Here is a 288,358-nt window from a genome sequence, read left to right as displayed (position 1 = left end):
GCTGATGTCGAGCATCAATGCCCTCTTCTTGTGTTTCTAGTTTTTGGTTTGTTACTTTTCCACACTTGAATACTAATTATGAAACTGCTCTGATTTGTGGGTGCATGACAGAAAGTTGTGATCCCGCAGGCTGCTCCAGATAGATGAACTCCTTCCAACCCTGCCAAAGCCAACGGGGCTCTGTGCAGCTACCTGGAGATGCTCATGCCAAGTTTGCAGGATTCAGGCCTAAGAGCTCTGAAGGGCATGAAAGTAATTTCTTATGGTTTGAATGTAGGGCTTCATCTTACAGACCTCAGTCAGCTGAGTCTTACTCACATGAGCTGTTCAAATCAATGACCTAACTCTTGTGAGCAAGTATTATGCACATAAGCAAGACTTGCAGGATGTGACCTGTATCAATGGATGCTCTCTCATTCAAAGGGGACACCAGCAGCTTGAAATCCAGTCGATTTTGGAACAAGAGTTAAAAGTCCCCTTGTCAGTTCTTATGGTTTTACCGTGGCATTTAAATGTTTATCTCTGCCCTGTTGCTGCGTGAAAGAACCACAGAAACAATGGGGACAGCTGACTATGCAGAGGAAACATATGAAACTGACTAGACACAACGTGCTGCCAAGGGCACAAAGAAAACAAACTGAAAAGAAATAGGGGGAAATTAATTTCTATGTCTTTCGGTCACAGTTAATCTTATATTGGGTCCCATTGTAGACATCCATGTGATGTCTACATTGACCTTTTCAGAAATATACAACTGATTCTTCGATGTTCTTTTTAGTCTATAAAATTTTTGGCTTTCTTTACAAATTAATTCATATGATGTACTGCTGGAAAAAAAAAAGTGTTGGTTTACCATATAGGCTACCTCTCCATTCCAACTGAAGATGTAACTTGTGACTGCTATAGACAAACCCGGGATAGCACTAGTTTAGCTTGCTCACTAAAATTAGCAGTGAGGATGCAGCTTCAGCACAGGCTAGCAATGTTAGTATCTACCCAGAGGGCCTGAGTGGGCATTCCTGTGCTGCCACAGCCTGACTCTTATATTTAGTGAGCGAGCTAGATTAAAGCTAGCGTGGGTATGTCTACATGAACTGTGAATTACACCTCTGATTGAAGTGTGGACATAGCCGTAAACCGTTTGATATTACGTGGAGCTACGACAGAGGTGGAGGCAGGGCAAGTTTTTTCTGACTAGGGACCTGTGGTGTATTGAAACCTGGGTTAAAATTGTGATCACTTTAAATTTTCAGGGGTTTTCCTGGTCCTGCTTGCAGCCCGGGGGCTCTGTGGGAAAGTCTGTGATCAGAGCCAGTTTGCAGGCAGCCTAGAGCAGTGGCTTTCAAACTTTGGTACTGGTGACCCCTTTCAAATAGCAAGCCTCTTAGTGTGACCCCCCCCTTATAAATTAAAAACACTTTTTTAATATATTTAACACCATTATAAATACTGGATGCAAAGCAGGGTTTGGGGTGGAGGCTGACAGCTGGCAACCCGCCATGTAATAAAACTTGTGACCGCCTGAGAGTCCCGACCTCCAGTTTGAGAATCCCTGGCCTAGAATAAGTTAGGGTGAGTTGTGCTTCTCTATTTTAGGGAGCAGTCTGCTTTCTCTTTCCCTTGGTTGGGGTTCTTGTAGGTTATCATTCTGAATTCTAAGCTATAAAGTAGTTTTATACTCTTCCAGAAAGATTAAAAAGAAGAAAATACTCTATCTCTGTGTACATGCCATGAACACAACAGGGCCCAACCCATTCAGGCATGTGCTTGCCATTTGGAACACTCACTGAAGTTCTCTGCACAGATGGCTGCAGGATTGGGGCCCCTCAAGGGGCAAGCTCTGATCTAACCTCTAATCAGCACTAGAGGCTGTGCTGCTTTAACAACACTGGCATAGTTAAAGGGGTACACCACCCTGTGTGTGGATTCAGGTATATTAGTATGGAGGTGCTTGATAGTCCTCCGGAGCTTGGAATAGCTATTCCTATACGGGGCAACATGAGGAACCTTTGTACTGTTATAACCATGTCCACACTAGAGGTTACACTGGTATAACTATACTGCTACATCAACATCCCCCCAAATAACATATTTATACAAGGTATAACTTTCAAATGTTAACCACAGGCTTCTCTCCATGGGTTAGTTAGTGTGCAGTGTGCCAGAGTGTGAATTTAAAGCACACTAACTCCCACATGGACACTCTTACTGTGCATGAAGAGTGCCCTCAGGCAGGTTAGCTTAGTACACTTCCACTATGGATTAAACGATGCACCTGAAGGCACATACGCTGCACAATAAGGGAGTCCACACAGGGACGTAGGATGGAGTATACAGTGTGCGCTAGCTAGTGTGCACCAACAACTCCCCTTGTAGACAAGCCCAATGCTAATTCCTCTTCATCATCCTTTTGTCCTTGGCCTTTCTGCTAAAACGGCCAAAGCGGGTGTCATTTATGCGTTGGCTTGTGATACAGATGCCTGTGAGCACCTATACAGAGACCAGCATGTCCCCAAAGCAGGCCTCAGATGACCGTGGCTTTCAGTTACTATCTTTTCTAGATTGGAGCCAGCTCTTTATACCATGTCAATCCCCCAAATGACTAATTCCTTCCCCACGATCTATAGGTTTTAATGTTGTGCATTAGAAGACCTGTTCTGGTTTGTGTAATGGTCCTTGTGTCTGTAGTCCTGCCATACTCCTTTCATGGAAGGACAGAGAGGGAAAACCTATTTTAAAAATTCTGTTGGTGCTGGTGCTTCATGGAGAAGGCAGAAAGTGGAACAAAGAACCCCTGCAGAGCCCAAGATCTAAGGGGATGTTGGTTCCCAACGCTACAGAAACTGAAGCATCCACCTGAGGGGCTAGGTCCTCTGCACTGTTACATGGTTTCTCCCCAAGCAGCATGGCTCCTGAGTGAATTCTGTTGTGTTGTCCTCGGCAGACCCCTGTAGCCATTTGCTACTGGCCCCCATCCCACTCCAGCAAAGCAAGGTGCCACACAGTGGGCAGTAATACTAGGATGACCCAAGTGGATTTCTGTCCCAGTAACCATCTAGGCTCCAGGAAAGCCTGCCACGTCGAGCTGTCGCTTTCCCCACACTTCAGCACAGAAACCAGGATCCCTAACAGCAAGATGGGGTGCAAAAACTCCATGGGAGGGGGGGTCTGCAAGCTGCAGATCCTGTGCCACCTCCTCCATGGTTTCCAGGCCCTTAATACCCAAGTCACTTGCTCTCAACCATCCCAACCTTTGTTTTCAAGTACACATATTTATTACCTTCTCTGTAACTACTGAAGCTTCTTGTCTGGTCTCTGAGTCAAGCAGAGAATGAAAGGGTCTCTTCAAATTCACTGTAGCTGCTCCCTTAAAGAGAGCATTGACACAAATTCTGCAGCAGTTGTGTGTACTAGCAAAACTCCCAATGGGCTTACATGCACATAAAGACTACAGGATCCTTGCGGGTATTCCAGGAAGTGTGTGGCCATTCTCCTCCCCAGTGAATGAGTTTATCGTATCTATTCCTAGCATGAATCTACCAGGTGGCAGCATTCCCCTGCCAACATACCTTTGGTTTGGCTTAGCTTGAAAGCTATGATGTTACATTTTATGATGATGTCATAATTTTTGTTTCAACTTTCAGTGAAGAGTCCTGGCAAGTCTCTGAGCTGGAATATCTTCTTTTTAAAAAGATCCAAGGCACAACCCAAGTAACATGAACTGCTGGGATTTTATTAATAGCTGTTGATGTTACTCAATTAAGGATATTTCTCTATAAAAAACTACAAAGAGGAAAACCCTCACCCAATACCTTTAAAAAGGCCATTACCCTTATTTCTATGTAGGATTATTCACCTGATTTTCCATCCTCACTCATACCTGCTGCTTGCAAACACATCCCAAAGCAGGAGATCCACAGCTCTTAACTAGGATGGCAGTGTGAACTAGAGGATAACAAACAAAGGTTTCCAGGATTATTTAAATTCAAGTGTGAGGACACCTTATATTAACACTTTGTGCTCTGTGCTTTCCCCAGTTTGTTTTTCCTGCATAGAGCTAGTGTTTTTTAGAAAGGTCTAATTTTGAGTTTTCATATCTCAAATCTTAGGGGAAATTTCCTCTGGGTTTTATTTTCACCCACACAGCATTTGTTTAATTTTTATTTTTTAAAATGGTGCAAACTACAATGCACCTTCCTTCAAAAACTGCATATTGATTCTGACAGGTATGACAACAAAGCCTTAGCAAACACAATGCAAGAAACAATCCTGCAGTGGCAAAAGTGATGGACTCAGTGTGCAATTCAGTAGCACCTAGAGGCCCCGAACAAAATCAGGCCCTCAGGTGCTAGACACTATACAAGCATATAGTGTGAGAGAGTCCTTGACCAGGAGAGTTAGTAAATTCTAGATAGATAAAGTGTGAGAGAAAGAAAGTATTCCCCATTATCCCCATTTTACAGATGAGGAATTGAGGCACAGAGAGGCTTAGCCACTTGGCTCAGTGCCACACTAAAAGACTGTGACAGAGCAGGAAATGGAATTCAAATCTCTTGATAGTTAATAGCTATTGTACTTTAAGATAGTAATAATGTGAGAGAAAAGTGAGTCATAACTTAAATTTCACTTGCTACCTTCTCCTTTTTTATTTATTTCCATTTTCTGCTTATAATAGTCTCTGTGAAGTCTCTCTTGTGGTACCACATATGAAGGATGCCATACAAATGAATTGATTTCAGTTTTGATTACAAAATGGTGTAAAATTGAATATCAAGAAAATATTTGCATAAAAGCATTAATCAGAAAGTTGCTTGTTTGTCCTGAAGTACCTATAAAACAAGTATTGCAACAGCAGGGCAGGAGAGCCAGACAGTGAAACTGACCTGAATCCAAAATGAAACTGACCAGCCTATTCCCCCTCTGCCTGCTGACAGAAGTAAAAACAGGTGGCAAGAGCATCAGATTTTTTTGTTCACATTTAATATTCTTTAACCAAAGGGATTATTAACAAAGCTATAACTGATTTCTAATTAAAGGGATACTGTCAGATTAAAAATAACATTCAGACGTGTAAATAGACAGACACACACTTCCATCCCCTCACCATTTTAACCTTTAACCAAGCAGTCAGTTCAGATGCAGTTTCTAGAGATGATGTGTCTCTGTGCAGCAATTGCTCCAGTTAGAGACACGTGCATTACTTGGTGACTAGAGTAAGTAATGAATGGAACTGGAAATATTCCTTCGGGAAGGTTTGCTACTCGGGGGGGGGGGGGAGGACCTTGCATTGTACTCCAGTGACATTTTCAACCTTTGGGGAACTTTTGTTGACATTCCCGAGTCCCTGGCTTCCATCCCAGCACGAAATAGTTTCTGTTCACAGAATTCTCCTGTTTACTAGTCATGAAATACCTACCTTTTGGCTTTTTTTTTTAAGTAATTTTTTTTTGCAAGTGAAACTCTGTCTAAAAAAATATTGGCCCCAGGCACAACAAGTTTTGCATAAATCCATGTGTGATGAATGGCTGATTTTAATGTTATTTGGGTATTTGTCAGAACCTAACAAACATACATGGTAATGGTGGTTCAGAAACGTAAACATCTCAATATCCCCTTTCTTCTAGAAATAAATTACGTTTGTTTGCCCTGCCTGGAGTCCTAAGGTAGCCGGCATTAGGAATATTTTAAATGTGATCATCCATCCAGCATGTCTTTCAGGCGCCACGAAGATTAAATGAAAGAATCATAAGATGAAGGTCTTTAACTTTTAATCCTTTTACAATGAACCCTTAGATACTCTTGGGGGCAGGGTGCCTTCTATTTGAGTAATAATGCTTCTGTTCCTCCTCCCTAAGTTAATGAATACCCCCCAAATGTCCCAAGATCTGATTTTTTTTTTTTTAAAACCAACACGATTGAAAGCAGCAACAAAGAGGCTGATAGCGAAAAGCACCGAATAACAGATAATATGCACTGGAAGATGGCAAAGCTACAAAATTCCAGAAATCAGGGCTGAAAGAATTGGAAATAATTCGCGTGGATTCCCCGAGACTTAACGAAAACGGGGGGAGATAAAGAAGGAAAACGTTTTCTGCACTGTCAGAGGAGCAGGCGGGAGGTTTGTTTTTGCAGTTGGTATCTATGAGATGGGTCTTCCAGCACGTACAAGGCAAATAGTTGCGCGGAGAGAGCCCCATAGAGCCACCAAGGAAGTTTATTGAGCACGGAGGAACATATCTCCGCTCAAGTACCGCAGCGCGTCTTTCCTGCTTTAGACACGACTGAAGATGGCAAATTTTCATGGGTAATGGACGAGTCACTACCACAAACAGAAGCGCAGCGGCTGGGAGACAGGCAGCGCCTTTCGGAAGCAAGAAGAGTTATAAAAAGTCGGGGGGGGGGGCACGAGGCAATGCGCGGTACTGATGTGAAAACTTTCCAACACGTGCGTTTTCATGACCATTAAACTAAAACACGTCTGGGGGATCAAGTTACAATCTAAGGCGCCCCACGGGAAATGACCAAAGCATGTTAATATCACGATACCTGGGAGGTAGCGCCTGAGAGAAAGAGAATACAACCGAAGGACCAAACCTCTTTTCAGTGGGATCCCCATAGAAATATAAAAACAAAAGGTACCCCCACCCCCTGTACGCTAGCATCATGACTGGCGTTTCCTTCAGCGCTCTGTGATAATATAAGCCCTCATTCATAGCCCAGCAATTCTTCTGCAATAGGAAAGATAGGGGGAGGGACAATACACGCCTTTTGCTGCCCAGATTGATAACCTTTTCAAAAGTCAGCCACAAGTGAAGTCAATTTCCAAGCAATGGCCATGCCACGGCGAGGGGAGGGGAAGGGGTCTTCCGATCCCCAGCTGTTGGAAATGGTCACCTGCAAAGTCACCAGGAGGCAGCCGGGGGGGTGTATGTGTGTGTCAAGAGCCCAAAGGGTTAATGCGATTGATAGGTGGGATTGTTTCCCGTTCATAAAAAGGAGCAGGCAACGTGTCTACTGCTTTCCAAACCCCAAAGCCCCCGGCTCCGGTTTCAGCTGCGTCCCACCACAATGGCAGGTGTGAAAGACACGTGGCCCGTTGTAAATGAAATGTCAAGCGGTTTAAAAAAGAGAGAGAGAGTCTGCCAGGGAGAGTTTGCCCTTCTGCAGAGAGCAGCCTTCGGGGTGTGGGCTAGAGGCTATGGGGAGAGGGGATAAGGTCTATGAACAAGCGGCGCTGGCACAGAGCCTGGCGATCCAAGGACACCAACACACAGGCAAAGTTAGACCCCCCCCAGCGTCTCTTGTAACACACCCAGTGAGGAGCAGGGCCCGGGACCCCTCCCCTTCCCATAAAGAACCGTCCTGCTCGGAATACACAATCCAGAAACCGGCCAGACCAACAGAGAGGGAAACCAGCCTGGATTCTGCGTCCAAACCAAAAACCAGACAAAATCCACCCGGCTCGTGTTTTAGTGGTTGACTTTAATTCTGCGCTGCACGTTTACTACAGGGATATAAAGAATAAATAGCAGATACTCTTCATTGACATAGGATTAGGTCATTCAGATGTGTTCTCTCTATTTACAACAACCTTGTGCTCTAGGCGTTTATTCATGTTTAAACTCTGAAGTCCATTAAACACACACACACTTTCCGAAGAATGGAAAATAGCTTTAAAACGTCTTCTCAGCAAAAGTTTGGTTTGGTTTTTAAATCCTTTTATTTTAAAAAAACAACAAAAAACAACAAAAAACCGCGCTTCGCCAAAGCAAAGCGATCTCTCTCTGTGTCCGGCATATAAATACAAGAAATAAAAAGATACATTAGCAACGACCAGAATAATAGTCTTAAAAATACAGTAGGCGCGGATTATTTCACGTATAATACTGACCTTTTAATAGTAAATTAAAACGGTGCCATATATACACACACATATACATTCTCCTACACGTTACAGTGCATTACAACGTTAACCAGAAAGCAATTGTCTTTTTTTTTTAATGGATGGATGGGCAGCAAAGTTCACCAGGGGAATCCGGTTTCGGGGGGCGGGAGGGGTTAAGTGCAAGTCCTAGCAGGAGCATTTGCACTCCGAAATGATGGGGTACTGAATGGGTATCCATGTGCACCTCTGCCCCCCCCGGCGCTGGCATCGCCACCTCAGGATCGTTAAATGCACCGACTTGGCAGGCTTGCAAAGCATGCCTTCTGGGACCGAACAAGACCTTTTACTGTAGCAGCTGCCCACTTTGACATAGCGGGGCCAAAAGCGGCTGCCAAGGTCGGTCCACGTGTAGAGGACTGGGCAGAAGGTCTGGGACCACAGCCACATCTGCAGCTTCCTGCGTAGCTTTTTGCTCAGCCTGTGCTTTTTGCCCGGCTGCAGCCCCTCGTAAAACTCCAGCCCTTTGATGTCGCTGGGCATCGCCCCCGAGGGTCTCTGCCTGAGCAGCAAGTCCAGCTCGCCCAGGTCGTCCACCCCTAGCCGGTCCTCGGGCAAGGAGACAGCCATAAAGTTAGGGTCGAAGTGGCCGCCCATGAGGCTCCGCAGCAAGGTCTCGTTAAGATCCTTCTCCTTGGGGTCAAAGATAGGGTCCGGGTGCTCGATTAGATCCACCAAGGGCAAGTTGTCGCTGGGCGCCGGGCGGATGTGGAGGTAATGCTGGCCAGCGCCTTCCTCTATCCGGAGACCCAGCAGAACCACCAAGGCGTAAATAGTCACAAGGCACTGGGAATGATCCATCCTCGGGAAGGGCGGGAGGGGGAGGGGGTTGGGTTCACCAGACAGCAGAGGAAGAAGGTGCAAGCAAATGCATCAGAAAAAAAACCAACAACTTGTACGGGCTTTATCCAAGCAGTTTGTCTTTCGGGGGAATCCGCCCCGGCCGCCCCCAAAGGCTGCACCCCAAGAAGCCAGGAGCAAAGCCCCCTCCCTCGGCAACTCCCCTCTCCAGCGGATTCTTCTCCTGGAGGAGCCTTGGCGAAATCCTCCTGCTGCTTTTCCTTCCCAGGGAGGGAGCGAGCCAGCCGTTTTTCGGGTGGCAAATGCTCCTTTCCGCTGCTGCTCCCCCTTTCCCAGAGCGTGCGGGCGGGAGACGGCTGGGGGGGGGGGTGTTGGTGTGTGTGCAGATTCGTCCCCCAGTTCCTTTCCGCAGGCTCAGCTTGCAAAGCAGCCTGCTCCTCCTCAGCAGCAGCCGCCACGCACGTTGGCACCAGTTTGTCTGCTTTGCAAGGATCCAAAGCCTTTAAATTTCCTGCACTTTCAGCTCCATCACCATGGAAACCACCGACTCTCTCGCCTAACCCACCCCACCCCCCTTAAAAACACACACACGCACAACCCCCACCCCCCGCAAAAGTCCAGACGAGCTTGGCTCCCCCCCGCTACACCCCACCAGTTGCTGCGAGCACGGGCCACCGCTGCCTCTGCCTCGCCAAGCTGCCGCTCACATGCCTCCCGCGGCGCCTGGGGAGATGCTCCTCTCGGAGGTGGGGATGGAGCTAGCTCCCTCTCCCCTCCCCGCGGCTACACAGGAAAAGCAGCGACTCCAGGCACCAGCCAGGGGTCTTTTATGGAGGCCTCCCCCTAGGGCTGGGGGCTGCAGGGTGGCGAGCGGAGGAGGGACGGGGTGGGAGTGTGAACGGTGCCTTTATAGCTCGCCCTCCGGGCCAGAGCGCTGCAGCTCTCCGGGAGTCCCTTCTTGTGCACGGTGCTTCTCTCTTTATCCCCCCCCCAGCTACCTGGCAGCTGGGGGGTTATTTGCCCAGCTCCACACATGGGCCTGTGATGTAATTCCTATGAAGCGCTAACTCGTGCTGGCTTCTAGCCCGACAGGGGCTCTGCAGACACCTCTGCCTAAGTGCTGGAGCTGGGTCGCCTGGCTCCTGCTTGCTAATTAGCCGGGAGGAGCGAGCCCTCTGCTGGCTGCACGGAGCGATTGTGTCTCTAGGCAGGAGGCGAGCCCCGCCCTGGAGAGCGTGTGTGAGAGCAAAGGGGGTGCTGAGGGCTCTTCAGAAAGCGCTATCCGCGTGAAAAACAAACACACGGCATCACTGGAGTTGTAGATCCTTATCTTTCCATCATCCCCTTCCTTGTAACCCTCCAAACGTGATCTGGCTTTAAAGGACTTCAAAAACCCCCTTTTGAATAAGGCTCTTTTTGTAAATATAAATAGGAAAAAAAAAGAAAAGAAAAAGAAAAAGAAGAGGCCGGTAGAAACTAATGGGGATGAACCCCCTGGTTTCTATGCAGAGTGCTGTTAAAACGTTAGAGCTTAATAGAGACGGAGATCCTCCTTTTTCAAACAAACAAAAACATACTACAGGATTCCAAACCAGAGCTATAATTCCTTATTAAAGTTATTTGGGTGATTTTTAAAATAGCTCACAGAAAGGTTAGCATTTTCTGTTAAACTTTGTAGGACTTTTGCATAAGTGGGAAGGGGACTGATAGTTAGAGATCTTGCCAGTCCACTAGAAAAGAGAGAGAGAGAGAAAGAGAGAGAGAGAGAGAGACACACACACACACACACACACACACACACACACACACACACACACACACACACACACACACACACACACACACACACACAGAGAGAGAGAGAGAGAGAGAGAGAGAACTGGTCAGTGCCCCATCAGGATGTTATAAAGGTGAATGGTATTGTCTTTGGTTAAGATTTGGAGTAAAATTTCTAAAAGTGCCTAAGTGAATAAGAGCCAAAGTCCCATTTTCAAAAGTGGTTTAAGCACTTAGGAGCCTACATCTCTTGGAATTTTGGTTCCTGGGTATCTAAGTCACTTCTGAAAATGGAACTTAGGCACTTTGGAAAATGTTACTCTGACTTTAAACTCTTGTGAAAGCATGCAGTATACAAGGGACTATTATCTGTATACCAAACTGTGATTTTTCCCCTAAAAACTAACTATTTCTTTTTTTAAAGTGAAACAACCATTTTATAAACCCAACACTACATTCTAAGATGCGCTCACTGAATACCAGATATGCCCACATCAGGTTCTTTGAACCACTCAGTTTATACACCCACACAACCAAGATGTATCACATCTTTATAAGGTATTCCACCAGAACTGTTCAGAGGGATGGGGGATTCAATACACCCCAAAAGTTAAAGTGTGAAGGAGATTCAGCAAAACACTTAACTTTAGGTACCTGTTTAAATCTCAGTGATTTAAGCATATGCTTAAATGCTTTGCTCATTGGAGCCTTAATTTCATCCAACAGGTAGGTGTTGCTGACAGCCCCTCAGATTATTAAACTGAAATAGTTTTAAATGTCTGAATTACTTTTCACCGTTGATGCAGTTAGCTTTTTGCACCAGCTTCTGCCAACTGGTCAGCATTGCTTTTGTGCAGAGATAGGCCTGACTGAAAACCCTACAGCTGAACTTTAGGATAAGGATGTTATCGAATCCAGATGCAGATCTGACTCGTGCTTTATTTCTAAGTTGAAATGAAAAATACGGATCAGAACAACCTAAGTTACTTAACATGACTCCTATTACCACAGTATCTGAGTGCTTCACAACACCCCCAGGAGATACAGAAGCACTATTATCCCCAGAGAGGAACAGAGGCCAGAAAGGCTAACTGATTTGCCGAAGGTCACAGGAAGTCTGTGGTAGAGTAAGGACTTGAACCCATGTCTCCCCAGTTTGAGGTTAGTGCACTCACCAGTGGACCATCCTTTTGGTTTTGTTTATCGAGGGGTGAGAGTTTCAAAATCCTGATATGAACATCACCTGTGTATTTCAGGCCTCTCTCTACTTTTGTGTCCAGTCTGTTTTGCTCTCTGGTTCTTATGCACTAGCACAGCGATGCAATATTTGGGTTGCAAACCCTGCAGCAGAATCTTTAAAATGAAACAAAATAGCAGTTTTTAAATGTTGTGAACACACTTCTATTAGTACTAGGCTTTGGTACAGTTCATTTGCAGCTAGTGTGGTTCCCCACACTTAGGGTTACCAGTAACTGACACCAGTTAGTGAGCCCTTAACTCTTTCATCTTTCCTTTATCCACTTAGAGGTAGGCCCTGATCCAGAAAAGCAATTAAACACATGCTTAAGTCACATGGGACTATCCACGTGCTTAAAGTTAAGCATATGCTTATGCATTTTGCTGGCTTAAGTCTCAGGCCTGGTCTACACTACGATTTTAGGTCGAATTTAGCAGCGTTACCTCGATTTAAGCCTGGACCCATCCATGCGACGAAGTCCTTTTTTTCAACTTAAAGGGCTCTTTAAATCGATTTCTTTACTCCACCTCCAACGAGGGGATTAGCACTGAAATCCGCCTTGCCTGGTCGAATTTGCAGTAGTGTGGATGCAATTCAATGGTATTGGCCTCCGGGAGCTATCCCAGAGTGCTCCATTGTGACCACTCTGGACAGCGCTCTTAACTCAGATGCACTGGCCAGGTAGACAGGAAAAGGCCCGCAAACATTTGAATTTTATTTCCTGTTTGTACAGCGTGGTGAGCTGATCAGCATAGGTGACCATGCAGAGCTCAAGCAGAGCTCATCAGCATGGTGTGCAAATTGCCGGGTCAATTTCTTGTTTTGATCCATTCCATCTATCTTTTACATCTTAGGCTGGCAGCAGACGGTGCAGTACGACTGCTGGCCATTGCCATCTCCTGGGTGCTTGGCAGAAGATGCTGCATTACGATTGCTAGCCATCATCATCTGCTTGCCAGAAGACTGCAGTATGATTGCTAGCCATTGTCATCTCCTGGGTGCTTGGCAGAAGATGGGAATGACCTGGCTGAGTCACTCCCATGTCTGCCCAGGCGCCCCTGACCGATCTCACCGAGGTCGGCTAAAAGAGCACCCAGGAGTACAACAACAATGGCTACCAATCATAATGCATTGTCTGCTGCCAAAAGGCAATGAGCTGCTGCTGTGTAGCCATGCAGTCCCATGTCTGCCAGCACCCAGGAGACCTACAGTGATGATCAGCTGAGCAGGCTCCATGCTTGCTGTGGTAAGGCGTCTGCACAGGTAACCCAGGAAAAAAGGCGCGAAATGATTGTCTGCCATTGCTTTCACGGAGGGAGGAAGGGAGAGGGGGGCCTGACGACATGTACCTAGAACCACCCATGACACTGTTTTTGCCCCATCAGGCATTGGGATCTCAACCCAAAATTCCAATGGACAGTGGAGACTGTGGGAACTGTGGGATAGCTACCCACACTGCAATGCTCTGGAAGTCTACGCTAGCCTCAGTACTGTGGACGCAGTCCGCCGACTTAATGCACTTAGAGCATTTTGTGTGGGGACACAAACAATCGACTGTATAAAAACAATTTCTAAAAACCCAACTTCTATAAATTCACCCTAATTTCGTAGTGTAGCCATATCCTCAGATTGTAGGATTCTTCAGCAGGGACTTTGTTTCCGCTTGTGTTGTGACTGCTTGGAATGTTCTGTAAAATATACATAGTAATTCTAATAATCAATATTAAAAAGAGGGTGAAATTCAGCCTGGAGCTACACTGTAGAGAGGATCTTACAGTTATACCTGCTCCCACCATTACTATTAAGTGTGGGTCACATTTTTATTAGACAGCTTTTTTTCCTGGAAGTTTAGATCTCTTCCTTTACCCAGCTCCTGGGAGAAAAAAAAATATTGCTCATTGCTGGAACTTAGAATGCCAGATCTCAGCTCTCAGCAATTGCCCACATACAAAAGTCAGCTACCACTACAACTGTGTCAATCTTTTATAAAACTCTCAGTGAAACCCAGGGGGTCTGAACCTAACATGAACCCAAGACTGAATTTTGCTGAATCCCATGTGAACCGAAAGGGCCAAGATTTGCACAGTTCTAACCACTGCACACAGTCACAAGCTACTTTTAAAAGAAGTCTCAAAGATACTGGGCCAGATCCACAGCTGGCATAAATCAACATTGACTTTGATGGAACTATGCCAGTTTATGCCAGTGGCGCTTATGTCTCTGACTCTTAAATGGAGTCCCAATCCTGCATCTGACAAATTACCCACTGTAGTTAACCCCATAGCTGCTCTGAGCTGAGCAGGGTTTGCTCATCCTTCACCTATTACTATATACCCCCACTTTTCATGCAATTCAGGCAGAAGGTATGCGCCTGGACTCACCTCCACTGTGCCTGCTTGCAGAAAGGCTTAGCAGATGCTGATTGGCGAGTCTGATTTCCCTTTACCCACTGACAAAGTGATTGCTTTAAGCAGTTCCCATACTTCTGATGGTGGTCCAAAGTCAAGGCTATACATTTACCTACATAAAGAGAACTATCCATCTAGCTAGCTAGCTAGAGTTGGTAACCTGGCCTAGCTGATTTAAGTTTATGGTTTTTCATATAGTTCAGTATTGTGGCTTTTGTCTTTTTGGTTTTAGTAAATACAATGTGCATTGTACGTGATCCATGTAACTTTTGTATCTGTCTACCTATCCATGTCCAACACCATCCATAACTAATCACCAGGCACATTTTTAATGTATTATTTGCAATTATGCAAGCTCCCGTTAACTTGATGTAAACAATGCTTTGTGTCAGTGATCCCTCAACATATACTTGAGTCAACAATTCGACGTATATATGCACTTGTCCGTGTGTACTCCTGGATAGATCAGCTATTTCATAACTGCTAATGCTCTTGAAGAGGCACAGCTCATATGAGCATTTTATAACACTTTCAGTTCCATGCAAAGGATTTCTACGAAGTCTCAGACATTAGGCGAGACCTTCGCCCATTGAAGTCAATGGCAAGACTGTATGCTTATGACAAGTCTCTTTTGTTGCATCATAATCACAGTGGAGGAAAACGTACTGGGCCATAAGTCAATATATATATTTTGTATTTATTTTTAAAATCACCATGGTTTAAGAACAAGGAAGCTAACAAAAATACTAGGCTAAAAGAGCTCAGAAGTTTTGATGAGAAAAGTAACTGTGACTGAGTTACATCCCGATGATTCTTTTGCAGTGAGGGCAGTGTTGAGTTGACTCAGAAAAAAAAAAATTGTTTTCACACACACAAACTAATGGCCAGTGCTATGTGCTCAACTTGGGGTCTGAAAACAAAGCCATGTTCTGCAGCGCAGTTAAGATTCTTGATTCATAAATTAGGTCCCGATCCTGCAACCACTCAAACACACGTTCAGTTTTACTCATGTGAGTAAAAAGTTACACGTGATAAAGTGCTTGCAGGATCTGGGCTGTAAAAATGGGGCGACCTGGTCCTTCTGGCTAACGGGCAGACAGCTGTGTTCTGGGAGGAGGTCCTGTTGAGAACAGATTAAGGAATCAGATGGATTGCCTGATGAATGTCTGATTCATATAAAGGCAGAAAGAGCTCAGTTGAGGGAGGAGAGCTACAGGCTGGCTCTTGTGGCAGGCCCTGAAGCAGGGGACTCCCAGGCAGATGACCTCTAGGGGTATGATCTAGACTCCAATGTAGGCCCCGGGTTTGAACTCAGGTTCAGGCCTATCCCTCCTTCTGTCTACATACAAATCATGCTAACCCAGGACCTCATAGGGGTGGAGGGTCTGAACCTGAGTCAAGCTGGGAATGATGGTTCAATCCCTATTGCTTTGCAGCCTATGCAGCCCAACTGGATTTGCGCTCTGGGAATCTGCCAAAAGTATCCCACAGGCTGACTTTGGTCCTCTGGACAGTCAAGTTTGGTGGTCAGTCAAATTTTCCCACCCTGCCCAGGAACAAAGGGCTAGAGAGGCCACATTTTGGGAGGGTGCTTGGAAGTCCGGGATGTGGGTGGTTGGATTTGGGCCTGCATAATGCAGCATAGCCTGGGGTTCAACAGTTCCGAACCTGTGATTACACATGAGTGTAGACACTCAAGCCTTAGGTTAACAAGCCCAGGGTCTGCTATATCGACTTCTGCTAACCCTGGGCTTGCATTGCTGTGTAGCCATACCTAGGACGACTGAAGAAGAGCTGCCAGAGGTGGGGAAACACCTGCAAGGAAGCCCCTGGACAGGAACAGCTAGCTGTTGGGTTTATGTTGAGCTGCATTCTTTTGGGGTTTGTTGAAGATTGTTGGTGAAACCAATACATGAAACCCTAGCAAAAGGGCCAGATTCAGACTCGGGGCATAGTGCCAGTCCTCCCTGGGATGGGAAGACAGGCCAGAAGCTGACAGGGGCCTTAGCTGGCAGTTCTGTTGGCAATGATGCCTGAGGCAGAGGAGAACACAACTCCGGCCACCACAGCTTTATTGGCTCTGGAGTGCTGAGAGTAGTAAAACTGTGTTTTTTCAGTGAAAACAAAAACAAATACAACTAGCAAGACACACAGGGAGCCAATGGGAGGAGGATTAAGGTGCCATTTCTTTGTGGTCACATTTCGGATCAGGAAGCATTTACAACATGCACCACTCTGACTGTCTGAGGAACTGCATGGGAAATACATTACTCAAGGACCTGACTTAAATCTACAAAATCAAAGACATTCAGATTTAATGCAACACTTCCATTTATTTTTTAAGCCACAATGCCCATCAAACCTATTTCCTTGTGCCAGTTTGGCAATGTATGCAGGACCCAATCTAATGTTTACTGAAATTTATTTAAACATGACTTCTGTTCCCTTTTCTACTTGCTAATTTATTATTACATCTATTTGCTAATTATATTGTGATTGTATGTTACTATATAAAAAGTGACAACACAATCCACAGCTCTGGGCACTGCAGGGGACCCAGTAATCCCTGAGTCCTATATTTGGCTCTCATTCTAATGTCTTCTGTGTCTTTGAACAATTCACTTTGCCTCCGTGCCTTAGTTTCCCTATTTGGAAAATGGAAATAATACCTATCAATTTCACAGAAACATCGTGAAGTGTAATTAGATGATGACTGTTAGTACTTTTAGTCTTTAAAGCACTGACAGGTGTAGTAAATATTATTCCTAGGTCTTATACAGTGCAAAGGTGTAACAGTTAAAATAACTGTAATTATTTATATTCTTTTAGGTCCCAGATCTGCAGCCCATTGATGTCTCCCATTCAGATAGCCTCTGAGGCCGTCACAATTATTAGTGGAGTTTATCCTCATAATACCTAACACAACAGAGGGGAGTTATCCCTGTTTTACAGATAAGGAATTAAGGCAAAGGGTAGATTAAATGACTTTCCCAAGGTCATACAGGGAATTTGTGGTAGAGGAAGGAAGTGAACCCATACTGCCCGAGTATCTATCCAATGTGCTATCACCGATACCATCCTTCCTAACACTGGATTCAGTTTACAGGAAGCTCCTCCAATTTTCATGGTCAGTCCTTTAGGCTGAGCTTAACTGAAAATATTTAGCTGCACCTTTGAAAGATAGTGTGACGTCCTCAAAGTGCAGGAGCCCACGTGTTTTCTAGATTCAGACAGTTCTAGAAAACAGTATGGTCCATGTATTGGCTAGTAGGTGATCAGCTGGTATGAAAGAAAACAATCACCAATGTCCTGCCTTTGAGAGAGAAAAGTTCTTAGAATCCCAAGACAGATGGGTAGTTTGGGCAGAGAATCTGTATCTACCATGATAAATGGTCTATAAATATATTTTGTAGCTAAGTTCTGAAATGAATGTTTTATAGTTGAGTAAATCCTCAGATGACTGATGCTTTAAAGCAACAAAAATACAAAACAAGGGAGAGCCCGAAATCTAAAATATAAGTGACGGCTCAGGCCCCTCTAACAAGTGTTAAATTTAAAGGTTATAGAGCAAATCTTGCCAACACACACGTTGCCTTGCAAAAAAACACTGTAAAAGAAAAAGCTTGCAGGGTCCTTAAAGGATTGCTCTATTTTTCTCATTTAATTTCACCCCTGCTCTTAAAATGCCATGCCACCCAGATTCTCAACCCATTCTCCATTACCTCCAGCATTCTGCCTAAGGTATAGACTTTTGTCTTCGGAGCAGGGCTTGTGCATTCATCTGCTGATAAACTGTTTATCTTAGCTTTTATGAGGGCGCCTTGTTGCAAGCCAGCCAGAGACAGGATCCTGGGTGTTTGTCTTTTTTTTTTTTTTAAAGGGGGGAAGGAGGGTATTTATACCTCCCCTTGGCTCTATATATCATGGGAGGCGGACTCCACCGTCTCTGTCTCTCTCAGCAGTGTCTTCTGCAGTAAATCTGAACCTCTCAGACTGGAGTTTTCTTGGCTACAGCCCCACTTGGCCATAAGGAGAAACTAAAGAGAGTTTTCTTATTCTATCCCGCCCTCCCTCCGCTCTCTCTCTCTCTCTCTCTCACACACACACACGGTCTGCAGCAGAGTAAACCAAAAGCTCTCCTATCCACCCCCACTCCTGCTTTTCATGCCAAATATTAACATCTCAGCAATCAAGTGGAGAGAAATTTAAATGCCAGACCAAAGCTGGTTAAGTGCCTCACAGTTTGCAGACAGATTCATCATGGGAAGAGAGGCTCGTGGGGGGCCGGTGAGAGGATTGGCAAAGATGAAGCAGTAACCAGGAGATTTCTCTCTTTCTTTCTTAAGCCTAAAAATTATGACACTTATATATACAAGCTGTGGCTCCTAACTGGGATCTGAATTTACATACAGGCAATCTAGTTTATTCACACGAACTCCCGCCAGTAGTAGCATATATGTATTTGAAGGCTAGGAATTTATTTATTTTGCCAGCCATGTATTCAGATAGATGTTTATTGAGATAAACTAGTCTAGAGGGTCTTTGAGACTAAAGATAACAGAGCAACAGGCATCCAATAGAGTAAAGAAAATACAGCGATTTAAAACCCCCTTCTAACCAAGTGCTCCTTGTGTGTGTGTGTGATTCATTGATGCCAGCTACTGAATAAACCCAATACATAACATTTCCCACCTCTGATATTTAAAAAGGCCCCTACGCCTAGTTAGCACCAATGGAGCCCTTGAAATGGTTTTATTGCTGATTGTCTACTGCCAAATGATGGATTGCTGCTTGGCTAAAAATGACAACCCCGCTTTCTCTCAGCTACTTCATTTCCCTGGCTTCAGTGGGGGTGAAGAAAAAATCCGATTACATCATATTTAGCCTCCTGGTTTTAAACACAGGAGAAAAAAATGAAGCTTTTAAAAGCACCTTTATCAAGGTTAGCTCAGCAAAACCCCGGGCTAGTCAGTTACTTCAGTGGGCTTTGCCTCAGGCCCCAGGGCAAGTTTCTGGAGAGATCTGACAGATTTAGTGGAAAGAAAATGCCCTGGTCTATACTACAGAGTTAGGCTGATGCAGGGGAGCGCATGTTGACCTAACTAGTGTCTTCACTAAAATTTTGCTCCTGCCAATGTAACCATCCTGCTACACCTTCACAAGAGGAGTAGAGTCAACCTAGTTAGGTCAATGCAGTGTTAGTGTAGACACTTGTGTTGCCTTCATTGACTGTTGCTGGCTTTCAGGAGCTGCCCCACAATGCCCTACACTGACAGTTCAATCGGTGCAAGTGCTCCTGCTGAGGACACGCACCATCAGTACAAGAAGCAAAGTGTAGACACGCACAAGCGAAGTAATTACTACTGTGTGTCAACATAAATTAGGTCGACTTAATTTTGTAGTGTGGACATGGCCAATAACATCTCAGGCTGTGGGGTCTGTAATTCTGACCTCAGAGCGAGGCAGGGCCTGATTAAAAATACTGTATGTGCATAGCTCAAAAACAATGCACAAGACCAAATCCTGCTCAGGTGCAAATCTGGAATAATTCCAGTGGCCTGAATGGAGCTTCCCTGGATTTACATCGGTGTAACTAATAAGCAAAATTAGGACCAATGTATAAAAGAAATACGGGTCTTCTGTTTGGTTCATTGAGTAGAGACAGCAGATTCAGACCCATAGAGTTGGAATAGGAGATCAATAGACTTTTTTCTTTCTTTTTTTTTTAAATCAGTGAATGTTTTAGAGAATTTGAAAAGAAGGTGAAGTCTTAATAATTGGAAAGAGATTAACTTGCATCTTGCTTCTGGAGATTTTGTATTTATAATTTTTTCTGGTTGTTGCTCTTAGCCCCTTTAGGAAATCCGGTCTTTTAAAAAAAATAGTGGATTAAAATGATCGTGGAGCACATTTTTAAAAAAAATAACTGCACCCGTAGAGTTAACCTTGGCTCTACTTATTATGGTCAAAGATAATAAAATGTCCCAGAATATGAATTATCAAAGATCTGGTTGGCTTTAAAAAAACTTGTCGCAGACTTTAAAAAAAACAATATGCAGACTGAAACAGATAGATGCATGGCGTTGATCTGATGGATTCAAGTATAGAAACAGACACAAAGAAGCCTGATCCAAAACCCACTAAGGTCCAGTGGAAGTCTCTCCACTGATTTCGATCAGAAATGGACGTTCTAATCAATTGGGAAATGCCACTTGAGTTTTAGAAGCTTGCTAGTTTCAAATCTTTCTCAACTACATGTGGAAGCAAAGGCAACCAGGCGAGGACATAGTGAAATCTGGAAAACAGAACGGGAGTGCTTGTGGCACCTTAGAGACTAACAAAATTATTTGAGCATAAGCTTTCGTGGTAAGGTGCCACAAGTACTCTTGTTCTTTTTGCGGTTACAGACTAACACGGCTGCTACTCTGAAACCAGTGAAATCTGGGCTTCCCAGACATGGGTCTGACATTTGCGTTTGGTGTTTGAATGGGTTCAGGGATTAAATAGGCCATGCAAGCCAGTTGGGTTCTCTCTTCTAGCAACCAGGGTGCTTATGGAAGTCCCGCCTTCCCCTCCTCTATAATGAAGCATGACTGTAGTAAAACAAGCCTTTTGATCGTGCCTCTTCTCATCACTTTCAAGACAAACAATGTCTCAGAAGCCCCCCAGCTGCTTTTATTTTTCTTATATCTAGAGTTACATTTTGGGTGTGTTTACTCATCTTCATTAAAAATGCTCCCCCTTTTTAATACCCTTCCTTTATTGCAGTTTACACAACATATCAATTACCAGACAAGCTCAAAATCTTTGAGAGCCCCTCTCAAGCAAAGCAAAGCATCACACATCTACACCCCACCAAAACAGTAACAGAAAACACTTCCCCAGCAAAGAAAACAATCACAAGCTACTGCTTTGTTCACTGCAAAGCATCCCTCGTGCACGATCATCCCTTCCATAAACTCAGGAGAACAGAAAACTCCTTTAAAAAATGCTATTCCAGAGATTAGTCTCAGATCATCAACATTCCCCACAACGCTACACTATCGCATAAACAGCATTTGGGAGATCACTTGTAAGGTATCTCAGGAATATATAATTAATAGTTTGGCCATGGCATCAGATTTGGGAATCAGACTGGGATAATTATGGCTTTGCTGCATTCATCTTGGCTTTAAGATGATTCGCCTTAGTATGGCTGAGATTTAAATAATAGCACGCTCAAAATCATGTCACTAAGATGCTATTTTAGCATGCTACGTTAAGTTGCACCACATCTTAAAGTAGAACCTATACAGCTAGGACTTATCCTTTCAAATGTGGGAAATATTTGTCTCCAATTGTATGATGTTTTTGAGCTAGTTCTCTCTATCTATAAACAATGACATATTTAAGCATAATATGGATATTTTCACCAGCACAAACATTCTGTATAGGACAATGTCTCCTTGGAACAAGGCACTGCAAATTTAGAAATGCTATTGGTCTTGGGAAAGTGGTGAGAGCCTCTGCATGAGGTGAATAGCAGGGCTGAATCTCTCAAGCAAAAGGGCCACTTCACCTCCAAATTTTAGGGTGACCAGATGTCCCGATTTTATAGGGACAGTCCTGATATTTGGGGCTCTCTCTTATATAGGCTCCTATTATCCCCCCACCCCCATCCTGATTTTTCACACTTGCTGTCTGGTCACCCTACCTGGAATATTATCTGATGGCTGGTTTAGAGAAGCAGAGCTGAGGATATTACCCGGAAAGGGGGGTGGGAGGGCGGAATAATACAAGCCATACACCAGAAAAGAGGGCACAATCCTGCTTCAAGTGTCCCAGGAAAGTGATAGCTTCTTCCTGTTTCCCAGAAATTCTCCCTTCTCTGGTGAAAATCCCCACACCAAGCTCAGCTCCAGGTGTCACCTCCAGGAGAGGGGAGCAGCCTTGGTACCTTCCAGGGCTCTCTAACAACACAGCAGCACCCAGGGCTCGGGTCACCCTGGCGAAGGGGTTGTTTGTCAATTACCCCTAAGCTCCCCTGGTCCTTGGTTCCATTAAGGGCCTCTTCGCAGATCTGTCAGTGCCTAAGCCGGCCGTTGTTTGTCTAGAAAGCGAAGCTGTTTGCTGCCCTAAGTAAGCCAGGAGAGCGAAAGGGGTTTGGGATTGATTTGTAATTACAGCCCGGGATTTCTTGCCTGGACCCCACTGCTACTTTCATTCACATTCCCTGGCTGAAGCTGGCGCCAGGATCCCCGGCTGGCCCTGTGTTTATGTCATTGAGACTAGGACAATATTTCAGTGTGGAGCCAGACCGCGGGGATCCACTCTATAAAACCCTCACTAGAAATAGACAATCCCCCCTCCCCGTCATCCCCAGGGTCGCCAACACCCTGCCTGGATGCGCAGCCAAACAAGCGTGCGAAATCGGCGCCCGGGGCCCTCCCCTCCCAGCTGCTTTCTAGTCCAGAGCAGGTTTAACTCGGAATGAAAGACGTCAATTAGCAGCCCCTGGAGCTGACAGCGCCGTGAAAGGCCCATTACGAGCAGCCCCGTCTGCGGGGGACCCAGCTCCCGGCCATGCCAGCCCGCACCAGGCCAGCAGCGCCCTGGGATTCAGGGGTTGCGGGGGAGGGGGGGATCCAGCCCCACCAACCTGCCCCTGGATCCTGCGTGTGAGCAAAAATACCCCCCCGCCCCGCGGCAGAGGGTGGTGCTGCTTTTGCGATGCCCGTGTGGACGCTTGGGGAGCAGGGCGATCCGTGACAGGGTAAGAGATACCTGAAAATAGCAAAGGGCTTGGGACGTCTCAGTTCCCTCCGCCGCTTTTCAATCCTGCCCGAGGGACCCCCCCCAGGACAAACCCGGGTCATGGCTTCCGCCCTGCCTGATAAATTTTGTCTGGAGCAGAAGGAGCAGATACATTTGCAGCCGAGCGCTGTCAGTTTTATTCAGAGAGGCCCGCACCAGGGTCCGTCATGTAGCCTTGGGCCTGATGTTCAAAAAGGAACCCCCCCCCCAAACACCCCCAGTTTGGAAGGATGAATATAAGCTTTTTCGTTGTGATGCAAAGGGTTGATTGACTAGTTCAGCACCCTGGTAGGGAACAGGCCCAGGACACCTCATGTAAAGATTTGCAAGCGAAGGGCCCAATCCTTCAGTCCATAGGCAAGCAACACTCCCAGTTGGCCTGAAGGCCGCTGAGCTCAATGGACAGACTCCCCTTGATTTCAAAGAGCTGTAGATCTGGCCCAGAGTGTTTATAAGGCAGCAGCTACAGACAAGTGGGATTCCCCATGCCTCCTGGTTTCTTTGGTTGTTGAAGATGCATCCCCATAGATATGCATAGATCTCACATATCCAGAGAGGGAATGGTGCTGTTAAAGAACCAGGAATGCCCACCCGACCCCCAAGAAGGCCAAGCTGGTTAGGAAAAATCTACATCCAGATATCAGTCCATGACTCTCCATATTTACCTGGGTCAGGTTTGCAAGCTCAGCAGGGACATATGGACCTAAACTTGGTGCTTCCCCGAATCTTATCCAAGCCTCATGGATCTGTACAACTGGAAGAGCCAGACACTGACAATGTAGAGATGAACAATGGCTGGAAGTGAAGTAGGAGGAGTGAAAAAAACAGCCAGCTTTTCAAACGCAAAGGCTGGAGTTTGGCCCGCTTGTTCAAGGAGTTATTATTTAGTTGGAATCAGCTCACTTTTACTGAATACCGAAAGACGGAGGGTCACCTGGTTTCGAGGGGAAGAAATCTTTGCTGAAGTTGCTCTGTTCCAGTATTTCAGTAGTGCCTGGAGTCCCCAGTCACCATCAGAGCCTGGGTGCGCTAGGTGCTGTACAAACACATCATAAGAGTCAGTCCTGAAAAGCTCACCATCTAAATAGATGAGACAGACAAAGGGGGGGGGGGAGGGGGTCACAGCATATAAGCAGAAGCCTGGGAACACAAGCATCACTGTGACTTGCATTTGACCACCCAGTCTGTGACAGCACTAGAAATTGAACCCAGATTTCCAAAGTCCCTGAGAGTGGCTTGTTTGTCAGAGGGTTATTTCAAGACCCTCCCTCCCCCCGAATGTTCCAGCACATGTACACAATAGCATGCAGGGATAGCTGTGGTCTGGTGAAGGCAGCTTGATCACAGACTTCGTGGTGGAGGGAGTACCAAAAGAACCCCATATGACCTGGTGCACATGTCAAAGTTTTTGGAGTCCGTGGCATGCCTGCCCACTTTTGCTCAGAGATTATGTCACTGAGTTCAGCTTCTCATAGCTTCTTCTGGCTAGAGGTTGCTCTGCTTGCTCACCTAAATCTAGTAGTATTACTGTAGTGCTCTGATGAGATCAGGGCCCTGTTGTGAGAGACATTACATAACCACACAGCAAAAGGCAGTCTCTGCCCAGAGGAGTTTACAGCCTAAACTGGCAAGACTGACAAAGGGTTGAGGGGAAAGTGAGCTATAGAAGATGAAGGGACTTCCCCAAGGTCACTCAGCAGATCAGTGGCAGAGCTGGGACTCCTGCATCTCCAGATCCTTTAGCCCACACTGCCTCATACACAGATGGAACGTTTCCTTTCCTCTTAGCTCTAGAGACCTGTGGGGGAAATACTGTCAAAACTCAAAGATGTTTGGAGAAGAAAATCCACCCTAACGTTTCCTTTTAATGTTCTTTCTGCTCTGGAAAGGTGCTGGAGTTCCACAGCTTCCCCAGAGGTGCTTGGGTGCAGCCCCTAGCTGAGTGGGCTGTGCCTCAGGCTGACAAGGAGTATCCAGCAAGTTAGACGAGCGAAGTTAAGTAGTGTTAGTTCTTCAAGGGATTAACCCAGCTGTGCTACTTAGATGAGTGTCTCTGAATGAAAGACCAGGCAATTCTAGGCTCAGTGTAAAGCTAGGTCCCCTGGTGTTGAAACTTTCCCCCTTTCATTACTTCCCTCTCTGAAATGCTTTTCACCTCTCCAATTGACCTTGGAGTAATTTTCCAAGCTAATTCCATGTCAGTAGGAGTCGGGCGCCAGTTGGATTGTGGGGAACAGATCCCGGTCTCATGGAAGGCAGTGGCAAACCTCCCCATTGTCCTCAGTGGCACCAGAATCAGCTCCAAAAGCTAGAGAGTATGAGGGGACAGAGTGAGATCAAATGAGAAATCCTTTAGAGGCAGGAATAAGGGCAGTCTGAATATCCCTTTGCAGCTTGCTGCTGGGTGGATTATCAGAACTTGGAGTGAAATCCCTGGAGCTTCCTGAATAGCCACACAGAGGAACCTTCACAGTATTAGATGAAGCAAACGAATCGACAGCAAGGTGCTGGTACCATTTTGTCTAAAAGCAGCCTCCTTAGTTTTCACCATTAATCATTATCTCTGTTGGACTTACTGTTTTGGTTGAATAATCCCTGGCTTTGGAGGAATGATCATGATACACAGAGAACCAGCAAGACTGGAGAAGCTGAGTTCCCTTGCCTTTCATTTTTGTATTCAAAGCATCACTTCCTAAAACACTTGCCTATGGCCTGGTCCCACAGGCCTCTCTCAAACGTGGCTCCTAGATAGTAGGACACAGTAGGGATCCGCGGTTGCTTCCCTGGCAAAAATCCCCTCCAGCTCCTCCTAGTGTGCACCCGTACCCAGAGCATTATTGGAGACCTTGTTTTGTCCTTTGCATTTTTGTTATTCTGCTGTAGCGCTTTGATATTGTGCACCTGCTCTGTGGACTGCATTGTCTTTTGACATCGGGTATGGTCTTATGTTCCCTTAAAGTCTAGATTGAAAATGTTTATTTTTGTCCTTTTAACTAATTAACTTTGCAGGATGGATTAGTTTTTCCTTCTACTTTAAACCTTTGATACCTCAATGAGATAAAATATTATAAATGTTTTAGCTGCCATTGCACAGTAATGTGGTAAATACCAATATGCATCTATTACATTTCTTCTGGAATCTCTTCTCACTTATGCTGGTTTCACACTTGAACAATTCCATTTACTTCAGAGGATTTACTCCTGAATGTCTGAGAGAGAAATAAGACCAGAATGTCCATCTGACAACTTCTCTTAACAAGTAATACCATCACCTAGCTCTTAGATTGTGCTTTTCTTCACTAGATCTCAAAGCACTTTGGGTAAGCATCATTATCCCTATTTGACAGAAGTGGAAACTGAGGCACAGAGCAGTGAAGTGACTTGCCCAAGGTCACCTAGCAGACCAGTGACCAAGTGGGGAATAGAGTCCAGGTCTCCTGAGCCTCAGTATCGTTTAATGAAGGCAGTAGGTTTTAATAGCTCAATGCTTTGAACCATTACTAAATCCAAAAGGACACAAGCAATACAACAGTGCTGGAGGGACAGTCTTCAAACTGCACCTTCTAGTGCAGTGGCTCTAACATTTTTACTGGTGACCCTTTTCACACAGCAAGCTTCTCAGTTCAACCCCTCCTTATAAATTAAAAATACTTTTTAAATATATATTTAACACCATTATAAATGCTGGAGGCAAAGCGGGGTTTGGCGTGGAGGTTTTGATCCCCCATGTAATAACCTCATGACCCTCTGAGGGGTCCCGACCCCCACTTTGATAACCCCCATTTTCTAGAGCTAAAGAAAACCAGTGTATATTGTATATATTGGAGAGCAGAATGGTGCTTTCAATTTTCCATAAAAAGTTAAACAAATTATCTCTTGGTTACTTATTTTTATTACAGTGGGTCCTAAAATTGCTCCTAATCAGAAAGCATGGCCCCATTGCATTAGAGAGACCATGCTTATGTTGTGAGGAGACAAACTGCACCCCTCAAACAGCTAACAGTCACTGGCCATGTCTACAATGCAAAGAAAAACCCATGGCACTGAGCCTCAGAGCCCAGGTCAATTGCTTTGGCTTGCAGGGCTAACAGCAGCAGCGCAGGCATTCCCGGGCAGGCTGGAGCTCAGGCTCTGAAACCCAGCCAAGGGGGAGGGTCTTGGAGCCAGGCTCCAGCCCAAGCGAGAACAGCAACACTGATATTTTTAGCCCTGCAGTCCAAGCCCCGCGTGCCCAGTCAGTTGATCTGGGCTCGCTGACTTGGTGCATGGGATTTTCTTTGCAGTGTAGACATGCCCACTGTGGCTTGCAAGGCAATCTGAAAGGCAAGCACATCATTTTAATTTTAGAACACCCTCCCGCCCCCAATTTAAAATTGTTCTGAGCCTGCAAAACTCAGAACCCTTCTCAAATGAAATGACTGAATTTGAGAATCCAGCAAACAGCGACATACGATGCATCATTTCAGCACATTGTGGGACCAATCTATGGGCTGCCTTCAAAATGTTAATGGAAGGGTATTCTTTTAAATCTCTCTACCCAGCCTTTTCACGCGTTCTAGCGTACCCTTTTCAGAACATGAGTACATATGCAGTTCTCTCTTTTGCTTGGCACCTGGACAGCTCTTCTACTGTCACTGCCCTGTAGTCCTCAGCTGGCACAAGAATTCCAAAATAAATGAACATGTTGTAATCAGGAGAAAAATATTGTGTCCTTGTGGTGTTGATGTTGATTGCAGCTCAATTCCTCAATGGCCACCATCAGTTTAGCTGCATATTTCTGTACAAAAATATGCTCACCTTGGGGACTTGGCAGGCTGCTGACTGAATAGATACTTCAGCTACTTAAATGTTCATTGCCACTGACAAAGTGCTGTTGATGAACTTGCATTACGAGAGGAGACTAGTCTTAACAAACAGGACACAGTTTGCATCCAGTGGCCTGTGCAGCACAAACAGCTCTGCTGGGCATAAAGCTCCTCTGAGTTTTTGTAATACCTAAGTACTGATTATAAGAGACAAGGTTTTGGCAGAAAAGGACCTTAAAAGAAGCAGAGTGATTGGATAAAGATCTCCTGCGCCCAGACATGCTTCAGAAACCGCACTGGCAAAATGAACCTAGCAGGTAATTTACAAATACACTCACAGGTAACTAAGAAAGAGCATCCTAGGAAAAGCACAAGCTGAGATTCAGGGACAAATAACGAAGTACTTGTATATCTACTCACATAGCATAGAGTTAACATGGGGGAAGTTACTGCCCCAGAGAATGAAAGGGTCAGGGTGGAGTTTTCAGAAGTGCTCAGTGCTGGTTAACTCATTACCTTCTGCTGTTATGGGACTGTCAGATTCCAGCATTCTCCCCCGGTAGTTTTAGGTACCGTGCCTTCAAGGGCTAAGCTGCCCAGCCAGAGAGCAGAGCTCTTGCAAGCAGCATAAGCTCGGAGTGATGACTGAACGCCACACATGCCACCCAAGATTTAACGTTCTAGTCCAGGCCCATCGCTGGGGAAAGTGAACACTGAGTCCCAGATCTCTGTGCTGAATGCCCTAGACTAGTATTTCCCAAAGTGTAGGATGTGAAGGACTGACTGTGGGGATGGAAAAGTGTATAGGGGGAGGGAGCCAGATCTCTCCATTGTTTTCCATATTCTCAGCTTTCATTTAAAAAATGTCACTGGGTGTTATGATTGCAAAGGAAACCTTCAAAATACAAAGGCAGTATAACCGATGCAGCAATATCTGCTGAAGTTTGCAGAGAGCCTGAAACAATAGCTCTGAAATGCCTGATTCATTTCAATGGGTGCTAAGTCAAATGTCAGTTATTATATGTTAGATGTCATCACTTCACTATTTTACTGCCCATCAGTGTATATAAGCAAAGAGAGGAAATTTGTTATGAAGATCTACCTCAAGGGGGGTGCAAAGGATGAGCTGGAGGTGCAGTGAAGATGTATACATTAAGAGGTGTAGGTCTTTAGCAAAACATGGTGGGTTGAGGGGAAGATGTTAGGATAGGGTTTCAGTTTCATGAAAGGAGTCTCAGCTTTAAAAAAATATTGGGAATTGCTGCTTTACACAGTTTGGTTAGAGGAGGCATCCAACAGATATTTCTGGATTTAAATTAAGGCCCAGTACTGCAGGTTAAACTCAAGCAAAGCTCTATTACCTGTACAGGGTCTGCACTATTGTTCCTCAGTTTTCCTCTGAAAAGCGGCCCTTCGGTTACCATTTGGACAGAGGTGTAACAAATCTGTATTCATTTTCCTTCCAGTGAATTCATCTTTATCCAGCTCTTTACTTTCCCTGAAATAAGTAGGTATATGCATAATGCAAGCCCAGGCCAAAGATACAGAGATTTCTGAGAGCAAGGTCATTGTAAAACTGTATGTAAGAATGCATGTTGCCTGGTGTATACGTTTATGTGGTGTGTATTAAGTATACTCTTAAATCTTATTATGTCTTTTTAATTTTTCCTTAATTAGCAAGAGGGAACAGATAATTGTTCTGGATGAAGCTTTTCACACCGGGCACGGATGCAGACTGGAGTACAAATGTAGGCCAGTGGAAGGGGCCCAGGACTGGGAATCAGAAAACCTGGTCCACCCTAGCGCCGGCCCTTTTATGCTTCACGAAAGGGCAAGAGCAACACGAAGTATCCAGCTGGGGGAGAACATCCAGTATCCAAGTGAGGGACAAGCCCCCCCGCGAAGACACATTAATAGACAGCTGTGAGGCTGCCGTCCCAGGACTTGATTGCAAGTCCCACTAGAAGAGGCTGGGGGCAGCAAGGGAGATTTGAGGTTGAGGCCACAAGATGCAGTGCTACAGAGACTCTGGGCTGCCCTGGGGAGTCTGCAGGAATTTAGACAGGCCCCCAGGGCTACCTAAATTATACCAAGGGCCTCTCTAGCTCTACAGCAGCCCAGGTTTGGGAGGATGCAAAAATGGTTTACCTTAGCCCCTCCTCCACCTGGGTGTTATTTCTGCCACTGACTCTACACCTATCTGTGCCTTGTCTTCCCCATCTAAAAAATAGGGACAATGATTCTTATCTGCTTTTGTAAAGGGCTTTTGAGCTGCTGCTAAAAAGTGTTATATAAGGGTTATGATTACATTCCGCACATATGCACCAGCAATTCCTATTGAAGTCAATGGGAGTTACATGCACATAGGACAAGATTCTCATCTCTGGTATCCTAGTGTAAACCCAGAGCAACTGCTTACAACAGCATTAATCTGGAGTAGCTCCACTGAAGTCAGACAGAGCTGAATCTAGCCCATAACAATACTGGGTGGCAAGGGTACCAATATAGGCCATGAAACTAAAAATATCTTAATAAATTACTCCCACCACTACTGATTAGGAGAAATAATTTTCTCTTCTTGATTGCCTTACAGAAGGAGGGCCCTCATATTCGGTTGTGACCTGTCCTGATGAAGATTTATGCTGTTTGTTTTTTTTTTCTTTCCACAGGCCTTTGAAGATCTAATAGGGAGGTGATTTTTATGGCTGATTTATTAGCCCAACTGCTTCATTGGGTCTTTGCCTGCAGCAACTCCGGATAATTTCTGTGAGCTAATTGCGGCATAAATTCAAGCTTCACAAAAACGGAACTAGCCCTTTAAGTCTCTCTGTAAAACTGCTCAGTTCAGCCACACTTGTGCGTATTTGGAGGCAATTCTGGAAGTACAGATGCATAGATTTTAAGGCCAAAACAGAACATCATGATCATTTAGTCTAATCTCCTGCATAAGGCAGTCCAAAAAACCTCACCCAGTAAACTCTGCATCAAGCCCATATCTCTGTTTGAGCTATAACGTTTTTTCTTTTAGAAAAACATCTGATCTGAAGACTTCAGGTGATGGAGAAGCCATCATCTCCATCGGTACGTTCGTTCCAAAGTTTAGTTACCTCATGGTTAAAACTCTGGACCTGATATCTACTTATTGAATGCCTCTAGTTTTAGTTTCCAACCACTGGATCTGATTATGCTTTTTCCTGCTAGAAAATTCCTCCTAGATTAGAGCTATCTGCTGTCAGAAATCTCTTCCACGGATAGGCACTTTTAGATGGCGATGGAGTCATCTCTTAACCCTCTCTTGGGCAAGGTAAATAGAATGAGTTTCTTAAAGTTTCCAGGCCTTGAATCATTCTTGTTGCTCTTTCCTGAACCCTTTCTGATAGTCAACTTCCTTTTTTAAGTTTGAACTCCAGAACCGGACAGAGTATTCCAGTAATGGCCCCACTATTGCAATGACAGAGAATGCTGTCTGGTTAATCTGATAGTGTATAAAGAGGACAAGTAACAAAAAGGATGGTGATTAAAAAGAAGTGTTATCTGGCTAGGGGGAAGAGGAAGGAGAAAACCATCTACGGGAAAAAATGTAGCCACTTTAGGCACATTTTTTTAAAGAGGGGTGCCTAAAAATGGGCTCCAACATCCATATTTAGACACATAAATAGATGGCCTAATTTTCAAAGAGGCAGAGAACTCTTCAGCTGTCATGACTCCAATGGCTGCTGCTGGGGGCTTAGCATATTTGAAAATCAGGTCACATATTCAGGTGCCAGGGCTGAAAGGTTTTGCTTTACATCACTGGTTGAGCTGGTTTTTCTATGGAACTTAATTAGCAAATATTGTAGAACAAGTCAAAAGCAAGATCCTGGTGTTTCCAGGTTCCAAAAGCAACCTCTCTCTCACCAGCCGATTCAGTGATGGTCCCAACTGGGCTGATCTCATCCATCTTAAGCCCAGTCCCAAATGAGAAACATGCAAGCCATAAACTGAGCATCCTGGGCTGAATAAAGGTATTCTCTTCACCAATGGGCTAAATATGCCATCTGAAATATATATTTTATATATAAAATAGTTGTTAAAATTGAATTGAAAGGTTATTGCAGAAGCTGGGTGGAATGTGGTGGGTAGAAAAAATGCTGGAGGTAGTTTTTTCCAAGTTGCCATTTTTATTACAGATATTGTGGGAGCCCAGCAAAATACTTTAGTTAATAAGGTGTCCATACAAATTCTGGCTATGCACTGGTGGTTATATAAGAGCTTGTTTGTTTTAGGCCTTTTATTTTATTTTCAGTGCACCTGCATTCTTGCCCAAACCTTCCCTCACATGTTTCCACCGTGGCAAATAATACGAGAACTTTGGTCTTTGAATAAACCCTACATCAGTGGCTCTTAACTTTTGCAGCCTATTGTACCCCTTTCAGGAGTCTGATTTGTCTTGTGTACCCATGTTTCACTTCACTTAAAAACTACTTACTTACAAAATTAGACATAAAAATACAAGTGTCACACAGCACACTAGTACCGGAAAATTGCTTCCTTTCTCATTTTTGCCATATAATCATAAAATAAATCAATCGGAATATAAATATTGTACTTTTATTTCAGTGTATAGTATATACAACAGTATAGACAAGTTGTTGTCTGTATGAAATTTTAGTTTATACTGACTTCGCTAGTGCTTTTTATGTAGCCTGTTGTAAAACTAGGCAAATAACTAGATGAGTGGATGTATCCCCTGGAAGACCTCTGTGTACCCCCCGAAGTACAGGTACCCCTGGTGAGAACCACTACCCTAAATTATACTCTGCATTTTTTATCTTCTTATGTTTTAACAAACAATGGTCCAACACAATTGGGGTAAACTGACCCTTTGGCCATGAGTCTCTCTTTGGGTAGATATCACTCTAGTTTTCAGGATCCGCTTTAAGATCAGCCATGCAAGAAGCAGTGTTTAAACTTAAATATAAGGGAAGGAGGAAAGCTCCTCTCTGTTTTTTTCCATGTGTGTTAAAATAATGTAAGGTGAAAGTCACTGGGGCCAAATTCATCCTTGGTGTCAACTCCTTTGTGGAGTTAAAGCATCAGTGATGAGTTTGGCCTGCTTTAACTACAGCTATTTAATTTAATTAATATTTACATTCCAAAGAATTCCATTTGCAAGTGCTAAGTGATACGGTAAATATGGAACAAATTATCAGCAACAGCAGGGGTGATTTAAAATATGCATCTTGAGTTTGAAGTAACTCAGAAGCCTGCGGTGATGCAATCATTCAAACAGAGTAATCTTTGTGCGTTCACCATTGCCAAGAATGCATGTACAAACCGTGTTACAGAGAGGTGTTTTATAGGGATGACACATAGGCTGCCCCTGATTGTCAATAAGCCTTGTACACACAAATCTAAACCCACTTGGTTTTGTGGGCCAGGTGTCTCCTAATAATGATGTAAGCCAGAGGTGCTGACTTCCCGAGTTCCCTGGAGGTGCTGGAGCCCCGTGCAGTCCCAGGCCCTGAGCTCACCTCTGCCTTTTCCCACTCCATTCTGCCCCTTCCCCTGCCTCTTCCTGCCCTTGCTCCTTCCCCTCCCCCAAGTGCCTCTTGGATGCTGCTGAACAGCTGATCAGTAGCAGGTGGGAGGCATGCATGGGAGGGGGAGATGATCATTAGGGTCCACTGGCAGGCAGAAGATGCTGGGGGGAGGGGAAGGCGCTGATCAGTGGGGCTGCTGAGCACCCACTTTTTTTTCCCGTGGGTGTGCCAGCCCTGGAGCACCCCCAGAGTCGGTGCCTATGGCATAAGCAGTGAGCTGCTGTGCTCGTGGGACCCAGTCCCAAATGTGCTGAAGTTAGTGGATAGACTTCCATTGACTGCAATGGGCCTTGCATGCCAAACAACATTCAAGACAGATGACTAGATTGTGATGAGTCAATGATGTGTGATTCAGCAAAACTGCTAATACAAATGAACGCAGCCCTCTGAGAAGCAGCTATTTTAAATCTGGTATTTCAAACCTGCCCATGCCACAGGACTCCCACGCAGTGTGAAAGCTCCCTTTTTAGGGCTCACACCACTTGCTTTCCAAGAACTGATGCTAAGGACAACCAGGGCTGCCAGCATCCTGACAGCACCCAAAACGCTTTACAATAGAACCTACAGACCGATCCCCTCGTCCCTTCCCAAAATGCAGTTATGCTGGGGGATGAAATGTGGCATCTGCTTGATAGCACTCAGCAACACTCCCCCAGGTAAAGTAGAGGACTGTGATGCAAATGCTATACATGGGAGGAATTTTAGAGAGGCAGGATGCAATTCCCCACATGGGCACTGGCATACCCCAGGACAAGGATGTTAACCCTCCCCCTTTTACAAAAAGCACCAGAAGTTTCCTTAGTGCCCACAGTCCACTCCCTAATGTGAAACCTCAAGGGTGTGTTTGAAAAGGAGAAACCAGCTGGAGGGTGCACAGGGCAGTACCAGCTTCCTCTAGTGTCCTCCCCTTACAGTACAGAAGACACTCTTACCTTGGGGTGGCTGGGGGACTCCCCCAGTGTTTTGGGTTTCTGCTGGCTCCCAGGCAGAAGGAAGCCATCTTGGAATCACCTGAGTGGGCCTAGCAATGCAGCTGCTTTATAGCCTCACATAGCATCATGCAGTGGCATAAATGCAGTGGTGCAGCTTCCCAGGTGCCTGAATGAATAGTGAAGCTGCAAAATAATTAGTATTTAGATTGCAATGATGCCACACAAAGAGGCCAATCAAGAATGGGGCCCTATTGTGCCAGGCATTGAACATCCATACATGAAGAACAATTCTCAGCCCTGAAGCATTTACAGCCTAATATAAGATCTCCTAGGGACTAGAGACTGTATATAAAGCTGCTTTCCTGGAAGAGTTAATCATTATGAGAGCTGTTAACATACCAGAGGAAGGGTGGTCCAGTGGTTAGGGCTCTAGCAGAGACTTGAGTTTAATTCTCTGCTCTGCCACAAACTGCTGGTGTAACCCATGGGCAAGTCACTTAGCTTCCCAGTTCCTCAGCTATAAAATAGGGGTAACAGCACTTCCTTACCTGACATGGTATTGTGAGGATAAACACAAATCAATCTGATTAAGATTGTGCAGGGTTTTGAAAAGCACTGTCTAAGAAATAGGTATTCTTATTTGAGCTGAGTCAATCCAGTATTTTATAATGGAGCCTTACATAAAAATACATGGTTGTTGAGACATAATGATACCTTGATGTGGGCTCAGCCCTCCATCCCATAGTGTCCCCTGTGACAGAGAATAGACAGGATTTCTGTAGCAAACACAAAGAGGCTCTTTTACTGAGGCTCCGGGGTGGGGTGGGGAGGGCAGAAGGGTGAAGAACAGCTCCTTGCAGTTCTCTGGTTCTAGCCTGGACTGTGCAGTGTTACCACCAAGGGTCTGGCTAAATCCAGGCCCTGATTAAGTCATCATGAAATGAATTGCTGATCACACTACACTTGCCCTCACTGGCAGTCAGAATTAGTCCAGGGTTCACACTTTGCAAATGACGTCACATTTTGAGAGGAAAAGTGGATTTGTGAGCAAGGTACTAGTCTGGGGCTCAGGAGATTGCTCACCGGTACCTCAGAGTGCCTGTGTGACCTTGGACAAGTCATTTAATCTGGGGTGTCAACTGATCTGTAAAATGGGGAGAATGTTGCCTCTTTTGGCTGTTCAGAGGGCAAGCTGTTTGAGGCAGAGGCTCTTCAGACAGAGGGAACTGTACAGGTAAGTGGGTTAGTTTCCTATATACAAAGTCTGGGGAAAGGATGCTGCAGAAGTCTCTGGTCTGTCGTACAGAGACAGTTGGAACTGATCCCTGAATAAAGAACTTCTCTTTCAAGCACCTGGTCCCAGAATAATTCCAACTTTTATTGTGTGTTTGTGCAGCACCTAGCACAACGGCGCCCTAACCTTGGCCATACAACTAGTTAACAATAATAATTGTCCTCTCAGCAATGAAAAACCTAATCTCAATAGTAGAGGCACTGTAGCAGCATTGGCAAATTCAGGACACTTTTAAAACAGGCGGTGATACCACTTGAAAATGCAGTAGTTCAAAAAAATCAATCTGTTTCAGAATCGTGCTTTGAGAATTCAGTAGTTGCAGTTCCATATTTCAGCTGTGCTATTGGTCAGCTAAGGGTGTGTCTACAGAGCAACTAGACACCCATGGCTGGCCCGTGCCAGCTGACTCAGACTCGTGGGGCTCGGGCTGTGGGCTGTTTTATTGCTGTGTAGGCTTGGGCTGGAGCCCAGGCTGATTTCTTGCGTTACACAGGCCAGAGAATTTCACCTAGTAATTCTTCAATCCAGTAGCCTATGGCTGAACTGGACCATATCTTTTAGGAGGACATTCCACTTTGCATCACAAAATGAACTTTGCTCACAGGCATGGTCATGAAAAGCGAATAAAAGGGGGTGAAAATGTGGACAAAGGGAAATTCTATTATGAAGTGGCCAAAATGTTTTAAAATAACACTAGTCACCGTTCAAAAACTCCTCATCACCATAGTACCTAAATGCTTTCCAGCAAAATACACTTGAAAACAATGGAATTAGTACTGATTAAAACCTGTGTAAATTAGAGGAGAATCTGGCTTTATCGCTTTCCTTGAATGACAAGCTTTCTTTTGGGAAGGCATTATTATTTCAAAGTGTATTAGACTACAATGATAGGAGAAATACACTGTTTCCTGAGAAAGATTTATATAAATAAAACAGGTGATTTTATTATTTAAAGGAGGTAAAAATGTAACCCATCAACCTCAGCGGTGTCCCTTTAATATCAGGTAAGTATGTGCCGGCATGACTATCTGTGCTTGCAATTAATATAGAATGCTTGGCAGTATATACCAGCGTGGGATGTGACTGTGGAATTGGGGCTGATCTAAAGCCTGCTGAAATTCATTGATTTAAATAGGCTTTAGATTGTGCTTCTGATGCATTAAATGCTCTCTTATAAGACAGTATCGGCCAAGGATATAATAAGCACGTCTGTGACATCCACCATTTTGGCTGGCCCGAAGGGTTGAACCAGAGGCTTCTGTGGGTATATCTACACAGCCTGTGGCAGTGAGCCTCCCAGCCTGGGTCAACTAACCAGCATCAGAGCTCCGGCCTGAGCCACAAGATCTACCCAGCTATTTTCAGTGTGGTAGCACTGGCCCAAGTTTGTTGGTCCACACTGGGAGGCTCGCTGCTGTGGTCCGTGTAGACATACCCTACAATTGTAGCTAAATTGCTAGCCTCTGTCACTGGGGTCCGTAACAGACTTTCATCATATCATACTTGTTGAACAGTAGGTTATGTACTTCCTCTGCATGCAGCAAGCTCATCCCAAGCATCTAAGGAGATGTCTACACTGCCTTAAAAAAAACAACTCCTTAGCACCAAGTCTTACAGCCTGGGTCAATTGACTTGCACTCAGCTCACAGGGCTCAGGCTGAGTGGCTAAAAGTACCAGGGCAGACATTTGGGCTCGGGCTGGAGCCTGGGCTCTGAGACCCTCCCAGAGTCTGGGTTCCAGTCCAAGCCTGAACAGCTACTTTTTAGCCCCTCAGCCCAAACTCCATTAACCTGAGCCAGCTGACCTGGGCCAGCTGCGGGTCTTTTATTGCAGCATAGAAGTACTTTGAGGCCCACAGAAGTCTGAATACAGGATAACACCCCAGTTACGTGACTATCACTGTTTTGAATGAGGCTTAGGTTTAAACCAGAGATCTTTCAACCTAAGACTGTGTCTATATCTGAGCTAGATGGGCAAGGCTCTGTGAGTCAAGCACAGAATGGACACAGGAAACACCCACTGAAGTGTTGGTTGCACTATATACACCTGTCCAAGGAGATGAGGCATATCTTAAGATGGCACAGGAATCTATGCATCTCAACAAGGCAGAGTGGTGCCTCACCGCACCCCACCCCACCCCGCTGCCCAGGGCTGTTTTTAAAAGGTACCCAAAACTGCACTCTCCAGCTCAGCCTGTGGCACATGAATTTACAGCTGGTGCATCTTACACACATCTGGAGACAAGTAGTACAGAACGCTGCATGCTGGAACGGTGCCAGGGCTGAGTCCCCAGCCGTTGAAGAAGGATCCCTGGTAAAACTCATGATGGGAGGTCAGGCTTAATGAAAGAGCCCCCAGTAGTTTCAGAAGGAACACCAGCACCTCTCCTGATGGGAGGTCAGACTCAATGAACGCCCCCCCCCCCCGCCGCTCACGCCGGCAGCTGAATTCCAGTCTTTGGCTGAACTCCAGAAGATTAAAATAGAGTCCTTAGAATGTCACCTCTGCAGCACTGCCAGCCAGAGGCCTGACAATCCTGGGGTTGTACTCCAACATGAGTCCCTCGGGAGGCTTTGCCCGAACAGCTGAGGCACAGAGTAGGGCTAAGCAGTCAGGGTTATTGCTCGCGTGATTCAGACTCAAGGAAAAGCAGGCTCAGGATGGAGCCAGGGGAGAGAGAAGGGGCTCAAAGCTAAACCACAGAGCATGAAGGGGGCTAACGCAAGTGTGACCCAGAAGAGTTTTTTTTTTAAACCCTTGTTTGGGGCCCAATTTAGAGCTGACATACATGGGTGTAATCATCAGCATCAATATAGTTACACCACATAGTCCAGGTCGCCATTTGCCCCTTTGTTTGTGATCATTTGGGGGAGAGAAGAAAAAGGGACACAAATAAAAAGGCAACATTTATCCCACTCAGAGCAATATAAAAGGAACAATGAAATGTTCCTCTCTGTCCTGCTCAAGTTGGGATTGCTCCTCCCAGGGTGCAGAGGACATCTACTGAGCACGGTGTTGTGTTATTCATGATCCAACACGGGGAAGCAAGATGAGGGGAGTGGGTGCTGTAGAGCCACAATTTTTAAAATGTGTGTCTAAAATTAGGCACCCGAGTGCATATGTAGTTACCTAAATAAAATGACCTGATTTACAAAAATGAGGAATGCCCCCAAATACATTTGATTTCACAGGGAGCTGTAGAGGCTCCGCAGGTCTGGAAATGAGGCCACTTCTATCTAGTCACCTATATAGGGATTTAAGGACCTAATTTTAGGCACCCACATTTGAAAATTTGTGCCTCAGGGTGAGATTTTCAGAAGTGCCTAAGTTTCTTAGGAGCACAAGTCCCACAGACTTCCAGGCTAAAGTTCTATGCGAAGGGTTATTCTGAAGACAATCAAATATTTATTGACCATTGGTTGAAAAGCTATAAGAAACCACATGCATAATTAATAAACTGTTTCTAATCTAACTGAATGTACCATCATTTAAAAAGAGAATTCCACATGGCATTCCAGGAAGTGGCTGGTTTATTAATAAAGAGAGACGTTTGTTTGTGTTTGAAAAAAAATAACTTTTTATTTGAAGATAGAATTAAAAAATAAGGTAATAATTTGCTTGGAAAGATGATAGTTTACATAAGAAAAGACAATACAATTGGATAAGACAACAAAATGGTTACCTGTTGCTGTCAGAAGAGCAAGTCACAAACATGCCAATAAGAGTTTGTTGTTTTTTTTCCAGTTGGTTCAAAAGCATTTCCGTAAAACAATGTACGACACAGAGGCAATTATAAAACAGCACTGTCCTTCCTCTTCAATAAACATGACAAACTTGCTGTAAAGTCTTATAAGAATTGTAATGCTCACCTGGATATCTTCTTATACAAAGAAGAAATTTAAAATCCTGGTTAGCAAAAATGTACAAACAACCATACTCTAAAAACGCATGGTACATGCAAAAATGCACCAAAGTCATTTAAACACAAGCAGACAAAATATTCCTTCTTGCTAGTGGTGGTGTTTTTCTAGTAAATCTCCTTTGTATTATTATTTGTGGTTTAATTACACATTTTCGTGTAGCTTAATACGTGTGATGAAATTGTTAATCCTCAGAAATTAAAATTTAAGGAAGGAGATATGATTGAGGATCATGTTTTACTTCACGTTAAGAAGGTTTTTGGCCTGTTGTCTAATACCACTTTGGCTAGGTTTTGTTGAAATATTTTCTAATGCATGAAGGTGCCCTAGGGTTTTGAATGGGATGTGAATGTTCTGAAGTCTACAATGAGTTCACCTGTCTTGGCCGAGCTGCAGGCACATGCTAAAGTTTATATTACCATATATACTTGTGCAGGAGCTATCCGGAAATGACAGATGGCCCAGTAGTTAGGGTGCTTGCCAGAGAGCTGGGTTCAATTCACTGCTCTACCACAGACTTCCTATGTGACCCTGGACAATTCACTTATTCCTTCTATACAATGGGGATAATAGTACATAGAAGATTGTACAGTGCTCAGTTATCATGGCATTTGGGGCCATCCGAATATCTACAATAAATATGGTGACCCCCCCATTGCAGAAGCAATGATGACATAAACAAGCACCAGTGTTCTATGTAGACATCAATCCCATTGTATTTCATTTCTAAAAATGACAGTGTTCTCCTTTTCTTGCTTAAATGTTGCAGGTTCAATCTTTATCCCCTTAAGTACTATCATATCGCTCTTATAGTGCTTTCCTGTGTCTTTTGAGGGGACATGTGACGAGTAGGAGAAGTGGAGTTACAACAGAGGAGTGTGCTTCTCTTTGACAGAGCAATTCCCTAGGTAGGCAATGGCTGCCATCACTCTTGATTACAATTGGATTATATGATACACTCACTGTGCCGGTTCTACTATATTTTCACAACATGCTTTAAAAGCCCAGATTCACACCAGAAACACACCCAGGTGCAGATTTTGTCTGCCATGTCACTGCATGTGAACACTTGTAAAACAATAAGGCCTGTACGGCAGCCAGACTATCTGTCTGCCCTCCAGACAGGTTCTTATATTGTCAATTGGCTGGCAGTACTGGTGCCTGGATTTCAGCAGCTGCTAGTGCATCCCTGTCCTATAAATAGAACATATAGACTAAAACCACAATTTTCAAAGTGTGGCTCATACACTCATATTGGGCACGTAAATTTAAGTGATCTAATTTTCAAAGTTATACCGCATTTGCAGTTTCCATTGACTTCAGTGGGAACTGTTTTTTCCCCCCAGCACTCTAAAAATCAGACCACTTCTGTTTAGATGCCTGACTATAGGGATATGAGCCAAATTGTGGCCACACAGGTTTGAAAGTTTTGGCCTAAGAAGAACTTGCTTTCCTTATATACCCGATGATCACTGTCCACTGATTGTATGATCCACATATATGATGACCTGATAGAGGCCACTCAGCAGATCTGTGGGATGATATTTGAAGATTATACACAAGTATATATGGTAGTTATGGTAGTATGTATGTATGGTAACACCTTTTCATTTAAATTAGGGAAGAGTAAAGGCTCTGGAAATGTGATTTAAAACAGCCTATGTGAGTTGAAAGAATGCAACAGCACTTGCTTTCTAAAATTCAAAAAGAACTAGGTTTCCATGATGTCTGATCAGACAAAAATAATATTCCATGTAAAGAACATTTTGAGGACTATGATTCACTCGAATAGATCTAATATTTCTTATCTGACCAATTATTTTTCTAAAATAGTATTTAACACATTTGAAGTTATCAAAAATACCTGTAGTCTCGAAAATTATTTTCATTTTCTATTTTACTTAATATACATGCCTCTTCCAGTAGTATCCAAGAAGCATGAGTCAAAGCACACTCATTTATTCTTGGCTCATGGCCATCCTCAACATATATTTTGATATTTTCAAATAGTTTATAGATACATATGCATGAAAATAGTGTAGTGTAAGGTCCCTTGATCACACTTAACAGAGCATATATTGTGCATCTGTATATTTACAAAGATTTAAAGCACACAAAATTGTGCATTATACTATACCAAAGTTTAAACTTTAACATACACTCAGTTGCATATATAGCAACGGGTTACAATAAAAATCTGAACAAAGACAACCAATAAACAGCCAAATTGCTATGTACAAACAAGGCAGGAAGTAATTAAACACTGCCTTGCTCATTTCACTTAAATTACTTTTTCTCTGGGGGAAAAAAAAGCAGTCTTTAATTCTTTTTCAATTAAAAAAGCTGGGACCAAATTCTTCCCAGAGATAAGCCCATGCAACTCCCATTGCATTTAATGGAGGATGCCTCTGTGTATCTTGGGAATAAAAGTTGTTCCTCTCTCTTTTTTAACGTCATGTTTAATTATGAAATAGTTGCCTCTGTTACAGTACGCAGCGCGGCAGCATTGAAGGCTGCATCCTTCAGCCCTTTCCTCTGGCAAAACTCCCATTGACTTCAAGAAGGATTTTGCCTGAGACACGTGCCCTAGTTCTCCTCTAACTTGCACCAGCTTTACACAGTTATAACTCCACTGGCTTCATGGTGAATTCCCTGTGCCAGATCCTTAGCTGGTGTATCAGCGTAGCACCTTTGGAGTCAATGGAGCTATGCTCATTTATACCATTGAGGGCCTGGCCCAGCTTCAGTGGGACAACTCTTGATTTACACTGGTGTCAAAAAAAAGAGGGGAATTAGGCCCAAGAAGCATATGAGCGGGCCCAAACTGACCTTCATATAAATCAAAATGCAATGCACGAAATCTGTGCCCTTTAGCAAAAAATTTGCCACTGGGCTGCTGGTTAAATGACCACTGTTCACAGTTTGAAGGAAGAATAGCAGTAAATTAATCACATTCTTTTATTTCTAGATAAATTAAATATTAACTTTTATCCCCCAGAATTAATGAATAAAAAAACATAAGGCAATGATGACAAACAAAAACAAAACAATATCTCTTTTTCTTCCTAGCAAAATAGGAGATTTTCTGCAGTCAAGTGATAAGAAAAAACTAATAACCCTACATTGTCCTGTCATAACATGACCAACTTGAAGGCTAAATCTTACCCTAGCTGCAGTTATGCATAAAAGGTTATAGGTGGGCTCTTCTTTCACTCAGGAAGTAGGGTGTGCTAGAAGACACCGGGCTGGTCTACACTTGGGGGGGGGGGATCGATCTAAGATACGCAACTTCAGCTACGCTATTCGGGTAGCTGAAGTCGAAGTATCTTAGTTCGACTTACCTGGCCGTCCTCACGGCAGTGAGTCTACTGCCGTGGCTCCCCCGTCGATGCTGCTTACTCCTCCTTCCGAGGTGGAGTACAGGCGTCGATTCACAGATCAATTTATCATGTCCAGATGAGACGCAATAAATTGATCCCCCATAGATCAATTACTACCTGTCGATCCAGTGGGTAGTATAGACATACCCACAGCCAGTTAACATAAGGGCTCATGTACATCAGTTTTGAGAGTCATGATCTGTGGGTTAGTAAATGGCATAACTAGCTTCTAGCTACATCCTGGGCCTTATCCAAAGCCCATTAATGTCAATGGAAAGACTACCATGGTCATTGCAAGCACTAGCTGGCAGCAGGTATGGATGCCTTTGGTTCCTGCGTGGAGGAGCGGCACTAGAACACCTTTCCTGGATCACCTCAGGGAATCTTGCTCTGATTTTTTGTAGAGGATGTCACAGGCCTGCACCCCTCTGAGTCAATGAGGGCAGAATTTAGCCTTGTTAATCCTCCTCAGTGGAAGCAGAAGAGAAAAATATAGATATATACAGAGAGAGATATAGAAGTATTCTTACTACTTATGTGCTGCTGTAGTGGAAAAAACGGAGACCAAAACTTGATGAAATTGGCGTTGTATGAAAATTCAAGGCCCTTTTCTAAAAATACTTTTTGCTGATGGCAAAGTTCAACACCTCAGAGAAACTCTGAATCAAAAACTTAGAATAAGTTTCCAGACTGTACAGCATATTTTCAAATACACTACACCCTTGTTGTTTGTAAGGCTGCATTGAAATTTTACATAACAGTCATGAGCCATGTGTTTAAACATCTTAAAAGAGTTGACCAGCAACTTAATGCATTTCTTTATAACCCACTGAACGTAAAGATGCACTATCACTTTCCAAAACATTGCTCTTTAAATACTCCAAACATAAACGTTCAGGATAAAATATTCCATTCCCTCCTCCCCCGCTCACTGGCTCCATTTTAAAATATTTACACTACAGCAATGAAGTAATAATTTATAGCTTTCTGTGCGCGCACCCTTGCTGCATGGCAAATCCAGTCGTTAATTAGTGTGTAGAGGCTAATTCACAGAGCAAACAGGCAAGCATAGGAGAGGAGACGCTTAGGTCTTTTGAGACAACCTGTCAGCGTGCAGGCCGCCTTCTTGCAGATGTAATATCTTCCTAGTTATACAGTGAGTTACCTAATTGCCAGCACAAGCTAGGAAGTGAGACCTGTATCCAGGCAGACTTCGGCCCGCAATTCATTTGTGGGTGCTCAAGGTGCAGACACACTTTAGGTTTGCAAACAGGAAGGGGTATCCTCAGCCCAAGTGAAAATACACTCCTTCGCGGGCAAATCAGAATGCATGTGAATGATTTTAGAGCAACAATCCAGATATCTATCTGGATGTGTGTGTGAATCTTGAATGCCCATTTAAGGCTAGGTCTTCAGCTGGTGTAAGTGGGCACAGGCTTAGTGACTTTAATGGAGCTACCTATGCTCATTTACACCAGAGTAGGATGTGACCAATGAAATTCAACAGAATCGTAGGCACTGAAGCTTGGCCTTTTATATATCTTAGAGAGGAAACTGAGTTCTATTGGGTGTGCTGTCTAATGGTTAGAACAAGGGACTGGGATTCATCATTAGGTTTTATTCTTGATTTTAAGGCTTTATTCTGGACTCTTATCATTTTGTGGCCTTGGAAAAGTCACTTAGCCTCCCTGTGCCTTGGTTTACCTACCTGTAAAGTGAGGTTAAGATTTACCTACTTCACAGGTGTCTGTTTTGAATCATAATTGCTTGTGAAAGGATTTGGAAGATCCTACCATGAAAGGTGCTATAGAAGTGCAAAGTATTCTGATTATAACTGTATTTTGTTCTCTAATACGGAAAGGCACATTTTCCCTACTGTTTATTGCAGTGGGCATTCATTAGAATTCTTATAAGAGTCTCAATGACTCACTTGATGGCCGGGGATAGTGATTAGTAGGACAGTTACTCCACCCAAATGATGCCCCCCAAAGTCTTACTATTGAAAATACTTATTCCCAGTACCTATCGCTCACTGCTTCGACGGTTCAGCTGGTCTGTTTCAAAATGAAGTGATGACATGTGGTTGTGCTTCTGAAAGTTAAAGTATGTGTGAGAACCTCGGTGTGGAGGTAATAGGATGAAGGAACTACGCATTGATTAATGTTATTTAAACAGTGTTACCTATAGCAACATTGGAAAGAAGATAGGGGGCTGAATTGTGAGCGGGACTGCAATCTTCAGGCCAAATTCTTTGCTGGTGTAAATAGGCCAAACTCCATTCAAGTTAACCCATTCACACCAGCAGAGAAATTGGCCCTGGGAATTTTATTAGAGAAAGGGCTGCTTCTGCAAAATCAAACAGCAAGGGCAGAAAAACAAAGGCGGGCGGGGGGGGGGGCAGTTTTCCATCTATGTGTGACTAGCAGGACACGGCCTGTTCTTTCTGATGTGGATCTTGGTACCTCCAGTCCTAAGGTTGCCATATCCTTGAAGAGCCAGAGCAAGGTGAAGTGGTTTTGGATTTAGGAAAGCAGTTCTCTAGGAATGCCCATATAACATCTCTTTTTACCACATCACAGTCTGCAAAAAGCTTTGGGCCTAGTATTTTATTATTATGAAACACCATATGTGGCAGTAGCACCGAGAGGCCAAACAGGTCGGGGCCCCATTGGGCCAGGCACTATATTTTGCACAGTTGCATGTTTTGCCTGCAATGCACAAGCACCAGGTTGTCCTGGTCCGTGCTGATAGGGGTATTATACCAGTGACCATAAATCAACATGACAAACTGGTACTGACTTTGCTGCCAGTAGACATCACCAATTTTTGGTTTTATGGTGCACTTTCTAGTTCCATCAGGATTTCCCCTCCAATGTGAGATAAAGCCTAAAATTCATACAATTCCCACTGCAAATCGGCACCTGAATTCCTTGCTCCCTTCTCCCCACTGGAATTTTCACTGTGAGTCTGATCTAAAGCCACTGAACTCAATGGGAGTCTTCCCATCCTCATTGAGCCTGATGTTCCCGGTGTGATGCATCAGGAGTTACATATACAATTCCCACTTATAATAAGAGGAATTACATACTGCACACCAACCGAGTATAAAATGGCAAACAACTTCCATTTTTGAATTTATGGATTGGGTGCTAAGCATTAGGGGGATTTTAATAGCACTGGGGTTAGGAATGTGGTATTTTAACATGGCCCACAGATCATGGGGCAAATCCTTACCTTCATATTGAATTCAAATCTCTTAATTGGAGGCCTTACAACTTATCCATGTGGAATTTAAAACACTGAAAAGGAGAAGGCTGGGTGTACATGGAATGAGGGAATTTAACCTACAGAAAGGTGGCCTATAAAATTAAACTTCAAGAGCTGTGTAAGGAAAAATAGAAGTCAAATGCTTGTGCAACCGCTGGGGTGGAGGTGTCCCTCCCCTTTCATTAATTTCTCCAAGTCTTAAAGATGTATGTAGTAACATGACCTAAGAGTTACACCTCTGATTAGTATGGATTCAGTTTTCTAGGACATCTTCTGGAGGGTGAGAGTACTGTGGGCCTTAATTAGCTGGAAGTGACAAATCAATGGTGGACTTTAATGTGGAGTCCTTAAGAAAATGGGGCATTTCAAGTCATTAATGATATTGATATTTACATCGTGATCAGAGATGGGGACTGAACCAAAATCTTTGATGCAAACCTCCCCTCAATTTTTCCCTAATCGAGCTCAAACTCAGGATTAGTATAATGGTCGAAATCTAAAACCATTGATCCAAACCGCCCTGAAGCTTGGAGAAGGTTTTTGGAAAAAAAGAAAATGGTCTGGATATGAATTTTTTGGCTTAGATCCACCTCTGATGGCAATCTGAGATTGCCTATACAAGATGAAATTCATTCTCATGGTAATTCACCCCCATGGTAGAGAAAGTTCTGTGCCTAGGTATGATTCATTCACTAGTCAGGCCAACTACAGCAAACCCCACCAATACCCTCTGCTCTTCATCTATAAGGATTCTCTCTCATCCAGGGCTGCAGAATAAGTTGGTATTTATGTTCTTTTAAATCAAAGCCTTTGAAACAAAGCATTCAGTGCTAGCAATTGTACTGGGCTATGCCAATGTTTAGAGTTGGCACTGATTTTTTGTGACAGAGACACCAAAATGGCCAGGAGCTGTGGTACCTGTGGCATTTTCATTCACCAGAGCACTCAGTGCTTTACTTGTATACCAACCAAATCCACACAAAGTGCATGTTGGGAAGTGGAAATATTTATAGCAAAAAAAAAAAAGTAATAAAAGCTTAGGACCACATTTCTAAAGTGACTTTAACCAGCTTCCCCCAAATTTTGCAGGCAAAATCATATGTGCCTGAAATTGCATGCCCAGACATTTGTATGAGTAATTAAGCAAATTTCAATGCCTAACTACTCGATTTGCCACCATGCAGCATTAAGTTAGATGGTAAATGTTTATTATTTACATCTGCAAAATTGCACATGCAAGTGATTTGGCATGTGCTTTTGGGAATACCCATTTAAGGCCAGATCCTCAGCTGGTAAAGTAAGTGGAACAAGATGCCAGTTGAGGATCTGCATTTTAAAGGTTGTTTTGAAAATATAGTCCTAAATTCACAATGCTCACAATGTCATTTTGGGGGCGGTACGAGGCAGTACAATGACCCAGCGCAAACTCCTAAAGCGTGCTACTGAATACTTCAGAGATGGGAGAATTTGATTGATCATCCAAACCCATTTCTTGTCCTGTGGTATCGTGCAAATCTCCACGTTCTACAGACTGCATGCTCAGCACCCAGGGCTTGCCCTCTTCGCCTAATAACGTGGTTTTGTAGGGCTCCACGTAGATCCTACGGATATTCGGCTTCGATTCATGGTACTTGCCTTTCCCATCTTCTGGGAGGCTAGAAGCATGAGGTAAGAAAGTGCTCCGAGGACCATCGATGGGGATCCTTATTTGCTCGCTGGAGGTAGGCTCCTGTGATAATTCCGTGGCTCCTGTGAGATGCTGTGTGTACACACCCTCGGAAAGAGAGGCGGGCTGTGTCTCGCTGTGCACTCGCAGCCAGCGATGGTGCCGGCTGAAGTAATTATAGTGCTGATGTTTCCCTAGCTTTTTTTTTTTCCCCAAGAAACTCAAAGGCTGCCTGGAGTTGGAAGTCTTGTCCAGGCTTTTTGACGTGAACCCTCCCATGGTCAGACTGTTCATGTACTCTGTGCAGTATTCGGCACTGGCATCCAAGTCACTTCCCCCTTTCGGGTCTTCTTTCAAAGTCAGGTGAGGCTTCATATCATGGACCTGGAGGACGTCAGGTGCACTGCCACCCAGACCACCCGCTGCCTGTTGGGATATGTCATGTGAAGATGAATAAACCAAATCCAGTTCTCTGGGGCTCAATGCATCACTAGAATCATAGTCGCTGTCAGTTGGAAGAAATACTTCAGAGCAGCCTTCCTCGTCCGAGCAGGGCTGGGAATCTGAAAATAGAAGACTCATTAAAACCGAATAACCACTATCATGACACACAGCCCCACTTAAAAGAACTGCTTAATACACTTAATATATTTTCTTAACTTGGGAGCAAAATAATTATCAGACGTGCTTCTGGCAACCTCTGTGTATTTCCACTGTGGAATTTTCCACGGGGCCAGGTGACAGTAGCAAAGAGGAGATGGTTGTGGTGGATTGATGGGCATGCTAGCGAGGAGATAATGTGACAGTAAGAAACAGGAAGGGAAGAAACGACTAATGAAGTGATGGGAGGTGAGCAAAGGGGAAGAATTGGGGTTGAGATGAAATTTTAAAGTAATCTTGTTTTCTGAGTTTCCAACTGAATTTCATGGAGGCTGAAATTTTGGATATTGAGAAACTATAATCCAAATTCTGTTCTCTGTTAAGCAGTTAATTGATTTACACCTGTGTAATCGAGGGCAGGATGTGACCTTACAGGTCTTTAACAGGTGTGGATAAAAGATATACAGCTGCATGAGCAAAATCTGACCTTTTGAAGGAATGTTTATCCAAGACCCAAACTGACAAATTGAATCCACATGTGAATTTATTTATCAAAGTTCAGACTGGCTCCTGCACTGATGTCATTGCCATTCTTTTGTCATGGGAGCATCAGGGCCAAGTTCTGCAGTAACGTAAAGAGCAGTGCATGTGACATCATGGGTCCAATTCTCTGCCGCCCTCTATCGGGGTCATCAGTTACACCAGAACAAAGCAAGCACAGGGTCGGTATGAAATAATACCCACTACTCACCTTGCTTTGGTGCACATGACCATACACAAGGTACAGGGCAATAATGAATCAGGTCCACCTAGCGGACACAGTATGCTCTTAGATACATGGTGCTAATGCTAAGTATCTCCACCTAATCCAAGAGGATTATTCTGCATTTGCACCATGTTATTCAAAGGAGAATTTGGCGTAGAGAGAGCCCATGAAATCAAAGGAGAACATTAATATATAATGGATTAAATCAAAGTCAGAGACACAGGCTTCTATAAAGGCCACAGTTTCCACCCAAATTCTTTGGGCTTTTTTTTCGCTTTTACTCTAATAGGAGCAGATTTATTTGGTTTTCTTGACAGTAGGAAACTGCCATTTAGAAGTAAAAATAAATTATTATGACCAAAAAGGCCGTGGCGTTGTTCCATGCAGCATCTGCAGCTTTTGTTTCTACCATGTCATTAACTCATTGCTTAATGACAGCTCAGCAGAACAGTGATTTATTTTTTTCCCCAAAGTCTTTATTCTATTAATGAATCAGGCACTGTCATTTAATTTGCTTCCTTTTTTCTGTGCTGCAATCCATTTATTTCATTGATTTAATTTTCCAGCTATTCAGAGCAGCAATAGCAGCCAAGGAAGTGGGTATAACATTTTACTAATTTGCTTCATTTTATACTCTTAAAGGGTCCATCTCAGCTCACTTGGGACACCGAGCCATCTGAAAACAACAATTAAACCCAATGGCTCAAAAAGTCAGCTGCTCTGTCAATACAAAACCAGATGAGCATAGGAAAGAAATAGTGCCAAAAGAGAGTCGTGAAAGGATGAGAGGAAAATATGATCCGAGATGAACATGTAACAATTGACCTCTGAAGTGTTCTTTGATGCCTCTGTGGAACCCTAAACCCTCAGACATGATAAGATACATCCTGGGCTCACTATTCCATGGCCGCTTGTTTTTCATATTTTGCAGTTCACAGGACTTGGTCATCATGGATGACATTCACCCATGTGCAGCCCAGGCCAGGGATAACGCACCATGTATGTCCTCAGAGACGCAGAGGTCTTGCGTTGGCCATGTGCAAAAGGATGAATTTAATTCCGGAATACTTAGCGTTGATATGGTTGCATATATGTTGCATACGTTGTACAAACATTGATTATTCTTCACAAAAGCCCTACGGGATAGCTACTGTAGGATAATATCTTCACTTTACAGATGCAGAAACTGAGGCAGAGAGACAAAGTGGTTTGCCCACAACCACATAGCAAGTGGCAGAACAGAGAATAGAAACCAAAACTGCCAATGCTGCCATCCCCACAGGTCAGATTACCTCCCAAGTACAGCATCAAATACAGTCAAGTCCGAAGATAATGCATGCAGTGGTGTTGGTGGCCTGATATATACAGGAGGTCAGACTAGGTGAGCTAGTGAGCCTTTCTGGCCTTAAACTCAACGGCTAGGAATGTGGGGCAGCTCAGTGATTAGTATCGACCTGTACGCCAAGATGTGTTTTGCGTATTGGATTCCTGAACTGGAGGATTTGTATGTTGGAGAGGAGCAGACACTTTCAACGCACTCTTTCACACTCATGCACCAGTGACTGCAAGCCATTAATGGGTCTAAATGCCAAATAATGGAGCAACCCTTGCAGGGGCTTTCTCCTAGATGGCCTGGCTGACTGACTGGGCAAAACCAGTCTGAGGCCAAAGGAAATCTTCACAGCTAGGCCCTGCAACAAAAGATGTTGAACAATAAAATATAGAAACTGGGCTCAGGTGCACACAGGGAAGATGGGGCTTTGAGAAAAGGGAATTTCCCTGGTCTGATTTTATAGGGACAGTCCCGATTTTTGGGTCTTTTACTTATATAGGCTCCTATTACCCCCCTCCCCATCCCGATTTTTCACACTTGCTGTCTTGTCACTCTATACATAACAGAAGAACTAGGGTCACCCAATGAAATTAATAGGCAGCAGGTTTAAAACAAATACAGGAAGTACTTCTTCACACAACACACAGTCAACATGTGGAATTCTTTGGCAAGGCCCATGTTGTTAGGAAGGCATGAGAACTAGATAAGTTCATGGAGGATAGGTCCACCAGAGGCTATTAGCCAGGATGGGCAGGGATGTAACACTATGCTCTGAGTGTCCCTCTGTTCACCAGAAACTGGGAGTGGGTGACAGGGGATGGATCAGAACCCTTTGAAGCACCTGGCAGTGGCCACTGCTAGAAGACAGGATACTGGGCTTGATGGACCATTGGTCTGACTCAGTATGGCTGTTCTTATGAGTTGGGTCTGTTTTATTCCTGTAACTCAAGAAGCAAGCTAGCTTAATTCATCTTGGAATGAAGTATAATGTTAGATGAGACTAATTTTGTTTTTTTTTTCTATTTGGTGTTTTGAAACCATTTTCTCTAATGCTTTGTTCCATTTACTAATAAACGTACTTGTTTTAAGAAGGCTGTTGGTTTCTATTTCACTGGTCACAGGCTCCTGAAGTGAAGAGATGGAGGTATCCAGTGGGTTTTGCATGATAATAAGCAGTTGGCTTAGACAGGGTGTTGTACCCAGATCCCAGTCGAAGAGTGGGAGAATTGTGAATTCCATCTCAAGACAGGTAAAGGCATGAGGCATGAGTTGGGTGGAGCACTGGTGGAGACTGTACAGGGGCCAGAGGTGCAAACAGGCCCATAACTGTGACACCAAATCATTTGGCTGCAAGAACAGAACATTGGCATGCTATAGGCCACACTCTGCCCTGTTATAGAAAAATCCCCTAAGTGGGCCAGGAAACTAAGGCTCATCTTGCAAAGTTTTCTTCTCAAGGATGAGGCATTTGAAGAGAGGACAGGTTGTGAGTAAAGCGGCCAGCCCAAACGCATGTAGATAAAAACCTTTGTACCAAACTGTTAGATACTCCAGCTGGGGTTTCAAAAGAAGCCCAAGAGACTGAGGTGCCTAAGTCCCATTAACTTTCTTAGGTCCCTTTGAAAATCCCTGCTTCTATATTGTAATGTGCGTGTGCACACGTGCGCATGTATTTATTGTTTTGTATTGTCTGGTTCACTTCTTGAGGGCACTGCAGAAAATGAGAGTGATAGTGGTTCATTGCGCCCTGAGGCCAAAGGGAGTCCTTCTGCTTACTTCACTGGGCATTGGATCAGGTCCAAAGGCAGGAACTTGAATGCAGAGAAGGTGATGTCTAGGCTGCCAGCCTGGGGAAGGCATTCCATGTGTGGGGACAGAAGGGGGGGTGGTGTGAAAAAAGAGACCGAGGTGGGCAGGAAAAAAGGAGAAGACTCGGTACCATTGATGGTGAGGGGAAGGGAGAACTGGAGGGAATGATACTGCAGTGACTGGGGAGACTGAGCTAATAGATGGTTTTTCCATCTGTAATTTCTATAATTCTGAGATTATGCTGAGAGTGAACGTTCAAGAAACCCCCCCTAAAAGTAGGTATTGGAAGGCACTGTATTTTGATACCTCTTTCCCCTCAATCTATCTATTAAGCCTGTCAGCTTAAATAATAAATAATAAAGCTACAAATAAAAAAATTAAATCAAATAATTGTTAAAATACCTAGACAGGCATGGAAAAAATATCACAGCCTAGCTCCCAATGTAAATGGGAGATTGGGGGGCCGTCTTGATGATTTTCTACTCAGTTTCACCCAAGGGAATAAAAATCCCTCTCTTACCACTCAGGGCTTTTCTCCTCTGGCTCCTGGTCTCTGGTGAGGGTGGTGGTGATGGAAGACAATCTAGATGAGAGGATGTTGAATTTATTTTCTTCTGATTCTGCTCTTCTGACAGGTCCACAAGCTTAGTTATGAGCAAGCCAGCCACTGGCTGTTTGTACCTGGCATACTGCAGCGCCTCTGTGATCCATCTCATTTCACGCCAGATCTCGTCGATTTGCTTTGGAAGAAAGGAAAAAAGAAAAGACAAACAAAAGCAGTGGGAATTTGCAATCGCTCAGTGCTGAAGTTATTGATTTTGGTTTTCTTTAAAAAATATAAAGAAATTACCAGTTCTTTTTACATATTTTTATTTTTTTATTTAATGTTAACCAAAAAGATGTATAGAGCCAGGGTATAAATTTACATAGCGCCATTGACAGAGCATAGAGCGATGGGCCCAAGCAAGGGAGTTCAAATCCAGACCAGCTTCAAGGGGTTTGGGTCCATGTTCAGGCCAGGACCGTGCTTAGGGCTGTCTCGAGGATGACAATTCTGTTTCATGACAACTCTCAAGGTTTTTAAAGTTTGGTTTGGTTTTGCATTGGAATGAAAACAAGACTTTGGAACATTTTCAGGAAAAGGGAATTATATCAAAATGTCCATCTTTGGATCAAAACCTGAGCTTTTCGATCCAGGACATAGACATGAGTGAGCGTGACCTAATGGTTACAGCAGACGGAGATGTTAGAGACCTAATATAACTGCTGTGCCTGATTCAGAGCAGACTAGTTCATCCCAGATCATTCTGAAATCAGATAGAGCAGGGACTTAAACATGGGTCGCCTACATCCCAGGCCAGTGGCCTAACCACTAACTTATAGACAGTCACTCTCTCTCTCACCCCTTCCCCTAAATCAATACATACTGGGGGAGGCCGGAGTCAAGGCTCTACACAATCTCCACCCATCTGTATGGCAGGGGAGTAGTGGCCTCCTGGGGACCTCCACCTATGCAGTGACCTGCAATGTGGGTGGCCCTTGCAGGGGAACAAGAGGGCACATTGGGCAAAGTGTCAATCTTGCCCTCTTTTCAGTGTTGTAGCTGTGTCAGTCTCAGGATATTAGAGAGACAAGGTGGGGGAAGTAATAGTTTTTATTGGACCAACTTCTGTTGGGGAGAGAGACAAGCTTTCAAGTTACGCAGAACTCTGCTTCAGGTCTTGGCAATGCCCAGTAAAAGGTATTACCTTACCCACCTTATCTCTCTAAGCTTGCCCTGAACATGGAAAGCCAAATTCCCACTGACTCTCGCCATTCTCAAGAACTCCAATGGGACTACACAGTATTCAAGCCAGCACAGAATCTGACCTATGCTGTTCCTTTATTGATATTACGTTTATGCCCAGAGGTCCTAATCCATCCAGACCAGGGCTCCATTGCGCTAGGCGCTGTACATATAAATATATATATATATATAGGGAGACATGATTGCTCCCTGAGGAACATCAACAAGCAGGTGTGACAAATACTCTGCTGGGTTATGGGGATGGCAGCCAGGTTTTTAAAGAACAACACGGTGGTGTAGACTAGCCACCTGCATAATTGGATGAGATTTTTTTGTAAAGATATAAATAAATTATAAATATTAATAACAGTAGTAAACCCTGATGACCATCTTCCTAGCCATTAGCAACTGGCAGTTTCCTATAGGTAGAGCCCTGCATGGATACAAAAATTTGGATCCACCTCTGATCCACAAAAATTAACTTGTATCTGACCCACGAGCTGCACTCCACCTTTTATATGTATTTGCATCTGCATCCACACTCGTACCAGCACCCTATCTCACTGTTAGAGCCCTGCGCAGATACAAAAATTTGGATCAGCATCCGATCTCTGATCCGCAAAGATGGTAAACAATGCAACTGCATCCGCAGATGCGGATTTCCACAGATATAAAGCAGATCTCCATGGATTTGCAGGGCTCTACCTGTAGGAATCACAGTGGACGTTCAGAAGAAAACTGAAGCATAGAGCAGGATATTGGATTTTCAGTTCCTACTCAAGTCAATGGGAGTTTTCTGGGTGCCTTCAAAGGTTAAATTTGTTCTTTTAACTCACATGACTATTACCAAAAGTTGTGATGTTTCACCAAAAATCTCTGGAGATCCTGTGCTCACATAGGAATTTTTTTTTTGTTCCCTGTAGAACTTTTAAAGCACAGAGGGTGGAATCCAAAGCCCACAGAAGCCAAAGGAAAGAGCTCATTGGCTCAGGTCTGTGATCAGTAATGTTCCTCATCAGAGCTGGCAAACAGAGTGAAGTGACAGGTTTGTAAATTAGATTCCTCTTTTAACAAGAGTGGATCTGCTTCAGCTCTAAGCTGCCTCAGTGTAATATCAGGGGACGGGGGAGAACTCCACAGAAATCAAGGGAGTTCTGCTGGTGAAAAGTAAAATCAAGCCTGCTGTTTCATAAACTCCTGGTGAGAATTTAGAGCACATGAAAAGTGACAGGCTGGAGAATGAAGCCCTCCATCTATTTACTAAACAGGCACAACACAGATGATAGCCCTTTAACCTTCTCCATCTACTGGGCCGAAGGGCCTCAAAACTGGCCTGAAGGAACCGCCTGTAGGGCCAGTTGAGGTGCAGTTCAGTTTCCTTACCCATTAGCTGAGTTCGCCGACAAGGGGCTAATTATTGTGGTGACTGCGTTAACGAAGGCCACAGCTGTAGGCTGAGAACTGGACAGAATCCACTTTTTCATCATGGCCACTGTTCAGATGTTAGATTTTATTTATTTTTTAATTTTGGTTTCAATAAAAGAAAATACCCATCTCAAAACCTCTAGCACACTGGTTCATTACGCATAGAGGGAAAGCATCTGCACTGGTTCAATAGCCCAAAAGCCCCTATAAGCTTTTCTAGTTCGCACCCATTTCATTAATACCAATGGGAGCTGTGCCACAGTTCCATGCACTGAAATCCTCTTGAGGCAATAGGAGGCGTGTGGATAAATCGATAGCAGGATGTGACTTTAAGTGTCTACGCAGAGAAGAAAGTGGGCACCTTTTAATATGAAGAATGTCTTTTGACAGTGGAACTGAGTAGTTATTTTTAATTGATGTAAGTGCTTTGACAACTGAATAGGTGCTGCTGCAGCCATTTGAAGGGATGTAGCTTTGGTGCTGGTGCAATATCCCTGTGATGCAGGTCCCTTTCCAGAGCTTCACGTGGACTGCCACATCTCTTCCAGTGCAGCCTGCTTCACATAAAGCAGGACTGAGTCCTAAGGGATAGCACTCAAGCTGCTTAAATGGACATGCCTTGAAGCCCCACTAGCCAACTTTCTGCAGTGATGCCAAGAACAATGGGGGGAGCTGGTCAGTGAAAGGGTCTGAATGATAAAATGAAGTAACTTGTGCTGAATTGGGAGTCGGTGAGTGGTACCTTCCATGCCAGGGGTATGGAATGGGGCTTCAGTGGAGAAATCAATTAATAGGAGGCTGTAAATGAAGATTGCTTAGGGCCTGCAATTCAACACATCCTCTCTTTTGGTTGCCCTTCTTGCTTAACCTCCAATTCTGTCCCGTTGTTGTGTAAGTGGCACACTCAGTGCCACAACAGTGCAAATTGCACCCATCGGGCCTGATTCTCCATTGCCCTGCCCCTTGTGCTGTCATTGCCACCAACACAATGTGAGGGCACAGAGTGTACAATGCTACCCTAGGATTTTGCCAATGCTTGGCATTGGTGCAAATGGCAACACAAGGCGCCAGGCGATGGAGAATTAGGCCCATTGTGTTACTTGCATCACTCTCTATGGCACCCCAGAATTCTACCCTGAGCCTTTTGTGCCAGGCCCATTCTCTTACACCAGATCAGGATTGTTTCCCAAGTTACAGAGAAGCAGCAAGCAGTACATACAATAAGAATAAAGGGCATATTCTGGCTCCACTGAAGTCAATGATTGTTTTGCCACTGACTTCAATGGGACTGGGATGTCACCCCAAGTGTAACGAGAGGTGGTTCAGAGGATTCTTCAGAAGTGGATCTTTTCACCTATTTTACCTCAAACTGTGGAGAAATAAAGGGACTTGACAAGATAATCACATCTCATTTCAAGGTCTCAGTGTAACTCCAAAAGGTTGATGTGATTGGTCGATCAGCTAGCACACTCCTCACCCGTTTGGCTTGGAGGAATCTAGATTTCCATTCCATAACTCATCTCCTAGCTGCATGCAGGAGAGAGAATATTTCAACTAAAACATAAAGCCAATCGGTTTTCTCCCCAATACCATTATAAGGTTTCTCCAGGGATACTTGGCCAATCATTTTTAACGAGCTATGCTTCTTATACAGTTTGAGAGTATTTGAAGCATTTCAGTATATAAATTATAACTTAATTGCAATTTCAGCTTCATTGCTGGAGAATATGCCTCCACATTTCTTTTCTTACTAACATGCTGGTTTAGACTCCAAGTACCTTATCTGCTATTTTTTATTTTTCTTCTTGGCTGCCCTCTGACTCCTTTTCAGAGCTGCGTTTATATAGACTCCTTTGCTCTTTACAATGTTTGGTTTGTGTAGTAACTTCAACACTGTCTTAGATCTGGGATCACACAAATGCTCTTGCGGTTTTGTGGTCGCCACTGAAGATTGCAGTATGTGGTGGGCTGAGATGTTTTCGCCAAAAGGTGGAATACAGCTGGTTTTCATTTGAGAGGAAAACTGACAAGGCTAATACGTTTTCACAATAATTCAGTACAAAACACGGGGGTTTAAAGTACTCTCCTGATTTTTCTTTAGAATATACATGTGAACTGAGACACCCTAGAGGACCAGGGACAGTTTCTGCATCTATAGCTCTCCCTGCAATTTTATACATACACAGTGGTCTCTTTGGAGATGCTTTGGAACTTAGTTTTACTGCACATGGGATGGCACGTCTCACTTTGCTGCCACTTGGCAACTGCTTCTCCCCCCGCCGCACCCAAATCCCTTGCCACGCCCATGCTCAGAAAAGCCAAATTGGTCCTAATGCTTGAGACCTGCTAGCGCTCCTGGGTGAATTTCACCCTTCATGCAAAAGACATATATTCCCCCAGCAGCCCCAGAAGGTTTCATGCACTAGGACCAATTTGTAAAAGCAGCAAAGAGTCCTGTGGCACCTTTTAGACTAACAGAAGTTTTGGAGCATGAGCTTTCGTGGGTGAATACCCACTTCATGGGATGCATCACCCACGAAAGCTCATGCTCCAAAACTTCTGTTAGTCTATAAGGTGCCACAGGATTCTTTGCTGCTTTTACAGATCCAGACTAACACAGCTACCCCTCTGATATTTGGGACCAATTTGGCTCTTCTAAGTGTGAGAGTGTGGAAGGACTTGGGGAGAAAGCAGTTTTAAAGTGGGAGCACAGTGAGATATGCCACCATGTATGAAGTACCACTAAGCTCCAAGGCAGCTCCAAAGAGGCTACTGCAAAGGTGGATTTGACTGCACGACAAGGATCAGCAGAGACATGGTCAGCTGATCCATAATTATGTAGATTTAAGTGGCCACAAATCTGTACAGAGGGGGTGAACAGTTTTGTTGGCCCATATTCCAACTGAAGAAGGCTTGAGTTGCAGAAGAGTAAGGGCTGTACAGCTGATCTGTGCCCTGTTCTGTAGATGGACCGCATCCATAAATGCTTTGTGGAAGAGTCATAAGTTTCAACTAAGGAGTATTAGTTACCAAAATGGTTTACAAGAGTCACCCTGGTGTAAAGGGCCCCTATCACACAGATAACCCGCGTCTCGCTGGTTCTTTGTGTTGTCACTGCATCACATTGTCTTCAGATCATTTTTATTAACAATGATCTATTCCTATAGCATGTGCCCTCAACATAATTTTCATTTTTTTTCTTTGTAACCTGCCAATGAGAAATAAATGTGTGTCCCTGAATAAGAGAGAAGATATGAGCCAGACTAATGCCCTGTGCTTGTCACTGGCTTCCCTCACATGGAGGGGAGTCAGTTCTGTAACTCAAATGGAGACATTTCTTTGTAACATTCTAGTGTAACTGTCATTTGATTTTGTCTATACAAAAAATCTCTTTTACATAAGCAACCATCAGAGAACTTGTGCTCTGGGTTTGGAATTCCATAAAAATCAAAACGTTGACACCACTGGTCTTTTTACGATGTCTACAAATAATTCTCCTTTTAGATTCCAAATTATAGACCTTAAACATCTCTTTGGCCTACTCAGAAACAGACGGTTACCTGTATATAGTCTAAAACTTGCTGGTGTCTTTGTTTGGCAGCAGCAACTTCCCCGTCTGAAATTGCTTCCCTTAGGGACTGCTGGGTTTTCAGAGAGTCCAGCTCTATGACAGCAGAAAGGCGGCAATACAGACTAAAAAATTTCTCCTTGTAACAGCAAAAATGAACTGTGAAAATGACAGAGAAAAAAAATAATTAGTGTTACATTCTGCTCCTGAAATCCTTACCTTCTTGAACACACATTTTAATTAGACAATTATTAAAATTCTTGATGGAACATGTTGAACCAGAAATAAATAATAAAGACCTGATTCTCTTCTCACTTGATGTCTGGGTTTCAAAGATGTTTGTTCTGGTGTAACTGATTTTGAGCCCTACCTGACCTGCTATTTTTGCCAGGTTGTCTATCCTTGTAGCTTTCCAGAGGTGTCGCTTAACAGCGCAATATCACCAGCAACGTCTCGGTCTTCCAAGCATTTGCCATGTACTCATGCTGTACCATTGTCTGTTTGGCTAATATGCTTCATTATCCAGCCTACGGCTATGCCAAACAACAATGGAGAGAAAATGCAGCCCTGTTTTACACCAGCATCCACGAAGAACTGCTCAATAGTCAGAAATCAGGACCTGCAGCTCAGCCAGACTCTGGGCAACCTAATGAATGTGGTGACACTATCTGATTGGTTGGAAGAGTCGGCAAACCTGCTCTTAGGCCTAGCCGCAGCAATGGTTAGGTGGCTGCTCAAAGCATTTGCCCACAGCTGCGATAGCTCCTGTGTCTGCTTGTTCCCAGCCCTGCTCCTGCCTTGCCTCACTTTGGGTAACTCAGCCTTGACCTGCAGCTCTGGTTTCTGACTTTGGCTCTGGCGCCTGGCCTACGACGCCTGACTCCTGCTCTAACCACTGGGCATGGCCGCCCACATCCCGATCACTGACAGTTATTCACTTTTGCAGAGAACGTCACGTCTCTATCTGTGGCCTTGATGATGTTGATGACTTTAACTTTAGTCCTCCAATGCCTTCCCACAATTCTCCTCATCTGCCCAAAAAGGACATACAAATTCACCCACAATTTACTGAGAGAGAATTCGGAGAGCTTACTGCAGTGCAAAGAACCATGGGCGATGTCCCTACGAGTCCCAGGGCCATGCAGGAGTGAGTGTGGACACAGCAGTTTGAGCAGGCCAGTTCGAGCAACGCTAACCTGAGGGCAGTAATTAAAGTGTCTATCACGGCACTTACATACCCTGTATTTCAGGAAATGCCACAATTTGGGCAGAACAATTATGCTTTTCTGAGGTCTTTCTCACAATCCATCCCCTGAAAACTCAGGCATAGGGAGAAAGAAGGGAACCCAGAATATAACCTCTTGCTTACTGGGAACCTGGTACTGCCCCTACAAATTGTTAGAGGACATCAAGTTTCCTTGGTACTTTACTAAACTCGGTCATAGAGCACATACCTTGGAATGGCAGTGAGGTACTTTTTGTCTTGTTACAGAATGGTTTGTTAATCATTTGGCAGGGGGCTTGTTGTGCCTGTAGGGGTAGTTGTGCCTCTATTCCAATCAAAAATAGAAATGAAAAAATCCCACCCCATATCTTTCTCTCTTTTGCACACCATATGACAGAACAAATAGGAAATCAAACTACGACAACTTTGTTCATCGAACAATAGAGGTCTAATCTGAACCCAAGAACCCCAGAAAATGGAGAGTCAAAGACAGAATTCTCCGCTCTGCTGTGTCCCCTCATTGTGCCTAGATATTGCCAAGATCTAGTCCGAACAGTGTGTGGTCTTACAGCATATATGCCATATGTGCTGCCCTCTTGAGTGAATTACAGCCGTGGTTTCAGCTTCAGTGCTGAAGTTTCTAGCCTTTGTGGTTTTAAGGCAGAGCCTTTAATGTCACTTTAACAAATGTTACTTCAACATAGTCTTTTGTGGTTTTGCAATTATATATTTGGTAGCCACCAGCTAATGGGGAATGGAAGCTTCTAATATTTTCGATGTGAAACACAGCCATTTTATAGAATGTTGGGGAGACGTATGTAATAAATCAGAGAGAACGTGTCATCTGCTTTCGGCCACAGGATTGGTTACTTTTTTATTCAAAGAGTAAAATTTAGCATTCATTGTTATTCTCTCCACTGTATTACACATTCTTATCACCGGAGCCTCGCTAGGCAGCGAGGAGTGGGCCCAGAACACCACAGGAATGATCACCATTTCCCTACTGCAGGCAGCAAGCTGTTCCAGTTACACTGCCTCACCCTGGTCTATGACTAACCTATGGTGTGCGCAAGGGGCAAGATTCATTCCTGACCAGGACTTATGCACCACACAGTGAGGTTTAAATGGTGCACAGGCCCTCTGCCCAGGGGGGAATTTCAGCCAACGTGAATGCACTTATGCAAATCGAGTTCATTTCTCCCCTCTCATATGGGCAACATGATCTGTACCCAGAGCCTGACTGTACATCCTGAGTTACCCTCCCCTTACCTGTCTAATCTGTTATTTTACCACAACATTGACTTCAATGGCATTTTAGAATACTGCCTAGGAAATAACACAGCTGTGCATCCCCCTGGAAAAGAACACAGCTCCACCCTAGTCAAAACAGCAGTGAGTAGGCCACTCTGCATCTGAACTGACTCAGCTTTAGCAAAGGCAGAACTGAATCCACGAGGAAGAATGGTCCAGTAGTTAGAGCCCTAGCCTAGCACTGGGGAGACTTCCTATGTGACCCTGGGCAAGCTAATTAGCCTAGCTCGGCCTCAGTTTCCATCTGCAAAATGGGGCTAAAATTTCTTGTCTAGTGAGGATAAATATATTAACGATTGTGAGGTGCTGGGATAAGAACCCAAAACAGATTTAATTGAGGATTCAACTGAATTACAGAGGATAACACACCTGTGACTTGAAAGCTTGATTTCTTTATTTCAGAATCACAAGTAGCATAAAGTGTAATCTCAGGACATCCTGCCCTCTTATAGTTCAATCAGTTGCATTCTCACACTTGTTGCCTTCTGCTGCTTTGTTACAAGACCCTTGTCTGTATAGGACTATACTCAAAAGCATGACCCTATTCACACCCACTATATATTTGAATGAAAACAGAGAAATTGAACCTGGGATATTTGTTTCATGATTATATTCTATCTTGCAGCTAATGGTGTGTTCATAAATCTCTACCTTCAAGCTTGCCAATGTGTGGCTCGAACCACTGAGAAATGGGACAAATGACCAAAACGTGGAACATGCGTGATTTGTTGTGTGTTGCACCGTAAGCAACATTCATGTTTTTTGATGTATAAATTTTCACCACTAAATCAGTTCTGTGGCCTGGTAGAGGTTCAGTGAGGGGAAGGAGGCCTGTTACAGAGTGAAATCTGGTTTACTTGACTCCCTCAGGGGGAAAACGTCCTTCAAAACAATTTTATATTTAAGAATGGGTCTCTGTTTCTGGGCCAAACATGCAACAACGTTCAGGGGTTCCAACGTTTGGAACCAGTGTTCTTACCCCAGCTCCTGGGAGGTTTGGGAGAAAGAGTCCCTGCCTGGGTTTCTCATGGGATACCAGGTTCAGGAAGGGCTATGGAGGAAGGGGAGGTCTCTGTCCAATTACCCCCCAAACAGACCATGCTTCAGGCTTAGCTCTTCATGTACCTGGGATTCCCTTTTCCAAACCTCCCATAGCCTCCTGCTATCCAGTTTCTTCTTCCCTATCACACTCAGTTCATGCTGTCTCCCCACCTGCCCCATACACAATTCCTAATGCAGCCCCCCCTTCCCAGTTAATACCAGCTCCCCGTCCCCCTGCACACACAACTGATCTAGCCCCTCTTGATCAGTGAATGCAGCCTGAAGGACACACAATTATGAAGCCCTTCTACCCCCACCACCATGAATGCGCTTTCCTGCCCTTCCCTATCTTGGGGTGGCAGCTTTTGCTGGGGTTCAGGGACTGCCCATTGCTGCTCCTTTCTCCCTTTCCCCTCCAGGGAGATTGAGCAGAAGGAGGAAACAGAAAGAGGTTTCCCCCCTGTCTTTCCTCCAGCAAATGTATCAGGCTCAGTAGCTGCCTCTCTTAACCCCGCTCTGAAATCTACAGTGAGATCCTCTGGGCTGCTCCCATCCTCGGCCCCTTTCCGCTCCATGGAGGGAACTGAGAGAAAGGTGTGTCAGGAACATCTTTTCCTTCCCCGTCAGTCAGCCAGGAGACCCCACTCTGTGGAATGCCACCCCAGCATGCACTGCAGTGGGACAGGGAGGTTGAACTGGCTGTGATGCAGGATTCTTCGTCTCCTCACCATGGGGATTTTGCTGCATTCCTACACTAGCATTGGGACCTTTGGTGTTTCAGGATGAAAAGCAAAGAAATGGGTCTGACGTGTGAAATCTAGCTCTGAACATCTTTAAAGCACTGGGGTCTCAGGCCCTGAGTAGGATCATCTATAGCAATAATTCTGCACTATAAAACTGCTAGATCTGTCCATTGACCTAGTTCTTCTCCACGATGATGCCAACCTCTCTTCAGAATAAAGACATTTTTGTGGCTGCCCTCAGAATATCAGCTTTGGCATCTTACGAGCAGTATAACCCCCCGCCCCTGCATCCTCCTCCTCCTCCATAATAGACCAGGGCTTATGCTTGATAACTGTGGGCTTTTGCTCTATGCTTTGCATTTTAATAATGACGGCTACAGTATATACTCCAGCTGCTATGCTCCTTCTATAACTTGTACACAGTTATAGGTAGTGTTGTTGCCAAAGCCATCATGTGATTTATTCACTCTCCACTGGGACAAGGGGGAAAACAGATACAACTTTGTGATTTTATTATAAGGAGTCTGGGTTAATATTTCTAGGTGAAGCAAGCTACTATACCGAGTTCAAACATCTGAAGAGGGAGGTTAAGAAATCCTGAATGTGGGGTGTAAGGATTATTCTGTCCTGGGGCAGTGCAGACGTCGTCTGAGGCGGGGAGCAGGAGAAGAAAGGAGACATTGTGACCCAGTTCCAACACCTCCTGTGTATACAGACGGAAGTGCTTAGCCTGCAGAGGGACACGTGCGGGAAAAGAAGTGGGAGAGAGTTACAACATGGCACTTATATAAACAACACCCCAAATGATATAAAACTTTAAAGCAAACGTGCACAACATCAAGCTCGGAATTTTTATAAAACATAAATATTAGGGGGACATAAACACGGGTTAATGTCGCTACATAAAATCAGGCTTTAAAGCTGTAATGTTTCACATTAAAAAAAACTCCCCACACAAACAACCCCCCTGAAAACAACATTTATGTTTCTTATTAGGCAGAAAATGGTCACATGCCCTATGCTTTTCAAGATTATGATTGTATAATTATGTGAAAACATGAAAATGGATTCAATTAAAAACCTTTAAGATTCAATTTAGGACTAGTTAAGAGAAATATGCGACTACTCCCCCACCCCTACCCGACACAGGACTGAAAAGATTTAGCAAGTGCTGTATGAAGGGAAATCGGCATAAATAGTAGTTGGATGAAGGCTGTTGTGTAGCTGCCGTGTAAAACGCTGTCTTTGTGTTTGGTATTCATACAGCGCCTGCTACAAGGGACTCCTGGGCCACGACTGGATCTCCTAGGTGCTACCACAATACAAATAAATTAAATTCCTTAATCCACAATTACGGTCCTGATTCAGCCAAGTATTTAAACACATGATTTAAGGATATGTTTAAGTGCTTCATTGATTGGTGATGGAGCTCAGCATGTGCTGAAGTGTGTGGTTCAATTGGGGCCTAAGGAACAAATTGCATTCTGACTGACACTCTGCCCAGTCCCCACTGCCTTCAGCAGAACTCCATTAGTTTTTAGAAGACATGAATAATTTGGCATGAGCACTCCAGTCCTGCCTGGGGACCCCCTAGCACAGAGTCCTGGATAGGCTTCTGAAATTGGATGGAGTGGCCACAAATCTGCAGCACGAGGCACGGCTCACTTGCAGGTTTAAACTAGTGTAAATGGTGAATTCCCTGTAACTTGAAGTCTTTAAACCATGATTTGAGGACTTCAGTAACTCAGCCAGAGGTCAGGGGTCTAATACAGGAGTGGGTAGGTGAGGTTCTGTGGCCTGCAATGTGCAGGAGGTAAGACTAGTTGATCATGATGGTCCCTTCTGACCTTAAAGTCTGTGAGAAAATCTTAATTTTGGATGTACTTAGGTCTTATTGGGATTTTGCATGGGCACAGGATCTGAGTAGGGCCTAAACCCAGACCTTCAGTATTAAGAAAAAGTTTCATTGAAAAATTGGACTTGATTCATTAACACTAAGGCCACTTTACACCTCTCTGAAGTGTAAAGAGGCCTTAAAATGAGTATACCAATAATATAGTTCCACCGCAAGGCCTCTTTTACATTGCCGGAACAGGTAAAGTGACCTTCCTGCGAATAAGAATTAGGCTCACGGTTTTTAATTTTTTTCTTGCATTACAGCCACAGCTTGGCTTCTCTCTTAATCTTTTCTATCCTTTCTCCAGCAAATTCTTTACCTGTCCAGATTTGTTTTATTCTGCAGTTTGCCATAGAGCCAGATTCTGATACCCTCACTCATCATGAGTAGGATAGTGCTAGACAAGTAGCCTCACTAAAGTCAGGGCGAATTCTTGTGTGAGCAACTGCTCACAAGTGTAAGTAAAGGGTAGGCAGTCTGGTCCATAGTAACTGTGCATCTGCTGCTATCTTGGTCAATTTACCAGGGATTGAATTGGAGACCTAAAGGAATGAGCAACTATAGCCTAAGTTAAAGATCCAGAGTCTCTCACAGGGGCTGTACCAGACACATATCTCCTATGACTTGGGCGCAATTGGATAAATGTCTTTTGTTGTATAACCACAGCAAATTCCTCCTTCATGCAGCAGTGTGTGAGTGAAACATAAATTATAAGCACACTATAGGCTTGTTTAGTGGCCTACGTGAAATACACTTGTGTGGGGACTCAGTCCAGTTCCAGCTGGACAGGTCTCCACTACTACAGCCCTAATGGGCATTTTTAATGGCAGCATCAGCAGAGGCCAAGGATTGAATGGGCTACGGAGACTCACCTATGCTCTCACCTCAACTGGTGATAGCTCAGTTGAGACGCTGTGTGAAATCCTGGCCCCAGTGAAGTCAGCGGGAGTAGAAGGGGTGAGGAATAGCTCAGTGGTTTGAGCATTGGTCTGCTAAACTCAGGATTGTGAGGTCAATCCTTGAGGGGGCTACTTAGGGATCTGGGGCAAAATCAGTACTTGTCCCTGCCTAATGAAGGCAGGGGGCTGGACTCAATGACCTTTTGGGATCCCTTCCAGTTCTATGAGCTAGGTATATCGCCATATATTTAGGGAAGCTTGCACTGCTCCTGCCTATGATATCCCTGTCTATGATATCAGTCTCCAGAGCAGTCTATCTGGAAGACTGAAGCTACATTTTCAGAAGCACCAAATTTCCATGGGATGTAAAAGAATTTACTCAACAGTACACTTGGGGCCAAATTTTCAACTGATCTTCTTATAAGTGCTTACAATATCTGCATGTGCACCTACAGGAATTTGCAAATTCCCCATGGCCACAGGCAAATACATATTTGCCTTTGCAAGTTGGATAAAGGCACACCTTACTGCTTGATGTATGTGCAAAAGTGCCTGTTTGACCATGTACGCAGTTGCACAAATACAAAGGCATGCAGCTGCAAATGCAAATGAGGAAGACTACTGAAAAATTGGCCCTGTTGATTGAGTGTTTTAGTTCCATATATTCATAGACTCCAGGAAAGCACACTATCCTAAAGGTGATTTTTACCAGTTGATATTGCCAACACACTTAAAATAACCCTAGTTAAACTCTTTCTGATTGCTTTGCTTTTGCAACTCTAACATGTAATCACCAGTAGAAATATATACAGTTTTTAGATTTCATTCATGTTCCCAAGAACCAGGTGAAAAAAAATAAAGGTGATAAATACCACAAAGTTTAATACCTGTCGCAGAGGTAGATTGATCTGTTTGAGGAGAGCTTTCACTGCCATCTGGAGCTCAGAGAAGAACAACCAAGTAGGGCAGTCTGAAGCATGATCCACACTTTCCACCGATTCCAAGCCAGAAAGCATTTGGAGCCATTCCCACTCATCTCTGTATGTTGAGTTAAAATTAGAAATATAACAAAAGGTTCAGTGCACAAGGAAGAATTTACAGTATGTGCATTTGGGATCTGTTGAGGGTTTAATCCTAAAATAGTCAAATGTTCTAAAATGATGCAGTTCTGCTTGTTTGTGGTTAAAAAAACAACCTAAAAAATTTTCCTGTTTAATTTTTCTAGCACATGTACATCACGCTGACCATTTCTTGCTAACATCTGAAAATCAACTGCCTTCAAAATATTTCAGCAAGGTTTTTTCTTTGACAAGAACTCCATTCCATGTCTTTTAAAATGTATGTTGGTCTATAACTGCTTTTACTAGTGAGTTCTACATCTGATCTGCTGCAGACATCTCCGGTACTGAATGCAGCCAATGAACTGGATTCAGCTCTAGAGCAGATAAGCATAGGAATGGCACTACTGGATCAAACCCATAGTCCATCTAGTCCAGTATCCTATCTCTGATAGCGTCCAGCATTGGATGCTTCAGGAGAAGGTGCAAGAAACCCCAAATAATGGGGTAATCTGGCCCCATACGAAGGTCTGAGCCTAATTCCTAATAGTAGAGATTGATTTAAACCCTGAGGCATGAGGTTTTGTATCCCTTCCAAACTACTGTTAAGAGATCCAAGAATACACCAACCAGCAGCCTATCTCCACAAGAATCAGAAGGAAGCACTGGACATATTTGGTACATGTACTCTGGATGCCAACAAAGTCTCCCACATGAAGCTGTCAAGTGCAAACCATCTGGTGTGAGGAAACGAGAATGCCCAAGAGATACTTTAAGAAGAATCCTTAGAATTGGGCAGAACAGTCAAGCTCCATAGCACAGAGCAGATGGAAGCAACAGCAAATGACAGCGGGGAAAAGAGGAGAATAGTTTCTGCCCTGTTTACTAGGGGAAGGATGTAATGTAATGTAAAATTGTTGTTAGTATTAACTGTTATAACACTGGATAGTCTTGTTATCCATATAAATGTCCAGCCCATATTTGAATCTTGCCAAGTTCTTGGCTGGTTGATGGAACCACGTGGGCTAACAAAGAAACAAAACAAACAGAGGAAGAAAGAAAATGCACTGATGCACTGCCCCAGGGGTGGGGAGTGTGGAGAAAGAACCAGGAAGAATGTGCTGACCCAACACAGAGAGCACCCAGAGCTGACAGCATCTGAATAAATGCGTTTTTTCAGTCATCATCTATTTTATTGTTTAGGGGCAGGAGGAGGTTAGAAACAAGGTATCAGACTATATTTTAAACTGACTTAACGCCCTCTTAGGCCCTGATCCATCCCCCACTGAAGGTCAATGAGAAGACTCCCATTGGATCAGGCCTTTAGGTCCTGCTCCTACCATCAGAGTCATACTGACCCAGACAGAGCCCCAGGATTGGGGTCTTTGGGCCTGAGCCATATCCCAGTGAAACTGATGGGATTTTCAACCAGTATGGGCTTTGGATCAGGCCCTCCGTATACCAGATAGATGGACGTAAGCATGTGCACATTTGAGGTCAATATGGAGCTCTATGGCACACAGCTTGTGCCAAACATAGTTGACAATTATACCTGCGCAACCAACAATACATTTAATGCGGTTATGACTGAGAGTAGAATTTAGCTCTAAATGTTAACAAGTAACGTGATAGATGGTCGATAAGGGGCATACAGTAGAATTCATAAACTAAATAAATATTATACTTCATGGGCTCTGCAAGGTGGTGAGTGCTCTGGTCCTGAACCAGCAAAGCACTTAAGCACATGCTTAACTTTAGGCGGGTGTGCAGTCCCCTGACTTCAATGCCTCAGTGCTTGAATTCTTTGTTATCTTAGGGCCAGAGTGCTCAATGCTTTGTAGGTTGCAAATCTCTGAGTTCACTTTACTTCTCTTTATTCAATGTTATGCAATTACTGACAGCACTTTTGTGACCATAAGCATTAATCATTAGTTATCTGCCTCTTCTGTTTCTGTTTATAAAGTAGATTTCATATTTGGTGCCCACATAAACTGAGCATATTTTCACACACTTGGCACTTGAGTTATTCAAGTTTGATCAACTGTCTAAAATGAACGAGTATTTAAAAAAAATCACTTACTTGGAAACATTGCTGTTGTCTCGAATTTTAACATGACACAGAATGTTGGGCAGTTTTTGCAGTACAAGGACTTTGATTTGATCTACGGAGCTGCAGAGTTTCAGGTAACCCAGATACAAGCCAGGAGGGAGACGCTGCTGGCTTCTTCTGTGATAGGAAAGTGTGTCCTGTTCGAACAGAAACATTCCTACATATAAATGCCTATTTTCCCCCAGATAAGAAGAGAGGTCAGATAATGGTTTTATAGCAGGTCTTTTGCTTTAAGGGTGTCCTGAACCCAGTAATACATGTAAGCATATGCTCAACTCTAGGCATATCAGCAATCCTCTTGCAGTTAGGAATGTTCAGCTTCAGGGCCGCCCAGAGGATTCAGGGGGCCTGGGGTCTCCAGCAGTGGGGGGCCCCCCGCTTCTGCGGTAATTTGGTGGCGAGGGAGCCTTCTGCTCCGGGACCCGCTGCTGAAGTGCCCTGAAGACCCGTGGTGGGGACTCCCCCTCACCGAATTACTGCCAAAGACCCGGCACTTCGGCGACTGGTCCTGCTTTGGCGGTAATTCAGTGATGGGGGAGACTTCCGCTCTGGAACCCTCCACCGAAGTGCCCCGAAGACCCGTGGCGGGGGCCCTCCACCGCCAAATTACCGCCAAAGACCCGGCACTTCGGCGACGGGTCCTGCTTTGGTGGTAATTCGGCAGTGGGGGGGTGGAAGGACCCCCGCCGCCGAAGACCCAGAGCAGAAGAAGCTCCAGCGACCCAGACCCTGCGAGAGTTTTCCGGGGCCCCCAGAGCGAGTGAAGGACCCTGCTCCAGGGGCCCAGAAAAACTCTTGTGGGGGCCCCTGCAGGGCCTGGGGCCTGGGGCAAATTGCCCCACTTGCCCCCTCCAGGCGGCCCTGTTCAGCTTGATGCACTGAGGCTACTTGTGCTTAAAGTTAAGCATGTGCTTAAATGTTTTGGTGGATCAGGTGCTCAGAGTGCTCAGCACCTTGTAGGAGTCAGCTGTAAAACAGTAACTATTCAAAAGTAAGAAGCATGTTGCAGTCCTAAAGCAAAATTCTCCTCTCTGATCTGTGCTCAGGGCTTTTTAATGCACAGCATAAATCTCCAGTGAACTCCTTCTACAGCTACTAACATCAATGGGGACTTTTCTGCATGCACCAGGTTGTCAAGTATAGTACCAAAGTAAAATTTATTGTCAAATGAATCACTATATTTTCAACACAATGAACTTTATCGTCAAAAAGAGTTTGGAAAGGACTGGCACCGATGTTCTATTTGCTGTAGTTAGCAGACATTAACAGGGCTATGTATAGCATTCTCCAAAGACTATCTTAATAAATGAAGTTGACTGCCATCCTGAGTAATGTGTCCCTCTGCAATGAGTAAGGATTAGGCCACCTGGCCCTCTGCCTTCACCCTTGGAACCATCACATTGTCTGCCAGTGCTATGCTTGGCTCTAACTAGTGCAATTAGATCTTCATTTTCATGAGCACTTCATGAACAAAATACCCACATGATGATTCAACATGTAATACAAGAAAGGGAGGGCATTACACAGGAAAGTGCAAACCATTAGGGGGAAATTTTTCCACTAGGATCTCTGTGGAAACCTGATCGGACCTGTATTTTGCGTTTCCTGATATAAAAACTTTTGCCCAGATTGGGCTTTTTTTGTAGTGTATATAATACAGTACGTTGAGCACAGATCAAGTATGTTTTATTGTCGTTTGGAAATCTTTTAATTTACCCCAAACCTTGCAATGTGTATGTATGATTACCCGTCAGCTTCTGGTGTGCAAAAGCACAGTCACCACCCAAGAAAATGACCATAAATCACAATTAGCCACAGTAGTCAATATCGAGCCAAAGTGACTGAAGACAGAGCTAAGATAATAACTTGTCTGGCAGTATTTCCAATGAGGAAGTGATCCCTTAGGTTTAGGGATAAGAGATATTGATAAATCATTCTGTAGAATATATCCTGCTATCACCTACACACAACGTCTCTTGACTTTGATATGAGTTATGCGCATGAGACAATAGAAGGAGGTGACTTTAATAGACATAGTTCTGCAAAGTGCTGAGCACCCACAACTCACAGATGTTAAATGGGAGCTGGGGGTGCTCTTCACCTTACAGGATCACTCCAATATCTTGGCATCATTCCACCACTGAAGTCCACTGGGAATTTGACGTAAAAAGAGATGGGAGGATACGGTCTGCAGATAATTCAATTGGAGCTGATTTCATTGGGAGTTGAGGGCCCTTAACACCTCCCAGAATCTTGTCTGGTTTCAAAAATAAAACCTGGTTTTAGTGATCAACCTCTGATGGAAAAATCATACAGACTATAATAGAAAATGGTAGCTTCTCTATAGACGTTCAGAGCCATCCTACTGAATTTAAGAGAGAATTACATCCCTCTCTATACAATTCTATAGTATGGTTCCAAAAACCTACAGAAAATGTATCAGTCTCCTCTATAGTCTACAGGTCTTTAAAGTCATTTCTATAGAACCCTGTTACATTTTTATAGAACCTTATTAGTTTTATCCATATTAAGAGCTCAATCCAATGCCCACTGAAGGCAATGGAAGAATTTACTCTAAATGGGAGTCTTTCCATGAATTGTAATGGGCATTGGATCAGGGCCTAAAACCTATACGACTTTTCCATAAAGCATGCTCACAGTCACAGGCTTTTTAAGATTAAAAACATAAAGTAAGTGAAGCAAAGTGCTACCTGGATCGTTATGAGCAAGATGTCTAATGCCGTTGGCTCCTCGGGAGTTGAAAGGGATTTTCTCTGGCTTTGTAGCTTGGATATTTGCATCCATTTGCCATTAAAAAATGAATAGAGAGTCTCTACTTCTCTTATTGTAACTATCAGGATATTGCCATGTCTGTCCTTGATCGGCTCGTAATAAACTCTGCCTAAGTTGTGAGTTCCCAGCAAGTTCTAGAAGGTAAACAGATTGTAAAGGACAATATTAGCCATTACACATCAGGAGGATGGCATTTTCAGCACAGGCCTAGTTCTATTCCCACTGAACTCAATGTGGGTTTTGCCACTGACCTCAGCAGGAGCTGGTTAGGACAATGCAAAGCACTTCTGCTATTTCAACCCTATGTCTAGCATCACTCAGCGCAATCAGAGAAAAATTCTGCCCTGGGTTGTATGTGTGAGAATTGCAGTGTGGAATTTGGGGGCAATTCCTCAGCTGGTGTAGACAGAGGGTACTGGCAAATATCAAACTGATCATTATGACAAAAGGTCTTTTTAAAAGACCAAATTGCAATGTGATTCACATACACAACCCAGGGCAGAATTTTTGTCCTAGTTGCATCAAGTTATGTGACTACAGGGTGGGATTTTCAAAAGCACTCAGGGTGGGCCTAACTTTGCTATCATTGACTTCAATGGAATCAAGCTGAGTTATACTGATTGAAAATCTGCATACATGTTCCACCCTACCAAGGTCGGATTGTGGGATGCAATGGGTGTCAAAGAGGGCATATAAGGGACCCAAAAATGACTGATTCTGGAAACTTAAAATGCTGTTGAATTCCCTCCTGTAGGGTCAGTCACTTTCTATAAATTCAGGTTCATTATTTTTTCTGATGTAAATCATTTCCAGCCGTAAAAGTGAGGGGACACCAAATATGTGCAGAATGCAGGTCAGGTAAATCTGGGACTAAAATGAGAGCTGTCTCTTGACAAAAGGGACTTTTGAGAGGTAATTATCCGCCCCTTTTACTTTGAACACCAAAAATGTGCTAGAGAAAAACAGCAAAGACTCTAACAATCTGCCAGGGCCAAAAAGTTTCTGGCAAAATATCTGAAGATTAAAGAAATTTATTTAAAAAGAATAAAACTAACCTCCATCAAAATCCCCTTCCCCACATAGGAAGCATCAGCTTGTTGATGTGAGCACACTGACTTCAGTGACCAGCCACTGAAGAGATTCCCAGATGTCTTAAAGAAAAATGCCTAACATTTAAAATATGCTCATTACTGTTGGAGTTTTCAAGAGATCTACAGTAAGCTGGTGAGGGGTGGGGATTGTTTAAAAGGAAAAACTGAATTGACAATGTAGCACATTGTACATAGAGGAACGTATGTAGCTGTACTTTAACTTAATGACATTCTGTACTGATAGATTATCCTGAGTTGATTTATCTGCACTTAGCAGGCACTATTTACTTATAATCTGTATTATTAAATTGTTTATAAACTAAGCACTCAAGATAGTCAGTACAGTGGCTGTCATTTCTAAGTGGCTTTAAGTAGCGATTTGAGTTTTATGTATCCCTCTCCAGGGCGTACTGTAGAAGGCTATATTGCCACATGCTCTTCTATTTTGCTGCCTGTAAAGATTAGCCTCCTAACCTGAGCAGCATGGCACGGGGTAGATTTTGCAGTACGTAGTGGCATATGTGTTCAGTAAGGGGATGGGAGACAGTATGCTAGCCAGAAGCTGGTCATATATTTGCCATTTTTAATTAAAACAGTTGAAATGGGATTATTGACAGCACTAGATTCTGAACTGAATCCCAGCAGACAGAATGGAAGAGCCTATGATGACTCAAGAACATATTGCTAGGACACAGGCAAAAACCATTTTTGAGTCCCCCTGGCATGGCATTCTATCACATGTTTTGTTTGCTCTAGCTGTCTAATGGTAGCAGCAGGTAAAATTACAATCCCCAGTCTCTTTGAGTCCACCGATTCAGTCCCATACCAGCTGTGTTGTCACTGATCTCTCCCACTGTGTCCTAAGTTCCTATGGAGTCAGTCTGTTAAACAGCCTCAATAAAGTTTATTCAACTGTATAAACTTTATTGAGACCCTTCATGGGTGGATTCCATTAGACCACATACTGCTAAAGGTCGGCAGATTGGTGACAGTCCTGTGTTCATCAGGGGACCAAAGTGACAGAACAAATGTTTAGGATGACATATTTGCCACAAAACCACCAGAGCAGTATACCACGGGGAGAAACACACTATCTTTCTATGTTTCCAGCTCTTCTCTTAGAACTGCTGCTAGCAAATCAAATGCAATGTGCACAGTATCTTGGGTATCTCAAAATGCAGTCTCTGTACATTCACAGCGAATATTAACAACAATGATCTGTTAAAGACACTCCGTGCAGGCAAACTGAAACTCAGCTCAGCATAGGAATGTGCACCCCAGAAACCGAGCTAGTCACCCTACGTGGAGGCATTCAGCAATACGGTGAAATCTGTCAAGTGACCACTCGAAGCACTGACAGGCATCTATTGTTTAAAATAGGTGGCCCTCTAATAAGGGTTATGTCTACACTTCAAGCTGTGGAGGGAGGGGGTGTCCTAGCTCGAGGAGACATACTCATGCTAGCTCTCATCAACCTAGCATGGTAGCTGTGGGGGCATGAGCTGCAGAACAGGTCGGCTGTCCTGAGTACACGCCTAGGATCACAAACAGGTATGGACCTGGCGTGGCAAGCCCATCCCACCACTCACATTGCCACGGCTAGTTTTTAGCACAGTAGCTTGGTGAGAGCGCTTGCAAGTTTTCAGCTTGAGCTGGGACTCACATCTCCCCCTTGATTGGTGCAAACACACCCGAAGATGGATACTCCAGACATTTGTAGATATTTTGGGGGCTGCCTCCCAGGACAGGTGGCTGCCTGGGAAGGCTGGTCTCTTGTACAGCTTTCGTTGTAGATAAATATAAAACTAATATAAAGATATTCTTAATCATGCCCACTCAGGGCTAGTTTGTCACCAGGTGCCAGAATGTCCCAGATGCCATAAACTCAGTTCTTGCAGTGACCTAGAATAGGAAGAACGGTCTTGTGGTTACACACCAGCTGGGACTCAGGCGAGCTGGGTTCCCTCCATGACTCCACTCTAGATTTTCTATGTAACTTTAAGCAAGTCACTTAAAAACCCTCCCCCTCCATGCCTTAGTTTCCCTATCTGTAAAATACACTAAATACATTAAAGTTTGTGAGATACTCAGATGCACCGATGATTGGGATGGGGGTGGGACATAGAAATACTTAGATAGATTGACAGCTCTAGTATATCCCAGGTAAGTCATTTATTTCATCATGCAGTTTCCTGAGATCTAGAATTATTATCATTATCGACAATTGTTTACATCTAAAGACCTCATTGTGTTAAGCACCCTACGTATCCATGACACTCCACCATCCCCAGAGAGTTTACAGTCTACATACACAAATCACACAAAAGGTGGGAAAAAGGAAGTGTATTGATGTGGCTGATCAATTTTTTTTGACAATCTCTATTCAATTCTGTAAGCCTATGGCCAGGAAGGATGTGTGACAGGTTGTATCACAGAAACCCCCTTGGGACTGCCAGCTGATGTGCCAAGACTACTTCTGTCCCTACTTTCCCTGCCTTCCCAGCTTGGGACTTCAGTGCTCTTCCTGGTTTGAGCCAGACCCTCTAGCCTGCTGCAAACCCAGACCCAGGTCTGAACCAGGTCCCCTAACAGCTGTAGGCTTCATTGAAAGCAGGTTAAAAAGTGTTCCTGTCTTTAACACTCAGATGCCCAACTCCCAATGGGATCCAAACCTCAAATAAATCTGTTTTACCATGTATAAAGCTTATACAGGGCAAACTCATAAATTGTTTGCCCGCTATAACATTGATGGAGAGATGCACGGCTGTTTGCCTCGCGCTACCCCAGGTATTAATATATACTCTGGGTTAATTAGTAAGTAAAAAGTGATTTTATTAAATACAGAAAGTAGGATTTAAGTGGTTCCAAGTAGTAACAGACAGAACAAAGTGAATTACCAAGTAAAATAAAATAAGCCTAATACAGTAATAAAACTGAATACAGATAAAATCTCACCCTCAGAGATGCTTCAAAAAGTTTCTTTCACAGACTGGACACCTTCCTAGTCTGGTCAAAATCCTTTCTCCTGGTACAGCCCTCGTTCCAGCTCAGGGAGTAGCTAGGGGATTTCTCATGATGGCTGCCTCTTTTGTTCTGTTCCACCCACTTATATATTTTTTGCATAAGGTGGGAATCCTTTGTCTCTCTCTGGGTTCCCACCCCTCCTTCTCAATGGAAAAGCACCAGGTTAAAGATGGATTCCAGTTCAGGTGACATGATCACATGTCACTGTAAGACTTCATTGCCCACTTGCCAGCACACACGTATGCAGGAAGACTTACAACTAAAACAGAACCATGTACAGACAATTGTCCTGGTTGATGGGAGCCATCAAGATTCCAAACCACCATTAATGGCCCACACTTTGCATAATTACAATAGGTCCTCAGAGTTATATTTCATATTTCTAGTTTCTGATGGAAGAGTGATACATTTATACAAAAAAGCTTTGTAATGATACTTTACAAGAGACCTTTCGCATGAAGCATATTTTAGTTACATTATGTTCACGCTCATCAGCATACTTTCATAAAATCATATAGAGTGCAACATCACAGGATGGTCTTGTGGTTACACCACTGACCTGTGACTCTGGAGAGCTAAATTCTATTTCTACCACAGACTTCACATGTAACCTTGGGCTTCCATTGACCTGTGATGGGATTTGGTGATCTAACTCCCTCAGGCTCCTGGGAAGATCCAAGCCTTAATGTTTCTGTAAAATGGGTATAATAATGCTCCCAAACTTTTGTCTGCCATGTCATTTTTGCCCACAAGTTCTTTGGAGTAGGGGCTGTCTCTTCCAGTGTGTGTGCCCAGCACCTTCCACAAAGGGGCTCTAATCTTGCTTGAGGCCTATAGGTGCTACAGTAATACAAATAATGGTAATAAAAATGTCTTTTCCATATGAGGCATCTCAGCTTTTGAGTAATGTATCTCAGAGTTATGACTGCTGCTCTCTTTTGGTGTGTCCCCGACCTGCAAAATCTTAGACTTATTTGGAATCTTTATTTGCTGCATTATGTTTGTTTCTTCTTCTGTCATTGTTTCTCCTTCCCCCTCTTTTCCTAGGGTTTAGTTTTTACATGATCACTCTTCTTCCAGCAGGAGATATAGGTGCAGCAGCTCACTTCACAGCAGATGTTAACACTACTCCCCAGGATGAGCCATTGGGGAGTGCTAAGGCAGAGAATAGCTGGAAGCACCTTCCCTCAGAGACCATGAATTAAATTAACGACTGAAAACATGCAATGCAACTAACCTGTAACTGTGCAGTTGCCGAAACCATCTTTTGCCTGGCTTGAAGTGCTGTTGATGAGGACATGGATATGGACATATTCTGCCTCAGCCATCTGATATCATCCCACATACAAGACAGCTGCAAAATATATGTCACAGTTCAATCCCCTTTGTTTTCAGTGCTTGAAAAGCCAGCAGCAAAAATAAAAGCATATTTGGCTTTGGAAAAATCAGTAGCTATTGTTCATTTTGAGTTTCTGTGGGTGGTACCAAAGTGGATAGTTATTGATTGGAGAGAAAGAGGGAGTGAGAAAGATATCATATCTAGCTACAGAAAGAGAGAGCATTTCATAAACAGCATGCACCTATCTGTGGATTTTCATGTAAGATTGATTCAGTGTCCACTTGGATTCAAAAATAATCTGAAGATGTGGGCAATCAAAACCCCAGTCCTTGAAACTTCTGGCCAGTGGTTAATGTTCTTTAACTCCTTCCTTCTTTCCCCAGAAGCTCTTAAATAACAGTAACTGGAAATAGGGTCATGTGAGATTAGACATCTCAGTGAATGAATTCTGCTTTGGCCAGTTCCCTCCATGCCCATCAATGGGTTAGATGGGATGTATCCCTTTAAAAATGCTAGAAGGAAAAATAACTAACCCAAGCAAAAAGTACTGTGCTTTATCACTTAGCTTCTTCACTGCTGTTATGTTTTGTTCTGGAAATATACTAAGGTTGGAGCAATTTCTGGTATAGACAATTTATTGAGAGACAGTATATGAAATTAGGTGCCAGTTACCTTTGTGAACCACAGAAAATCTTGCATAATGGAACTGGTGTGTGAGTCATCAATTTCCACAATTGGGATTTGATCTTCATTGGTTACTAACAAGTTGTCTTTGTAATAAAATATGACAGCTATGTAGAGTCCACTGAAAGGAAGAAAGACAAACTAGAAAGTGAGCAATCAGAGTCTCAATAGCTATCAAAATCAGCACCAAGTGTCCTGGATAGGCAAAGACACATAGATCCACAGATTTTAAGGGCAGAAAGGACATTTTTGATAATCTAGTATGAACCTCTTGCATAATGCAATCCAGTGATTCCTGCAAAATGTGCATAGGAAATGTATTGCTCCGAATAAAGGAAATTACCACAATGTAGTTATCTATAACGCTAATCAGCACAGCTTGCAGAGAGATACCTCAGTGGTTTGAGCATTAGCCTGCTAAACCCAGGGTAGTTGCAAGTTCAATCCTTGAGAGGGCCACTTAGGGATCTGGGGCAAAAATCAGTGCTTGGTCCTATTAGTGAAGGCAGGGGACTGGACCTGATGACCTTTCAAGATCTGTTCCAGTTCTAAGACATAGGTATATCTTCTATTTGTTTTTGAAGTAAAACAACCCACTGACTTCCATTTCAGTGGGAATTTTGCCTGAGTAAATAGTGCATGATTGGGGTCATGATATTTTCTGAAATCAATGTGCATGTTAGTACTTTGTACCAATAATGGGCCAAGTTCTGCTCTCATCTACCCCAGTGTAAATCTGGAGTAACTCACTGAAATCAACACAGTTATCATGGATTTACATAAATGTTCCAGGGTATAGTTTGGCCAGCATATCTGCAAAACTCTTCATAGAAATCATTCCTTTCAATATTTACTCTTGCAATTAGTTACATACATTAATCAGTCGCTTTAGGGAATGTAAAGACCTCAGAGAGCACTTTTGGAAGAATTAAAACTCTTATCAAAATACAAAGAAGAAAAAGCAAACAGAATGCTCTTGATGATGAAAGAAGAAGTAATCCAGTGTGGGCAACTTTCATTTACTGAAACCAAACCATCAAGGCTCAGTGCTGCCTGGGTCACCAAGGTCGCAGAACTAGCTAAAAATATTAGGGACCTCTCAGGTGGGTTGCTTGCTGGTGAAGGGGTATTATAAATGTATGCAAGCAGGCTGTCTACGCCCTACATTTTATGTCATAAACAAATGAAATTCCATTATTGAGCAGCAACAGAACTAGCATGTCAAAAACATGTAAATAACGGTGTTGTGGTTTTGCGTACAAGGTTCCATAATGTTATAAGTCCACAGCCAGCAAGACAATGGAAAGATTCCCATTGACTTCAGTGGGTGCTGGGCTCAGGCTGCATGAGCCTCATTTTCCACTCAGCCACCCCAGTTTTTTATACCTTCATGGACTTCACCACAGTTATGTCTGATTTACCGCAATTTAAGCCATAGGAGAACATGTCCATAGCTATGTCTGAGTTGCGGTCTTTTTGATATTTAAGCTCTCATCTGTAGCTAAATTGGCATTTTGGGGAAATGAAATATAGGACAAACCGTTTCAGAGTCTTCACAAACTTGTTTGAAGAATGGAAAAGATGCTTCAGGCTCCTGGAGACTGATTGCTTGCGACCAGCATTATGTAGTTTAGAACTTTCTAAAATGGAAAATAAAAACCAACAAAAAAAATTCAGAGTGTGAACTTCAGGGTTACTGTAAAATATAAAGAATATTTGTCTCTTCCCATCTCATTACTTTCAGTATGTTTATGCCTATCCACAGACAAGCATTTCAGAAATGCATCCCCTTTCCTTATGTATTCATGCTGTCGGTGATAAGGAAGATTAAAATGACCTCCTAGTGCCAATGAAATCTGGAAAAAAATCTTGTTAGTTTGCTCCCAAGCAAGGATGGGCCTGAACCAGTGCCATGGATCTTGAGCTTTAGGTCATTCAAAATCTGGTTCTGAATTTTGCAAATGTTCCCTATAAATATAATGGGTGGAAACAGCTCCAGATCCGAACCTCCTTGAATTTTATGATGCTTGAAATCACGTTTCAAATTTTGTGACTTGAGCCCATCTCTACTCTCAAGCTCCTAGTAGTGGAACGATTGACCTCCTTGTTTTGGTTTTAAACTCTTAGAAAGGAGGGATGAGACTTACAAAAGCAATGCCAGACAGTAACAATTTGGTGACATCAATAAAAGATTAAATAAGACAACGTAAGTGTCTACATGAATACTTAGTTTGTGGCAAGTTGAGGTGTAAATCTACCCTACTGTGAGTCTGACTGTAAAAGAGTGATGGGTAGAACAGGTCTGATAACAGAAGAAATCACCCTTTTCGGAGGTTCTAAAATATTTGGTTAATGTTTTATTGGTTAAATCGCTTATAGTTTTCTTTAGTCTTTGCTAAAATAGTGGTCTGAGGGCCTGATCTGATATCTTTTGAAATCAATAAAAAGACTCCCAATGGGAGTTGGGAGGAACTGTTATGAAAGTGCTCTACAAAAGATATATGTAAATAGTTTTTAGAGGCTATGCCAGTAAAAAGCACTCAGGAACTTGCAGCATTGTGCACAGGTTTTGTACAACCAGTAAAAGTTGCTGTTGTGCTTTGCATATTGCTTTTGGTGTATAGCTTTTTCCATGCAGCTCTCAAGAGGAGCAGGCTTTCAAACCTGTTTTTACACTGACGAAACTCCATTTACTTCAATGGAGTCACTTCTATTTAACACTGGTGTTAGAGAGAGGAGAATCGGTCCCAGAGAGACAAGTCTCATGGTATTTCTGGCTGATCTGGAAAGAAAGAAGGGCAGAAAATGGTAATTGTGCGAAATTACAGTTCAGTTTTAAAGGGACGAGATGTTCTGATTGATTAGATGAAGTTTGGATAAACATCTGGACTGAACTCCAATACACTTGTAGGTTAAACTTTCTGTGTCAGAAAAGCCTATTATCCTGCCAACTTTTTGCAGAAAACTGTTTGTTGCATGTTGCTAATCGGTCTCCTTGGATATTCTCAGAGTAACATATTTTCCTCGTGCCTCTAATGCTAAATAGGAGGTGTCTGACTGTGTCTTCTTAACAAGTTCTAAGTCTGAACATTTAAATTTGTTCTTGTCAAAACTCCATCTGTGGAAGTGTTCAACATATTTTAAAATGATGAATAAATTTGCACCATAATTAGCACATTGAAGACCACTGAAAGAAGGTACATTGTTAGCATAATTATTGTTCTGCCGAACAGCAAATGCAAAGAGAACAAGTGAGGTGAATTTATTATGCAATGCTACAGTTCAGAGATGGGAAAAACTTATTAGGTCATCAAATCCATACTCTTTCCAGTGCAAAACTCTTCTCAATAGTATTGTCTCAGTTTTAGATGTCTCAAGCTGATTTCTTCCCTTGGAAGATTATTCCTTTTATCATTATTTATTCTTTGCTAATTGTATTTTATTAGTGCATAAAGACCCCAACCAAATCATGCTTCCACTGGACCAGGCTCTGCAAAGACACAGAGCCAGATACTGTCCCCATTACTTATGCTGAGTAGCTGATTACTGCACAAGTATTCTCATTGACTCAAATGGGACTACATGGGTAGTAAGCTGCTACTCACCATGAATACAGGTAGTGAAATCTGTCCCATACTGTAAAACAATCTCGTCTCCAAAGAATTTATGGATAGGATTTTCAAAAATAGTCAGTATCAGGGATGGCTGGAAAACAAGAATTTCGTTTTGTGAAAAAAATTGAGGTTGCTCTTTCTTCTGCCTGGTTTTGAGCAGGAATTTGAACCTGAGACTTCCACATCCCAGCTAAGTCCCTAACTACTGAGTTAATGGCTATTCAAGGGTAGTGGTTGCTCAGCCCCCACTCTCTCCTTCCACCCCCAACGCCTTCTTCTCACGATCCCATTTTGACCAGAAATTCCAACATGGGCCCGAGAAAACATTCTGACATTTTTTTTCATCAACACCTAGAAGTTTCTGCAAAAAGTTTCAATTTTGGCAAATATGGCATTTTCTGATGAGAAAAACAACACATTCCTGAAAATTTCCCAACCGACTCTATTCAGCATTAGTGTAACGCTGCTCCCATTGAAATCAGGGACAGCACAGTTAGGCCAAAATTAAGTGCTTTCAAACATCTCAGCCTATGGTCAGAGACAAGATGCAGGAGGTGGAGGGAAGCCAGGACAAGAGTAATCTGAGCAATCATTTCACAGTTAGGTCTCCCATTAAGTAATGTTTTCTTATTCTTTGTATTGCAGTAGCAGCTAGATGCCCTAACTTGCTAGGCACTGCAACAAGAGTTGGTTCTAGCCCCAAAGAGTCTACAATCTAAACAGTCAAGAGAAAGGAAAGATAATTACCCCTGTTTTACCAAGAATGAGAAACTGAGGCAGAGAGAGATTAAATGAGCGACTCGAGGAAAGCCAGGCGTTGAAGCCTGTCTCCCAAGCCAGTGCCTTAACTAGGGTTATTCCTTCTCTCATGCCCTCTCCAGATCCTTTCTCCAACATTCATCTTCAATTTACTTTTCCTTAATTTTACCCTCTTACTCCAAGTAACACCCCTGACACCCTCTTCAGTGTTTACATCCTTCCAATACGGGTTCTGCCGCCTCTCCCAGAGAAAGACAATACTTGGAAAACAGTCTCACGGATCATTATTACTTCCCTGTGAGTGTATTTCAGTGTATCTCCATAACGTAAACCAAACACTGGGTGAAAGCTCATGGATCATGCTTCCTCTCCTCCCTGAGTAAAAACCGTTTAGTAATACCATTGCCATCTTAATTATGTAAATTAGATTCTCTCCGGTATATGGGGGAGCTGAGTTGCTACAGGCAAAGCAACATAACTCCACATAAAAAGTCCAGCAGAGATTATAGCACTGAAATAATAGGGAACATTTAAAGTGAGGGTACGTGCTATTGGGCTATTCAGTGGTTTGGATGCAGTCCACAGCTTCTTAGATGCCAACAGCAAAAGAAATAATGTAAAAGTATATAAAAGACTGTAAACTTTCCCACATTGTTGTTCGCTTTTGTTTTACAACCTTCTGTAAGTTGAAGCCAGCAATGTGGAGCTGGGATTAGAGGATAATTTGAATCCAGAGGAAATGGAATTTTAATAGTCTGTTATTTAATTAACTAATAAATAACATGGAGTGCCGCTAATAGTAAAATATCAGTAGCAAGCAGAGCAAGTCTACATTAATAAATGATAAGACAACCATGCTACGAGCTCACTTAACAAAAGCCTTTGCACAAATGTTTACTGGCAGAAATTAGGGAATTGCTAGTGATTAGAGTGAGATCAGAAACATTGAAATTTGGATCATGCTAAGCAATGAACTATCAACATAAATTGATAACATGGGTAGTTTTTCTTTCTTTAGGCAGGATGTCGAAATGTTTCTTTGTTGTCCACCAAATAATGGGAAATGCAACTGATATTTAAAAAAGCAACATACATAGATTTGTGGAGGCATAAGAGCAAAATTGCACCCAGGCTTCCAGTGTACGATAATGGCACCAGTCTCTAAAGGAATCTCTGTTACTTGCTCTGTTCTGTTTTCCTGACAAGGAAGAACATTTGGATGGAAAGGGTCTGCTCATTGATTGTCCCATCACTGCAGAAGCAAGTACCTCTCTCCCAACTGGTGGAAATGAGAAGTAACTCCTTTGATGCTGATGGAATTACACCAGTGTCAGAGTGTTATCAAGGATCCTCCAACCCAATGAGGCCAGGGGTTTCCATAAAATTTAGATTCATTTAGAGTGAAATTCAACCATGCAGAGGGTCAGCACAAGTCCTATTCAGTACTCAGATCCCACTTACCCCTATTTGAGGGCATAAGCAGTGCAGAGCCCTTGTAGTGACTTGGCACATGAGGCTCATATTCACCCTGTGTGAAAATAGATCCAGTGGTTGGAAGCTGAAGCTAGACAAATTCAGACTAGAAAAAAAGGTGTACATATTTAACAGTGAGCGCAATTAACCATTGGAACAACTTGCCTACGAATGTGGTGGATTCTCCATTACCTCAAGTCTTTGTATCAAGACTGGATGTCTTTCTAAAAGAGATGCTCTAGCTCAAAGAGAAGTTATGGGCTTGGTGCAGAAATGACTGAGTGCATTTCTCTGGCCTTAGTTATACCAGCAGTCAGACTGGATGGTCGTAATGGTCTCTTCTGGCTTTATAAACTATGGATAGTCTCGTATGTTGTTCTCAACCCATGGCATTGTGAAAGCCCCCTCAGGCCTATTATTTCATATTCACGCTAAGCATTTAGTCCAAGCTAAAAACTTTGAGAATATGATGCACTATGAAATCAGAGCCTCCTCCCACCCCTTTGCTAAATGAAGAAAAATGGGTTCTACTGCTTATGAAACAAAGTACTACTAAAATATTTTTAAAAACTAACCTCTAGACTTGTCCAGTAAAATATATTTACAACTAGGTCCCAGAAAGAAAATATTTGGAAAGCATTTCAGTGAAGACAGGGGTCTCTCTTGTAACAAAACACCACACAATTACTTCTCCCTGCACAGAATTTGTTTGGAATCAATGATCTTACATTAAAAAAAAAAGCACTTACAAATACAACTGAAGTGTTGCCAGGACATATGTAATTGTAGTAACTTGGTTATGCTATTCTGTAGCATGGTATTATGAAGACAAATGGATGACTTTGTTGTTTGTAATCATCAGGATTTTCCAGAAGATTAAACATATGAAAGAAAAGCTTCCTGAGCAATTCCCTAAGAGATTTCATCATATCACAGAGCAGGTTCAAAAGCAACAGCTGATCTAATTCCAAAAGCTCTTAAACTCACTGTACATTCCAGTGTATTCTTCCTGGTGCTTTTGTGAGCTTTTCTACACACCAGGCCAAATTCCAGACTTCCGTGCAAAGCCTGACAACCAGGCTTTGTGCAGAGCTCTTTATGGAGTCTGGGGAATTTACTCCTCCTCTGTCATGCTGGGTCAATAATGCAGCTGCTGCCTTTAGAGCTCCCCTTATATAGGGAGGTTTTGGTCAGTGGGATCTACACAATCATGGATCTATTACTCATGCTCACTCACCAAGGCAGCATGGGCTAGTGAATTGAGCACAAGGCTGGAGGCCTGTGTTCTAATCTTACTTCTACTACTGTCTAGTCTTAATTTCCACTAAACACTGGGCCTGATTCTGCTCTCACTTAAACTAATGGAGTTACACGGGTAAAAATGTCTGAGAGCAAATTCTGTCCTATTCTTTAGCTGTGCCACGGAAACAGACTCAGAAGGCAGCTGACGTAAATCAGCAAAGCTCTGTTGAAGTCAATGTACCTATGCTGATTTACACTGGTTGAGACGCTTACCCTCAAATTTAAACGGCTAACCTGAGAAGCGCGGTGTCACCTAGTGGATTTGACATAGGACTGAGCGTCAGGAGGCCAGGCTTGTGACACTAAGTCATAACCACTTTACTTCTGAGCCTCAGTCTCTTCCTCTGTATAATGGGGTCATGACATTTACTTACACTCAACAATGGGCCGGCTTCTCAGTTGGTGTAAATGAGTGTGGCTCCACTGAGATCAGTGGAGCTGTGCTGATTTACTCCAGTTGAGGGGCTGGCTCAGTCTTTGCCAAGTGTTAGATTGATGAAAACTACTGTGAAAGCCAGTTCTCAGTGGACAGGACTCATGAGGTCCTTCTTTCCTTCCAGCTCATGATCCACCCACTAGACAATTCTTCTCCTGCCACAAACCTGGCTTTCCATTCAGCTCGACAACTCCCTGCTGCAAATTTCAGAGCAAAAGTGACCTTGCAGTTCCCTTCCCCCACTGTACTTCAAGCAAACAGTTTCCAGGTGCCTCTAATTTCATAAAAAATATTGAAATGGAAGGTGCTGACACCAGTTACACGGCTTAGGCAAGTTTCCAAAGGCCCTTTTATCATGTTACTATTCTCATTCATCCAACATGTGATGCTTTGCTACAACACAAGCGATTGAGAATTTTTATATGATCCAAAGTAAGAATGTTGTCAAGGCAGGTGCTGCCAGATGGTACTGTTCCAGAGAGTCTTCCAAATTCTTTTTCTTAGCATGCAAGAAAATGCTCAGTCCTGGGAAAACTCACTGTATGATTGTTAGTTTTGCTAGGCAAGGAACAGAAATGGGAGTTGTGAAAGCGGCAGCTGAGTTTGCTTCCTGCCTTGGTCTCCAGTTGGAGTCAATTCTTGAGACGGAGGGGTTCCCCAGGAACTTGGCATTGGCTTAGGGCTGAGATTCCTGAAAGAATGTCTTGCCCTGCATGCAGTTTGTGACCACTTCTGCTCCAGGACTGGTGTGTGCAAATAAAACAAGTTCCACTTAGAATATATCCAGACTCCGTATCATTTGTTTCTCCTCCACTGAGAAGTTGACCTGAAAGACCCTGGACATCTGCTACCATTCAGAGAAGGGAGACTGTCCCATGCAAAACAGCTCCTCTCCTAGTCAGATATGAAGCCAGCTATTTAAGAGTCAGAATGCGCAGTCTGCAGCTTCACGTCCAAAATCCTTTACAAATCATGGTGTTTTTGTGAATCTTCATTAGAGAAACATTCTATTTTCTTGCAATATCTCTTTTCCATTTCCAAGCAACACTGCTGAATTAAGTTGCCATAGCTACAATAGGACTGTGGCAGACCCTTGATCATCATGATTATGGCATATTTGCACTCAGAGAACTAAGGCTGCATCTTTCATTTTCGGTCTTAAGCACTTCTGTGAATGTGAATCGTTTGAGGCAGCTTGGAATATTATAAGTAAAACAGCAGGGGAAAATGACAACTTCGCAGCAGTTTGATTTCTTCAATTGAAACCAAATTCCAAGCATTATTCCCATTAGGAATCGGATTTAAAAAATAAATAGTAACATTTCAACAGTCGATATAGAACAGAAGCTTTTAAACAGCTTTAAAAAGTATCCCAGCCTGCTGCTTTGACTCTCGAGCTATCAAAGGCACAGTCTGTTTCCCATGAATGAAGAGCGCAGAACTGGCTGAGATTCGAACCCTCTCTCCGTTTTGGGTTGTTACGTTAAAAAAAAATGTAGTAGTCTTGCCTTCGCACTGGTTAGTGCAACAATTTTTCATTCCATTGGCACCACCTCTGCTAGAATACATAGCGTCTCTCATTCGGAGGTGGCCAAGTCCTCTCTGTTGATCCAAAATAGTTTTTAAAATAAATTATTGGGAGGGAGAGAGGGGAAGAAAGAGAGATCCTTGAAGCTTTTTCATGGATTCTTGTGCGAAAACGATTTGCAGGGAGAACAATTAAATGAGAGCCGGGGGCACACGCTTGCCTTCACATGTTTGCATATGACTTATTGCAAGGGTTAAGAGCAAGATAGTACGCTCAAGTGATTCCAGATGGGCCAATATTAATATCTTTCTTTTCCTGATGAATGAGAAGGTCTTACCCAGTTAGGAAACTGCTAAAATTACAGGCGCCACAGAGGCTTTGACTGGTTCCCTACCACAGGTTTTTTTTCTCCTTACCTCGGCAACTAAAATGCTGATGAGCCGCTCGAACCTGCTGAAGGAGACGTTCCAGGGCTTCAGTACGTCCCCAGTGCCTAGGTTCTCTGCCATCGCAGTCTTTCCAGTCTGGTGAACAAAAGAAATAAACAAATGGAAATGGAAAAGATCAGAAAAAGGCTTAAAAATGTTTTCTTGCTTCTCATTTTTCCTGGCTGTTGTGGGGTTGGGGGGGGGGGGGAGGGGAGATTTGCATATAGGCACATGGGATGGGATGGCACTGCCTACACCATAAGCTTCCTCTCCCACTGCAAAATAGATAATATAATAACAACAAGGTAGGACTAGTGTTTCAGAAGAAATCAGCTCCCAGCAGCGTCTGTTGTGACAATTATTGCCAGAAACATCTAGCTTAGGTACCTATATGGCCCCCTACTGCCATAGCTGGTCAGAAAATGGGGTTTACCATAGCAACTGAATGTCTCACAATTGTTAATATATTTATCCTAACAACTCTTTATTCCATTTTTCAGATGAGGTGCTGAGATACAGAGAGAGACTAAGTGACGTGCCCAAGGTCACACAGGAACTCTGTTGTGGAGCAGCGAATTGAACCCAGGTGATGGTACCCAATCCATTGGAACATCCTTGCTAGCTGGACTTAGTAGTTTTGAAAACCTGGTCCTGGTTGTGGCTGCTGAGCCCTGAACATTCCAGCCAGACATGGTACTGACAAAGCAAGAAGCCCTGGTTTCTGCCCCAAATGCCCTCAGTGCAAAGAACGTTTGCTAGCTAAAAATCTCAGCCTTACTAAAACCTCCTATCACAAGCTCCCAAATTATTAGTCATGGATGTGAGAAAATCAGTCGAGTTCATGGAATCCTGGCGAGCCATGATGTCAGATCATTTTAAATTTTATATTCATACTTCTTTTATTTACAAAAATAAAATGAAAAAAAAAGAAAAAAAACCCCACCCACCCTCATTTCACAAATAAAAGCGTGCCCTTGGTGTGTCAGTGCACAAACAGATTCCTTCTTCTCTTCTTAGCTGGCACAGAAGACAGGTGCCACCAACTAACTGCTCACTTGCTAAACATACAGTACTAATTTAAGCTGAGAGTGACTTCTTCCTTTTCAGCTACTCAACCTGCCAGAGACCTAAATGTGCTTTGTCCTTGACTTGCTACTAAGATAACAAGCCCCACATATGGGTGGATGTAGTGAACAGTGGCTACTCCTATAGTCTGTGGGCTATTGCAACAGTTGTTGAGATATGTTAGATATTCTGGGGGACACCAAAAGTGATAACTTTTGGGAGGTCAGTTCTCAGATATATTCAGTATCTATTGGGTACAAGTTTGTGGGGAGACACATAGGAATCATTTGCAGCTTATGGATCCAGGGGCTGGCTGGAGGCTGGTTCTACAGGCTGGTATCATTTAGACCAGATCAGCTTGGTATGGCCCTCAGAGGGGCATCTGGCAGCTGGGGTTCACCAGAGCAAAGCAGCATTCTGGCAACACCCCTTTTATTGCCCAAGTTTGCCTCAGGTACATTCACTGGACCTGGAGGTGGGGAAGAGGTTAGAAGCCAGCACTCAAAGAGTCCCCCATGCCAGGGGAATCTCCAGCCAGGAAGATTAATTGACTTTTCAATCCCTTGGTGCCTTGGGCCTGGAGTGGGATTCAAGCTTGAACCCTGGATTTTTAATTCCACTACCACAGTGATTCTTAGCGACCGGTCTATGGACTGGTGCCAGTCCCTGAGATCTCCCTGGCACAGGCAGCAAGCCGGTCTCTGGGATCAAAAAGACTGAGAAACACTGCACTAGCATATTTTTCTGGTGGTCCTTATAGACTGTTTTATAGAGTGTTAAAGAGTCTAACTTTAGTGTATAGCTTAGGGCCGAATTCTGCTCGGTTACACCAGTGTCATTCCAGGGGCACACTGCTCTTGCTGAGCACTTGCTTGGTTTGTTTTCAAAGGCAGTGGTAAAGGCAGTCCCCCGGATAAAGACCTTTACACTAGAATAAGTTCTGCAGACTGTGACTGGACCAATGAATGCTGCATTTCAAGCTGAAATTCTGATGCTAACGTTACCTGATAAAAAGAGTTTAAACTTAGGCTATAAGAGTCTCACTCGAGCTTGAGTGAGTGTCATTGACTGGTCCCTTTCTACTGTTGCCATGCCTGTCTCTTCTAAAAATCCCACTGCAGCCTGCCATGAGTTCCCCAAGTGCAGCTGTGGCACCATTGTCATGGAAGGTGTAGCCTAGGAGGAGGCAGAGGAAAAGTGGCTTTACTTCACCTGGATTCTCAGCTGTTGTGGGGACAAAGTGGCCTTAATTCTTACTTACCTGGGGCTGCCTATGGCTGCTCTGCAACTCTGTGTCCCTGCAGCACCAAGATCTATGAGCACTTCTTTTCCCACTCGTGATCCTCCAGAGCAACAGGGTCCACAAGGAAGACCACTGTACATTTGCTTATATCAACCCTAGGCTGCTCCTAAACTAGGGACATTCTCTCTCAGGCCTCTGTAGCACCATAATGTTGCCAAAGAAGCATAGGCAGGCTACAGGGTTTTGGTTAGTTTTGGTCAAAAATTGTCCATCAAAACGTCTTTCGACAGAAAACTGGGTTTTTTGACAAAAGGCAAGGTTTTGTGGAATGTGCCTGCTCCCCTTGAAAATGTTTGTTTGTTGGAAAACTGAAAAAGCCAATCACAAAAATGTTCACTTGAAAACCAATTTTTTTGTGGGGGAGGAAAGTTTTCAGTAAAAAAATAAATTCAGTTTCTTTTAGATGCAAAGTCTTAACTTTCTGCAGGAAAATAAACCCCATTTTCTGACCAGCTCTTGTTTGGGTTCAGTAGTGCCTGATGGAAAGCCCACTGAAGTCTGTGACAAGACTTTGTTTGACTTCAGTGGGCTTTGGATCAGGCCCTTCTTGAAGAGTATTTTTAAAAGGTTGAACAAGAATACAAAGAAAGAGGCACTGTCAATACAATATTCACAGATAATACCTCAATCCAATACAGGGCTGCGGTATAAAATGCCACGTATTTTGTCAGGGGTCTCCTGCTCTGCAGGGCGTATTCTGTCAACTGGCACTGAAGGCCTGTCAATACTTACCAGTGGATCCATGCTGCAGCGATCAATCCACCGGGGGTCAATTTAGTGGGTCTGGTGAAGTCACTCTCCCATTGACTCTGGTACTCCACCGGAACGAGAAGCATAAGGTAAGTCGACGGGAGAGTTTCTCCCATCGACCCAGTACGGTGTAGACACTGCTATAAGTTGACCTAAGGTACGTTGACTCCAGCTTCGTGAATAACGTAGCTGGAGTTGCGTTAACTTAGGTCAACCTAAACCTGTAGTGTAGACCTGCCCTAAGTTCCTGGAAAAGAGACAATCCCCTTCTTTAGGGGGCATGGAATGCTAAGGCTTCAGGAACCAGATTCTGCTCTGTTATGCTAGTGTAATTCAGAGTAAGTTAGCAGAATCACTCCAATGTAAAAGTGAGCAGAAGTTTGTCCCAGGACTGTACTACACCAAACAGAGAGGATTTTGTTAGAGTAACTCTGGATTTATATTGGTGTAAGTGAAAGCAGAATTTGGTCCAGGATACGACAGTAGTACTGTAACAGCCTCAATTATCCAAACTCCACTTCCCACAACTCTCAGATAGGTAGTGTCAGTCCGGCTTCCTTTATGTTCTCACATTACCATTCAAGCTTATTAACTGGTTACATTAGCCTAATAAAAGAAAGTGCGAATGCAATAAAACGAAAACCTTCCCCACACTAATCAATACAAGGGAAGCTGTAATGTGCCTAGCCAATTCAGCAGTGAGTACTAATCCAAGAAAAGTGACTAACAATAGGATGCAATTAGGATAAATTAAAAAATTGCAAAAGTCAAATTATGGTCCCAGTGGAGTTTCAGCAAACCCACCATGATTTTTAAAAGGAAAGAGGGTTTCAGTCATGTGGAACATTTTAACTACTACTTAACTACTGCTGTGAACATGCGTGCACATAAGTATCTCTACTTATATGAGCAGTCCATTGACTTCAATGAAAATTAACACTCCTCAGAATCTTAAAGGACTGGACCCACAATGTTTGCAATGCAGAGGGCAGAACTGTCTGCGCTATCAATGTTTTCCTGATGGTAGTTCAGATTCAGACTATGATCTGCTCTTTTCCTTACATTAGGGAAAGTTCAATACGACAGAAGCCTATTAACGGACATAAGGATCAAAATCCTACCCCTTGTGCATATATGTGTGCAGGATCAGGGCCTAAATAGACAATGTGCTGACAAAGAACTGGAAAAAGTGTGGAAGTGGTAACAGTGCAGGACAATTAAAATATATATAAATTCTTTCCAGGTTTTTTTTGTTTGAAGTTATATTTTATTTATTTCATGCCTGGGTGACTTGCTCATTTTAGTATTTGACCCCAATGGGTCAAATTCCCTTTAAAAACAAAAAAACAAAGTAGCTTTAATAAATCAGTCATGGAGATCTCAACCTACTAGAAGGAGAAGCACAGGCAGGAGTGGTAGTCTGTGAAGGTCCCCATCCCTTCATGTTGTATGCTGACACACGAGCATAATAACTTTGGCCCTGCAAATGCATTGAAATGGAAAAAGAAGGGTATTAAATATTTCATTTAAAAATATTAACAATAATACTCTGCACTTTGCTTCTTCAATGCCTCATACAAACATCAACTAATGAACACTTATCATAGCGACTTTTAAAATTACTTATAGCCAGTTCTACTCATACCCTAACTCATACCTAATAGGGCCACTGACCTCAATAATTGGTGGAGAGATGTTAAATGACTTGCCAAGGGTTATACAGTGAGTTAGTGGCAAAGTGGTGAAATCAGTGAGATTAGTATGTACATACTGCTCACTCCAAAGGTTGTAGAATCAGGGCCTATGAAAATCTATAATGAAGAAATGATTACAGTTTTAGGGTTTTTTTTTGTTTGTTTGTTTGTCTCCTAGCAGTAGAGTAATCTCTATGACTGGGATCAACAGAAATCTGCTTTGTTTAAATACTAAAAAGTTTACGCAAAGCTTATCTAACTGTCCATCCTCTTTGGTCTAAAAACTGGGCTGGAGTTGTCATGAGAACAGGTGTTTTTGCTAGATTTACAGCACTTCCCATTGGTTGGAAAAACTGTAGAAATAGCCTCCCTTCGTGGTATTTTGGTCCTTCTCCTCTGGTCCTGGAGGAACTCAGGAAGCACTGAGGCTGGCAAAGGTGAAACACAAACAAACTAAATCTTAAAAACTTTTCTGAAGTTGAAAATAGGTTCTGGTTCAGTTCAAAGATGACTGATTCCTTACTAATCCAATCTATTTCGCCCATTGCTTGTCCACATGGCACCATAATCTGGACTAGGGGGATGTGAACTGTACAGTGCTCTAACACGTTGTGCTGTAACAGCTCCACGTAGACCTTGCTGGCACAAAACTAAAAGACGCCTAGCTCACACTGATGTACAGTAGAACCTCAGAGTTACAAACACCAGAGTTACGAACTGACTGGTCAACCACAAACCTCATTTGGAACCAAGAGTATGCAATCAGGCAGCAGTAGAGACAAACAAACAAATACAGTACAGTATTTTGTTAAATGTAAACAACTAAAAAAAATAAAGAGAAAGCAGCATTTTTCTTCTGCAGAGTAAAGTTTGAAAGCTGTTTTAAGTCAAGGTTCAGTTGTAAACTTCTAAAAGAACAACCATAACGTTTTGTTCAAAGTTCTGAACATTTCAGAGTTAAGGACAACCTCCATTCCTGAGGTGTTCATAACTTTGAGATTCTACTGTAGTCCTGTTTCTAACAGGATTACCTGAATGTGTACTAGGTACCTTTTAGTTCACACTGGCAGGGTCAACCTGGAACAGTTAGACCATGACACGTTAGAGTGCTCTACAATTCATACATCTGTAGTCCAGACTCCGGCGATGTGTAGACAAACCCTATGAATAGAACTAAGGGTGAGGTTCTGATATCCTTGCTCACACTGGAGAGTACCTCATTTCACAAGGAATCCCTAGGGGCCTGATTCTCATTTGCATGAAGTTGTCCTTACGCCGCTCTGGCAGTGGTAACAGGTCTCAGTGTAAAAGAGAATCAGGCCCGCTGACTTCAGTAGGTGCATAAGGGTGGCAGACTCCAGTCCTTAGGACCCAGTCCTGCGCATCGCGTTTAGTCCCACTAAAGCCACAGTAGTAACAGCTACTTCCAGCACTATGTGTTGGCAGGACCAGGACCTTAACTCACTTGTAAGCTTGTGTGCAGATCCACCAGCCACAGAAGGAAACTACAGGCTGCTTTGCTCTGTCTCAAATACGTAAATGGTCAATTTACTGTAGTATCCGAGTGCCTCGCAAGCTTCTCATAACACCCCTGTGAGGTAGAGAAGTCCTAGTGGGGGCAGAGAGGGTAAGTGACTAGCCCAAGATCATGCAGGGAGTCTGTAGCAGTGCAGGGATTTGAAGCCAGGTCTCCCCACTCCTACATGAGTGCCCTAGTCACTGGGCCAGCTTTCCTCTGCACCTCACAGCCATTTCCTCAGGACTTGTTTTGTTTCCAAAATTCAAAACTAGACCAGATAAACTCAAGTTACCGAATTATAAGTGCCTCAGGCATTTCCAGCATCCCCAACTGGGAGAGAGGATACCCCCTTTGTGGCAGCCTCCTTTGCACCAGCTTCCTCTTTCCTTTTCTAACTCTGCCAGGATCAGCCATGCTATAGGCAGGAACCTGGTAACTCCCTACATGCTCGAGTGTCTTTACACCTTGTCACACCACCGGAGCGAGGATACTCAGAACTAGGACTGGTGCTCACTCCTTAATTGATTCCATTGTAGCTAGGTATTACAGCTGAGTACTTAAACAGCTCAGGTACAAAGCATCAGATAAGGAAGGCAGGAGAAGGAATGTACAGTGATTGAGTGTGTGGCAGATTGCAATTTACTATTCTTTGATAACTACAGTCTCAGCTGAAATGGATTGTCTCTTGACTGAGACTGTGTAGTGCAAATAAGCGATATGTTGCACTTATAAGACACCTTTAAATTTAGGACATCAAGCACTTTTCAATCCTCCAAATATGAAGTAGCAGATATTACGTCTGGTTCCCCCATGGTGAAACTGAGGTTAAGGCCCAGATCCACAAAATCAATGGAAGTTAGGGGCTTAAATTCCTTTGTGGATCCTGGGCCCAAGTCGCATAAAAATTCAGTCACAGAGCTGGGAACAGAACCAGCAATTGATGCCTAGGCCTGTGTTCTAATCACTAGACAACGTTCCCACACCCAGAGTCACCTTCTTCCAAACCTACTACCCACGGTGCTTTGACCAGAATATCATGAGAGATTGGAAGACATAGTTCAATAATCTTCCCCAAATCCCAGTACGGGTGGATCCCTGAGTTAATGGACCACAATGGGTCCAAAAGAGACATTACAATCTATCAATGATAGCATAGGGATACCCTTGACATTAATGGACAGCTCCACAGTCATGCATCACAGCCTGCGTGCCAATGCAGACAGAAGTCTCTAGACACCTAACGCTGCTCCCACTGAAGTCAGCTGGAGCTTTACCATTGATCTGAATGAGACTAGAGATAGGCCAGTGATGAGCGCTTTTCAAAAATCCTGCCCTTCACTTAAAGGTATGGCATCCTTGGCAGGGAGTGTGAGTGTAGACAGTGTACAATCGGCTCTGCTGTTAACACGTGCCCCTGAAAGTCACTATGCAAGCTGTGGTGCTTTATGTTTAATAAAGGTACTTTGGATTGCTAGTAACATAGCCCAAATGCATGAAATATATACTATGGCCCGGCAGCCTGGAAAAGTTTCAAATCAAAGCTCTTCGGACTGAAAAAATGCCTGTTCTATTCTGGCTGGGAGGGTTTTATATTTTGCCCAACACTTTACTCTTTGCCATGTCTACACTACAATCAGACGTGTGATTGCTGCAGGGGCGGACACACCTGAGCTAGCTTTGACCTAGCTAGTGTGAGTAGCAACAGCAGCGAAGCTACAGCAGCTAGCTACCTAAGTAAGTGCCCGGAGGGGCTTGTACAGCCTGGGTTGAAGCCTGTGGTGCTGCAGCCTCAGTGCAAGCTTAGGGTACGTCCACACATAAGCGCCAGATTGGCGGGTAGCGATCAACCTGTCGATCCCCGAACATGCTCCCGTCGACTCCGGAACTCCACCAGTGCGAGAGGCAGAAGCAGAGTCGACAGGGAGCCGCGGCCGTCGATCCCGCGCCGTGAAGACAGGAGGTCAGTCGAAATAAGATACATTGACTTCGGCTACACTCTTTCCGTAGCTGAAGTTGTGTATCTTACATTGACCCCCTCCCCCAGTGTAGACCAGCCTTTAGAGTTAGCTCGGGTGTGCCTACATGGACTGCAATCATACCTCCAACTGCAGGGTAGACATATTCCCAGACATACACAACTGAGAATTTTAACCCAAGCAGACAGGCAGATCTCTAACACCTACGCTTCAGGGCACTGGCCAGGGGTTTTTGGAATAAACTTGCTTTTCTCCCTGCTGTTATTTTGTCTTAAGGGCCTGATTCAATCTCTAGTGAAGACTCTCATTGACTTCAGTGTGTGCTGGATCCAGCCCCACGTGAATGGTTCCATCGTAAATATTTGTGTGAATTTTGAACAAGGTTTGTTCCCTGCAAGCATTTGCAAAACACAAAATTTGCTTGCACAAATGTTCACAAAAAGCCTGCAGAGAAGGGTTACAAACATATGGTTTAAGTTAGCTTGCTTAAAAATCCAAGTGAATATTCATGAGAGATTTTCTCCGTCATTGACCCAGTTCTTATCTGTATGAAAATACACGTCTTCTTAAAAGACTGCATGCAGTGACTTTGTTCCTGAATGAGGAAGAGGACAGAGAATTGTTATTTTAACCATCAGACATGGAGTCAGGATTGGAGCTCTCAGGAGCCTTTGATCTGCACTAATATTATCCTGTGATCCAGAGAGCAGCGGTTTTCATTCCAATCTTTTCTGATCTCCCCATAACATGACAATTTACAAAACAGTTCCTGCTGTCTGTCTATTCCTTTGTGACTTTCAGATTATGGATACCAGACATATTATGCTTAATAACTGGCAGTTGTTGTCAGAGGAATGGCACTCTGCTGTTCTTGCCAAGAGGCCCGGATGCAAATGTCACAGCCCGTGTACCATTTGGGGAGTTTAAGATCTAAATTAATGATTTGGCATTTACCATTCTGAGGCCTGTGATAGTGCATCTCAAAGACTGAAGATTGTCCATGATTATTTCCCCAGCCAACGGAGAAAAGTCTTCAGAACAGCTCCATTCCACTAGAAAATAAACAACAAGGGGGAAATGTAATCAGATTTCAGCGTCAGGTAAAGAAATAGAGGCAGCTTAGCACCTTGGAAATTAACTAGTCTTCTTTTTCTCTCCCTCCCCTACCTCCCACTTCCCTATTAGCTCTTCCATCAGGCTATAGCGAGACAAAATAATGATGTTTCACAACACTGTGAACAGCAATTGACTGTGGTTTGTGTGTCTCTCAATAACAAAAAATAGCTCAAAAGCTTTTCATAAAAGTACGTTTAAAATGTTTTGGCATGCAAGTTATATTCGGTTAGCATTTGCTCTCATTTAAGCAACTTCCTTTTAAAGAAAAAGCAGCAGCAGGAAAAAGATATTGGGTGCAGGACTTTGGGGTCTGCAAACACAATGAAGCAAGCCTATAAATCAAAATCAGTATAAAGCCCCTGATCCTGCAGATGGATTTGCATGGGTGGACCCTTGCGCCTATGCAGAGCCCCAGGGAATCAATGAAGTTTCACACGAGTGCCAAGTTCTGATCATAGATTCCAAAGGGATCATTGTGATCTAGTCTGACATCCTTTGTAGCACAAGCCACAGAACTTGCCCAAAATAATTCCTAGTGTAGATCTTTTATAAAAAACATCCAATCTTGATTTAAAAAAATGGGCAGTGATGGAGTATCCATTCTGATCCTTGCTAAATTGTTCCAATGGTTAATTACCTTCACTGTTAAAAATTTACATGTTATTTACAGTTTCAGTTTTTCTAGCTTCAGTTTCCAACTAACGGATTGTGTTATACCTTTGCGTGCTGTATTGAAGAGTCCATTATGAAGTATTTGTTCCCCAGATAGGTATGTATAAACTGTGATCAAGTCACCCTTAACCATCTCTTTGGTAAGATAAACAGGTTGAGCTCTTTGAGTCTATCTCAGGGGTTCTCAATCTTTTCTCATTTGTGGACCCCTAAAAAATTTCAAATGGAGGTGCCGACCCCTTTGGAAATGTTGAATGGAGGTGCAGACCCCTTTGGAAATCTATTGTCTGTATATATATGAATTTTGACCAGTCAGTTTTCAGTCTAAATCTTTTGTGGACCGCTTAGACATAGTTCACGGACCCCAAGGAGTCAGCAGATCACCACAGGTTGAGAACCACAATAAGCCACGTTTTCCAACACTTTAATTATTCTTGTGGCTCTTCTCTGGATCCTCTCCAATTTATCAACATCCTTCTTGAATTGCCAATCCCAGAACCGGATTGTATTCCAGCAGCAGTGAGACTGGTGTCAAATACTCTACTCCAATAATCCTATTATCCCTTTTGGCTATAGCATCCCACCAGGAGCTCATGTTCAGCTCCAAGTATTTATTCAGTCATTGCATCCCAGGATAGAGTAAATATGGCCTACTTATTATAATACATCATGTAGCTCTTATTGCAGGAGCCAGCCCACAGAAGATTGTTACCCCTCTTTTGGCCCAAAAGTTGGCCTGAGTGGCTAATAAAACTTTGGGTTCTTGCAGGTTGTTCCAGTTAGGAGGAGAAATGGGATGGGGCCAGATACCTCTGATGCAATCTTGTTTCTTTACAAAGAATGCACAAAGTCCTGTTTCTCTGAACACAGGAGGAATCAAAGAGGAGATAGTTTCTTGACGTATAGCCCCAGAACTCTTTTAGTCAGCACCAGACTGTGCTTGTTTATGCTATGTGCGTAGCTTTCTTCTCTCTCTCTCTCTCTCTCTCTCTCTCTCCCACCAGCCCACCCAAAACAATATCCAGTGAAATCTTCTGTACATGTAGTACTAATTCCTGGGTCGATTCTCAAACATATTTATTTTAGGAATGGGCTTTTATAAAGGAGCATCGACTATCTTAAAAGATGGGTTGGAGTTGCAACCACCAGCTTGATTGATGTTTTTCCCAACCCACAACAGAATGATCCTCTCTGGGCCTGATCCAGAGCTCACTGAAGTCAATAGGAATCTTTCTATTGACTTCAGAAGACATAGGACCAGATCTCTATTCCATATCAGATTGTGTTACATAATCACAAAAGTCACACCGAGCCATGAGGAATTACTAAGTAGTAGCCCATTATGAAAGTGAATCAAACGATGCTGTGTTGACAAATACTTTGCAATTGAAGGGGCTTATCCTGCAGGCTCAAGCAGATGCCGGGGTATCTTTACTCATGTAAGTGTTCCCATTAACTTATAAGAAGTACTCACGAGGGAAAGATTTACAGGATCAGTCCCACTGCCATCACTCTCCCCCCTCCATTCCTTGCAAAAATGAATGAGAACATAAAAATAATATAAAATAGAGTGATGAAGACAAGTTAAATCATTTTTAAAATGAGCACAAGCAAGTGGGGAAGTGTAACTGCTGACAGGAAAATAGCCTATTTTTAAAAAAATTATTCTCTAGCAATGGCAGGTACCAGGGATATAGTTAAGGGCCAGTTACTCCTGGAGACTCACACATCTGGGATTTAATAGCTGTCCACTTCAAAAACGCATCAGACTCATACTTGTGGACAAGCTGTCCTCCTGGACATCTATTTCAACAGAACCTCACGATCTGATTAAAGGTTAGAGATCAGCTTCGTCTCTCAGTTATGCTGATGTAAGTGTCGCGAAACACCATTTGTTTTCTGCATTTACACCAATGTAACTGAGAGATGAAGTTGGTCCAAAGACTTCTGCATGTTAGACCCTCAAAATTCCCCAGAGCGGTTGCTATTTTCAGAGGTTTAATTGTTATCAGCTTTAGTTTTTAAGATCAAGCACTGGATACCAGTCTATTTAGAGTATGCGATTCTCATACAGATCACTGGTAAAGCGGAGTCTGCCCTATTTGGAAAAAAGAAAACAATATTTCACAATATTTTCTGCTCAGCAATTAATTTCCATATTTCTGCAGGATTGCCGGAACAAGAGGCTCATGCCACCTTTCCCTTTTCTTCTCATTCCATCCCCCATGCTCAGCACTCCCTCTTTTTCTGACAGTGCCTTGTGATCTCAGACATTATATGCTAGGTTCTGAAACACTTTAACATTCACTGCTAAGTAAACACTGTTGTTCTTGATTTTGTCCATTTGCCTCTGGCTTTTTTCAGGACACACTTCCCTAGAGTTCCATGGAGTTTTAACTACCTATCTACCGCCGGCTTAAATGGGAGTCATGGGGCTACCTCCATCCGCCTCTATGAACATGTAGAGATTGTTACTGTAAGATGTTGTAGGGGTTTTGGTGTGTGAAGGGTTTAATTATAGCAGTGCCTGTAAGTGCCATTATACTTGATGTCCTGTTAGAGTTTCCACTGTAAACCATGATTTTATAACTCAGCTGTATTAAATCACTTGGAACTGAAGTCTGGTATGCATGCTGCTTGCATGGACATGTTCCCTTACTGCAGTAGAGTACACTGGAGAAGCCAGTTCTAAGCTGCTGAGCATCTAACAAACGGGCTTTCCGTCATTTCAGATGCCTTTTTTCTTCTGGTAAAACAAGATGGTGTCATTTAGGGCCAGACTCTGTGGAACAGCACTTTGCTGCACTCAGAGCAATGGGACTAGAGGCAGAGTAAGGTACTTCTCAGCATGAGAAATGGTGTGTGTCCTGTGTCTGTAAGACAATGCTCGAAGCTGTGAGAGAGCTGACACTAGGGGGCTTTAAGCCACCTTTGAGCCTTTCCAATCCTAGGCTGTTTTGGGGATTGGAGAGGCTCTGGGCATAAATTACACAACCCCAAGAGGACCCAAGGGCTGTAACGCTACCAGAAATCTCTGCCTTGCTGCATGCTGCAGCCCTGTCCTAGCATGCCCTCCTACTCCAGCACATCCCCCGCTTCAGGGCTTACAGGGGAGTCCTTAGAAGGCAGCATTACGTCTATCTTCACCAGTGCTTCGGCCAAGGGAATCCTCCTTCAGTGGGAACCAGGGCTTTTAGGGTCCCTTTACACTGCTCTGCCCGGTTTACCCAGCATGCAGGATTTGGAGCAGGGGTGAAGATCTCAACTAGCTTCAGAACCTAGTCCTTAATACAGTGAAAGCCCTCCAAGTAAGGAGAGTGGCCCAATTTTCATTGACACTAAGGCTCCTTGACACCATTCTGTAATTTGTGCCCCTTTTAAGGCCCCTTAAAAAATGTCAGGGAGGTGTAAAAAAGACCTTCGTTCAAATGAGAATCAGCTCCTGTGTCTTTGTATGTATTCGGAGAGCAACTAACATAATGGTGCCCCATTTCTGCTTGAGACCTCTGGATGCTAATACGGTCATATAATAACAACAATGGCTAATGGCTTGTAGAAGGCTACCTCAAAAAAGAGACAGAGAGCCTCATTATGAGTGCACAAGAGTAGACCTTAAGGACTAATTACATTCAAAACAAAACTGACCAAACAGAACTGCTCCCCGAACTGCAGAATGTGTTCAGAAAAGGAAGCGACGGTGGAGCATCTGTTGAGCAGGCACTCCACACATGCTCCAGAGTCTCTTCCTTTTCAGAAGAGCTTGGGTCGGAGGCAATATGTGAACAGACACAATGAGGTCGCCCAGTCTGTACTGGAGCCTCTGTGGCAAGTACGGACTTAAACGCACTCTGCGGTATTATGACCACCAAATCGAAAGCACTCTAGAGAATGAAGAGGTGAAGATTTTATGGGATCTGGCAATCGTCACAGACCGAAGCGTGCATGCAAACAGGCTGGATATAGTTGTTGCAGAAAAGATGACAAATAAGACCATGTCAACTGAGATTGCCATACCAGCAGACAGAAACACAAAAAAGAAACAAGAAGAGAAGATGGTGAAGTCTGAAGAACTCTGCTATGTAGTGGAACAGTTATGGACAACAAGAACAAAGATGATCCAGTGATTACTGGAGCACTTGGAGCAACCCAGAAGGGTCTGAATGAGCTGCTCAAAGACATGTTAGGAGTGCAAGACATCACCATCAGTGACCTCCTGCAGACAGTGCTCTTAGGCACTGGAAGAACTTCAAGGAAAGTCAAAGGAGAATGAGTGCATCTGAGCACCCAAAATGCAGGAATTCTGCAGAGGAGTTAACAAAACTCCCAACTACCGAATTGTACGGAGTAGGGCTGTCAAGAGATTAAAAAAATTAATCACGATTAATCACGCTGTTAATAATAGAATACCATTTATTTAAATATTTGTGGATGTTTTCTACATTTTCAAATGTATTGATTTCAGTTACAACACAGAATACAAAGTGTACAGTGCTCCCTTTATATTTATTTTTGATTGCAAATATTTGCACTGTAAAAAATATGATGTTTCAATTCATCTAATACAAGTACTGTAGTGCAATCTCTTTATCATGAAAGTTGAACTTCCAAATGTAGAATTAAGTACAAAAATCCCCGCATTCAAAAATAAAACAATGTAAAACTTTAGAGCCTACAAGTCCAATCAGTCCTATTTTTTGTTCAGCCAGTCGCTCAGACAACCAGTTTGTTTACATTTGCAGAAGATAATGCTGCCTGCTTCTTGTTTACAATGTCACCTGAAACTGAGAACAGGCTTTCACATGGCACAGCTGTAGCCTGAGTCACAAGATATTTACGTTCCAGATGTGCTAAAGATTCATATGTCCCTTCATGCTTCAACCACCATTCCAGAGGACATAAGTCCATACTGATGATGGGTTCTGCTCGGTAATGATCCAAAGCAGTGTAGACTGATGCATGTGAATTTTCATCATGAGTCAGATGCCATCAGCAGAAGGTTGATTTTCTTTTTTGGTGATTCAGGTTCTGTAGTTTCTGTATCAGAGTGTTGCTCTTTTAAGACTTCTGAAAGCATGCTCCACACCTCATCCCTCTCAAATTTTTGAAGGCACTTCAGATTCTTAAACCCTGGGTCGGGTGCTGTAGTTATCTTTAGAAATTTCACAGTGGTACCTTCTTTGCATTTTGTCAAATTCGCAGTAAAAGTATTCTTAAAACAACCAACATGTGCTGGGTCATCATCTGAGACTGCTATAACATGAAATATATGGCAGAATGTGGGTAAAACAGAGCAGGAGATATACAATTCTACCCAAGAAGTTTAGTCATAAATTTAATTAACACATTGTTCTTTTAACGAGTGTCATCAGCATGGAAGCATGTCCTCTGTAATGGTAGCTGAAGTATGAAAAGGCATATAAATCTTTAGAGCATCTGGTACACAAATATCTTGTGACGCCGGCTACAACAGTGCCATGCAAATGCCTGTTCTCACTTTCAGGTGACATTGTAATTAAGAAGTGGGCAGCTTTATCTCCCCTAAATGTAAACAAATTTGTTTCTCTTAGCGATTGGCTGAACAAGAAGTAGGACTGAGTGGACTTGTAGGCTCTCAAGTTTTACATTTTTTGTTTTTGAGTGCAGTTAAGTAACATTTGTAAGTTTCACTTTCATGATAAAGAGATTGCACTACAGGACTTGTATGAAGTGAACTGAAAAATCTTATTTCTTTTGTTTATCATTTGTACAGTGCAAATATTTGTAACAAAAATAATATAAAGTGAGCACGGTACACTTTGTATTCTGTATTGTAATTCAAACCAATATATCTGAAAATGTAGAAAAACATCTAAAATATTTAATAAATTTCAATTGGTAGTCTATTGTTTAACAGTGCGATTAAACTATAATTAATCACGATTAATTTTTTGAGTTAATCCCAAGAGTTAATTGGGATTAATTGACAGCCCTAGTACAGTGTCATGGTCAGGATTTGTTGGTGATCTATGGAATAAATTTTAGACAGTAACTGTCCCTTTTATGTTTAAAGATCTTCTATGTTATGAAGGCTATTTGTTTAAAAAAAATCAACAAAACATCCCCATGATGTGGTACTGAAGGATAATAATTTATTAAATAAAGTAATAAAAATAATAATTCATTTCCCCAAATATTCAGAGATCACAGAACGCAAAGAAAGAAACTGGGTAAGAAAAGGGCGTGCATTTTATGAACAGCAAGAAAAGGCTGAGTTCCCTTCCCTCCACAGTCATCACTGTACCCATCAAAACAAAAGAGGAGGTTTTCAAAATAATAAAACAAAGGTGTATTGCAAACAGGTGAAAGCAGTTCTAACAGCTCTGAGCAAACTGTTGTCCTGTGTCTCACACAGTTAGCTGGGGGCATGAGATAAGGGCATATGATTCTTTCTAAAACGCTCACTCGGCATCTGGCCAACATTTTCATCTAGCACTCCCTTGAGCGATTGGCAGGTGCCTAGCTATTGTGTCCAGGGGAAAGTAGCTGCCACTCTAGGGGTGTGACTAGGGGTATGTCTACACTTAGAGCCTGTTTAAGCTTAGATTTTGCTTAAATAAACTGCAGTGAATTGCAAGTTAAAATCATATTACTGCATAGTAAACCTTGTTCTATGGTTGATTTATTCACACAATAGTATTTTTACATAGAATAGTCGCAGTGAAAAGACAGTCTTCACAGTCACTGTAATAATTTATAACTGCAGGACTGCATCCATTGACTTCAATTGACATTTGACGAGGCCCACAATACAGAAAAATACTTCAGGGTAAGGATAATGTGCTTATTGGCGCATCTTCTCAGAGTGCGCTGAGAGCAATTTTGGCAGAAGTTTCATTGCATATATATATATATACTATTTTTTTACTACGTGTTAGCTTACCTGCAAAGCTTAATTGAAATGAATAAATTTCCAGCACCACTGATTTGAATACATCTTTTTTTTTTAGTGTTGTATGAATAAAAGGCAGTGGTATGTTGCAGAAATGCACTTCCTGGTAAGAATACTAGTTGCTGGGATGGTAATATTCTGAGCAGGAGAATGCTTAAAAGGACATGGAATTTTAATGATGCATCACAGTGTCATCCACAATCTGACACATACATGGAAATTAAGAGACTAATGCTCCATTGTTTTATGGCCTCTTTATATCATTTCAGTGGCGCAAAAAGGCGATAAGCCAGATGGAGTTGCTTGTCAAAGAATTCCTCTAGTGTACTGGGCATAGCTGGAATGTAGCCAGAACGTCTATTCACTTTGGCTTCCAAGTAGCTGGAATTTGGACACAGACTGCTCAGCCTGAGAATAGGGGACACACAAAAATCACTCAAAACCACCTTCCGCCAAGCCCCATTCTTGCACTGAGTACAGCTTGGTAGGACCAGAGAATCGTGGGCGTCATTTGGGTCTTGATCCTGCATCCGCTCAGGTTAATGGCCAAACTCCCATAGACTTCAGAGGGAAGCAGGGTCTGTTCCTTACTTGTTAGAGAAAGAGACCGGGAATTAATATTTTTGGGTCTTATTTGAGACTTCGATTCCAAATAGTTTCCCCAGGCTCTTCCCCACCATTGTACTCCAAGCTCTACCCCCTTCCTGTTCAGTTCAGTTCCCCTGACTCACTTTGTATGCAAAACAAACAAAAAAAATATGTTCTTAACTTGGGTTAACAACTCAGGTTCAATTCACAGTCAAGATAGGGCAGCTTGGCTTTTAATTCAGGTTAGCAGCTCTGGTGAAATTCTGCAGGGGTGCCGAGGCAGAACTTGGGCTGTTAACCCGAGTTGCCATGTCTTCACTGCTATTTTAATGCGAGTTAGCTAACCTAAGTTAAGACCACTCTTCCTGCCCCCAGTGTAGTCATACAGTCTGGGCCTTAATTCACCATTGATTGCCCTGCACTTGATGTGGCTTTTCACATCAGTGCAAAGGAAGGGCAAAACACCACCAGATCAGAAGTTCAGCACTTTGCATTCACTTTGTACTGGGATGCAGGGCAATGGCGAATCAGATGCTTGGAGACAACTTGGATGATGGAGCACATCGGGCCTGGGCTATGGTGTACCAAAGCAAAAGAGCAAGTGCCAGAGCCGAGGACCACCTACTGAGAATGCTCATCCTGATTAAATCAAGACTGTTAGCTGGAATGCCTCAGACAGCCTTGTCTGTATCTGAGAAACTTTCAGTGATGTAACTTGCAAACCCCTCACGTTGATGTGCTGCCTAGTGAAAGGTGGGGCCTATACTGGTAAGGCTTGGACCAAGGGCTCTGGACTATGGAGGTCTGACATGGCTTTACTGCAAAAGGACTTTCCTGGATTCAATTTGCAACTGATATTGCAACTCACATGGGGCAATGAGAGAGAGAAGCCAGTGTTATAGGACACCATCCAGTCTGAGCTGCAATATAGGGCAGTAACAATACTGTTAATAATCCTGCAGTTCCTAATGAGGCCAAGCTAAGAAGTGGCTCTGTCTGTGGAAGTGTCCCATGCAGGTGATCCCGTTGTTTTGCTGAAGTGAGGCTGACCGTTACATGGCTAATAGCCTCTAACTCTTCACTGTTTCTTGTTCCCTTCTTCAAACGTAGAATAAAAGTTACTTTCCTACGAATTTTGTCTCTTTTTCCATTTAACAAATATTTGTTTCTTCCCTTTCTGTTTCATGGTTTAGATTGTTAGGCACAACATTTTCAAAGATGGCTGCACAGACTTGGGGTGTGCACTGTATTGCTTAAAAATATACCCACAGAAGCAGTGAGAGGGCACTAAATATTGCTTTTAAGTAGGTCCTACATAAACAATGGCCATTGACAAGTTTTTTTTTTTTAACGTTGATTATGGAGGGGTAGATTGAAAACATAAAATAAAATACAAGATGGCAACATTTTTAAGGTTGGTAAAATTAAAGCTCTAAACAACACGATGATAGGACTTTAAGAAAGAACAAAAGACCGTCTACCCTCAGCATTTTAAAAATGTGATGGGTCTGACTTGAACCCACAAAAGCAGAAGCATAAATATCTACGGATGAAGAGGGTCCTTTATAAGAGCTCAAGAACAAGAGCTGGTCTTATAGACTGTAGCAGCTGAGTTGTAGGATACTTTAGTGCTGCTGGGTGAATTAAGGATGGAGCATGCTCCAGCCCTGTTCTCAGCACCCGAAAGGCCTGCTTTGTCTTGAACACTGAATGTCCTTGCTGTTGCGGGTTTCTATCTGACTCTTAACATTATGTCAGAGCAGGGGTTTTTTGTATCTAATATATTGGTGACTATGTGTTTTTAATGAAGGTGCCCTGTATTCCGGAGCTAGCAAATGCATGGTGTGTAGCTGCGGTTGCCAAGATAAGTAGTAATTTTTAAATAAACAGCAGTATAAACAGTTACATAAAACTCATGTAAATTGCTGGCACATAATTTTAGACTGGCTTATGTTATGTAACCTACTTTTAGCCAAGATTTTTTTTCTTTTTTTTTAAAAATACCCAATTCATGCACTTTACAGTTTAGAACAAGGGATAGGCTTCTTGTCACCTGTTTCTTTCCCACCACTCCCTGTTTTGGGGGCAATGTGCAGAGTACAGGGCAGCTCACCAGAGGGATGGACAGACAAGAAATACAGTGAAGGTAATAAAACATCTCGCCCACCCCAATCATTGATTTATTCAGGAAAGGGGCAGCTTTTCCTGAATAAACAGAAAGCACAAGCCACAGCAGAATTGGTCACTTCTCTTGGCATTTGTTTCCTCATTCACACTTAAATTACTCACCAAGTTGCTCTGTGGTTTAATTAGATCCAAAGATTTGATTTATGTTGGGACCAAAGTATTGCAGCCCTGGGGGACTAAACTATTGTGTGCCACAGCCAGAGAATAGAAGGGAGCAATGTGCTTCAGTACCAGAGGCCTATGCAACAGCATGGCGTTGATTAAGTGAGAAATACCCAGATGATCCAAGCAAGTGACCCATGCCCCATGCTGCAGAGGAAGAAGGCCTCCCAACCCCCCAGCATAAACATCTCCTGATCTGGGAGGAAATTCCTTCCTGACCCCAGATCTAATGATCAGATTAACTTTGAGCATGTGAACAAGACTCATCAGCCAGGCATCTAAGAGAGAGGTTTCTCTGTACCACTTCACAGCACTAGTCTACTCCATCCAGTGTCCTTTCTACAGCTGCGGCCAATCTTTGTTGCTTTAGTTTCTTCAGACTTAGGCACAATTTTCACTTTCCCCAACAAACACTTGGTATCTTTGTCCAAATTCTCTAAAGAGCATGGGGTGGGGAGATAGGGCTATCTTTTCACATGCAATTTACTAGGGGCCTTAGCGTAAGTGTGATTCTAGCCCAAAGGCAACATGTCTTAGAAAAGCATAACTGCTTCAGGCCCCAATCTTACAACCCCCTGTTCACAGGGAATAGTTTTGACTCAAGCAAGCAGTGCCACCAAAGCCATGGGGATGGTGCACACGAGTAAGGAGTATGCACATGACTAAAGCATGCATTGTCTGCCTCAGGCTCTTTCTGACCCATCCTACATTCAAAAATCCAACTAAAAAATGAACAGTTGTAAAGACGCAATCACAGAAAAAGGTCACTTCGCTCACATGTGCCCAGCATTCAGGTATCAGAACGTTTAATGGCAACCAAACAAAAGAAAATACACCAACACCCATCAAGTGATATTGTTTGATGCCAGCATTGTTCTTTTAATGCTGCAGTGTTAGAAACGTTAAATTAAAAAAAAAAGTCTTATTTGCCGAGAGCATTAATCGCTTATGTTTAGGGGTTTTATTTTTTCTAAGTTAATCCCTAAATTCTTTTAAAAATGCCATTAGATAGTGGTTAGAGATCAAAGAAATTCTCTGCTCAGCATGGGGGCTGCCTAAGCTGTGAAATTTTACTTTCACCAACAAAAGTACCAGCCTTGAGGTGAAGAAAGAGGATCAGGAGCATTAGAGACAGAAGCAGAGCACTCAGTGAAGATAAAGCAAACACAAACACAGGTCTACTCGCCCAGCGTGTCCCTTGCTGCTTCCTGTACTTGCATGACTTTGAGCATGGGATTCTTCTTCATACAGGAAACATGAGCCAGGCACCGGGATAGGAAAGAACACAAGTGTAGTAGGACATGCAAATGGGGTAGTTCAATGTAATTTGTCAGTTGGCAGGACTATGTGACACCCCCAATATTAGTACAGTAAGGTCCTGGATTCTGCAAACTGAGTTTTTTTGGATGTTGCAAGGTCCACAGAGATGAGCTTGACTGTACAGTACGTTCTTAAAATATTGGAAACTGCAGCCAGGCAAGGAGCTGGTACCAGATTTAGGGGCCTGATGCCAAACACATTGAAATCAATGGAAAGACTCCCATAGATGATTGTGGGCTTTAGATGAGGTGATTAAAATGTTGTCAGACTGTGACATATTTCTAACTTGATAGGGAAGTAGATTTCACACTATTTTTCAGGTCCCAAGCATTTGGCTCAAATCACCCTCTGTTCTGGCACAGTGAGACCTGCAAGAGAAAGGCAGGGAATCTCCATGAGATTCCCCTTCAGAGCGTCCTGCTAAATATCTTCCAGCAGTGGGAGGGGTTCTGGTTCCTGTAAAATTTGCAGGGGGTGATCCAAGGTGTTGGGCGCCCTCACCAGAGCGGCAGAGGCAGGATCCATCCTACAGAGACATTCCTTTGCCACCTGAAAGGCAGGGTGCCCTGATGGAATGAAGATGAGGCTATGACTAAGGAGGGCTTGAGTTCTAATCCTGGTTCTGCCATTGACTTACTCTGTAACTTTGGGCATGTCACTTTAGCTTTCTATCTCAGTTTCCCATTTCCAAAGTAGAGATAATACTTATTCACCAAGACTAAGGGGTGATGGGAGGGTTATTGAGCTAATGTCTGAAGAGTTCTTTCAACATGCAAAATACTTATTATTTATTATTAGGGATGTCCATTTTTAAGGTTATTTTTAAAGGTTTTTAAGGTCAGGCTTGAAGATTAGTCCTGCTTTGAGCAGGGGGATGGACTAGACCTCCTGAGGTCTCTTCCAACTCTAATATTCTATGTTTCTAAGATTAATCATACATAACTCACATGATTAACTAAAAAATATTAATCCTGATTAAAAAAAATTAATCAAAATGAATTGCAATTTTAATCGCACTGTTAAGCAATAGAATAGCAATTGAAATTTAGTAAATATTTTTGGATATTTTTCAATATTTTGAAATATATTTTCTATTACAACAGAATACAAAGTGTACAGTGCTCACTTTATATTTTTATTTCTGATTACTAATATGTGCACTCTAAAAACGATAAACAAAAGAAATAGTATTTTTAAATTCACTTCATACAAGTACTGTAGTGCAATCTCTTTATTGTAAAAGTGCAACTTACAAATGTAGATTTTTTTCTTTACATAATTGCACTCAAAAACAAAACAATATAAAACTTTAGAGCTTACAAGTCCATTCAGTCCTACTTCTTGTTCAGCCAATCACAAATTCAAACAAGTTTGTTTACATTTATGGGACATAATGCTGCCCACTTATTATTTATAATGTTCCCTGAAAGTGAGAACAGGCATGCACTCTTTTGCTAAACATTCATATACCCGTTCATGCTTCGGCCACCATTCAAGAGGACACGCTTCCATGCTGATGACGCTTGTTAAAAAAATAACTTGTTAAATAAATTTGTGACTGAACTCTTTGGGGAAGAATTGTATGGCTCTGGCTCTGTTTTAACTGTATTCTGCCATGTATTTCATGTTATAGCAGTCTCAGATGATGACCCAGCACATGTTGGTTGTTTTAAGAACACTCTCACTGCAGATTTGACAAAACTCAAAGAAGGTACCAATATGGGATTTCTAAAGATAGCTACAGCACTCGACCCAAGGTTTAAGAATCTGAAGTGCCTTCAAAAATTTGAGAGGGATGAGGTGTGGAGCACGCTTTCAGAAGTCTTAAAAAAGCAACACTCTGAGGCAGAAACTACAGAACCTGAATCACCAAAAAAGAAAAGCAACCTTCTGCTGGTGACATATGACTCAGATGATGAAAATGAACATGTGTTAGTCCACACTGCTTCGGATCATTATCGAGCAGAAACTGTCATTAGCTTGGACTCATGCCCTCTGGAATGGTGGTTAAAGCATGAAGGGCCATATTAATCTTTAGGGAATTTGGTAGGTAAATATCTTGTGATGCCGGCTATAATAGTGCCATGTGAATGCCTGTTCTCACTTTCAGGTGACACTGTAAACAAGTCAGCAGCATTACCTCCTGCAAATGTAAATAATTTGTTTGTCTGAACAATTGGCTGAACAAGAAATAGGACTGAGTGGACTTGTAGGCTCTAAAGTTTTATATTGTTTTATTTTTGACTGCAGTTCTTTTGCACACAATTCTACATTTGTAAATTCAACTTTCATGATAAAGAGATTGCACTACAGTACTTGCAATGGGGGAAATTAAAAAATACTATTTCTTTTGTTTATTACTGTGCAAATAAATAAAATAAATAAAAACTAAGCACTGTACATTTTGTATTCTGTTGTAATTGAAATCAATATATTTGAAAACATAGAAAACATCCAAAAATATATAAATTATATTCTATTATTGTTCAACAGCACGATTAATCACAATTAATGTTTTTAATTGCACAATTAATCACGATTAATATTTAATTGCACGATTAGTTATTTTAATTGCTTGACAGCCCTAACTATTAATAATAATAATAATAATAATAATAATAATAATAATAATAATAAAAGTCAAAGCAAATGTAAAAGGTAAACCAACATCTCCTAAAACCCATCCATTTAAAGGTATGATCCTGTATTCTTTGTTTACTCAAAATAAGGACAGGATCAGCCCCTAAGTCTCTGGGTTTCTCATTGCAATTCACTTTGACTGGCTGCTCAAAATGCTCATGAAACACAAAGCAGAAGATCAGAATAATTGATGTGAGTAGTGTTTGGCTGATCAATTACGTTAGTTAATTGTACCTTCATTTAATATTTAACCCTAGCTGGTGGATATTGTCCCAGTTTAGGGCAACAGCCGCTATACTCCATCTCCTGGTCCTGCAAGGGCACCCAACCCTCAGATGTCACCTCTCTTGGTTGGAGACTTATATCTTTCTCAATCCTGACTAGGGTTTTTCCAGGCTGTCCGTCTCTCTGCCTACACTGTGAGTTTCCCAGCGAGTCAGACTCACTAAGCAGGCCTGCTTTGCCTTTTCCTCAGAGGTTAAGAATAGCGTAATTGCCAAAGTTCTTAGGTACCACACAGCTTTTCCTAAGCAAGCACATTAATTCTTAAGGTGAAAGCACTATAGAGAAAACATATACAAACCAATGAAAGAACCCTACAGACATGCTAATATGCTTTCCAGCCACCCTCAACTCCAACCAGGGCTTTGGTAGGAGTCTGTTCAAACCCTACCCAGGGAGTTTTTTTGGTCAATTTCATAACACCCTTTTACTCAGAACAAGCTGACCTATGCACAGATTAGCCTTTCCTTTACGCAGCCTGGGTCTTTGATCTGTAGAGATCGTGAAGAGGTAATCAGCCAGCCAAAGATCTCCTCCTCCACAGAGAGAAACTCCCAAAGACTGAATCTTGGCATAGCTAAAGGGGGTACATTGCATCTCCCCCTCCCCCCTTATCGATTTCCTGCAAAACCCACTTAATTAAAATTTCATTCTTGTCTGGCCCATTGTCTCAAATAGTCCTTTGATGCTCATAACACTCCCAGGGTTTACATTAGCCCTGTCTCCCCCCAGTTATGTTACATACAATCCCACAACACCACATTTTATTTTTACAGTAGTTCATTTACGGTATTTTGGCAATAATATCGATTTTTGCATTTTTACTACAATGAACTCCAAACATACTTAAACTTAATTCAGTAAGGCTGTCCAGAACATTGCAGGAAATTGCCATATCTGTCTTTGGTATCTTTAAACTAGTCCCAAAGTTTAAAAGTACAAATGCTGAGAGGACTTGGAAATAGAAAGGTTTGTTTTAACATGTACGCATTTCTGTACTTGCTGGGCATAAAAATAGAAATCAAGTTGCACAGTTTTGTTAGCTACCGAAATGTAATGTGCAAATAAAATGCCCATGAGACCTAATAAAATGCCATAAATGAACTACTGTAAAAATAAAATACCAGACCACACCTATTCTGCAGCATAAACTTGAATATGTTACAAAGAAATGTATTCTCTTTCATTTTTAATGCAGAAAAGAACTGATTTGGGGATAGAAGGAAAAAGAAAGTTTAAAAACACACAGAAATACTTTGCATGGTTGGTAAACATGGCATAAAGACCAATTTGGATATATGGTGCCATGAAGCTGTGGGTAGACTCAAGTTGGGATGGAGCATTCGCTGCAGCACTTTATAAAAGTTTCATTAGAACGTAATGTTACAGCATCACAATTCTTGGTAAGGGCTCGATCCTATGGGCATGTCTACACTGCAGCTGGGAGCAAGTGCTCAGCCTGGGAAGTTAGAGGCTTAGACTAGCACGCTAAAAATAGCAGCGTGGACATCGCAGCTTGGATGGGAGCTCAGTCTCTCAAGCCGTCCCAGTCCCCTGGGCCTGAGCTCGGGTGTCTAGCCCGAATCTCCACTAAAGGCGCAATGTCCACACTGCTATTTTTGGCATGGTAGCTTGAGCCCTGCTAGTGAGAGTCTGGTCCTGGGCTGGGAGGCTGGCTTCTAGCTGCAGTGTAAACATACCCTAGGGGTTTATGTCAGCATCCTCAGCTCCCACCCACTGAAGTCAAAAGGAGCTGAAGAATGTGTGTCTGACTGACTCCTGAGTGACAACGTTTAATGGGAATGGCTTCATTAGAGAGAGATGTGGACAAAAGCTGTATGTGTCATGTGTAAAAGAAAAAAAGAGCACACATGCAAATTCTACTGATAGACAAATTAAATACAGCTTTACAAAAACTGTTTGCATATGTGCGCTGGATTACCTGCACAGATATACCTACTTTATATTATATATATATATATATATATAAAAAGAGAAAGAACAAGAGGGAGGTTTTGTGTGTGTGTGTAGACCCAGAGAAGTCAATGAGAACATGGATTATTCACAGGAATAAAATATGATGGATCAGGAAAACTCCCTGTGTTCTTTTTACAATCTTAAACTGCGATTTTTCAAGTAAAGATTTTCAAGGGAAGACTCCTAGGCTAGGGTGTGTCTACACTGCACATTAAGCCCAAGCTCTGACTCAGTCTGAGCCCAAACCACGCTTCTGTCCACACACAAATCAATCTGATGGGGTTAGCAAGCACTCAGGACCCAGGTCCTAGGACCCTGCTTGGGGAATAGGTCAGAGGAAAGTCCCAGTGTGAGTCAGGTCAAACCCTGTCATTTTGCAGTGTGGATGGAGCCGAGTCCGAACGTCTATGCAGTGTATAAAATGCACAGGTGTGGGCTTGGTCCCACAGACCCAGATTTACAATGCAGTGTAGACATACCCCCAACTGACCTCAGTGGGCTCTGGATCATTCCCTTAGTGCTTGTACAGGGTAACTGATTGAGAGCCTGGGTCAATGAAGCTCTATTTATCTATACAACGTGTACAATGCAAGCCAATCTGTGCAAGCTTCCCCATTCTGCCACGCTGGGGGTCCCAAACTCTGACTTTCAAAGGGTTTCTCCTCTAAGTATGAAATGGCTTTTTAGTCTTCAAGATCCATTCAGTTCTCTATGCTGAGACTTCCAACAATGGTGTCAAATTGCATCGATTGTGCTGGTAATAGCGACATCTGTTTCTCTGGGAGCAGGGCTGAGCCCAGTAAACTCACTTCACACAGGATACCAAGCCAGCCATTAGATGGTAACAAGTTTTGGCCACTTCACTTCTGACCTGGGCTGAACCAGTGACTTAGAGGTAATTAAAGAAAATTATACTAATGCAAAAAATGTTTGAGGTGAACCACAAATTGCCCTGGAGGAAAGGAGGTATGGAATAATTTTTTGGTCAAAAATTGAGCAAGCAATAGATGCTTTCTTCCTCCTCCACCTCGTCTTGATCTAACATGACTGCTTGACTTTTTCTTTAAGGCTACAAAATTGACATAAAAGAAAAACATACTTTCCAACCAGGCAGAAATCCTAGGAGGGAGTGGAGAAATATTGACAAACAAAAATGTGTAAAATGATTAACCAAAAAATGAATAAAAAGAAAATAGTAACAGGAGATCAGGTGGGCTAAACAAATCATCATCCCCCCAACTCGATGTCAGCTACTTCAAAACCCACCAAGAGAACCTCGTAAGACCTTGTTAAAGGCAAATATTGCTACTGGAAAAACAGCTTGTGAAGCTTGTCATGTGGGCCTTGGGATCTACGTTCATGCAGATGGTAGAGCAGCTCAAATTGCTCAATTAAAGGGTGACTCAGAATCTCTCTCTGTTTCCTACTACAATTTCAGACTTGAATTTTTCAGGTCCGTTAGCTAAATAACTCAACTCAAAAACATAAGCTGCTTCACATTTTTCACCAAAATAAAATGTATTTGTCTAACATGTTTGCTTAAAAATTAATAAGATATACGAAACTCAGAGGTATACACTGAGACTATATTTCATGGTAATTTTTCATTGGTGGTTCATTCAGTGGTTATCTTCTGATATTGTACATGCTCTTGTTTATCTTGATGCCTGGGGATTTTCAAGTACTTCTGACAGGAGATACGCATAAAGTAACACTGTGCAATAAGAGGAGATTATGTAGGCCCGAAATTACATCTGTGTAGGGGAAAACAACCACCACCACCATCACCACCACCAAAAAACAGGCTTAAAACAAAAATAAACGAACAAGGAGAAGTAGCATTTTTTCCAGACTGGCAATACTTTTCCTCCAGTGCAGTTTTTGAATTTCACATTAATCTTTACAATTACCTTTGGTTAATGACGTTGAAAAGTGATTTTCATTGAACTAAATTGATGTGTGCGTGTGAGTGTGTGTAAGAGAGAGAGGTGACACCCATTAAGAGGATTACTTTTTGAAGACAACAGTTATTGAATGTCCTACTTCCAGGCTCCAATGGGACAACAGTGAGGAATACGGTCTTGTCTATGTTGGTGTTATGGTTTTGTGGGGTTTATTTTGCAACAGTATTGTTATGCCAATGTAGCCCTGCTGGTACAAACATGCAGTGTAGGCTGGAACTGGTCAGGAATTTTTCAGTCAAACCTTTTACTTATTGAAATATGCTGAATTGCTGAAGTGGAAACTTTTAAAGGGTCGGGTTCGATGAATTTTTTTACTCAAAGTATATTTTTGAAAAAAATGTTTTGACATTTTCTAAAATAAAAATTCCAGTTTTCTGGTTCAAAAAATTTTTGTTTCCAAATTTAAGGTAATTAGAATTAAAAAAAATGAAATGACTGAGCAGTGTAAATGAAACATTTCAATTGACCTGGAACAAGATTTTTTTTTTTCCCCCAGATTTTTGGTTGGTGAAAATTTTCAAGATTTTGACATTTTCATCCTGATTCGGAGTGGGAAAATATTTTTATATCTTGAAAATCTTTGTTGCATGGGAAAACTGTTTCCCATCCAGCTCCAGTGTAGACACATTGCCTCAGTGTCAAAATAACTGACCCGAACGTGAGTCACCCCAGTTTCAAGCTGGAGGAAGCTGTGCTGGTGCAATTCACTTTTTAACACCAGCTCAGCACATTTACATTAGGGGTTTTTACTGGTGCAAAGTGGTTTATACAGTGTAGGCAAGTCCAAATGTTTTCAGGTTCAGGTGCAAAGCTTGTCCTCAGGGCATGATTAGTCAATCCGAGATTTTTTCCTGATGAGTTAATGTAATCCTTAATATCCTTTTGCTGGGGCGGGGTCTTTCTGGAACTGATACAAATATTTCTCTGTAGCTTGGAGATGATTATTACAATTATTATTATTATTATTATTATTGATTTACGTCATGCCTGTCTCAAGACTCAAAACACTTTATTGAATTACTACATACACAGGAATCATTTCACTTCAGACACTGACATAAGGCAGCCTTCTCTGGAGGGAAACTAAAGGAGCCATTAGGATGGTGGCAGTAACATTAAACGGCAGTCCAGGGTAGGAAGTAAAGAATACCTCAGCTCCTTATAGAAATGGCTTGGCAGAATGCAGTCACAGAACTGGAACCTAGCTGGCTCCCCAAGCTTAACACCCAGCTATCTTGTATGCTTAAATTAAATCTCTTAAAGGAAGTAAATTGGTTTTATGGATTAAAGAGACTACAAAACGTTATTGTCCTTTTATTAGTTAGAAGTCATATAATTAACAAGGAACACCCTGCACACAGGATTCAGATAATGTTCTGATACATGTGTCTGAATCACTTTGAACAAATAGGCACATTGGAAAAAATTATTCCACAATGCAGGTTCAAGCCACATATCAAACATTTCAACAGAAATGACATGAAAAGGGCATTGGCAGCTTGTCAAAATGCCAAGTACCTGAAGCAACTTTAATCTTGATACTTATCCAAAATAATCCATAGATCCATTGAAAAGATCATTATTAGAGTTTGGTAGTGAGGAGGAGAAAGACTACTCTCTCTCCTAACAGTAGTGTATTATTTATGGCCCTGAATCAGGAAAGCACTTAAGTATGTGCTTAGGTGGTTTGCTGAATTTGGGCTCATACTTTTGGCTAAAAGATCCTCAGCTAATATTATCAAACTATCTGTATGGGAACAGTAACTCTTACCTGGTTCTAATCACGAGTGCTCTTTTGAAAGGTTCATTTTAACACAAAGAATTTTGCTCTGCGGTGTAATATATTGTGCTTAATTAATCCCCACAAGTCACCAACAGGAACCATTAATGCTCTTTCTTTTCATCTAACCTTAAATATGCAAGTTTCCTGGGATAAAGGGTTTAAAATGAACATCCTGGGAGAATTCATGGTCATTCTGACCAAGCGTAAAACAGGCAGCAGTATGGATTACTCAAAGCATGAAGGCACTAGGGTGTGAACTAGTCAGATTTAGGAAAGTTATGTCAAGTTGGGTAACATTTTTCCTGTATTCATACCTGCCGAACACAGGATAGAGGCTATAAAACAAATTCAAACTAAACAACTAGGCATGGGGAAAATATCACACAACCTTTGGAAAGTAAGTATTTAAAAAAAATAATCAATTGTACTTGGGAATTTTTGTTATTGTTAAGTTATGACTTGTACAAGATTCATTGGCCCCCTGCATGTTACATATATTTGAGTTTTGTCCTATTGAGTTACATTTTCAAACGCACCTAAGTGATTTAGGTTCCTGTCTCATTTTCAAGTGACTTAGGCACCTAGGTGCCTAGGAGACTAACTACCAGTGGAAGTCATTCAAAGGCTCCTAAGTCACTTTTGAAAAATGGGCTCTGGGCTCATAAATCACTACATCGCATTTGCACAGCTAGCTAGCTGAAATATGGGTGATTTAACTCTCCTCTAATACCATCAGGTATAAGGCCACTTTGGGTGTCTGGACAGAATGCTGACAACGAATTTTGAAGTTGATGTGAGCCATGGTTACTTAGCGCCTTTGAAAACCAGGCTACTTATTTAGGTGTTAAATATGAATGTAGATACCTAACTTTAAGCACCCAAGTTTGAAAGCGTTGGTCTTAGCCTCTCTCCACTTCATTTTAACCAATTTGCAAACCATTATAAACCTGTCAGAAAGGTGAAGATTGTTGTGTTCAATGTATGATATGATAAGGACTTGGACAGGAGTTTTGGTAGAGTGGCCAGAGATAAATGACTGGATTTTGGAGATGTCATAAAGGAAGAAGCTGCAAGGCTGAACGTGTGGGCCAGGCTTAATTAACGGAGGCTTAATTGTTTACATATAGCTTTTAGATCCTCTGATGAAATGTCCCATGGAATTGTAGAGTATTATCTCTACTAGTGTGATTAGTGTAAGTGTACAGGACTAATCTGGTTAGGAACAAGAATGGGCTTCACTTGAAATATTCCAGCGAAGGAAAAATGAGCCTTTTCCTTTCTAAAATTCCTCAGGATGAAGCTTAATACAGCCCACCTGAACACACCGATGGCTTTAAAAATAGATTAGCTTTGCTTAAAAAAAGAAGTCTTAAATACTTACCTCTACGCAACCCTGTGAACTGTATTTAATATTCATTACAACAATGCAGATGAGCTACATATGCTCGGAGTGTTTAGCAGGACTGTTCAGAGAAAGGTATTCGCTCTGTTCATTCCACTTTAAAGACTGTAACTGGTGCCATCCTAATGTGATACTCTTCCAGGAATTATGTGGCGGCACTGGAACTGCTAATTAGCTGGGCTGTATGAAGCCACACCCAGCAGCTTCAGCTTCCAGAGGCATTCCTTTAAGGGATGGCAGTGTGGCTTTGGCACGGGCAAGGATACACAGGGTTGTTAAGAAGCCCACAGGCCCGATAGGCTAGCTGATGTTTTCAAGCTGGCTCATCCCATGTTCTAACCACAATGAGTCAAGCAAACTTCAAGGCACCATGGATAATGGTCTGGGTGAACTGTCTTTTTGTCTTACTGTCTCATTAGGGAATCCCATCCAAAACATTCTCATGTACACACAGATAACCAATGAAATATTTCTATCCAAATGAGACTTTTAGAGAAAAATATTTTCTGCAAGTAAACAGCTCATGACTGAGCCCTAACGTTTCTGTGCACTCTTAAGAAAGGTAAATGAAATATGTCCAAATCCAGTACCTTTATATTTGGTCACTACAGCCGAGTTGACGCTAAGAGGTTCTTGGAAGGTGACAGTGAGTGATGTGCTGCTTGTTACCATGAAACAGACATTGGTTGGCGCCTCAGGGGCTCCTGGGAGAGAAGAAAAAACATCAGGTCCATAGCACAACAAATCCTATTCAAACAACGTTTGTGTGTCTTCAAAGAACCAACTGAAAACCACCCGGCAATTGTGAGCTTTGGTTCGTAAGTGTTTGTGTTCCCTGCCTTTTGAACATTTTAATTAGTACCCCAACTAACAATATCGTGCAGACACCATTTGTTTCTATCGTGGTTTTCAGCCCCTTTGGGTTAGAAGTATCTTCCTGTACCCATGTAACCCAATAAAACAGGATAATATTAATTATATCAATGAAAAACCCCTATAAATCTTTTGGGGTGGGTGGGAGGAAAGAAAGGGGACAAAAGCTACCTTAAAGAGCTAATTAAATCATCAAGATTTCACGAACAGATTCAAATGTATCACAAGACACAAAAACATTTGTACATTATTCTGGTTTAGAAATCACCCAGGTTGTAACAGCTACTTTGTATATGTTTCACTATGGTCATTCTAAAACTTATTGTGGCATGAACTCTCTTTAAAGCATATAAATCAGTTCAAAGAGTAATTCATTCCAGAAATCAAATTAATTATCTATTGTTTGTAAGAATAACTGGCAATCCCTTTGAACATGCAAATGATTCTGAGGTCATGCTGGGTGTGGATGAAGATCATATAGTCATGCAACTTTTTACATCTGATTTAGGATAAGGGCATTAAGCAAACTCTTGTCATATAACATAACATGCTGGCTGATGGGCCAGATCCTCAGCTGGTTACTGGTTATAGCAATGTAACACCGCTGAATTAAATGAAGATACCCTGACTGACACCACTTATTGGTGTGGCCTAATATATTTACAATTTTGTCATTGCAAGTAATGAACATTACATTTGTAGTATTCCTCATATCCTAACTCAGAGAACACCATAAATACATTACAGGAGTATTCTTGGTGTGCAAAACCCTTTAGATAAAGTTAATTATTTGCAAAGATATTTTTGGAAAAGTGGTTCTAAAAATGTTAATAGTAATGATTGTTTGTCACTGAATGTATTACAGCCAAAAGATCTAAATGCTTATACAAACAGAAACTTCAATTTCTAGTCTACTCCTCTCTAAGGGCCACAGTATGACTTTCTGCACAGAACCACATTTAGAGTGGCTTAAAAAGTTCCACATTTTTTAAATTGGCTCATTTTGTCGATGCCAACATGTAGGATTAACTTCTCACAATTTTCTGTGTGAAAACTTCATTCTAGGGTTTCACCACCCACAGAATTGTTCACATTTTTTTCTCAAATTATGATAGAAAGGTTGAATTTCCCCCCATTTTCCCTCAAATGTCTCTATTTTACAACTATCTTTAATCACATTAAATGAAACCTGGAAGGAAGGAAAATGTAAAGGGAAGGAAACAGGGGAAAGGGAAAAGGAGTGTGGCTTAATGATGCAAGAATTAGACATTGGACTAGGGATTTTTGGGTCTGATTATCTGAACAGTTTTGAGCATACAACTCCCATTCTGTAGAAGCTGCACTCATGCAATTGTCAGAATAACTGGGCCTCTCTAATTCTAACATGAACTCTCTTTCCACTTTTGGACAGGTCACTTACTTTCTGTGCCCCAGTTTCCCCACCTATAACCTTCACTGCTTCCCAGGAGCATCAGGAGGACTGATTAGAGCATTTTTATAGGAAAAAAAATTGCTCTACAAGTGCAAATTATTTTTATTTAAAGCATATTCCTTTTAGGTGTATAACCCCACCTTGGTACTACTTACTGGCATGCTCATAGCCTGCTTTCATGCGCTTGTATAGCCTATATCTCCACTCCCACGCTTTTAGTTGCTTCTCTTTGTCTGTGTTGTCCATACTAAGACCTTCACTCATCACTTGTGCAGACAGCTCACTCACTCGCTGCTGGGCTTCCTGGACCAAGGTGCTCAGATGCATTGACCTGCTTTCCATATTAACAACTGCCAAGAAAAGAGCAATGCAAGTGACTGCTTGATGGAATGATAAAGTTCTGCCCTCACTTACACTAGCACAACCCATTTAAAGCCAAATCCTCTCCATCCTTAGAGTAGCCCTACTGAAATGAAATGATGCTCATCTGGTGTAAACTGGCATTGCTCCATTAAAGTCAATGGATCTATGTCAATTTCTACCAGCTGAGGATCTGTCCTGTTTAAATGAGACTAACCACATGAGTAAGATGAGGAAGTTTAAACTCATGGTATTTATCATATGCTTGAAAGTGTTTTAAGCAAACCAAAATTACCCTATATCCTTTTCTTTCACGTTGACAGATTATTACAAAAGATTAATAGCCAAAATTAAAGCTTTTCAGTTTTCACCCGGTTTTCAGTTTTACTTGGTCATAAAAACCCATATGCTTCTAATGAACAAAAAGCTGTGGTCAACTATGGACAAAACATAAAATTCACAAATATCTACAGGTCAAAAGAAACAGCTGTTGGAAGCCCAGGAAGGATGGCTTTGTGGTTAAGGTACTGTTGTAAAACTCAGGAGATCGGTATTCAGTTCTATGCTCTACTACAGACTTCAAGTATCACCTTTGGCAATTCACTTAGTCTCCCTATGCCTGAACTCCCCATTTGTAAAAGAAGGGTAATAATAATTCATTTGCATGCCTTGTCTTGTAAGCAGGGACTGTCGCTGAACGTGTGTGTGTGTGTGTGTGCAGTGTCTAGTACTATTATTATTTTACATTTATATAGCAGAAGTGCTGACAGCCCAACCAGGTCTGGGCCGCATAAGTGCTGTATAAACATACAGAAAATGACAGCTACAGAGGTTAAATCTAAAATGGGTCCCAACCTCAGTAGGGGCCTTGGAGCACTACTGTAATGCAAACTACCACCACGAGTGCCTAGTGAATTTGAGTGGAGCAAAGTGTTTTAGAATTGCTCTTGTTCTGAAAGATTTAGGGTAGTTTGATCAAATTATTTGCAATTTAGAAAATATTATTTGCAAAGCTGTTTAATTTAAACATGGGAGGAAAAGTGGCAGATCCAGGTGGTGATCAAAATTCAGCACATAGCGTAAAGGAGGACTCCTGAAATCACCAAAAATAGTCCTGCTGCGGTGTGCAGTAACTTTCCACAAGAGCTGTCTGATTTTAACATCAGAGCCTTAATTGCCTTGGACCAAAAAAAAGGGGCCTATTCATCTGAAATAATTTACCACGACAAGCCACAGCTCTTAGTAATGCTGGGGCTGGGGAAGGTGAGGCTTAGGGACACAGCCAGGCTACTGGCTCTTCTATGTCTTTTATGGGATCTGAACCAACCTTGCCAAAGAGCAAGTTGCAATGACCATTTAAAAAGGGACCAAGGCATCTCTGAGAATGCAAACTTATGTCATGCGGGGACAGGACTCTAATCTGCTGTGACATTAAAAGCACCCAGATAAGAGCAAAAGTGACCAGATCTGGGTTTTAAGTGATGCCTTCGATAGCTACTCCACTATATAAAAAAAACAGTCCAACAGCTCAGGATACTGCATCAGGAAAAAAGCAGAGTGACACTCTGATGTGTATACATAGATGTGTACATGTTTTCAGTTCAGATCTTAGTATCATGACTGGAGCTTAGCCAGGAGTCCAAGGATAATCCCACTTACTAATGTGAAAAGTGCCATCAGGTATTTAACAACCACAAGGGGAAGAGTAAAGAATTACTCCACGCCTCTGACATCCTAAAGGTTTTTGAAGAATCGTCATTTCTGGGGCTCTGCTTTCAGAAGCTGGCTTGCAGCCTCTCTCCTCCAAGTATGATCATTCTTCATGTGGACATCTTGGGACACATAGCCATGCTTACCGCATTTGGCTGATGTCTTCAGAATTCACTACCTTCTGTGAAACCAGCAAAGGGTGACAGACCTTCCTGGATCCATGCAAATAGTAAGTGTGGAGCATATCTGATAGCATACCAGGACTGAGAGGGAAGGTTCTATGGGTCAGGTTCTCAGCTGGTTTAAACTGGCATTGCTCCAAGGTCCAGAGGATGATCTGATCTTATCTCCCTCATCAAGATTCAACTCTATAGTTGTCAGGCCTTGGCAAGGTGTAGAATGTTTGCAGGCAACAACCACTGGGCATTTTAATTTTATTTCTACTTAGTTTTGCACAAATGTCGAATAAAATCAGTGTAGGAGAGAGAGATGGTTACATAGCGCAAAGTGGACTCTGAGATCAGGGAAAGTAAAGCAACCTGCTTTACATTTTTAATGCAAATGTTCTAGGGGCTGCAATATATCCTTCTGCCTATTTGGTATTTAAGGGAAGAATGAGCTTGTGCTGGGGTTTGCATGGACTGGGCTCCACATGGATCTGGTAGTGGGAGTTGTTGCTCTCTGTTTTGCTTTTGGATTTCCACACAGAAATCCAAGTAATGCAGTTGGGAGCTATGTCACCTGTGTCCTCTCTAAAGCTAGGGAAGTGTAGCTAAAAAGGGACCCAGCTAATGGTAGTGTGATTCCTGCTGGACCCCTGCTGCTAGTGTGGGGAGGGAGGAAGGGGACAGGAGGAGCAAGAGCTATTCTTGGAGCAGGGCTGCTGTCTTCCCTTGGAATTGGAGGTCGAGGCTCCTTTCGCTCTGAATCACAGAAGTCTGTGAGGGTTGGTAGGTGGCGTGCTCTCTGCAATCCAGAGCTCCCGGACTCCTTCCGCTCGAGGGGTGGTGCAAGGAAAGCTCTGCAAGAGGGACCTCAGGGAGATTACCACACCGGGACCCACTCCTGTGTGTTTTGCTGGGGCGGGCGAGGAAGAAAGAGATTTCCCTTGTTCCATACTCAGGGAATGCTCCCACTGATGAAACTGAGGGAGGGTTTCAGGGTGTGGCCCAGTGTGAAGGCCAGTGGAAGGCCACATTACCCTGGAGAGGAAACAAAGAATTCTGAGCCTCACATGTAACTGTCATATGACAGGAAAGGGCGATGGCATGACGGCCAGGGCCTGTTCTGGGTGGAGATACTGGGGAGAGTTGCCAGGCACAGGTACCTCAAACCACAGAAAGACTCTGAAATGAGGCAGCCAGCGAGAGGTCAAGTTTATACACGTTTAGCTGCCCAAGGGGCAGGTGGGAGTTCTACCTCCAGATCCCTCTGCCCATTGAAGTCAATGGGAGTCTTTCCATTGGGTGTTGAGTCAGGCCTCCAGAGCATAAATGCCATGCAAGTGGAGGGGATTTCACTCTAACAGGGAAGGCTAAATATAGGAAGGAATGTGGAGGGGCTGTGAAGTGTGGCAAGGGTGCAGAATCGGGTAAAAGCGATTACTGTCAGCTTCCAACAATGGAGACAAATACAGAGGCGCTGAAAGCCTTTCCATGGAACCTTGAATGCAACACTTTGTTTTCTCTTTCAAGCAGTGACTTTAGATCCTCGGGGACAAAAACTCAATGATTTGGGTTTTTTTTAATCAAGAAAGCCTTCACCATTACTTCAATCAGAAAAACTGAAAATCAAGATAAGTGAAGTGGAAATTTGGTGGGCATATTTTGAAATGGAAATGAGGTGGTTATATATTCATATTCTCTGTGTTCATAGGCATGTTTGCATTAATTACAGGAAATGAATACTAATTTATGATTGCCCCTGCTTGCCATCAGACTGCATTTATTTACAGATGAGGTCAATGAAAAATTAGTTTAGTCTTTTTTTTTTTTTAACTGCTGTTTAGAACACTCAAGACTGTGTTTTCCTCTAGATTTGTCATGGTTAATGAATGTTGCTTCAGCAGTCAATCATGCACTCTAAATGCTGTCACACTTTTTTTTAAAGCCTCAGTCATGAACCATGACAGAAAAATAAACAAATAAATATAAAGCAAAAAAAAAAAAAAACGGTCCAAACTCCCTCTTTTCACTGAGCAGCTACACTATGCAAAAATCTCATGGGAAGGCTAAAGGAGGCCAGAATAAATGATAATATAAGTGCTGTGGACATAGAAAAGCAATAAAGGTGTACCAACACTGAGGGTCTGGCAAAAAATCCCAACACACACCCCCCCATACACACGCACACACATACACTCTCCAGTGAAAAAAAATTGGCAATGTGAGTAGCCTCAAGGTGCAATTTCCTGGAGCACTGAGATTGACATGCCAGTCCTAAATGTTGTTAATTTAACTAACTTCAAATTAATGACACAGTCTGCAGTGGCTGAACCCTTCAAACACAGTCTCATTATAGCCTTGCTGGGAATGCCCTAAATATAGGCATTGACACTTAAAAACCAATTCGCATATATTTGTGTATTTTCAGCCAAAAGTAAGGCGTCAAGAGTTTGTGTCATGGTTTAAGGTTGATTAATTGACTTGGTAAGTTCCTTCCCCCCGCACTCCTCAAATTATGCAGAAAAAGTCCCATGAAGGAAGACAAAGGATAGTTTTATAACCACAATAAGTGCTATTTGTGTTCCCATGCAGTGAGGAGGTATAATCTGAGCTGAGTTTTCATTGGTACAGTTACCATATATTTACCGATGCCATCCTGCCAGTTCATTGCTGCTGTCATTCTCTCATTGATCCAAAGCCCATCAAAGTGAATAGAAAGACTCCCATTGACTCCACTGCACCTTTAGGCCCTAAAATTGCGGTAATCTGATTTTAATGGGACTGTTAGCTCAACAGAAGAGTGGGAATTAATGTCTGAAGTATTGGAAGTGGCTCGACTATCCATTCAGTGATATACCTCTATACTCCTTGCTGCCTCGTTGGGACACCATGGCATGGACTAGAATAATCATCCCATTACTCCATAGACATAAGAGTCTATTATCCTGTTTCATATACTCAATGCCATTAGGGACCTGTGATCTCTGTATTACTGACTCAGTCCCTATCTACTTATTTTCTAAAGATTTCCCACTATTGCTAACATCAGTTCAGCTCCACCGGTCTTAATTATGTTAAACAGCTCTAGCTTGGGTGGGATCCTGTCGGAGGCAATCATTTTTAACATTGTTATTTAGCTTTGGTAACCCTGCCAGTAGCTGGTAGCCCATCTTACACATTCATAAGGCTGGGTTTACACTGAGGCCCTTTTATACTGGCTGAATAGCATAAATAGGCCATGCTCTAAATAGGAATTAGGAGCCAAATTTTTAAAGGTATTTAAAGGTAGGTGCCCAGCGGAATCACTAAGCACTTTTGAAAATCCCACTGGCAACTATCTACATCAATAGGTTCCTAAATAGCTATAAAAATCTGGCCCTAAATCTATAGATTTTAAGGCCAGACCCACTGATCTAGTCTGACCTCCTGCATAACCCTGACCAGGAAACTGAACATGAGTCCAGTAATTTATAGTTATGGCTTCTGTTTCTCAGGGTGTATCAGTTTCATTGTTTGCAGTTCATTGTTTAGCAATTTGCTTTCTGTGATGATATGCAAAAATCAGGGTTTTTCTCTTTTTATATACTATAATGAGAAGATTTGGGGGGGGAGTACATTCCAAAATTCTTGTTTAAATAGGATCAACTTTAATTTTTATTATATGTATAAAAATGACTTACATGTTAGTTTCAGCTTTGTATATTTGTTACAGATCCCTGGTTTAGCATGTAGTGCATTTCATATACCTCTCCCGGGTACTAGGCTGACATTTTTTATAATGCATATTTACCATCAAGAGAAGCGGATATTTAATAAAAAAATAAAATATAAATACGCTTACCATTATCTAGAGAGATTGTGTCCTTTCCCATCATATTAATATCCCAATGTAGTCAAAAAGTACAATGTTTATGATGTCAAGAATAGTAATTTCCATCTTCAAGCAAAATGGATTTTTAAAATTGTTAGTAATTTTTTAAATTGCATCCACAATTTGTAATACAGAAGTGTAAATTCTGTGTGCGTGTACAGTCCTCCTTTCTATGGAGTGTCCATTGGAATGTAGGATTGGCTGCACTCAGTAGCTGAGGCAGATTTAAAGTACCTAGCATGAATTAATGTTAGATATAAGCCAGGGAGCAGCGACACTGACTACAGGGAAAGCAGGGAAGTCAACCTGAATTGAATAACCATTTCTAGGGTTTTTTTTTTGTCTCTTCATAGGATAAACACTATTTTTTTTGTATTTGGGGTGTTTTATAGGTGTTTTTTACTTAAAACCTAAAATCAGAAGCCCTACCTATAGTTGAAGTACAGCATATGCTTTAGAAAAACATGTTGTCTCTACTGAGAGACAGTAAATGGCTAATTTTCCACTTGTCTTGGTACATTTATGCTAGGGCTCACAATGTTGCTAACACTAGTGGATGTGAACCAGTTTTAGCAGCAATGGGACCTTTGTAGACAATGTACCTACAGCAGACAGTCCATAGAGCTGTTTGACTCAGAGAGGGGATGCAGTCAATTAATAGATTTTGCTTTCTGCTATGCACCTTTCATCCCAAAGAACTTTAAAATGAAGGGTTAAACAAGCCTCAAAACATAAAACTAATAATTAGAATGGAGATTACTGCAAATACTGTAACTTCAGCTGCTATAATTGGTAATTGTCAAATATTTAATGATGTCTAATCCTATAGCATCATATAACCTACCACCATGTACACTATCTGCACTGGAGGGATGTAAATTCTAGTGTGCAGTAGGGTGTCTCACACTAACTACTATCATAACAATAACTTTGATAAATATGGATCCTGTGCCTACATGGAAAACATATGTCTTCATGTGCCTACATAGCTATACCTATACAGACTCGTGTGACACACTGAACCAGCAAAAGTGAGCAGCTATGTCTGGACATTATTGAAGCCATTCCCATGTGACTTTGGTGTGTTCTCTCTTGACGGGACAAGGCAAACAGCTAACTTTATCCCCAGAGCCACTTACGGCAAGTCTTCAGGTTGGGATTTGCTGGGTTGGTAGGTTGCAACCAGTTGCTGACATGAGACAGGAACGACCTGCTGAGCTTGTGCTCAGGAAGCAAATACTCCTGCAACTATCTCCAGTTGTCGTGATGCCATTGCTGCTTGCATTCCTCTTACAAACAAAAGCAGACAGATTTTTCTCTTTTATGTAATTTAATTAAGCCTCCGAGAGCAAGAGGAAGCCCTTAGTATGGATTATTTGGAGCAACACAATTTGTGTTCTGCTATACTTACAGTGTGGGCTTTCTTTTGCGCCAATCCTCAGAAGGATCCTAGCGATAGGCACGTTGTTTGTCAGGATGGCAATATCCAAGGGAGTTAACCCCTCACTGTTCGGCGTGTTTAGATCCAGCTCCTCTGGTGTATATTGATAGAGGAGAATCTGAACAGCGTCCAAATCCTGCTGTTCCACCGCCTCAAACATAGCTTCGTTGCATTGGAAATTCTGTACATCAGCAACAGCAGAAATTAGTTACAATTCTTCCTATGGCAGCCACAAGTTTTACTTTGTATCCTGTTCGAGGGACCACTGGCCCAATCCTATAGCTCAAGCGTAAAGACTAAAGGAAGGGCCCTACCAGTACGTGAGCTTCCCCTGGAGATGTGCAAATTGTTTTCAAGAAAGCCCATCTCCCCTTGCTTCAGGTTTCATTATACCCTTGAACTCAGTTCAGGTTTGTTGGAAGGTTCAATGCGGTTCACAACCCTCCCAAAGCAAATCTGAACCGATTTACAGGTTTGTCCTGAAACCAAGCCACAGAAGTGATCTTTTAAGATTTACATGTGAAACTGGGTGAAAGATTGTGGATTTGACAGAGGGCTTGACTCTGAGGTTGTTCAACCCCTAAAACTCAAAGCAAAAACCTGGGGGATGTAACCCAAGGTAATCAACATCCAACTAAAACAAAGCCAGACTCAGAAAGTGTCTTGCAGCTTTATCATGAGCTGGTACCAGGCACTGGCTCTGAAATTGCTCATAAATTCTGAACTCTTCAGGGCTTATTATTATTATGATGTTTTTCCATAGCACCAAGAATTCCTAGTCGAGAAGCGGGACACCTCTGAGCTAGGTTCTGTACAAAAACAGAACAAAAAGATTGTCCCTGACCAAAGGGGCTTCCAATCTAATTATAAGACAAGAGACAACAGATGGATATAGACCGACGGGGGAGTAGCAGTAAAAATAAATAAATAAATAAATAAATAATATTTGTCAGCATGATAGGCAGTGTGGTCTCTGCATGCTAGCAGCATATCTGGCTTCTCTTCACTGCTGTAAGAGTTTGGAGTTATAACTCAAGTTTTGCTCATAAGCTGACTCCCGTTCCCACAAAAAAACCTCTAGCTCTAGTTAAATGGTCTGTCTGTGCTGTAATACTAGTGCATGCATGCATTGTTGCCCACATCCCTCTACCATAAAACCCTCAAGCATGTGCTTATTTGTGCTTTGAACCTGTGCTTGCTTCAACAGCTGGGGGTATGGGTGAAAGCTCAGGCTGGAATCCCCCCACTCTGCAATGAGGACTCAAGCAAGATCACATAAGTCCTGATGGTCCTCCAACACCCTTCCCACAATTCCCCCAAGGGACAGACAAGTTCTCCCACAACTGACAGAATTGACTGCGAAAGAATCCTAGTCTGGCTCAGCACAAAGAACCCTGGGACATACCCCCAGAGACACACGAGTGACAGCAGAAGCAGGGAGGATATAGTAATGCAGGTAAGGCTTGGCAGGGGAAATGCTCACATACTGGCCAGGCTAACCCACATGGCGATCACCTGGAATAACTTTGCAGTATAGACAATACCCACAACTACTGCTCATCCAGTCACTCTGTGCAACGTGACTATTGCTGTGCCGTGTAGTCAATCTCACTCAAGCTAGGGTAGGTTAGCTCGACTGCAATAACTTGAGTGTACCACTTCAAGGTAACTGTTGCAGTGAAGACAAGCTCTCGGCCATTTTTAAGTACCCTAATAATTTCACATCCAGCTTCCAGAGAAAAACGCTGACTAGGAGAGGCCTTGAAACTCAATGGAGCTTGTCATCATTACGTAAGAATAGGGGATGGGACTGAAGTAGGTTAACTGTCTGGGTACCTCCAAAATATTGGCAAGTAACCAAATAGGTGTATCTGTGTGGTACTCGGAAAAATGTAGATTGAGTGGGTGAGCACCTGAAAAATAGGACCCAAGGATATACCATGTATTAGCATCTTCTCTGATATTCTAGGCTAGAAAAGAACAGTGAGGCCCCTTTTCCCCTCAACAAAGATATAAGAACTAAGAGAAATGATAAAGGAAAAGTGGTAGGATGCAAAGAAACATATCATTCCTTAATTGAGCTGGAAAGAAGCAGGTGCACGAAGCTAACATGGCCTGCAGGGTTTCTGTTTATGAAAACATCCTTCTAGTGCTCTACAGTGGTGACGTGTTATTTGCCAAGTTACTTTAAACTCCCTTTCAATGTCCCTTTGTGATAATTACCCAACAGCTTTCTTCTTTTAAAAGTGAATTATTAGAAGCAACTGGCCCAGCTGTGCAAAGAGAGCTCAGCATGATGCCATGCAAGGGAGCTACGGTTTGGGTGGATGTACTGTGTTGAGGGGAGCATTAAAGAAATACTTGGATATGAGCAAGAGAGAGATTCAGGACTGAAGCTTGGCTCTCTCTCACTGCTGGAAGCGGAAATGTTACAGCAGCAGCCTGCTCAGCACATTCACTAGCACTCCCATTTGGCCTGTTGAAGGAGAAGCATTGCTGAACTCTGTGTTCAGGCCCTTATTGCTGCAGGAAGAGGCCGGGTAGAGCGTGGGAGAGTAAAAAGGGGATAAATGAAGGGATTATGGAGACTCCAAGAAGGCATCTGTGGACCTCTAGAAGAAAATAATCATTGCCTGTGAAAGGGAAGCTCTGATAACATGGAACTCAGCTGGAGCTGTGGGTGATTTGCACCTCTGAAAATCAGGCTCAAGATGTCTCGAGTTGGGCACCCAAAAATTAATGGATACTTTGGTGGATATAGGCCTATACTAGCTTTTCAAGACAGTTCTGCTAGTATATCTTTAATACCTGTCAAGGGAATTGTTGTATTAATACTCTGCTAGTTGTTCCACATTGTGTGGTGGGCTCTGTGATGTACGCTATGTACCAGGATGAGATCCCCAACCTCAGTGCAATAGATATGAGCTCTGAAGCAGATCAAAGACCAAAAAACCCCCAACCAACCAAAAAAAAAAAACCCAACAAAATTTTCAAAATTTGTTTGTCTTGGGTCAATTGAAATGTTTCGTTCCCATTTCAACTTTAAAAAAATATTATAATTTATAATATACATTTTGAAATGAAAAATCAAAATGTTCCTAATGTTTTGACCTTATCGAAAAACACTTTGTTTCAAAGTTTTGTCTTTTTTAAAAACAAACCTTTGTTGAAACCTTCTCTTTCCAGCACAAAGTTTAGTTTTCAACAAAATGGCATTTTCTGATGGAAGAACTTCGTTAGAAATGTTTGACCTGCTCTAGCTATAATGTTCTAAACAAGCAAACCACTACCTCAATCCATATACAATAACTTTATTAAAAAGAATGTAACAGTACAGCGCTCCTTCTAGTTAGAGAAAACATGGACATTGCTCAACATGGGAAACACAAGAAATATTGCAACTACTGAGATAATGTTATCTAAAAGTTTAAAAGAACAGCTACTGTAAGTGGTACTACTGTGATACAGTAGATATGGTGGCCAACCATAATAGAGATTAGCAGTATTTAAAACTGTCTGCACTCAAACTTTTCCCCTTTTTCATTTCACCTCAGCTACCACAAATAAAACACATTTGTTTTAAGCTTTTCAATCCTTTCTAAGGAGGTTGTATAATAGATCACACTTGTTGCTTTCAAAATAGGTCTTTTTGTATGTTTTATCTTGAGAGCCCAAGATACAAAACTGAGATGTAAACATTTTTCGCTGACAATTTCCAAGCAACTCCATTTCATAAATATTACTCCGGAAAGACACTCAAGGTAACTAATTAATTCTCCTTGTATTTAATATGAGGAATTCTATTAGCCAGATTTCATATACCCACCCAGTGCTTTGATGTTAGTGGGAGAGGTGCAAGAGAAAAATCCTCAAATGATAGATGAATGAATGGCAGATGGATAGAGATTATCTTCTAGTTATCTAAATCATAATTAGAACAGTTTTAAAGGCAAACTTTCACTGGTGAGGGTAGGTCTAAAATAAATGTAAAAAAAGATCCTGTCATGTATTTCTCAATTGTAAGGCAAAGCCTAAAAGGAGAGGAATTTTTACTGCAATGCAGCAGTTGCCTTGCACTACACAGCAGCTCCACACATCTGTTCCCTGCTTTTCTAATGCTTGATTTGGATCACTCTGAAATGAGAACTCAGCACTTTCTTCATGTGTTTGTGAGGTTCCCCTCCCATCTGAGATGATGAAACTCTTTGCTCAGACAAGACAAAACCTATTCATTAGTGGCATGGATCCTGAAACACATGGAGCGTCTTCAACTCTAATTGGAGTCAATGGGAATTAGATATTATTACATGTATTTAATAGCTGGCCATCACTCTGCTGTCTAGGCACATTCAACATGTTTTAAATTGGGTCATTAACATTTCAGATAAGAAGAACAAAAGGGTTACACTCCTTTTCTCCCTGCAGCTTTAAGGCCAAGGATTGTGAACAATGAACTATAACCTACCAAAACCACCTTTATATTAAAAATTAGGGTTGGCAAATAATGTCACTTTTTGTTTCTCCAGGCATATTTGTTTGGACTTTACAATAAATTCATTTCAGTCAAGTAGGTATCCCTTTCAAGTTAATTTCCTGTGAATATTTGAGTTGTCTATTTTACTGTCACATACATTAAGAGAAAGAAAAATTCAAAATGAATTTTGGAATATACGTCAGAAGCACCTGCATATTCATCCAATTTGAAAACAGAAACAATACCAGTGCAATGAAGATTATCTGACTAGTGTTTATGGAGCACTATTTAAGGACCAAATATTATCAACTTACTTTGTCTTCATATTACATTCAAAGCTCAAAATCAGTCTTACACACATTACATCATATAGGGGCAATCCTTGCATTAGGAATAAGCAGAAAAAATAATAGAGCTTTATAATTTGGAGCCAAATTGTGCAGTGTGAGTTGTGTAGCTGAACTGAAGTCAGGGGTGTGACTCTGGATTTCTAGCCTATAACTGGGAGCAGAATTTGGCCCTTTCTTATTCAAACATATAATCTTTTTATATGTACAATACCAGACAGCAGGCTTGGTGCTATACAGCTGCTGTACCTAAAACAAGTTCTGGGTGAATACTGCAAATATTATTGGGGAATTTTGATTTTTTTTTTAAATTCAACCTCAATAAACCCTTAATTCAGCAAACCATCCCTATTCCTCAATGCATTTAAGCACGTGCTTAAGTCTAAGTGAATGTCTAAGTCCTGTTGACGTTCATGGGACTTAAATAAATGCATAAAATTAAGCAAAGGCTAACAGGTCAGATTTTCAAAGATATTTAGGTACCTAAAGATGCCAATAAATGCCCAGTGAGATTTATATAGACATTGCTCAAAAAATCATATTAGGCTCCTATCTATATCTTTAGTTGCTTAAATACCTTTGAAAATGTGGCCCTAAATGCTTTACTGAACAGGGATGCACCTAAACACATGCTTAAGTGTTTTGCTGAATTGGGGCCTAAATTAGTTCAACCCAAAATGCAAATACGAAAGTTCATAATCACACTGAAAATCTGATGCAGAGTTGCTTTCATCTAGACAAAGAAAAGAGCATGTATTGGAACCTACTCGCTGCATCCAATCAAAACAGCAAAGGCCAAATTGCAAATATCCTGAATGAACAAGTCAGAAGCAACCAATAGGCCGAAAAGTATTTGCATGAAATAATTGTCCAGTAGTTTTGAAACACTGAGAAAAATAATAATGGAAATTGTGATCTATTCTGTCTACCTAGGTACTTATATGGCCCTCATCATCATATCTGAGCATCTTACAATGAATAATGGGTTTTATTCTCATAGTACACTTGTGTGAGAGCAAAATATCGCCTCTTATTTTAGAGAGTGGAAAGGATAGATTAAGTAACTTGCCCCAGGTTGCACTTGATGTCTGCAGCTGAGGTCGGACTCAAACCCAAGCCCCAGTCAAGTGCTGTAGCCACTAGACCATCCTTCCTGTGAGTTTTGCAATTTGCAAACAAGAAATATCTTTACCTTCTATATCAGTTAATGCAACTACTGCACCAAACTCTTATTTAAAACATCCTTTAGTCTTTGCTATACCATTCAGTCACCTGCAGCTCCCGGGGATGGAATTCAAATGGGGGAAAGGAGCACTGTGATCTCATCAGATCGATATGTTCAGCTTTAGACCAGCTGGTACCATCAAAATGATTCAAAAGAGCCTTCTGACTTCATCTGCACCCACTAGAGCACAGGATATTTCTCTACTGTGAAAACATGACTGGGAGCAAACAGTATCTGATGACCCAGCTACAAACAATCAAATGCAGTTTAGGGACAATTCTCAAGTTTTTCCTTCCTTAACAGTTGCACGACAAGATTAATTTATGGAGGGTGTTACACAGATGCAAAAATGTACACACTGAAAAGAACCACCGTGCTGCTTTGTGGTAAGCAGGAGCTATGTTCCAGTGAAGTGATTTAGTGCTGAGTGTTTAAAAATGCAGTCGTGTGTAGCTATTTGCTTTGGGTTAGCTAGGAAAGTCCATGTCTGGTCCTAGAGTTGGAAACAAAATATTGGACTAGTTCCACCAAGGAAGTGCTTTGACAAACATGAGAGTGAGAATAAAGCAGTTCTTGGAGGTGGCTATGTCTCTGGCAGGACAATAAATGTTTTGAATGGAAAGTGTTGCATAGAAAAAATGAAGAGAAAACTGTTCATTAGTGGAAGGTGAGGGAAGAGTCTAAAAATCCTGTTCTCTCATCTGGAAAATTGATTTTAATTAATGTTCTTTAAACTGAGGTTTAGAATTAAAAAAACATATCAGCTAATGCCTTGATCCCTGATTTTTTTACTCCTTACTTGTGGTTTCCTGATTATTTTCCACAGTGAACACTGAAAAGAATAGATAGTTGGTTGATTGGCTTGCTCAGCAGGGACCTGATCCAAAGCCCACAGAGGTCAGTGGGAATCTTGTCACTGACTTTTATAGTTGTTGGCTCAGGCTCTGAATTACTGATGGGATATAGAAATGTTCACCTCTAGTGTTTGGCCTACGGCAGGGCAGTCGTGACAAAAAGCCATTACACTTTTATGGTTGCATAATGGATTGGAGGACATAAAAGTAGTGAATCTCGATCTATTTCCCATTATACAACTGTCCACATCATACCTGGCCATAGAGTTTTGTCAGTAAGGCCAAGAACTGAAACAAACACTCCCATGCCTAGAGAGGGTCCTGACAGGTCAGATCTGAGAAGGATGGTGGGCAGTAAGTGAGCAAGCCAGCAGCTCACTAGGTGACAGAGGAGTCCAGTCTCCACAGCTGTCATGTGCTCCTCAGCCTTTTGGCTAAGAACAGATTTACCCATATGATCTTACCAGTTTAAGATCTGATGTGTTCCCTGTCTGGGACTGCATAATAAGTGGATTTTTGGAACAGCGAGTTGGGCTAGGACCTTGTTCCATCCAGTCCATGCCTCAGCCTGGTATTGCAGTGCCTTTGCAAGCACAATAATCATACAAAAGATATGATTAAAAAAACTTGGTAAGAAAAAAAAGGTGGGGGCAGGGGATGGGGTGGAAATCATGACACAGTAGACTTTTCCCACAGCTAACTCCTATACCTTGGCCTGTAGCAAACCCTCCTAAATTCAAATGTGCCCCAAAGTGGATCCAGATGCAAATCCAAACTTCATTGTACATTGTACCCCTCTCCATGGACTAGATAGTGCCATTTACGTGCAGCTCCTGTTAAGGGGAGGGGTGCAGCTGCTCTGACCCAATGGCAGCCTCAGGTGGTGCTGTGCCTCAAAGAAGAAATTCCTGAAGCATACAGGCTGTGTTCCCATTACCAAGCCCATGCACAGCTGCTTACCTCTCCCACAGCCAGGCAGCTCCTCATGCCAGTGCATGGAAGACAGGAGGGGTTGTGGAGACAGCCAGTGCCCTGTATCCACCACAGAAACAGGGACAGAGCCTTCCTGTCATGTCCAGCGCACAGGGGCTGCAGTTCTGCCTAGCTCTTCTGCAGACCATGTAAGAGAACAGCAGTCTGCTAATGCCCTCTCTACTGCCATGCCCTGCTAACAGGGCCAGGCTGAATCTAGCCCTGTAACTTCCTGAAAGAAACATCTAGCCTGATCTACAGGCTGTGATTGTTTTGAATTAACTCTCCTAGGGCTTCAGCACTTGTATTGCTGCATGCAATTTTTCTTACCTATAAGGCAGATTTGCACGTGTTAAGGAAATCTAAGCCATACATCTTTTTCCGGCCAGTCATACGGTTCCCATTAGCAATATGGGCCTTAGGTAGTGCGGTCCTGCAAGGTGCTGAGCACGCTAGCCCTGATCCAGCACAGCACCTAACTTTAAGCCTACGCGTTGTTACCGTGCCGGCTGGGTGAGCGGGTGTTTCCTGGCACATCCACAGGCATCCCCTCAAGGTTGCTGCTCCTCCTTCCCTCAGGAAGCAATTCGGAGTAGAAATCCAAGGACGTGTCCTTCCTGCCTCCAGAGAGGAGGAAACCTGTTTTGTTTCAGCAACACCAGCAGCAGGAGGGCAGCTGCCTCGGCACCTCCCTCCAGTAATAAATAGATGAGGTTGTGTTGCTTACTGAGCCCATGCCTGTGTCGTTCTACGGAGGTCTCTGCCTGTTTGTCCAAGCCTGCCAGAACGCAGTGCATGAGGCTGTGTCACGGTAGTCCCATTGAAGTCAATGGGAGTAGTCATGGGCTTGGTTAAGCAAGTGCCTATGTGCTGGGCTCAGCATCTTGTACAATCAAGGCCATAGACGGGCTTTGCGACCACAGGAGAGTGCCAAAAGCTTTGATGCATGGGGGTCCTTGGCTCTCTGTCTAGGTTCTGATCTGGTGCTCACCATCCTAGCCTGTGACCCTGGCACTTAATAGTTACTTATTCGACTGTTACTTCCTTGGCTGTTGAGAGACATTGGTGCATACGTCAAACTTCTAGAGAAAATGATCGTTTCTTATATTTCCAAGGCGGGCTAGACATTTTCCTTATCTATAGGGCCAGATTCTGCCACATTTACTCATGCTGTGTAGAACCTTACTCCTTAAAAGTGGACTTCTCATGGAATAAAGAACTGGTACTGTAAGGGTGCCCCAGAATCTGGCCCACAAGAAAAAAAAATCAATATCTGCTCTGCAGAGCAAACGTTGTCAAGCATAGTGCTTATTAGCACATGCTTCACATCAGTGGGATTCCTCTGACATAAGCTCAGGAATAGGTGTGTAGAGTAGGTCCATGAACAGACAAAATGCAGATGAAGAAGGATGAAGAAAGGTAAACAACAGAGAAGCAAGGTCAAGGTGAAATTAGCTAACATGACAGTTTATTAAAAATGAAGTAATTACCACAGAAGTCTTTCGGAGACTGAGTCGATCTGATCTGGCCCTGAAATACGCCTCATCAAAAGATGCGTGACTCCCCTTCAGCTTCTCGGAGAGGTTGCGATACAGTCGTTTAGCAGCATTCGGAGAAGACGGCCCACTGTTATTTTTTGGCTGCGAAAGGTGCAAGTTCTGCATTTGCTGTGTCATTTTCACGTGGCAGTTCCTAGAGAGAAGGCAATGCAGCCGTCGGATACGGGTTTGCTACACGAACTTCATCCGGTCAAAATGCATCCTTGTAACACACACAGCAAGACTAGTGCAGCAACAGACTTTCATTAAGGTAGGCCAGCCCCACACCAAGAACAGGAAGGGCCATATTTTAGAGCCTTTCCATTGGCGAGTTGTTGCTCACAGAGACAGTCCCATTGACATCAATGGGCGGGAGGGGGTATGATGTGGACACCGATGGTACTACCCCTATGAGTGCCAGCCAATGGGAGGAATAAGAGCTCCAAAATGTGGGTTTTTAATACCCAGGGAACATTGTGGGAAAAACAACAATTCTGGTAAAAAAATTCTGGTTAAAAAAAAAATTTAAGGGGAGGGGGAGAGTTTGGATTAAACGAGAATTGGGAAGAGGGATTTATACTCTATGTATGTAAAGTGATGCTGATATTCCCTAAATTCAACCAGAACAAGCAGGATTGCAGAATCAGGACCTAACAATTTGGTCCTACCATTTATTGTCATAAAAGCTTTTCTGCTAAACACTTTCTTGTCCTGTAATTGCTGCTCTTTGGCTTTAATTTGCCTCTAAGATTTAAAGCTCAACGCCAACTTTCCAAGGCCTTTAAGTCTTCCATTCCCGTTGGTGAATGGTGGCAAAGCAGATATTCTGAACACAAAAGTGTCCATTTACAAATAATCTCACACATTTCCCAGGCTAACGAGGTACTACAAACAGACAAGGTCTCTGAATGATGAACATATGACCAGAGACTCGAGATAATTGGGACATGTGACAAGGAGACTTCCTCGTTAAATCAGCACACCCATGTGTGCAAACAAGAACAGAGCTCTGTGTGAGTAGCATCCCTGCAACTAATGAGCAAAAATAATAATAATGGATGCAAGGCAAAGCAGGCCTTCTGAGATCTCCAGAATCGTCTTTCATTGAGCATGATGACCATGGAGTATAGGTGCAGTGAGACTGCACACAATAGAAGTTATCTTGCTTTTTGGTTATTATTAATTTGCATTTTAGTAAAACTCAGTGGCCTGAACTGAAATTATGGCCCCCGTGCACTAAGCACTTGCACAAAACACAGAGTAAGACAGTTCTTGTCCCGAAGAGCTAGTCAAAACAGATGAGACAGACAAAGGGTGGCAGAGGAAACAGAGACACAGTCAGTGCCTTTGCCTAGGTCACACAGCAGATCAATAGCAGAGGCAGGAACAGAATCCAGGTCTCTTGAATTACAGTCCAGTGTTCCATGCACTGGACCAAGGAACCTTGTAATATTATAGAGGTTACAATAAAAATAAAATCTACATTTACTTGAAATTCTGGAATTATTTTTCCTATTTGCAGTAGAGGGAAATAGAGCTAAATGATCCTCCTCTTTTCTCCCCCCTCCCTGCAAAGTAACACACAGGAGAGGCCAGGTCTAGTGGAAGGGGGTTTCTGTAGGGACAGCAGGAAGCAGGGTTGGAAGGACCCCTCCGTCCCATCCAGCTGTGGAGCAGCAGTGGAATCGCTCTGCGGGGTGCTGCAGTCGTCCCCTACTGGGGCAATATCCAGTGGATCCATCTATTGGAAAATTTCCCCCTAGTCCTAGTTCCCCATACCTTGCTACATGGGGGTATGAAGAGAGCCGCCCAAAATTTGGTTTCTATGGCACACAGGGGACGTGAACACTCAGCATGGGTGTCACAAATCCTTTTTTCTCCACCTATACGGTGGAATCACATTGGTTACATCTGGAGCGGCATTGCATGGATCTGCCCCCTATACTCCATGAACCAGATGTGGAAACTGTCAGTAAGTGCTGATTTTAATGGCAAACACACGACAAATGCAAAAAGCATTCTGCTTTACTGATGCAGTAAGTGGATCAATCAGGAGTTTTAACTGAAAACATGAGCAAACGTTCAGTCAGTGAAATAAAATGATTTAAAAAATGTCTGTTAAGGGTGTGCTCGCATTAACCCCCTATTTAGAATCTTGCCATTAGTTCAATGAGTTTCTAATGAACGTCTGAAGATATGTTTAAAGAGGTGGTTGGATTTGGTGTGTTGTCCCCAGAGATCTTCAGATCCCACAGTCTCATGTTATTAATATTTAAAGGTGACTCAGCATCTTACCAAAGTTCCTTTGATTCTCAGTCGCTCAGAGTGATGACAAAGATCCCCTCATGATGACCTCCTTCCCTATATTCCACAGCACAGCAAACTGAAACAGAAAGGGCATCTGCACTCACATCCACTTTACCCTGCACTGACTTCAATATATGGCTTCTCCTGTACAGCAGCATGTGGGAAGAATCAGCCCCAAATGTATCAGTAACACAAAGGGTCTTGCAAACACTTACAAAATAGTTCAATTCACTCTGCTCCTGTTTAAAAGTTCCAGGCATCCAGTCATGGAGCAGAGGCTACCCCATGTGAGAAAAGTGAGCAGTCATGTACTGCAAATAGTAAAAGGGGAGTTTCATGAATAGTCCAGGGCTGGAAATAGTTTGTCGAAGTGGCTGTAAATAGTTTGTCGAAGTGGCTGTGAATAGTGTACACAGGGCAGATGTTCAGAGGTCCAGGGAACCAGGAAGCACCCAACTTTCACCAAAAGTCGAAGGAACTTGGGCAACTAACTCCCACCTGCGCCTCTGAAAATCTCCCCTTGCATTTGCAGAGATGATGAATGGTTTGCAAATGCCTTGAGAACAACAAGAGAAAAGGGCTAGGTTCATTCATAACGAACAAGTCAAACAGTTCTACTTGGTACTGAATGGGACTTCTCAAGCCTAGAAATGCCATCTCGCTACAATTAAGAACAAGCAATGGTGGCATTAGATGCTTGCTACTTGTGGCTGATCCCATTAAATCATTAAAGAACTAAGAACTAAAGAACACCCATATCAAGACTGAAAAAACACCTGTTCCCCCCACCGACATAAGATTCACTGACAAAAGCACTGGTATCGACAGCACTACGCCAGCAGGAGATGCACTCCATAGCTACCGCAGCCTGTTGGGAGTGGTTTAATTATGCCGGCGGGAGAGCTCTTTTCCATCGGCAGAGAGTGGCTACATGGTACCGCAGTGCTGCTGTAAGGTTATGTCTAGACTACAGACCTAATTCCCACTGATATAAACTGGAGTTAGGCACCTGGACATCTTTGAGAACCTAGGCCTGTGTAACTAAATAGGCTGCCTTCCCATCTAGAGCCAGACGAAACAATCTCTGTACTGGCCTGTCAATGCCATTCTAAGGGCTGACCTACATGGTGCATTATCCACACCAGGGGGTGTAAATGCAAGTGCACACTAGCGTGTCATACATTAACTGGCCCTGGTGGACCCTGCCACCACCCTCACCTCTTTTATAAGAAGCGGAATTCAGCCTCAGCTGGTGGCAGAGCCTGAACAAATCTTCTCTAAATGTCAGCAGTCTTGATTTTCCATCAGTTCTGACTGCTGGGTGATGCTCTGTTAAAGGAGATCCCAGTCCCCCATGTGCTAGGGATGGTCAGCTGGACCATTATGTTGCACACAGGCAATCTGTCTGGGAAGCTGTGATATGCAGGAGGTCAGATGAGATAATCATGATGGTTGCTTTGGCCCTTAAAAATCTATGTCACAGCTCCACTGACTTCAACCGTTACAGCATTGTGCAGCTGGAGTTTCGCAGTGGTGAATGAGGCCTGCTACATACACATGAGAAAGATACTAGTGTAACCTCAGGGTCAAAATAACTTTAGGTACCAAACATTTGAACAGCACCCTTCCAAGGACCATTGTAGTAGGATTACTGTTCTATCCATGGATGTATGCAGTGTTGTTGTAGCCGTGTTGGTCCCAGGATATTAGCGAGACAAGGTGATGTGACAAAATTCCTCCTCTACTTTGGTGGGTCCTGTGCTTATTGGTGGATTTGCTTGCCTCAGAGATTCACATGTGGGTCAGGAAACAGCCCAGAGACCTTCCCATCTGGTAGAAGCCACAGTCCAGGTCAATTCCTCCTGTGTCTGATCAGGAGTTGGGAGGTCTGAGGGGAACCCGGGCCTTCCCTCTATTCTGGGTTCCAGCCCAGGACCCTGTGGACTGCAGCTATCTAGAGTGCCTCCTTGTACAGCTGCACGACAGCTACAACTCCCTGGGCTACTTCCCCATGGCCTCCTCCCAACACCTTCTTTATCCTCACCACAGGACCTTTCTCCTGGTATCTGATAATGCTTGTACTCCTCAGTCTTCCAGCAATATGTCTTCACACTCTCAGCTCCTAATGCCTCTTGCTCCCAGCTCCTCACATCCACACTACAAACTGAAGTGAGGTCCTTTTTAACTCTTAATTGGCTCCTGGTGTCCTAATTAGCCTGCCTGCCTTAGCTGGTTCCAGCAAGTTCCTGCTTGTTCTGGAACTGCCCCTGTTACTTACCCAGGGAAAAGGGATCTACTTAGTCTGGGACTAATATATCTGCCTTTTAACACTTTCCTGTAGCCATTTGGTCTGATCCTGTCACAGTGGGTAAGGCAATCTTTTATTAGAAGAACTTCTGTTAGTGAGAGAGACAAGCTTTCAAGCTGCACAGAGCTCTTCTTCAGGTCTGGGAAAGGTACTCCAAATGTCACAGCTAAATAAAAGATCGAACATATAGTTTAGCATAAATAGTTAGCACTTATTCTAAAGGGCCATTCCAGGGGAAAGGGGAGCATTAGCATCCCTGCAGTCACAGGACAAAAAGTGGGGATCAGTTGGTTACAGATTGTTGTAATAAGCCATAAATTCAGTGTCTTTATTAAGGGCATGGTTTTTAGTGTCTAGCAAAGTTATGAATTTAAGCTCCCAGGCTTGTCTTTTGAAAGTGTTATGCAGGTTTCCTTTGAGGATGAGGACTGATACATCACATATAGAGTGATCGCTTTGTGAAAAAAAATGTTCACCCACAGGTGATGTGATGTTTTTGTCTTTTATCATTTTCCTGTGTATGCTCATTTGAGAGTATAGTGATTGTCTGGTCTCAGCCCACATAGTTGTTATTGGAACATTTAGTTCACGGGATGAAGTACATCACATGTTGTGATAGGCACGTGTAGGAGCCATGGATCTTGAAAGGTGTGTTGTGGGGGATGTTGACCATTGTAAAATGGAGATCTGTGTGCAGGTTTTGCATCTGTTGTACTGGCAGGGTCTGATGCCACTTTCAGCTGATGTGGCCTAGTGTGTGGTCTCGCTACTGATGCTGAGCTTGGAGAGGTTGATGGGTTACAGGCCACATCACCTTGAATGATCCTTTAGTTTAGCATTAGTAGTTAGTACATATTCTACCTGTTCGATCTTGTATTTAGCTGTAACACTCTTAGTATCTTTCCCAGAGCTGAAGAAGAGCTCTGTGTAGTTTGAAAGCTTGTCTCGTCACCAACAGAAGTCGGTCCAGTAAAAGAGATTATCTCACCCACCTTGTCTCTTTAATTACCCATGGGTTGTTTTTATATGAGTTAGCCATAGCTGATCTTTAAAATCAATATGCAGGTACAAAGACAGTATTTCCCAATGGCTAGAACATTAGATGGGGTGTCAGGAGAGCTGGGCTCTATTTCCTGCTCTGCCACTGTCCTTCAGGGTGACGCTGGGTAAGTTACTTTAACTGCTCTGTGCCTCAGTTTCCCCATCAGTACAATAAGGATAACAATATCTGGCTCATTTGTAAAGAACTTTAAGATCTGCTGATGAAAAGTGCTATACAAGAGCTACCTATAATTATTTTATTTATGATATATGATAAATATACATCTTTATGACCATATGTCATGGGTGTTTCTCTTTATCCATGGAGAGAGAGGTCAAGAGGAGGTTGAGTAAACATAGCTGTAAAACCTGCAGTGGTTCAGTGACACCATTTTTCTATGTGGCAATAGCACCATATCCACACTGATTCCATATCAGGTCATCAATGACCTTAAAAATGTTCAATGGACTATTTTTTATATACTAACAGAAGTACATTAAACATTGCATGAACAAAACACACAACAACCAAGTAATAGTTGGAAATAATGTAATGCAAATTCACTGGAGTCCTGGTCAGCATGTTCATACAATATCTGTGAAATGCAAAATATTGCCGAGGATTACTGTATTTAGGACAGCACAACGGGGTAAGTAATAAGCAGTTATTAGATGCAAAAAAAGGAAAGGGAAAACGTATGCTTGCATATCACAGAAAACTTTCTAATACTGTGATCTTATAAAGCTGGAGAGCTGTCTCCCAAGGGAATTAATGGAAACTAGACTCAGTAAATCACAGAATAATCCTGCATTGGGAAGGCGATAGATTTGATCATCTACAGGGTCTTTTCCAGCTCTAACTCACATGATTCAAAACTGCTCCAAATGCAGGGATATTTAAATTGGCTGGTAGCAGTTTTATAACATCGAAGTAATTTTATAGGAACATCTTTAGTCTTCTTTTATAAGAAATTCAGGTTAGCTTTCATAGCCTTGTCAGATAATATAGCAAAACATACATCATTCTCACTGAAGTTACACATTAAACATGTCTTCATGTTTTTAACATATGGACAATTGAAGATGTGTTACGACAAAGGATGGATGATTGCTAGAGTTAAACTGTTAGCAGAGGATTATAAAAAACAAACCCTGTAGGTGCTAGGTGTTGCATAGGTTCATATATTCAAGACTTTCACCTCTGGGAACCTCAGCACATATCTAGCTTAGGTCACAAATTTAAACGCGTTAGGCGATCTCAGTGTTGTTCTGAATAGATCTTTGTGCACATCAAAATAACCGTCACAATATTTGACCTAACTGGCTAACGCTTGTCACAGGCAATCAAGAAACTGACGAGAAATGTGCAGCAGGTTTGGGGGGTGCAGGTAGAGCTCTGCAGGGTAGCATGCAGAGCAGCTGCTCACATTGTAACTGGGCATAACCAATACTGTCAGTATCCCGCTTTTTTAAGAATTAAAAATCACAACAAAAATGGTTCCAATAATGAATATCTGAATCACTGGGCAAACAGTCTACTGCAGACATTTTACACTAGCCATTGCATGCAGACTCCGATTCTCATCATCACTCTCATTTAGCATGCACCAACTAAGAGAGGGAAGGCGCCCGACACGTTTCATACTGTACACAATGTAATCTAATCTTTGTGATCAGGCTACTGATCACACATCCCAGGCACTACTGAAGTAACCTTTCCAGACAGGCATGGGTTTTAAAAGTGGAGATTTTAGATAAAATCCATTGAAATAACCTACCCTTGAAAGTAGCTTATTTCATCTTGGGGGACTGATCAAATATTCATGCACAGTTTCTAAAATCACATTGTAAAAGGGAAACAAATCCCTGAATTACATAGTGGTGTGTGTCGATTAGATACATATGAGCATAGAGCATACATAGGCACACTGTATAAATACAGGCTAGATGTAGAAGTGTTAACTCTGGAAGATTTGATAAAAACATACACATACAATAGATAATAATAAACCCCCCCACACTTATTTTTTAAGTGATTTCATTCACCAACACATAGCTAGAGAACATGAGTTAGAGAATTAAATTTGACTTACCAGCTTAGACTGTATAATTCAGACTGGGAACAAGTTGGTCGTAATTGTCCACTATCTTCATTCAATATTTCACATTGGCTTTGCTTTCTTTTCTGGCTCAGCCTCTGGTTCAGCCTCTTTCCTACACTGTATGAATGATCAAAAATGAAACAGCTTACTACAAGCAATTACTGAAGTCCAAGACCACTGATTAAATCTCAGTGCAAAAACCAAAGATAGAAGCAAATTATGAAACATCTGAAGTAAAATATCTGATGCCTTAACACTACTGTGCTCTTACTACTGCAGCTATAGTAATGACTGGTATCTAATGCTCTTGTTTCTGTAGTCAAAGATGCCATGACTTCTGCATGCTTTTAGCCTGTTGTATCTCTAAGAATTGATCAGCACAGCATGCAAGTAGAACAAGTAATCACTGCCCAGAGTAAACAAAACGGGAATTGTAGTCCATTGTCACTCAGTATGAACAAAAAGATATTAATGCAGTCATCTTAAAACAATTAGTTCTAAGTTAAATCAATAAGAGAAAAATAATCCTAGCCCTACACTTTGTCCAGGAATTCATGATTGCATATGATGTACTGTTCCTTCTTTCGCCAAGCTACCAATACAGCTGTCTGCAATCATAGCAACAAAAGCAGCAACCATATCCATAGCTCTGGGACATCTGCAAGATCATTTCAAAGCTCCCAGCATGAACAGGTTATCTTTAAAAGGTTATTAAACCAGCTAACCCCCACCACCAGCACATACAACTTTAATGATGCTTAAATTTTAATTACAACAAGTCCCCAGGAATTAATTTTTAAATGCTTTTGACAATACAGCCTGGTACAAAAACAGTGACATTTTTAAACAAGAGGTGTTTTTTTTAAATGTCTACTAGAAAATGTAAAACCTAGATCCCACTGGACCCAGCAATATGTTACAAAGTCAGAATATGCAAAAAGTTTGCCAAACCTTAGAATACTAAAAATACAGATATGTGTTGGACTGAAGATAAACAAGGATGATCAAGTAAAGCACGATACGTTTTTGGATCACCTTCCTGGTTACATTCAAACAACCATAAAAGTTAAGCACTTACCAACAGAGTAAAATGAAAAGACTCTTTTAGATGCTCATTTGTGGATGTGTGATCATCAGTTGTCTATAATAGTGATTTGACTATTATTATTATTTGTATTCTCATAGCACCCAGGAGCCCCAGTCATGGGCAAGGATCCCACTGTGCTAGGTCCTGTACACACATCAACGAGACAGCCCTTGCCCCAAGGAGCTTACAGTCTAAGTATAAAACAACAGGTGGATACAAACAGATCAACCAGGGGGTACAAGGGACCAATGAAACAGTACTGGTCAGCGTGATAGGCAGGGACCTCAGCATACGAGTAGCCTGCTCACAGTTCAGTTTTTGAAGGCATCATAAAGGCACTGTGGGTTTAAGAGTGAGCCTGGAGTAGCCTCTCTGACTCGGTGGAGTTACTCAGATATGATTCTGGAAAACGCTGAGCATCCTCTGGGAGATGGTGGCCATACTTGATTCTCACCCACTTCAAAGGAGTGTTGAGGGTACTCAGCTTCTTGCAGGGTGGTGTCCTGCTTATGGCAGTGCAGCTGAGAGCAGAATGTCCCTATGCCCCTGCATGACATGGGGTCTGTTCTTACACAGCATGCAGCAGAACTGGCTGGACAGCTGAGTATAACTCTGACTTCTGTGCTGAATGGTAAGTGCCCTCGCAGTGGCAAACACTACATTGAAGTTGGTCAAATCATGTTCTCTTAGTGACATAGAATTTAAAAGATTAAGTCTGGGCCTGCAGCAAACCCTCACATCCAAACGTCCTAAACTTTGGGGAGTTTGAAATGTGGATCTAGGCACTCTGCAGCATGAGCCCATCTCAGGTTATTAGTCAAAACAATGATCCTTAGTTTGGGGCCAATTAATAGTGATCATAGCCTTCAACTAACTACAGCGTCATCAATCTGTTAGGTATAAGATGCATAGTATGGATTAAGAACTCCAATCTGTCTTCTGAAACTTGGTGTCAGACTTCAGTAAACCTGGTGAAGCTGGATTGATGAAGGCTAGCACTGGAATTATTTTTAGCAAGTACAGGTTTGCTGCTTAGATATGTTAGCTGCTTGTGTTTAACTGGTCAGAGCAGTGCAAAGGGTTCCTTGCAAAACCTTGGCACTCCACAGAACTCATCTGGTTTTGGATTTTGTTCTAAACTGGAAACTCAGCCTAGGTTTTGTAACAAGATTTGCCAGTCCATGCCTAAGATTTGATGTTGAAATTGGTTTGAATCAGAATTGGTTGAAACTTGGTGGCAGTTTTGCTTTGAGGTTTTCTGATTCATTCAAGCTCAAGACTCAGTAAAAACCTTCTGGGATGCAAATAAATCACATATGAATTGCAACTGCAGAAAATCTTTGCGTCACGGCTTGGGCCCATTTGAGCACCGTTCTGTCAACGGTGGAGGATGAACTAGTTTGGCAAAGGAGTTCCATCAGAATGGGTATTGTACAAAAGCAAATCAGCAGGGAGACATAAGGCTAAACAAGGCCCAGTGTAATGGAGGTGCCAATCTTGCTCACATATTCTCATGAGAAAAAGGGTGGTTTGTAGGGATCAGATATTAGGGGCATCTTTGAGGGGCAGGAATAAATTGAAAAAAAATGTGTTGTTTTTGTAATTAAAGGACTGCTGAATAATTATGAGAGCTTCTGATTTCTCCCAAGTTTTTAATTTAAGTTTCAAATATAAAACTTAAGAGCCAAATCCTCAGCTGGTGTAAATCAAAATAAATGTAGCTACCCTCATTTATACCAGCTGGGGGCATTTAGTGTGGTTTGTGAGAGCCTGAAAGCCTCTCAAAGTCCTTTCAAGGCAACAGAGGTGTAGATGTTAAAAAGCAAGGACAAGAGCCTTAGTTTCAGTTCAGCTCAGGGTTCTTTTCCAGCTGGCAGGTTGAACAGCACCTTGCAGGTCTCTTTATCAAAGTCAATCGCAGCTGGTTTCAGATGTGAGTTGAGTTCAGATGTGAGTATAACTTGGTCTGATAATGAATCAGTTCCTGAAGTTATCTTAGAATTTCAGAAAGCACTTTGGGAGCCAATAGTTCAAAAATGCTGACAAATAGAAGGAACCAATCATTTCTTGTTCCAGTTTTAAATTGCTTACAATTATTTCAGAGTGGCTTGTCCAATGTCACACAGAAAATTAGTGGCCGAGCTGGGTTTGGTCTCATTCAGTCTAGTAACCTATCCATATGGATATATGGGTAGGGCCTATTGGTAACTATTTTGCTTCATGAGCAATTTTGAGTTTTCAAAATATGCTTCCATTTAAGAAGACCAGGATGGAATGGGAAGGGAAGGGACGGGATGTGGGGTAGGGAGCGAGGAGCAGAAGACCCAGATCAAGTCCCGCTCTTCCTGATTCAGGAAACAGAGAAAATACAATGGCCAACACAACTCAGATTTAAAGTACCACACTTTGAACATTCAGAGTAAATTGTTTGTGATCCGTCCATAGAGTGAGGGAGAAGGGGAAATGTCACAAGAATGCTCATGAGTAAATTCTAACACACACATCTGAGGAAGTTGAGATCTGCTCAGTTATTCTGACAAGCAGAAAAAGTGCCCAGACTCATCCAGCAAATTATTCAGTACCAATTATTTGTTCAGCTGTAGACATTAGCACAGCGACTTGGCCTTTATCTCTGCTAGGATTTTAATTTGCTCTTGGTGCCTATTTTTCAGCTAAGATCCTGATACTCCTTGTTACGCCACAGTAGTTTCTACAGCTGCCCATTGTAAATGACGATGACAAGAATCTCATTCCCATGAAGATTACAGATGAGAGGAATTATAAGAAACTTTATTATTTAGCAAAGCACTTAAGCATCTGCCTAATTCTACTCAAGGCAAATGGGTTTTAGGCACATGCTTAAAGTTAAGTACATGCTTAAGTGCCTTTCTGAAATGGGGCCTTAGTACAACCCAGTATGTATTTGCTCCCAGAGCAATGTGGAGCCAGTGAGGGGGGGATGATATACATTGCTCTGGCCCCACCCACTCTTCCTCCATCTCTCTCCCCACTGGTGGAATCCTGTTAGCAGACATTGCTGCGTCAGTTACACTCGGGTCATGTTTCCAAGCTTTTTCTTTGCAGCTACGAGGATTAGAAACTTATTTTTTAAAGTGATTTTCTTCTCTTCTGTGGAGTCTCATCCTGCCCCATGGGCCAGCTGAATATATCAAAAGGAGCAGATGAAGTTTGATGCATAGCTTAGAGGAAAATCTGAGCGATGTCCATTAATTTAACTTGCCCACACTGTGAGCACCAAATCGACAGAAGCAAATAAAGCCACCTTGAGGGGTTCTTGTATCCCCATTGGAATAAAGACATAAATGTTTGATTTGGCTTCAATCAGCACTAGTCTAGGGACAGGTCTGCCTATATCTAGGTTCTTTAACTGTGGAACTCTCCTATAGATGAGAGCTCTCTCTGGCTGCTTTAGGGCAAACAGAGTGTGAGGACAATTTAATACAACTGGTCTGTTCATGACCATTTCCTGGTGGTTCCTCCTCTGGTGCCAATATTTCCTATTCCTTCTGCTTTCATCTTTCTAGGTGGGAACTGATCATTTTGAAGGATGGCTATTGGATTCGACCTAATATGGTGTCTAGTATTTCTCCATATCTTTCAGTGCAAACTTTAGTTGGTGGAACATGAAACAAAGACTTTTCTCTTGTCCAGGCTACAACTTTAAAAAATAACTATTTTGCTAACATTAACTGAAATTAATGCATTGAAAACCCTTCCTGCCACATGGGTTTAAGTTCATTGATCACAAGTTCAGAAATGAAAAGACATAAAATAACATTTAATAAAGTAAGAATAAGGATGTTCAGGTGGGAACGTCTCATTAACGATAAGAAACATGGAATAAATGATCAGGAAAGGTGACTGAATAAGAGAGTATAAATGAGTTCCAGAAAGACCACCACTGATTTCTGAAGACGAAGAGAAGATTGAGAGGCAAAGAGAGAATAAGAATTTGGGATTAAGATAAAACAAACAGTTCGACAGGTTGGTCTGATCTGGTGCAGGAACTCTCACGTTCTTAGACTTTGGCGATTCAGACTTATATTCCATTGGTTGACCTATACACACGTCAGCTATTTAATATTTCAGCTGCCCATATTTCATACTTAATTGAGCTGAATAGTTCAACTACTCTGTTTCCACAAACTGTACTAGTGAAGTGACACGTTGCAGTGGGGACATTTTCATATCCTTCTTTCAATCACCTTACAAGGCGAGCTGCAGCCAGCATATCACTAACTGAGCCACTTTGCATTCCAGCGGCTAATTTATTTTCCTGTAGATGTGAGTTTTGCGGTACATTTTGCTGGATTCCAATTCCATTGATCAGATTTGTACTTATTTCTTATGCAAAGTGATAAAATATGTAGCATTTTGCCTACCTGACTGGGAATGCTCATAGGGCGTGTTCCATCTCAAGGTAGCTGGGCAACACTAAATTTTTATTTAATCAAACAATAGGTGGCAGCATTCACCCAGTTCTTCACAGGCAAGATAATGGACCCTGGAACAGCAGGAACGCACATATACTGCGCTATCCCAATCACACCATGTCCAACTCTTAACTACCAGGCAAATTTGCATAAGATATTTCAGTAGGAATCATTTGTATATTATAGGCCAGATCCTCCCTGTGTGTCAGCTACTTTAGCTCTACCGTAGTCAATGGAGCTAAACCAGTGCTTAATTTGTAATGAAAGAGATGCTGAGGCTCAAGCAATTAGGTGCCAAAGCTCAAGCAATTTTTTTACATTCATAACTGACGTGACAAGCGCAGCAGTGCCAGGGCTATGAACTGCCAAGCCGAGAGGGGCTAGGGCTCACCCCTGGCAAGCCCTGGCACAAACTAAGCGCTGAGCTGAACTGATTTACACAGTCTAAGAGTCCGGCCCTATGCACATAGAGAGGATGCAAAATGCTCAAAAGAACAGTGGGGTTTGGAAACTGGAAGTGAAGTTTGGGGTTAAGAAGCCTAACTAATCATGTCAGGATTTTACAAAAAACTTCATATGGGGCTTGATCTTCCTCCCAGTTCAGTCAATGGAAAAATTGTCCTTGACTCCAATGGGACTGGCTTAGGCATTTTCTGTGGTTAGAAAACAAACAATCTGGTCACTTGGGGTTTGAATTCTCTCACACAAGTGTAAATGATGAACGTCTCCACTGAGATCCATGAAGACACTTCATTGTAACATTAGTGTAAGAGAGAACACAAGCAGGCCCATGAAGACTATAATCATTATGAATCAAAAAGCAGCTGCTAACACCACCCATGACCCATACATAGATCAGAACTTATCTCTAATGTTTCCTGCTGGAGCTTCTGCCCTATGGTAAAACAGTGAGTGCCCCAATGTTGTTAGCTAATGGTTGCAGTAATTGTTTTCCATTCCAGGGCAAAGCTAAACATGAGGGAGCACATTCATTTTCAAAAAGCTTGCAAAATTACATTCAGGCCATTAGACGTATCAGGAGATATTGCAGTTCCTCAGAAATGAATTACTCAGTTGAACACCACAGGAATAATGAAGCTGTCAACAGCCAAAGTGCAGCTGTGATATTTTGTCAATCTCATGTTGTTTATGCCATCTAGTCAGCCGCTCCTCATGGAGATAATTTATGTCACATATTGATTGGTTGGGACTATTCCCAGCAGCGATGCAACAGTGTTTACATCCAAGTAATAGGAGCACATTTTACAAAGAGAAATTAACAAGCTTTTCATAACTGGCAATTTCTAGATTAGGAAGAAGGGGAAAAAAGCTGCCATCGATCAAAACTTGTGTGAAAAGAGCACAAATTGAGGCAGAAACAGTTTTCGGAAAGATTCCAGAGATATATAAAGAAAGTTAATCATTTACTCATTAGCTATAAGGTGACAGCATCTTTAATATTTGAAAGTGGGACAATTTCAGCTGTGTTTTGTAAGAGTGTGACACCCTTGTCACACAAATGATAAGTGTGCTTGAAGAACAAATGTCTGCAGGCAGGTGTCACTACTTCCAGCTTCTGATTAAGCAGCAATATGGGATGTTTCTGGGAGTGGAGCATTTCTCTCCCCTGTAACCTAGCATCTGAACAAGTCTATCATGAAACGCTGAATAGTGTGATTGCTTGACTTCCTCCTTCACCTCAAACATTGTTCATTACACCAAACATTTGTTCACAGGACTGTCTGTTCCTGGTAACCACAGCAGTGTCTACTCAGGGCAGTGATAAGTCTTGAACAAACATGCTGTAGGGATAAAAAAAAAAAAATCAAATATTGTGAATACTAAAAAGAAACATCAGGACTATCCCGGTAAAACTGTGACATAGGGTCATTTTAATAACATAAGAACATGACCCTTTGGGGGCCTGCTAGTTCTGCACAGACTAAAACTTGAATCAGCTGGGCAGATCTGACTCTTCATTTATTTATTAGTTAAAGTGAAAATTGCTGTAAAGGATTCCTCAGCTGGAAACCCTAGTCTCATAGGAGCAGTACAGAAACCTAGACAGAAGAGAAATGATCACTTTGAAGCAACTCCAAGCTTTCCAGTGCAATTTTATTCTACATTTAGTGAAGACCCCATCTAAACAGCCAGTACTGCTCGTCTCTTAAGGTGAATTTCACACCGCTAAGCACCCAACTGAGATCAGGGACTCATTGTGCTAGGCACTGTACATATTCCCAGCGAGAGACAGTCCCTGCCTCACACTGCTTACATTCTAAATAGACAAAGAAAGTGCTATTATTCACATTGTACAGAAGGGGAACTGAGGCACAGAGAGACTAGGTGACTTGGCCAAGGTCACAAAGGAAGTCAGTGACAGAGCTGAGAATTGACGTGATCTCCTGTTTCCCACTCCAGTGCCTTAATCACAACTTCCTTTCTTCATCTGAGGCAAAAAAAAAATGCCCATTTTTTTCTATAAATGGAAAGTTAAAAGGCCTGACTCATTCACACAGGGAACTGAACCAAACTTGAGGTTAACTTTTCCATGTAGAGTATAAGAGATCTATACCGGAGCTCCCAGTATGTTGTCAAAACACATTACTTCCCATTTGAGAACAGATTTTTAATATGGCTAAGTAACTAGAACAATAATTTCAAAGGGTAGCCTCTTTCATCTCCTCCCTCAAGCCGCAAAGATAATGCATCTGTGTTTTCAAATATAGCTAAGTTAGCCCCGCAGTAGTAATCAACATCCTTACAATTTCCTGTTTAGTCACCGCTGGTATCACAACTTCTCTACCGCAATCCAAAGTGTAATAGAAGGCAATCCCTGTTCTTTGATGGTGACAGGTTTCAGAGAGGTAGCCATGCTAGTCTGTATCAGCAAAACGAGGAGTTCTGAAAGCACATGTAAGACAACTCCCATCTTTTCATGTGCTGTATATTTATACCTGCCTACTTTTTTTCACACCGTGAATCTGATGAAGTGGGCTGTAGCCCCCGAAAGCTTATGCTCAAATACATTTGTTAGTCTCTAAGGTGCCACAAGGACTCCTCATTGTTTTTCCTGTTCTTTAATGAGCGTGATCATGTACCTTTAATTGTACCATGCTTAGAGCTTCTCTTTTCATTCTGACATCACCAACGTGTCCTGAGTGATGTATCAATTAACACCACATGGGTGGGGGGAGGACAAGGATTCTGAATTGATTTCCTACTTTTCACTTTTCAACTTCTCAGAGCAGGGTTCAGCAGTTCATTTACCTCTGTTTCCTGCCTGGTTAAGGAGGATCTAAGCAGAGATAAGAAGATTCCTAGTATGGGTTTCCCCATTTAAGCCCATTTCAGCAAGGTACTTAAGCATGTGCCATATGTTCAGCACACAGATAGTCCCATTCACTTCAGTTTGAGAGAAGACAGGGCAGCAACCAAGAGATAGGAGGTGACTAGTTACAGCTAATACCGAAAGGCAGGAATATTTGGCCCAATCTTGACCTGCTGCCTTGGCCCCCTTTGCTCTTTCATTGCCCTAACAGGACAGCTGGCGACCTTCCTTCTTTATGCCTCTCACTCTTTCCTGAAGTGTAGAGAGTGATTCTGGGCAAGCTTGAGTGATCCCTGGGTGACAGATGTTCTCTGGTGTCAGTGTAATTTGGAACAGCCCTTGGGCTGCTCTAAGTTATACTGTGGGTCAGCTCTGTCTCCAGTCAGGCCCCGGGTCACAGAAGTGTCCTTTATCTTTCAAATTCCTGCTAAGATAATTCTTGGTCCCAGCTGGAGAATCACTGTTTGAAATATTCCTTCTTACACCAAACTCACGTAATCCATGTATTTAAGATGCCAGACATGCCTGGTTACAAAATGACCCTCTTGTATGTTAGTGGAATCCAGTTTTAGAAGGAATGTAGACTAAGTCAGTCCCAAATCAACTTCCCCATCTAGCAATTTTTAAAAAGAAAAATAATTAAAAATACGTTTTTCAAAAAGCTGTAAAAAAATGTAACAAGCTGCTACAAAAAGCTGCTAAATATATTTTTTAAAAAAGAAAACACTTAGAAAATGTTTGCACTTCACCACCCTAATATTAATTTAGTCTAAGGTGTCACAGGAAACAGATGGGCAGAATAATTTGCAGTTATGTTAAGCGATTGAATATCAGTTTGCAAACTAGGCCACGTGGTCCAATGAAGAGCATATTCTCTTGAACTAGAAGTGCTAATTTGAGTTCATCTGAATTGAGTTTAGAAGTGTTTGCAAGAGCAGGTGGTTTAGGTGGCTTAATTAAGCAAACACTTGCTTTTTGCCTTTAGGAACTCATTTCCTCCCAGGTCAGAGTTTGGTGATCTTACAGCTATCCCACAAACTTCTACACAACTTGGAATGATTAATAGTCCCTGTTCAGAAAAATTATGAGGTGCGATAGAAGGAAAAATTAATTGAATTCACAGAATGCTAAAAAATCTGACTATCTTTTCGCTTATATTATTTTTTGTAAGTCCAAAGGTACGTTACTTCTGCTTCTATTTCTTTATGTGTGTGTGTTTTATATATATATAAATAAACATAGACATGCACACATATACACATGCAGATGATATATGTACACATACAGGCCCTGGTCCTACAATGAGATGCATGCAAGCACCCATGTGTCCAGCTAGAGTCCTGTTGAAACCATATATTGGACTGGTGAAATTGCCATTTCATATACCACTTAACAATGAAACGATAAAACACTTGAGTTTTGGTACAGTATAAACTGTGTTGGTTTAAATGTCAATGCAACATAACAAGGGATAGGAAACCCTTTTAGAGTTCAAGGTTTGGCAAATCTCACTATTTTAGAGGTTTGCAGAAGTTTGTGAAAACGATTGATTTCCTAGTAAAGTCACATGATATGGCCCCTGAATGGTTAAGTTCAGATCTGAATCCAGAGCCACATTTTATCAAGGATTATTCAGAGGCAGGGTTTGGATCCATTTAAAATATAGGTTGGCTTTTGAATAATGTTTTAATAAAGATGCCATTGGATTTTTCTCCAGCATTATAGACTATAGAGAAATCTAAATGCTAGAAAGGAACCATCCAGCCTGTGCTGCCATTGGAGGGCTAAATAATTTCTATGCTGTGGTTGTTATGCCATCAGCCAAAAGAATTAATCTTGCCTCTGTGAGGCATCAAAGATCTGTGCTGTCTTATAGGGCGCTATTCATGAAAAACAAGCTTCCTAGTTTAGTATAAAAATTTGTCACAGATCATATAGTTGGAAATTGGATTTTGTTTCCCCTGAAGTAGTAGGTCTTTAAAAGAAGAAATACCAGCAAGTGAACAAGATTTGGACATGCATAGAATTACAGCATTGCTAACACTCGCGATTTTATCCTGAGTCTTGGAACATTTGGTATTTTTCTCGAAGCACTTAGAGGCCTGTATCTACAAGAGAACCTCAGCTCATAGTAGGAGAGAAAATATGAAAATATGGAAAATGTGGAAAATATGTGGAAAACCTCAGCTCATAGTAGGAGAGAAAATATGAAAATATGGAAAATGTGGAAAATATGGAAAATGTGACCCAAATGCTCCCAATGGATTCAAAAAGCCAGAAGGCAAATAAGAAGAACCCACATTTTATTAAATCTCATGATTTTTGAGATCTTACTCCTGACCTTTGAAGACTTGGTGATGGCAGTACCGCTGTCATCAGCTGAAACCAAGAAAACAACACAGGGAACCAGCCTCTTTTTACTATCAAAAGGAGAGATGACAGATTCCCATCTTGAGTCCCCACTTACTCTTTTTAATTAAACTCAGTTGAATTGAGATGTAAGGAGGCAGCCTCTCTGGCATGAAAAGGTATCTATGAAACACCTGTAGAACACTGGACTGGGACTCAAGAGACCAGTATTCTATTCCTGGCTCTCACACTGGCCTGCTTGGTGACCTTGGGTCAGTCCTGTCACAGCTCTGTGACTCAGTTTCCCCATCTGTAAAATGGGGATAATGATACTGACCTCCTATGTAAAGTGCTTTGAGATCTATGGCTGAAAAGTGCTATGCAAGAACTAGGTATTATTATGTATTCCCTTCCCCAGCTTTTGTAACCCTAAGCCACTCCTCCTTCTGTGAGCCTCGCTTTTGTTTTCCCTTAAATACTTTTTTTTTCATATAAATGGAAGAAGTAATGATTCTTATATACAAAAATTCAGATAATGGTTACACTCCCCTTGCCAGCAGGAATCACATGGGTGCTGCCATCATCACCAGCCCAGTCAGGACCCATTAAAACCACACCTTCCCAAAAGTACTGGTGAGGACAAGTAGGATTTTTGGGGGAGCTTGTTTTTCTGTCTCTCTTTCTACATGATTTAAAGGGCTAGTCCCACCTGACTGGGTCAGCTGGAATTTCATCACAATTGACACGTTTCAGCAGAACATTCCAATTCTGACAAAAGAGCATTTTCCAATAGAAAACCATTCTAGTTCCTGGTATATTGACCACAGATGCTGCCGAAGCTGACTGAGTACTTATGAATTTAAAAATGGAATGAGGAAGACAGTGCTACTTGCAAAGAAGGTTCACGTTTTCATGTCAACAATTGCTAGGGAGGGCAGCAGCTTTTCAGAGGGAATGACCTGTTCCTTTAAGGGGAGGAAAAGGATGGTCTGAGGGCTAACAAACAGGCCTGGGATTCAGGAGACCTAGATTACGATGCCAGTTGATGTGCAACCTGAGGCAAGTCACTTTGGGCCACATTTTTAAAGGTGCCTAATTCCCATTGATTTCAATGGGAATTAGATGCCTAAATACCTTTAAAAATCTAGCCCTTTCGCTCTCTGTGCCTCAGTGTCTGAACTGTAAAATAACTACCTGACAAAGGGGTAGTGAAGCTTAAGTCATTAATGTTTGTAAAGTGCCCAGAGATTCCCAGCTGGAGGACAGATTTATTACATAGAGTCCACTAACGTAAGAGCTAACGCTCTAACAGTGCATTTCTTTGCGATGTTTTCCAGGTTTTGCATTTTACAACACCACATTATTTTTAATTAAGACCCCAATGAGAGTTTTAGGATTATCCACTCTCCCTGAACAAATAGAACTTTACTCAGTAGGCATTTTGCCTTCATCTTCCAGTCAACAGGGCATTTTGCCTTCATCTTCATCTTAAATAAATAAGGATCATAATACTCAATTTTTATCTTCCAAATCCTTGAGAGTTTGCAAACTTTCTTTCTTATCTGTCCCAATTGGCAGGAACTCAGCCAGGAAACAGCCCCTTCCTTCTGAAATAAACAAACTTCACTACACAACAAAAAGACGAGTGGATAGTCCCAGCTGTGTGTAGTGAAAAGCAATATTTTAAAGTATTATCAATGTAGGATATGTTCTCAGAATCAATGGTGCAGCTGGTTATAGTGCTCACTATACACTATGAATAAGATTAATTTCATTCGAGGCAAACATTAGGCTACAAGGGGGAACGGGGAATCAAGCTGAGACGAACCACTGCTCCCTTGGACGTGGGCTCGTAATTTTTTGAGGCTAAAGCTATACACTGAAACAAATCAACACTTTTTTTTTCAGTTGTCGACATAGTAGAAATCACTTAATATAGGGAAATCACTTGAAGTAAAAGCAGAGGAGACTCACCCAGTAAAATCATAGATTGTTATAGACCACTTTAAGCTAAAAACAAGGGAGTACAAAGACAGGAATTATCTGCTTTGTGTTAGGAAAGCCTGATACTCCTTGTCTACTCATTCCAAAAAAGAAATATTAAAAAAACCCCAAAAAACAGACAGGGACATTTCATGATCTCAGGCTCACAGACTGGTGTAAATCCAGAATCACTCCATGGAATCAATGGATTTACACTGTTGCTATTATTAGTACTAGCAGCAATAAAGTAGCAGCTACAGGCCTTAGTGGAGATCATAGCCCCACTGTGCTAGGTGCTGTATAGGTGAGAGGGAAATAAAGGTTCAGAGAGGTAAAATGACTTGACCAAGGTCATTCAGTAGATCAGTAGCAGAGCTAGGAATAGACCCAAGGTCTATCCATGCCCTATTCATTAGGCTGTGATGCCTACTCAAACTGTATCCACACTGCCTTCTTGAGAGGAGAACCTTGCCCAAGGTTAGCTAACCTCTGGTTTTCTCTTTTAAAATTCGATCACAGAACCACTACCCCTTTTGCAATTGAATTTCAAGCCACTCACATACTAAGGTGATAATTGCAATATGAAAACATAGATTAGATTAGGTAAAATTAGATTAATCTAGACACAGGTTTAGTGGCCAAAGTACTGGTGATGTATCTTGTTACCATTTCCCCAAGCCATCACTGGTTTGGAAGTGAGGTTTATAAAGAATGTCTTAACTGAAAATATACAATGTAGATGCACATGCTAAAGACGTGATGGAGACTTCTGGAGAAGTAATTCTGCAGATTGATGAAAACATTATTACAGCAAAATGTCACGGTTTGACTATATCTTCCTGTCACCTGAAAGATTCCCAGGGAAGCTTGAAAGAACCACTAGTCATTAATAAAGTTCAGCTCTTGAAACTTCATTCCTGAGAAAGACAGTGAAAAAAAGTCAGAAAGGAAACAAGAATGTGACTAGCAACCTAAAAGAACATTGACAATGTCAAGGGTGTCTAAAAATAGAATGTTCTTACGTATCAGACACAAAGTACACGGGGAGAATGTTGAATTTGGGGACACATGTTGACAAGAGCAAGGAAATGATCAGTTAAAGAGGAAATATAGCATGTTCTCCAATACTTGAGCTCAAAGAGGTCCCCAACTTAATAGCTCCTAATGTACCTTGCTGTGTTGTGTGATTAGTGGAGGATATATAGTAAAGATTGTCCTTGTGGGTTTAGATAAGAAGCTTAACATTTCTAATGTAAACCAGTAACAATAAGAGTATCCTATATTTCATACAGTTCAAATGCTTGTGATGCGTGTCTGCTACATTTTATATTTTGGAACTCAGAAATGTTTTAAGGTTTGTAAGAGAAGAACACAGTATAAATCACTATTAAAAAAAGGAAGTGGGGGTGGGGAAGGGTTGCTTCCATGTAAACTATGATTATAGTTCATGAGTATCTCCCAAATGTAGAAATTCATTTGCAAATTTAACACCATTAATTTGGGCTTGAATAGGGACTGGGAGTGGCTGGCTCCCTGCAAAAGCAGCTTTGCCTCTCCTGGAATTGACACCTCCTCATCAATTATTGGGAGTGGACTACATCCACTCTGATCGAATTGGCCCTGTCAACACTGGTTCTCTATTTGTGAGGTAACTCCCTTTTCTTCATGTGTCAGTATATAATGCCTGCATCTGTAATTTTCACTCCATGCATCTGAAGAAGTAGGTTTTTTACCCACAAAAGCTTATGCCCAAATAAATGTTAGTCTTTAAGGTGCACTGGACTCCTTGTTGTTTTTGCAGAAAAAAAAGTGGTCTTCTGGCCAGTGATTCAATGTAATTAGTTTTAGTCTGAAAGGGTTTTCCCTTTTCTCCCAGGCAATTACACACTCCTAAAGAAAGGAGCTTTTAATCGGCGTTCTCACAATGTCTTATCTGTGTTATGTGAGCTATAGGATGGGATTTCTTTATCCTACCCAGGTGGCAAGGTTGGCATGTATTTGATTGCTACATCTAGGAATGTTAATGGATGCCAAACCATATTTAGGGCACTCAGACATCAAGATCAGTCTCTACATGACATAGATAAATAAGGGCGGACAGCTCCTAGCACAATGGGGTCCTGGTTTTTGATTGGGGCTACTAAGTGCTACCATAATACAAATAAAAAATGTCCAAATACATTTAGAATCATAGAATATCAGGGTTGGAAGAGACTTCAGGAGGTCATCTAGTCTAACCCCCTGCTGAAAGCAGGACCAATCCCCAACTAAATCATTACTTAGACACTGGTTTGAAATGTTTCTTCCGCCTTTCCCATCCCTGTGTGTCTGTGACTATCTGGAGCAGGGATCTGGAATTGTTTCTAGGCTACATTTCAATGGGTAGTGCTAAGCCTAGACGGAGCTGGTGGCAGTACGCAAGACCATGGGGTAGCTGTAGATAAGATGGACAGTGGGAGCTTTACCTTCCCATCCCAACTCGAGGCCATGAGGGTTGGCACCCATGTAAAAGGTTGTCAGGGTAGCATGAGCATGTGGATGTTTGTTCCTACCCCCAATGATATCTCCCCTTCCAATTTGGGTTCATCATCTCCAGCAGGTGATGGAGCTCATCAGCAGTTTCCGGGATGGCTGTTGGGAGGGTCAGTGCTCCTGTTCCTCTCAGGAAGGAGAGGGCATTCCTTGCAGTGGAATTTTACTGTCCATTTCCCCACAGCTTGGATGCAGCACCAACCTTTGAGTTTTACTTTTTGTCCCACAGCCCTTTCTAGCCAGCGTTCAGCTCAAACAGCAAATTAAAACGATAAATTTAACCCCAAACAAAAATATGTTTGAGAACATAAATAAAAAATTTCAAGGGAAGAAGACTTTTACATTTAGTCAAAAACCCAGTTATTCATCAAAAATGCTTAGGACTTGTGCTTGCCCTCTGTCCAGAGGTGAATTTCACTAAGAAAGCACAGTGTTATGTTTAAAAACAAGAGGATCCACACCAGAAACCTGACACTAATCTTTTGGCTCATCTGCCAAGGAACAGAATCATACCATGTGACCTATCCACTGAATCAAAATGAATGCACCCGGTTAAAATTTAGAATATCGAGCAATCACGATGACTGACAATGCTGGTGCATGATCAGTAGATACAGAATTTTTCAACAAAACTAGCTGGTGAATCATTTTGAATAAGTAAAACGTTTGAAACAAAATTGTATTTCTGCTTGCAGAGAAATGAACAGAAAGAGAGGCAAAGGCCATTTGCTGCCAATCACATGCCTAGCTTTAATAAGCATCTAGTATTTTTCAGTGTAGCATAAGTATCACTAACACAATTGGAAAAGGATGCATAGGTGGGCATGAAGTGAAAATTAAGCTTGCTAGTAAAAATGTTAAGATCACTGATGTATGAAAGTAATTACAATGGAATTTTTACATCTATTGGTTCCTTATAAAAAGATGTTAACTGATTTTCACCTCTGATCCCAGCACACACTGACATAATACAATTTCACAAATTTCAGATAACAAAGGGTTTTGCTCTGTTATTAATCCAGGAGCAAATGAGGAGAGAGAGAGAGAGAGAGAAAAGAAAACCTTAGCTAACCCTGTCACATTGTGATGAAGAAAATAATCAGTGGCATTTATATTATCTGTGCAGACAGCAAAACTAATAAATGACAGAATCACATATCAACATATTTGATCTAAGAGTCAGTGATACCTTAAAAAAGGAGAATCTTTCCATTAACTTAAGTGGGTTTCAATGGGTTCTTTAAGAGTTGCATTTGCAACCCGTTCTTTGACCCAGAAACATGTTTTGCCTGGGTCATTGCTACACCAAACCAGGCACATCATAGGTTAAAGCCATTTCTAGAATATCTGGTCATTTTACAAGTTGTCCATATCAACCAAAGTTCAATTGTCAAGTTTTTATAGTGGCATCTATCATTCTATTACAATGCCAGATCCTAAGAAGTGCTGAGCATCTCCATCGCTCACTAACTTCAGTAAGACTGTCAATGAAAAGGCCTCATGAATCTCAAGTGTTAATGTGCCCCTCACCTTACTATCTTGGATACCATTATGGTTTGGAGACAAAGATTAAACAACACGAGAAGTTGTCCCACTGCTATCCATCACATCAAGAACAATTGTATTTATAGAAAAGTGGTTGAAAGACTTCATTGACAATTACTGAAATGTATCCCATCCATACAAGGGCCAATTTACATCTAGCGCACATGCATGCCGTAAGAACAGAGGCATTTTTCCTTATTGTGTGTCAGTTAATGCTAAAAATCACAATGTGCACCATACAGTGTGACTTTTTTCCCCTAGAGCTGGCCAGGCATTTTCCAGCTAAAATTTTTTTTATTGGAAAATGTCGATTAGCTGAAACCAAAACTCTGCGAGAAAGGGTTGTTTTAATGAATTTCCCAATTTTAAAAACAGTTCCAATACTGTCAAAATACCCCATTTCCATATTTTTGTTAAAATGACAAGTTTCTTTTTTTGATTCAAAATGACTTTTCATGTCAAAATTAGTTAATTTACACTAACAATAGTTAAAATGTTAAAAAGTCAAAATCAAAATGAAACATTTTGAAATGGTTGAAACTAAATGTTTTGATTGACCCCATCTAATTTTTTTTTTTTTTGCATTATGGGTTCATGAAAATGTTCAAAATGTTGGCTTTTTGTCATGGTTCAGGAGAGGAGAGATGTTTGAAATCTTAAACTCTTGTGGGATGAGAAAATCATATCCCACTCATCTCTAGTTTTATCTATTCTCCATGTGATGCTGTGCGATAGTATTGCACTGCTATATACACGAAATAGGTTTGGAAGAGAAATTACCTCAGACCCTTGGGATAATGCAGGCAAGTAGTGCATAAATACTACACAGTATGTCTCTGAGACAGGATTGTCAGATCACTCATCCTCAAATAACAGCCTTTGGATGATCTATGAAATGGCATAATTCATGTCCCAGAAGAAAGCGCCTTACTCAGACTCTCTTCTCAATGCCTGGAAAGGAGGAGAAGATAGTACAATAATGTATTGCACTATTGGCAGAATGGGAAGCCAGATATCATCCACCAAAATGAGATAGTAGCTCCCAGCATCCCACTTGCCAGGAAGTCTTATTAACTGGTCTCTGTTTATTGCAATACTCTCCCTTCTCAGTCATTTTCTGAATGCTGAACACCGTTGGCGACGTTATTGATGATAGCATAGCATATTGCATGCTTCAGGGATCCAAAGAGGATTTCCCTTGTGGTTAGATGGTTTTGATTTAAACTGAACTGGTTAACTGATAGTTGGTTCCCAGGTTAGGGTCAGAGTCACTTGCAATGAAAATAACTGGTAATAAAACAAAAACACAACAGACTCCCTCACCTCACACACCAGAACTGCTTAAGCCCATTGTCCTTTATCCTATTAGAAACCTAAAGGAAGAATTGTGTGGTCAAGGGGTGACCTCAGTTGGGAGATGACAGATTTGTACTGATTAGGAGCTATGGAGTGTTTGTTCTGCAAGGCCAGAGGCTAAAAATCAGTAGCACAAGTGGTTTGAGGGAAGGCACTGAATCCATCTAAACCATTGTAAAGTACTTTGAATCTTTAGAGAGAAATCCCAGGTGAAACTAGTGATGAACAGTCTGGTGAAGGAGGATAAAGAAAGGCACCTCCGCAAAGTTGTGTTGTTGAATTTCAGGTTTGCATGCTAGACAGAATTTATCTAACTAAGTAACTGGATGGCCCTTGTCACCTTAGCATGTATGTGCCTTGACATTTTGTGGGCTCAGCAATCTAATGTAATTTTTATATTGCATTTGCAGACATCAAGCATAAACCTAGTAGAATAGAATTCTTTGAAGACAGAGAGACTGAGGTGGAAGGCCAGCTTTTCAAAGGTATTTTGGTACCTAAAAGTGCAGCTAGGCACCTCGTGGGATTTCCAAAGCTCCTAGCCAGGTTAGGTGCCTAACTCCCATGGACATTAACTGGTTAATTTCAGTCAATAGGAGTTAGATGTTTAACCTGCTTAGGGTCTTTTGAAAATCCCACTTGGTGTCCATCTACCCTTTTAGGTACCTAAATACCATTGACATTTTGGCTCAGAGTACTTAAATGCTCCCAGTCAAGGGTGAATTTGTAGCAGTGCCTGGGATAGAAACCAAACATCCTGACTTCTGTTTTCATGTTTTAATTCTTCTCCATCTCCTGTTCCATGCATAATAACAGTTCAGAAAACACTAAAAAGAAAAAAAAAGATTAAAAAAAGCTTGTCCTATGCCACTAAGTACACTGTGTAACAGGCATATAATCCCTTGTTCTTCCCTAAAAATAAGTGAATCACAGTCACAAGGACTTGAAAGGATAATGAAAGCCACTTTCCTTTTTAAATCTGTGATTTGAGATTGTAATTTGACAATTGTAGGCTCCCCTAGAATTTATATGTCTGGCCACTCCATCTCGGTAGGAAGGCCATAAAAAAAATTGGAGTCATTTACCACTCTGATGAAGTGCTATTCTGTGGAAGATAAGAACATAAGAATGGACATCCAGGGTCAGCCTAGTGGTCCATCTAGCCCAGTATCCTGTCCTCTGACAGTGGGCAGCTGCTTCAGAAGGAATGAAGAAAACAGGGCAACTATTGAGCATTCCACCCCATCATCTAGTCTTAGCTTCTGAAAATGATAAAAGATGACGACAAAAAAAATACCAGTTCCTTGAAAAGATGGACAAGTAAGCACTGAGATATATACGGCAGAATAGCCGTCTGGTAGAAAAATTATAAGACGCAAATTATAACGCACATGCAATTGTCCAAGCTGCAATTTTCCACTGCCATTTAGCAGGCATTTATTACAGCCTAGCTATGCTCCAGTTACAGCAGCTCAGTTGTCAGGGTGAAAGATAATGGAACAGGGGCTCCGATTTTCAAAAGCACATAAGCGCTACTACAGCAAACCTTTGGGTAACTGTTAGATTGTCTCACTCTAAAAAATCAGGCTCTCTGTTCTTCACTATGTTGATGATCACCTCATGGAATCATCATCACACCTTCCGAGTGGGATTGGAGCTAAACTGCTCTGTCACCTCTTGCTTTCATGCTTTACACTGGAGGTGAGACTAGGTTAGGACATGCCGTGTTCAGTGAAAACTGTCACCATCTTCTCATGCAAACTATCCCCACTAAACTGTAATCAATGATAAAGGCCATTCTGAAAAATAGTCTTCTGTCATTCACCTAGCCAGCAACTTAAAGAAAACACATTGCACCCTGAAAGCAGTTCTGAATAAAGAAACTGTTTCCTTATAGTCGTGATGATGTCAAAACACTTCTAGAGATAACACTTTCCCATCACTTTTCACATGGATACAGATATGTCTTTTTGGTTCCATTATGATGTTATTTCTTCACATCATTTTAAGGCACATTATTAACATTTTTGATTGAACAGCTTTAAGCTTTACAACAAGCAAATTATCATAGTAGTAACCATCCACCCCTCTTTCCTACAGTTTATGATTGAAAGCTTTGGGCTATATTCATACGTGATGTAAAAATGGGTGTAAGTTAAGCATTACTAATAAGTCAGGGCTGGCATGCTTTATCTGACACCTCCATTACACCTTGGATAGTTTTCATATTTTGAGCCCCATCCTTCCATCCCTTCTGCAGATAAGTTACCCCAATTACTATTCACGTTCTGAGATGTAATACACACACTGATTCACATGACCCCTGAATTTGCCTCTATCACTCGCTGATCTGTAATATTATCAGTTCATAGAGGGTATCATTTTATTGGTTCTCTGAGTAGGCCCACTCCTTGAGATCACTCTTCCGAGATGGTGGTATAAAATAAGGAACATTTTGGAGGTATAACTGGGTATGCACCTACCAGGTACTACTGCCTCTGCACACTGGTCCTGTGCAAAAATCTTTCCATCTAGCTATCTATCTTAGGTCCTTATACAGCCCACATTACTGCAATACCTGAGCACCTCAATTTGCAACCTGTTTATCCTCGCAACAGCTCTGAGAAGTAGGGAAATCTATTATCCCCATTTTACAGGTGGGGAAAAAAGCACAGAAAGGTGTGGCGTGATTCTTGCATTTGGGGAGGCTAGGGGTGAGCACTGGAAGCTCCCTAGAAGTGGGGGATCACCGGCACCTGGACTATGGTCCTGCCTCCTACTCCACCCCAAGGACCCACCACCACTTGGCATTTTCCCACCGGACCCCCATTCCCACAACTCTCCGCCACCTCCCCAAGGCCCCGTCCACTGCTTACTCCTCTCTGCTCCCCCAAGGCCCCTTCGCCCACTCCTCTCCAAGTGATTGGGGGGCGGGTTTGGGGGAAGAGGCAGAGTTGAGACAGGATGAGGCGCAGCCTGGGTGGGGCCATCGTTCGGGTGCTGGTGACCCCCCACTCCAAAGGCGGTGGGCTGGCACGTCTCCAAAGGGACATGTGCTGCATCTGGCATTTCTTGCCTCGTTTGGGGCGGCTTAGCCTCGGTGTGTAGAGTACAGGCCCCATGCGTGTAGCAACACACCACAGCAAAAAAATAGCTACATGCCACAGTGAAAGGTTTGCCAGAGTCTTCCCCAGCTGCTGCACAGCCTTTCCCTGTGGTGAGGAAAGGCTTTGGCACAGGGGAAGCAGCGGTGTAGGTACTGCTTGGGTCTCCGGAGCGTCATCAAGGGTATATACGCTAGGGTTCAGGCATGTAAGCCACTCTACCTGCCTAAGTCATGCCTCACCATCTACACTGCCATTATACCCATGCTAGCTAGGTGTGCCATGTCTGTACTCTACACAGTGCTGTAAATGTAGACATACACTAAGTGACTTGCCCAAGGTTACATAAGAAATTTGTTGCAGAGCAGGAAACAAACTGAATCTTTCAATTCCCAGGTAGGTGCCTTAGCCATTGGGCCACCCTTCACCCCTGCTATTATTTTTGTCTATAATTTCCAGATCCCAATAACATCTCCACAGTAAGATCCATTTGCACTATGAATTCCTTAAAATATAAGGGCGAAAATACTTTGTCTTATTGGTGTCCCTAAATTGTTTGCTAATGTTAACACTGTAACAACATGTAACTTGCATCTGCAAATGTGCCTTTGAAATATTAATACCCAAGAGCAAACTGAAGTCAGATGAAAATAATATTTTAAATGTCATTCATTCTTCCTTTGTTAAAAAACATTTGCTGTAAAGCTTATTATTTAACTTGCATTTTATTGGTAAGAACAAATATGTAAAAGCTTATGCAACAATGAAAACACTTACTAAATTTAAAAAAAACATAATATAACCAAACAAAAAATGGATTTTCATCTAAAGTAGGAGCCAGATCTTGCGCAGACTGAGAAATCAGTGGTGAATACCCCATTGGCTTTAACAGCTACAGGATTGGGCCCTTATTGAGCAATTTCTTAGGCAAAAATAAAATCACTTTTTACTGGCCTGCTTAGTTCTATTTTATTATAAAAATCTGCACAATAACGAAGTGTAAAATATTCAAAACTAGATCAATTCCTTCCTCGCAGCTGTCACCTCATGGGAAAGGCATCACATACACTAAACCCGTTCTCCATCCTTTACATAAAAGAAAGACGTAAGATCCACATGCACATTGAAGTAGGTAAAAATCAGTGGAAAGGAGAGGTACAGTTTAATAGCATCCTAATGCAACCTGCTGGAAAGCCTCTTGAATATCTAACTGTTTGGTGTGTTATTACTTCAAAGGCTGCGTAATTGAAAGTACCTTCACAAAGCACTGATTTACATAAGAAAACAAGCTTTCATACACTTTTAAGCATATTTGTTCGACTTCTTAAAGCATGAATTTAATTATTGACAAATACCCCGTTTCAATTTTCTTTAATTTACCTGAGTTGATTTCCAAGCAAGGAAATTAAACATCAGAGAATTTATTCTGAATCTATATTGTTCTGGACTCCTTTAAAATAAATCGTAATATTCCACAAAGAGGATTAACATTTTTAACCTTATTGTGGAATCCAAGGAGTCAAATATCATTCTACTAACCAAATTAGTGGATGTAATAGCCCCTGGGACTACACAAAGGCATTAGACTAAGGGCTTGTCTACACTGTCTTGCAGCTCAGACTACAGGTGTGTCAATTATGATGTGCACCAGAGTGCTGCACTGTGTAGACACAGCGAGCAAAAACTAAAAGGTTCCTATTTCACATTTACGTTGTCAAAGTCAAACAGAACTACATAAATGCGAAACAGGAACCTTTTAGTTCATGTCTGCAGGGTCCACATGGAAGAGTTACAGTGCAGCACTTTGACGTGTATGTAATTTACACCCTGGTAGACTAAACTGGGCAGAGGAGACAGCTTAACTTCTGAACTGGTGTGAATCTGGACTAATTCCACTGAAGTGAATAGGGCAACAGACATCTCAAGAAGACAATATATGTATTGTCATTCAGCAATGTTCCTGTAATGTTTATTTAATGTCGGTACAATGTAGGCCCTGATCCCACAAGCGGTTAGGCACGTGCTTAACTTAATGCATGACTAAACTTGTTGTATAATTTTTGGTAGGAGGAGGTCCTTAAGAATACATTGCGGCCACCCTCACTCAGCCATAGAGGAAAGTCAGAGAGAGTAAGGCCCTGCTCAGACCGTGAACAGAGCAGGGGCTATTTGCTGCTCACTGAGAGTGAGTGGGCAGGGAAAGGGAAGAGGGAAGAGGGGAGTGGAAACAGCCATACTGGCTCAGACCTATGGTCCATCTGGTCCACTATCTGGTCTCCAATGGTGGCTACAAGAAAGTGCAAAAAACCCAGTATCAGGCAGATGTGGGATAATTTGCCCCTCAAGAAGGTGTTGCGCTGGCTCCTTAGCAGTCAAAGACTAGTTTAGACCCTGAAGTGTGAAGTTATTCCTCCCAAAATGTGTCAACTATTATAACTTTGGCTATTCTTGTTATCCACAAAAATGCCCATTCTCTCCTTGACTCTTGCTGAATTCTTGGCCTCAACAACTTCCTGTGGAAAGGAATTCCACAGCCTGACTACTCATTGTGTGAAAAAGTGTTTCCTTGTATGAGCTCTGAACTGGCCACCTTTCAGTTTCACTGAATTTATGGTTATTATTTATTCTTTGTGTTATTGTAGCTGCTAGAATTCCCAGATACGCACAAGACGCCCATGGTTCTAGGTGCTGTACAAAACAGAACAAAAGGACAGTCGCTGCTGCAGGGGGCTTCAAATCTAAGAATAAGGCAACAGATGGATACAGAATGACTGACGGGGAAGCACAAGAAAACAATGAGACAATACAGGTCACTACTACAGGCTGTGGTGTCAGCACACTAGCACCTTAGCCATTGTCAAGTCCCTTTGTTCTTGTGGTATGAGATAGGGAGAATTAGACTTTGTGGAATTACTGATCGCCCTCTACACTTCTTCACCAGCCAGATGCTCATTAGGGAGAAAGCTACTCTCTGAAAAAGAGAGTGATATAACTTATTCCAAGCCAAGAACAAGAGGGAGTCAAGATAGGAATCAGGGCTCTGAAAGCTTGTCTTCACTACAGGGGTAAGTCGACCTAAGTTATGCTACTCCAGCTACGTGAATAACTGGAGCTGGAGTCGATGTAGCTTAGGTTGACTTACCCTAGTGTCTTCAGTGCCCTGCGTCAATGGGAGATGCTCTCCTATCAATTTAAGTTAATCTTCTCAGAGAGGTTGAGTTCTGGGGTCGACTGGTGAGCACTCTGCCACAGTGTCGCTCTCCCCGTAGTGAAGACCAGCCTGGAGTCACACATAGTTCTTTAGGCCAGTGTTTCTCAACCTTTTTGATACCAGGGACTGGATTGCTGCCTTCCTAAACTGGGTCAGGGAGAGCTCAGGGACCATCACTGAGAAACACTGCTCTAGATTGCTCTTGCTCTGCACTAGAACTGGCTGGGACTTTTTCTATGGACGGGTTTTGGTCAAAATTGTCACCCAATGCTCAAATGCACTGCACCATACTCAGGGCAAATTGTGAAGTTTCTTACAGTCTAGCCCTTGGTTGGATGTTAGTTTACAAACATGTAAGATGACAAGGCCCCTGCCTTACGGTCCTTTCCATCTAAGCCAGACAGGAAAACAAACTGCTTAGTCTTCAAGAATAAAATCTTTTGTTTTCCAAATTTCTCCCCTCATCTGAATATATTTCTTTTCCCATAAAATGGCTTTTCGACATAACACATTTTTGCAACCCTCCCCCCACCAAATGGTCAGCTTTAAACTAAAACGCAGTTTCAGTTGCTGAAAACTGACAGAATGTTTGGCTTTTGTAGGTTTGGGTTTTCAATGAAAATGCTAAAATTGTCAAAGAAAAACACTGATGAAAACTTTAAAATACTGGTTTGTCTGTCAATTTTTTCTTTAATTGGGAAAAATGGATCATTTTCTGACCTGCTCTAATTTAAGGTTATTTCTGCCCAGATCTATTAATTTCTTATGGAATCATATCAAATATTTCCTACAAGAGTCAAGGTAAGGATTCAAAATAGGATCCCCAACAACATACTAATTAACAGGCCAGTGTCAGAAACCAGGACACAGGAGAGTCAGGCCTAGTGCAGGAGTCAGCAGCAGGAATAGGAGCCCAGGATCAGAGCTTAAGGCATAGGCCAGAAGTCAGGAATTGGAGCTGAGGGTCAGAGCCAGGTTACCTGGATTGAGGCAAGGCTGGGACCAACACAGAAGCAGGACAGGAACAAGGTGGGAGCAACGCTAGGAACAAGCAGGCACAGGGGGCAATCACAGCTGTAGGAAAACGCTTTGAACAGCCACTGAACTACTGCTGCTGCTGAGTTTAAGAGCTGGTCTGCTGATTCTTCCCATCAGTCAGGCAACGTAGCCAATCAGGCAGCCCACTACCAGCCAGCTGTGCTTGTCGGGTTGCTCAGAGACCGGCATTGCTGCAGACCCCGATTCCTGGCATGTAGGCAAATATAAAAATTGAATAGAACGTTTCACAATTCCAGGTAAAAATGTGGCCATAGAGGCTCCAAAGGAGAAAGGCACAAAAAAACCCTAAATCATTTCAGGTGACTGCAAAAATGTGCCTGTGGGACTTCCCATTGATCCTGTCTTGGCGGTTTACAGCTCAGTTGTGCCCAGGTTCTGAGGTTCATTGTATTTGTCACTTCCGTCTCCGACCCCAGGGAAGGAGGGAAATGTCATCTACAAAGGTCTTCGCTCTTCCTCCCACGGCAGTCACCAACCACCAACTTGCCTCCTTCTCCATCAGATAGCATCCCACAAAGCTCCTCCATTTCAGCCATTTCCCATCTGCCACTGCTTGGCTGGCTCCTACTAAAATATCCAGGCGTCTGACAAACAAGGAATGACTGTGGCTCCCATGCAGCAAAACACAGATGTTCCTGTACACCTTTAAGAACCTAGGTCACTCCACTGAGCCCTGTGAGACTAGTCATGTGCTTAAAGTTAGGTACGTGCTCACATGCTTTGTTGAATCGGAGCCTGATATAGTCTCATTGGCGTCAATGGAACTCCTCCCCTGCCTGCTGAATCTGGTCCCATTACAGCGCACACGAGGGCGCAACCCTAAGCTACAGGACCACAAGCAGGCCTGGCACCAGGATGTGCTTGTGAAGAACCCTGGATGCCCAGAGTGTGAACTTTGCTCTACGAAACCAAATTCTACCCGGACACAAACACAGCAGATATACGAAGTGCTCCCTGACCTTGGTAGTTCTGCTGCTGAATGTTGGTACATAAGGCAAAACGTGCTCCTTAACAATTTCTTCAGTGTGATAGACACAAATGGGCCTTTCTTCAGTGCCACCTTTGGTTGTTTTGTTCTCTCCTCCCCAAGATACATTCCTCCCTCCCCCAAACAGCGATATTTATGGTAGTTATTTAAATAAAAATTACAGCCAGTACTTATGGTGACTAAATACAAATTCAGCACCCCGCTGAATGCAGGAGACCCTTTTATGTGCCTCCTCAGAAGCTCAGGGCTGTGCTCTACAGAAGTCATTTTAAGATGTCTCTCTCCTACTCTCTGTCAAGGTTCCACTGCCCTGGAGCACCTGGCATTAATGAGCAACCTCCTAGCACATAGTATTAGCTCTTTGGGCATATCAACATCGATTTTCCTCACCTTGGCAGTTAAAGAACACGTCTCTGGTGTTGGTGCCTAAAGCAGTGTTTTCCAACCACATGCACTGCTAGCCCTGAGACTTAAAGCTTTGTGACTGGCATGCTGGGATCCCCCTGCCTAGCTTAGGGCCAGATGCAAGTCCAGGTACACTCAATGGGAGTCTTTCAGCTGAATTTAACTGGAATATCAAGCCCTAAGTTTGAAATAAGTTACATTAAGTGTAGGCCTGCAGAGGGCAGCTTCTTCCTTTGAGCCTCATGGATATTCAAAGGTTGGGGTGGGTAAGAAACACGTATGTCGATTAACGTTGGAAAGTATGGGCACAATGGGTGCCCTGGAAAAGCGGCCTAGGTTCTGTTTGAAAGAGGAACAATTGTCATTGGTAGCATATAGAGCTAGCTCAGAGAACGTTTGGGTGAACCCAAACCAGACCCTTAGAACCTTTTGCAGTTCACATACAAAAGCTCCCAAAACTAGAGGAAATACTTCCAAATGCTCTACTGAGGCATGAATGCCAGCGCTATATTACTGCAATACAACTGGTAAGAAATATAAATAACTCTCCCCCCGTCTTGCTAGAGAAGAATTGTGGTGCTTGATTTAATGAGTAAGGCTGCATGAACTTATCCATGCCCCTGTTGAGCAGACAGCTTGGGAAAGTGAGAGTGTTTTATCTGAACAATACACAATGCAGCATGTGCATTATTGACAGATCTCATTTTCCTCTGCCGACCTGTGGTTACCTGCAGCTTCTTAAACCACTAATTTCTTTAGCGACACAATCCCAACAAAGAAAAAAAAATCTTTAAGCTGCAAAACAGTTGAATTTTACACACTGTTCTTTTGCAGCTTTGTGGTTATTCCCCACTCTGTCCAGATCCTTCTCTAAGCCCTGAGGTGAGGATTTTTAAGCTAGATGTCCGAATCTAGAGCTGGGCATCTAATTCCCTTAGGCTCTTTTTAATGTCTCAGCCTGGGTCTACAACTGAGCAATTTTTGTTCTGTGCACCTTTGATCTTTACAAAACACAAACACCATTACAGTGAATAAAGTCATGGCCTATAGGGTCAATCCTCCACTGTTTACCTCCCTCCCCCTCTGAAAGGTCTGGAGGTCTAGGAATACTAAACTCCGTTGGTTAAGTTGGGTTAAGATTCAGCAGCAGGTATCTGAGCACTGTGACGAATGAGTATGTGTGTCACGGGAGACTGTTTAAACAAACAGTTGGATGCTTGGGAAGGCAGACTGAAGACCTAAGATCTTTTTCTCCTCCCCTCCCCTTCAAAACAGAAGATTAAGTCTGCTGTGAACATGAGCTGATGAAAAGAATTCACATCGTGCTTTGAATGGTGCCACTGGGAGCGCCACAGGAGAATTACAAATTGCTGTCAGAGACACCAGTCTCCCTTTACAGAAAGTTAACATAAAAGTACACATATCTTCTTTCTATAAGGCACTAACTTGTAAATTAACCTTTAATGGAGTATAAATGATGTCCTGAAAGAACTGCTTATGTAGCTATATTTATGATCTAGAAAATTGCAAATATTTACAAGATTATAGGTGTTAATGGTCTGTCAAAAATGTTTGTATATTGTACATACATTAAAGCCCAGTTTAAGACCACCCGGGTATAAAGACCACCGCCTTTCTAGTCCCATACAGGATTTCACTTTGATTCCATATATGCTGATCCCTAACATAGACCAAGACCATTTTATACAAGGAACTTGCTCTACAGATTTCATTTGTTTTAAAGCTAGTGCCCAGACAGTCTGTGTGAACTGTCTACTAAATGATTCTGTCTGTAACATTAATCTTGACTAAACAGATCTAAGGTTATATTGTATAGCTTGTGGCATACTCTGAAAAGAAAGGCGAGTTGGGAAGACTATTCAGGAACAGAGGCACTTGCCTCGGAAACTGAACAGAACTGTGTTGCAATATATCATTTGGTCTCCTCAACCCAGCATCAGATCACGTCTCTGCCTCAGTTTCCCCACTCAGCAGGCCAACTCACCAGCTATCTTCAGCAACGAGTCATCTCTCAGTAATACTGTTTCCTTCCCTTTCCCCAGGGATGCATTTATCATTCAAACACAAACACATTTCAACATGAATAAAACCAGGTAAACCTGGTCCTGCTGCCTGGCCCTCCTAAGGTCTCTGTCTCCCAAGGCTTGGGCTTTTGCTTACAGAGGTCATAGCTGATGTGGCAAGACCCATTCCAGGCCCTTTTCCTGATCCAGAGTCTCCTGCCTCCCTGCAGCTGTCTTGATGGAGCTGCTGTTTGGTCTTTTATCTCACTGCCCAGAGGGCAGCTAGTTAGTCATGGGTGAGGTTAGGTCCAACTCCCCTGAAGGGGCTGTCTCATTCTGTGATGCAACAAAACTGAAACAGTCATAGTTACATCTCCTGGTGCACATTAACTTCTATTGGCTGGACTCTCCTGCCTGTTCAGAGCTGTCTTTGGATCCTTATCGTGCCCTGAAACCATTTTGTTCACGGGCTCGCTAAGTGTCCAGCCACTTACTCAATAAAAGGGGCATGTCTCCCAATCACACTGAAGGGCCCATCCACCTCTCCAGACTCAATCCAATGCCCATTGAAGTCAATGGAAAAACTCCCATTAACTTCGAAGGCAACTGAACCAGGCCCAGTACCATACAGCTGTGGTACTGTTAGTCACCTGAACATAACGCAAACCTATTCTGCTTGGCAGTAATGTTCATTTAAAATTAATCATGATTGGAGCTGGCAGAACAATACATAATTAATTACTTGAAAAATGCACCTGTCACCATGCAAATTGCTGTGAGATCATAATTTTCTTTAGTTTATTCTTTATTCGAAATTATCATATATAATTTCTGCAGATGATTCTCAGATTGCAGCTTGAGTAAGAGCTTTTCATATTCAAAATTGGAGCTGCTTTGACTAGAGCAATATTTCATTTCATATGGTACATTTCTGTTTCCTCATGAGATGAGTAAGGATAACTTTTCACACCAGAAATGTGATTCTAACCTATGAAACAATTTCCAGTAGAAGCAGTTGAAATTTTCCAAAGTTTTACATGTCAATTAAATTGAAAAAATAATTTTTGAATTTCAAAACAAGAAAAAGAAAACGATTGTGAAAAAAAATGATGAATGCTTTCCATATTTTTTACCAGCTCCATTTTTTAGTAATTGTGCTGTTTCTGCAAACATTTCTTTCAATAAGTTCATTCACTGGAATATTTACAGGAAACAAACAAAAAATAAAAAAAGAAGCACGAATACAATTTAAATGAAATCTAAACCAATATTTGAGGAATAAATATTTGGGGTATGTGCAGGACTGGCGCTAGTGTTTCTAGCGCCCTGCACGGCCATTTCACCACCCCGCACGCTGTTCCCGTGACTTCGGTGGAGCTGCCGCAGCTGTGCCTACCGGACATCCACCGGAGCCACAGGACCAGGGGACCCTCCGCAGGCACCACTGCGGCAGGTCCACTGGAGCCGCCTGCCGCCCCCCCCCCGGTAAAATGCCACCCCCCAATAATCCTGGCGCCCTAGGCAATTGTCTAGGCCGCCTAAATGGAAGCGCCGGCCCTGGGTATGTGGCCAGGTTTAGTTACAATGTGTTATTTCTTTGGTGACATTTCATTCATTCTGCACTATCTTGCTATGTGACTGAATAAAAAAGCAGTTTTTCTTTTGGGTAAAGAGCCATAGGAAATGGTGAAAGAGCTTGTGCACATTTTCATTAATATCAAACTGTTTCTATTTTGCTTCCTTGTCATTTTCATTTTTATACTTAGCAGGTCGGAGCCTCAGCTGGTTTGAAGTGGCATAGTTCCATTTTGTTTCAATGATGCTGCACCACATTTACACAAGCTAAGGATCTGGCTCTATTTATCTGTGACTTTTTTAGCATCCAATAAATTAGTTTGAAGGCAATTTATTTTTTAACTTTGCAAAAGAACTGGCATTAAAGTAACCATAGAGAAACATTTGAATTGAAATCCTATTGCGAAATGTTAACTTTAAAAAATTTGTACATGGATCTTCAGATAATCTAATTATAATTTTTGCCATAAAGCATGTCAGGGGAATAATAAAAGTTAAGCTTCCCACAAATTATGAAACATTTAATTTTGTTTAAAATATAATAAATGCTTGGTTGGTGCCGTGAAATGATGCTATTGAAATTTCAGTGAAGCTGTTACATGGAATGAACTGACTGATCTCAGGTTAGCAGCTAATAAATGGCAGAGGACATAACAAAGCTTACATATTGGCCCCATTTCACAAGAACAATATATGCCCTGTTTCTTTGGGCAGACAGAATGCCCGATGCATGGTATTCTCTCATTACTACCGCGTGCATAGTTTTAATAAGCCCTCTACTGGGCTGATGTTGGTCAGCCAAGATGGCCTTGTGGGAAAGGGAATGGACAGAGATCTGGATTCGATTTTTAGATACACGTAGGTCACCTTCAGGGCTTTGCACACCCAGCCAGTAGGTCAGAGACACCTTCCCCTTCCAAACAAATGCAGCAGTAATAGGTCCTGGGAGAGATTGGACTTGTCAAAAGTATTTTCTATGATCAGCATGATGTATAAACCCAGTAGTTATAAATCCTGGTTATGAAACAACTAAAACGTTCAGATAATCATTGGGCTGACCCAGCAAACTTTGAAATTTATACTCCGGTCCCCCAGTCATGGGAAAAATGTAAAAGCCTGCTAATTGCCTCTTCCCAAGATTGAGACTCATGAACTTACCCTAGACCAGCAAAGCAGCATGCTCTGCATTCCCAGCTCCCCACTGCTGGTAGCAGGGGATACCATGGTGTCATTTGGGGAACCCAGAGAACAGTGAAGAGGGGTGGGCTGGTTAATCTCGTCAGCCAGCCTCGAGAGCTACCTCAGGGAAACTGAGGGGAAGCTTTTCACGTGAAGTGAACCCTGAGTGGAGAGAAGAGGAAAGCACAACCCTGGGAGATCTCACCATTTCAGTTAGGCTGGGTTCAGTTACACTGAGTGTTAGTGTCTGTTTCCCAGTCTTTAAAGGCGATCGCTTACCATTTTCGTTTGTTCTAAACCAGTCCTTTCTGGAAGCATGAAAAGGTGAGAGACTTTTAATCCACACCATCACGTCAGATTTAATTTTATTGGCACCAAAACAGACAATGAAAAATATATAACCCTGCCATTTTCAGCTAGGACTGGCTGCCTACCTATTCCTGGCAGCAGCTGCCCCCACAAATGTGCTACTACAATCCACTGAAGCAGCAAACAACAATTAGCTCTTCACACTTCTGCTCTTATCCAAGAACACCTCTGCAACTGTCTCCCAGGGAACCCACTCTCGGGGTAAAGTGATCATGCACCCAATTTATAAACATTCTTCCTTTTTGCACTGGAAATTTGTTGTGCAGGGATGGAGTGGGTCTGGGAGTCTTATAAGTGCCTCTATGGATAGATAAGGGTGCCTTGTTTGGGGAAAACTATTGGTATTGTATATCCACTAGAGCCCTTGAAGTTGGTCATTTTTTCAGCTCTGTTATATTCGCATTTGAAACCTTGACACAACCCAGCTAAAACTTGCATGCAATTAACCAGACCTGGATAAAGACATATTAATTTAAACACAATGAAAAGAGCACAACCCAACTCTTTAACGTTTTTGTTTTTAAATCATTACTAGGACACACATTGGGTGTATTTTCTTCAAGGCTTTTGTGTAACTCATCACAAACCTGAGAGGTTCTCCATGCATGCAACATAAATGGTCACTGACTTACAGGACAATCTACCCAGTACTTGTATCTATTTGTAGAGTGAGGCAAAGGGCATTATTTTCAGAGATGCTAAGCATCTGCATGTCCAGTGGAGACTGATAGGGCCCATGGGAGCTCAGCATAGCTGAAAACAAGATCCTGAATTACTTCACCTCATTCTCTTCTGTTTCTTCAGACCAGAATCAAAAGTAGATCAAGTAGCAGAGTAATATGGGGGAACTTGTAAGTAGCTTAGAGATAAATAAGGCCTGAGTCATCATTCCAAAGGCAACATTTACCAGCATAGTGGTATCTGAGATAGGGAAATGATCATATTCCACTCTGTGGTCACCACTCACAGAAGTTGACTTGGAAATGTTGATCTTTATAGGGCTGCAGTTTCTATCACTGCTGGTGTCTATTTTTCACGGAGACAAATAATTATATTAAAACTACTAACAACAACTTTGCTATGGGCCTTGCCCACCTTGTGCGATTCCACATTCCCATCACAAGCTCGTCTCGCTAGCCTCACGCAGGGTACAGCAACATTGCAAAGAAAGAAAAAAGCTGTATCAATGAGTCTCAGAGCCCGGGTCAACTGACTTGGGCTCTCACTCTGCGGCTAAAAATAGCAGCATTGATGTTCCTCCTTGGGCTGGAGTGTGGGTTCTGGAATCAGCAAAGGGGGTCGTTGTCTTCTGCTTATGGTGAGGGCACTGGAAAGAGATGTATGTTCAGTTCCCAGTGCTGCCATAGACTTCCTGGGTAACCTTGGGCAAGTCACTTAGTCTCCCTGTGCCTCAGTTCTCCACCTGTAAAATGAAGCTACTTGAAATGGTCAGATCTCTCAGGGTTGTGATTTCCTCTTCCCTCCACTCTTTGTCTGTCTTTTCTATTTCAATTGTAGTCTCTTCAGGGCAGGGACTCTCTCTTACTGTGTGTACGTTTCATGCCTGGCACAAATTGGGCCCTGGTCTCAGTTGAGTGTTGCTGTAATACAAAATTATTATATAGTAGATATTACAAAGTATAAAATATGTTTCTTTGGCTAAAGGTGCAGTAAAAGAATTTTGGTTGTTCTGTAGGTCATCAAAGTTCTTAAAAATTCATATGTCAGGTATTGCCATCTGAACCAAATTAGTTTTGTGGAACTAAGATTTTACGGCAAATAAAAATACTATATCACCTTAATAAAAGCATCATGTGGAAGAGGAAAATAAAGGCAAAAAAGATATAATTTTATAGGACTTGCACAGGTCTTCTTACTCTGAACTGAAATTCAAAACTACCAAAAGAAGCAGCCATCAGCAGCCACATAATCAATCTGCTACAAAACTGGTGCTGGTTTCTAACTTATTTGGTACAAAGGCCAGTGGAAAATAATAGGAAAGTTTGCAGGCCCGTAGTAAATAACCCTAATGCTTTGAAATGGAAAGGGTGAGCAGCCTACAGAAAGTGTTTATCAAAGTCATATTGGAAGAAAGAAATGTCACCAAACAGAATGTTGCAAGCCAGATGCCTAGAGATGAAATGGGGTCAAAGATGCAATTGTAATTTTCATAACATCCTCCTAAAAACGTACAGGAAACTGCTTGCTGAAGCCCCTGCAAGGCAAAATGGATATACAATGTGGGATTATATTAAATAAAATCAGAATTAGAGATGAAGTGGAGTGGAATAGTCTGTTCATTAAATAAAACTAAATCCCAAAAATCAATATAGAACTATCGCTAAAAGTAGCTGCCTGGTTATGTCTAGACTTGTGAGATCAGATTTACATCTTTCAATTTGCATTTGTGTGTTTTGCTGCTGGTTCAGATTGGAATCAGACCTTCCTTTAACCCCTTCAGTGCAGATTTTGGATTTACTGTATGTCATGTAGCCAGTAAGCTTTTCCGAACTCCAGGTTTCCTCCTTTTCACTTGTTTCCTCACTTCAAACAGATGCCCTTCAGTATAGACCTACAGCTACTTCCAAACACACTGTTGCTGCACAGTTATTATTGTAAGTCATCTATATCAGAAATGTCAGAGAACAGAATATCTAGATTCCAATGCTACTGTTAGAAGCTAGTTGAAAAATAAGGAGAAAATGTTAGGAAATAGTCATTGTTTTTGCTCCTTTTTTATACTGAAATTTGAATGAAAAAAGTTCATCAACATTTTTAATTTTAAATTTTGTTCTTACATGCTCCACAGTTGGCTGAAAAATGGAGAAAAAAGTGAAAATTTTGCAAAAAAAGTTTCTCTATGTTTTTACCCATCAAAATTTCAAATTTTGAAGTATATTGAGCAGCTCAAGTTATATAGTTCCTGAATCTCATTGGAACGTTGCCAAGTTAGGAACTAAAAAGTGTATATTGCACTTTATGCTTCACTTCCTTTCTTTAAATCCCCAAACCTGCCTAACCATACCACTAAAAATAACTATATCTTACAGGTGGCTCAGTGAAATGATGTCCATTTCCCCACGCTTTTTGAAGTGTCTTCGACTGTACAACCAGTAGCAGATGATGCAGCTGCTCATGTCTGTTTCCTACTGGGACTGGGAAACGTGTGGTTCAGAGTATTGACAATGGGTTAGTGAGAATGTTACCTCTACATTAGTCCTGCTTCAAAACCAGAGCCAGTTGGTGGTGCCCAAATGTCACTACTAATTGATAGGTCTTCAGCAAAGAGTTAAGGGTGCTGGTCAAGTTCATACATGATATTTAGCCATGAGACCACAAAACTGCTGTTGCAACATGTACTAATTGGTATTGTCAATGGCAGGCTCATCAGAGAGGACAAGGGTTGAATGGGACATGGACACTGCATTTTCTTCGTATCCCTAAAGATAAATGACTTCAGCTAAAGCTCAGCTGGGAAACGTGTGGGTGAAGTGTGCACTGCCAACACTACACTTGTTCTGTGGGTAGGTAAAGGCCCTGATCCAAAGCCCATTGAAGATAATAGAAAAGGCTCCCAAATGTCTTCCGTGGGTTTTGGATCTAGCTCTAAGAGAGGTCTTCATTCTCCATGGTGATCAGTTTGGCACATTTTATGTGCATTATAGCTGTAACCACCCCGGTGCAGAAGACCAATACAAGGCCGGTGTGCCACTTAAGTTCTACATAAACCCTCAGACCAGTAAATCGAGGCTGAGATTTTCAGTCATTTGCAGGATGTGAGCACCCAATTCCCACTAGAAATTAATGGGATTTGGGTGTCGAAATCTCCAAGGTGGTAATGCAAATCTAACCTCATACAAAAAACTTGTAAAACAGCAGGTTGGGATTTTCTAAACACTCAGCACTGACCTCTCTCTTCTCCCCATAAGTCAGTGGGGAAATCTGTATTGACTCCAATGGGAGCAGAGTTAGGCCAATGCACAAACCAATAAAAGGCATTTAATTATTGGCAAAACCATAGGGAAAAGAAAAATGAAAATTTAACAAATTAGTGGAAACTTTTATTTTAACCTCTTCCCTTTGGTTTCCATCCATTTCAGTTGCCTCCTGCTGACTTGCAAAAGAACCACAGTATAATTAATTTGCTTTAGTGGACAATAAAAGAATGTGGAAAGTAGATATGGGAGCCATAGCTTTGGCATATTTTAGCTGACAGTTTAAGTGGTAATTATTATCTGCCAAGTGTTCGCACGAAAATGTAGTTTCTAATGCAAATGAATTCTCAGAAAAGTAGACAATGTGGTTTTAAACAATGAGAAAAGAAATAACAGTGGCGTCTAAACAAATCCATACTGTTCTTGAAAATACAAAATGTAACAAGTTAATATATTTGCAGCGCATGTACTATAAACAAATTATGTACATGTAGTGGCAACACAATGCAATTTATTTCCATTAGCAAGCAACATCACCTACTGTATGTATAAATTACAGAATCTAATTCAGGGACAAAATAATTCCATATCTTAAAAGATGAAGTTTGCAATGAAAATTCAACCAAAGCCAGACATGACATTTTCTCCTATTTATTCACCTACACATGTTGTGTTACTTTGATAAATTGGAATGGGAGACACGTTGCTACAACATCACACAACGCTGAAAAAAGGATATTAGATCAATTATTTGATTTTTATTTATTCACATGAGTAATCCCATTACTATAGTATTTGAGTGGCTCACAATCTTTAATGTATTTATCCTCACAACACCCCCATGAGGTAGGACAGTATTGGTATTTCCATTTTTCAGATGGAGAACAGAGTCACAGAGAGGATAAATGTGTTGTCCCAGGTCACATAGGAAATTTGGCAGAGAAGGGAATTGAATCCGTCTCTCCCAAGGTTTAGGTTAGTGCCCTAACTGTTTCAGAGGAAGGACCTTAAACGTCCACCCTCCCCTAGCATTAGATTACACCTATATTATGTAAATAGAATTACAGCATTTACCAAGTGCTTAAATGATTGTTGTTAGATTAATGACTATTTGGAAAGATTTTGCAAGGTACCAGAGAAGGACAAAGTTTTATTACACTTAAGGCTGAACAGGATGTCTACTATAAACTCTTTTCACTGTTTGAAAAATTCTTTGAGTTACATATAACTCAGCCTTCGAGTCCTTTTTTCCCTTTCTTCTTTAATAAATTCTTAGTTTGAAGACTCATGCCCTTCTTGGCGTTTGTGGGCAAATGATGCAACTGATTGGAATGTTGATGGATGTCAATAACGTCTAGTCTGGCACGTATGCACAGTGAGTGGGCTGAAGATTCACGTGCTATTGGGATTGTGAAATAATTCATGTACATACAACAGTGCCAGTGTTTCTCACCACACTGGATACTTCTCTTCCCTCTCTGCTAGTATTTGGATGGCTCTTAACCGCAGGCCAATTGTAATATAAGTGGGACCCTCCAACTCAGACTCCCTGACCTGCTTCTCATGTGCAGGAATACTAACGGGATGTTCAGTTGGCAATGTTTCATTGTCTGCAGCGGATTGCACAACAATATAATTGACTTCTTCTCCGTCCAAAAAAAAATAATCAAAAACCCCCAAAACCCTAGCTCGAGTGAATAAAAAATAAGCTCCCACAAGAACAAGAACACAACATGCTCAAGATAGATTTTATGCTTTAAACTTAGAAGTTGGTAGAACACAATCTTTATTTTCTCATTGTTAAAATGGCTCACCAAGAAATTTAAGCATCTTTGACAGAGACCACTATATCTACAAACGTGGCTACTAGAGTTTATAGGCCCACTATCCTTCCTGAATATTTCCATACACATTTTTGCCTGAATGACAACTGGGAGTGCCAGGCTGAACTCACTGCATGTACAGAGTGACCAGAATTTTAGCCAAACCTATCTCTTGGACCAATTTCTTCTTGTCTTTTTATCTTAATATTAAATTCTGATTGGAACAGTGTTCTTCACAGATATGAAAGATGACAAAGCAAAGGCCTAACCTTGCAAATCTGCCTATTTAAAATGTTTGTGTTGTTATTCTTGGACCCAGGACAGATGGGACATGCCTCTCTTTCAGGTCATCCATGCTTGGACACCATCCACGCTGGTACTTAAGAAATAGCTAAAGATACATTATAACAGATTGAAAAGTAACTATACTTGAATAAAAAAACTTCAGAAACAGACTTCAAAGAGAAACAGCAGAACTAAAATTCATTTGCAAATTTAACACCATTAATTTGGGCTTCAATAGGGACTGGGAGTGGCTGGCTCATTACAAAAGCAGCTTTGCCTCTCCTGGAATTGACACCTCCTCATCAGTTATTGGGAGTGGACTACATCAACCCTGATCGAATTGGCCCCGTCAACACTGGTTCTTCACTTGTGAGGTAACTCCCTTCTCTTCACGGGTCATTATATAATGCCTGCATCTGTAATTTTCACTCTGTGCATCTGAAAAAGTGGGTTTTTTACTCACAAAAGCTTATGCCCAAATAAATCTGTTAGTCTTTAAGGAGCCACCAGATTCCTTGTTGTTTCTGTGAATGCAGACTAACATGGCTACCCCCTAATAAAAGGCAGTGTAGACTAGTGGTTGGGACACAAGACTGGGAGGTAGAGGGCCTGGAATCTATTCCCAGCACTGCCCTGACCTGCTATGTGATCTTGGGTAAATCACTTGATCTCTCTGTTCCTCTGTTCCCACCCCCATCCTTGTCTGTTATCTATTTAGATGGTAAGCTCTTTGGATGGGTCTCTCTCACTTAACACACAGGGCCCTGATCTCCAGTCAGGCCTCGAAGTGCTACTGTAATACAAATAATAATAATTAGAGAATACTTTCTGCCTACGTGCATTTCAGACAAATTCTGTCCACGCTCATCAATCAAGAGAGGGCACCATTTATCCATAAAACTCATATAATTTATTACTATCCTAATCCCCAGGGACAAAACATTTATATATCACAAACATGTGAATCATTAATGGGGCCAAAGCATTATTGGCTTGTTTCCTTCATGCAAACTGTGTAAAACTAATGAAAAGACATATGATATATTTTCAAGAGCAAATGAAAATATATTATCTTATTTCACTAAAGAGTGCAGTGAAAAATCTTGTGGTATATTAAGGTCTCTGAGAATTTGTCTGTCTACCTTGTTGTGCTACTACTAATCATTTTGAGGTTTGTTTTTTTTAATAAACAACAGTTTCATATGGTATAAATGTTGTTCCTTTATCTAACAAAGGCTTCAATTTCAACAGGGTCAACCTTCTAAAAGGCCTTTGGGAATGAATTGTTGATTCTTTAGTATTCAATTTTCTCAAACAACTTGTAGCAAAACCAAAAAAAAAAAATACGTCCAACAAGATGCAAGAAAAAAAGAGAAAAATGTGCACAAAGCAACATGAATAAAGACTCAAGGGCTGAATATAATGAGGCCGTTTTCTAAAAAACTGGCACACAGGAGAAAAAAAAGGAGAAAGGGAAAAACAACTACATGAAATGTTAATTGAACTTTTATTCCATTTGTCAGTGAAGTGAACAAACCAAAAATATTCCACTTATTCCCCCATCTAGCCATGCAGAAAGCAATGTAACTGAGGGCCATCACGCAGCCATACATGAGCAATATGCCAGCTGTGATCAAACCAGAAAACTTTGTGGTGAACAGCTGTCACAGGTAACAAACTCCCCTTAAGTTTGTTACTTAACTTAAGTTCATACTGTGAATGTAGTCAAGTATCAGAGGGGTAGCCGTGTTAGTCTGGATCTGTAAAAGCAGCAAAGAGTCCTGTGGCACCTTATAGACTAACAGACGTTTTGGAGCATGAGCTTTCGTGGGTGAATACCCGCTTTGTCAGATGCATGACATGTATTCACCCACGAAAGCTCATGCTCCAAAATGTCTGTTAGTCTATAAGGTGCCACAGGACTCTTTGCTGCTTTTACTGTGAATGTACTCAAGCACGTAGGGCTTGATCTTGAAAGGTGCTGAGCACTGTGGCCCTTATCTAGCAATCTAAGTACATGCCTAACTTTAAGTACATGACTTCAATGGGGCTACTCAAATGCTTAAAATTAAGCATGTACTTAAGTAGATTGCTAGATAAGGGCCCCAGTGCTCAGCACCTTGCAGGCTTGAGTTCGCAGGTTCATAGATTCCAAGGGACCGCTCTGATCATCTAGTCCAACTTCCTGAATAACACAGGCCATAGAACTTCTCCACAATAATATTTGCAGCATCTCTTATACATAAACTTCCAGTCTTCATTTAAAAAGTGTCAGCGATGGAGAACCCAGAACGGAACCTATGGTTAGTTACTCTTAAATTTACACCTCATATTGCATCACTTTCGTTTGTCTGGAATACAGCTCACCTTAGTGCAGTGTTCGGTACAATGAAATCTACAGCTTAGTGTATAGCAGTAGTCAAAAATCCCACAAAGGAAAAGAGGGGTACTGAAAGGAAAACGGGGAAATTCCCAACACATGATTAGACATATAAACGACGAGTGGGGCCAAACTTGGTGCATAGTTCTGGTTTCCTTAGTATTACAGAAATGCACCATAAAAAGGTCCAACTGATATGTTGTATAAAATTCCCAGAGAAATTAGATATCACAAGGACACTTCACTGAAGTACTATATAAAGCAGGGTTTCTCAAACAGGGGTTGCCACTTGTGCAGGGAAAGCCCTTGGCAGGCTGGGCTGGTGTGTTTACCTGCCCCGTCCTCAGGTCCAGCAGATCGCGACTCCCACTGGCCGCAATTTGCTGCTCCAGGCCAATGGGAGCTGCTGGAAGTGGCGCGAGCTGAGGGACTTACTGGCCACCACTTCCAGTAGTGCCCATTGGCCCGGAGCAGTGATCTGCGGCCAGTGGGAGCAGCGATTGGCTGGATCTGCGGACGGGGCAGGTAAACACACAGCTTGAGGGAAAAAAATCTTTAATTGGGAGGAGCATTCCTCCAAGAAAAGTTGGAACACAAACATGTTTGTGGATTTATTTTATTGAGGTAGGGGGAAAAGGTAAACTGCGGCAAAATTGTGGTCCTGCAGTGACTTTCAAATCTATGTTGCTAGGAAACAAACTTAGAATGTTGACTTGTCACCTCCATAGAGAAAGATCTAATAGAGGTTCAGAAAGAGTGTGTTCCTTCAGCCATGAAAGAACAAAGAAAGCTGCCTGTCTGTCTGCAATGTCAGGTTTTCAGCCATAAAAAAGGTTTCCATGATTTCCCTGAAAGCTAAGCTATTTATGGCTGCCATATTATTGATAACTGTTAAGTCTCTGAGAAGCTTTCTTAGCGAGAGCTGTGGCACATCATGACAGCTGCTAGTCACTTGGGCTTAGGTTGTACCTGTGCCCAAGCAATGCAATAAGCCCCCCAAATCCACCGCTCCGCTCAGTGAAGATCCTATCCAGATTCTGGGTTTGGTGCAGAATACCGAGTGCAATGCTGCTTTGCGTAGATTGTCACTGCATGGGCAGGGAGCAAGGGAGGGAGCAGAGATGGACAGAGAGTGGGGGGAACTTTGGCTTAATCTCCAAGTCCCCCACACCACCTCATTCATCAGCAGATGATGCTGTATACTTTGAGGAACTGCAGTAATTTACTTACTTCCACCTAGAAGCAGGACAAGAGATTATAAACTCTTTGGGGGAAGGGACAGTATTTTTGGTCTGTGTTTGTACTATGCCTAGCACAATGAAGATTTCATCCCAGACAGGACCCCTTCGGTGCTACTGCAAAGCAAATAAATAATAATTATGAATAATAATTGTGCCTGAGGGGGGATACCTCAGAGGCACATTCAGATTCAGTGACACCAAACTATTTCACAAATTCAATCCAGACCTGAGGGAGAGTTCTGTATAAGTTCAAAAGCATGTATCTCTCGCCAACAGAAGTTGGCCCAATAAAAGATATTACCTCACCCACCTGGTCTCACAAATTAATGTCAGTTTGGCTGAATTGTTCATTTGGGGGGCAGAGTGGGAGGAAAAAATTCAAAAAAATGACAGAAAAATATCAAAAAAATTGACATTTAAAAATTTTTTTGATTTTTCAGTTGAAATGACATTCACTTCAACATTTCCTTTAATTTTATTTTAAATCCAAAAATGTTGAAAAATGGTTGAAATCAAAACAAGATATTTCACTTTTGTTGAAACCATTTTTTGTTTTCAGTCTGACACAAAAGGATTTTTTCAACTTTTCAAAATGGTCACTTTACTAAAATAAACATTATTCTCCCAGCTCTGCTCAGGGCTGGGTCTAAAGACACAATGTAGCGTTTTTAAGTGTGTGCTCTTAAATAAGCAAAGACATTAAACATGCACAAGCAGGATAGGAGCAAAGGAAAAAATCAGAGGTTACAAATATCACGTAGAGCAAAACAATTACTAAAGGTGAAATTGTTTTCAGCTCATTTTCCCTCACTCTTAAAAGATACAGGGGACTCAGTGTCACAGCTAACATCAAATGCAATCCCCTTGACTGTGTGAGAAAATCTTCAGAAGGAGATTCCCCTTAATGATAGGGCACATGCAGTTCTTTGGAGAAATGCCAGCTGTCATTTATACAAATACAAGATCTCTGAAAGAATATTCCCTTCAGGGTTCTCTACATGGTGAGTTAGTGGCATGCCAGGATATGAATCTATAGTTCACCAGCTTGTACTGCATTAATGTCCCACGTGGGAGGTCCTGAAGTGTGCACTCTGTGATGTTCGCTGTGCTGTAGCAGTGGCCAAATGGACATTAGTGAACCACAAGCTGGTGAGTTGTAGATTCACTTCTTAGATTGCCATGCACTAACTCGCCATGTAGAATAGCTTTGTTCCATGGATTTCCCTAGGAACACAATCGCTGAATGTAAGAGACCTCAGGAAATATCTGATCTGATCTTCCCACCATCACATGCTAATATTGAGTTTTTGAAGTCATATTCAACACCTCGAGTCATGAAGAGATTTTCCCTCTGTGGTATATTATCACAGAATTAAATATACTACAGGGGAGAGTTCAGGATTAGCTAGTGTCAGACAGGACACCGGACTACATAAACCAAATAGTCTGTTCTAGTATAGCAATATGAAGAGGCCAGAAGATCTACTTCTGCATCTCATCTCTGATAGCAGAAAAAGCTGGATACTTCAAAAGCAAACTACACAAAAACTCCCCCTGGGTTTGGCTCTGAACTAGAACCATAAATCACAGAGGCAAGTTGAAATTCAGCAGTTTGAAACTGGCACTCCCTGAAACTCAAAGGAGTTCAGATTCAGAAACCAGCTTTTATCTAGTTGCCAGATGGCTTATTTGCTTGAAATATCTTCAGAGGACCTCTCCAAAGATTGATGATCTTCAGCGGCTCTCCTGAAGAACTGTACCTCCACAGTAGTCATTGGCAGCATTGTCACTAGACTTAACATTTTGGTAGGGTTCTCAGCTCCCAACACCATGGTTAATTGTAAGGAATGGAATATGTATAAATAATATAGGTTCAGGAAAACAATCTAAAAATGCATCTCCCGCAAAAGGCTGGCAAAAGAGACAATTCAGATCTGATGGAAGGGCCCTTATGTGCTCCACTATTTGTAACTGGTGAAAGAATCCTATGGGATTGAATCAGTGCAATCAGCATCCATCAGCAAAGACACTCCATGAAAATAATGCAACAGAATGAGGAAACCAGCCATGAAAAATATAGAGATAGCCATCCAATTTGCAAGGAAAAAAATTCCAGCATTCATGGTAGATGAAGTATAAATGCATTGTCAAACATCTATTTCTCAATATATAAAAACACTAAATATTTTAGCTCATGGTCAATTCACTATTCATTCAAGCGCTGGATGTTTTGGACTAATGGGCTACAAACAGCCGTGAAAAGAACAGAGATGGGAAAATCTGCAAGCAGATGATCTGTAAATAAATATTTGCGTCAACCTTCATAAATATTTTGAAGAGCCGAATACTTCCAATTAGCTTCTTTTAATTGGTTCACACAGGGAATCTTGACAATTGAACTCCACCAGTTAACAAGCTTCTGTACATGGGTAGACATCTTTCCCCTTGTATGTAGTTTTATATAATATCTTAAAGCTGCTAGTGTTTTTTTACAATGTTTTGGTGGGGAGCCAAGGGATTTATGCTATATAGCAGAATGTAAAGGAACAGATGTCCTTGCTTAGATATGCCAGTGCACTGCACAGATTTCCAAGCTCTGCCACTGATGCTAGCAACTCCTGTCTGCCTGTTGATAATTTTTGTTAGAAGATTGTCCCTTGGACAGGACTCTTAACTTTACTTAAAGCCAGGGATGCTGCTTCTTCAGTAGAAGCAACGGGAAAGCCCTCTTTGCTCTCCCCCTAACTCAACCTTCATGTGATTGGGCAGCACACACCCTTTTCTCAACCAATCAGTATTAATACAGCATTTGGATGGGTTTCCCTTACTTAATATAAGTGCAAATCTTATATCAAAAGCCCCTAGATCTAGACTTGTGCTCTGAAGCTAAATGAGTCACAAGCTTGATTGTCACATACAGAATGTAATAACTAAGTACTAGGTTGGATGTGTAAACTGAATTTAATGGAATTTAAGAATATTATTTTTAATGATAGACAGGGAGTCTGGTTTAGCAGACTCTCCCCACCACACTTCACTTCTTTCCCCTAGGAAGCCCACTTCCATCTTGCCTCCTGACCCCTCTCTCCAACATGCCTCCTTTCCACCCTCTTCCCACTTTACACCAGGAGGAGCATCTCCACGAGAAAAAGCAGTGATGCCATATGGGAGAACTGCTTCTGCCAGCTTTATGCTGGCTGGAGATTCCTAGCACAGAAGGAAAATTCTCCAAGTGCTTTCTACAGCCAACGTACATTCATTTAACAAGTTCATAAAATGAACTGAAGCAGATCAGAGAATCTGGTCCTTTATCTTTTGTACTGAAGCATTGTCATAAACAGATGGTTAAGGGTTAATGCCTGTTTTACCTGTAAAGGGTTAAGAAGTTCACCTAGCCTAGCTGGCACCTGACCAGAGGAACCAATGGAGGAACAGGATGTTTCAAAAGGAAGGAGGGAAGTTCCCTTTGTCTTAGTCAGTTTAAGTTTGTGCCGGAGGGAAAAGATCCAGGAATCAATCTCTTAGTGAAGAAATTCTCACTGGTTCATAATTTCCGGGATCACTTTCTTAAAGATAAATACCACATTTGCTATCCTCCAGATTTCCATTATAGAGGCTGATTTTAATGAGATTGCCTACTTTTATTAGTCATTTTATTTTTTTGTCAGCCACTTTATTTTTAAACTCCCTTTGAACTCACAGATGAATATAATCTATTATATATATGTCCTCATAACACACTATTCACAGTAGAGTCTGACCTCCTTCCAGTAATGCATTGAGCAATGTGATTGACATCTATCATATTTGTTCTCTCATCCTCTTCCCAGGGGGAAAAGTGTGTGCAGTGAAATGTTTTGGTTTAGGAATTTTTAAAAATATAATTTTACACAGAGACACGTTTTTATTACAGAAGGTAAGATCAAAAAATTGCACCTTACACTTGGAGCAGAAGGTCTTGGGGACTCACTGGTCTTAACATATCAGTTTGTTCCAGCACCTCCTCATTTGATCTCTCAACCACAAGTGTTCAGGATTTGGCTTTTATGTCTCATCCTAATATAACAGCACAGAGCAATCACTACCATGCTAAGGAATTAGGTTGGTTCACAGTTGGAAGGAAGATGGCCATGTAGTGAATCACCACCACCGTTTTCTGTACAACCCTTTATTTACTTCGGAGTTCTTCCATCCAAATAATAATTTAACTCAACTATGTTTAATTTGTGAGATCTTTTGATATACCCCAAGGCGGTACAGCTGTATGATAACACGAAAAAACCCAACAATATTCTGAGGTGAGCTAAAGTGGCAAAATTAATTCCTGATCCAACTCCATTGAAGTTAATGGAGGTTCATGTAAGATCACAGTCCTCCATGATGTTTCAGTGCTTTTCCTGGGAATCCTTTCCTGAGTACACTAAACACAAGTAACCAGCCTTCTGAAAATTCACTATCACTGTTACTGCTGTTAAAAAGGCACAATGGATCAGCTTGCATGGATGACTTTTCCTAACAACACTAACAAGATCATGCTAGCGCAGAGGACTGAATGTGAGCTTGGAACATCAGACAGTGAATGGGAATTTTCATCAGAAGACACAAGCATCTGTTCTGATTAAGCACCCCCTGTCTCTCCTCATTGACAATTATCTTATGCCTTGGTGTCACAGAATGTTAACAGTTAGGGTGACCAGATAGCAAGTATGAAAAATCGGGACAGAGTGTGGGGGGTAATAGGCATCTATATAAGAAAAATCCCCAAATATCAGGACTGTCCCTATAAAAGCAGGACTTTTGGTCACCCTATTAACAGTCAACAGAAAAACATTAACTAGTTACATTTTATGCTGGCTCTTTTTCCACGGGTGTCCCCACTAGCATCAACTGGCAAATACAGCTATTTCTGGCAAATATAATTATTTATAGCTAGTTCTGAATAGTCAAGTATTTGGAACTTACATTGTGGATTTGACAAATTAGCAGCTACTGTGTGGTTTGGAAAATCTCCCAATATTTGCAGTAGGGTGATAGCCAGGAGGACAGCGTCCACACTGGGATATTTCAGATGTCAGAACAGCTATGTAAGCACTAAAAGTAACAGGCCTGGCTTGGTTTTGGTCTTTGTTCAAATCAGGAAGGAGATATAAGCATATTTTACTGTAGAAACCTGTGTGGCTTACAAAAATGTCATTTAATGCAATCTTAGAAGCCTAGGGTAGAGCTGAAGGGAGTCATCAGGGATATATTTCTGCTAACACCATGTGATATGATGCATTCCAAAGACCAATATTTGCTCTCCTGAATGATATGGTTACACTGTGGTCTTATTCTGCAGCCTCTATCTCCTAAAGATTTTTGCCACAAAATGGGAGAAAACATAGGTAGAAAGCTGCAAGCTATAGGCCTCATTTGAGGTCTTCATTGCCAAAGAAAGATGCATTTTTACTTTTCTTTGGCAATGACGACCTTAAATAGCTAATGAGTGTTTGCTATCTCACTGTGAAATCCTTGTGATGACCAGGCTGTGTAGTTTTTACCATGGTGTAGGTAGTCCAGGTGAACTACAGGTGGAGGGTTTAGTGTTGACCCTGCCTAGCTACATCACAGTAAGCATTGTCAGCATCTTCTCTCCACTAGGATTTCACAACAAGATAACTATTGCATGTGACTTACCTCACTGTTGCCACCACCCTCCTTTTTTGGCACGAAGACAGCCTCCAAGGGGACTGATTGCCTACACTCCCATTAATCTCCCTTGGAGTTGTGGATTTTCAGCACCTCTGAAGATCAGATCCTACAGGAGCAGGCTATGGCTTTGCCTGCTCCTGTAGGATGCTGCTTTGTTGGCAAAAAGGCTGGACTCAGTCAAGCTGTCAATGATCATAATTATTTGTCTCCCTTCAGTGGCCTTGGAAGCAAATCAGGTGTAACGTCAGTGAAGTCAACTGAATTTTGAGGGGGCAAAGCTCTGTGGGATCAATATGAAGCCCAGTTTGTCCATTTATTTGCCGAATGTTCCCTCTTTGCCATTATTTTGACATCCAGGAGCAAGTTCTGATCATTTTGCCAATAGCAGAAAAATAGGCTGATAGACAAAAGACTAAATCACGTGGCAACCACCTCTCCCTCCACAGTTTCTCCCTCTGTAACTCTCAACAAAATGTCTATTTTACCAGGATAAACTTTATTTTTGGTAGACTCAATAGTTGACTGTGCCTTCACTTTATCTTGGCTTGGGTATACACATAGTGCAAGCCATTAAAATGTTTTAAAGAAAAAACGAATTAATCTTTTGTGATACAGTAAGTGACCCGAGCCCTTTTAAAGCTATTTCTGCTCTTCTCCATGTTTCATCTAGATGTACTGCAGGAATTCATCTGCACAGATCTGTGTTTGGCTGTGGAATAAAAGTGACACTCCTTTAGGCACTCAAAGAATTCATGCAAAGCATATTGCAAAGGAAATGTTCACTTTCCAACTTAAAATTAGTACTTTTAGTTCAGTCACTGGTACAGAAATTGTACACCTAGTTTGCTGGGGAATGAAACATAGAAGGCATCTGAGTTAATAAAATATCCAGCAAATTCTCCTATCTGGATGCAGCAATGCTGTCATGGCAGTATAGAAAATCCACTCCTGAGAAAACTGGAAATAAAGGCTACGGGGGAAGGGAGGGAGGGAGGAAAGAGTATGAAATGTTGCTAATGCAGTGTTCAAGTCCTCACCACAGAGATAATACTAATAGTAGAGACCCATGAACCTCTTGAGAAAGATGGTCTTGGCTGTGGGACTCTAGGAGATCAGGTTGGTTTCCAGGCTACACCGCTGATTTCTTGAGTGAACTTGGTCAAATCTCTGGAGGCTTGATAAAAGCACATTGAAATCAAAACGTCTTTCCATTAACTTCAATAGGCTTTGTGTCAGGCCCTAAGGTCCTAGGTCTACAAATACATATGCATTTGCTTAACTTTAAGCATACAAGCAGGCCACTGAGGTCTATTTTTCAGTAAGTTAAGCCATTGAAGTCCAGGGGACTACTTTAGTACTCACAGGCGCCGACTTTCCAAAGCGCCGGGGGGTGCCTGATCTCCGGCTACGTCCCAGGCCCTGCCCCCACTCCACCACTTCCCTCACGGCTGCACCTCGTCTCTCCCCCCGCTAGTTCTGCCCCCTCCCCCTGAATACACTACTTCCTCATTCCTCCCTCTTCCTCCCAACCTCCTGCATGCCGCAAAACAGCTGTTCATGGCGGGCTGTAGGCTGTGGGAGGGAGAGAGGAGGCTCTGATTCACGGATCCTGCTGGCAGGTGGGAGGTGCTGGGAGGACCTGATAGGGGAGCTGACAGTGGGTGTTCAGCACCCATCATTTTTTCCCTGGAGGTGCTCCAGCCCGGAAGCACCCACAGAGTCGGCACCTATGTTAGTACTGATGTACTAAACAGAAATTTCCATGAAATCACCAGAATGAAAGCTTCAAATGTATTCTACTTAGAAAAGAGACGACTAGAATCATGAATGGTGTGGGGAAAGTGCATAGAGAAGTGTTATTTACTCCTTCACATAACACAAGAACCAAGAGTCACTCAGTAAAATTATAGGCAAACTTAAGGAAGTACTTCTTCACCCAATGCACGGTCAGACTGTGAAACTTGTTGCCAGAAGTGTTGTGAAGGCCAACGGTATAACTGGGGTCAAAAAAGAATTAGATAAGTTAATGAAGAATAGGCCCATCAATGGCTATTAGCCAAGATGGTCAGAGACACAACCCCATGCTCTGGGTGTCCCTAAACCGCTGACTGCCAGAAGCTGGGACTGGATAACAGGGGATGGATCACTCCATAATTGCCTCGTTTTGTTAGTTCCCTATGAAATATTTGGCATTGGCTACTGTCAGAAAACAGGATACTGGGCTAGATGGGACATTGGTCTGACCTAATATGACTGTTCCTATGTTCTCATGAACATATTCAAATACTATAATAAAAAACTGCATGTTTAGGATGCAGACTCTGCTACCCAAGGAATGCATATGAATTCTTGTTTTTAGCTAAGTATCCAGCAGTTGCAGTTTGATAGAAGACTTAGTCAAAAATGGATTATTGGAGGTATAGCCCTAAAGGTACCAAAAAGGAATCTTCTCCAAACCTATACACTCACTGATATAATGAAGTCATATGCAGCTGCTACTCCTTCTCTAAGTTGTAAAATATTAAATTATTTACTTCTTAGAGACACAACAAGAATAAAACCCAGAAACAACCTATCAAATGTCTTATTAGGAGCATAGGAATTGCTAGACTGGATCAGACAGTGATCTGTTTTGTCTGGTATCCTGTCTCTGACAGTGGCTTCAGAGGAAGTTGTCAAAACACCACAGCAGGCATATGTGGCATAACTTGCTCCCCATATCATCCTTATCTTTAATAGTTAGAGATTGGCTCAAACCCAGAAGCATAAGGTTTAATATCACTTCCAAAATGTGTTGGCATTAATCATGGTAACTCTGTATGTCTTGATACCCATCTCATTATTCATCCACAGGCACCATAAACAGAACCAATGGTGACTACTTAGTTATGATAGTACATCTGGAAGTGATAACAACATGAAGCTCTACTTCTGGGAAGGACATCAGAATAGGAGACAGTTGAGAGGGTCTTCTTTGTGGCTGGTATGTTTGATGATGATTACATTCAAAATTGTGTCATATGGAGGTTTGGTAGGATTCATAGATTCTAAGGCCAGAATGGATCATCACTGGGCATCTAATCTGACCTTCTGTGTAGCATAGGCCATAGAACTTCCTCAAAATAATTACTGTTTGAAACATAGCAGATCTTTTAAAAAAATAATCTAAATTTGATGCAAAGGTACAGCAACTTTTATTCTTCACACTCCATGAATACACTGTGATGTGAACCCACAGCCACCAGCATTAGCAGCAGGCTCCATGCCCCATGCCACCAGGAATCTATAAACGTAGTATCATAGCTGACCTACCAGTTACTTTCACACACCAGTCAAGGCAGTACATATATTCACAAACAGCACCCTAGTATCTGCAGTGCCAAAGGTAAATCAAACACAGTGAACCAAGTAATATTCAATAACTGCTCTTCTCGGGGGGTCCTTTAGTAGTACAGGGAAAAGAAACATTAATTAAAAAGAATCAGAAATTAATAAAGTTCATGCAGCTTTTCATTTGTTTCTTGTGTACTCCTAATGTGTGATTGATACATAGCACGACCTTGTTCCATTGTACAGATCTAAATGAATTCCTATTTTCCCCACCAATGTTCTTATGTTATGAGTATCACGAAACATTAATTCTTGAAACTGATGAGACAACTTGATATCAAGGGTATTTCAAAATGGAAATTCCAGTCCAATGTCAAATAGCTCAAGCTAAGGAATCAGGTAATCATCAAACACTGTGAAATGCTCAAGAGAAAGAGAGAGAAAAGAGGTAAAGGATTTAACAGTAAGATGACTATTTTCTTTCCCGTTGAATGCGAACCCTCAGATGTCATAGCATAAAGTCCCCACCTTAAAGAGCTGCAAAAGCTACCTTTCTCTGTTTTTAAACAAGCATAAATTTGATAGTGCTACAATGTTTCCTTAGCTTAATCGCTTGAAAGTTAAGAGTGCAATTTTAAAGGTTTTGGCCAAGAGTCTGGCTCTCAGAAAACATGTTAAACATTCATACCATTCATGGTTTTCTAGCTGATAACACTCAGGCAGGCATCTCTGGAGGAATTTTACACGCTGTGCAGAACTTGGTGGTTTCAATTATAGCTGGACACCATCCAAAGCCTTGAATCCAAACACACTCAGACTCTGGGGAGTTTGGCTCAGTAGCCATATTTCACCACTCAGCTTCACTTTTACTTTTCGTGAGTTATCATCAAGTACAAATTCCAGAAATTCAATGTGAAAATCAGATGAAATAGGGAATAGAACTAATCTAGGGAATAGATCCCAGGTCTCCTGACTCCCAGTAAGTGAAAGTTTATAAAATGTCACAATAACCTATAACAACAAATGTTGATGGAAAAAGGTACAAAAAGGAGACAGAAAGTCTGAATTAGTCCAAACATAAGGCCGACTGACATAACTCAAAGACTGTGTTAAGATCATGTGTTAAACAAGAGGAGTTGAAGACTGAAAATTAATAAACCAAAATTGGCATGTAAGATATTAGGCCTAAGTGGCGAACAAAATAATGAGGGGATAGGCTATTCCACCCATCACTCCCCCTTTTGGAAAGAAAGAAACTTTGGTGAGAAAAATTGGCTACTGGAGCAAGCTTCACCGCTCCCATTGTCTCCTGGGCCCAAGGCTTTCGTCATCCTGGGTGTGAAAGATGTTCTCACTAGACCAGGCCAGAGAGAGAAGCCAGATAACATCAACACATCTACTGGCTCCAGCTGAAACCCACCCACCACCTGGGGTGAAACAGAGTCAGACTTTAACTGCAGCAATAACAACAGCTCCAGCCCATCTCAACCTCCTTCTCCTTTTCCCCACAAGGACGGCTATTACCATCTTTGATACCATTTAAAAGACTGTCAAACAAGGTTTATTCCCCCAGTGTCTCTCATCTCCCACTCTCTGGCCCAATGGCTATTCTACTGTGGATAAAAACTTAAATCATCACTGGGCAAGAGAGAGTGCACTTGAAAATCTGGCCCTGAGCTTTTTTTTTTTTTTAAATTTAGTCTCACAGCCTTATTCTGACCTTGCTTACACCAGTGTAATGCAGTGTTAGTGAGATCCAAATCAGGCTATTAATCTTCTCCCACCATCACCCAAAAAACCCTCATGTACACAGGCAATGCATAAGAAATAAAATGAGATTAGAATGCTTTAGAGGCAGCCAGGACTTCTGGGGCTTTCCTGGCTCTGCTACTGACTTGTTTTGTGATCCTGATCGAGGCATCTAGCCTCTCGCTGCTTCCATTCCTCCCTTTGTAAAATAGTGATATTCACCTACCACACAGGATGTCATGGGGCTTATTTAATTAGGGCCTGATTCTGCAACCCTTATGTTGAGGAATTTGCGCACATGAATTGTCCCACTGAGTTCAATGGGAGTAAGTATAGCTTGTAGTGAGAAAGCATACAGAATCAGGCTCATAATATTTGTAAAGAACAAGGTATACAGATTAGCAGAACAAGGACAACCTCAATATAAAATTGTTAGCAAAGAAACATTAAATAAACCTTTTGTGTTAATGGCCATCACCTTAGCTTCCTTTTGTCTCCTCTCCATCCCTCGGTAAATCTTGGCAACACATTGAAATGCTCCCAGAGGGGAAACAAAAGCTTCGAACAGGTGTCAGGCAGAGAAACCTCACAGCAGCCTCTTCACGTAGCAACAGTAGAGGGCTAACTACAAGGCCATGCCTTGGATTTTCTAACTGCAAACACAATAGCAATTTTGTTGAATATCTGCACTGAAATACAGGACAAAAATGTTTTTCCAAATTAGGCTCATTATCTTTGATACTTTTATGGTCCTCACCAACGCAGCCCCTCAGTCTTTTAATGCCTTTATCTTCTCAACTCCCCTGTGAAGTAGGGCAGTGCTGTTATCCATATATTACAGATGAGGAATTGATGCACAGAGTCGAGGTGACTTGCCCAAGGTTCTACAGGGGTACATATCAACCTATTTCTCCCAGGGCCTAGGGTTCATGCCCTAATCAGGGGCCATCCTTTCTTTCTTCTTTAGCTGACTCCAGTGGGCTGCATAGGCATAATGGAGGGCAGACTTTGGCATTATGGAAGGGATCCACAAAATTAATTAGATGCCTAAATCCTTGACTTAGTCTATAAGAGGCCACCATAGCTAAACAACAGAGTAATGGACGCAAAAGGCCTCATTTAAAATTTGGAAGTCAGATCCTCATAAGGATAATAGGATGGAGCACAAACTCTGGCAGGTTAAGTGTAAAAGTATAAGAAGGCTGGCCAAGAAAGAATTTGAGAAGCAACTTGCTAAAGATGCAAAAACAAACAATAAGATTTTTTAAGTACATCAGAAGCAGGAAGCCTGACAAACAGGTAGTGGAGCCACTAAATGATGAAGATACCAAAGGAGCACTCAAGGAAGAGAAGGCCATTGCATAGAAGCTAAATGATTTCTTTGCATCAGTCTTTACTGCAGAGGTGTTTCTCTCTGCTTAAAATCCCCTAGCAGAGAAAAGGAAAATAATATTTCTACTGGTTTCTGGATTCTTCTATCTATCCACACCACTGTGCCACCATGTCATAACAATTTTCCCAGATCTGGACCTTAGCGTCCAAAATATGGGTGTTAGCATGAAAACCTCCAAGCTTAGTTACCAGCTTGGACCTGGTAAAGCTGCCACCAGCCAGGAATTATACAGTGCCTAGCTCACTGTGGTCTCCCTAAAACCTTCTCTGGGGGACCCCAAGACTCAGATTCCTTGAGTCTCACAACAAAGGGGAATAAACCATCTCCCTTCCCCCTCCTCCCCTCCAGGTGTTCCCTCCCTGGATTCCTGGAGAGATATATAGAAGCAAGCTCCGTGAATCTAATCGGAGGGACTCCACCCTCCCTGTTTCCAGTCCTGGAAAACACAAGTACCGAGAGAGAGCTAATCTCTCCTCTTCCTCCCTCACCCAGAGGGTATGCAAAGTCAGGCTAGTAAATCTAACACAAAGAGATTTGCCCCCTGACTTCTTCCTCCCACCAATTCCCTGGTGAGCTGCAGACTCAATTCCCTGGAGTCCCCACTAAAGAAAAACTCCAACAGGTCTTAAAAAGAAAGCTTTATACAAAAAGAAAGAAAAGGACATAAAATGGTCTCTCTTTATTAAGGTGACAAATACAGAGTCATTTGCTTAAAAGAAAAAAATGAATAAACAGCCTTATCCAAAAAGAATACAATTTAACACATTCCAGCACCTATACACATGTAAATACAAAAGAAAACAATATAAACCTTATTGTCTTACTATCTTTGTACTTACAACTTGGAAACAGAAGATTAGAAAGCTGGAGATAGAAAAAGCACTCTCATAGCCGAGAAGGTACAGACACAAGACAAAGAACAAGGAACTCACACCCAAAACTTCCCTCCACCCAGATTTGAAAAAGTCTTGTTTCCTGATTGGTCCTCTGGTCAAGTGTTTCAGGTTACTCCTTTCCAGGTGAAAGAGACATTAACCCTTATCTATCTGTTTATGACAGTACCAAAGGAGCACTCAAGGAAGAGAAGGCCATTGCATAGAAGCTAAATGATTTCTTTGCATCAGTCTTCACTGCAGAGGATGTGGGGGACATATCTCCATCAGAGCTATCCTTTTTTGGGCAACAGTGAAGTAAGCAGTGAAGAGTGAGTGGTGAAGTGGCAAAATTTGCAGGGATACAAAATTATTCAAGATAGTTCAGTCCAAAACAGACTACAAGGAATTATAGAAGGATCTCATAAAACTGGGTGACTGGGCAACAAAATGGCAGATGAAATTCAACCTTGATAAGTGCAAAATAATATACATTGGGGAAAAAAATCCAAAACCACATATAAAATGATGGGTTGTAAATTAGCTATTACCACTCAAGAGATAGATCTTGGAGGGGCTAAGGATAGTACTCTGAAAACTTCATCTCAATGTGCAGCTGTGGTCAAAAAGCTAATAGTATTTTAGGAATTATTAGGAAAGAGAAAATAAGACTGAAAATATCATAATGCCACTATATACATCCAGGTGCGCCCACATCTTGAATACTGTGTCCAATTCTGGTCACCCCATTTCAAAAAGGATATAGTAGAATGGGAAAAGGCTCAGAGAAGGGCAACAAAGATGATCAATGATATGGAACAACTTCCAGAAGAGAAGAGACTGGAAAGATTAGGGCTGTTCTGCTTAGAAAAGAGGTCACTTATGGGGGGATATGATACAATACAAAAACCAGAGGCCACCTGATGAAATTAATGGGCAGCAGGTTGACTACAAACAAGAGCAGGTTTTTTTTTTCTCCACACAATTAACCTGTGGAACTCATTGCCGTGGGATGTTGTGAAGGCCAAAAGTACAAGTGGGTTCAAAAAAGAACTAGATAATTTCATGGAGGATAGGTCCTTCAGTGGCTATTAGCCAATATTATCAGGGACAAAACTCCATGCTCAAGGTGACCCAAACCCTCTAAGCTACCAAAAGCTGGGAGGGACAGACAGGGATGGAACACGCATCTGCCCCTTTCTATATACTATCCCTGAAGCTCTGGAATGAGACAGGGAAGTGGGCAAGATGGACCATTGGTCTGACCCACTGTGGCAGTTATTGTGTTCTTAAAAGAAGCATTATGGAGACAAAGCAATTTTGATGGCATAAGTTAGACCAATACAAAACCCCTTGGACCACCTCACATTCCTCTTACATCCCAAATCCCATCAGAATCATTGGGAGTTTTGCGTGCACAAAGACAGTAGGATCTATCCTGAATATTTATTATTTACATGGCACCATTGTGCCTGGCGTTTTAGAATGTGCCTTGTTCTGGGTGAAAAGCCAAGCTAAACTAGCCAAATAAAACTACTAACTAGTATTACTCAAAGATGTAGGAGAAAATGGGGTCAACATCCTTAATATCAAATGCTCCCAATAATTCCTTAAGTGTTTTAAGCCCACATTATGCTGACAATATAAATATTTGGTGCATTCTGATGGCCTGCAAAGCAAAGGTTTGCTATAGAAACTCGCAGTACCTTTTATGTCACTATTTATATGTGATGCATTAAGTACATAATTACATCATGATGCACTACGTGCATAATTGCACCAGGGAATCTGATCATGCAAAAGTACAAACTGTAACCATTTCTAAAAAAAAAAAAAGTACTGAAAAACAATAGTGGGTGATTCAAACCAATGGAGTCTAGCATTTCATTCCACTGTCTGTGGTTTCCCACATAGGATTTTACAACTGAGTTGAACAATGACCAAGTCTTAGCTTGATTATCCCTGCTTTTATTCTTCCATCTGTGAAGTTTTTCCTGCTAAGTGATCTAAATTATGAATTACTTCAGAAGTGAAATGTCACTAGAACTTTCATAAGCAATAGTTAATTTAAATTGTGCTTCTGCCTGTAGATCAGGGGTAGGCAACCTATGGCACACGTGCCGAAGGCGGCAGACGAGCTGATTGTCAGTGGCACTCACGCTGCCTGGGTCCTGGCCACCAGTCCGGGGGGCTCTACATTTTAATTTAATTTTAAATGAAGCTTCTTAAACATTTTAGAATCTTTATTTACTATGCATACAACAATAGTTTAGTTATATATTATAGACTTATAGAAAGAGACCTTCTAAAACCGTTAAAATGTATTACTGGCACAGGAAACCTTAAATTAGAGTGAATAAATGAAGACTCGGCACACCACTTCTGAAAGGTTACCGACCCCTGTGTAGATTGTCCATGAACAAATTGTGATTTTATTGAAATTTGTTTATTTGAAATTATTCACCAAATAGTTATTGATCCATAGCTCATTCAAAAACAGTTCATGGCAGTTACTGATATTCAGAATTGAAGATGTCTGTTTATTGAACATATGGGTCACACAGTATTCTTTTTTTCCCATTCTGATTAGTTTTTTGACCTTTAGAATGAGGCTTCATGATTTTACAGTTGCACATTTTCCTAAACACATCCCTGAGGCACTCTCCCAGACTATCAGTATAGGTATTTGTGGTTTCCATCATTTTAGCATTGCCATGCCAATAACCTTCTCCTCCAGGACTTAGGACTATGCCTCTTACCTTTGATATCATATTGATGTTTGACCTTCTCTCTGGTCCAACAGCTTCTGAGGTTGGATGGTCCCTATGGGATCTTTCATGAGGACCCAGGAGGTAGCCTTTTGACTCCTCTTCCCTCTGGTGGGTCATAGCCACTCCATGAGCCCTGTGAGCAGTAGTAACCAGGGAAATCAGCACCCCTAAAATCAGCAGATGGAGGTGTAGTGAGGCTGCATGCTGTCCTGGTTATTAAATGATATGTTCACCTTCTGAACAGTCCCCTGCCTGGCTCTGCCTGCCATTGCCTGAGATGCTGGGAAAATGGAATACATTGGATGCAATGACCCATGTCAGAGCACAGAGAAATACATGCAAAAGCATGTATACACAGAACCATGCACGGACACACAGAAATATACAGCTCTAAATATGCACCTATAAAGGCAAGGACGTGAGTCCAGATCTTCCAGGTCTGGGGTTGTAGTTTGGTTCCAGTTCGAACAGACACATACACGAGACTAGGCGATGCTTTTAGAGCTGGATTGTGTTACTCAAAATTGGGCCAGCTACTAAGCTTAGAGAGGACTAGTGATCCATCAGAGTTTGGCAGAAAGCAGCACGTTTATTATACTGATAACTAAGCTCAAAAGAAGAGGGGGAGTCCATACTCACACTCACATACTCACGCTCCCAGGAAAAGCACGGCACTGGAGATGTCAGGATCCCTGAAGGTAAGTGTCCCACAACACAGAGATGGACGGTGTGATGAAGGTAAGTCTTCCCAAGGCACGATGGAATGCAACGCAGCAAACCTCTGGCCAGGTGGTCTGGGTGAAGGGCCTTCACAGGAGGTACAGTGCACTCCTGAGCACATGGCCCCTTCCCCTTTTAAGGACCTGCTCCTCATGGCCTGTGACTAGACATAACTTGGCTGCGTCTGGTTGGTCACACTCCACCTCAGACAGTGTCCCTGCAATGTCTATGAATTGGGTGTGTGAGGGCCGCATAATTAGAGTCCCAGACCCCTTGTCTACCTGGGAGCTCTTCTGATCTTCCAGCTGTTCAACCAGCCCATTCATCCCACAAGCATTCCAGGAGGGAGGGGTGGGGAAAAGCCACTTCAAAGGTATTAAAAGAGGGAGAGGAGACAGAGAGGTGGGGGTGTAACAGACCTTTTGAGCATACAGGTTATACAGAGCATTCAGATCACTGCTGCTCCTACAACACATTGTGCCAGTCCAGGAATAGCTCCAGATGGCATTGTGAGTCAGACAGTGCTCGGAGGCACAATTCCTCCCTGCTCCCTTCTTGCTCTGGGAGGAAAGTTACTGAAGCCCTTGAAAGAGTGTAACTCTTTATCCCTCTTGCACTTGGGCAGCTTCTTTGAGCCAGAGCCAAAGCTTCTCCCACTTACGGTTACCAGATGTCCAGATTTTATAGGGACAGTCCTGATTTTGGTCTTTTTTGTATATAGGCTCCTATTACCCCCCACTCCCTGCCCTGATTTTTCACAGATTTGCTGTCTGGTTACCCTACTCCCACTCCCTGTTCACATGGGGCAGAATATGGAGAACTGGAGCTGTTCTCCACACTAGACCCAGACCCATGCTCTTGGCAGGTCTTACACAGCTACACAGGGAGATTTTACTCCCTTGCTCAAAAATATAATACAAGACCTCAGTTTAGACCAGGGATGGGCAAACGTTTTGGCCTGAGGGCCACATCTGGGTATGGAAATTGTATGGCAGGCTATGAATGGTCATGAAACTGGGGTTTGGGATGAGGGAGGGGGTGAGGGCTTCGGCTGGGGCTGCAGGCTATTGAGTAAGGCTAGGGATGAGGGGTTGTGGGTGCAGAAGGGTGGTTCAGACAGGGCCCAGGGAGTTCGGAGGGTGGGAGAGGAATCAGGGCTGGGGCAGAGGGTTGGGCACGGGAGGGGATCAGACTCCGGGAGGTACTTACCTCAAGCAGCTCCCAGAAACAGCGGCATGTCCCCACTCCGGCTCCTACGCGGAGGCGAGGCCAGGTGGCTCTGTGCGCTGCCCTGTCCGCAGGCGCTGCCCCGTCCGCAGGTGCCACCCCTGCAGCTCCCATTTGCTGCAGTTCCCAGCCAATGGGAGCTGCGAGGGTGTCTCTTGGGGTCAAGGCAGCGTGCTGAGCCGCCTGGCTGCCCCTACACATAAGAGCCAGAGGTGGGATGAGCCACTGCTTCCAGGAGCTGTGCAGAGTGGGGAAAGACCCTGACCCCGCTCCCCATCTGGAGCGCTGGAGTGGGGCAAGCTCCAGACCTCTCTTCCCAGCAGGAGCTCAAGGGTCGGATTAAAACATCTGGAAGGCCAGATGTAGCCCCCGGGCCCTAGTTTGCCAACCTCTGATCTAGACTATGGAAATTAATGCATATATTTTAATTCTTTTAAAGAAAATCAGGAAAATTTTAAACATAAAAATATTAATACAAAGAAAATACACCTGAGAAAGAGACAGTCATCTAATTCATACCCATTAAGCCAGGCGCTAAACTTTAACTCCAGTGATTATGTCTAAAATGTTTAAATGGATTTAAGCTCAGCAGATGTATTTTCCTAATAATAAGCCATTAATTCCTGCAGTTTCAAACTGTCTGAAGCTAGGTGTGTAAACTGTGACTGCATCAATCAGTACTGTGTGTCTGGCTATTTCAGGCATTCCCCATTGGTGTAAAGAAAGACCAGCTTGTCCACCAAGCACAACTACAGCTGAGATGCCCGTTGATTGATAACTAAATGTGCCGTACTGAAAATATATTCAGATAGAGGAGGAGTAGTTGGCACAGCAAAGATGGAATGGGGGGTGGGGAGAAGGAAAGATTAAATTAGCCACAACAGGAAATTCCTTCTCATAAGTCTTCCAACTAGATGACAAGATAGATTTCATTCCTGTAGGTAACAGTGCTTCTGTATTTCCTCTTCAACAATGTCTATAACCATACCACTTCTTTACACGGCTATTCTGCACATGAAGGTGAACTTGCAAAATTCTCCTGTTCCACAAAGTGCATCTCTATTGCACGTTTTGTGCTATATCACATGTGGCGTGTCCGTTGAGGTCAATGGAAGCTGTATGCAAAGCAGGAGCACAAGTTATGATGATAATTTGCAATGTTGACTGGAGAACTGTATCCACAGTTAATTGCTTTCTTCTCTCTCAGTTGAATGGAATGAGAAGTGTTGAGAGTTTCTTGAATCCAGAGTGATCTAACTAATGATTTACGATGGTGTCTATTACCATAGGGGTAATGTTTTGCTGTGGGAAATTGGCACACCTACACTGATTTCAGTGCCCATAGTAGCTAAACTGACAAACCCTGCTTTCAAGATAGCTTTAGCTGGGAAATGAGTATTTTCTTTTGTATTTCTGACATTTTCAATATTATAAATACTAGCAAATGAATTAGAATAGAGTTGACAGTTTGCTGAAGCTTCCAAATATTTGGATTTTTAGACATAGGCCTATTCAAATTTATCAGAGCTTTGACAATATGGAGACCAAGCTAGAAACTTCATGAGTAGAGGTATTCTTTGTAGATATCCAGTATTTACTGAATTTGCCTGAACCGTAAAAATTGCTAGAAAAGCTAGTTTCATGATATTTCTGCTTTCAGTCTTGGCCTAAGCCCAGGAAGGGCAGAAGCATTAATAATAATTCCTAAATATTGCCCAAATCTCAAAAAAAGTTCAGGTTCAGCTGAGGTCAAGTTAGTTCAGTCTGAGTTTTGCACCAATATTTTGGATGGTTCTTTTGTTAACACAGCTGTTTCTCCCATCACTGACTCCAACCCATCGAAGAATTCTTTGGAATGCTTGAAGTCTGCAGCTATAAAAGCTCCATATCTCACCGGGGTGAGGCGAGGATACATCCATTAATATTTGTGAGGCTTTCGGACACTACAGAGATGGAAGCCATGGAGATTCGTAGACAGAAGCAAGAATTCTGGAAAGCTTTCTGCTTTTTTTAAAGCTTCAATACTCTTCGTTGATTACATTATAAGGAAAACATAGATATGGGAAAAAAATGCAACTATCAAGCCGTGTGCCCATCAATCCCCTAAGACCTTTGCTTGTCTATTACACTCTTTTCTCCCACCTTTCCATGTTCCCTTTCTCTGCCACTAGTCTTTTTAGATTGTAAACTCTTCAGGGCTGAGATTGAGTTCCTAGGTGTCTGTACATCATCTACAAGAACTGGGCTCAGATCCTAGCAGAGTAGATGGGCATTACCATAGTAATTAGTAACACCATGTTAGAATTCCTTACACTAGTAATCTTTTGAAACATTTCAATCAGAAGCATCATTATGGACATTCTGTTTTCTTGTCTATGCCTCCAATCCAGCACAACATTTAAGCACGTGCTTAACTTGATTTCAATGGGATTACTCATATGCTTGAAGTTAAGCATGAGTTTAAGTGGATTGGGGCCTAAAGCAATTCTTTCAGGATCTGATCCAATTAACATTGAAATGGATGGGAAGACTCCTGTTGGCTCCAATGGGTTTGGAATCAGCCCCTTAAAGAAATTCTCTCTTTTTGCATTTCAGATGCCTGATAATCCTTCAAATGGGGGAGTAAAATAACCAACCAACCAAAAAAATAATAGTGAGGCAAGTAACCTTTAGCATTTACATGATGGCTTTTGACAACCACCAGGCTGTCAAAATAAACCAGTCTATTCTTTCCTAATCCAAAAGGCCAGTGGCTGAACATCTTGTAAGAACAGTTGGTGGATTATTACTCTGATTATAATTTATTTTATGGCACTGACTAGTGACCTAGCTGGGATCAGAGTCTATGCACTGTGCAAATGCATAGAGACAGGGACTGACTTTCACTAAGAGCTGGATACATACTTTACATCTGTGTCTGAAGGGACCTCGAGAGGTCATCTAGTCCAGTGTCCCGAAGAGGTAGTTTGTGTGTGTGATGCAGCTGGTATTTAACGTCTGGCATGCTGCAGGTTGCTCGTGGAAGAAATGCAAAAAAGTTACTGATTGCAAATATTCATTGGGTTACATCACTACAAGTTATTGGTTATTAAGGCTTTGATCCAGCAAACCAGTACTTCTTAATGTTAAGCAGTTGCGAATGTATGTAGAGGGCGAGATCTCTTTCCAGTCCCTTGGAGTTTTGGAAGAGCTGGGGCACTTCCCCAATTTCAGATTGGCGATGGAACCGATGCAGATTGATCATAAAAAATGAGGAACTTGGACTCAGTTCAGCAAGATACTTAAGCACATGTCTACCTTTGACCATGTTAGTTGTGTATTTAAAAGTTAAGTAAGGTATTTAAGATCATGCCTATTTGGGACCTGGATTGGGAAAACCTGTTACATAAAATACTTGGGATCCTAATTGAGATTGGATTTGGGGAAACTGGTGGATTTTCAGCGCAGTTTTGCAAAGGGAACACTTTGGCAATGCCACAGTATTTGAGCACTGAAAAGGAAAAAGGACAATAGGGATGTTTCTTTTCAGTAGAGGGCATTTCCACATGACTGCCCAGGTTTCACCCATATCCTGGCTCTGTGGTTTTCTCATTTTTCTTTTGAATTGCCTAACAGTAGCTTCCCTAATCACTTGTAAAAAAAGTGATGTGGCAGAGCTTTATGTTTTCTGAGAAACCAGCCTCCGAGAGTGATTTCTAAATTAAGAAACTCCCCCCCCCTGTAATTTCCATATTAAACCAGAAAAAGACACCATATGTCCTCCCGTCCCCGACCCTCAACCCACATTGTTCCTGGAAAACAAGCCACACAATTCATTTACATACCAAAGAAGAAACCTTCTCTGGAGAAAATAAGAAATGAAAGCGGATTGACGTTTATATCATTGTGAGCTGTTGTGTGACACGGTGCAGGGGTACTACCCCGTGTCTGGTGAACAAGGGGTAAATGCCAGCTCAGCTCTCCCTACTCCTCCATAAGTTCTTAGCTGACTAGGGGGAGGAGAAGAGGGGAATAGAGAGAGATGAGAATGCTTTCGCAAAGGTTGAACTCTACATTCAGGGCCTGAAGATTTTATTCTTTATTTGCATTATGGTAACACCTAGGAACCCTCATCATGGACCAGGCTCCTGTTGTGTTAGGAGCTACACCAAAGTGAAACAAAAAGATGGGCCCTGCCCCAATCTAAACCCCAGCTGAGGAGCTCTCTTGATTCCTTGCTTTAAATGTTTGTTTCTTCAGTATTGAAAAGACTTCCCGACTGCAACGATGGTTGTTTGTTCTACTCTCTCTTTCAACGAGGGTCAGATCTTCAGATGGTGTAAACTGGCATAGCTCCATTGACTTCACTGCAACTGAACCAGCTGAGGATGTGGTTCATAATGCTCTATTACAGGGTAATATGGTGAGTTAACAATGATGGACAAGTCCCTTCCCAGAATCAGAATAAATGAGGCAGCAAGCCAGTCTTTTCTAAAAGGGATAGAAAGCCTGCCTAATTTTTTTTTCCCTATTGGTCAGGAAGCTTGAAAGGGATTCTTTCAGGTCCCTGCTAACTAGAACTTCCCCAAGGAGTTCTCAAACAGCATCAGAGAATGACTATGGCCTAATTATTGATAGGCAAAGGTATGCTAGTATTAACAAGGTTCTGAATGCAAAAGTTGTACTAACACAAGCTCTCCTGCTGCACGGACAATTCACTCCTGCCTAACTGTCAACATTACTGATGGCGTGTCATTCATCAGAACCAACACTGTGCATTTTATTGTATAGCCAAAATGCATAATACAAATACATACACATTTTATACACATAGAAACATGCACCCACAGAGCCAGTATGACACAGACATGCGAACACATGCACATTGTTTGGACCGTTGAGGATACAAACAATCTGATTAATTTAGCTCAAAGGCGCAGATTTGCTGCAATGTTGCTGTATGTAACAGCTGAAAATGCACCAACCATGAAATAATTCCACATAACTCTGCGTGTGTTGGTGGGGAACTGCTGCATGGGGGAACACAGGGTGCACGTGTTTTGCAGCAATAAGCAATAATGCCCACAGCATCAGAAATGTCCTGCAAAATGAAGACCAAGTGGGGTTAACTTCACTGAGCAGGTCATTAATCTGCAGGAAATGACAGATATACCTCAATGTAAATGCTCAAGTCCCACTGAAAGTCAATAGGAGTTGGCCACCTAACTTTCTGCCCCTCTGAGAATCCCAGTCTAAACAATATTTGATGCCAATAACATTTCAAATATACAACAGCCAAAGTGAAAGAAACTATTTCAGCCATAGTGAGATGTGCCACCAAACCCAGACAACGGTCAGCTGTTTAAACAGTCAACTTAAAGACACAGGTAGGTTCCACCTATGCTAAGGTTTTAACGATGCATGTTGTTGTCATCAGGTTATTTCATTTCAGCACATCCTTCCAGCAGGGAACGTGAAGCCATTACCTACTATCAGATGGACTAAGAGAAAAGTCAGTAAAAACAGCAAAACACTTGATAGAACAATAGACACAAATTGGGGCAGTTCCATCTGGTATCACTGATGGTCACAGGGACCACAAGATACAAGCATGGAGCGGGTGACATTCATTCTGTCTGTGGGCTTATGTCCATCCATGTTTGGCCATGTCTTCCCTGGGATTGCATAGCTACCCTGCTTGGATGGATATTGGTTCACTTCCAGTCTCATGGCATTACTTGTGCTTTCACTTTTGCATTTGGGAATTGCAGGACCAGACTGGCAGGTTCCTCTCGTGAGCTGGGTTCTTGGCCACAGCGTCACACACAGGGCTCATGAATGGGTGGCTAAACACCAACAGGGAACACAGTGCTGTGAACGATTTTGGACCTGGGCACACTGTTACGGATCAGGACTCAGTTGCAAGATTTGCTGCTGGGGGACACCAGTGAAACAAAAGGCTAGTGGTGGGGCTGCCCTAAGGAGGAGTTAGAGACCCATCCGTGGGGTGGTGCAGCTGGGTCTCCCACTCCTAAAGTGGCCAGGACAATGTGGGAATGAGTCAACGACTTTTCCTTGGAAAGAGGTATCAACCCACTCTCTGTGCAGAAGGGGGATGGAATCACAGGGATGCCTGTGTTCTCATGATGAGACAGAGTTTCTCTGTACAGTAGCCTTCCTGGAACTATAAGTCATGACTATGGTATTGGCCCATCAGCATTTTGGGATTAAGTGACCTGATTAGGTCTTGGATAACTAGGTTGGTCGGGATTTAGGCATCAAAAAGGGGAAGGCTGTGGGCTGACACTAGCTGCCCTCTTTTCACTGTTCAGTACTTTCAGGCCAGGTTACCTTTGGCAGGCATGGGGAGGTAACCCTCTGTTGTTTGTTTTAATAAAGTTGTGGCCAGTTGGTCACATCTTCTTTAGCCCCTACCATGCACAACTATTACTCTTGATGTATTAAAAAATTGCTCAATTGCTCTGTTCTGTGGCCTGCATGAAACAGATTAACAGTCTCGGGTGGGATTTTGACTTCAATGGGAACAGAGTTAGGAAAATGCCGAGTGCTTATGACAGTCTCACCCTTCAGTTCTTGATGGGCTGGCATCAATATCACCATTGCAAATGGCTCTAATTGATTCCCTCTGGTAGCCCCAGTCTGCAGTCATTACTTCCCCACCGAGAATTCAGACATCTACGTCGTTTGCTGATTCCAGGCAGTTTTCTGTCACAAAAAAATCCACCAACTAATTTGGCAATCTCATCAAGGAGAAATGAATGGTGCAGGAGACTAAATTCTCCCCTAATCCTTACAGTAAATTTCACCTTCCAAGTCAGGATTAAGGCTTATTTCTAGAATTGGTCAAAAACGGTGAGCATTTTTCACAAATTGGTGACGTTTCAATTTTCTATTCATTGCAGGGGGATTAGCTCTGTTTCTGCCTATTCCATACTTCAGTTTCATTTTAGTAAACTTTATATAAACATTTCAAACAGCATATAAGTGACAAGGAGTTTAAATCTCCTGACTTTTCATTTAGACTTAAGCTCCTAAGGGCTTATGTTAGTTTTGAAAATGGGATTTAGGAGCCTGAGTCACCTGGGTAGTCTTGAAAGTTTTACCCTAAGTGGCTTTTGAAAATGGGACTCCAAAAACTTGCTGTTCCTCTGTGTTGATTATATATAGCTGAGTTAAACACCTTAAGAGAGAGGAGAGAATTTCTACAGAATGGCATAGTACAGCCCCATTTATAAAATCCAAATGAATCAGTCCTGAATGATGAATGTGATGCCAATGAAAGCCAAAAGGAATTGATGATTGGCCTCCCAATGCAGAAAGACAAATGCCATCCAAAAAAGTGAATAAGCTTTCTGTAAACACTCACAGCCATGAAAAAAGCTTGAAAATATTCTGTAGCAAAAGCTGCAGGAGCATTGGCAACTGATACTCTGCCAAATTTAATGCATGGGAGTCTGAAACAAATACTGTTATTTTACTGTATTATGAATTTGCTGTAGTAATTTCATTCTCGGGGGAGAGGGGCCACTTGTTACAATAGACCAAGATGAAATAGCAATTTATATTCTTTGCCCTGAGTGTATTTCTATCTGCATCAAAGTGTGTGTTTGGAGCTTCCCCGATTGTTACCCAAATGACTGCAAAACAAGACTAGGCAGTTCTATCCAGGCTACAGAAATACTACATGTATCACTTTGGTTTGCTGCTGCTGTGCACTAATATTGCACGTTTACCTCCAGCTTTAGAACATTGCAAGCGGCATCTAATTAGAAATAGAAAGTGAAGTACTTGAGAAAGTTCCTAATTCAGAAAAGCATTTAAGCACACGTTTAACCTTAAGTATGTGCTTAAGTGCCCTCCCCGAATAGGGTTGCTTTCTTGAACTGCAGCTAAAGTGCCAATGTGGATATTAGTAATGCATCATCTCATACGGCAGGTGCATTGCACTGATCATATTTGATACTCAAAGCCCATGGTGAGTTCCTTTGCTCACATAAAATCCGCACTGCCTGCAATATGTGTTGTAGGTAACACAAGTATTAGCACTTGCATCAAAATGTAGCTGCATCCATGTGCAGAGGACTGGCCAGTCGGAAGGGTGGCCAGAAGTGTGGCCAGTTCAGACGTTGGGAGGGGGTGGGAGCAAATTCTGGTTCCCGCTTATCTCCTGCCACTTCCTGGTCCCTGCTCACCCACAACCCATGCCTTTTCTTCCCCGCTCGTCTTGGGTCTCTGTCAGCTGGGGAATGTCCCCTCTCTCTGACCCAAACAAAGCAGAAGCCAGAGCCACCAGGAGTCAAGTTCTGGACAGACTCCCCTATGTTCCACTGCACAGAAATAGATTCCTCCTCAGGGGTTCTGGAACAATTTGTATAGTGGGGGTGCTGAGAGCCACTGAACCAAATTGTAAACCCTGTATACGATGGAAACCACTTCAAGCCAAGAGGGGCAGATGCAGCACCCTGAGCTCTAGCACCTATGCTCCCCATGTGCCGGCTTGCAACACCGTTTGGTTATGAAAACAAGACAAACTCCTTAGACCACTCACTGCCCTTTGCACACTGTATGCTCCAAGGGTTCATTGCCTGGTGTTTTTATGTTAGAAGCCACAGTCAATGACTGTGGAACTTTCAGTCGCTATCAGAGTACTTCTGATTTAAAGATTTCATAGTCTTTAGTTAATGACTGTAATTCTCCGTAGAGGATTATCTACAAATTCCTCAGTTTATCCATATTTGTTCATCATCTTCCAAAACAACTTCAAACTATGCATTGAACATTTTACTATCCTCAAGAAATTTCCCAAGTAATACTGAGGAAAGAGGCCTTTCTGCACCTAATGGTGTACCAAATCCTGCACCACCAGAGTTCCAAAGGGATGGAATACTGGCACAGGTAACAGGCTTAAAATACACCCAGCTAGACCTCGACATTCATGAAGCTAAGTCTTTCAGTGTGAATGCAAGAGAATGAGCTCGAGCAACCAGCTAATCATTCACAAAGTGGATCACATTATTTAAAAGGCAAATACACTTATTACTGTTGGACTTGCAGTGAACCAAGCATACACCCCTCTCGGACACACACGGTGCTTTATATTTCATAACAGTGCTTGATAAAAAATGTTGCCCTCAAAAACTGGGTTCTACTAACGTGTTCATCCTCCAAATGAAGAATAGTGTCTTAAATAATGAACTATGCTATTGCACATTTATTTTTATTTTATTTTGTAACAAATGGCCTACAAATTGAAATTGGAAGTGTTGCAGCAAGCAGTCACATAGGGAGAATTAATCCTAAAAAAGTTATCCTGTAATGTGGAAACTGACAGAAAACAAGTGAGAAGTTGACCAGGGCAAAGCCTGAAGTAGAATCCCAGAAGAACACAAGATTCCCTATGGATATTTGTTTCAAGGTTATAAATTCTATACCACTGCCTGGGCAGTTCAGGTGGTTTCATGGTCACAAATACACATCCGGTTGTTATCTTTCACCAAGGTGTGCATTTATTCTTTTCTTACATAGTAACACAGTGTAATGGAGGCTTTCAGCAAGGATGGGCTTCCCTCAGCCCAGGTTTACTCTCTGAGTCTTCTTCTGAGCTACCCCTGTATGATGTTCTTCAATCTTCTTCCCTCCATCCTTGGTCATAGGGGTCAGGAGCGGCGCCAGGGTTTTTGGCGCCCTAGGCAGGGATCCTTCTGCACTCCCGGTCATCGGCGGCAATTCTGCAGCGGGGGGGGGGTCCTTCCGCACTCCCGGTCTTTGGGGCACTTCAGGGGCAGGTCCTGGAGTGAGTGAAGAACCCACCGCAGAATTGCCACCAAAGACCCGGAGCACGGAAGGACCCCCCGCCGAAGAATTGCCTCCAAGAGCGGCAAAATGCCACCCCCCGCAAATGCTGGTGCCCTAGGCAACCGCCTAGGTCGCCTAAATGGAAGCACCGGCCCTGATAGGGGTATGGAGCTCTTTCAATGGAAAGTCCACCTCCAGATATTTCTCGGTTAATTTAGCATCATATCTAATCATTCTGTGGGTGCCTCTGAACCCAGACTCTTATAGTCTCAGGGTTGGGGCCTCAATGTCCTGTCTATCCAGTAGCAACCACTGAGTTGCCCAGTCTGACAATTTCTGTACAAAGGCCCTGGGACATATCCCACCATTCCAGCTGGCTGACCTGAATGTTTGGCAGTATTTCTCAGCTGGCAGGCCAACTCTGTCCAAAATAGCAGCCTTCAGTGTATCATAGTCTTTGGCCTGGCATTTCCTCAGAGCTGTATAAGCTGCCTGAGCCTTGTCGATCAGATAAGAAGCTAGTCAAAGTGCCCAGGCACCCTAGCCCTGGCTGGTGCTAGTAGCCACCAGCTCAAAGGTTAGTAAAAAGGCATCAGGGTCATCCCCTGGGGCCATTTTACCTAGTCCCAGGCCTATCATTTGATTTCCAGCCCCCTCACTGGAATTCACCAGTCTCTGTGGGAGCTGTTGCTGTACTGGGCCTGCTCCTTCATGAACTCTTGCAACATTCACTGCTGTTTCACCTGCCAGCTCAGAAGCGCTTGCCTCTCCACCTGCTGCATCCCCTTTTGTTGTTTCATTAGCCAGCCCAGCATCTTGCCCAGATCGCCTTCCTTCACACAGGTTCCCCTTCAGTCTCCTCTTAGCTTGAGAGAGTTAATGCTCCTGGAAAAAGCCCCCATGTGTTGCAGGGCACCTCTGTTGAACTACCAGGGCACTACCTGCTGAACTGCACTGTCTGGCCAGTTCAGGAGGAATCAGAGTCACAAACACACATCGCATTGTTATCTTTCACCAAGGTGTGCATTTATTCTTTTGTTGCATAGTAACACAGCGTAATGCAAGCTTAATGCAAGGGTTTGGCTTCCCTGCAGCCCTCACACTCATCCTCTGAGCTGCCCCTTGCTTCTTGTTCCTTCCACTTACATTCTCCCAATTACCTCATTAGCCCAGTGATTACTACCCAGGTGCTCACAATCCCCCAGCAGAAAGTGCATAATTGGCTCCAGCTGGGCCTGCAGCCTTCTTTAGGCTGTAGCAATGGCAGTGATCTGGGTGCTGCTGATAGTGCATGTCTTTCTAAAACAAAACCCACTTTCTTGAGCAATACACAGCCACTGGAAATGGGCTTATACAGGTATCTGTAACACATGTGTTACATTTCACTGCTTAGAAAAATACACAGGTTGGTGATTGGCAATTTGTTCTATCAAAGACAAGTTAATAACTTTGGTTGAAAAAAATAGTAAATGCTTAAGGTAAAGCATTACAACTGATGTGACACATTTCTGAAGCTTTTGAAATGATCACCACTTTGTTCAATTAAAAACCTCTAAGGTGATTATTACAGACTTTTATTATTATGTATTTGTATTACAGTAGCATCTAGAGACCTTAATTGAGACTGAGGCCTTATTGTGAAAGGCACTGTGAAATCACATGTTAAGAGACAATCCATGGCCCAAATTGCTCACAATCTAAGTAAATAAGACAAATAGAAATAGGAAGGTGAAGTGACTTCAGCCAAGGTTACACAGCAGTTTAGTGGCTCTGGTAGGATTTGAATTCAGGTCTCCTGGCTTCCAGAGCAGTACCTGACCACTCTGCTTTCCTGGATGCCCAGATTATTGTCCGCTCTGAGATAAGTAAAGTAAGCATTACTGCCCCCATTTTATAGACAGGCGTTTGAGGAGAATGAACTAGTTAATATTTTTAAAGTACTTTGAAGATGAAAATTGTTATGTGAGCCTGACCCAAAGCTCGCTGAAAGGATTAGAAAGACTCCCATTGACTTTAGTGAGCTTCAGCTAGCGAGAAAGGGCCCAGTTAACATAAAATAAATAATTTTTCATTCATCAGCACCTGAAAATCCTATCAACCCTAGATCCTAACCCTGCAAAGGGAACTGTGTGAGTAGGCCCAATGTGGAATCCCACTGAAGTAAACAGGGCTCTGGGCAGGAAGGATCGGGGCTACTGGGATTCGTATTCTATTACTAACATAGGCAAATCAACCATCGTCCTGAAAGCAGCATCCTTCGTTAGCTAAATAATAATTTAAGCCACAAAGGCCTGTTTCGATAAATACTTACGCACAGAAGTAACTGAATTCCATGGGACTACACAGGTGAGTAAGTGTTTGCTGGATCAGGACTGGAGCATACCATGTATTGAGCATTTGCTGCTTTCATAAGTAAGTAATACTTCCATTGCCAGAAATTAAATAGGAGATGTAAAACTTCACTTAGTTTTCAGCAGCAAATACTAAGCTGAGCTCAAGTCTTTAGGGAAAAATAGCATGTAATAATGATCACACTTCTTCTGTACATACAGGTTCCTAGTACCCAGTTTGTGCTTTACCATCATTAGCCTTTCTCCTCACTACCAGTTCCCGCAGAGGAGTTCCTTTTTTGATTCATTTTGAAAGTTTACCATCAATCAACCTCTTAAAGAGCTTACCAGAAACTTGGATAGAGGCTCATAATAAAACAGCGGAGACAGAAAACTAACTGATTTCTATAAATAATGTTCAGCTGTAAAGATATGAAAGGTGGTTAGGACCACATGCATTTAATCTTCCTTTTAGCCATCTGTGTCTGCAAAGGCACATTATACACTGTGACAAAGTAATCCCACCAGTTTGCACTGCAAATATAGTGGGACATTAATATCATACTTTTCTCTCCTTTAGAGTCTCTAATTACCCCCCAAATTTATATGCTGCAATTTTTTAACTTTATTTCCATTACCATCTCTACTATGACAGCATGTAGAAAATGACCCTGTTTTTTTCCCCCCTTTCCTGGAGGATGAATGTAAGTTTAATCTAAATTCTAAGTCTGAACTCATTCTAACCATGCTGTAACGACTGACAACGTTCAATGTAAACACATACCACCTTCAAAATAATACTACTGTATGTCTTGGAAGAAAATGATTAATGCAACAGAAAGCATTAAGCCGGCGTAAATTCCACCACAATCCCATTTTGCTGCCTTTAAACAGACAATATACAGGAATTGTTACTGCTTGGCCTCATAAATTATGTTATCCATGTGAAATGACATTATTTTTTATGCAACGCTATAAGGGGCAAACACTTAACTGGTATAAATTGTCGTAGGCCAACTGATCAATAGCAGTGGACCTATGACATTGCACACTGGCTAAGGATCTACCCCTAAATGTAAAAAGCACGTAGCCAAAAGATAGGCTTTCTGCCCTAAATATAAATGAATGAGGAGGATTGCTTTATGCTCATTTGACAAAGACAATGGAGGAAGAAACATACTTAATTTAGGGATCTTAAAATGCTGGGGAATACTGTCAGCTACAGTCATATCTGTCTTAAGTGATGCCAGAAGGAGCCAGCAGAAATCAGTCTAGCAGAGACGATCTAACTAAAGGTCAAACAAAATCATTCTGGACATTGAGGAACCTTTAAAATGGTCCATAGTATGGCAGGAGGCTGGACTTGGCATTTAATGCAGGTTTCACTGTATATTACATCTAAATAAAAAGCAAAGGGATTACAGAGAAAGTCTTGTGCAGAGGATGTCACATTTAAAATTATGAATATTAGGCCATTATATATGCAATGATTTATACAGGCAATGTCAGCCTATTTAGTCCTAACAAACTTTTTCAGCCAATCACTGGGTTTAACATCTAATGCAAAAACAAAATAAAATGCTACGTTGAGTTTTTTTTGTTTAAGGATAACTTTCTGGCTGTCTACTAAATAAAAGCTGAATGATTACCTTCACTTGTGAGCCAGAAAAAAGTGTCAGACCAGACAGAATTCAAAAAAATGGTCGGTTCTTTTCCAGACCTTTTTTGCAATGGCTGTACATAGATTTTTCCATATATAAAATACCTAGTGATTTAGAAAATATAAAAGAAGCACAAATGGCTAAATTGATTTAAATAAGGCAATTCTAGCTCAGCACTGACTTCTGAATACATACAACACACAGTATTATAATTGGCTTTGAAATATGGTCATAATTCTAAATATTTTTACAGAAACCCTCTCAAACTACCATCCAATCATGTGGCTTTTACACAGAGTCAAGTATTTCACAATGCCTTTAACTTTATTGTTCAAAAACACACTGAGCTCCATAAGTCAACTTTCATGAACTATTATTTTAACCATTACAATGTCTGGTTTCGATTTGAAATCCCTATCCATTTTAAAATCCAGTCAGAATAGTTGAGGCCTGGATTCGGATACAAAGAACATTTTAGTGTCAAGCTAAATAAAGTTAACCCTTCCTCCTCCTCCCTCCCCCTCAAAAAAAGAATTCAGGACTCCTTGAGAATGCATTCAGCCATTGTGTATTCCCATATTGTCCAACAAGGTGCTAAAGAATCTGACCATTTATGAACAAAGATTTATGAAGATCTAACTAACTGGTTATCATAACTGCCCACATGAAAAGAATATTTGCGAGGGACCTGTTACCATATGATTTATACTAGGGATGGGTCTGAACAAGATCTGCAGTAACCTTGTACTTCGAGGAAGTTTAGATCCAGGTACAACTTTTCAGCTTTGGTCCATTTCTGTTTTAAACCCAAAGATTATGTGTCTGAGCATTGTCAGTATGTGAATGAAAAAAGTGATACGAGCCTTGAAAAGTTTTAGAACAATGGTGTTTAGGATATTTGATCAACCCTAGAAAGCTCTGTCCTTAGCTTTCTCTCTAGGTGAGCTCATCAACTCACCTGCTGCCTTTGTTGATGACTTACAAATCTACCTCTCCACTTTGAACAGCCTCTTCCCATCCAATGCTGTGTCTCTGCCTGTCCCTGTGACATCTTCTCCTGGATGTCTTAATTTCAATGTCAACTTAGCCCAGCTGAAGCTGGGCTCCTGGTTTTTTCTCCAGAACTCTCCCCGTTCTCTGTCACTGTTGACCATGACTGGGTAGAAGGGTATAGCTGATATTTCCTTTAAAAAATTATATATATGAATCTGACTCGCCTTTATACTAAAGCTGCAGGAAATCAGTGGCAGAATCAGGGATAGAATCCAGACCTCGTGTTTCTAGCCAATACTGTAACCACAAGATCATCCTCCCTCTCTAGTCACTGCTGATCCTCCTATGTTGGCTAGAAAGCCAGGAAAATTCATAAGGTATAGCCAAGCTTGAGCCTTCCAAATAAGGTGTGGAGGAAACACAATCAAGGAATTTAATTTGCCTTGTGATCCCCTGGCACTAGAATCATGTGATCCCACAGGGCGGGGATTGAGGATGTCTCTGATTCGTTGGGTACTAGAGGTATGTGCAGGTGGTGATGGACCCCTCTTAAGATGGCTAAAGGTTAATATTTTAGCTCTATAGAAATGCATCACTAGGTCTAGAGATGGTGACAAAGAGAAGATGAGACTGTGAAGTGATAAAACATACATACTTTCCCTTGAGAATGCTTCCTCTGATTTTGCTTTCTGTTCCCCCAGGCATCGATCTGGAGTCTAAAGTAAGAGTCCCTGGGTTCAGTCAGTGACAATTCATAGCAGCTACCCTACAGCAAACACACATACACCTTTAATGACAAGAGAGCTGAGAAAAATATATAGGCAATGCTTCTCTTTTCATGGGACGGCACTGTAATGGAGAGGAGTAGGAAAAGGCAACGTCCACAAAATGGAACTGATGCAGAAGAAAAATCATCATGTTATTGAAAATGGGGCGGGGGGCAAAGGAAGTTTGACAAAGAATATGACTGAAGAATTAATAGAAATAGAAATGTCCATCTCATCATCTATAAAAGAATAAATCAGTTGCACCATTCAGGAGAGGACTAGTCCATTAAAAGCCCCAAGCTAGCATTCACATAGAGATAAGAAATATAAACCTGCCAGCATACAGGACATTTGTTGCTTTTGGAAAGGAGTTTGTATTAAAAATGCCAAATCTTAGTAAAAAATTGTACTTAGCACCAAAAAAACCCAAAACAAACAAAAAGACCGTTTATCTGCCCAAAGTTTGAAATAGTGACAGAAAAGGGAATGGGAGACAAATTATCTTCCCTATGCTCTTGTCAGCTTTATTTTAGAAATGTTATATATGGCCCAGAAAGTCTATAAGGAAGAGGTCAACCAGATTTTCTCTCCCCTCTCCCTACACTTATAATAACCTCAGAGACAGGGATTGCTCTTCCAAGCTTCTGTTGAATCCTTTAAGGTTTGCAGCCACTTCCTCCTGCAATGCCCACAAGGAGTTAGCATAAATAATTAGCATTATATTTTTATCATGCTAGGTCATCTGGGTTGCCCAGTGTACCTGGCCCTCTCTATGTCCACTGAATTTAAGATCTTTGGAGTATGGGACACTTTCAATGGGACACAGAGTATGTCTCTTGTATGTATGAACAAAGGAAGTTGGGATTTTCAGAAGGGTCTAAGGGACCTAGGTGACCAACTACCACAGACTTTCAATGGGATTTGTGCACTTCAGTCTCTTAAGGCACCTTTGAAAACCCCAGCATAAGAGCTTAGATTGTGATGGGTTGCATGGGAGCCACTCACAATAGCAGCCCCTATGCTCCCGAGCTGTCCAGAAAGGACTATGATGAAAATTGGGCAGGAAGGCATAAGGTCTTGGCCTGCTCCTACCCTGCATTTGCCTGCAGTGCCTAATGGATCAAGCAGATTGCCCACCCACAGTGCACCTTGGACAGTATGACTCCAGACCACCTCCTCTTCTAGGCTAGGGTGACCAGACAGCAAGTGTGAAAAAGTGGGACAGGGGGTGGGGGGTAATAGGAGCCTATATAAGAAAAAGACCCAAAATTGGGTCTGTCCCTAAAAATCGGGACATCTGCTCACCCTACTCTAGGCTGTGATATAAAAGCCAGGATCTAGGTCACAATAAATGGCGAATAGCTACACTTTTTGGCTACAGGTATTCTGGAAGAGCTGTACCTTCTAATTTTTAGACAAGAAATCAACCTGGATAGAAAATGATTTCACACACATAAATCCTGCCTTTCTTCAGCAGTGACAATCCCATGATGTACAAGTGATAAACTCAAGAAAATGATGTGATTATCTTTCCTGCTAGAGCATGAAAGTTTCTCAGACTCCTTGACATTCTGCCACCTAACAAAGCTTCTCTTAACTGTTCTTGTTGGTCAGTTATAATTTATTTCTCTTGGTCTTTGCAACGAACACAAAACAACCCCCCCTAACCCTTCTCTTCAAATCAGCCTCAGATAATGTATGGGCAGCTCAAGAAGTGTGGTATAAGTGAAGCACCTAGAATTCGAGATAGGTGCTGGTACATCATCGTTTAATAAGGACAGAATATATTTCACCATTTTGGTGCTGTAATGTGTTGCCACATAGAGCTCCTACACTTGAGAACAACTTCAAGACTACTCCTTCCTGAACCAGTGGATATAGGTGGCAAGAGGGAAGCATTACTGATATGATCTGGATTCTGGTAATGATGCAAGCCAGGTAGTGTCAGCAGTCTTTGGGCAGTGATCCCATCAAATCTCACAGGTCCAGCAAGAATGAGCTGTGTGAATGCTTGGAGCAATCTCCAAGGAGCACCTATTTGCTGTGGGTAGCAGTGAGTTATCAATTCCCCTTTGAGTCAATAATGACACAGTGCCTTCCAAGTACCTGCGAGGGGATACTGTTCTGATAGAAGTGTCTTTCAGAGGAGATAGAAAAGTCAATGCTTTGACATTTATAGCCATTAAAGATCCCACCATGGCACTTTGTATAACAACAGGACAGTAATATTGGTGTCCTGGAAGTACCCCAAAGCAGCCAACCCTCTTGTGTTAGGCTCCGCACAAACATCTAGTAAATGATATTTCCACAGGATGTTCCCCCAGACTCACAAGTAATAATCAAAGCAACAATAATGTACATCATTGACATGATCTGCAGGCAGCATATGCCTGTAACTGCATCTAATTTGCAAGTGCAGTTACCATGATTGCCTGCAATAATTGGCTATATTAGTAAGTGCACTCATTATGACGGTCCATGCAGAATGCTACCCAATTGCAGATTGGAACCATCAGAAAGACGATGCAAAAATGACCAACTTATACTATTACTCTGCAATGGTTTATTTCCACACACACAAAAGTCTTATATGACCAAAAACTTAAATTATATTTAGAAAGCACGATGCTGTGTTCTGAAGAAGGATGCTGCAATGGTTTGGGCCCTAGCCTAGGATTTAAGAGACCTGGATTGAATTTCCTGCTCTGCCACAGATTTCCTATGTGACTGGGCAAGCCAATGAGAGGCTGTGTGTAAAATGGGGATAATATTCCCCTCCTTTCACATTAAAGCCTGGGAAGTGCTTTGAGATCCACTGATGAAACCCCCCTATGTGAGAACCTGTGGAATGTACATATTGACTTGCTCAAATAAAATTGGGATTGCAAACATTTTGATAATAAATAAAACTGCAGTGAGAGCATAAAAATGACATACTTTAATGGCTTGGCACGTAATAAGATTAAAACCACTGTTGTTATACATTCAATTTCACCACAATACAACATGATTTTCACTTAACCAGATCCATGGCTCATTTCAGGTAAAGTGCACACACACATATATACATACATATGTATATGTGTATATATATGTGTGTGTACACACACACACATACACACACACACACTATAATATATATTATACACTTGCTAAGATTCATAAGTACTGTACTGGAGGGAAAAATATGTAGCTAAACCTGCAGGAAAAATAAATGGTGTTGAAGCTATAATGAAAATTAGGAACTGCTTGACAAAACTATACTTGCTCTTGAAGCTAATACTAAGGTGTGTAAAATCTCAGAGATAATGGTACATTAATATAGGACTCTACATATTCAATCCTCACAATGCCTTGTGTTCTTATAGCTCCATTTTGCAGATGAGGAAACTGAGGTACAAAGCGGTGAAGTGGCTTGCCCAAGGTCACATAGCAAGCCAGCAGCAGCAGAGCCAGAATTAGAACCCAGGTCTTCTAACTCCTACTCAAAGCAGTAAACCCACTGATCTAGAGATATGAGCATGTTAATAAAAGATGCAAATATCACATCACTGTGTCTATTACAAAAACACATACTATTAGAAAGCATTGAGCAGTTCAGTCTCTTAGCCTGTTAAACTTCCTCCCCACCAACACATCATTAACTTGGGATGCTTGCCAGTTCACTTACCCATGATTATCATATTTTCTGTCTGATGCATGAGGAATAATTGCTTTTTGAATGCCGGTTCTGTAGAGCCAGAAGAGTTGTTTGCCGCTAGCCCAGTTGTTGGAGTCTCCACCTGAGATGCTGTGCAAAATGCTAACTTGAAAGAAAACATGAGTAGGGGGGGAAGAGAGCTCTCTGAGAACCTCCACATGGTTCCTGTTGCTAGGGGAACCACTCCCTTTGTCTGCATAGGTTAAGAATGGCTGCCTCATTTGGAGCCGGGCTCTTGAGTAGTGCAAACAGCATAGCAGTGTCAGGGGGGGAAAGGATTAGAAGCTTCAAATGTTTTATAAACCCCTTCTCCCCACACACAAAAAGAGTGATTTGGAATTTTAAAAAGAAAAGTAACCATTAACAGATGGGGGGGAGGGTGACACTGAAGATATTGCAGGGTCTCTTTCATGGCATCTGATGGGATGGAACTCAGGTGCACTACATTAGACTCAGATATAGTACTCACTGGTGGATCCAGACTAAACAGGGTGCAGATCCAATCCACCCAAAGCCAAGGGCTCAGCGGTATGACACAGTTAAGGCATGCCAGTTTCATAGCCAACAGCACACCAGGGAGTGAAGTGGCTATCTGGGCCCCAAGGGAGTAAAGTACATCTGACCACCTTTAACTACCCTCACCTTGTGGATTAGCTATCCATTTTGCAGCTGGATAAATTGGAGATGGCCTTTCAGGGCAAGATTGAGCAAGACTCAAACCCACAACCTTCAGAGTCTAGTTGAGCACTTTAATCGCTTCAGGACTGCACCGTATATTCACCCAAACGGTCCACAATAAATAAAAGGGATCTATCACAACAAACAAAAGCCTCTCCACTCTTTCAAAAATGCTCATAATAGGTGGGATTTTCAAAGGTGCCATGTAGAGTGAGGAATTTCAAAACCAATTGAAATCCAATGGGATTTGGGGGCCCTAACGCCTTCCTTTGAATATTCTGCCCAGAATTCCTTGCTCCCTTCCGTGCCACTGCTGTCCCCTGCTCCCCATCCTCTGCTGGGCCCCAGCCCCCAGCATTGCTCTGGAAGTGCTCCATTACCCCATAGATTCTAGGAACACTTTAAGTTCAGAGTCAATATCTGTCAGTCCTTAGTTTCTGCAATAATCCATCACCAGTTACAAAATGAACATGCCAGTGTGTGTTTCTGGATAAGAATTGTTGAAGTGTATGTCAGAGGCTTTATACTGCTAACAACTAATGTAGAGTCTCCTTTAGGCCAAGTGCAGCAGTCTGTCCATAGGGAGCAAAAGAATCTGAGTTCTGTCCTTGCTTTGAAGTCATGCTGTGAAGTGCTGGACATAGTACACCCCTCATCACATCCCCCTCTAGCTTAGAGATGGAATCAAAACTTAAGTCCATCCACCTTTAACATTTAAAGCTAGACTGTTTCTTTAGAGTGAGTTGCACTGAGACGCAAACACTTGGATATTTGTAGGGATGAGGATAGAAGTAGTCAAAATTTGGAGCCAGACCCAAATTTTTACACCTCAGGCCAGTCTTAATCTTCATACAAACCCATACACTACCCTGCCTCTGACACATACACAGAGCTATCGGGAAATCTTGCAACATTTAATCTCAATGTGGAGACGAAGGCTAAGATGATGCACTGCAGTTGTGAAACCAGATTTTTTCTCATTTCATCAGGGAGCAGCTGCTGGTGTCTGCAGCAGTGAAAGTCCCAGCCTCCTACTGAACAGAGATGAACTTTGCTTTGTAAAGGCTGGACGCTTTTGTTCTTCTTCTTTTTATTTTTTTTTTTCAGTCAGGTTTTTGCTATGAGAGAACACAAGGCAGAGAGCATGGGACCTCGATGTCTAAAGCTTGAGTCCAGCAATTACCCTTCAACACAAAGGTTCACAGGATGCAGTCATTACTTTATTGCACACATTAAATTTTACTCAGAGACATGGTAGGAGCTTTAAACTTTTTGTTCCTTCCAGTGTTATCTGAAATGTAGCAACGAAGGCAGTTTGATCAGCAGCCCCTCAGCTCTCCCTGGAAAAAGATCAGAAGATGTTTGGAGATTATCAATGACGGCTTAGGGTTTGCTTTCCAAGGTCACTGAACCAATGGTTCATGTGCAGATTTCAATCAGATCATTCTTTGAAGCAGGGAGCAGCTTGTGAGGAAGAAATCAACTCAAATTTCCCTTGTTTTCACTTTTAACATCGATTTCCTTTCACCAAGTAAACTTCAGCTTCTACATTCACTTTTATTTATAAATTAATTTAGCACAGGCCACCCTATTTAAATCCAAGGATTGTGAGAAGAGCCTATCAGAACAACAAAAGGAGTGCCCCTCAGATAAGGAAGCAGCTACAGAATCCAGAATCTAATGGATTACGGGGAACAAGGACAGGGATGTAGTTTGGAACATTAGAATGAGGGACCCAGAATAGGACATCGAACAGAGAATTCAGGACAGCGGATGCCACCCAGAGGAACTCAGCCTGGATGCATGCCCAGAAAAGGGAGTGAAAAAACACCCCACAGTTGCAGAGATCCACCCCATCCAGGTTCCTCCTCCTGGACTGACGGATGGCTGTCTTGGCCAACGCTAGGAAGAGACTGAGGAGGAGGACTTGAAACTTTGTGGAGCCACAGAAGGGAGAGCAGCAGCTCTCAAGAATGAAGTGTTCCAGTTGCAGTCAGCACAGGTGCAAGCTTCTGACAATGTGCTTCAGCTCCTGGCTTGAAGCAAGCCCCTCTAGTTTTTGGCTTCTCTGCTGAGACTACCACTAACAGAGTCAACAGGTGTCAGCTGTGGTGGTAACTCCCTCAGTGCTCTGTGTTCCAGTTATATGCGTAAAACACCCAACATGGAGACAGCATATAGCTGATTTCCTATCACTTGGTTAATGTAATCAAAAATCAGCTGGTCTTTATTGTTGCTTATTTCCATCAATAATATTCTGCACTTACAATAGCACATTTTATCTAAGAACTTTACAAGCATAGATACTATCCCTACTTAACTGATTGGAAACAAAGGACAGAGAAGTGAATTGGTTTGCACATGGTCAATATGGTTACAAAGCCAAGAAAAGAAGCGCTCTCTGCCAAATTCCAGTCTTGCGTGCTAACCGTTAGACCCTCCAAAGACAGAGAAGCTGCAGTTTCTCCCGTATTTTGTTGAGAAGGGGGTTTATTACATTCTACTTAATTTTAAAAGAGATTCACTGGAACTTGGACTATTCAGCACCCTCTGTAGAGGGATCTCTCTCATTCCCTTTCTAATCTATTGCTTGAAGGATATAATGAGATCAAATAATACTGAAGTCCCATTTTTCATTAGGTTTGTGCTATCTCAGGAATTAATTTGATGAATGAACCTCTCCCATCTCGCTCTCATGTTTATACACTTTTCTTAATTAGCAAACTGTAAAAATCACTTTATGGCTTGTTGGGTGAATCTCTAGAGGAAATGTGATATTGTAAACCCTCCTGAAGATTTTAAGATCTCATCTTTTTGTTTTGCAGCAAAGACCCAGGCTTACATTGTGTAGTTTGCTATTATTTGAAATACAGCCAGTGTCATATCCAGAGGTACCACCTCATTAGCACAAAGGGGGGATTCCACCAAAGATCACTTTCAAGAAGTTAAATCTTGTGTTCAATATAATACATAGCTCTCATATAGGGCTTTTCCTCTGTAGATCTAAAAGCCCTTTACAGAGCAGGTACGCATTGTTATTGAAGGACAAATGGTTCAGTGGTTAGCACACTAGTGTGGGACATGGGAGACCTACCACAGACTTCCTATGAAACTCTGGGCATGTCACTTAGCCCCAGTCCCAAGGTGCCAAACTCCTGTTGATTTCAAAGGGGTGTTGTAAACATAATGAGGGTTTTGAGATGCTCAGATACTGTGATAACAGGGGGCGCTAATTTTATTGCTGGGGTAGGTGATGCACAGAGGGGTAAAGTGGCTAGTCCAAGATCACTTAGCAAACCACTGGCAGGGCTGGGAACAGAATCCAGGTCTCCTTAGATCTAATCTAGTGCTTGGATCCCCAGGCAGCCCCAGGCCAAACAACTCTAAACAGAGTCTTTGTGGTGAGGAGGGCAATGTTTAGTTTCTCAGTGCTGCTGCTACCATATGCTGTGGAACAGTGCACTTCGTATCAGCAAAAACTAGTGAGCTGGCAATGCCACCTCTGAATGCCAATCTTCAGCCAGTTATCAGGAAGAAACCACTCCCTCTTCTTCTAACGGAGCAGCATGAGAGAGTAAAAACTTGACCTACCACTAAATCCCAGCTCCTCCACAGATCAATTAAAAAGAGAAATTAACCATTTGCAGGTCTTGACATCCTAAAGGATTAGTCTAAAAATGAGATCCAAGCTATTGAAAATTATCAGAAGAGAGAGATCCAGGCAGTTGAGTTATATCATAATTAATGCTTCTTTCTCATCTCTCAGTACACACACACACACACACACGCGCACGTGCAAGCGGAGAGGGTTAGAAATCACCTGACTGTGTGACTGAGGTTTATTTATTTACTTCCTTTAAAACAAGTAGCAGAGCAGTTTGTAATCTGTAAAATGAGGCTATGGAAAAGTACAAGAGTACTGCTGCTGTTTTAGGGACCTGTCAGTCAGTGTTTTCATTATATATGCCTATTTTCTGTTTATTATTCAGCCAAAACATTGAAAAGAAAAAAAAAGCCTGTGTCAACAAGCTGAATTTTTAGCCATTGAGACGGAATTTTTTTTACTCCGTTTAAGGTGTCTAGGAGCAATTTTTTAAAGTGAATACTTACAGCACTCTAAAAATATACCACCCTAGCTGTATTAAAGTTGAAAGGGCACAAAAATATTTAAAAAATAAAGCTTAACTGCTGCAAACATGACTCCCAGTCTCGCAATAAGATTCATGCGGGTAGAATTCTGTGGAGTCCCATTGACTTTAATGGTGCAGGGTGGAGCTGGCTGGGAACTAGAATTTCCCTTGCATGGAAAGTTATCACATTTCTGGAAAAATTTCCTTCTGAATCTGAACAAAAATGTTGATATGCAAAATTTTCCATGGAAGGGACATTTTTTAAAAAATTTCAATTTTGGAATGACTGAAATGGAAGTTCTCAAAAATGTCTGGCCCCACCTCTCAGGCTCCCTACAGTCTGCCAGATGGGCCACAGAGCAAAGTAGCCCAGGTAGCCCTGGCTTCCCAGCAGCCTACCACATGGGCTGCTGGAAAATTGGGAGACTAGGAACTGGGTTGCTGAGGAGTCAAGGAAGCCAGGTGAGTTAGCAAAAAACAAAACAACACCTCCAACCCACCCACACAAAGTAGGTAGTTTGTTGTTAAAAGTTTTGTTGAAATTGGCACATTCTCTCAAAACGTTTACATACACTTGCAGGCAAATAAGTATTTAGACCATAAACAGTCATAATCTGCATGCTTGTTATGCATTGTGAACAAGACTTGGGACACAATTCTCAATGTTAATAAGATTTTTTGGTTGAATCTCAGGCTGCTCAAATTTAGGGGTTATGAATGCTATTCTAAAAAATGGTATATTTTCAGTTCTATACATACCATGGGCAAGATTTTAAAAAGTGACCAGTGATTTTGGGTGCCCAGTATGATACACTAAAATCTTCAAAGAGTTTCTGAAAATCAGGTCCCTTTGAGATGGACATTCAAAAATTGAGGTAGTCAGAAAATCTACAGTCATTTTTAAAAATCTTGATCAATGTTCTCAGGCTCTTTGCTTTGTATAGAACTTCCATTGATGTTGTAGTGGGACCGTCTCCTTTTGAGGATCATCTGTTTGCTACTTGATCTGCATAAATCTACCTCGGAAGAGGCCCCAAACATTACAATTTTCATTCCCTCTCAGAAAAATCCACATTCATTATTTTTGTGTGAGCCACTCACTTTGCCCCATTTCAAAACTTCATTCATGTTCAGCAGACGAATTGTATATCAGTAACCGTCTATGAGATCTCTTCAGGAAATATGTCGTCAGATGTCTCTGTTGCTTCAAGACACACGATGCATTCTGTATTACAAGATCTCAAAAAGACCACACTGCTTCAACATACTGCAGGAATTGGAACAGCAGCTTGGTGCCAACATAACTGGTGCACAATAAAATTAGTAACATCATCTGCTGCTAATCTGGCCAGTGAAGTTTTCATGCCCGATAACCAAGACACGATCATTACTGGAATTAGTGATCTCTGAAAAATAGCGTCTGGACATTACTCCGAATTCCAAAGAACAGTTTGGTTTAACCATAACAGTGCCCCTTTTCATTTGCTCTTCACGAATATTTGCATAAATAGCTTTTTGCTCCCACTGCTGTTGGGGAACGGCTGCTCTTTGTGCCTTACGTGCATTTGTGTACAAACAAGAGTATTTTATATATTCTGTATAAGAAGTTTCAGTCATCCAACCAGACAGCAGAAAAAGCAAAGGGGAGGTTGCAAATGCTGAATGTGGCTCTGTATTATATCGTGTTCTCCTCTCTATAGCTACTGCTTTATGTTTCTTCCACGCAATTGATTTCATAGGTTGCAGAGAGATTCAAGCAGTTAACCTGGCACATACTTTAAGGGCCAAATTCTGATACCCTTATACTCATTATTGCCAAGTTGCACTATTGAAATCAGTAGGACCATTCATGGAGCAAGGTGCTTCTCCATATGAATAAGAATCTGACCCTTAATGAGGTTAACAACATACAATACCATAAAGGTTCTGATTAATTAATCCAATTTTTATTTTGAGTCACTACTTGAGATAACCTTCGGAGCTGACTGTCAAGCTTGACCCTAATTCAGTTTTGTCATTGAGGGTTGCTGAAATCAGACAGTCTCTGAAAACCTGGCTTTTGGATCTCCCTCTCAGACCGATTATTCACATTAAGCCCCACTCAGGAAGTGATCTCGCTGGAAAATCTGAGAAAACAGTAGCACAGAACTTCCAGACTCTCAAAAAGCCAAAGAATGTTCTCTCTCTTTAAAAAAAAAAAAAAAAAGAATTTAGTGCTTGTGAAAGGAACCAGATTGACAGCCCCGAAGACTGAAGGCTTCTGTGTATTCACAAAACCAGATCCATTATCAGGTTCCTGACTGCACATCAACATGCCTTGATGATGAGCTACCATTTGCCATCAACAGAAATTGAACTGGGGACTCCAGGACTAAAGCGCAAGTATCTCTAGCACTCTATCCTTTAGCTTTTAGTTCCAAAGAACTCTTATCCTCAGAATTAGACACGGAAGGGGGAAGGTTAACAGACACTGGATAGCGGTTTCCATAAAAACACCTCTGGGGGTGATAGTGTACTTCAATGTTCATGGTCATTCAGCCTTTTGGCCTCCCTAGTGCCAAATGTAGTGGTGGTTTTTGTGTTGAGGATGTAGGTCAACTACGAACTGGACTGAAACTACCATATGATTTATCAGGAAACAAATAGTAACAATTTTCTATTACTCCTGACCTGGGCTGCATTTGAGAACTGATGGCCTACAGGTGAAAAGCTTTTTCTTCTCTCTTCTATTGTTGAAAGAACAAATGGGGTTATAGCAGAGTATGTGAAATTCATTTCAGCTGAGATCTGAACCCAATTTACCAAGGGAGATAAATGAATGCATTAAGTCACTGTCTGAACTTCAACATTTTCAGTACTCTCATTCCGAAATGAACTTGTGCAACAGAAAAGACTGAATGACCTATAGGCAGTGAGGTTGTGGTTTTTTGGGGGGGGGGTTTGGACGGGGGGGCGGGGAAAGTTAAAAGCATTACTGCATTATTATTAATTAATTGTATTATAGCAGTGCCTATGAGCCATTGGGGCCCCCTTGTGATACGCACTGTACAATACAAGTCAGGGACTGCAGAAAACCATTTAAAGTGTGTGTGGAGGTATAGATTCCCTTCACCCCCCCCATACCTGATCGTCCTCTACCCCTCCCAGGTATCCAACCCCACCAGCAGCCTGAGTCCCCTGGTCCATGAACCCCTACACCCACTTCCTCCAAATCTGTGTGAGAGGCATTGTAGCCTGGCACACAGAGTTGCAATGTCACACGGAGGGGTGATGACCAAGCCAAGAGCTCGAGCAGAAGCCAAAAGGAAACAGCTCCAAACCCCAGCTCCCCGTGTTCTATCTAATGGGCCAAATTCTGACCTTAGTTACACAGGAGCAGCCTGTGGGCTTTGCACCAGTGGGATAGAGCAGAATCAGATCAACTTTACGTAATATAGCACAAGTCCCCAGATTTGGTATCAGGATTTTTCTAACCTATTTTTAAGCTTAGTTGGGCCTAAAGTTCAGAAGTGGGGAACTTCTCCATCTCCAATGGAAGTCAATGACACTCTTCGGCAGGGGATATTCCTGGGCAGGCTGTATGGCTGGTGAAAAGTGGTTGCAGCGCTAGGGTCAATTCTTCCTTTAATCTTTAAACTTTCAGTATTTTCATGTTGATTTCAGAAGACTGCAAGCTGTTTTGACCAGGGTGTGGGCAGTCGGATGTAGAGTCAAAGGAGGAATTGAGAGTCAGGCCAGGTCAGATACTGGGAGTTCAGAGTCCGAGGCAAGCCAGAGGTGAGATAGATGGCAGGCAGGGTCAGGTTACCAGGAGATCAGAAAGAGCAGGTATTGCTGGGGAAGCAGTCCTAGTCAGCCAGAACCCAGCTGCATGGACAACTTCTTGGTCCTGTGATTGGGTTAAATAGAAGCTGGGGACAATCAGGACCCCCACTGTTCCACCAATCAGATCACAGGACTGGAGTCCTCTGTTCAGCTGCTATTCTGGTGGCTGTTAGCAGGTCACTGGGCAGCAAGTTGGGACTGCCTAGCTCAGGGGTTGGCAACCTTTCACAAGTGGTGTGCCGAGTCTTCATTTATTCACTCTAATTTAAGGTTTCATGTGCCGGTAATACATTTTAACATTTTTTAGAAGGTCTCTCTATAAGTCTATATATTATATAACTAAACTATAGTTGTATGTAAAGTAAACAAGGTTTTCAAAATGTTTAAGAAGCTTCATTTAAAATTACATTAAAATACTGATCTTACACTGCCAGCTCACTGCCGGCCTGGGGTTCCATTCACGTAGGCTGGCAGTGGGCTGAGCAGAGCCTGCAGCTGGGACGCCAGCTGGCAAGGGGCCGGCAGCCAGAACCCCAGACTGGCAGTGGGCTGAGCTCGGTATGGGGTTCCATCTGCTGGCTCCTGCCAGCTGGGATCCCAGCAGCCAGACCCACTACGCCTGCTGCTGGTCTTTGGTCCCGGCGCTGCCCACGTAGACTGGGTACCTACCTTCTCCCTGGTTCTGGCCCAGTCTCTTCCTCTCTCTGCACAGAGCTGAGTGTGGGAGTGCATTGAGCACAGGGCTGGGGGTGATGGGTCTGGCCAGGAGCTAGAATGAGGGAGGGGGCTCAGAGTTGGGGCAGGAGGTTTGGGTGCGGAGCGCTTACCTGGGCAGCTCCAACTTCGTGTGAGGGGTTCAGGTGAGAATGTGGTGTGTGTGTGCGCAGGAGTTTCCATTTGGTGCTCAGGGTCGGAGTGGGGATGTGGGGAGTGCAAGAGTCAGGGCGTGGGGTCGGGGGGCTGGGTATGTGTCGGGGGTGCAGGAGTCAGGGAAGAGGACTGGGGTGTGGGCTGGAGTTGTGGGGATGCTCCCAGCCCCCTGCCCTGAGCGGCTCATGGCAGGGGGCTGGAGGGGATATGCCCTGATTCCACCCTCCTTCCCGAAGGCCCTGTCCCTGCCTCTTCTCTGGAGCAGGGAGCACACTGTGTCTGCGGTTCCAGCTCTGCTTCTCCCTCTCCCTCTCCAGGGCCATCAGCTGTTTGGCTGCAGAGAGGGAGAGGAGGAGGGGCAGGAAACCAGTACGCTGGGGGAAGAGGTGGGAGAGGAGGGAGTTTGACTGCTGGTGGAGGCTGCCCTGCCACAGCAGCAGGCAGGACCAAGCTTCTGGCCCCTGCCCCTGCAGGAGAGAGTGGTGGGTGGGGACAGACAAGAGCAGGCTGGGCCGGGCAGGATTTTTAATGGCATGCTGCTGCCTGTCGGGGTCCCAGGTGCCGGCCACGCCCAGCCCACTGCCAGCCCGGGATCAGCAGCGGGCTGAGTGGGGCAGGCGGTCGGATCCCTGGCAGGCAGCAGAGTGCCATTAAAAATCGGCTTGTGTGCCGTCTTTGGCTCGCATGCCATAGGTTGCTGACCCCTGGCCTAGCTCCTAAGAGCCCTGCGGACCAGCATTCCAGATCCATGGTTCCTGACATGGACTCTCAAGGCCTTTGGTTAGCCTGTCATCCAAACGGTCTCTTCCACCTCCTCCCATGACTACAGATTTCAGAAAACATCCAATTCAATCTCTTGCAGTGATGAAAGAGGTTATTGTTTGTGTTCCTTCCAAGAGAGAGGGTGGCCCTGATTTTTGGCTGCAGCTGCAGAGTGCATGGTGAATATCAAGGAGGGAAAGTGTCAAGGGGGGTGTTCTCCAATATTGGCTCATTCCCAGTTCCCTGACATAGCTCAGTTATGTTGGCTTATGAAGGCCAATGCCCTAAAAAATAATTGCCTTAGCCAGGGACTGTGGAGAAGTCCTGGCCTTGCCCGCTTTCCCCCGGCCATGTCTTGTAAAGTGGCAGTCAGGATGTGTGATGCTCCCAAAGTAGCTTTTAGGGATGCTTCACAATGAAGAGGTGCAAAGCATCTGGAATGCAGCAGGCCATCAGGACCAATTATGTTCAACTGATGTTGACATAGGAAGCTAAGGGATGTATCCAAAACCTGCTGAAGATGATGGGGATCTTTCCATCAACTTTGGATCAAGGATTTTAGCACATCTTGGTCATCATGTAGAGGCATATGTTAAATTGCATGAGCCAAATTCTGTGCTAAGTTATAGCCCATTTTAAAGCTAGAGTAACTCCCCAACTCCAGATTTACCTCAGCCCACAACAGACCAGACTTAAACCTCTTTCTAGTTCTACAGCAATGAGGCTGGCTGCCAGCCTTTTGCCTGGAGTGAATTTAAACAGCCAAGTAACAGCAATACAGTTTTAATGATAGTGACATGAATGCAATCCTCTCTCTTCCAGTCCCACAGCACAATTTTAGATCAAATGACTGGCTATATGTAGATGGGTTCTCTCATTATTTATAAGTCAAATCTCTATTCAGACTTCCCACTCCTTTCCTGATTTTTCCTCACTGTCTGCTTATCAGTGTGAACATTTGCAATGAACATCGAGGTGCTCCAACAGCTCTGGAAATACATAATCAATTCATTTCCCTCTATAAAACTGAATAATAAATTCTGTTGCCTTTGGCTTAGAAACGAATTTTGATTCGCCCTCACCCCTTTTGTGGAAACGGAGATAAACTCTACAGCGGCTAAGACTTTCAATGGAGCAGGTTTTTAAAAATGTGCTCGCTTATATCTCTATACACAAGATAGCTGATCCCAGCATTCTGCTTAAGTCCATAATTTACTGTGGCTGGTGGTTATTTTTTGGTAAAGATATCCACACAGCTTTGGTGGTCTCGTCTCTTGCAGCAATAAAAAGGAGCAAAATAAATCAAGTTTCACTAAGTTTGATTCTAAGATTCTGACAAATTGCTTGCAAGGAAAAGTTTGCGAGAAGCAAACTTTTTGCCATGGTTCCCATCGTCAAATATCTGCAGCCAACACTCCTCCTTTCTGTGCCTCATAAAGGCAAAAGAGCTCCTAGAACTGAATCTCGCCCAGGCTAATCAAAATGTCACTCGACAGCTGACTGAAATATACTTCAGTCAAATCAGAGGGAGAGCTTTTAATGGCAGCCCAAATGGATGTCAAATTAAATAAGAAACAAAATGCAAATAAACTAGCATGCCTAGCTACTGATACATTATAAATATTTATGAGGAAAAAAAGATGCTGTAATTTCAAATGATACCACAGCCCTATTTTGTACAAACAGTTAAAACAGTTATACATGCAATGCTGTATTTTGCAATTTTTTTTTCCATTTCACATCACCATAATCACCTAATAAATATTTAAATGGACCCATTTGCTGTAACTATAAAAGAACCGTGTAAACTTGTTGTCATCTAGACACATAAGCCGCAGTGGAGTCAATGAATTTCAACAGTCACTTAATATTGCAAGCCACAAGCTACCTTAAACCTGCCAGCAACTGTCTGCCAGGAAGCTACTGTAGCACCACGGCTACCTCCTCCAACCCAGGACACGAGATTCATTATGAATGCCAGCATTGCTACTCTAATTAGGCCTGGGAGAGGTTTAACAACCATGCTACAGTCTTGCTGCTGACAAATATAAAAATAAAGCCTTGTTCAAATTAGCAATGTGAAGTGAGAAGGCCTAGAAGCAGCAACTGTCTGACCAGTAGTGAAACAGTTCGAATCTATAGTGAGGTTATTTTGCTTCATAAACTGCTAGTATGTTACCTGCAGGAGGTCTCCCTGTAAAATGAATTATAGTAAGCTATATGTGATAATTAACCGTGCATTAGCAAATATCTTGAAACAGGGGGGCTCTGTTTTCTCTGTATTTTGACTAATAAAAGCATGAATTTGTTCAACAAATGATCATTTAGGTTGTGGAATGCTAAGCATATTGGACGAACACAGTAAGCAATAGAACATTGTAGGTGGACTAACAGTGTCCTTACAAAAACAGGCTGTTTAATAGGCTGGCTCCATACTACGGTATTCACAGTACTAAAAACCACAGTGTTGGGAAGACAAATACAATATACATTTAAAATAATATAAACCTTATACTCCTATTTACTTGAAAAATGCCACGTATGTGACAATTAACTATAAGCAAAGGTTTATTTCAGAAATTTTTTTTAAAATCCTGATTAAATCTCTCTATAATTTTTACAGATAATGGAGCAACTTCTATGGTCTTCCTCAGCAGCAAGATTTTTTTTAAAGCCGGTGTGGGTTTAAAATGGTCTACATCATCTAATGCGTAACGAGGCTAGAGATCACATTATTAAAAATATCCATTTCACGTGTATCTGGATTGTCACAATAAAAGTAGAGCGTCACTGTAATCCATTTTAGCTTTAGTTTATACAGCAAATGAAAACTTATCTTCTGTTGCTGCACAAAAAATGGATTGCGAGTCTATGAGCCAGATGCTCAGGTGTAAATCAGTGTCACTCTATGGAAGAAACTGGAGTCATGCCAATTTACACCAGCCGGGGATCTAACTCACCGTGTTCGTACTGTTGAGCCCAATCCTGCAAACACCACCATCCGTGGTCAGGGGTGCTGGGACCATTTGTATAGTGGGGGTGCTGAGAGCCATTGAACCCAACCGTAATCAGGGGTGTGGCCACAAGTGGGCCTGGGTGGGCCGTGGCCCACCCACTTAGCATCCAGGCCCACCCCCCAATCCCAGCTTTGCTCCTGCCCCAGTGCTTGCCCCATTCCGCCTGCCCGATGCTCCAGCTTGCAAGCCCCCGCCCCCTGACCTCGCTCCTTGGCAGGAGTGCCGGGCAGGCGGAGTGGGGCAAGCCTCCGCTTCCCAACCCTGCTCCCCAGCAGCTGGAGTGCTCGGTGGGTGGAGCGGGGCAACCCCCAACAGCCGGGCCGCCCACCCGAAGTCAGGGCCCACCCACGTGTCCCGTCCTGGCTATGCCACTGCTGTAAATCCTGTATATGATGGAAACCACTTCAAGCCCCGGGGTGCAGCAGCACCCCCAGCATCCCTAGTCCCAGCACCTACGTCTATAGTACTTGTGACCACAAGTAGTCCATTGATTTCAACCAGACTACTTGTGGTAATAAGCATTTGCAGGGTTTGGCCCTATTATAGGAAATTGTACAGTGTTGGTTTTACGAGGAGTTGCAGATTGTAATTAACATAAAGACCTGAGGAATAGCAACTAATGAACAGTAATTATTTTTAAATTCATAGATAACTGCATTTGGAAGTCTCTGGGAACTTAAACACTAGAAACTTTTAAAAATCTGAAATGAGGATAAATGTTTAAATAGAACCATAATTAGGAGCAATGCAACCTCACCATCCCACCACAAACATATATCTGACCAGTCCTATAACACTGATCCTGAAACTAAAAGCACAAACAAAAGACTATCTCTTCCACTTCACTGGAAAGTACACTGATTTACACCAGCTGACAATCTGGCCCTTTAAAGTATTGATCTGAGTGGGGAAAGATGCCCAAAATACGAATGTGCAGCCAACAAGCATTCAACAGTCAAGAACTATCAAAAAAGAAAATTAAGTTACTTGCTATGCAGAAGGTGGAATTGAACAGAAACTCCTGAGTAAAATGTATCAGTGTCTAGTTTAAGACACTTTTATTGTGATGGAGCTTGGATTGTCTGAGTGATAGATATATGTTTTAAATACTTTGCATATTAATTTTTTTTAAATTGATGATGATTTGGGAAAATTGCTTTTGTTTTGGTTTGGTTGGATTTTTACCTGATCTATGTGGCCCAATTCTGATCTCACACAACTGGAAATCCGGGGTAACTCCACTGACATCAATGGAGTTATACTGGAATAAAATGGGTGAGATCGGAATCATGTATTAAATTCCCACTGTAGAAAAAAACAAAACAGAACTAACAAGCATTGTGTCGGCACAGCCAACATTGGTTTCTGAGGTGATCCAGAAAAGATTTTTCTTTGCAAGTTACAAGAACTTTGGCAATATGTCTCCTTCTACATGCATGTGGTGGTTTGGAATCATACCGGTCATAGTTTGCATTCCCAGCTGGAATTTGTCTGGCAAGAGTTATATGCATTGGGTTAGATTATGTGACCTGAACCATAGTCCCTGTCACCTTCTCCTCAATGGACATCAAACCGATTCCACCAAAGCTCCCGCTTAAAGTCAAGACAACTTGAAAAGTGAGCTTCATCCAGACTGCTAGCATGGATGCCATCTGCATCATCACCTCCTCTTGCTCTTTCTAGCATCACTGTGGTAAAGCCAGGGAAGTGGATTTCAATATGCAGGATCTCTGCATTAAACTGTTAGGTACAACTAACCCATTATCCAGTCCCCATTGGAATTCCAGGTGAAACACTCTTCCAGATTGTTTGATATTGACTTGACAGTTCTCTCTGGGATGACATTCCTTAATGAACTCTACAGTTAGCCAGCCTGTATACCTATATTTCTGATCTAGAATCCTTGCTGGACTGACAGTGGTATTTAACTGCAACAAGGTTATGAATGTAACAAAGACTATTGAGATAATTACCTTGTGGTGTATATAGCTATTAATAGGTAGCATGTTTTCATAACAGATATATTATATACATAACTTATTTATTACAAATGAATGGCTAACATGTATTCTTTGGAGAGTTCATTTAAAAGAATACAACTATATTTCTATCATGTACTCTATAGAAATAAGAATAAAATGCCAATTTGAACTGATTTGGCAATAAATTACATCCCTCAAAAAAGCATACATATTTTTGACTCACATATTTGACTTATACACTTTTCAATTAGCTGGAAAAGTGGGGAGCAGTTTGGGATTCCATTTTCCTCTTAATCTTCATCATAAATGTGTTTGATTTATGCCCAAAAGCAATTAAAAAGTGTATGTAGTTTGACATTTTTATGGTTCTCTTCATCAGCAATGACTGTTCTCTTCAGCTACAGAATTTGATAACCTTAACCATAATCATCCTAAGTGAGGTGTGACCATGTTCTTATTCTTATTATTGTGGCTAATAAGAAAACAATAACCTCCAGTATCTCACATTTCTAAAATGTCAGTCTTTAAAAGAAATAAGCATTTTTATCACTAATGTACTAGTGTTAATCTTTAATATTACCAAAGTAATACAAGAACTTAATACGCTTTTCACATCAGAACAATATTAGAGACCTGTGCTGCATTTTCTCAGTTGGATCATATTTTGGACAGAGGGTAAGAGTGCCCCCTTTTGGAATTTTGAAGTCTAACAGCTCAAAGCGAAGAACTAGGTGCAAAACATTTCCTAATCCCTATTCAAGATGTGCATCTCATCAAGGATTATTTGTGTTTCATACTATTGTGCTCTCCTGTTATTTTGTATCTGGCATCACATTCCTTAATAAAGTAATAGACATGAAAGAATTTAATAGCCCTTCCCAGCAACCACAAAGGGACACACAGTCTAAAATCAGTTAAAGGTAAACATATGGAACCCTCCAAGGAATGCAGAAAAAAAATGGAACATATGATTTAGACCTTCCCCCCCACCCCTTTAGGTTAATCGTATTAAAAAGTCACTTCACAGACATTAATCTACAATCAATCTACCATAAACTGATGTTCCCTACTAAACACTCAAAAGAATCCTACAAGAAATGTTTAACATTTTAAACTAAGCTACTGAAATTCTTTAGAACCCCCCCCCAAAAAAAAAAATCCAAGGACAATTCTTTTTATTCCAGATTTAATTTAATAGCTAAAACACCCCGGCAATACTGACTGTGGTATATGATATTTTTATGTTGACAACTTTAATACCAGAACACTAGTCCTCAAGAACGTAATTTCATTAGATGTACTATAACTAAACGTTAGATGTTCATGGACATGGTTAAAAGAGAGAGACACACACACACACACACAAACTAGGAGCCTAGATTGAAATCAACATTTCCATGGCAAGGTTATATTTTATTTTTCCTGACTGAAGTGCCATAATGCCAGGCATAAGAAAAGGAATGTTTTTGTTAATGAAAGCAATGCATTTTGCTCCATATTAAATGAGTATGCATTGAAAATATTGTGCTAATAAAATATGATCAGCGTGTTGCTTCACAAGTATCCTCTTGTGACATCTAACTTTAAAAAACTGATCTCTTCTAATAGCACTAAATAGCACTTTCCTCCTTTTGCTTCAGAATTGAAGACATGTTTGCGTGGTGTATTAATAACCCTTGTTTCAATTCAGAGTTTGTTCCTCTGGTTTTAGCATAGTATGCCCTAGACAGTAGCTATGCAGAGCATTTGCAGCTAGAGCCATCATCGCGAAATAGTGCATCAGCTTATTCTGCTTTAAATGTCTACAGAAATAGCTCCACAGCCCGACATCACAGCCAGTAGGCAACAAGTTACAACAGATCCTATTAAATCACTTTTTCAGTTTCAATGGACATGCTCCCTGGTTAATTGAAAAGCATCCCAGTTCATTTAGCAGATTGCTTTTCCTCGTGTTAAATGCTCTATTCACTTTGGTAGCAATTCGAAATCATTGCCACATGAGAGCTGTGTAGCGGCTAGTCAACCCTCTGTGGGATCCAGAAGTATTGTTATCGCCATTTAGCAGATTGGGAAACTGAGGCAGAGAAGTTAGTTTCATGGACTAAGGATACAGAGGGAGTTAATGTCAGAATCAGGCTTGGAAAAACAGAGTAGCTAGCTGTCAATCTTGAGCTTGCTCAGACCATTAGTTCACACTCTTATGCTTATTTGCTATCCCTCCTTGCATGGACTGATCAGCAGAGCAGCTAGTTCAGGTGCAAGAATCCATCCCACCCAGGAGGAGCACCAGGTGATACACTGCATCAAGAAGGACACTCTTCCAGGGCTGCTCAATGCACATGGAAAGTTGCTCCCCATGGCTTGCTGATACCTATCTACAGGTTGATCTGGAGGAAGAAGCAGATCTGCAGCTCTGCCTACTACCTAGCTTTTTTGGATGTGATTCACCCCCTGGGTCCCTGTAACAAACAAGGACCAAATCCTAGCTCCCTGGGGCTGCTTTCATGCTTGGCCCTTTGCACAGGATTTGCAAGTCTCATGGTGGAAACTTCTTGTGTTTCCCGTCTCTGCCCATCCAAGCATAGGCAGACGGCAACACAACCCCTCGATTGGGCTCCTGGGTCTCTTCCTGGAAGGAGCTGGACTACTTGTTTAAACAAGTGCTCACCAACCTAAGTGAAGGTTGCACAACTAGGAGTTGGCTCTGTATTAATACACGGTAGAGTGGAGATTGTAGATGCATTTTAATGGATTTATTATTAGTTACACTGAGGAAAATGAATGGTGTTCGGATTTTGTATTTATTCTTTAAAATATTATTTGCAATTTTATAGCTTTTGAACCCAATTCTCTTGGAAGGCTGCTCCCCATCTCCTGTCAAACCTGTGGCTGCCTCAGATCCCAACAGTCATCACTATTAACTATTTGCTTATTTTTCTTTGCTGGGATTCCTCTCGCCTGATTGTTCTTATCCACCTTCACTTCACTCTTCTAGACAGAGATGTAAAGGCTCAGGTGGGCAAATCTACCCTGTCTAAAATTTGATGCGATTTCCCCTTTAGTTAGATTAATAAAGGCAACATTTAAGAAGCATCTTAGGCCCACTTGGTGACCCAAACACTTAGGCAAGTGCTTAAGAGAAGGCTCATGAAGTCACAGTGATGTCATCATCTGCAGTTTAAAAAGAAAAACAACCACCAAAAGAAGACTAAAGGTGGGATTTTTCAAAGCAATTTGGATACCCAATTTTGGTTAATTTTAATGGGAAGCTGGCGACTTAATCCCTGAGGCAACCTTGAAAATCTTCCCCTATACCTTGTGAAAACCAAAGAAACCTAATTAAAAGCAGCTTAGGGAACACGTGTGTCTTCAAATGGGGGAATCTCGCAGGTGACTTAAACCACAGCCATGTTATAACAGGGCACAAGTTGAGATGCCCAAATGGAGACAGGTGAATATCTATGAGTTGGCATTACCACAAGTAAAGCAGAAAACAGAGGATCTTGGCTGGGACCACTTCTATTTATCACACCACATTTGAAACATGCTTCTTTCAGCTAGACTCAGAAAGGCAGACAGTCAATAACACATATCAAGTGCACGGAAAATGCAGAAGTTTTCAGGTTGCACAACTCTGCCGAAAATTTGGTCACCTGCAGCTCTGCTTATTGCATGAAACAACAGCATGCAATCTATTCCAGCACTCACATTCCAGGAACTGCAGCATTTGGTCTCCTACCTTAATGCGATCACAGCTGTGTCACCTATGGCTACCATCTCCTTATAAGCTAGATAGGGTTGATCCAGCTGATGCGTGACCAAATAGCAGGACTGGTGTTTCAGTAAGTAAGTGGCACACTTGAATCTCAGTCAGTACTGATCCAGTCCCCCAGCACCATGCTAGGGAACAGTGCTCCTTTTGAAGCAACATCTTTTTGGTATCAGTGAGATAAGCATTAGGGTGAAAGATTTCAAAGCACTATTTAGATGAGTTGGGATATTAACTCCAGAGTCGTTTCCCACATTTTAGTTTTAGTAATTACAATATATATTATTAACACATTTCCTCTCTTCCACTTGGCATTCTTCAGTTCATTCCTGTGCATCCATCGTCACTTTGCATTAGCAAATGCGATGACAGTCATCCTGAGCGTTTAGAGTGCTTTATCTTTCCTTCACAAGGAATACATCGAATAAGCTTCACATTATCTCTGCATTAGACTATTATATTCATTAAGAAATTGAGGTTTTAACTTTATCCCTAGCCTGGGGCCACCAATAGGCAGCCATCCTAACCAGAGCCCAAGGACACAAGTGGCTTCAACACTAACCCTAGCCCTCTAGGAACCCCAAGCCATATGGCCATTTGCAGCTGCAACCCTAACTCTAGCTCTGGCCACTTACATGCCCTAACTCTATCCAGGTGCCATTTACATGCCTTAACCCTAAACCTAGACTGGATACGGTTCCTCATATGATTCTCCAGTCCTAATCATAGCGGAGGGTGCCCCAGAGGCCCCAATTTAAACTCTATTTTAGGACTCCCAACCATGTCCATTAAGCCTAACCTAGCTCTGTCCCCAAACCTAACACTTGCCCAGGGTCTCTGAAAGTCCCCAGCCACTCTAGCCAATGGCCAACAGGCCCCAGTTCTAACTCAGGCCCAGAGCCTCCAACTAGTCCCAATCTTAATTCTACCCTGGGACTAACTACAGGCCCCAGCCCTAACTGTAAACCAAGGCTGTGATCCAGCTTTAAGCCTAAACCTAGCCAGAGACTACAATCCCACTCTAACCCTAGCCCCAACCCTACTCTTAGCTCAGCATCACTTACAGGCCTCAACCCAAACCCTACCTCAGAACAATCTACAGGCTCCCAACCCAAACGCTTTCCTGTGGCCACCTATGGGATCCAATGATAACCCTAGCCTGGGGCCATCAACTAGGCCCAGCTCCAATCTTTGCATAAGCCATCAATTGGGGTTCAATCCCAAACCCTAACTTTAGGCCACCTTTAGGCCACCCTACCCAAAACCTAGCCTCGGAACACAATCCAGCCCCATCTCTAACTCAGAGCCTCACAAGAGCTCCAACTGCAACTATAACTGTGGGTGTGTGTCTTGCTGAAGTTCATGCAGTGTCACATCTAGCTTGAGTCTCCAGTTCTCCCGTCATCTGTACAGCCAGAAAACCACACGGCCTTTCTGCTCTCATTGCCAATATTAATGTCATAAATACTATTCAAATGCTGTACAGACTATACGAATTCCATAAAAGGGAATGGAGAACCATGCTGACTTTTTATAGTTTAAAAGACCTAGTCCTCTATGGCCAAACACATTTTCCATGACCAAAACTATGCTCTAGATTAGACTGAACCGCATGCCACATCCTGCCTCATTTCTGTGTCAACTCTTCTTATAAGCAAAATACACACTGTTCCATCTTTGCAATTAAAATGCACCCTTCGATTTGTTGCATGAATATCCCTTTTTTGAATGAAATCCTATAAGCCTAACATGGACTTTTGACATCTAATACATTTGCATCTATGGCAATTTTGATGAGTGTTTAAAAGTCAAAGGGACCAACTCATCAGCTGGTGTAAACTGACACATCCCCTTTGCTTTCAGTGCTACCCCCTCAATTCACACCATCAGATGCTCAATCCCATTGTTTTCAGGGCTAAATTGCTAACACTGATGGAGTAAGGATGCTGGTTCATTTTTAAGCTGTCATGTATATCCATTGTCTTAGCCCATTTCACCTGACCTGATCTTCTATCTGTTGTGCTTCAGTGGCATGCCTTCTTACAGAGTTCCCACTGATATTAATGGGAAGTCCGTGTTCAGAATAAGAAATGGCAGCCACTGTGTGGATGTGAGAGATTTTTGCCCTTTAGTTGGTCTTAGCTATTTGCTATGCATTCAAGCCTTCAAGATTTCTCGGTGCTGCATTATTTTACTGCTAAGCATGAGACTTAGGTTCTGAACATGAAAAAGCTGTCTGCCACCACATTCCAACATTCAGGTGAAAAGTCACATTTTCTGCTCACCACAAAATTTCTGGACACGATTGTCCACTGGTTGTTCTAGCAGAGTGTTTCCCCTCTCCCCCAGCCCAAACACACTCTTGAAAAAAGGGTCTCGTGGTTAAGGCACTGGACTAGAATTAAGGAGCTCTACGTTCAATTCTCAAGTCTACCACTGACTTCCTTTGTGACACTGGGCAAGTCCCATAACCTCTATGTGCCTCTGTTCCTCATCTGTAAAATGGGAATAATAATATTTCCTGTCTCTCATTTCTTCTCTGCCATGTTGATTTAGACTGCAAGCTCTTCATGGCAAAGACTGTCGATTATGTGTCTAGAACAATGTGGCCATGATCGTGGTTGCAGCCTTTAAAGACTAGTGTAATACAAACAACGTATGAGGTATAGGGTAAGGTTTCAAAAGGGCAGAAGTGACTTAGGCACCTAAGCCTCACTGACTTTTAATGAGACTAGACTCCTAAAGTCACTTAAACCCCCAAAAAATTACCCGTAACCTTTTACACTGAATATCTAAAATTTTTCACCCACAGTACTACTGGAAAATTTCCCAAAGCCAAGCCTAGAAGTTTTGACAAGCTTTAATCAGGATTAAGCGGCAGACTCTCACTTCATAATCACTGACAGGCCTTGTTATTTTGATTTTTGCTGAAGTGTAAGAACCCGTTCAGCAGATTTTCATAAATAATTTGCAAAGACGTTTCTGAGTCCTATCACACAAAGGCTTCTAATAATAATGAAACCACCATCAATAACAAAAAAAGAGTTCACAGTTGCACTTTACCAGAGAATCACTAGAATTACATATAACTTTGACAGACCACTTAACATTTTGTTATTGTCGCACTGTTTAATCATGTCCTTACAAACTACTTTGTCCTCAGTACTTAATCATGCAGTAATTTTGCTGTGATTTTTAAGAAGAATCATTAGAGGGATTATGTGGACACTTTTTTTTTTTTGAGCAGTTGGATGGTTATGTAAAAATGTTAAAGTAGCATCTGAACCAGTGATAGTTAAACAAACTTTTCTGTTCCGTATTGGTTTTTATATTGTGCTCATCATTGCAATAACTGAGCACCTCTTCTGTGTGTTGGGTGAACAAAGCAACATTTGGAATCATTACTTCTTTCTGCAATACACCAAGATTTTCAAGCTGTTGACTGGGCTGAAACCAGATGTTCGTAGTTTCTTTTGACATTGACAAAGCATCTGATTGAACTGAAAATTTGTTGGTGTTGTACAATATTATTATTGTCTAATGGGTCCAATAAGCTCTGATCCGGCATCACTAAAATCAGTGGAGACAAGGTCAGGCCCTAAACAGATAAGTTTTCCAATTGCCCACACGCTTCTTTCTGAAACTTACATCAGAAACATCTCCACTTAGACAGAAAAACCCATCTTCTGCACTGTCGTCATTTGCTGCACCCCTGGCTCAAACATTCCAAGACCATATTCAAAAATCATAGAATATCAAGGTTGGAAGGGACCTCAGGAGGTCATCTAGTCCAACCCCCTGCTCAAAGCAGGACTAATCTCCTGTCAGCTTTTTACCCCAGTTCCCTAAATGAACCCCTCAAGGATTGAACTCACAACCCTGGCTTTAGCAGGCCAATGCTCAAACCACTGAGCTATCCCTCCCCCATGGAAACAATAAAATTATGGTGCAACAGGTTAGTTACATAACTGTGGTGGTTTATGGGAGATGTAGTCTGGCCAGGAAGCCTGATTCAGTGAGACAGAAGGCACTCCAAATATAACTCTCATCAGGCACTCTGGGCAGATGCAGTCTGATGTTGAACTAACTCAGAATATTTCAATTCAATTCAACAAATGGAAATGTTTCAATCTAGGAACATTGGAATGTCTCATTCTATTAGAAAATGTTAAAACTTTTCTGAATTGAAATTATTTCAAACTATTTGTTCTGTGAACATTTTTTGATTTTTAAATTTTTTGTCCAATTCAGGAGGAAAATAAATGTCAATGTCTGAAAATTCCCCAAGGGTTGAAAATTCCCATTTTTGCTCAGCTTTAAGTTTAAACCAAAATAAGAGAGTGCCAAGGCAGCCTCTTACAATAGTTAAAAAATCAAACTTCGGACTCAGTGTAACTCTGCATACAAACAAGCCCTCGGAATTTCTTCTCTTGCTGTTTCAGCATAGAAAATAATGCCAGAGTAGTGATTCTAGCCAGGTTTTGTACATTTATTAGCACTGGATATATATTTGAAAGGAGGTGTTTTATGCAATCATTGGGTAGATTTTCACTCCATAATAATCTGATCCACAAATTCAACACCTCGGCTGAAAGATCATTTTATGTTTCCTATAATCCCCTAGCTTTGTAATGAATAACATTAGGAGAAATGAATTTCTAATAGTGCATAGACTTCGATTTCCAATTATCACAATGTGTTTTTAAAAAGGCTCACGTTGGAACAGAGTCTCAGACAAAGTCCAGGAAGATTGGAAACATTTTTTATCTCCAACTGTATTGGTTTCTATTATTGTGAAGTATAAAGTGGTTCTCTCTCCTCCCACCCCTCATTAGTAGTATCCATTATTTTCCTTACCAGTCAAAGAACAAATGTTCTTTGTTTGCAATAAATCTAATCACCTAACAGAAATTCATAGTCCTTTTTTTTCTCATCTTGCAGCACTATTTAGTCTTTTAGAAAGATGTCTGCAGAGTGTTTGGACCCTGTATAATTTAAGGAGTTTCTGACCAAGAGAGGAATTTAATATTATGCATATGAATAATACACATATTCATACATTGGACTGCCATAGCACCCTCCGTCAAAGGATCTCAAAGAACATTACCAACCTTGATTGAGCCTCACAACACTTGGGTGTTGTAGAAATGTGTTATCTCCATTTTACAGTTGGGGACATGAGACTCCCAGGATAAGTGACTTGTCCATGATAACAGAGCAAGTCCAGGACTGGTATTAAAATGTCAGCATGACATTCTTTCAGGACTGAAAAGATGTTTGTGACTGTTATGGATTTCTCTTTCAAGTAAGCTAGAAATCTACAAAGTCTCCAAACCTAGGCAGATGACCAGATAATTGAAGGGGTAGGAAAGCACAGAGTTTTGTCTGCAAAAGTTCTTCAAATAAATCTTACATAAATGCCCTTACATATCAGCATATTAGAGCAGGTTGAGGACTGCTCTAATTTATGCCAACTGCTTATGGTCTTTATGAAACCATGGTTAAGGACCAGGGTAGAGTGAGCACACTCTGCCCCACCACCTCAAATCTCCAACACACTCCCTTTGCCCCTTAAGTCAGGATGTGTGGGGGCAGCTGGTGTCGGAGCCATCCACACCACTGTACACCATCTCAGAGCTCCCATATGCGGGTGGGATTCTCAGCTGGCCACTTAGGACCATATTCTACCACTTCTTGCCTTCTGTACAGCACAGAGAGGCCGGAACAGAATCTTGGTCACACTTACTGACTTGCACACCATGGAGGAGTACCTATTCCAATCCATGGTTGAGTCACACAATGAGAAATACACCGGAGCTTTATTTCTGCTACCCTTCTTGTAGTTTCCTTGTCCAACAACTCAATAGGAGTCTTGCACTGATTACAGTGAGCTTTAGATCAGATTCTTGGACTCGCTAAAAGACTTCTATTTCCACTGCCATCGCTCAGGCACTTTTCATGAGCACTACATTAATTTTAGATTTTAAAAGGGAGAGGGGAGGAAAGCCCAATGTATTAATTGTGTCCTTCAGGCTTTATTTTATCCTGGCTAATTTCAATATTGGTTAACTCCATCACGAAACACTTGCTAGAGTACAATGTACCAGAGCTCCATGCTGCTGCACACTGCCTTTTAATGTGAAACAGACTCTGAACTGCAATGGCTAAGTTACCCTTTTCAAAGATACCCTCATGACTAATGAGTCTTTGATCAGTTTTTACTGTTTGACAGCTCTGAATATAAGAGTGCTCCACAGATTGAATAATGAATATCTATTCGATCTCAGTTCAAGCAATGGTTAAACCTTTCCCTGTCTTGGAGATTCATAACAATGACAAGCATAATAATATCTCCACACTTAGGAACTATATTCTCATACGGCAGACACTCATTTCGGAGGATCCTTCATAACAACAGTCTTTGCTAATGTTTATCTCTCTCTCTCTCTAGTATTTTATTTCACCCTTTTTGGTTTTGACCCTTTGCAAGGAGCAAAAGCCTGATATTTTGCTAATCACAGGTTCGGTTTCATCAGCGATCATTTTAGTTTAAAATCACCATGAAGGCAGAAATTTAATGTGTTCTAATTAGAGCTGAGCGAATAATTGATTTTTTGGGGTTGGGAGCTGAACCAAATAATTTGAAAAAAAAATTGCTTTGTTTCAAAGAGAAACTGATTTTTTTGTTTGTTTTTCCTTGACAAAATGGAAATGGGAAAATTTTTCTTTGGATCTAAAAAAAACCTGTTGTTTTAACTTGACATTTTCGAAACATTTCATTTTGACATTTCTGAAAAGTTTGGTTTTAGGTTTTTTTTGGCTGAAACTATTCACCAAATTCGACCTGACTTCATAAACAGTTTTGGCTACCTGAAAACTAAATTTTTCAGCAAATTTACTATTTGCTCCCAAATTTTCACCCAATTCTAGTTCTAATATTACTTCAACAGCTCACCGTTTCTCCTTTAAGATAAAAATATAGTCAGAAACAGTTTTAAAGTCCTGAAACGTTGATGCTACGTTCCTGGCGAAACAACCAATATTGGAATGTTCCTTTGTTTTTCCCTATGGTCCTGCCCATAGTAGGACATGATTCTGAGAACAGTTCAAGCTGTATTTGTGGGCCAGGATAAACATATTCAGCAAAGGTCCAGAAACCATTGTCAATATCTGCTCATAGGTACAGAGCCTAATTCCATCTCATTAGCAGGGCCGGCGCAACCCATTAGGGGACCTAGGTGGTCACCTAGGGTGCTAAAATTTGGGGGGCGGAGACTGCAGCAGCCGGATCTTCAACCGCCCTGGTCATTGTCAGTATTTCAGGGGTGGGACCTTCCGCCGTCTCTGTTGGGGGCGCCATTTCGGGGGCGGAACCTTCTGCCGCTTAGGGCGCCAAAAAAGCTGGCGGTGCTCCTGCTCATTAGCACTGCTTTGACATGGGTTGTCCCCATCCTATGGCTATGCAGGCAGGAAGGAGAGGAACAGGAATGAAGTCTAGGGTAGCTTCTGTAACTAGAGTCACCTCCCTCCTATCCCCACCCTCCCAAGCAGGTTTGGCACTGAGCACAGATCAGCTAAACCCAGGGGTCTGGCACTTAGTGTAGATAAGGCCAGAATCCATAGTTAGAAGATGTCGGCACCAGGCACGTTTGCCTCAAATTTCCCATTGGCACAGCTGTGCAATTCCACCAGTGACGACACAGAAAGCGTTCACCGCTGATTTAAGCTTTGTTGTACACTGCTCAGAGTAGACCTACAAGAGATTGTGCTCAAAACTCTGTCCACCACCAGTACCTTGTGTACACTAGTGGTCTCACTGTTGCTATCACACATGGACCTGCACTGCCGGTAGCAGAGGTGGGAAATTTTAGCAAGGATTTCCTAGCATAAATAAGCTTGGGGAAGGCTCTCTTCGCACATAAGGACTAGGAACTTACGGGGTCTCACAAAGTTCATTGGAGTTGGACTGGTGCAATGCAAAAGAGAATAAGGAAAAACTAAAAAAATAAAACAAAGCTTAAGATTCTTGAGCACAACAATGTATCAAATTAAAAAAAGACTGCCTATTATGCAGCTGCACAATCACATTATACTTAGGAACCTGCTTATATTTCCTATACTCATCTGAAATGAAGCTTGGCAATTAACCCCCAAAAACATTTACAAAATTGTTTGCTTAAAGCCAGTTCCGCAGTCCCTACATTGCCATCATGCAGCTACAATAATATGTAGCACAAAAGGAAATTGTAGGCTGCAGAGGGTCTCTTCAGCTAGCTCACTGGTGAGCTGCCACTGTGATTTTTTCAGAGTTGAAGACGGTAGTGGGTTCACTGCTGAGGTTACAAATACATTCAATTGCTGCAGAGTGGATGCATAAGATATAATCAAAGGCTTGAAAGCAATGTCTTAATCACGAAGCTCTCCCCACTGGTCTATTAAACAAATAACAGTCAGACCCAGTAGGTAGTTTGGAAGCATGCTCTGTAATTCTGTTTAAGACCGTATGGAAGAGGAACAAATAGGAATTTATAACTGGAAGGATCCAGCTGTAGTTTAACTGGGCTGGGCTGGTAGGTCAGTAAATTTTAGGTGCATTCCAGAATCTTTGAAAATCCTAAATTTTACCAATATGCAGCAAAGAAGTGCAGCAGAAAGACAGATTCACAAACTGGCTATTAGGATGTACTTTGCATAGAAATGTAAATTCTCAGGACCAAATTCTCTGTTGCTGAAAATCTATGCATCTTCACTGAAGTCATTGGAGCTACACCAATTTAAACCAGCTGAGTATCTGGCCCAAAACATGGCATTTCTATTCAATAATTTTCCCTCACTATCCCCTCCTGTCTCCCACAAAAAACCCTCCCCAGTTTATTGGGCACACATTAGCTTTCATCTATATTGTTCATTCCCAAGTTCCAAAATAACAGTTTTAGAATTGTGTAGAGCTGGCCAGAAACTGAAATTTCTGCTCTGTAGGAAATTGTGAAATTATTAAAATAATGTTCTAAAATGGAACAATACAAAACCATTTTCCGAAGAATAGGGATGCCAAAATGTTGTTTGGAAAAGTTGAAACATTTGGTTTCAACCATTGTAAAATATTCCCAGGGTTCCCTGGGCTGCCCAAAACCCTGTCAGCCTACCAAGTAGAGAGCAACAAAGTCCAGAGGCACTCTGCTGGGTTGGTTGTCCCAAAGCCAGGAATCCTGGAAGTCCAGGTTCCAGAGCAGCCTGCCTGGTGGGCTGCCCCAGAGCCAATAATATGGAAGCTATGGAGAGTGCTGAGGAGCTGGGAGCATGGGCTCCTTAGGAGCCCCCCAGGAAGGCTGATGAGTAGCTGGGTGGGAAAGCTATCAGGAAACAAGGCCTGGAAACACGCCTGCCTAGTTTCCGTCAGAATTTCAACAAAATCATCACATTCTCGCAGAACATTTTGGGTTTCATGAATTGGCATGTTCCATTGGATAATTGTTCCACTCAGCTCTACTCTTGTGGCTAAGGCTCTAGGAGAAATAGTTGTCAGAACAGAAACTATTATAGACATCCTGGGGCACAGCTAATGGAGCTACATTGATTTACACCATCTTGGGGTCTGGTCCCTGCATGAATTTGGGGTGATAACAGATGGCAGCTCCTCTACCTAACAGAGATATGGTTAAACTCAGTTTATTAGGGTTTGTAAAGCACTTTGAGATCCTGGGAGAGAAAGTGTGAAATATCAAATGATATAAATTACAGGCCTCCTTTGCAAGGATTACAAATAAGTGATTGCACTGTATGAAGATAAGCACACAGACCTCATTTAATAGATCTTTCTCTCCCTAACTCTACTGATTTTTAGCAGCTGTGGGGCAAGGATTTTCGTCTGGTCTCTGCTCACTAAGACGATGCAGATTCCTTGACTAAAAGCCAGGCTGCTCCTCAGTGGTGACTTCGTGAGTAACACAGAGGTGGGATCTGACCAGGTTTGGGCCTTTTTGTTTCACTCTTTCAGCTGGCTAGAATTTGCTTTAGAAGGTGGCCTCTAAAGGAACAATTTCACTTCCAAGGAATGTTTTGGCTCTCTAAGAAATTTGCTGGATTTTGAAGGGGAAAATTCACTCCTGTCACAAGCAATTAGAGCTCTGTGGGCTCAGTCCTCTGAGGACTTGAGTTTGTGCTCAGCACAGCTGAGGAAAATGGGCTGAGCCAAGGACCCTCATCTCCTTTCTTCTAATCCTGGGCCAGCCAGGAACTGAAGTGGCACCACCTCATTTAAAGCAGCCCAAGTGCTTAAGGCAAAGGTAATAAGGACCTGCTGAGCTGACCAAGGATCAGGCCCCGAATACATCATCAAAGGAGCTGAGGTGTGGAGTGGGGGATAGGAAATGGTTGCACCAGATATGTGCCATCTGACAATTCCTCTGTGTGGGGGGATTAGCTGGTTCTCCCTTTAGGCCAACTTACTTCTTGCTTTGCATTGCTTAGTCAATACCAAGTGGCTGGATCCAGGGTCAGGTAATTAATCCCTGAGTTCTATGAAAAGGCACTCACTTATGCCAGTGATGGTGCATTGTCTTCAGTAGTAGAGCTGAATGGACAATTGATTTTTCGGTTCAGAGGCTGAACCGAAAAATCAAAATCATTTTGGAGCAAACAGAACATTTCATCTGATCCAAACCACAAGAAGAAATCAATTTCATGTTGGTTAGTTTCAGTGTTTTCTTTAAACCTTTTTTTTTAATCTGGCTAAATTTCTAAAGGAAACATTCTTTTGACATAAAGTCAAAACATTTAATTTTTAAAATGATAAAATGAAACTTTTTTACTTAAAAAATCCTCAATTTTTTTTGGCTGAAACTATTTGCCAAATTCAACTAAAATTCGAAAATAGTTTCAGTTGACTCTGAATAAGGTGACCAGATGTCCAGATTTTATAGGGACAGTCCTGATTTTTGGGTCTTTTTCTTATATAGGCTCCTGCTACCCCCCACCCCCATCCTGATTTTTCACATTTTCTGTCTGGTCACCCTAACTCTGAACTGCATTTTTTAGAGAATAAACCATTTTCCAAAAAGTCACTCCATTTTATTCAATAGGGATGCACACAGAAACATACACATATACACAAAAGCACTTACACCAGAAGTGAATTTATCCCCAGAAAGCAGGATGATTTCATGGCCCCTTGTAACTTATTTTACAAATAGTTGGAATCCATGAGAGCTTTCATGTTCTATAGTTTTACTAAAAGATGAAGATTTCCATCTCTTCATTTAGAGTAAAACAGATCTCCTCACCCCCTTCCCTTCTCACAGGGTTATTCACTATCTGCCCGAAATATAAACTCATCTAATAGCTGAGAAATTACTAACTCTGTGGTCCTCCAAAGTTGCTGATTCTTTAGAAAATTTACCGCCAAGTAATTTTCCTTAATGCAGGCTCTTAATCTGATCTTCTACTTGAACTGTTATGGAAAATACTGAATTTCTTGTTATAAATATAGCAATTAATTGTAATTAATTCACTCAAAGTTAAATCGTTGCTTTAATCATCTTAGACAATGACTAGTGGGAAGAAGAGTCTGACCTGATTTTTGCATATATAGCAAAGATTGACTAACGGAGATGTGGGGAAACTCTGCCTCTCTGGATGCCCGCATTCTGGGGCTGTATAAGTAGGCAGGTAGATATATAGGATTACAGATAGATTGTCTTATAGTTAAGGGACTGGCTTGGGTCTCAGGAGACCTGGGTCAATTCCTGATTGCTACATCTAGGGCAAGTTATTGAATAACCACAGGCCTCAGTTCCTCCTCTGTAAAATGGGAATATCAATTCTTCCTTCCTCCCACCCTTTTTTTAATGGTCTTTTGTAAATTCTTCAAGGTAAGGATTACCCTTTACAGTGTGTCTGTATAGAACCTAGCACAATGGGGCCTCAACCCTGTTTCGTGCTACCATAATACAAATATATAACAATAATAATAATATCCCATAGACAGTCACCTAATCACAGATGCTTTGGAATAGGTTGGTGCAAAACACCCTTTGTCAATATTTCCAAGAAAGAATTTTGGCCCACTGAAGAGCAACAAAACACTCAGATATACAGATTTTCTAGGGCCACCATGCCTTGTCATAAGGACATTTTCTTGAATACCAATGGAATTCTCCAGGTGCATATGCTCCAAGCCCACTTGGGTCTCCAGACATCATCTACAATCCTACTTATCTGCTGCAGTTAAGAACACACTAAGATAAAAAATTTTTACTGCAAGAGCCATGATACCACTAAGCTTTTGGTCTGGGATGAGGTAACTTTGTAACCATATGATCAGGATGCAGATCACTAGCCATGTTGCTTTCCAGCAATTGTGTCCATAATATAGCCATGGTGCTCGCTATCATTACAGATGGACCTGAGCTGCAACATTCAATTCCCACAGAGTTGGTGGGAAGGTGAGGGAGGGGGTTTCAGAACTAGCATTTTGGTTAACCCTATTATGAAGAAATGGGCCACTTATAAAATTTTTAGTCTTTCTCCTTCTTCCAAAAACTTATGGGGAGTTTAGATTTAGAGGCTTGGCTTCTATTCATTTTTAATACTACTTTGCCCTCCTATTGCATTCAATAACCTCAGTGCATTAATGCAAACTCCAGCACCTCCTTTGATGGATACATAGAGCTGAATTTATCCATCCATGCAGCAGCCACTTCTGAAGTAGGATATAGCACCAGGGCCCAGCAACAGTGGACAACAGGTTTAGGATGGGACATGAAGGAGAATTCCACCTCCATTGAAACTGCAGAAGGAATTTACGTACACATAACGTAAGTACCTAATCTGGAATTTGGCCAGGACACCAGGGTTATGAAAAGAGACATGGGATCTTTAATGACCAGAAATAGCACTAGAGCTGGTCAGAAAAACTTCAGTGGAGCCATATCCTGTCATAAGGTGCAGTTTAATAGAAATATAAATGCTTTGTGAAATCAGGTAGATTTTGCCAGATTTTCTTTTAGGAAAAAACTCAGAGTAAAAAAAGTTCTGAAGATGTCAAAACATCTTGTTTTGACATTTTCAGAATAAAACATTTCAATCTGAAACAACTATGTTTTGATTTTTAAAAATGCATATGACATATTATACTATAATACAGCACAATTTAAAAAGCCAAAATCTAAAAATGTTTTGATTTTGTCAACATGTTTCCATTGTGGAGAATTTCAATATTTTATGGGGTTGTTCCAATTCAGATCAACTCCAGATTTCGGAAATTCGAAATCCTCCGCAGTTCTTCTGCCCTCCGCTGAAGCTCTAATCAGGACTGTAGTTTTATATCTCATGTAAAAGATGGCACATCCAGAAGCACAGTGTTCCTTTGTCCATTGCTAGGGCCATTGAGTAAACACTGATTCAAGAGAGAAGAGTATCACCTACTGAATCACCAACCGCATTTCTGCAGCACACATGTGTTTCTTCACAGGCTCCCATCCAAGCACTGATCATGCTTACTTAACCTGATGGATCTGGTAGCATCTCTAGATAAAGGAGGATTAGCATTAAAAACTAAATCATCATGCATTCAAGGCCAAACGTGCTTTGGATGTGATAGACTGTAGGATTTTTGCCCATGATCCATTTGCAGAACTCCCAGTGCACAGATCAAAGACTGCACATAGCCCTTTATTTGTGAAATAGCAGAAGAATATAAATAAGAAGAATATTGAAGACGGGGTGGGGGAAAGAAAGACATGCATGGTTCTGAGTCTTGAAGACAGGGTAATTATTTTATTCAATTATGCATTCAATCCTATCCGACTGTCATTAGAATGTGTTCTTTTTTGATAAATATACAGACCAGCACAAAACTTCCAATGTGTTTCTTTCTTAATTATCCATCATCCTACCAAATGCAATTAGCAACTCCCCACTAAAATGTAGCAAATGGGTTAATGAATATTTGAAGCTAATGAACATTGTTACTAAAATTGTTAACCTGAGGCAATGAAAAACTGTTTTCAGAATTTTTCAGAAGTGCTGAACAGTAATATTGAATACAGTGTATAATCCTAACATCTACATTCTCAAATCTTAATGCAGGGTTTGGCTGTATTGACATCAGGGGGAACCATGCAACTAAAAGTCTTGGACAATACTTGGAAAAATAGTGGTTACAGAAGTGGTGGGCAAAAGCATTGCATAGAGACGTCTTTATTGATGGAACACTGGATTTTCAATTAAGCAAAATTTATGTGGTAAATGTTTGCTTCCCTTAAATATTTTATGGGGTTTTTTTTGTGGGAAAAGTGAAAATCTCCATCTAAAAGGCAAATTTCAGTCTTTTTTTAACCTGTTTTTGGCAGTTTTAGGCCTAAGTGTTTTTAGATGCCAAAAACTGAGCTGGTTTTCAAGGGGAGGGAAATATTTTCCAAACCGCTCTAGGCACAGGCTCTCTTCTTTAAAACGTCCTATTCAACCAACTTAAAAGTGCAGATTGCCCTTGTGAAGGTCTTTGGCCAGGGCCTTTTCTTAATATTTCCCATTGTTGCTCCTTCTGGTGCAGCTTTACTAATGGTAATAAAAGTGAGATCTGTAGTGCACAAAGCAAATCTTGTGTTTTAATCAACATGGTCAACATTTTCAAAAGTGCCTAAATCCCATTTTGAAAAGTGTCTAAGACACCTAGGCTCCTAAGTCCTATTGACTTTCAATGAGACCTAGGCTCCCAAGTGTTGAAGACACTTCTGAAAATGGGACATAGGCTCCGAAGTCATTGAGGTACTTTTGAAAAATTTACCCCATGTCTTGTAAACCTGCTGTGAACAGGGCTAGAGGACATGGTAGTTGAAATGCCGGTGTCCAGTCTACACCAGTACTCTGATCATTGCTATCACCAGTGTAGTTGCATGAGTGGGAAATATTAGGTGTGTAGACATGGCCTTGGAGACTGTGGTTCCATTTAAACTTAGGACCTGTGGGCAGTGACACAGAAAGCTTACTCGCTCCCTGATCAAACAATATAGCATTTCCCTATTCTGCAGTGGCCACTTAGACTAAATGGAGTATATAAATCTCCATAACTACCCAGCCCTTAATGTATCTGCTAACAGAGGGTGACCATTATGATGCCAGTTGTGATGAACAGCTCTCCACTAGGAACTGGACTGGGGCCATCAATTCATGTCACAACACTCAGGTTACTGGGACCATCTGAATTCAAGGGACTAAGTTCCTATCCCTGTATGCAGTGGTCTCAGTATCAGATTTGGGATGAATTCTCTGGGGACATTCTTTATTTTACCGAAGTCCTGGTCAGGATCTAGAGGCAATATCCCCAAATCACCATTAAAGAACATCAATATCGTGTTTCACCTGCCGTATATTGAGAACATACAGGCAGGTAAATCGTGCTATTTCCAAGGCATTCATTTGAATTCTACAGGAATGTACAGGGCAAGCTTTCCACTGCATGAGCAGTCTCCATGTGAATACTGTTCTATGAATCACTGTATTTCCCTGCAGCACCTCAGTGAGCTACAGCAAAATACAGGCAAACGCTTCAATAGTAAATGAACTCAGGCTACATGATTCCTCCGTTCTGTCTTACAACATCCACACCAATTTCTGAAACATGCAAAGATCCAAGTGGACTCAGCACAGCCGTCAATGCGGCTCCCCGTAATTACTGCATAGAGTGGTAGCGCTGTGCTACCATAGCGGACACACAAGAGCTTGGAAGAATGCACTGCTAATATCGCTTGCAAAACCTAAACGGAGACATCTATTAGATTTGTGGGGATAATTTCTTAGGGTCTGGTCCTAGGGGGCAGGTTCATCTCCCACCTTTCAGGACTGAGTCCGTAATGCCCATGTGTAGATCTATAAAGTCATTAATGCTCAAAGTTTCAGGAAGTGCAAACCCACATTCACCCTCTTTTACACCTTTCTGCCCACCCCCTCAAAAACCAAACAAAACAAAAATTGTCCATAAGACTCTAAATTCAGTCTCAGGTGTGCCATAAAAACAGGTACATTTGCTCCATGCTGCCAGTTTCCTCATTGGGCTAGCTTAGCTTCATTCACCCCAATATTAAAGGAAATTAACCCATACTTCCATAGATTGGCAGTTGCTGAGAACAGCGAAGATGTCGCTAACCTTACAGACAGATACAGTGAACAAGAGCCTCCCTGAAGGTTGCACTCATTTGTCTTTGGGTTACATGAAAATCAATTGATCCAAAATCCTTTACAAACACCTTGCTAATAGGCACCTGTGTGATCAATGTGTCTGTAGACACTTGTCAGGCAAAATGACAGGGAATTCTCTGCCCCTGCAGATTTTAAAATCCATTCTTTGTACAGTGTCATCCACATCTTTAAAGAACAGATAAGAAGGCATATGCGTAACACTTCACAGTTGATTAATATTATTTAGGAAAATGCAAGTTTTGCTCTTCTATCTGCGTTTATTTCTAGATGAGGTTTTCACCTCCCGGTCTCCTCATTTTAAAAGGAAAACAAACCAGATTTACAAAATCATTAAAGGATACTCACATGCAGTGGCTTCAGCTTGTCTTTCCCTCTTGCCAGGCTACTCTGTGGTTGTTGCTTCTGGTACTCTTTGGGCTTCAGCTGAAACAAACCTTCTTTGACAGAAATGCAGTTCCTTCAGGCTGCTTTGTCTGAGATTCCCAGACTAACGCAGACTTTTATGTCATTAGTGGAGTTCTGTTGCTCCCCTAAAGCAGGCAGAGCTTTGGTTCTGTCATCTTCCACTTGCTGAGCTTCTGCTGGAAGAAACAATGCACAAGAAACTGACAACTGATAGCATCTGAATACCCCAGGGACAGCAACCTGAGATGAAGAGGTAACACGTTAGATGGCAGCAGTAGGGCACAGTGTATCATCTGTCTCCCAATGGCATTCTGAACCCTGGAAAGTCTACGAAGTATTATTTATGAACTTGAGTGTGAGAGAGTAAATCCTGGTAAAACAATGATGGTTTTATGCAGTCAATAGCAATACACTGGCCTTAAAACCTAGAACTTTTTAAATACAGTAAATATCTTAATGAGACAACCCTCCCTCCCTTCCTCTGCTAGTAACCACAGAAAATGCTAAGGTAACCTTGATAGCTGAAGTGTCCTGCTTGAAGCTTGAAAAGCTTAATTACAGCACCTATATTAGCTCTATAGACTGTCTTGAAGCCAGTCGTATGGTGTTAATAACAATGTTACCTGGCCACTATTTAGGGTCTTAACAAAAGTCAAGTATCATTTAGAAAATAAATTTCTAAGTCAGCATGTAAAAATTAAGGGCCAGATCCTCAGCTGCCATCAATTGGTATAGCTCCATGACTTCAACAGAGCTAGACAACTCAGGATCTGGCCCTAATATTTCTTTACTCATTACTGAATTGCAACCACTTCTGGGGTGAAATAAATGTACTGTTTACCAGCACACAGGAAAGCCAGCCAACACATTAAGGTTAGGAAATGAAAAGTATTTTGTTCCATGAGGAAATAAAAAGGGACTTCAAATGGGCAGAATTTAATGTCACAATGTTGTACTATGCACCAAGAGTCCAACATCAACAGAAAATTCCCTGCCCCCCCACCAAATTGTTTTGAACAAAACTAGTTATCTTTTTTATCAAAAAGGTGGAAACAGAGACATTTTGTCCATGTTCAGCAATTAGGGTGACCAGATGTCCCGATTTTATAGGGACAGTCCTGATTTTGGGGTCTTTTTCTTATATAGACTCCTATTGCCCCCTCACACCCTGTCCCGGTTTTTCACATTTGCTGTCTGGTCACTCTGTCAGCAATTGAAAATGTTCAGTTGGGGGGTTTTCAAATAAAGCCCCCAATTTTTTTCTATGAAAACCCAAAGTGTTTTGGGTATTTTTGAAAATTTTCCATGGAAAAAATAATTTCTCTGCCAGCTCTAGCCAGTCAGAACTTTTGTTTTGCCCCCTATCCAAAAGACATTTCTTCTCATTCCAAAGTGGCCCTTAATATCAGGCACAGACTTTGGTTCAACACTGATTAAACGGGAAGAAAGCTACCTATTCTTCCTCCTGCAGCATCTGGGTACTCCCGAGACATCTCCCATTTAAACACTGACCTATCTCGAGCCTGCTTAGCATGAGAGAGCTGACGGGAGTACAACCCTCACTGAGCTACCATCTCCACAGTTGGAAATAGGAATATTGTGAAAATCTGTCATGCATGGAATTGAACATTATTATTTCATGGGGCCTTGTCATAAACAGATAGCTAAGGGTTAATGTCTCTTTCACCTGAAGCACCTGACCAGAGGACCAATCAGGAAACCAGATTTTTTCAACTTTGGGTGGAGGGAATTTTGTGTCTGAGGTCTTTGTTTTTCTGTCTGCCTGCTTTCTCTGAGCTTTGGAGAAGTAGTTTCTGTTTTCTAATCTTCTGTTTCTAAGTGTAAGGACAAAGAGATCAGATAGTAAGTTATATGGTTTCTTTTCTTTGGTATTTGCATGAATATAAGTGCTGGAGTGCTTTGATTTGTATTCTTTTTGAAGAAGGCTGTTTATTCAATATTTCTTCTAAGCAATTGACCCTGTATTTTGTCACCTTAATACAGAGAGACCATTTGTATGTATTTTCTTTCTTTTTATATAAAGCTTTCTTTTTGAGACCTGTTGGAGTTTTCTTTTCTGGGAAATTTCAGGGAAATTGAATCTGTACTCACCAGGGAATTGGTGGGAGGAAGAAATCAGGGGGAAATCTGTGTGTGTTGGATTTGCTAGCCTGATTTTGCATGCCCTCTGGGTGAAGAGGAAAGTGCTTTTGTTTCCAGGACTGGAAACGGAGAGGGGGAGTCACTCTGTTTGGATTCACAGAGCTTGTGTCTGTGTATCTCTCCAGGAGCACCTGGAGGGGGGAAGGGAAAAAGGATTATTTCCCTTTGTTGTGAGACTCAAGGGATTTGGGTCTTGGGGTCCCCAGGGAAGGTTTTTCAGAGGGACCAGAGTGCCCCAAAACACTCTAATTTTTTGGGTGGTGGCAGCAAGTACCAGGTCCAAGCTGGTAGCTAAGCTTGGAGGTTTTCATGCTAACCCCCATATTTTGGACGCTAAGGTCCAAATCTGGGACTAAGGTTATGACAGGCCTTATCTGTGAAGTTGAGGTACATGTAATGATAATGCCATCATCTGAATTTAGATAACTCTTTCTACACCAACGATGCTGGGATTATCAACATTTTCAAAAGATGAATAAAATTCTTACGAACCCGTGCAAGCTGTGAGCTGCAAAATAAAGAGAACTATGACAGAAACAAAAAGAAACACACCATTCAGATCCAGCCTAAACCATGGCTTTTTCTGCAGAAGGATCTCATATCTGAACAACAGATTTCACTAACAGGATGTTCAGTAACCAGGAGCATGGTCTTCAGAGATCTGATGCTTCAGGACAGAAGGCATTTATCCACAAGGAATGCCAGTTAAAATGACAACAATAGCACATCATCCTGGAATTCGAGTATTAAGTCTAAAATATAAATATCGCCCAAGCTTGTGGTAAGTATGGTGACTGCTTATTATATATTGTCAATGTCAGATATAGGTACATGTCAGCTATGTTCATTAGAAATATCTAAAATCCGCAACTTTAATTTATTGATTTGGATCAGTGCATTTCTCTACTGGAAAATTTTGAATGATAGTTGTGAACTCCTGGAAAAAATAGAAGCTGCTACATTTCTAAATTATAATATGGAGAAAATAAATGGCTTTAGCCAGTCTTTATCTTAAATATTACCCTATTCTACAGTAATATGCCAAAGTGACATTTGCCCCTGCAAAGGGGTAAACAGCAGCCTGTGCTGGGAGTAACTGCAAGATGAGATGTCATCACACACAAAACTGTGTTCAGCTTTTCAGATGATTCAGTCAAATCACACAATTACACCATTCAAACAGTCCAAACTCCCAGGCATACAAGAAGCATACCTAGATTTAGATACACCAAGAGGAACGAAGAGAAATATTTTCAGTACATGGGATAATTCTATAAATGACTTCTTGATTCTTACAGAACAATTCTTTTTTTTAAATTATCCTAAAAGTAAAACAAAAATGTGTAGGGAGAAAATGGTCTTCCATCCATGCAGTAATCCGCATGTTCAGTTTGGATTGATTCAGTTTTCAGTCACCTTTCTTTCTTTCTTTCTTTCTTTCTTTCTTTCTTTCTTTCTTTCTTTCTTTCTTTCTTTCTTTCCCTTTACCTCCTTTTGTGCCCCCTCCACCCAGTAGCAATAAGATACAGCCACATGATACAGCCATCCATTCCTTCCTCCTCAACTCATATACTGCATCTCATAGTGCCTATGGCTTGTGTTATGCAGCCGGTCAGCAGACCATGTAACCATAATGGTCCCTTCTGGCCTTAAAATCTATGAAAAAATTGAAACACTAAAGATCTCCTATGGATATCAACACTGACTATGGCATAGGAAAGTACAGATGTTGTGCAATATCAGGGGGATATGAGAAGAAAATTATTGCCTGAATTACAAAGAACTGAAGCACTACTGTTTGCTTAATCAGAGCTTTCCATTTACTTCAACGGGCTTTGCATCAGACCCCAAGTATCTGAAGTGACACTATATGAATGTATTCTTTAGATTCTCTCTCTTACACTTATTTATCCCTGATGGAATATATATTCCTGAAAAAAAGTTTTGTTTGAAACTACAGAGGCTGATCATCTGTTGCTATTTCTTACAGTTACATAAACTTATCCCTAAAAATATACATTATATGATCCTGCCATCCTCTTCCATTCTTCCCTGTCCCCTTCCATTCTTCTCCCTCCCCAATGAAAGGAATGGAAAACCTACTGCTGAAATGCAGTGTTCTCAAGAATGGAGTATGATACACACTTAACAGCACCCTTTCATGGCCGCTTAGGGCAGAAAGCATGTAACCTCTCTAAATGACACTAGAAGGGAAATGTATTTAAGGACCATGATTTATTTCCCCACCTTGGGATTTGGTTGGGTTATCGGAGATCTCTCAACAGCACTTGATAAAATCAGATGGTGAATTAAATGCAGTCAAAGAGTTCTGATTTTCTGTACCTGTCCTTTGGAGGATGTGGTGTGTCAGAATATTGAAATTTGTTTAAAGATTTACTATTAGGGAGATAAAATTATCACTGAAAGGATTATGGAAATCACGTAACGCTATAGCTGCATTTTAAATCATTGCACTTTTAAGAGAAGATGTCTACGACATTTATCTTTACAATAGAAAGGGGTGCTGAAATTCTAGAAATTATGAAGCACACAATTCAGGGCACCACAGGTTTGACTTCATTCGGGAAGCTTAACAGTTACCTGTAAGTCTTTGAGGAAAACAGTGGGTGCAGGTTATCATGTACTTGCAAAAATAAAGATGCATCAAAAAGGACTGCTTGGACAAAGCACATTTGCTGAGTGAGGGCACTAGTGAGGGAAATAAATTATGGGAATTGTTCCTGAGAACGTAAGGGTCCAGCTGTTACAGCAGAGTTCAAGCCCAATGAAAACTGAAATACAGCTGGCCAGCCAGCATGTGGCTCCTAAAGTAACAGTGAATAAAGCGGGGAGTTGAAGATTTCAGGTTGCACTACATAATTTGTGCTTCTAGTCCTTCAAATTCAATCACTTTATTTATCCCCCCTGGCCTTCTCCTGGATTTTGTGTGTTAACATTACACTTGTTAGCAAAAGTTTTCACTTTAATAACACAGTCATACAAGCTGGTCTGGATAATGGGGGCAGACTAATCCTTTAGGTTAGGGAGGAGGATCTTGTGGTTAAAAACTAGGACTAGGACACTGGAAATCTATTTACTTGCTCGTCCCTACTACTATAGTATCTGAGAACCTCACAAACCTTCAAAAGCAAGTGCAATGTACAGGTTATTTTTCAAACAGCTGCTAATAATAAATTTATACTTCTCTTCCAAATTTCCATATACTTTCTTCCTGTCAGAGACTGGGATGTGGGCAGTCATGCCTAGTAGTTGGAGCAAGACTCGTTGGCCAGGAATAGGAGTTCAGGCTCTGAGTCAGAGACTGAGGCCAGGTACCAGACCAAGAGTCAGAAGTCAGGAGTCAAAGGTCAGAGCCAGGCTACCTAGAGTGAGGCAAGGCAGGGGCAAGGCAAGGTTCATGGCAGCAGCAGAGCAGGATAACATGCAGGCCTAGGAGCTATCACAGCTGTGGGTGACTGCTTTGAGCATCCACTGAAATGCTGCTGGGCATAAGAGCTGATCTGCTGACTCTTCCCACTGATCAGGCAGCCTCCTACAGGCCAGCTGTGCTTGTTAGGTTGCACAGAGATTGGCTGTGCTGCAATTCCTGATTTCTGACAGTACCCTTCCTTTCTCCCCCCACCACAAGGGTGCTGCATAGGGTCTTCATGGCCCAGTTTCTCAGGCCCGATGAAACTTTTGTAATAGATGTGCTCTACCAGTTCCCAAGACCGCTCTTCCAGACTGTAGCCTTCACAGTCCACCAGGTACTGGAGCCTTTCCCTAATTTGCGGAGAGTCAAGGATTTGGTGGACCAAGTAGTCCTTCTGTCCACAGCTTGTTGCAGGTGGCAGAGGCAGGTTGGAGCAGTTTGGATATGAATTCTTGGTGTAGGGATTTAAAAGCAAAACGCAAGGATGGATCCTCAAGGATTCGGGCAGCTGTAATCTGAAGGCCACTGGGTTTACCTGTTCCATAAACTTGAAGGGGCCCAGGTATTGTCAGTCTTGTTTGCCAGATGGGTGGCATGATTTAAAGTTCTGGGCAGAGAGCCACACTTTGCCCCGTACACCAGACTGGGGGTAGCCTGGTGGTCTTGATCTGCATTATGTTTGTAGGCTTCTCTGGCAAACTGTGATTGTTGCTTGACCTCCCAGTGCAGGTGGGAGTCTAAATCAGTGCTGGCCAGTATTGGGAAAACCATAGGTAAGTCTTTGGGTGGAAGCAGGGATGAATGCCATAGTTTGTAAAGATTGGGCTTTGTTGGGTAATCCATGGAAATGGGAGACATTTTCCAAGAAGAGCCAAGCCGTCTGCTATGTGGTAGGAGCCGCATGGCTCAGGATGAAGTGCACCATCTTTATTAGGAGGTCAATGGTTACCAGGGTTACCAAGCGTCCCTCTAACCATGGCAGTTCTACAGTGAAGTTCACTGATCTAGTAAACCAAAGCTGTGGAGGTGTGGGCAGAGACTGGAGGAGGCCTAGGGGGTTTGATCATGAGTCCTTGGTCTGGGTACAGAAATTGCAGGACCTGATCTAATCCTTGATGTAACCTGATAGCAGTGGCCACCAGAAGCTCCTCAAGACCAGATTCCAGGTCTTGAAATGGCCAGAATGGCCCAAAAGTGGCAAATAGCAGCATAGTTTCAATACTGGAAGCCTAGACTGTCCCTCAGCAACGTAAATACAACCCTTGTGACACAGGAACTCAGAATAAGGTTGGGATGATCTGGGTTGTGAACAGAACTTGGGGAGCATGGAGCAGATGAAGGACATCAGATTGTTGTTGTTCATTCTTTTGACAAAGTTGGACATCTTGAACATGGTGGCAAAGGGTTCTTCACTAGGTTTGAGACATTCAAGTTTGTGGGATAGGATCTCTTATACCCTGGGCCTGATCCGATAGCCACTGAAAGTCAGTAGAAAGTCTCCCTTCAGCTTCAAGAGGCATTGAATGAGGCAATATGGCTGATAGTCACACCAATGGAAAGCAAGGTCTTTGCATGACTTGTCCCCTAATTTAAGGACTTCAATAGTGCTCATAGGCCTTGTGCTTTGCACCAGGGCGAATTTCATCCTATACAACAATACCTGGACATATTGGGAATGTGTGCTGTCAGCATCCTTAAAAAGTTCAAAGGCAACCCAGCTAGGATAGCTCCTCTGGTGTTAGAGATGAGACACTGTATGGAAGTCAAAGCCGCCACACAACAGTGAATGAGTGGACTCAAGTTTCCAGCAGCCAATGACCGTGCTTATTTTCTTCAAGCACTTTCACTGGCTGTGAGTTATTAACTATCCAGAGCATCCAATCAACGCCAGCTATTTTTGGCTGACATTCAGAGCCCCAGTTGAGTAGAGTCTGGCCAGTACTGGCAACCGAGCAAGGCCGACCCAGACACACAACACTAGCAGGAGGAAACGGGGAGACGGCCTGGATGTTATTGATATAAGATTGTATTTTTATGAGGCTAATAAATACAGTGTCTGCTCATTCCCATAGGCGTGTGGAAATCTCATTTTATAATGTCACATTCCTGAAGAGTATCGGGGGGTAGCTGTGTTAGTCCGTAGCCACAAACACAACGAGGAATCCAGTGGCACCTTAAAGACGACTAACAGATTGATTTGGGCATAAACTTTCATGCCCAAATAAATCTGTTAGTCTTTAAGGTGCCACATTCCTGAAGAGGACTGTTGGCAATATCCAGAGAATATATTTCTCTCTCTCTCTCTCTCTCTCTCTCTCTCTCACACACACACACACACACACACACACACACACCCACTCTTCATTTTATAAATTAAGACTGCAGCAGCAGCAGAACTAACTGAAAGAACTAAAGGGAAAAGGCAACTCCACGGTACCCTACTGTCTTCTGTTCTGTCACTGGTCCAGCCATCATCATTCTTTCTATCCCATTGTCCAGATCAGTCTGTTTTTGTGGGAACTTGGGGAGTAAAGTTACTATGAGTTTAGGGGGGAAAAGTAATGCCCAGCCCTGACTTTTGATCATTCATCTCCTAGTCAAGGATGTCAGACCTATTAAGCGCTGCTTTGTTGCCAAATATTAACGAGCCAAAAGTCAGCACCAGAGACGGGAACAAGCCCAGTCTCATCTACATTCAGTGTCAAAGCCCAACGGGAGCATGAGGGAGAAGGAAAGAAGAGATCAAGAATTGAGATGTGAATTCTCTTGGCTCTGTCAACCTCCCAACACAGAGGCAGCAGAGGCTAGAGCTGTATGAAAACACTGGCAGCCACACTGAAAGTGGGCCATTTTCGGTGGGTGCGCCAGGTCCACCTGAAATTTTGTGCCATTTCACAGGTGGGAAAAAGGGGTTTCACAATCCCAAACTCCTTTCATTTACTGCACATGAACAGCCCTTTGTTGAAGGAAGACCCAGGAAAGAAAAATAAAATATCTATGGCTGGAACCATCCTTGTATCTGCAGAGTGGTCATTCATCAGCCTTGGGCAAATCCTTAGATGGTGTAAATTATTGCATAAGCCCTTGGGGTCCATGGACAATTTACAGCTCAATTAGAATCTGCCCTCCTTCCAGTCTTCTGTTGGTCATTTTGTAGATTCTGGTGAGTTTCCATGTGGCATCACCACCAGCTGGTGGTTTTCCCAAAATGAAGTTGAATAGTAGTGCTCTATAAATTCCCTTATCCACGTGGAGACAACTGCACCCAAACCATCCCAGCAGTGTCATCCCAGACTTATTTTGGTAATTAATTCATGCTATGTCACAGCCACATCACCAGCTGTGCATTAATCATCAGGAATCAAAGAATGGATCCTTGTGCTCTGACCTCTCTGAGAGAGAACTGTGGGTGAAACCGATGGGATGGAAATTAAACATCTCGGACTCAGTTTCAGGGTTTAATGGGCTGTACTGAGCATGTGAATGGGAATCAGTCATCCCCCGAGTTCTGCTCCCAGCTCTGCAACCGACTCACTATATGGACTTGAGCAAATCTGTTCACTCTTTTGGGCTAAATCTGACCCCAACCTATTTTGTTGTAGTAAATACTTGCAAATTGAACATGTGCTACTCAGGGCATATACTTCCTAATATTGAAGTTGAAAACCCAATACAATTTTTGTCTAAAAATATTGGCTGTGATTTTCAAGATAGCTTAGGGGAGTTAGGTATCTAACTGTTATTGAATTTCAATGATATTTGAGTTTCTAAAGGTGCCTTTGAAAAATCTCATCTATTAACTGGTTAGCATTTTGTCCTAAAACCCCATATTTTGCTACACGTTATTTGTTACTCATCAGCTCACAGTACCCCTCATATTTTTTTTAAATTACTATGCCTCCAAGATGTTCTGTGTGTGGCACCAGATCCTTATGGTGTGTCATGACAGCTGCTGGTTAATTAATGATGGAAGATAGGGTTTCAATTAATTTCGCCAGTCATTGTTATATAGTCTTACCAGCTGTTAAAGCAGGTAGGATCATATTAAATTAACCTATTTAACACCATCACGGTTTACTGCAGCTGCACACACACCAGTTTTACCTGCGCTATCAAACTATCTATGTTCAATAGGTCATAAGGGAAGAGAATTCTAGCCTTGAAATACTAGTACAAATTGTGATGCTACTTGTATACTTATGCATGACTTTTCTAGTGCTAGTATTGAGCGATGTTGCAGCCTGGAGCACACACAGGAATTATTTTATTCAATAATGTCTCAGCTTCTTTTATCTATATTTCCCTAAGATCTATTGGCAGCAATAAGCCAATTTGTTTCCTTTCATGAAAAGTTCATTGTAGCTCCCTAGACAATTAAAACACATCATATAGTTGTAAGTAACTCTGCCATTATCTTGCCAATGAGCCCCTGATGTACAGTTATGGAGGAAGCAGAACGATTTCTGCCTCAGGTTTGGTGATTGTCCCTTAGCTTTAGAGGGGGCTAAAACAGCTTAAAATACAAAAATACTGAGTCAAGTGCAAGATATGCACTTGACTCGGTGTAAGATAAGCACTCACAAGAGGAAGCTGAAATGCAAGAGTCCTGTACATTCACACCTCTGTGGGTTGAAAGGCTAAGGTCATGATATCACAAATACCAGCTTGTTGTTAAGGCATTAAACTGGGGCTCAGAATATGGTACAGGAACTATCTCTTGCTAAGTGCAGCTGGCAAAATATGGCTCCAAAGTGCTGCTGTAATACAGATAAATAGCAATCGAAACAAAAGGGGCCAAACATTAGAGCAGTGGTTCCTAAACTGTGGGTTACCACCCCAAATGGGTCATGCCATCAGCAGAGGGGGTTGCGACAATCCTGAGTGTGTGGAAGATGCCATTTTGCACTGCACAGCGTGACCTCACGTGTACAATGTGTGTGCGAGGTTACGCTGTGTGAAGGATGTCGTTTTGCTCTTCAGAAAGGTGTCCTCCATGGTCTCTGGTGTCGCTGGCACAAATGCTTCATTAAAATGAAATTGTGCCTGCAAAAAATTTGGGAACCTCTACATTAGAGAATCAAACTGACTTCAGTAGGAACTGATGGGTGCTCAGCACATCACTGGATGAATGCCCTAAATGTGACCAACCTCTGGTTTGAAGGAAAAACAGAGAAAGAAGAGCGTTTTAATTCTAAAGAAATGTGACCAAAAAAAATCAAACTATTGAACAAATCATGGGATATATATTTTACAATGTTCTTGGATCAGGATATTTCATAGTAGCCAAAACCAACACACCAACTGTTTACAGATATTTGGATTCAAAGAAATTAACTTATAAATGAGAAGTAGACATAGATATTGAAGCAAAAAAAAAAAAGTCCCAACACGCACACATCTCTCTCTCCTTTCTAGGTTACTCAACAGCAAGTGACAATGCAGACAGTATCATGTTGACAGGGAGGTATCCCATATTAAAAGAAGCCAGAAAAGCTCTCTCTCTGCAATTGGCCTGCCAGCTTAAAGCTACAGCCATAAAAATATATTCAGTGCAGGCTGGAGAGGTTTGTGTACACAAAAGGCTAATCTTGTACTTTAAATTTGTACTGCTATAGACGGCAAGTCTTGGCAGTTAAGTCTTCTGAGAAAGGGCAGGGGGAGATCAGACGTGAACAGGAATAGTCTGGCATGTCGCTTTTCAATGGAAACAATTATTGGTAACCACAGAGGTTAGCACTACTTTCTTAAAGGAAACTGAACTACTTATTTGATTAAAGCAAAAAGGCTTTGCTCAATGACCCACATTATGTTACAACAGACAGAAGGGATTTTTCTTTTAGCGCTTTTTCTTTGCGGACTGATGTGTAACCTTGTCACAGTAAAATTAAAATCCCCATAGACACCATGGTAAAATTTAAATCACAGATTCACGGGAAAGTGAACAGATGCACACAAATGAATATTGAATGGGAATTCTTCATGCAACATTCGGGCTCCAGTAGAAATGAAGTGAGGGAGCATGACCTCGGGAAGAGGTTTTAATATCTACGTAGGTTATTGACCACTATGACGGGTTGCATATACCCCCTCTACAGAGAGCAAAGAGTTGACAAGCAGCTTGGGGCTCAGGAGGTCCTGCCCTTTGCCCGTGCTGACCATGCTCCACAAGGAGGGGGGCTAAAAGGGAGCTAGCTGGCTCAGTTGGGGTGAACAGGGCAGGGAGAAGGACCAGCTCTGGGAGCTCTGGAGGAGGATGCAGCCAGACCCAGACTGGAAGGAGGAGCATCGGTGAGCAGCACCTCTTATGGGCCAGAGACAGATAGGCAAACTGCAGCCCACCGCAGGAAAGGGGGAGCTAGGCAGTGACCCAGGGAGGCTGACTTCAGGCATGTCAGGGTGAAAGACACAGAGCAGGACTCACTGGGCCCTGGGCTGGAACCCGATGGCACGGGAGGGCCTGGGTTCCCCTACCCCACCTACTGCGACCCCTAGGCAGAGTGACTGCCATAGCCCGCCAACCTCAGGTGGTGGATTCTGGACCCACTCACACCACCGAAAGGAGGCTTATTTTCTGTCTTGTGCAAAATTTCAGACCTCTGTGTTAATGTTGAGAAGATTGACATGGAATGAAGCAGGAGAACATGGTTTATATTTACAATACTTTAAGATTGGAATAAGATACACTTGTTATTTACAGCTCATACTTGGGAATTCGCAGGGGGAGGGGTGAGAGAGCACAGCTGCCTCTGTGCAAATAGGGTTGAATCAAGCCTATAGATAAAAGGCAATGTTAGATGGTTTCTTCCTATTCTCTGTTGCCATCTGGCCCCTTTGCACTGTGATGGCTGCACAGAGGAGCCAGAAACTGGCTGAATCTCATCAACTGTTGGAAAAGAATATCGTGATGAAGAACCAGCATGCTATACAACCCCTACCTGAGGGTGTGCCAGGTCAGGAGAGGTGTGTCCAGGATGTTCCTGGACTATGGCTGTTCCCTGCTGAAGAACAGCCCCTGGGAAGCTGCTATGCTGGCACGACTTAGAGGAACCCCCACACTGTTCTGATTTACTCCGGGGCTCGCTTAGAACCAGTCCACGAATAAGGGAGCCACAATTGGCTCCTTTCAACCTCCCCGTTGCAGCACCCAATACAGCCTACGCAGAGGAGAGAACCTGGGCCTTTACTGACAGAGCACCAACATCAAGTGTGTATGAGTCTTTACAGAAACAGCAAGGCAGGGTCTCTGCCCTGAGGATCTTACTGGCCAAGCAATACATGCTGCTGACAGAATTATACTTATCTGCAGCTGCGGTAGAGTTAAATCTGAATTGCCATTTCAGTAAAAAAAACCTTCTCCACCAACCTCCCCTGAGTGATTTAGTACACTGTTGTTCCTAAATTGCATTGGGCTGAAACCTGGTATACAAGCTGTCAGCCTTGATGTAATTTTTTTGGTAAAAAATGGTCTCTGTGTTGTAGGTTAAGCCATTTTGTTAGTTCTAATGTGGTAAGACAAATAGGGGATTGTTGGGTGGTTTTAGATGCTCTTTTTGTGTCCAGTTCTCTTCTAACTCAGGGGGAAAAGTATCTGAAAAAGACACAAATGTCTTCTGAATCTCAAAGCAAACCTTTCCTCCTTGATCTGCACTATGGCTCTGCTATCTAAGATGCAGATCACTATAGTATGTGTGTGTTACATTCATTTTTTCCACTGTATACCATGCCCATATCACAAACTCTTCAGGGACATTAGCAACGTTCAAATATTACAGAGTTATCAGATTAAAAAAGATGGTACATTTTCACATCCCACAAAACCTCCCTACCCAATCCACCTCCTTCAATATGTCTTGACCAAATAGATGAACCTTGCAGTGTGCCCCAAAAGTCAACAAATACAGAATCTGTTAGACCAAAAGGAAAAGCAACTTCCAGAATGCAGAACTCACCAGCAAGAAGGCAATCTGTACCCAGTACGCTGATGAACAAATCCAGCAACTGTTAGCCAAAGCATCCAAAAAGTTATCAGCACCAAGAATGGAGAGAATGGTGGTCTCCTACCTGCCCAGGACCCAAAGTAGAGAAGGCCTTACAGCTCTAACCAAATAGAGCATCTTGAATTGCATTTGGAAAGAAATTAGAAGTCAGTCCTGTTTCTCAGTTTCCCAGGAAGAAACACCACTATGTAAGAGGGTGCATGCATTCTGCAGTAGTGGAAGTGTCTAAGTGGTCTTCAGATGTAGACCAATATAAAGTTCATTACAGTAAAATAGACCAGAATTGACAAATGCATGAATACTTGCAAGGTGTTCTAATCATTTATTCTGCAAGTCTAACTCTCACTGATGCCAATTCTGAGCAAACAAGAAATGTTTGGTCAAAATTATGGGATGGAGAGAACTGCATCATGGCACACAGAAACCATGTTCCCAGTCATCCTCAGTGTAAGTCTTGTTTTCCCCTGTGAGGCATTGCAAACCCTTCCCAAAACACCCAGAGCTAGATGGTGGCAAGTTGCAGAGTGTTATAACTATTCACTGCATCAGCTCAAGCGCTGCTAGTGAGGATGCGCACCACCGACACAAGGAGCGTAGTGTAGACAGGCAAAAGCAATTTAATTACTGCAATGGCTGTACGTCGACATAACTTAGGACGACTTAATTTTGTAGTGTAGACTTAACAACTGACTTTAAAAACATAATGTCAGTGAGTATCCATAATTCCACACGTGGCATTGTCACATACGTTCCACAATGATGTCATTGACTAGCGTGTTGTTAGATTTTAAATGACATCTCACAAGGTTGTACAAATATCATTGCAGTGGTATGTAGGGTTCAAATACAAGGGTGCATAGGAGGACAGTGGGTCTCTTTTGAGTGCAGCCCTTTAAAGCTAGTCAGCATCCTCCCAGCATCCTAATACATTCAAGGTTAGTAAACACAGAGGGTAGTTCCTGAAGCTGGCAGTCCCCTATTTGCAGACTCAAAGCTCTGTGGCAAAGTGTGCAAAGGGATGACCCTTTGCACACCTGCAGTCACCTTGACTGAGCCTGCAGTCACCTTGGCATGGAGATTCAAAGGGTTGTACAACTCTTGAGGCCTTAAAAATTGGGTCAAAGGAGGACTTTCAGTTAATTGGAGATAAGCTGTATAAGTCTGATTTTCCACTTTGTCACAGCAGTTTTACATTGCAACTTTCAGTGGAGTTGCACCAATGTAAAGCTGCTGTAAACATATTGGGGAAATCAGACCTATATTTGTAAAAAAAAAAAATAAAAAAAAAATTGAAGCCATAGATGTGCAGGTTAACGAGCCCCTGATAGTGTCGCTGATGTGATTAGGTCCTATGATGGTATCCCCTGAATAGATATGTGGACAGAGTTGGCAACGGGCTTTGTTGCAAGGATAGGTTCCTGGGTTAGTGTTTTTGTTGTATTGTCTGTGGTTGCTGGTGAGTATTTGCTTCAGGTTTGGGGGGCTGTCTGTAAGCAAGGACTGGCCTGTCTCCCAAGACCTGTGAGAGTGATGGATTGTCCTTCAGGATAGGTTGTAGATCCTTGATGATGCACTGCAGAGGTTTTAGTTGGGGGCTGAAGGTGATGGCTAGCGGTGTTCTGTTACTTTCTTTGTTGAGCCTGTCCTTTAGTAGGTGACTTCTGGGTACTCTTCTGGCTCTATCAATGGATGGGCCATTACACAAAGTTAAACTATTTCCCCATGCTTATTCCCCCCTGCCTCTTACAGTTCCTCACACCTTCTTGTCAATTGCTGAAAATGGGCCATTTTCATTACCACTACAATCAGTTCTTTTTCTCTCCTGCTGATAATAGTTCACCTTAACTGATCACTCTTATAGTTTGTATGGTAACACCCATTGTTTCATGTTCTCTCTGTGTGTGTGTATATATGTATCTTCCTACTGTATTTTCCATGCATGCATCCGATGAAGTGGGCTGTTGCCCACGAAAGCTTATGCTCAAATAAATGTGTTAGTCTCTAAGATGCCACAAGTACTCCTGTTCTTTTTGTGGATAATATTTGCCTCAGACAGTAACATTTGTTTGCAGCTGCAATTGAAAATACGAATAGATTCAAGAGCAATTGTAAATGGAAAGAGGGGTTGATATACACAAGAACACAACACTGGCATCTGTTCTGTACAGCATGCAAGGGGGGAAATACATTAAATTTTGTATAAGTGGATTTAACTGAGTGCCTAATTTCATTACAAATAGGAAAGTGAAAGCGCACAAACTAAGCAGGGGCAAGTAATAATGAGAAAAGATTTAGTTTCTATGACAACTGTTGTAGCACGCTCTCATAGTCACAGTACGAAGTCTATCAGGGATGTAAGTGCCAACAACAAAACAAGAGTCAGCTCCGTTCCATTGTGGAGCTTTTCCCAACCCATTCTTAATAACTACACTGGTGCTGTGGTTGCAGCCAATAAGTCTGATAAGTAGGGCAGAGATTTATGTAACATAATTTTACAATTAATGCAGCAATATAATATATTCCCTTGCTTTTAAAAAAACCCCACTGTCAACACATGCGTTTTAACTGTAGATGTTCTGTAGTGCATTGGCTTTGGGTGAGTATGGCTGATTTTGCACAGTGAGTCTACAGCTACTTACACTGACTCAGGATCTGGTCTACTTGCGTTTATAACCTGTTTTACAAAGAAAATTGAAGTCCATGGACTGCACCCAAGTACATTAATCAGCTGAACATGAACTCGTGTGACTTTGCTGCCAAAAGAGCTAATGCTATCCTGGCATGCATAAACAGAAGAATCTTGAGTAGGAGTAGAGAGATTATTTTACCTCTGCATTTGGCACTGGTATGATCGCTGGTGGAATATTGTGTCTAATTCTAGTTCCCAGAATTCAGGAAGGATGTTGATAAACTGAAGGGTGTTCACAGAAGAGCCACAAGAATTATTAAAGGATAAGAAAACATGCCTTCCAGTGGGAGACTTAAGGAACTCAATCTATGTAGTTGAAAGAGAAGGTTGTGGAGTGCCGTGATTACATTCTATAAGGATCTACATGGGGAACAAATAATAATAATGGGGTCTTCAATCTATCAGAGACAGGTATAACTCGATCCCATGACTGGACGTTGAAGCCAGACATATTCAGACTAGAAATAAATGTGTACATTTTTGATGGCGAGAGCAATTAACCATTGGACCAATTTACCAAGGGTCGCAGTGGATTCTCCATCACTGGTAATTTTAAAATCAAGACTGGATGTTTTTCTAAAAGATCTGGTCTGGGAATTATTGTGAGGAAACTCTCTGGCCTGTTATGCAGGAGGTCAGGCTAGATAATCACAGAGGTCCCTTAGAATCATAGGAGATTAGGGTTGGAAGAGACCTCAGGAGGTTATCTAGTCTAACTCTCTGCTCAAAGCAGGACCAACCCCAACTAAATCATCCCAGCCAGGATTTTGTCAAGCTGGGCCTTAAAAACCTCTAAGGATGGAGATTCCACCACCTTCCTAGGTAACCCATTCCAGTGCTTCACCGCCTTCCTAATGAAATAGTGTTTCCTAATATGCAACCTAGACCTCCCACACTGCAACTTGAGACCATTGCTCCTTGTTCTGTCATCTGAGAACAGCTGAGCTCCATCCTCTTTGGAACCCCTCCTTCAGGTAGTTGAAGGCTATTATCAAATCTCCCCTCACTCGTCTCTTCTGTAGACTAAACAAGCCCAGTTCCCTCAGCCTCTCCTCGTAAGTCATGTGCCCCAGCCCCCCAATCATTTTTTCTGCCCTCTGCTGGACTCTCTCCAATTTGTTCACATCATTTCTGTAGTGGGGGGCCCAAAACTGGACGCAATACTCCAGATGTGGCCTCACCAGTGCCGAATAGAGTGGAATAATCACTTCCCTCGATCTACTGGCAATGCTCCTACTAATGCAGCCCAATATGCCATTAGCCTTCTTGGCAACAAGGGCACACTGCTGTCTCATATCCAGCTTCTCATCCACTGTAATCCCCAGGTCCTTTTCTGCAGAACTGCTGCTTAGCCAGTCGGTTCCCAGCCTATAGCGGTGCATGGGATTTTTCTTTCCTAACTGCAGGAAGGAAAAATCCTTGTTGAAAAATCCTAACTGCACTTGTCCTTGTTGAACTCATCAGATTTCTTTTGGCCCAGTCCTCCAATTTGTCTAGGTCACTCTGGACCCTATCCCTACCTCCCAGAGTATCTACCTCTCCCACCAGCTTAGTGTTATCAGTGAACTTGCTGAGGGTGCAATCCATCCTGTCATCCTCATAATTAATAAAGATGTTGAACAAAAGTGGCCCCACGACTGACTTCTGTGGCACTCCGCTTGATACCAGCTACCAGCTAGACATCGAGCTGTTGATCAATACCTGTTGATCCTGACAATCTAGCCAGCTTTCTATCCACCTTATAGTCCATTTATCCAATCCATACTTTTTTAACTTGCTGGCAAGAATACTGTGGGAAACCATATCAAAAGCTTTGGTAAAGGCAAGATCTTTCACATCCACTGCTTTCCCCATAGCCGCAGAGCCAGTTATCGAATCATAGAAGGCAATCAGGTTAGTCAGGCATGACTTGCCCTTGGTGAATCCATGTTGACTGTTCCTGATCACCTTCCTCGCCTCCAAGTGCTTCTGGCCTTGAAATCTATTAATTTTCCCCACGTTAGTATTATAAATGACTAGAACAATTCGGAGGTTGCAATAAATGTTGGTAGAATTTACCCTCACTTTCCTGAGCTCAGCTGTTCCTAGAGTAATCAGTGTAGAATATCCTCCTGCCCTTTGTCTCAACCCCTAATTCACTGTGGTTGAAGAGTCACTCCCAAACTTTTTATATTGCTGTTTTAGAGCTAATAGGACTCATTTAATCTGACCAGGAGTGTGAGTCAGCATAAACAATTACATCTCTAGGCAGGGTAGCTCTTGACTCAGATGCTAAGTAAGCAGAACAGGTTCGCATCCCTGTTGCAGGACCCTAGCACTTGACTCTTTGTTCCACTGGCAAAACAAATGACTTTGCATAGAAAACAAGTCAAAATTCAACTCTTAGAAAGTTTTTGGTGGAAAAAAATAGCCATTTTACCATCATTCAGGGGCAAATAGTATTTAAGGGGCACAAATCTCCTTGAATGAAGTGTTCAATAATTTCCCAAGAAAACTTTCAGCAGTTTTGCATTGCTTTATTCCTGGGACAAAGGAAATCCATTGAGGTCAGACGATAACTGCAAACAAGCTGGCTGATAAAAAGTATCCTCACTGTTTTCTGGGAAAGGCATTTCAATTATCTTCTGACACAGGTAACGTTAACCCTCGGGATACTTAAAACAAGAGTGGACAGGTGCACAAATGCACTGCAGCCATTAATGGGCAGCAAATTGGATTCAATTAAGTCTTTTCCATCTCTAAGTCCCTAGGATTCTTCGCTGAACAATGGTTAGAGTACTGGAGGCTGTCTGACCTTCTCTTGTCCCTCCCCCCAAAAAATCCAAAGGCAAAAAACACTCTTGCTTGTTGCTGTGTTGCAAACCAAGCCACTGTTAAAGTGTTTTTAATCTTTCAAGAAGGAACCACTGCGATACGGGAACTTATCTGACGCAAGCAAAACCCTAAACAGAACATTGTAGGAGGCATGATGGTGGAAGCTGACAATATCTCCTGTAGGGCACCACAAGTAAAATCAAGAGGCAAGAATTCTAACTAATATTTTTGTTACGCTGACAGTGATGTTATTTTAAGGTTCTCCCCCTTCATCTTTTTGCCTTTTCAGTTTACAGCTGGTTTATTAAGACATTACCATTGAACAATGGCTAAGACACAATCATCAGCTTCCTCTTCCCTTCCCACTTACTGGGGACACAATGGATTTTTTGTTGTTACAATTGTCAGCTTCCTGGGAGGGATAGCTCAGTAGTTTGAGCATTGGCCTGCTCAACCCAGGGTTGTGAGCTTAATCATTGAGGGGGCCACTTAGAGATCTGGGGCAAAAATTGGCTGGATGATTTAACTGGGGATTGGTCCCGCTGTGAGCAGGGAGTGAGACTAGATGATCTCCTGAGGTCCCTTCCAACCCTGATATTCTATGATAGTATGGCCGTCATAGGCAAATTAATGAAGCATTGAAGCAGGTATAATATCCCAAGCTTCAGACAACAGATCCCAGTTCACTTGCAAGGTGTTTGTGCAGTTTACCCAGGAATGGGAATTCAGTCAAATCACATCATCACTACTCCACAGCCAGTTAAATGGCAAAGCCACATCAGCAATTAAAATGACTCAGAGCCTATGAAAGAAAGGGGCATAAAGCAAAGGATATATATGGCAAGCCATTCTTGAACAGAAAAAACTCCCATAGAAAGCCTTAACAGCAGCCTGTTACAACATGTGATGTCAACTAAAGATGCACGCGTACCTTGGTGCCTATAGCCCTGGCATGACTATGACTGGCAGTGATGGAAGGAGTAACAGACAAACTAGAAGAGAGAGAGACACACACACACAAAGGCCAAAGCCTATTGTGACCAACAAGCTAGGCTCTCCTGGTTGTGGTTCTGGGAAAGACTTACCAGGATGAAATTATTTCCTCAGTGTTTGGAAAAAATCTATATGCATTGAATAGATGAATCCTCATTCATATAACATAGCAATGGAATTGCATTGAAATCAAAAAGACATTTGCCCATTATGATCACAAGACATAAATGTGGATGGGGAGTATGGTGAAACGTGCAATCCACTGAGACCTTCTTGGCAGGACATAGCCTCTGTTTGCCAGAAGCTGGAAATGGGCGACAGGGGATGAATCACTTGATGATTACCTGTGCTGTTAATTTTTTGGGTCACCTGGCATTGGAAGACAGGCTACTGGGCTAGACGGACCTTTGGTCTGACTCAGTATGGCCGTATTTATGTTTTTATGAACACGGGCTAACAAGTGACAGATGGATATTGGAGCAGACCCTCAAAACACCACACCGCCGAAGAACCAAGTGCAAAGCATCTCAAGAAGACTCACATTCCCTCCAACATCAAACAGCCAACAAGGTAACTATATACAAGGCTGTGTACTATACTATGGTGTGAAAGAACAACCTTCCCAAATTCTGGGGAAATACCTTCGGTCCCAAGCAAGTTAATAGTAAAAAAAAAAAAAAAAAAAAAAAAAATGGTGTTAAGTTACATATGATGAGATAGATTTTAAGGGAGTGCCATAGACTGGTAAATAGGCAAGCAGGTTATGGTATGCTATCTCAAATGTGACAAAAGGGATGTTATGGTAGATAGCACCGCCTAAGGGGAAGGTATGATATGATGGTATGCTTACATATAGAGTAATAAATGCTGAATGTTGCACTGTTTTGGGTCTCTCTCTCTTCTCATGCTTGAGCACTGAACAATTTCTTCTTTCATGCTCTCCCTCTCTCTTATTCCTAATGAGTCCTCTATTTTAAAAGATCGTATGGTTTAAATATGCTGGGGAATGGAGCGAGGGTACAGAGCAAAGAAAAGTGAGTTCTATTAAAGCTCTGTTTTGTTTGCACAGTAGTCTCATATCTGCCTCATGAGAATGCCCTTCATAAAAGTCCCCCTAAAGGACTTTCCTTTAATAGGCCCTGAATCATTGGCAGATGTCTGATCTCAAGTACTCCCTCTATTCATCTCCTGCATTTATTTCTAGTATTATTAAAGAACTGATCCCCTCAAGTGACATGTTAAAGGAAATATATTTGTTTGCAAGTAGCCCTGTATAATCATTATTGGTAACATTTTCAAAAGTGATTTAGGTTCTTAGGGTTGCCAAATAAGGAACAGTTTTCTTAGCACACCCGCCCCACCCCACCCCTCCTCCCAATAAATCAGCATCATTAATAATAAATAAACAATACTCACCTACATTTGCCAGGGGGATTTCTTGCTGCTTTTTGCAGCACTCAGCAGCTCCCAATCTTGTTGCAAGAGATGAAAAAATAAGGGACATCCCTAGTAATAAGATTCATAGATTCTAGGGTCAGAAGGGACCAATGTGATCATCTAGTCCAACCCCCTGCACAAAGCAGGCCACAGAACCTTACCCATCCACTTCTATAACAAACCCCTAACATATGCCTGAGTTATTGAAGTCTTCAAATTGTGGTCTGAAGACCTCAAGCTGCAGAGAATCCACCAGCAAGTGACCCATGCCCCACGCTGCAGGGGAAGGCGAAAAACCTCCAGGGCCTCTGCCAATCTGCCCTGGAGGAAAATTCCTTCCCGACCCCAAATATGGCGATCAGCTAAACCCTGAGCATGTGGGCAAGACTCACCAGCCAGCACTCAGAAAAGAATTCTCTGCAGTAACTCAGATCCCATCCCATCACCAACCACTGGGCATACTTATCTGGCGATAATCAAAGATCAATTGCCAAAATTAGGCTCTCCCATCATACCATCCCTTCCATAAACTTATCAAGCTTAATCTTAAAGCCAGATATGTCTTTTGCCCCCACTACTCCCCTTGGAAGGCTGTTCCAGAACTTCACTCCTCTAATGGTTAGAAACCGTCGTCTAATTTCAAGTCTAAACTTCTTAGTATCCAGTTTATACCCATTCGTTCTTGTATCTACATTGGTACTAAGCTTAAATAATTCCTCTCCCTCCCTAATATTAATTCCTCTGATATGTTTATAAAGAGCAAGCATATCCCCCCTCAGCCTTCTTTTGGCTAGACTAAACAAGCCAAGCTCTTTGAGTCTCCTTTCATATGACAGGTTTTCCATTCCTCGGATCATCCTAGTAGCCCGTCTCTGAACCTGTTCTAGTTTGAATTCATCCTTCTTAAACATGGGAGACCAGAACTGCACACAGTATTCCAGGTGGGGTCTCACCAGCGCCTTATATAATGGTACTAACACCTCCTTATCTTTGCTGGAAATACCTCGCCTGATGCATCCTAAAACCGCATTAGCTTTTTTAACGGCCATATCACATTGGCGGCTCATAGTCATCCTGTGATCTACCAATACCCCAAGGTCCTTCTCCTCCTCTATTGCTTCCAACTGATGCGTCCCCAATCTATATCTAAAGTTCTTATTATTAATCCCTAAGTGCATGACCTTGCACTTTTCACTATTAAATTTCATCCTATTACTATTACTCCAGTTTACAAGGTCGTTCAGATCTTCCTGTATGATATCCCGGTCCTTCTCTGTGTTAGCAATACCCCCCAGCTTCATGTCATCCGCGAACTTTATTAGCACATTCCCGCTTTTTTTGCCAAGGTCAGTAATAAAAAGGTTAAATAAGATTGGTCCCAGAACCGATCCTTGAGGAACTCCACTAGTAACCTCCTTCCAGCCTGACAGTTCACCCTTCAGTACGACCCGTTGTAGTCTCCCCTTTAACCAGTTCCTTATCCACCTTTCAATTCTCATATTGATCCCCATCTTTTCCAATTTGACTAATAATTCCGCATGTGGAACCATGTCAAATGCCTTACTGAAATCGAGGTAAATTAGGTCTACCGCATTTCCTTTGTCTAAATAGTCTATCACCTTCTCAAAGAAGGAGATCAGGTTGGTTTGGCACGATCTACCTTTAGTAAAACCATGTTGTACTTTGTCCCAATTACCATTGACCTCAATGTCCTTAACTACTTTCTCCTTCAAAATTTTTTCCAAGACCTTACATACTACAGATGTCAAACTAACAGGCCTATAGTTACTCGGATCACTCTTTCTCCCTTTCTTAAAGATAGGAACTACGTTAGCAATTCTCCAGTCGTACGGTACAACCCCTGAGTTTACTGATTCATTAAAAATTCTCGCTAACGGGCTTGCAATTTCATGCACCAGTTCCTTTAATATTCTCGGATGAAGATTGTCCGGGCCCTCCGATTTTGTCCCATTAAGCTGTTCAAGTATGGCTTCTACCTCAGATGTGGTAATATCCACCTCCATATCCTCATTCCCATTTGTCATCCTTCCATTACCCCTAAGCTCCTCATTAGCCTTATTAAAGACTGAGGCAAAGTACTTATTTAGATATTGGGCCATGCCTAGGTTATCCTTAACCTCCTTTCCATCCTCAGTGTGTAGCGGTACCACTTCTTCTTTCTTTGTTTTCTTCTTATTTATATGGCTATAGAACCTTTTACTATTGGTTTTAATTCCCTTTGCAAGGTTCAACTCTACTTGGCTTTTAGCCTTTCTCACTTTATCCCTACATGTTCTGACCTCACTAAGATAGCTTTCCTTGCTAATCCCACCCTTCTTCCACTCCCTGCAGGCTTTCTGCTTTTTCTTAATCACCTCTCTGAGATGCTTGCTCATCCAGCTTGGTCTACAACTCCTGCCTATGGTTTTTTTCCCCTTTCTTGGGATGCAGGCTTCCGATAGTTTCTGCAGCTGCGACTTAAAGTAATTCCAGTAAGAGATGTTGGCGACCCTAGTGCTTGGGTTCCTTGAGACTAGATGCCTAAGTCTCTAAGCCATGTTTGAAATGGGACTTTGAAGCCACTTATGGTTCTGAAAAAATTTACCTTGTACAGATAAGCTCAAAGTTGAAATTCACAGAAGTACCAAGGGGCCAGAAAGGATCAGAGGCCCATAGATAAGCTTACATTAATGGTCTGAGAGGTTTAGAAAATCAGGGACACTGCCCCAAGAGTGAACTTCATAGCAGTGTTTGTCACCCAGGCCAAGTTCTCCAGACCTGGGATGTTTGCCTGAGTTAAGACTGATATAAAGTTAAAGTTATATCAGAACTGCTCTGTATGTGCCGCTGAATCATACTGCTGACAAACAAAAACATGGCATGTAAGGTCAGCCTATTACATAACTGATGAAATCAAACAGACAATGCCTGGCCTGAAGCCCTCTGCAATCCTATTACCTTCAGAACAGAATTTGGCCCTCTGAATTTAAGGCAATTTTTAAAACTCATAATGAATCAGTGTTCAAGAGTAAGGCCCTTTTCTCTCGCAATCGATGCACCTTTCCCCTCCCACAAAACAGGGTCCTGCCCTAAATAACAGATTTCTGAAAGTTCTGGTTCCTTCTAAGGGCTAAATTTTACCTTCAGAGACCAGAGCCTTAGCTGATATAAACCAGTGTAGTTTCATTGGCTTCAACGGGGCTACATTAATTTATACCAGCGCAAGACCTGGTCCCCACTGTGTATGGAGAGGTTTTTCATTACATTAAAATGGAAATCATTCACACAGACCACAAAAAGCAGATTTAGTCCTTTACTGGGCAAAGCGGTACATGAATGCCTGACAAATTCTTACTGGGGTGGGGAATCTTACTTGAAGATAAATGAGGCAATTAGGGGTAAAGACAATTTTCTGAATCATTTTTGGGGCATGTTAGTGTTGCTCTATTGGTTACTTCCCCAGAGCTTACACTGTTCTTTCAGGACACATCTTAGAAATAAAAAAGCAAGTTTATTCTTTTGGAATTGCTTTATGACTTCACAGAAAGCACAAGTGAGAATTCCACTCTCTCCAGCTTGGGACGCTATAGAAATCCGAGGCAATGAATTCTCAGAACTTGCTGCTATTAGATAATTACATTTCAAAGCTCAGTTTACTATAATAGAATCCAGACCTAAGGTACAAGCTGTTCTGTAGAGAATGGGACAATGACAACCCTTTTTCTCCCATCTTCGTAGATTCTTATTCTTCCGTATCCACCAGCACTGTATCTGAGCACCCATCAAATTATCAAATGTTCACTAAGAGACACTTCTCTCTTTCCTTTCATCTCTTACTCTTTTCTCTCTAAACCCCAAATGTTCAAGGACTGGATTTTTGTGTGGTTGTTTTTATAATGTACTAGCTGAGTAGGTCATGTCTCCTTTTAGTGGAGAGTTCACAGAGGATAAGAACCTACTACTGCTACCAACAAATGAAATTATTCCTTTAGGTCCAGTGGTAGAGGACTATGAATTTGGTGCTAAACATCCCACATTCAATCTCTGATGACCCATGGTGGGTCTTTAATGTTTTTGCTGTGTCCGGCTTGTTTTGCAGGTGCGTGTGCATGTGCGTTTTGAGAGAAGGCTTTTTCAAAGTTGTGGGCTTTCTCATTTTGCTCCGAAAGTTCGTGATCATCCTCATCATTTCCACGAATGAACTCCAGCTTTGTCAGCCAGTCTCTGAGAAAATTCCATCTCCTGAATACACACGTCTCACTCCAAACGGTGATTGTGCCATTGGTCTAGTGGACCACAACTGTTATGGGAGGTCATGATCAGGTAAGGCAAGATGAGGCACCATGCAACAGGAAAACAGTGGAACGAGCTGAGTACTGGGGTGATAGACTCTTGGGGGCCTATGCTTCTAAGAAGAGGGGCATGTTGTGGTCTGAACCAGCTGTAGTTAATTTTTAGGATAGGGGTTTTACTCCCAAGAAGTGAAACATTTGCAAGCCTTTGGAAGACAATGGGGAAGCACACTTGTTAATGAAGGCAGAAATCAGCCTTAATAGCCTACATTAATTTATAGAGATTAAAACACTGGGTTTATGACATGGAGCGTGCCAAGTTATCCGGATAAGGGCATGTGAAAAATTGAGCAGTAATGGTCACACTCTGTCCATACCCATTAGCTGGATGAGGAGAGTGGGTTGGAATGTGACATATTGGGTCAATAGGGGAACATCAAAAGCAAAGGAACAAAGTGAGTGCCTGTGTCTAAAGCCAAGAGGCTTATATTATTTTCCCCACTCTTATTGCATGTTACTGGGATAATATAAATTACAGAGGAGCCCTGTAGAAATTTACATATCTAGCTAGATATAGATACACACACGCACAGAAAGAGAGGAGGCTGTATGGAGGGTTTTCTGAAACTACACACATTTTAGCCCCCTGCTCCTTTCAATGTATCAAATATAGCACTGGCACAATTTGAAAAAAATAAAATAAAATGTGGCCAAAAAGGGGCTGAAGTTCAAACCCACACCTCAAAATATAGACCAGGCTCTGTCTAAATCAAACAATGCAAATTCAGGCACACAGAATGCATTTGTCACTATAAAAAATATAGTCAGTATCATGTCAAACATCTTATAAACAGTGAACTACCCATGTCATTTCTAGTGACACTAACCAGGCTAAAGAAAAATGTGTAAAGGATATCAACCCTCATGCTTCAGGAGATAAAGGCAATGACCTACTGCTGGGAGCATGAAATCATCGTTTCTAAAAGGTACATTATAGCAAAGTTGTCTCTTGTGGAAGTTTTCCTCTTTTCTGTAAAGCATTTGCTATTAGCCACTGTAAGACAGAGAGGATATTGGTCTAGATGAGCCATTGTTCTGATGAACTAAAGCAAACCCTATTTTTTTAAATTAGTGCACACAAAGAATTAGTTGATTACAATATATACACTCAGAACCACTCCCCATTATGGGCAATTGCTCACCCATAATGACTGTATGATTTGTCTCATTTTATTTAACACAATAGCATCCATCCACTTAGGCAACTACCTTATACCTGTTAACCATCACAATATATTGGTGACATGAGAATTAATTTCAAATTGTGAGATCATTTGATAGAGGCATTATTTCTCATTCAGATACATTCATTCCTGATGACGCTTAGGAGAAATGCTATGCTTGTATGTCATTTAATTGCATGGTTGTTAACAAATCATTATTTTATAGCAACATGTAACTCTTTCTTACCATTTTCTAGCTGAGGATCTCAAAGCAC

General features: G+C 42.1%; 2 protein-coding genes and 1 non-coding gene across 3 annotated transcripts; 1 reads left to right on the top strand and 2 right to left on the bottom strand.

Annotated features, from left to right (window-relative positions):
* Positions 1–7,869: 7,869 nt before the first annotated feature.
* Positions 7,870–9,278, bottom strand: NOG (noggin). Its single transcript, XM_030534478.1, has one exon. The coding sequence runs from the start codon at positions 8,741–8,743 to the stop codon at positions 8,072–8,074; it is 672 nt and encodes a 223-aa protein (XP_030390338.1). The 5' UTR covers positions 8,744–9,278; the 3' UTR covers positions 7,870–8,071.
* A 38,285-nt stretch (positions 9,279–47,563) lies between these two features.
* Positions 47,564–225,449, bottom strand: ANKFN1 (ankyrin repeat and fibronectin type III domain containing 1). The gene is made up of 19 exons (XM_030534472.1): positions 225,378–225,449; positions 146,185–146,310; positions 138,388–138,589; positions 128,996–129,206; positions 121,635–121,829; positions 119,765–119,878; positions 97,108–97,205; positions 92,354–92,444; positions 87,835–87,942; positions 79,847–79,946; positions 78,295–78,427; positions 77,521–77,637; positions 72,087–72,302; positions 69,346–69,512; positions 67,095–67,245; positions 63,973–64,141; positions 59,084–59,250; positions 52,833–53,052; positions 47,564–48,367 (listed from the first exon to the last, which is right to left on the bottom strand). Exons 3-19 carry the CDS (start codon positions 138,571–138,573, stop codon positions 47,568–47,570), a joined length of 3,243 nt encoding a protein of 1,080 aa, XP_030390332.1. The 5' UTR covers positions 138,574–138,589; positions 146,185–146,310; positions 225,378–225,449; the 3' UTR covers positions 47,564–47,567.
* Positions 136,340–136,525, top strand: LOC115635834. The gene has a single exon (XR_003996710.1). It is a non-coding gene; the product is annotated as a U2 spliceosomal RNA (small nuclear RNA).
* Positions 225,450–288,358: the final 62,909 nt, after the last annotated feature.

Source organism: Gopherus evgoodei, chromosome 15, assembly GCF_007399415.2.
Source record: "Gopherus evgoodei ecotype Sinaloan lineage chromosome 15, rGopEvg1_v1.p, whole genome shotgun sequence".
NCBI classification, from domain to species: domain Eukaryota; kingdom Metazoa; phylum Chordata; order Testudines; family Testudinidae; genus Gopherus; species Gopherus evgoodei.
This window is presented reverse-complemented; position numbering and strand designations above follow the sequence as displayed.

Excerpts from the sequence above, each read along its gene's own strand:
- NOG (XM_030534478.1), bottom strand. The coding sequence starts at position 8,743 with ATGGATCATTCCCAGTGCCTTGTGACTATTTACGCCTTGGTGGTTCTG.
- ANKFN1 (XM_030534472.1), bottom strand. The coding sequence starts at position 138,573 with ATGACACAGCAAATGCAGAACTTGCACCTTTCGCAGCCAAAAAATAAC. Across the intron at positions 121,830-128,995 it reads CGCAAAAGAAAGCCCACACT|TTGTTAATATGGAAAGCAGG; the intron begins GTAAGTATAGCA and ends TTTTCTTGGCAG. Across the intron at positions 92,445-97,107 it reads CTATCACAGGCCTCAGAATG|GGCCAAAGTTATTATGCTCG; the intron begins GTAAATGCCAAA and ends ATGCATTTGCAG.